This window comes from Rhipicephalus sanguineus, chromosome 9, assembly GCF_013339695.2.
Source record: "Rhipicephalus sanguineus isolate Rsan-2018 chromosome 9, BIME_Rsan_1.4, whole genome shotgun sequence".
Taxonomy (NCBI): domain Eukaryota; kingdom Metazoa; phylum Arthropoda; class Arachnida; order Ixodida; family Ixodidae; genus Rhipicephalus; species Rhipicephalus sanguineus.
Window position 1 is genome coordinate 54,072,902 of NC_051184.2, and position 288,358 is coordinate 54,361,259.

At 47.2% G+C, this 288,358-nt stretch overlaps 3 protein-coding genes and 1 long non-coding RNA gene across 6 annotated transcripts; 2 read left to right on the forward strand and 2 right to left on the reverse strand.

Annotated features, from left to right (window-relative positions):
• The first annotated feature begins 7,391 nt into the window (after positions 1–7,391).
• Positions 7,392–7,845, forward strand: LOC125759830 (uncharacterized). Its single transcript, XR_007417534.1, has 3 exons — positions 7,392–7,512; positions 7,548–7,638; positions 7,747–7,845. It is a non-coding gene; the product is annotated as an uncharacterized LOC125759830 (long non-coding RNA).
• On the reverse strand, positions 7,804–198,155 carry LOC119405177 (receptor-type tyrosine-protein phosphatase kappa). Of its 3 annotated transcripts, none has more exons than XM_049419228.1 (18): positions 198,139–198,155; positions 87,147–87,535; positions 86,482–86,757; positions 36,338–36,425; positions 33,124–33,200; positions 30,016–30,052; positions 28,763–28,860; positions 27,811–27,936; positions 21,055–21,206; positions 20,271–20,406; positions 19,488–19,637; positions 18,713–18,812; positions 17,969–18,045; positions 17,462–17,593; positions 17,062–17,194; positions 16,407–16,590; positions 10,514–10,649; positions 7,804–10,051 (listed from the first exon to the last, which is right to left on the reverse strand). In XM_049419228.1, the coding sequence occupies exons 2-18, from the start codon at positions 87,222–87,224 to the stop codon at positions 9,986–9,988; spliced, it is 2,046 nt and encodes a 681-aa protein (XP_049275185.1). In that variant the 5' UTR covers positions 87,225–87,535; positions 198,139–198,155; the 3' UTR covers positions 7,804–9,985. The 3 variants fall into 3 exon arrangements, with proteins under 3 accessions (XP_049275185.1, XP_037527918.1, XP_049275184.1); XM_037671990.2 differs by lacking the exon at positions 198,139–198,155 and adding an exon at positions 121,646–122,279 and having other exon boundaries at positions 16,407–16,594; positions 17,066–17,194; XM_049419227.1 differs by lacking the exon at positions 198,139–198,155 and adding an exon at positions 121,646–122,274.
• Positions 93,641–95,128, reverse strand: LOC119405535 (probable ATP-dependent RNA helicase DDX5). Its single transcript, XM_037672370.1, has one exon. It carries the CDS (start codon positions 95,126–95,128, stop codon positions 93,641–93,643), a length of 1,488 nt encoding a protein of 495 aa, XP_037528298.1.
• Positions 198,156–217,081: 18,926 nt separating the features above from the next.
• LOC119405536 (uncharacterized protein K02A2.6-like) lies at positions 217,082–218,371 on the forward strand. Its single transcript, XM_037672371.1, has one exon. It carries the CDS (start codon positions 217,082–217,084, stop codon positions 218,369–218,371), a length of 1,290 nt encoding a protein of 429 aa, XP_037528299.1.
• The last annotated feature ends 69,987 nt before the right edge of the window (positions 218,372–288,358 follow it).

The window sequence follows — 288,358 nt, forward strand, 5'->3', positions numbered from 1 at the left end:
CGGTACGCTAGTCCTGACAATTACCGTGAACCAATTTGCATTTCATGTATTCGCGATATTGAAATAAGGTTTCATGCTTTTTGTAAGGAAGCAATAGTAGAGCCTCTTACCCTAGAGATATAAGCATAGTTTCCACGAAGAACGCTGGGAATATAAAGAAATGACTTGTGTTCCTGAAGTGGTCGAAACAAAAGAGCACTGCGCTTGAAATACTTATCACTGGTTCCGTTTGCAGTCATGCCACACTACCGGCCGTAGCCTTACATGAAAGAAATTACCGCCATCTTCCCAAAGGGAACCCTGATGGGATGCGAAGCAGCAGCGTTGCGCACGGGTGGCGTCACGGGTTGAACGGCGCTAACGCGGGTGCTGCGGTGAGCGCTAGAAGATTCGTTTGATGCGATGGCTGGCGTAGGTCTTGTCAGAGTGGACACGGGCGCTGGACCGGAGCTGGCGCGCGTTTCGCCTTGACTACCGCGGCCTTGTGATCGGTGAAGTGCACGCTGAGAGGTTCCTGCAGACATTCGACGTCGAAGTTGGCGAAGATCAGATCGACGCACGTTCCCCTTATCGTGGTGGGTAGTTTCCATTCCGCCGACACGCACTTGAGCGAGTGCACGTCACGCATGTAATCGACGAGCCATTCTCCTCCTCCTCCGATGACGTCAACGTTGAAGTCTCCCGCGACTATAACACTCGATGTGCGCTCGAGCGTTGCGAGCGCTGGAGAGGGTGAAGCGACAGAGAGGTGACACGTACAGATATGCTTCAACGCGTACGTATTGCGCGTGAACCGACGAGTCAGCGGTGTAGCGAGCGGCGGTCGCGGTAGCGGAGCGAGCGGCGGTAGCGGCAGGTGTTGCGGGCGAACGGACGAGGCGGCAGCTGCGGGCGCTGCGGCGAGCGCACGGCAGGCGAGGGAGAGAGTGACGTCAGCGCGCACTGCGAGGGGAGCGTGACGTCAAAGCGCAGCTGCGGCGTGACCTACTTGGCACCGCTCCAACACCTGCGGCGAGGGGAGCGCGTTCGTACGGACGTTCGGAGGGACAGCGTTACACAGGCTAGTGAAAGAGCTGCTTCGCATCTAATATATCAAATTGTGCTGCGATAGCCAGTCGACCAGCCAGAAGCGAATGGTGCTCCTTTGGGGCGCTGGTACGCTCGGCTTTAGCAACGAAGCGGTTCGCAGAAAAACCTCGCCGAGCGATGGCGTCACTATGCGTTGCTTAGCAATGCGTTGGAGGAAGGAAAGGAGCAGAAGAACAGTGGAGAGAAAAAAATAAAAATAAGTTTCTATGCGAGGCAGGATTCGAACCCGGGTACCACGGTCCGAGGCGAGCGACGTAACCACTGGGCTATCCAGGCCCGCCAGCGGAAATAGTGTTTATGGGAACCATATGATTGTGTTGCTATGGGCGAGAAAACGGTAGAGATAAAGAAAGAGACGGAAAAAAGATACAGGGAAAGAAATAGACAGATAGAAAGAAACAGAAAGAAATTCAGCATAGCATAGCCATGCATAGTATAGTATAGTTTAGTACAGCTAGCGGGTGGGAAAGGGAAGTGAGGGCGAGGAGAAGGGGAGAGGGCAAAGTATAGAATATCCATGTATACTGCAGTATAGCAAGCAGGTGGGAAAGGACAATGAGGGTGATGAGGATGGGAAATAATAATACCTGGGGTTTTACGCCCCAAAACCACGATATGGTTACGAGAGATGCCGTAATGGAGGGCCTCGGAAATTTCGACCCATCTGGTGTCCTTTAACGTGCACCGACATCGCACAGCGCACGGGCGTCTAGCATTTCACCTCCATTGAAATGCGACCGGGATCGAACCCGCGACCTTCGGGCGCGAGGAGGGGAAGGCCACCAGCTTCGCTGTTTCCAAAGTCTTCGCACCCACTATAGTGCCTAGCTGCCACCCCCCTTTTTTTATTGCGGCCGAAAAAAAAACGGGAATTTCCGGCAGTGCCATACTGACGAACTAAAAGGGAAATGCGTCCTGTGCGCGCGTTTACATATCCTAACGAGCACAATGACGGAACTTCCGGTGGCCTTCACGCGCGGGAGAGTCACATGACCCGAGCAGAGAGTCACATGACCCGAGCAGAGAACCCGTACAAAAATGTATATAAAGTCTATAGACTGTCTAAATCTATTTTTGTAAGGGAAGTCACGTATGAATTCACTGGTGGGGCGGTACGTCGCTGCCGAGCCTGGTTCTGGCAGTAGGGATGCAGGAAAAGATAGTGAAAACCGCGAAGCGGCATGGCGTGGTTTACAGGCTCCATGATTAAAAACCTACAGGGTCCCTAATGCATTCACCTAAAACGACTGGAAGGCGAAAGCCTACTAATTTTTCTTCTCCGTCTTTTTTATTGATTTTTAATGCTCCCGCCCTGAAGCTCCCCATACCTCACGTGGTTTTGCAAAGCCCACCTTCGACCAGGTGACGATGTCGTGTGATGACGTCATCATGACGTCACCTATGATGCCACAAATTTTGGCAATCTGTGACGTCATGATAGTGTCAGAGGACTGCGTCATTGCATGATGATTTTTTGCATCACTCGTGTTGATGCTGCCGGTGCCGACGGTCACTTTTGGCGTTTGATGAGGCATCTAAGGCTTTCGTCTTAAAAACACATCCTGCGGAAAGCAGACATTGTTTGCGAACAGCTCAGCCGAACCTTGCAGTCATACGCGGCAAGGAGAGTTTAGAAGCGGAGCGCGAAGTTGCCATTTTCACAGGCACCGTCTTTCTCATACAGAGGCCTGTGCTCACTCTCTTCGGAGCGGTCGGCGCCTCCCGTTTGACGTCGAACAGCAGACAGCGTGCCATTGGCCAATAGCAGACATAATTCAAGAGCAGCGTTTGGATATTGGATGTGTTTCTTGCCACGGGGTGCCGCCACGGGACGGGGTCCGCGCTCCATAGTCGGGTAACATCACACAGTAGCCACACTAGCGTCCGCAGGAATCACAACTAGAAAGAGCGATTGCGTTTCATCACGCGCACTCAAGGTCATCACGCGCGCTGACGTAACTTCTTTCCTCATGCCAACCCTCACTGTGTAGCTTCCAGCGCGATCATCGGGACGAGAGAGCGAGCGCTTAAAGCATGCGACAAACCCTTGCAATTCTAATAAGACAGGGCCTGCAAACACGGACACAAGAAAGAAGTCACCACACCACAAACGCCGACTAACAACTGAATATTAGAATGAATACTTATCAAGTACCTCAGCTCTCTGTTATTCTAAACCCTTGCATCTCCGCTCTTTCTTGGTGGATCCGAGAAACTTTCCTGCAATCGATTCGTGAGACAATGAACTCCGATACTGAAGTCATTCGATCATTATTTCTGAGTGTGGTTCAGGAATCTTTTAAATAGTTACGTTTTCTCCCCGACGTTGAAAAAAAAGCCTCAAAAATGTTTTTCTATGCAAGTCGGTTTTTACCGAAGCACGCATGAAGAAGAAAAAAAAAAGTTCAGTCGCAGACGAGCAATAGTTGAAGGAAGTTTATTTCACATAATAACCAGTGGTAACAGCATTAAGAGGGTGCATCATCTTTTTTTGGCGAGGTCACTTGAGCGGTGATAGCTAAAGAAACAGCTAGCCGACTAACAGTGCAATAACCGCGTGAATCACTCAAGAAATGTGGCCTCGCGCGGCGTTCACAATAGTAAAGGAACTTTCCACGTTTCTTTTTTTTTTTTTTTACAATAGCAAAGGCTTGGAAGCACTCTTACACGCACGCATTCACAAAGCGTACTACAAGCCGGCCGTAATTTATTTTATATACATGCATGTGAGATTGCAACATCCCGTGTTACCACAGACATATTGGCGCATTAAAAATTTAAAAATCTGTATGCAGCAAAAACACTAACAAAAAAAACAACAACAAAAGGACATTGATCATGAAGCACAAGTTTTACAAGTTTACACAACTTCAGTGTTCACAATGAAAAACCAAACAACAGCGATATTATATTGACCGTAGAACGTAACTGTCACGTATTTCGCGTATCATTCCAGAGCCGCCATTTTGTATTAAGACAAGCAAAATAAACGTTCGAGAGTAAAGAGTCTTGAGGTGATGCGATACAGTTCGAACAGGGAATGTCCCTGCAGCTGATGTTTCCAAGAGTGCATACCTGTCAAAACGCTGGCCCCTGCAAGATTCCCTGTTCAACTATTTCGCAGACCACACACATGCTATTAGAAGGTGCTGTGCGAATAAAGATGTTTTCGATCGGTGAATAAAGCATCATTTGTAGTAAGCGAGAAGGATCTACATTTCAGTCTTTAGGAATCACGTTACCTCTAAAAATCTGTGATGGATCATGGATGATTAGAAGCAACAAATGAATCAAGTGTCCCCGAGATGCATCGACTTTACTGAAGTCGTTGAAAACTATGATAACGTAGATTGATTTGCTAGCCTTTGCGATAAAGTTTGCAACGCCGTCGTCGCTAATAATGCTCCAAAGCCTTGCTGTGACGTCAGGAACAAGTCAAATCGCGTTGAAGTTGGTGGTTCGTCGTTCGAATACCAGTGAACCTAAAAGGGTAATATGTCAAGATATTTTTGCCCAACCTTTTAAGTGCAAGGACACTGTTACACTGCAAAATTCTACTAGTTGCACTAAGTTTGAAGCCTTCGTTTTCGAATCTGAACATTCACGGCTGGCGGAAGCGTCCGCCTCGGTGGAAAGTTCTGACAAGCTCAATGCTATAAGCAATCTGTACAGTGAAAAGTCACAAGTGCTGTACAAAGTACGCTTGAACTTTCTTCCAGCCAGAAGCATAGATGCAGAACTGTGTATGTGTATATATATTTTTTCCCTTTCGCAAACTTTATTTTTACTTAACAACCAAGTAGAAAGGGGTAGCCGTCGCCAAGTAACGGTGACAACTCGCTTATTTTTATTTCATTGAAAAAAAAAGGTGCGAACGTCCATTGCGTTGATCGCCAACGTGAACGTTCATTCACATTGTGCGTTGTGAGAGGAATACGAGAGACCCATCTAACCGTTATGCGTCAGCTGTGTACATCGCGCTGCTCTAACAACTCCTGCCTATAGCTTAAGAGAAAGGAGACACAACATTTTTTTTTTTAATTTTATCTGGTCCCTATTTCGCTCCGGCATGTCCGTTTTATTCTTTTTTTGTCTACACACTAGGTTCAGCAATGCTTAGGGGAAGGGCGTAAAGAAGTGTTTAGGCGACCATTTACACCATCGTAATCGAAAGGGAGCTCAAGCCCGTGACGGAGGGACGGTGTCGTTGAGGTTTTCAAACTCGTATAGACACTTCGAGGCTAATGCGCCCGAAAATGAGGAGACGCTGTCTTCGAGAGTATTTAGTTTCTCGAGGAGGCTCCTTAAGTCCGAAAGAAGTCGCTCAAGGGGCAAAAACGCCCTAAACACACTAGCAGGATTCTCGGTGGCATAGGCGAAGTCTTGAAGGACCCTGGATGGCTTGCTATATCACTGCGGCGTAGATGTTAGTGAGGCGTTGCTACGAGGCAATGCATCTTGACTTAAGAGGCGATGTATCTTGCCGTCGCGCCTTACTTGCTGTACACCAAACATGATTGGTATCGTGTGCGCATGCAGTGACAGGACCGCCGTTTATGCGTAAGAAAGCAGAGCCACGCTATACAGATCGATCTGAGATGTCCCGGACAAAATTCTTGCTACGAACTGTACAAAGGCTATAAGGTAGTGGACAAGACGATGCTTAAAACGGCATCGCGTGGCCTGCTGGGATGCACAGAGTCATTGAGGCGCCCTCTGTATTGCGGCCAAAGCCTACACCTACGTTCACGCATACAGACGTGCTTATAAGCATCGTTTATTTTAACGAACGGTATAAAACGTCTGTCGATCACACCACTCGAGAGTTGCATGCATTTTGAAGAGCGTACACGCTTCAGACTTCTTTTGCTGGCGTGCTCGTGATTGGCCAGTATATTTCAGTCTCAGAGCTGGTCGAGCGGCCAATCAGCGTGTGTAGTATGCCTCTACGTCTCCGCCCAGGCGGATAGTAACAGCCAAGTAGTCTACATGTAAAGCTTGGTCGACGAAAATAGGGTTCAAGCTTCGTTGCATTGCATAACGTACTTCGCTAGAAGCGAAGGAGATTGTTAGTATACATGTCTAGGCTTTGGCACTTGCACTTAGCCAACGGCACAGAGTTGACTTCATTCCTGTGCAGCGGCAATACTTGCTGCTACGCGGAAACCGAAACTATGTACGTCGTTCACACATGCGGCGCACTACCAACTTATTTGCGTAGCTGCGACCCGAGAGTGACGACGCTCACGTGGTAGAAACAAGCCCCTAGCTGGACCAGTTTATGTACATTACGCCGTACATTTCCGAACTTGAAATAAATGTTTTGGGGTACATTTCGGTACTCTCTTTCTTGCACTCTGCTGACGGCAATACAAGCACGGTAAATGACAGCAATTACACCGACTCGGGCACAGGACACTTATACATGGCATTGAGTGCGATCTCTAAAAACGAAGGCTGGCGGTATACACCGACTTCTTTGAAGAAACCGGTGCACTAGACGGGCCAGACGCTTGGCAAACAGAATAAGAGAGCATCCACTGAGTTCCCATATGCCGTTTCTTCGACTGCATCGCATTCTGCCACCTTTTTAGTTTTCACGACTCACTTGCGAATACGCTTTTATTTAAAGAAAGAAGTCAATGAGTTGTAACTGCTAAAATGACCTTGTAATTTCCGATTGAGCAGCCGTGTTTATAATCTAATCAACCTTGAATTTACCTTGAATCAACCTTGAATTGCTTGAATTTAAGCGGGTATTTCTTTACACGTCTGTTTTATCTCGCTGAAGCAGAATTCGCGGTTGTAGTCATTAAGTTGCTTTCAAGCACTGGTGTCTTTTGTTTTCTTTTTTCACTATGACGCATCGTAATGTAACCGAAATTGCAAGCGTCATTCGACGGCCCATATATGTAGAAGCGCTTGTCTGTAGTGCCCCTCGTACAACTTCCATACATTTTCGCCGTTTTATATGAGGAAGGACGGCTTTTGCTCTTTATTTCATCACATCAAGGTACAAGAAACCAAGGCAAAACGAAAACGATCGGGCGGAACAGAAACATATAATTAAAACACAATAGAATCCCCAAAAACAAGCAAAAAAAAGGCGTCGCAGACAAAAGAATCACGTTTTAAAATAAACGGGAGCTAGAGTCACTAGCCGATCGCTCGCTGACGCCATTCCACAAGAACAGCGCCAATTAAATCAAGACTAACTTCTTCATAACGTGTTTCGCAACACACGATTGAAGGCACGGACCAAAGGTGCGACTGCAGGCTCTCAAGAATGAAGACCGGCATTGATGGAAAGGGTCGGGGTTTGGCTTAGTACCCAGAAACAAGCGAAGTGGTCGTGAGCTATTGAGGTAGGATTGAGGTGGGCATGGCGGTGGGCATTGGGGTGTGATTGATGTGGGCATTGCAGTGGCCATTGGGGTGAGGTAGGTGTGGGCATTGAGAAGGGATTGAGGTGGGAATTGCGGTGGGATTGATGTGGGCGTTGAGGAGGGGTATAGGTGCTGCTGAGATGCGTATTGTGGTGGCATTGAGGTGGGCATTGAGGCGGGCATTGAGGCGGACATTGAGGCGGACATTGAGGCAGACATTGAGGCGGACATTGAGGCAGACAATGAGGCAGACAATGAGGCAGACAATGAGGCAGACAATGAGGCAGACATTGAGGCGGGAACCTTCTTTTCAATTGGTACGTCTCGCGTGACGTGTAGGCCATTCAAATATACTGACGTAGTTAAAAAAGCATGCCTTGTGCACAACGCTTAAGCAAGACATTTCGCAAAGGAACGTGAAAATTGCATAGGTATCTTAGCTGGACCGGAGCGGTCGATTTATGCTACGCTAGAGTAGATCCTCTAGTGTCAGCTGTAGACACAAAAGCAAAGTCGTGCGGTTTCTGAGGAGGCTTACCGTTGCTGACTTGTATTTTCGAATATCATTACACTGATAAGCATCGGATGATAGCAGCAGACCTACAGTTCTTATATAGGTTTTGCCTTACTGTAAGGGACTACGCAACATTTGCGTTATGGCACACAATAATAAACAAATAAAAAGGACAACTTGTACCTCACTACTGCGGATGCAACCCATTTCATGTTCCACGGAAACATTCCAGTTTTCGTATAGAGTCCCGCATGATCGTACGTCACCACCCACAATGCAAGATATGAGAAACACGTCCTTCGTGCAGAAAATTTTTTGTGTGAAAGGAAATCCTGGGACGCATCGAATGACGGGAGTCTGCGCAAGTTACAGTAAAGACTCTGGTAGCGGTGTGCGCTTAAACAAGACACAAAAGTGAATACATAAATAGTTGGGTAATAATATGCACAACATGGTAAACTGACAGGTGCCTCACCATCAACTTATTACCTTCATATGTCGCTGTTCTAATAGATGAATAACTATTTAAAGTAGAAGTATCGTACTACAAAGTGCGATACCCAGCATAGTTAAATATCGCTTCGTATCTGTGGAGCGCTTAATGACACATTCGTATGACCGCAATTACTGCACGGCTTTACAGCACAGTGTTGGCGGTCGCGACTGAAACATAGTGTGCCGCATATTGCAAGCAGGCGGACACAAGAACAGACGGCGATAATGACCATTCGAAGTGGTTGGTTGATGCTTTAAAAGTTATAAGCTTTCGAGGCCATTATTCCGTGAAAGCCGCCGCTAAGAAAATTATGTAAACCAAAATAGGAGCGGGGCGATGCACTTTTACGACTGAACTACTCGATTTGATTGCGTCGTTGCTGCTTGTTGAGTCTGTGTTTCCGATTGTCACCGTATACATATATAGGCGGCCAAATGCGCAGCCCCAGTGGACGCCTACCGTAAGGCTGTTTCAAGTTCTGGGCCAATCGGCAAGGAAGACAAACAGAGCAGAAGACAGCGCAAAACTTAAAAAAAAAAGCGTTGCGAGCTGCTTTTTTTTGCTGTAAAACCAAGATGGCGGATGAGCAGACTGCCTGTTGGCTAAGCATGATCGTTTGCGCACAATGACCACGCCGCTACACTGCTTGTTTCTTAAGCCCAAAGAACTTAAGCTTGAACAGCATTTCAAAGCTCAAAGAAAGAGAGACCGCACCTGAAAGCGTGCGCAAGTCATGTTTCTTTTTTTTCTTCTCACATTTGCACACACGATGCCTTACATTACAGCGATAACAACCGTTTGTCATCGCATTCATCTTTTGGCGACGTAGTCGGCTGAATGACGTCACCACGGAAAACAGCTCCCGTTAATTTAACGCCCCAAACCGGTTTCTTCATCGCCGACAATTTACAAACCGGCTTCAACGCCGGTGCGCCATCTGGGACGAAATCAAACTCCGCCACGTTGGCTTATTCGAGCCAATCACGGAAGCTGCAAGCAGCAGCCCCGCGAGTCAATGAGGAGCTCCGAAATACGGAGGCTCCGACAGTTACAACAAGAGCGGCACCCCTAGCTGACCAACACGAGAACAAACACTAAGTACGAAAAAGAGAACTCTCCACGTAGGAAAATACATTTGAGGACGAAAACCAACGGGAAAGCAACGCTAACTAAATCAAGTTTTTTTTTTCCGCTAGAGTGCAGCGGTGATGGCGGACGTAGGATGCCAGGCCGGCACGTACTTCTTCCGAGGTTGTGAAGAACTGTCCCACGCTTGGGCTGTAGACGCCATCCTACGACGCCACCACTTGGAATGTTGGCCGTTGATAGGCGTGACATTTGATTGATCGGTGTGAACGTTGTTTACAGTTGATCGTGGCTTTTCACCGAAGCCCTCCACGAGTGAGTCGTTTCCTTGCTTGTGCCTTTTGCGGAAGAGGGCGCATATTTGAGTATATACGTTGCGTGGAGAAAGTCGCAATAGCCAAGCCGCCATCGTAATCACTCCTTGTTCAGGTAGTGCAGCACATAGTGCTGAATAAGGTCGTAGCAGTACTTGTACTCGGTCTGAAAAAAGAAAACAAGAAAGAAAAATACAGTGAGAACACATTTCAAAAACTACACTCCCTTAGCTACGCGGCGTGGGCCGTCAGATGTGGATCTCTATAGCATGATCTTTGTAGACATTGTCTGTCATGTCTGGCGCCGAATCGGGAGGACGATATTTCAGATCAGGTAGTATACTCCAAAAAAAAAAAAAAGAAAAAAATCTTGAACAGTCGAGCTGGGGAAATATTCCGGATTGTGGATTTCACAGTACCCAACAGACGTCATGTGGAAACTGAATTTAGAATATCGATCAGATGTTCTACTTTATCGTGCACCTAAACCAAAACGCGGCAGCCGTGGCAGGGAATCGAACTCGCGCACCTCCAGCTCACAGAAGCGCGACACCTCAGCAGCTCAGCTGTACCACAGCGAGTGGCAGAGACAAGCGACGCGTGGATACATGCAATATCGTATACTCGCCATGTTCTCGACGAGCTGTGGCCGGTGCCTCCGCACCGTCCTCACCGCCTGGAAGACGTCGACCTCACCGTGCTCCACCACCTGCTCGATGGCAACGTTGGCCGCGCAGTAGACGCCCGCGCGACTCTTGCCGTTCCTGTTAATATAAAAAGAAAGAGCGGAAAGCTTTCGCCATCATGGCCAATTCATGGCCAAATCAATCAATCAATCAATCAATCAATCAATCAATCAATCAATCAATCAATCAATCAATCAATCAATCAATCAATCAATCTGTTGCGCCTCAGAATGCGGCGCTCGGCAAAGAAGAAGAAGTTGGCATTCGGCCGCGCGTCGGGTGCAGCGCAATAATAAAAAAAAAACAGTTCGAAAACTGAACGCTGTCAGGGCTGGATCTTTCTCGCGTTAGCTCCGACAGTTAATGGTGACCCGATAAAGAACACGCAGCCCCGATCATCCCGCATGGATCCCGCCGGCTCTGCCACCAATCCTACCGCTCCTGACGCCCAAGAAGACGCCAGACCTAGCGGTGCTGCGGTCGCTGCGATCCAACATGTCAACCTGCCACCATTTTGGCCCAACAGCCCCAGCACATGGTTTGTGCAGGTCGAGGCGCACTTCCGTCTACGGCAAATCACCAGCCAACAGACCAGGTACTGGCATCTGGTGTCCTGCTTACCTCCGGACGTAGCCGACGACTTAGCTGATATTTTAGCGTCGCCGCACACGAGCCATCCCTACGACACGTTGAAGGCAGCTATCATTTCCCGCAAGTCTGAGTCCGAACACAGCAGACTCCAACAGCTCACCACGGCCACAGAGCTCGGTGACCGTCGCCCATCACAGCTCCTGCGACGCATGCGCCAGCTCCTTGGCGGCCCGTCTGCCCCTCAAGAGGAGAAGCTGTTGCGTGAGTTGTTCCTCCAGCGCTTACCGCAGAGCATGGTCCCGGTCCTCGTGGCTGCAGGAGATGTCCCAGTAGACACACTCGCTGAAATGGCTGACCGAGTGGCGGACTACTCGCGGGCACATAGCCTCAACGCCGTTACCGCACCGCCACCGGCCACCGCTGCAGACCCGGCGCTCGCGAGCATCGAGAACCGTTTGGACGCCCTTGTCAGGCGCCTCGATGGCTTTGTACCTGCGCATCGTCGACCGTCATCCAGGTTCCAGATACACAGTCGCTCGTCGACGCCCCCACGTTCTCCGGAACTTCGGTCAACCGATGCGCCGCGGGACGTCTCATCCTCAACCGTGTGCTGGTACCACCGCCGATTCGGTGCCTCTGCTCGCAAGTGCACTCGCCCGTGCTCCTGGTCGGGAAATGCGACGACCGGCCACTGACGGCGGCAAGTGGTACTGGTCAAAATTCATGCCGCCTTTTCTATGTTTCTGACAGGTCACTGGCGCTTGCTTCCTAGTCGACACAGGAGCCCAGGTTAGCGTCATACCGGCCTCGTGTGCAGATCGCCGTCGCAACGAACAGACCTGCCCACTCCAAGCGATCAACAATTCCGCCATTCGCACATACGGTCAACGCTCTCTTACACTTGACCTTGGACTACGCCGTACGTTCCGCTGGATTTTCATCCTCGCTGATGTCTCGCAAGGTGTTATTGGAGCTGACTTCCTCAGTTTTTTCAACCTTGCTGTGGACATGCATGCTCATCGCCTCATTGATCTCAACACCCGCCTCTCCATCAACGGTGTACTCTGTACTTCCTCGTCAACGGGACTGCGAGCTCTCACACCTGCTTCGCCGTATGCAAAAATACTCGCCGACTTTCCCAGCATCACGAAGCCGCACACCAGAGAGTCACCGGTGAAGCATTCCATCACTCACCACATTGTGACCACTGGACCTCCCGTTTTTACACGACCCCGTCGACTATCTGGAGAACGCCTCGCCATCGCCCGCCGTGAGTTTGAGCACATGCTTGAACTCGGCATTGTGCGGCCTTCCTCAAGCAACTGGGCGTCGCCACTCCACATGGTGCCGAAGAAAGATCCTGGCGACTGGAGACCATGTGGGGATTACCGCGCTCTCAATGCCCACACCTTACCAGACCGCTATCCACTTCCTCACATACAGGATTTCACATCAGATTTGGCTGGGTGCACAATCTTCTCTAAGATTGACTTAGTGAAGGCTTACCATCAGATTCCTGTAGAACCCGCCGACATTCCGAAGACGGCCATCACCACCCCATTCGGTCTGTTTGAATATGTGAGGATGCCTTTTGGATTGCGCAACTCGGCACAGACCTTTCAGCGCACTATCAACGAGGTCACGCGAGGTCTCGATTTCGTATTTGCCTACCTTGATGACCTCCTTGTAGCAAGCTCATCCGGCCCTGAGCATGAAGCCCACCTGCGCACCCTGTTCCACCGCCTGGATGATTACGGCCTCGTAATTAATCCCAATAAGTGCCTCTTCGGCGTCGCTACAATAGAGTTCCTAGGCCACCTTGTCACTCCACAGGGTATCCAACCACTCGCCAGCAAAGTGAAAGCTATTCAAGACTTTCCACCCCCGACTTCACTGAAGCGACTCCGAGAATTTCTGGGCCTACTAAACTTCCATCGCCGCTTTCTTCCAAAGTGTGCCACATTCCTAAAGCCCTTGACCGACCTATTGGCTAAACAGAAAGACCCGGCTGCGCCACTGGAGTGGACCGAGGACGCCGCATCTGCCTTCGGCACTGCCAAGAAGGCTCTGGCAGACGCCACCATGCTCATACATCCCGTCCCTGATGCCCCAATTCGTCACCGATGCATCAAGCGTGGCAGTTGGCGCCGTTCTCGAGCAGCACGTATCCGGTTGGCAGCTCCTTGGTTTTTTTCTCGCAAAAACTAAAGCCACCGGAAGCAAAATACAGTACATTTGCCCGAGAACTCCTCGCGGTATACCTCGCCATCAAACATTTTCGTCATTTATTGGAGGGCCGGGACTTTTACGTCGTTACAGACCACAAGCCCCTGACGTTTGCCTTCCATCGCAATCACAGCAATTACACTGCACGGGAGATCCGTCAACTATGCTTCATTTCCGAGTTAACTGTGGATCTCAGACACGTCCATGGGCCGGAAAATGCTGCTGCTGATGCACTATCCCGCATCGATGCCTTGTCGACCCAGCCACCACTAGACATGGAAGAGCTAGCAGCTGCCCAAAGCAACGATCCTGAGCTGCATCGTCTTCGTTCTTCATCCACGTCTCTATCGTTCACGGAGTGCCCGCTTCCATTTTCTACCTCATTAATAACGTGCGAAACGTCTACTGGTGTCCCTCGGTCCTTCGTGCCTTCAGCTTTTCGTCGTGCAATTTTTGATCAATTGCACAACATGAGCCATCCTGGTATTCGTGCGACCCAGAAGCTAGTCACATCTCGTTTCCTTTGGCCAAGCATCAATGCTGATGTCCGACGCTGGGCGCGAACCTGCCTTGAGTGCCAGCGGGTTAAAGTTCACCGTCACACTGTCACGGCAACATCCCCCTTTCGGCCTCCAGACGCAAGGTTTTCTCACGTCCATCTCGACATCGTCGGCCCTCTTCCGTCATCGCAAGGAGCCTGTTACCTGCTGACATGTGTGGATCGCTTCACCAGATGGCCGGAAGCGTTTCCCATTTCCGACATTACAGCACCAACAGTTGCTAAGGCTTTCACAAACGGCTGGGTGTCGCGCTTTCGTCACCACTGATCGCGGTCGTCAATTACAATCGGCCCTTTTCACCGCACTTGCCAATATCTTGGGCATTCGACACATCCACACAACTGCCTACCATCCTTCCGCCAATGGCATGGTCGAACGGCTTCATCGACAATTGAAAGCTGCCCTCACTGCTCACCAGCCAAGGGAACGTTGGCTCGACCACCTCCCCTTCGTACTTCTGGGTGTTATGTCCTGCAATCATAAAACATTTCGACCCTACAGTCACAGGACAGTGCCAGCACTGTGGGGAGGTGGCGGACACCTACCACATGGTGTGGGCCTGTCAAAACAACTCAGCCCTTACTCCTCACCCGAACCCTACCCGAGAGGACTGGGAGGCGGCCCTGCTCGGCTGCTCAGACCTTCAGGCCCAACAGGCCTTGGTACAGAGAGCCAGGGCGGCGGCTTCAACCAATGGGGTCCCGGAATAGAGACTCCACCTAGTCTGTAGGAACCTCTAAAGAGGTCCCACGCCTCTCCTTGTAAATAAATGCTTTTCACCACCACCTATCCGATCAGCATTGAAAGCGGATCTCGGCTGCTCATCAGCCGAACTAGTCTATGGCGTTTCCCTGCGTCTTCCAGGAGAATTCTTCGAGCCATCATCGCCACCTTCCACTCACGATGCCTCCACGTACATTCGAGAGCTGCGCACCACGTTTCGGGACCTTGCTCCTGTGATTCCTGCCGACCGACACCCCCAGTCTGTCTTCGTCAGCCAGGATATGCATGACTGCAGTCACGTCTTCGTTCGGCGTGACCAAATACGGCCACCACTCACACCAACCTATGATGGCCCATTCCGCGTACTCCATCGTACACCTAGACGTTCACGCTGGACATCAATGGCCGTGAAGACGTCGTGGCTGCCGATCGACTAAAACCTGCGTATATCGCCGCTCTCGCGTCCGCGGGGCTTCAATCTTCAGCCTGGATGCCCTCATCCAAGCATGTCCACTGGGCGACTCCTATGACTCTCGTTCTACGGGGGGGAGCCCTGTAGCGCCTCAGAATGCGGCGCTCGGCAAAGAAGAAGTTGGCATTCGGCCGCGCGTCGGGTGCAGCGCAATAATAAAAAAAAACCAGTTCGAAAACTGAACGCTGTCAGGGCTGGATGTTTCTCGCGTTAGCTCCGACAAATCAATCAATCAATCAATCAATCAATCAATCAATCAATCAATCAATCAATCAATCAATCAATCGAACATAATAAGGCTGACACGGGTGCTGGTTGATATAACTTCATCTTTTAAACTTTAAAATCAGTTAGGGCGCGCTTCAATCAATTCATCTATCGATCGAATCTAGTAAGGCCGAATCGGGGGCTGATTGGTATTAATTCATCTTTTAAAGGGTAAAATCAGTGTTTAGTATGCGCTCCACCTTGTCTGTGCCTTTTGTTTCTGAGGCTTCGTCAATAATAATAATAATAATATCTGAGGTTTTACGTCCCACAACCAGGATATGATTATGAGAGATGCCGTAGTGGAGGGCTCCGGAAATTTCGACCATCTGGTGCTCTTTAACATGCACTGACATCGCACAGCACACGGGCCTCTAGCATTACGCGTCCATCGAAATGCGACGGCCGCGGCCGGGCCTAGTCAATAACTGGAAGCGCTTTCAAAGAATCAATCAATCAATCAATCAATCAATCAATCAATCAATCAATCAATCAATCAATCAATCAATCAATCAATCAATCAATCAATCAATCAATAAATCAATCAATCAATCAATCAATTTCAGTCCATCAGGAAAACAAACAAATAAGCCTCCGAAAAACAGCTGTCCACAGACAGACTGACAAGTCCATTGACTTCAAAGCATTCCGGGTGGTACTATCGTACACGATAGTAATGCCCAGAAGGCTTCAAGCTGACAAAATTAGTTGGAAATACAGCGTAATTCGACAGCATATATGCTCTCGAATTACGTCGCATTCCCAACTTCATTTTTGCCAGTTCTCGTTGCCTTGCAGGGAGGCAACTCGCGCACTTTATTGCAGCCGTGGGTACAGTCTATAACCATTCTGCCTTTTCTCCATTTCCTCTCTCTCTCACAGTGGCCGTGGACACTACGTTGAACCAGAACAAAGGCGGGAATAGGAATTGTTGCACAGTCAGCGGCTACCCGTCCGGTACTATAAACTTTGTCGTGGTGTTGTAGTTGTACCCACGTGGATATGACGAGAACGGGGCCGTAGGTTGTCCTCTGGCGCCATCTCTCGACCATGTTCATGAGCTCGACCAGGGTGTTGGTGGAGGTGGGCACCTTGTGGCGCTCGGGCCAGCAGGTGATCTGGAAGATTTGCGTCGTCTTGGGCTCCGCCTTCACGCCCGCCATCAGCTCCGTCAGCGACACTACCTGCCGTGGTATCAACGAAAAGGTGTCACGTGTTGTTCTTGACACATCAATCAGCGTGTCAGTATTTGACGCATTGTTTTCCACACACAAGTTAGAGTTTCAGTATTATAAGGGGGGAAAATAAATAAACTCGTGGAGTCGGAGGTTCGAATCGCCCGCCGGATATCTCAGTGTGTTTCTTCTGAAGTTCTTTTCCGATCTACCCACGTACCCTTTTAATGCCGTCACTTCCGTGACGGAAATGACGTCCATGAATTTTTGGTAGACCCCGGCATAAAGTGCTTTCGTGTTACACCCTCAATCAACTCGTCGCCAAACCATTGTTACATATGTCTTTTCTGGAAGGTACATCTTTCATAACTCGCTTTTGTAAGATAAGCTTCCATGTAGCACGCTGTCGACGAAGAGTACATTTGGAAGCTCTGACACGATCTGTCATAGTTAGCGAAAGTATAACCAGCTGTCACTTGCCTTCTTGTTTATCCTGAAAATCCACGTCTTGATTTTCGGGTAGTGGTTGTACGAGACTACGTCCACCGTGAACACGGGACCATACTTCTTACGCTTCTCCTTCTCCGTTGGCCAGAACGAAGGGTAGGCCTGCAAAGAAGCAACGAATAAAAAACTGACGACGTATACTTTTGTGTTTCGAAATTGTGTCACGTTAAAAAGAAATAGCTTTTAAAAGTAATTGACGGTTCACATTTAAAGCACCCTTCTCTTGGAATCACTACTGTTTAGCTCCAACACCTAATTTCAGCAAATATATAATCAAATCTGTTTCCGCGGGAAGGTTCTGATGAGACCATGCCGTATAGACCAGTCGAGATTAAAAACGATTGGCGTCATGAAGCCTGCAAAACTCACGTTCGAAGGCGGAGGGTTGCAGAGGACGATGACAGAGTTGCAGTCGTGGTCGTACACCAGAGACCACAGGTCCTGCGCGGTCCGGACCATTGGCCACTCCGTCACTATGTACTCCTTGGAACGGCTGTATCCCTGCAGAAAATTTGGTACAGTGGGACGATCGCGGGACCATAAAAGAGCTAATTTGTAAAACTGAACTATAAGTGTGCCCGCAATTCCAAAAGAGCTAGTACATTTTCTGTTCCTGCTTTCTTTTTGTGAAGATGGGGGTGGGTGGGAGGGGGTTGTTACCACAACGAGTAATATTTTGACAGATGTGTTTTTTTTGTAGTTGTGAACAAATTTACACAACATCGTTTTTGTAGATAAGCTGCCCCCAGGTGGTTGAGTCCGCAGAGCGTTATCAGCTGTATAAGAGAACTGCATCGAAAAAAAAAGAAAAAAAAGAACGGCCCGAGACCGCACGTAGAGTAAAAAAAAATAACGAAAATAAAACAGCCAACTTACGTCAACGAAGACAGCGTTGATGTAGTCCGTGTTGTCGTTGCTTTGGAATGACGTCAGGTACGGCCTGAAGTTGTCAGCTACAAAAATAAAGAAATGGCGGGCATTTCAGAATTATTTCAGACATTTCGGGCGTAAATTCATCGTAATAACTGTCAACTTCAACCTCATCTTCAGCTTCGCAATCGTGAACTGTACAGCGAAAACATCTATGGCGAACTTACAGTCAACTCATGAATGCTACAACGTGAGAAACCTTGTGGTGGTACTTTTGCAAACATCATGATTTTCTCTAATTCGCGTTCTCTTGGCACTGATCACAATACATTGACAAACCGCCTGTGACATCTTTGCGTTGTGCATGCCCAGTGTAACTGCGCTTCGTAATCTATTTTATAATCCAATTACATTCCAATCCAATTAAAATCCAATCTAAATACATAATTACATTATAATACCATACTGCTTCAACTTCAAAATGAACTGGATCTTCAACACTGGTATATCATTACAGTTCATGCTTCGTGCTTTACTTTGCCCATTAAACTGACCAAAAAGAAGGCCTACTTGACGAGGAATACTTTCAAACTCCTGGTATACCAACAAGACTTTGCTTCAGGTCAGTTGGTTTACTAGGAAAAAAAGGGAAAAAAAGAAGATATCGAAGCAATTGCTAATAGTGCTAAATAGACAGCTGAATAGATTCAGAGAAGAATTAAAACAATATCTGAAAATATCGGGACTTACGCGGCACGGTGGCCACGTCTCGATTCTTGTCCCTGTTCTCGGGTCGATGACCGCCAGCACAGTCGCCGATTGACAGCTTGGACGACATCTTGCAGATTTTCTGGGCAAATCAGACGGAACGACATACGAGTGAACATGCGTAACACAACACAAAAAAGAAAAAAAAGAAGAGCGCTCGCCGGGTGCTGTCGAACTGTAAGTTCTAGTCGACCAAGCGACGATGTCGTGTGATTAGGCAATCAGATAAAATCACGATGACGTCATAACATGGCGTCAGTGATGACGCCACGTAACGTTTTGCCCGTAGTAAAATTTGATGTGGCTGTGAGGTCACATCTAGTGATGTTTTTTTTTTTCATTCATGGGACATCTAAGGCTTGAGACTACATGCTCGATCTCGCTTCAATCTCTTACGAAAATGGATTTAGACAGTCTGTAGATTGTCTAAAAATGGGTGTACACAGTCTATAGACTGTCTTAAACACATTTTTGTAAGGGATGTAAGGGAGAGACATTACTGCATCTTTGCTTCATCACTGCAGATAGCTTCACTTGTGAACAAGGCCCCCGTACGGGAACCGAAACGTCTTTGTTATTTTTTGAGTGTTCTCGGTCGGCGTTTTCTTTTTTATCTTTTGACCATAATTGTTCCTGTAGACGAGGCTTCATTGAATTCTTGATTTCACCACTGCATCTAAACTCAAAAGGGAATTCATGCGCATGCATGCGACCACCAGCCAATCACGCTCGCTCGCTGTAGTCACGTGACGCGCACCTCGTACTCCTTCTGGTACTCGTTGACCTTGGTGATTGGGTTCTTGGCCGACTTGAACTTGAGCTGCTCGGAGAGCTCGGACACCGGGAACCACGTCTTGCCGCACACGTACGCCTCTTCCAGGGTCTCGTACACGAACTTGTACGCCTCCTGCGAGGAGGAGCAGAATTGGAAATGAAAGAGGAATCGTGGCGGGACTGTAGAAGCTCTAACCATCGTTATCATCATCGGCCTGACTATACGCCCACTGCAGGGCAAGGGCCTCCTCCTACGTTTCTCCAATGAAACCGGACCTGCACTTGTAGCCACGTTATCCCCGTAGACTTCTTATCTCGACGGCCCACCTAACCTTCTGCCTCACCATGGCGCGCTTGTTGGAATCCAGTCTCTTGCTCTTAATGACCAGCGGTTACGTTGGCTTCTTGCTACATGCCCTGCCCATGCCTATTTCTTGAAGTTCGACTGAGATTTCACTACCACGCGTTTGTTTCCTCACATTTAGGACGAGATAAAGATACTGCTCAACACAAAGAAGAACGAAAGTGTGGAGATAAGATCCCTGTCTTTTTTTCATGTGCGAAATCTTACCTTAGGATATATTAGCCGTCTGCATAACTGACTTTCATAACTGTCATAATTGTTTTGAAGAGTAATTAACGTCTCGCGGAAACAACCTCACGATGAATGCTACAAGTTAGTGCGAGAGTCCGCGTTCCTTGTCGCATGGACAAGGAACAAAAGACGAAGCGGAACGTGGGACATGCGAAGCGTACGAGCGCTTACCACGGTGTCTACCATTCCCTTCCTCGCAGCTCGTAGTTTCTTGGTGTATCCGAACACGTCGTACTCGCCGTCTTCGTCCGCAAGCTCAAGGTTGGCGTCGATGCACATGTAGGTGCCCGTGCGGCCACAACCGTCACTGCGAAACAACAGATCAGACATTAAAAAATAATTAAATTCAGGGATTTTGCGTGCCAAAACGACGAGACAACAACGAGGCGCAACGTAGTTAGAGATTGGTACATGATTTTTTGACCGTCTGGGATTCTGTCCTGCTCTCGTATAATTTGCTGTGGAGAGAGGTTCCGCGGTAAAAAGGAAAGAAGAAAGGTTGCCTTAATATAAATAAACAAGTAAAGGAACCAAAGAGCGAACTGAAATAACTAAACAGAACAGCATGGCAACAGACAGTTCAATGGCAAGAGTTCACCTTACACTAGAACGTTCACAAGAGCACGTTAATAACCAAGCTCTCTCCACAAAACACGTAATAACACGCCACTTCATAAAAAAAACTGCATGCCTGAGCACCACAAACGCTTGTCTTGTTACGCGTCTACTAAGAAATCTTAAGATGTTTGCTTTTCCGCAGTAGATGTTTTGCAGGCCATGGCCCAAATAATTTTTGTTATGTAAAACCATTCGGCTTTCTTTAACGTGTAACTAAATGAAAGCATGCAGGTGTTTTTCCATTTCGACTGCATCGAAATGCAGTCAGTCGCCGTGACCGGGAATCGAATCCGCGCCCTCCCGTTTAGCAAGGCGACACGTGTGAGGCCATGCGTACCTGCAGTGGACGATCGTTGGTCCGATGGCTGACCATCGGTCGGTGAAGGTTCGAACCCTTCGCCGGAAGTCGAGCAGAGCGTTGGTGAAGGGCTGCGTGTGAGACGCCCAGCTGGTGAAGTGCAGCTGGAACACGTCACGCTCCTCCTCACCCTGCAAGGTAGAAGAAAATAAAGCTGGCTTTTATTTACATTGCAGATCACTACAATCCCCTTATTCGAGTACGCGTTCTCACGAAACAACCACTGGATCGATTTAAATGAAGTTTGTTGAAACTTGATGATTAGTGGAGTTTATTGGCGCAAGGGCCAGATGTGGCCAAAGAGCGCCAGAGCGATGATAATGAACTGTGCATTACGCAGTGTGGGTAAAACAGATGTGACGTGGCTGTAAATGGGCCTAAAAGCAGTCGCTGTAAGTGAGTAAGATATACATGCATTAAAATTATGGCAATAACAAATGATGTGTGCTATGAAGACATAAAATTCATTAAAATAATACGAATATCAAATAAAAACTTGGCGTGGAGCACTAGTGCCTCGGCAGAGCCCTTAAAACAAGGGCATGGAGGCATGGGCTCATTGAAAGCTACTATCACAGCGGCATCTTCTGGACAGAGGACGCGCTATGAACTTGTTGGGCTAAAAACATTCAATACTACATCTTTTAAAAATCCAAGGACTGATTTTGCGTCAAAAAGCGGCTCTTCGCCGAGAAACATAATAGGATGTAGAGGAAGATGATAGCGGTATGCTAAGGGAAAATATTTCTTTCTCTCTCTTTCAGCTTCCGGACATTCCAGGAGGACGTGGAGGACGGTTAGCCTCTCGCCACATCTACCACACGTAGGAGGTTCATCGCCAGTCAGCAGAAAGCTATGGGTACCATATGTGTGTCCTATTCTGAGGCGACAGAATAGGACATCAGTTCGCCGTGTTCTCGTAGCGGAGGGCCAGTAACCTAACTGCGGCTTAATCAAGTGAAGCTTATTATTTATTTCTGTGTCCCACAAGCGTTGCCAGTGGCTTCGCAGTTTCTTACGTAAGAAGGGTTTTAGATCTGTTGCAGGGACAGTAGCGGTAGGGTTAACAGCGCGCAATATAATTGACGTGGCCATTTGGTCAGCTAACACATTGCCTTCGATGCTTCTATGGCCAGGTACCCAGCAAAGAGTAACATGCTGGTTGGACATATACGCTGTACACAGAACGGAATACAGCTCAATTATTACCGGGTTTTTGAATCTAAAAAGTGATTTTAATGCATTTACGACGCTTAACGAGTCTGTGAATATAACTGATTTTTGTATGTTTGACTTCCGTATATGCTTCACAGCCGACAATAGTGCATAACCCTCAGCCGTAAAGATACTTGTTTCCGGGTGCAGTACACCGGATTCCGAGAAGGATGGTCCGACGGCTGCATAAGCCACCCCTGCATGCGACTTAGAAGCGTCGGTATAAAACTCTACGCATGAGTAGTTGGACTGGAGTTGTCGGAAATGCATTTTAATATGTGCTTCTGGTGCATGTTTAGTGATCTCGACAAATGAGGTGTCACAATGTATAAGCTGCCACTGCCACGGCGGTAAAAGTTTCGCTGTGGGCATAGGACAAAGTTCTAGCAGTGGAACATCCATTTCCTCACTTAAGTTTCTCACACGCAAAGAGAACGGCTTTCTCGCTGCGGGTCGATTATGGAAGACGGGTGGCAGCGGTCATATCGTTTATAGTTGAATAAGAAGGATGTTTGATGTTTGCGCGTACCTTTATAAAATATATGAAACTACTATAGGATCGCTGTAGGTGAAGTGACCACTGATTCGACTCTACATAGAGGCTCTGGATCGGACTTGTCCTGAAAGCACCGGTTGCAAGTCGGATGCCCAGATGGTGGACGGGGTCTAGGATTTTTAATGCACTTGGCGTTGCGGAATGATAAATTATAGAGGCATAGTCAAGGCGCGACCAGACAAGACTTTTATACAACTTCAAGAGGCACTTTCGATCACTACCCATGTTGTACGTGATAGAAGCTTTAGGACGTTCATCGCTTTCAGACATTTCATTTTTACATATTTAATATGGGGTATAAACGTGAGCTTAGAGTCTAAAGTGGTTCCCAGGAATTTATGCTCGCTGCTGACAGAGAGTTGGTCTCCCTTGATCGCAACACTTGGTAGTGGCATTACCCCTCGTTTGTTGGAGAAAAGTACGCAAGTACTCTTCTGGGTGTTTATTTTAAAGCCATTCTCATCCGCCCATTTAGAGAATTTATTCATTCCAAGCTGCACTTGTCGTTCGCAGATAGACATATTGCATGATTTGAAACTCATCTGCACATCATCAACATACACGGAATAAAACATCGCGCTTGGAATTACTGACTGCAGAGAGTTCATTTTTACAAGAAAGAGTGTGCAACTAAGCACGCCCCCTTGCGGAACACCAGTCTCTTGGGTGAATGATCTAGAGAGAGCATTTCCCACTTTTACGCGAAAGGTTCGGTTAGACAGATAACTTTCAATTGTGTTTAACATGTTTCCATGGATGCCCATGGCGGCAAGATCGCGTAGAATCCCGAATCGCCATGTGGTATCGTACGCTTTCTCTAAGTCTAGGAAAACCGAAAGTACAACCTGCTTATGAATAAATGCATCTCTGATGTATGTCTCTATGCGAACAAGGTGGTCTATTGTCGACCTCCCCTCTCTGAAACCACACTGAAGGGGGTCTAGTATACTGTTACTTTCTAGAAAGTGAATTAAGCGCCGGTTTACCATTTTCTCATATAGTTTGCATAGACAGCTTGTTAACGCTATTGGCCTGTAGCTGGCGGCTAAGGACGGGTCTTTGCCTTGTTTAAGTACCGGGATGACTATCGCTTCTTTCCATAACAATGGAATATACCCAGCTGCCCACATGGTATTGTAGAGGGTTAGGAGTGTTTTTAGTGCTTCGGGGTGAAGATACTTGATCATTTCGTACATTATGCGATCGCCACCTGGCGCCGAGTTGTTGCAGCACGCAAGAGATGCCTTAAGTTCAGCTAATGTAAATGGGCAGTTGTAAGCCTCACTGGATGGACGTTTACATTTAAGGGGCTGCCGCTCTTCGCGTTCTTTGAATCTTAAGAACGTTTCTGTATAGTGTGATGCACTTGAGACATATTCAAAGTGTTCACCTAGGCAGTCCGCCTGTTCCTCCAGGCTCTCACCTCGGCTATTTACCAAGGGTAGGGGGTGTGACTCCCGTCCCATTAACTTGTTTACCCTATTCCAAACCTTCGTTTCGTCGGTGTAAGAATTTATACCGGAGATGTACCTATTCCAACTTTCTTTCTTTGCAAGACGACGCGTTCTTCTGGCTTGTGACTTAACCTGTTTGAAATTGACGAGGTTTTCAGCCGTTGGGTAATTTCGGAGTAATCTCCAAGCTTTATTTTGACTATTGCGCGCTTTCCGACAATCGTCGTTCCACCATGGTATGCGACGCTTATTAGTCATTCCGTTAGTTTGCTTAATACATTTCACTGCAGCGTCAATAATAAAAGCTGTTAGGTATGCCACAGCATCGTCTATATTAAAATCACCAATGTCATCTCCGTCTAAAAATGTGCTTTCTCGGAACAGTTCCCAGTTGGCTGACTTGGTGTTCCAACGAGGAAAGTCAGGCGAGCATTTATCTTCTTTTGTTAACTTCAACATAATCGGGAAGTGGTCACTCCCAAAGGGGTTCTTGACAACGGACCACTCCAGATATGGAATTAGTGTACTCGAGACAACACTTAGGTCTATAGAAGAGTATGTGTTGTGTGTAGTGCTATAATACGTTGGTTCTTTTTTGTTAAGTAAACATGCGCCTGACGAAAACAGAAAGTGTTCTATTAGGCGTCCTCGCGCATCCAAACGGGAGTCGCCCCATAGGGGATTATGTGCGTTTAGATCACCAACGACTATATATGGCGGAGGAAGTTCATCAATGAAGCTTTGAAATTGTGTCTTCGAAAGTTGATAGCACGGAGGAATGTAAATAGAAGTAATTGTTAGTAGCTTACCGAACAGCACTGCTCGGACAGCAACTGCCTCAAGAGAAGTTCGGAGGTTTAATTGCTTACAGGCAACACCTTTATCAACTATTATAGCGACACCGCCCGACGAGGCAGCAGCGTCGTCACGGTCTTTACGGAAGATGGCATATTGTTTTAGAAAGTTTGTTTGTGTGGACTTGAGATGTGTTTCCTGAACACACAGCACCTTTGGGGTATGTTTATTAAGAAGTTCTCTAATATCATCAAGATTATGGAGAAGTCCTCTCACATTCCACTGTAGGATCTGTGTGTCCATTTTAGATGTGTTTTGTGCTGTGTGCTCAAGGATGGAAAATTAGCTCACGGACCCTTTCCAGGGGCCGTGACTCGAGATTTTTCTTTTTTGGATCGGTCGACGGAGTCGCGCCGATCCTTAGGCGCTGACTGCGCCCTCACGCTCGGTGTTGTGTCCATTGCATCTTGCGAGGCGCTGGACACGCGCTCTTGCGAGCGCTGCGTTTGTTTTGAGGGCCTCGCCTCAGAAGACGAGACCTTCGCGCCCCCCAACCCGGAGGTTGGTGGGTCCTTCTTGGATGGCGGAGCAGCACTGGCTGCAACCGCCGAGGGGGCGGGTGGCGTCACCGCCGGCTCACTACGCGTGTGCCGGACAGCCGCCGAAGGCCGTCGTGGCGCTGCCCCCTGACGCGCCACTTCGGCAAAGCTGGTTTCTGGTAGGTAGGACACCTGCCTTCGTGCCTCCTTAAATGAAATGTTTTGTTTTACTTTAATTGTGACAATTTCCTTTTCTTTTTTCCAGCATGGGCATGACCGTGAGTATGCGGCATGCTCCCCTTTACAGTTCGCACAAAGAGGAGAGTTTTCACAGGCATCAGATGTGTGTTCTTCAGCACTGCATTTGGCGCAAGTTAGGCGGCCTCGGCAGTTCTGTGAACTGTGGCCGAACCGCTGGCATTTGAAACATCGGAGAGGGTTTGGTATATATGGCCTCACTCGAAGCTTGATGTACCCAGCCTCGATGGAGTCGGGCAGTACACTTGAATTGAAAGTAAGTATCAGGTGCTTAGTCTGGACTTCTTTGCCATCACGCCTTATCCTAATTCGTTTCACGTTGATGACATTCTGTTCGCTGAAACCCTCCAGGAGTTCAGCCTCCGTCAGCCCTAACAAGTCATCATCTGAAACAACGCCACGGGTGGTATTCATGGTTCGGTGTGGGGTTACTATTAAGTTGGTATCTCCAAATTTCGCTAGATTAGGCAGTCTCTCATATTGTTTCTGGTCGCGGAGCTCCAAGAGGAGGTCACCACTTGCCATTCTCGATACTTTATATCCTGGGCCAAAGATTTCGGTCAAAGACTTCGAAACTAGAAAAGGTGAAAGTGTTCGCACTGGTTTGCCGGGTGTGTCAGCGTGGATAACGTGGAATCGGGGGAAAGATACTCTCTGGTGACCAAAAAACTGGAAGACTTCGTCGGTGCGCCCTCTTTTGTGAGGGCGATCAGGGAGTGGGGGGAAGGAACTAGCCATATGTAAATGTTTATATTTCGGCAGCAGCGCCAGCCACCCACCATGGAGTCCTACAAGGGGACGCTGCAGGGTCTGTAAGCACAGGCCCTGCAGGCGCCAGCTGTACGCCACCACTATAACCGAGTATGGTGTATCCAAGGTAGGATAACCACACAGGGTTAACCCTTGCCGCCAGGAAACACGGAAGTCAATGGAAGAGAGTAGAGGACAGGAAAGATTTAAAGTAAGAGAAAAGACGAAGATGTGAGGGGAGAGGCAGGAAAAGGCGACTGCCGATTTCCCCTGGGTGGGTCAGCCCAGGGGTGCCGTCTACGTGAAGCCGGGGCCAAAGGGGTGTGTTGCGTCCGCCGGGGGGCCTTAAAGGTCCAATCACCCGGCGTCGGCTCAACCCCCAGGATCCCCTTTTCCCCGGACACGGCAAAGCCACGCACGGCTAGGCGTGGGAGGGGGTCGAAACCCCCCCGTTAGCTCGGGTCCGTGGTGTCGCTACACACCAAACGCCTGCTTGTGCAGACGCCCCTGCGGGGGTTTGTTGAAACTTAGTGAAAAAAAAAAAAAAAAAAAAGTTCAGTGTTTGCACAGGTAGCATATTTCTGGGGTTATTACGAGCCAAAACCACGCGATATATTTATGAGGGACGCCGGAAATTTCGACCATCCGGTGTCCTTTAACGTGCACTGACATCGCGCAGTACATGGGACTTAACATTTCGCCTCCATCTAAATGCGACCAACGCGGCCTAGATCGAACTCAGGATTATCAGGGCGGCAGCCGAGCACCGTAACCACTGCAACACTGAGGCGGACGCTATAGTTAGCCAAATTTCGGTTTAGACGTAGAACGCACTAGAAAGAATAGCGTTGGAGGGAAATCTCCAACGTGCCCAATGTGGATGTCCAATGTGCATTAAGGTTCCAGCGCATAATTAAATCAGAATTTCATGGTATCGAAGCAGCGAGGCATACAATGTAGTGCGTTAGACGTAACGGGAATATAAGATATACAAACTGCATCTAAAAAAAAACAATGTTTGAACACTTATATAGACTTCCACTCGTTCGGTGGAGTGTTTAGAAATAAAAGAGGTTGTTGTCTGTGAAACAGTTTTGACATTGCTTAGAAAACTGCGTTAGAAGTCCACGAGTATCTAAAGAAGGGATCGCGCTTCAGTAAGTGTCACCTTTCGTAGCCTGAGCGTCCTGATGACAAAGTTTGCCATGGCGTCCTCCGAGAGCAGCGTCACCTCGATGACGCCGTACTTCTCGGGCTTGTCCAACTCCATGGGCCAGTACTGACAGCACATCACCTGTGACGTCAACACGGGACGACCGCTTGCACTATGCACTGAGTATTCGCAATGGGAGGCAACTCGTACGTAATTGAAGGTTAACTGGGCAGCGGTTACAGGGCAAATAACTCATTGGCTACACGAACGCGGAAAATGTAACGAGTGTTTGTGAATGTCTTGCACGCAGTTTTTGTGAAGAACTCTGTCGTCTAAACGTAATATTAAATGCATTTAGTGACCAATAGTGGTCGTGCAAGAACGCAAACAAGCATATAATGTTTTTAACTCCCCCCCCCCTTTCTTTCTTGAAGAGGGTGGGGAGGGGGGGAGGGGGCGTCAGGCACGGCCAAAGAGCACCACATGCATTTCTAGACCGCAAGCAAGAGTTCAAGGCTTGCATTTCGCTTGTCTAAAAATCAAAATCGCGTGGTTTTACTGACGCCGCCCCACACGCAGTAAATGGGCAGTAAGGCGTCAGACTTGCCACTTTGTCTTCAGGAATTAATTGCCAAGGAAGTTGGTGCTGTGCCCTATGTATTCACCCTACCTCGAAACCAGTAACCCACTGAATATGCGTAACCGTGCCGTTCGCACCACGTGATACCACCAGTCGTACCGTATACACACACCTTGCGTACTGAAGAAACTATCGTGGGGATATCGCACACGTCAAGCAATGGAGTACGAGAAGTAATCATTAAATTACAGGAATAGCAAAATATGTAACTTATTGCGCACGAGTAATCAAGTGCCTCTGACAGGCTTCGTACTAGCCTCGCAAATGCTAGTGCTTACCGTGAATCTTAAATTGCGCCCGTCATTCTTCAAGAATGAAGCTACTCACCCGAATGAAGTCGAACACCTTGGTGAGCATGACGACGACGTAGCACTTTTTCTCCCACACCATTCGCCAGAAGTCGCTAATGGTGTCCTCATTTGGACCTGCGAACACCATATAGTATGCATAAACTGCGCATGTCTTGTATGTTAAATGTTAATGTTTGCGCAGCTAAATTCTCGCTAGTTACATTCCACTGCTGAAATTCGTAAGCATTAATTTTTTTTTTCAGGTTTTCTCAGATGATAAATTCAATCTGGGAGTTAATCCCGGTCTTCAGTGGCCGCAGTGTAACACTGATTAATAAAAATATTACTACCACTGGAAAAAAAATACTACTACTACTACTACTACCCGAAACATGCCAGTTAATCAATTAAAAAACCCAAGCGTACTTACCGTTCTGGTAAAGAAACCCTTCTTACAGCAAATTCCCTGCTCCCAAACTAACAAAATTATGCGAACTTCCCCTAACCTTTCTTAACATCCATGCCATTACTTAATGGACCTATGGAATTCAGGCACTGCGTCCTACAAACGGCGAAGTATTCTCAGTTAAGTGCCATTTATCAAAGCATACTTTCTTTTCTTTCGTTTTCAAAGTATGAAGTCAACGCTAAATAGCATAACTATAGTAGGAAACTATATTTTTACCTTTCCTTCGTTAGTTATACTGACTGAATATTCTGAACGTTCGTAGAGGCGAACTTAGATGCTGCATAAGCCACCACCTGTTGAAGTTAGTAGCGTTAATTTTAATTTGCGTTACAAACACCTATTACACACACACACACGCACGCACACGCATGCACACACCCACGCCCGCAAACACACACACACACACACACCTTGACAACGTGGCGAAATTTTCGTTGCTCATTTTCAACAAATTCCCCACTCCCGAGAGGCAGGCACACTTAAGTAACACGTGAGGTGAATCTCTAACGACGTCCCTACGCTTTCCTCTGTAGTCCAGCTTTATCCCGTAAAGAAAGTGTGAGATTCAGGTCTAACGCATACTTCGGTACCTCTATAGCCTTTTTTGTTACGATTCCCTGGTTTGCCCAACCTAAGGACTTCGCAGGAACTAGCTCTTAGAACCTGCATAGCCACGCTCGACAAATTTTCGTTTCGGACTTTTTTTTTTTTATCAAAGCAAGCTCTTACAGTACATAATGGGCTTCACTAACGACCTAGGTCGTTCCGGGCGAACAAATAACAAGCGGCGCGCGCAGCCACGCAGAATTCCTTATTCTTACCTTGGGCCGCTATGTAGGCGTTCGGCTTCAGAATGCTCTGCAAACAAGAAGGAAACAAAAATAATGAGGAGGGTATAGTTGGGGAGACGCTTGGATGTGAAAGCAAATTTATATTCGGCGACGTTAACGGCTACCCAGGAACGAGACCTTTTTATTCGTGAAAGGTCGCCATCCCGCAGTTATACGGTGGAGTAAACAATGCGCTGTACCCGAACTCACATCAGACTGCACGGTTAGATTAGATGTGTTTCTTTTACGCTCTTCGTGGGAAATAATACGAGGCACAATAACTCCTCTCAAAGAGGTGCGTAGCGAAGCTGCGGCCCGGGTGAATGCGGAAAGTGCTATCAGAATGTCCGCGCTAATTATATCATTCCTGTAACTGAGCCCAGTTAACCAAATGGTACGCCTCTTGCTCGCATCGTTTTTCCTGCGATGCAAACACTTGCTTTTTTCCCGTCCGGGGACTCCGAGCGAAGGAGTCTTGTATCGAATTGAAGGGCTCGTGAATTCGAGCCTTACACAGCATGAAGCGAAAAATTTTACACCCTAAGGGGTGTAAAACTTTGGCCCTTGGGTAACATAACTTTTCGTGTACTTGTAGAGGTGCTAACGTGCACGACAGTGAGCTGGAAATACCTTACAGGGTTGAAACAGGCGTAGTTGAAAACTGTGATGCCTTTGACCACCGTTTGCGCATGGAAGTATCAGAGACGAAAAGTTGGTATAGCGTTAGCTGAGACGATTGAATCGTCACGTGTTTTCGTGTTGACTGTCCCATCTATAACCGCCACAGGCCTGTAGGCGCGGAAAGGGAGGGAGGGGTTTCGGCCGTTCATCCTCCTCCCCCACTCCTAAGTAATGTAAGGGGGGCGCCAAGTCAGACACATATGTTTACACAGTCGGACCTGACCTATCATTGTTTATATGTGCATGGTTATGGCCATTCAGGTTTATATTGACGATAATGGCGGCCGTGGACCCGTGACGTTGCATTATCAGAGCTGTTCACTTCGCAGTTTTACCGCTGAAAAGCCAGCGAGCAAGAACGAGCCATTGTGAGCAGCACGCCATGACTTCAGTTTTCTTTATTATTACTTTTACTATTACATCGCTTGTTTTTTTTTTCGGATTCGTCTAAATCGGGGTGGGAGGGGGGGGGGGTTGCTACTGTAAAGCTTTGCCCGCTCCCCTTCTTTCTTATGGAGAACTTTGTGTACGCCTATGATAACCAGTTAATTACTACATAAATTCGGTCGGCAAAGCAAAAAAAAAAAAGATATTGGTCATCATCAGCGATTTAAGCGCTAAAGGTAGGTATGATAGCCTTGGCGTGACCATACAAGTGCTGATATGGCCACTGTGTGCGCGCTAAACAATCGCACTCTTTGGGGAGCCTTTGTTGAACAACGATAATCGTCATCTGGATTGCGTGCCTTTTCTTTCTCGAAAAATCGGCGCTCGCGCCTTTCCTATCAAGAATGCTATGTCACGCTGACAGCGCGGATGTCGTTCGCGACGTGGAAGTATAACGGGCGCGCGGCGATAACGCAAGGAAAGGCACGCGAGATGGATTGTTATTAAGGCGAAATCCTTACATGCCTCATCAAACGCGAAATTTGACCGTCGGCGTCCCGTGGCGTGAGGGGCGAGTGGAGCAAAAAGAATCATCATCACGTGATGACGTCAAGATGATCTCACACATCGCCAAAACTTGTGACGTCATTATGGCGTTATCACGACGTCACCGTGACGCCGCGTGACGTAAGACAGATGATGGCGTCATCTCATGCCATCGTAGCTTTGCACTGCCTCCATGATTGGTGGGTCCGACCACGGAGGCATTGCACAACCATGCAGTTGAGGTGCCTCCGAACTTGGAGGCAGTGCAAAACCACGTTGGGTTCAGAAAGCTTTCGAAGGGTGACGCGGCAGCATCAAGACATCGGCTGAGAGGAAAAAGAAGATGGCTTTCGCCTTCGAGTCGTCTTAAGTGAATGCGCAAGGAACCCTCTCAGCTTTTATTAACTCACGTCTTTCAAGCTTAGGAGTACAACACCCTGGCATCTAAGCCGCCATGGTGGGTAATACGTAGGAGTGTAGCGTCAAAATCAGAACGTGTTTACCCCGCGGATTGCATCAAGACAAACAGTGGTGCGTTGTCGATACGTTTAAAAAAATTTACCAGATAAAAAGAAAGAAAAAAAAACGAAAAACAATGCAGGCAAGTACGGCGGCCACATAGCGTTCGGGGTCCAGCCGTCCACCACACAGATAAAGCGAATTCTCTTTCGGTTGAGCAACCGGCGCGGAACTCCAATTGGATTCCGCTGACGGCCACTGAATTTCAATGAACTTGCAAATCATTTTACGTCGCCTCTATTGAATTGTAAGCTCCTCCAAGGTGGCGTCGTCGTTATGTGATCCCAGAGCATTCTGTGCCCCACAAGAATACGCGTCGCTCTATAAGAAGAACTAGAAGCAAATACTACTGTTACAACTTACACACTGGGGTTTTTACGCGTCAAAGTGATAATATAAAATATCACTCACTCCATATTGAGGGATTTCGGAATAATTTAGACTCTCTGGGGCTCGTTGAAGGGTATCAAAACCTTAGTACGCGGGTGTTTTTGTATTTCACCCTCACCAATGTGTGGGACGCCGCTGCCGGGAATAGAACCCGCGTAAGCTAGCGAGGATTACTTCGTTTTAGTGTTGAAACGTGTATAATAAATCACCATAGTTCGAAAGAAGGAGCTTTTTTTAAATGTAAACCAGGATTTAAAATGTCAGCACTAGACACGTTGAACCGTGACCAGTCTTGAGTTAACGGCTGCCCTATTTTAAGGGTTATGTTTTAAGGGTTAAGGTTGAGGTTTTAAGGGTTGAGGTTTTAAGCGCTGGAATCAGCCGTGCTCGTAAAAACATACGCGTGAAACCACATTAAAAAACTGGAAAACTACATTTTAAACGTTCTAAATTCGCTTAGTGTTCGCATCAGTGTCCACGTTACGCAGCAGCGCTATGGCCTGTAGTATTGCATTACACAATATGGGCAGCGTTCCATAGAATAACGGTGAAGTTTTTCGAAAACTATATACTTACGTCTATGTGGGTGGCGTTGATGTAGTCGGAGTCAGGAATGTCGGGTAGCGTTTCTAAAACAACGCGGTTGTAGTCATCTGCAACGACAAGGACACATTTCTTTCATTTCGCGATCGAGAAGAAGCGATACTGATGATGATGACAGAAAATAAGAGCGATCAGCACTGTACGTCCGGCCTGCGCCCACGCATCGCAGCACCGCAAAAGCTGACACTCTGTTGGAAAAAAGCATGCAAACCGCATGTACCTTGCACGGTGTGCGTGGTCTACGAGATTCCACTTATGTCCACGAGATTCCGCGTGGTCTACGAGATTCCACTTATGCAAAGTCTCTATCGGCCAGACCGGACGCTGCGTTAACGACAGGGCCAGAGGAGCACGAGCTTTCGATCAAAAATAAGATCAATGCTCATTGACCTATGCACTGTGACTCCTGCGTGTGTGTGGCCGGATCTTACAAATATTTGTACACACTGAAGGAGCACGAACACTGTGGCACGTAAACTACTGGAGGCCTATACTTTATCAATGCGAATCGGAGATGTTCGCATGAGTGATACGTTTGTTACCCTGCGTAGAGCAGAAGCGCGATTTTTTGAAAGCGTGTACTCATAAACATGTGATTTTATAGCTCATTCTAATTGAGCAAGCGAAACTGCGCACCTGTCTGCAATGTATATAAAAAGGAGCCTTTCTTCAAATAAATACCTAGGCCTGCGTGCTTACTTTTCGATCGACGTGAAGAAACCAGCCCAACAACATGTTTTACTAAAGACTATGCTTGCACGTTCTCGACTTGCGTTAGTGTGCATCGTGCTCGAGGTCATTGCAATGTCAGTTTTTTGCCATTTGTACTTAGTTTTTTTGCAATTGCCATGACTGAAATTAGAACACTACAAAGGGAGATATGATGTTAGAGTTTTGTATGGTCAGGGTAATGAAAACCTAATTAAGCCAATGAAGGGGACAAATCGGTAGTGAAGGTAGTTACATCGACAAACTCCACACGCGCACTGCAAGTTTACAATCGCAGCTCCTTTCGGTCAAACTCTCTTCCTTTTCTGCATTTCTCTCTCTCTCTCTCGGCTATTAAAGCTGTTTAAATAAAGATATGCAACAGTGACACCACGGATAGCCGCCACAGCGACAAGTGTACAACCCACGAACACAACCACGTTGTGAATATCCACTTGTTATTACTGCATCCAACACACATACACAACACACACGCGCACGCGTACGAAGGTCATTCATGCTGAGCTGAGGTTTGGGCGTGATGTCCGTCATACTGTACTTCACAAAGCATATCGAGCGTTAACAACATCAGTAAAAAAAAGTGAATAAAACAACGTTCTACGAAGCACATTAGCATGGCCGTTTCAGTTGGCTTACGATAGTAGCATCTGTTCATTCATTCGCCCCCCACCCCACCTCTCCCCACCATAAACATCACACACAAACAGACTGAACTTACTGCACAAGAACGTGTTGTTGGGCGAGTTGGTGCTTGCTGAATGACATAATGCAGCGCTAAAAACACACACACCACAGAGTAAGTAAACACACACACCACAAGTCCCGTCGGTTTGTGTTCCTTACTTTGTGGTGTGTGTGTTTTTAGCGCTGCATTATGTCATTCAGACTGAACTTACTTAAGCGATAAGCTAACGCCCGCATTATTCGATTCCAACGGGCGGCATCAACGTTTTCGCGCACATTTTCAATTATATCAGCGCAGCCTTACGGCACTTGGAAAATATCGACGCTATTGGTTCGGACGCTTGGTCTTAGGACCGAGAGAGATGTAGGGTCAAAGCCGACTAAAGGTAGAGAGAGAGAGAGAGAGAGAGAGAAAGAGAAATACAGAGGAGGAGGAAATAGCCATAAATTTTGTCGATCGACGCTGTCGCGGACGTCTTCTTCTAACTGGAAACTCGCTTTCGTATTCGAGTCTGCTTCTAACGACTCCGCGAGAATGAGGACGTTGGCTTCGCTCGCTGTCTACCCACAATGCTTGTCGCCTGGGGTTCTACTCTCTATTTCCTATAAACGAAAAGCTCGCAAAAAAAAACGGAATATAAATAACAAACGGAAATCGCGGTTCTCGCCTCGCATTGATTCCGTCGCGACGAAAGTTATGAGAACAATACGTACGCGTCCTTGCTTTTTCCAATGCAGCTTTTTACTTCTCAAACTTATTTTTACGTTTAGTGTCGTTTTTATGTATTCAGGCTGCCTTGCCGTTTTTAAACGCCTGCGAACACAGGGTAATGCTTTTTTTTTTGCGGGTACCTGATTTTAGGATGCGACGCTCTAGTGTGGCTATAAACTATCCATCTTTTTCACATATCGGAAAAGGGAAGAAAACTACGAGGAAAAGCTATGAGACCCCTGTGGCAATAAAGTTTTCATATTTCGTACAAATAAGAAAGAACAGGAAACCAGAAGACATGGAAAGAGGCGAGGATGTGATTGAGATCAAAGTGGTTCGCGCCTGTTGGTGACGGAATGAAATTCGCGTCCAGTAAATTTAGTTGATGTCTTTATTATGCGCACAGAACTCGCCCGTAACTCGGGGACACAAACATATTTTACGCCGATTTTGCTGCGACGATGTCGAAAGAGCCCGAATGCAACTAAAAAGAATACGAGTAAACGCTGCAAGGCGCGAGAGACGAATTTAAGAAATTCGAGAGTACAAGTATAGACGTTTGAAGGGGGGGGGGGAGGGTCAGATTTGCGGCCGCCCCCCGTAATCATCTAAAGGGGGAGGGTGGCGCAAAATGTGCCTCATACCTTGACTCAGTTAGACCTGTCAGGTCAATCTTTAAAGAGCCGGGGTATGGACACTCAGGTTCTGGACGATTTCTGACGGTTTGAGGTTTTTGACGGTTTTTGGCGGCCGAGGACCCCATATGTTGCACTGCAAGCACTGTTTGCTTCCGACCTTTACCCCCCTCCCAACAGCCCCCCCCCCTCCCCCCTCCCCCAATTACCTATTTGGGGGTGGGGGGGGGAGAGGGGTGAAGCTTTGCTACCCGTAATGCAGAAACCTACGCGCGCCTATGAGTATATAAAGTAGCATGTCGGAAGGGTGATCTGCGGCATTCAACCTGCGGCACTGAATCTGAGGTGGAGCAGTTCGGTGCGTCGTAACCGAGGCGTAATTGACAATCACGGAAGATACAAATGTGACGACGGAGTAATTACTCACAGGGTAAGAGCTTCTTGTAGGTGTTCTTGCTGTCGTTGTCCGGCTTGCTGGCGTGTCGCATGCAGTGAGATTCACCTTTCGTCGCAAGCTGGCAGAGAGAGAGGAGAAAACGCGTTACGTTAGATTGCGACAACAACAACAACAATCGCAACAAGAACAACAAGTACTACTACTACTACTACTACAACAATAGCAACAACTACAACACCAACTAGAAAAACAACAAGAGAAAGCACTGCGGCCGAGTTAAGGAATCCTGACACAAAAATTTTCGCCCCGCGTTTTTTTGCTGCAATGTGTTGCTGGGGGCCTGTTAGTCATAACACGGCACATCGTTTGCTGCAGCGCGCGACAGGTAATTAATTATAAGCTCCTCATTATCGACACAGCATCAGTTTTGGTTTGACAGAGCTCCAAAAACGACAAGCCGCCGGGTGCAACTATCACCACCTAGCGAGTGAAACGCTCGGTCACGTGAGCACACAGAACAGTGACGCATTTCCGCGCGGTCTGTCGTCGTCGGGCTCATCGTCGTCTGATGGCGACGATTTTCTTGCGGCGGGGATGGAAGAAATTTTCGACGTGGCGAATCACTTCAGGTTTGACCCGCTGGCGAGGAGCGATTCGTCGGGAAGCGCGTCAAGACAGAAATGGCGGCTACGACGTCATCATAACCTGTACCGGCTGCAACGGTTACGTAGGGGAAGTAGGGGGGTCACCTCGGGTCACCTCCGAGGGTGTCAATGCACTAGGTGCGGCCTATAATGCTGGATCGCGCTCGCGAACTTCAAAATTCATATAAAATACCTTCCAAGCTTTATTCGCTGTCGATATTTTGCAGATGATACACGCACGTACATGGGAATCGATCCAGCAGGCTATCTCGGCCGCGAAATTTTGTGTCATTACCCCTTTAACGCACATTTTGAAAATATCTGAGAAGCGATACCTTCGCGATGCTCTCAGTTCCAGGCTTTAAAACTTGTTTAAAACCAATTAAAAGGCGTTTTGAACGAACGAAGAGAAATTAATCGCGAGACCTGTATTTTTCATTGTTTCTGTTCCTTTTTGCTAGACAACTGCATGGAGTCAGCCAATTATAATAATAATTGCTGGAGTTTAACGTCCCAAAAACCACATGTGAATATGAGAGACGCCGTAGTGGAAGGCTCCGGAAATTTAGACCAGCTGGGGTTCTTTAACGTGCGCCTAAATCTAAGCACACGGGCCTCAAGCATTCTTGCCTCCGTCGACAATGCGGCCGCCGCAGCCGGGATTCGATCCCGCGACCTGCGGGTCAGCGGTCAAGCACCATAGCCGCTAGACCACCGCGGCGGTTGTGAAGTCAGCCAATCACGCCAAAGAAAACACGGGTGCGAGGACCATGTGAGGAGAACAAACAGATGTCTTTGTGTCACGTATCTCGGGAGCGCTTGCAAAGCGGAATAGAATCGGGAGAGAAAGACAGGCGGGAGACCGTGGCGTCACTGCAAACAAGTCTTTATCACACAACACGGCAAACAAGAAGTTAACACGCTAGATAATTAATTAGGAGTAACATGTGCAAACACGCCAAGCGGTACAAAAGAATACGATAAACATTTCTACTAAGCTCGGCCTTAGTGGCCCGAAAGTCTGGCAACTATGGCGTCTTGGTCTAGCGATGCGAATGGAACGTTCTTACTTCGCGTGAGTCCGTCGCCTCGCTTCCGCGCCAAAGTCGACGCTGAGTCCCGTCGATGCTACTCCTCGACGTCTGGGAGTCGCCGTCGTCGAAGCTGCCGCCTCGCTAGTCGTCCTCGTCGCTGACCCGTCGGTCTTCGTTCGAGAACGTCGTCTCGTCCGGTTAGGCCTAACCCTCGGCCTATCCTCTTGGTGCCACTGGGTCAAACTGCTGACGTGGCTCTCCAGGTGATTGTCGGCGGGTTGCCGTCTCGTCGAGCTGTGGAAGTGCCGTAGGTGCCCTGCGAACTGCTGAATGAGGCTGCTGCAAGCTCGGGGAGCCTCACTTGGGTGACGCCAAGGTCGACGGCTACCCTCCCGAGCCTCTCGTGCCGCTGCCCCCAGAACGAGGCCCTACTTCTCTCGTCGCGGGTGCGACGCTGGCTTGCCACACCTTGCTCCTCGACGACCCCACCGAACAATGACTGCTTGATCCTCTGGGGTTCCGCACCTCAGTTCGGGTCGCGTGGCACGCGCCTTCCTCCGGCCAATGGCTTGCGTCGACGTGGCGGGGGTGCACACCATCGGGTATTTTTCCATTCCCCGCGCACCATCGACGCCTTGTGCTGTCCGGCGCGCGCCCCGTGCCCCTTTACTCATGACATTGGGCCCCCTTTTGAAGAGTTTTTTCGTAAAAAACTGTTTTCATCCTCCTCCTTGGGGTTACGGACCACTGCTCTTCTGATGGTGTCCCGTATCTTGTGATGCGTGCTTTTTCCTTGCTTGGCTTAGGCTCACCTTCCCTTCACCACATCGTCGCACGCTTTCACTCACAATTTGTCTGCACTTCACAACACCACTATCCTTAGTTCTACCCACCACATGTTCATTGTCCAAAACACTATAGTCCATACCAAGGTACCACACTTCACAATGACACAACCAATAGCTTCATTGGCGACTTTTCACAAATTGCTTAACATCTCGATATATCCCTGGCCAAAATGCCTCTCTCGTCACTTCTCTTCGCAGGTTCTTGGCATCTCTGAACCCACTCGCGTAGCAATATTCTAAGATTGCCTGCCTATAACATGTGGGCACCATCAATTGTGTGACGGGTGTTCCGCTTTTCCAGAACCTCCGGAAAATCAAATCATTGATCGCTTCGTAAAACACTCCGTCTCTAAACCCTTCTCTTGTACGTTTACGGCCAACCCTATCTCTCGCGTGCCTCAGGGTTCTGTCACCCCTTTGTTCTTTCGAGAACTCCTCTGAGGTTACCCCTACCTGCTCCAAAATTCTCGATCTACTCTCGCGTTGTCCTTCGCCACCCACATTTTTCGCTCTAGCTTTTGAGCTTTCAGGGCTTTTGTTTGCCTTCTCTTTTCTCCTGTACTGTTTTCTTGGCCTGACATAGCCACCTGGCTGCGCTGGGTCGTCCACCCTTCGTACCCCTGGCCTATTTCCTAAGATCACGTCATAAATTGGATCCTCCATACACTTTGCCGTAATTTCTCCTACGAAGTAAGGGGTCTCCAGCCGTATCTTGGCCTCTGGTAGTCTCACCTTGGACCCATCTGCAAAAACCACTGTTCCTACTCTCCCCGTGAAATCTCGTCCATTCACCAGGCTTCTCCTCACTAACACCGTATCTGCTCCTGAGTCCCTCAATACCGTTACCCGTTTGCCGTTTACTTTACCTTCCACCACTGGCATATTAACCCCTTCCGACCTATCTATCACAGCACCGACTACCTCTTCCTTCTCTTCTGATCTTACTGCACATGCAGTACGCTCTAACGGTCTATTCCCGCACTCGTTTGCTTTGTGCCCCCTTTTCTGGCACAATTGGCATATCACGTGGGATTCTTGTCGACTAGTGCTTGTGCGGCAGTTCATGGCTATGTGCCCTATTCTGTCGCACAAGAAACACCGCTGCTGTGCCCTTTGTTTACCCATTGGGGCCTCACTGTTGCTCCCTTCTTCCTTACTGTTGTCTTTGTCTTTTTCCAAATTCCTTAACCCTTGTGCCTCCATGAACTGATCAGCCTGCTTGGCCATCTCCTCCACCGTGTGCAAGTTCCTTTCTTTCAAAAATACCGCCAATTGACTGCTGCACCGGTTTAGGAACTGTTCGCCAACCATCCTGTCGCGCACCCCTTCGTACGTTTTTTCCGTCTCGGACAATTCTATCCAACGATCGAAGTAGTTGGATAGGCGACATGCAAACTGCTTGCCCGTTTCTGAATTCTCGGGCTTACATGTTCGGAACTTGTCCCGGAAACCCTCGGCGGTTAGCCGGAACCTCTCCAATAAAGTCTTTTTTACGATGTCGTAGTCCAGAGACTCGTGTGCTGGCATGCGGCCAAACACACTCAACGCCTCTCCCACTAGACACAGACTCAAGGCGTTTGCCCACTCACTTCTCTCCCAGCCCTGCCCTACTGCGATTCTCTCGAATCGATGCAAGTATGCATCGAGGTCGTCTCTTCGCTCATCGAAGGGCGCCATCAGCTTACGCGGGCAAATTTGTCTAGGCCTGGGAGTACTCGAGTTGTCCAACGCCGTCGCGGGGGTGCTCGCGCTACTAGGGTCGCTGCGCGGACAAGCGTTCATCTCTGCTAACTTCAACTTCAGTTCTAGGATCTCCTTCTCGCGTTCATGCTCTTTCTGCGCGCGCTGCTCCTCACGCTCGTACTCCCTTTCGCGCTCTTTCTGAGCGTTCTCGAAAAACCTCATCATCTCCTCCTTATCCATTTCGCAGTCTCTGGCCACGGCCGCCAATTTCTCCCAATCCATCCTTGCAACCCCCGACGATACGTGACTGGGCCCAAACGCTGGAAAAATCCTGGCAGGCTCGCCACTTATTATGTCACGTATCTCGGGAGCGCTTGCAAAGCGGAATAGAATCGGGAGAGAAAGACAGGCGGGAGACCGTGGCGTCACTGCAAACAAGTCTTTATCACACAACACGGCAAACAAGAAGTTAACACGCTAGATAATTAATTAGGAGTAACATGTGCAAACACGCCAAGCGGTACAAAAGAATACGATAAACATTTCTACTAAGCTCGGCCTTAGTGGCCCGAAAGTCTGGCAACTATGGCGTCTTGGTCTAGCGATGCGAATGGAACGTTCTTACTTCGCGTGAGTCCGTCGCCTCGCTTCCGCGCCAAAGTCGACGCTGAGTCCCGTCGATGCTACTCCTCGACGTCTGGGAGTCGCCGTCGTCGAAGCTGCCGCCTCGCTAGTCGTCCTCGTCGCTGACCCGTCGGTCTTCGTTCGAGAACGTCGTCTCGTCCGGTTAGGCCTAACCCTCGGCCTATCCTTTTGGTGCCACTGGGTCAAACTGCTGACGTGGCTCTCCAGGTGATTGTCGGCGGGTTGCCGTCTCGTCGAGCTGTGGAAGTGCCGTAGGTGCCCTGCGAACTGCTGAATGAGGCTGCTGCAAGCTCGGGGAGCCTCACTTGGGTGACGCCAAGGTCGACGGCTACCCTCCCGAGCCTCTCGTGCCGCTGCCCCCAGAACGAGGCCCTACTTCTCTCGTCGCGGGTGCGACGCTGGCTTGCCACACCTTGCTCCTCGACGACCCCACCGAACAATGACTGCTTGATCCTCTGGGGTTCCGCACCTCAGTTCGGGTCGCGTGGCACGCGCCTTCCTCCGGCCAATGGCTTGCGTCGACGTGGCGGGGGTGCACACCATCGGGTATTTTTCCATTCCCCGCGCACCATCGACGCCTTGTGCTGTCCGGCGCGCGCCCCGTGCCCCTTTACTCATGACACTTTGACACGGTCGACTCTATCGATTTTCATTCCAAACTTTTGATTATTTGATCAAGAATTTGACCTTTCAAGCTTTACTGTTTAGATCGTCCAAAATACCCACATTGACAAGACCTCTGTTATTTTATAGGGGTGTGCGAATATCAAATCAAACTCTTTAAATACGGATTGAATGCCAAAGAATCAAGATGGATGCTTTTTAGCACCAGCAATCTTTTACCTTAGCACTTAAGTATGTTAAGAACAACGCACTAGCAAGATATTAGCGCAAAAACTGGCACTGCACAACGCACAACATTATCCGCACCTCTCGCGAAGCGTACTGTTGCACTGAAAAGTAGGGCCCAGGTTCTCTTCTTTAATGATAGCAACAGCGAATTACAAGAGAGTGCGATAGCTAATTGCTGCCCGGAGCGCCTATAAATTATTCCCCTGCAAGGAGTTGGCTCATTGCGTAAGCCCACGGCTGAGCACCGCCTAATAATCTGGCACGATGAACACAACTGCGTAATCGACATCGCGAACATCAAGGAGTGTGCAATGGCGTGGGCGAGTCGTCGCGTAAGTGCATCGTAACAACGGAACGCGCGGTTAGGAGCCATGAATGATTTAGCAAAAGTGTAAATGTCAGAACACATAACCTACGAGTTGGGACCCCGTTGGGGCCCCGACAGTTGGGGCCCCGTACGAGAGGCACCACCGAGAGTAACCGAGAAGCCTTATTTCATAAAGGCCTTACATGCCTCATGAAACGCGAAAAGTGACCGTCCGCATCAACACAAGTAGTAGTAGTAGTAATAATAATAATAATAATAATAATAATAATAATAATAATAATAATAATAATAATAATAAAGAACATCTTGATTATGTCATCCAGTGAAAGCGTCACGATGTCACTATGGCGTCACAACGTGACGTCAGATCATAACTTCATCGCACAACAGTCGCCTGGTCAAACGTGGGCCGATCTCGGAGGTGGCGCTGCAAAACCAAATGAGGTACAGCGAGCTTGAGTGCCTCCGATTTTGGAGGCTGTACTGTTAGGTGGAGAAAGCTTTCAGAGGAGGGCGCATGGATCAATACAATGGACAGGGAAGAGGAAGGTGGCTTTCGCCTTGTATTTAGGCAAATGCCCGTGTGACTTTTTAAAGTTGGTTATTGCTCTAGCTATCATAATGTTGTCAAGACCTCAAAATTTTCATAAAAGATTGTTTTTTTTTAAATTGCGTCGATGTCGTAGAAAAGAAGAAAAGAAGAAGCGATGAAATATTTCAGTTACCTTGGGCCAGGCGTCACACTTGGAAAAAAAGTGATTACGGACATATAGATGAGGCGTTTCATGACTAAAAGAAGCGGAATGCCCGTTAGAAGGGGATGCGCTGGGTATTTCCGACTTAACTATATTTTTTATGACAGTAAGAGCAGTATGGTTAAGACCACGCCGCCATTCACGCATAATAACCATAGGTCGGCAAAAAAGTTGGAGCTCACTCAGACTCATTCAAGAAATATATTCTGCTCTGAGGGCTCACTCGGACTCAGACTCACAAAAATTTTCCTCTACCGGACTCAGTCGGACTCAGACTCACTAAACTTTTTATCAACCGCCCTCACTCGGACTCAAACTCACCAACCCATTACTCTACCGAACTCACTCAGACACAGACTCACGGATTCACCTGAGTGTGAGTGAGCCTGAGTGAGCCGACTCATGAGTCCGTGAGCGTAAAACTAACTTTTTTCTATCTTGGTGTCAATCCTCTTTAATGCCAATATCTCACATAATCGGTGCTCTACGATGCGCCTTTTGGTCTTATACCTTCAAATACTAGTTATCAGTAATCCAGTAAGGACATTTTTATGAAATACCCGACTTAGACGAGATATTTTTATGAAGAACTTTCCATGAAAGGGCTTCCTGGGGGAAATCATGGCACCCCTCCCAATTCACATCTCTGACCAATAATTACCGAGGTGGCGCATAAACGTGAGTGCGTTGAGACGTGTGAATAAACTTGAGTATAAACGCAAGCCGATATAAGGCTCACAGTAATGCTGAATATGAGCAGATAGGACAATAGGTCGGCAATGAAAGGTGGAGCTCACTCAGACTCACTCAAGAATTATATCTTGCGCTTAGGGCTCACTCGGACTCAGGCTCACCAATATTTTCCTCAACAGGACTCACTCGGACTCAGACTCACTAAAAATTTCTTTAACCGGACTCACCCGGACTCAAACTCACCAAAATATTACTCCGGCCGATCTGAGTCTGAGTGAGCCGACTCATGAGTGAGTTTGCCGACCTATGATAATAACACGTCACACCTCCCGTGAAGCTTAGTACAGCTCAGCAGCTCCTAAAGTACGATGGTCATATATACATTTTCCCGAGTTACAGTCAAAGCACAACGTCACAGCATCAAACGCGCGTGCCCTTGCGTGATCCCACGCCCATCCATAATAATAAAAAAAAAGCTCCTAAGACTCGTCGGCGTTTCCAGTATGCGGAGAGATGGATAGCTCTGAATTTGGAATGAGCGTCTTCTCCATAATGTATATACACACAGTCAGGAGCCGCATCAGCAATCCAAATGCGAAAAGAACGTGCCGCTATTGAAGAAGAAGAGAAGAAGAAGCAGAAGAAGAAGAAGAAGAAGAAGAAGAAGAGGAGGAACAGATTATACGAGCTAGAGCCAAGCAAGCGGGCGGGCGCCCTCGAATACGACGCCGCATGTACGGTGCCACCAATTCACAAGCAAGAAGACACGACACTGATTTCATTTCTCGATTCTTCGTGCACTCTTCCACAATCCTCTAGACTGTGATTTAAGGCGAAACTTCAATCCCGTGACTATCGTTTTAGGCTTAGCCTTTTCTTTTTTTGGTAGAAGACCGTGGGTGGCGAAGATATATTAGGTAGATTGTAGCACAGCGAACGCTACAGTGATGACGCACAACGAAAAGTTGAAAATTATGCGACATTGGTATTTGCATTTTAGCGGCACGAACAACGAGTGACACTGTTGTTTTCTCTTTCAAGCACATCCGGTCGATCACTTGCTTCCGGTTTTCTGAATATTGAGAAAAAAAAGTCTTCTAAAAATAGAACTGTTACAAAATCTATGGTTCTAGTTGAAGTTGAGAGTTATATCGCATACACGTGGCATCGGAACACACGTTTATTTGATATAAGGGCCAACTAAGAGTAAGGATAATTATTGAAAATTAATTGAATGAGCTCACTGAAAGAGCAGACGGTTTTCTTGTGGGCAGCTGTACTCGTTGCGGCACTTGGCGGAGCAGGTCTCAACCACGCACTTATTCCCATGGCCTCCGAGATTAGCCGACGGCGTGCCGCCGGCTAATCTCGGAGGCCATGTTATTCCTAAGTGGCCTCCGAGATGCAATTCGGCAGCGCGACGAAACACGAAGTTAACGCAAGGAATACACCAGGACACATGAACGCCCAGGTGCGAGTGCCTATAGGAGACACCTAAGTCATGGCGTGGCCTCCGCGATCGGCAACGGCACGCAGCTGGTGACGATCGCGGAAGTCACGGTCATGGATAAGTGTCGTCCCATGTGTCCTGTGATCTCCTGTCGCTTGGCGTCACGGAGGCAAAACCATGTGTATCATAGCCATGTCTAGCATAGCCACGTATAGTATAGTATAGGAAGAGGCGGGAAAGGGTAGTGTGGGTGAGCAGGAGGGAGATGAAGAGGGGTGAGGGTAAAGCACAACATTGTGATATATGACGTAAGGCAAAACCATGCACTATAGCATAGCCATGTATGGTATAATATGGCACGGGGGTGGGAAAGGGAAGTGAGGATGACGATGACTGATGTTAGGATGAGGAGGGAAGGGAAGAGGGGAGAGGGTAAAGCAGAACATAGCCATTTATAATCTAATTTAGCCATGTGTAGTATAGTATAGGAAAGGGTGGGAAAGGAAAGTGAGGGCGAGGAGTGATGTGAGAAGGACCGGGGGTATGTAGAACATAACATAGCAGTGTATAGTATAGTAGAGCAGGTGGCGGGAAAGGGAAGTCAGGGTGATGAGGAGGGGGAGGGTAACGCATAGCATAGCCGTGTACGGTACAGTATGGAAAAGGGGTGGGAAAGGGAAGCGATAGTAAGAAGGAGTGACAGCAGGAGAGGGAGAGGAGGAGGGGAGAGTGCGACACTGCATCGCGAACGAACGTTTCCTTTCCAGTCATGGACTCCGAGCATGCTGCACACTTGGAACGCCAGCTCGCGTTCGCCCGTGAACGCGAGCGTCGCCGAAGGGCAGGCGAATCACTGCTCCGCACTTCCGGCAGATTTCACGCTGAGTGCAACTGCATACATTTTTTCCAAAATAATTTGTTCTGCAGTGTCGTGGAATTATACAACTCGTGTCGGAGAGAGCCCGAAACTGCACAATATGTATACAACACGTTTTTTTTTTTTCACTTTTATTAACGTACCGGTGTTTACTCTGAGAACGCTATTCGATGTGTTATTTCGATCGGTGTGCATTGTGTGCCTACCGCCGACTCGAAACATGAGGAATGGCTAGCGCCTTATTTATGCGCCAGCATATTGTTATACATTATCAATAAAATAAACAGAAAAATCAAACAAGGAATTTAAAGGAACGGTAGTTTGGCTCTAATACAGGTAGCCAGCGAACGTGCGCTGGTTCCGGAAAAACACTTTCCGGAAGCCGAAGTAAAAAAAAAAAAGGAAAGCTAGGACGTACGGGGACGTGTGAGGCCAATCGATAATGCTAAGAAGGAGAATCGCCGCGCAGGTAATGACTGAGAGAATTAGATTCTCGCGTCTTCGATGAGCAATCTCGTTTTTTTTTTACGTTTTCCAAAACTTCTTTTTTTCTTTTTCTTTTTAGGTGTCCTTGGTAAGGTGAAGGAAGTTCGTGCTCCCACGTTTCTCGAAAAGGAAATATCGGAGATTTTCATTTTCGCTCAATTTTCTTCTTTATGTGGCGACGCAACTCGCTACCTGAATCCATTACGCATTGCATTACCGAATCATCACGACGGCCTCTAGCGCTTCCTTCGATTTTTTTTTTGATGTCTCCGTCGATGCGGGTATCGCTAATGGGCACACCGGCGAGGATCCTGTAGAAACGAAGGAGGAAAATATTCCCGAATGTTCGTCGCATATTCCGTAACGTGTAGACACCGTGTATGCCATCGGCATAAATTGAAACGAGGGCAGGAAAACATACTTCATGATGCCTGCTCCCGTTACTAAAACGTCTCCGTAGCCCATTCCAATTATCTCGAATTCCTGTTACATAAGTTTTCGAAGCCTATATGGATTCCATTTAGATGCATGGAAGCTCCCGTTCGAATCGTGCACCGAAAGTGTACGGGATTACAGGATTGCATAGGGACGTTTCAACATGGCTATGCGCGTAATTACATCAAAACTACTGTGTTTTATACCACATTGTAAACGGTATCTAACCGTAAAGTGAGTCGCAGTGCATACCAGGGGCGTAGGGAGAAAGGTCTTCGGGGAAGGGGAGGGTGAGGGGGGTGGGGGCTTGAACACCGCCACAATCCTGGCTAAGCCTGTGGTGAATACGTTATGGTGTCTGAATTAGGCCTGAAACAAATTCTGAGTGAAATTACAAATGAAAACGACGCGCTGTGGCTACAGGTGTGTTGTATGATGAACTTTATACACGTCCTGAAGATCAACCCTTAGGTTGACGCAGGCGGCTCCCACGGCGGGACGGTAAGGTTTAACCTCACCGCCGTATCGCGGGTCTTCTGGACGGCCTCTATACTTGAACTAAGAGAACTCCACAGCGAAGAGATCGTCGACACAAGTTTCTTTCCTTTTCGCAATTTTCGAAGGTCACAGGACACTGCCAAAGCATATGATCCAAAGTAATGATGCCATTACACTTCTCGCAATTGATTTTGTACCTCTCTTTCTGTACATATCTTGCTAATAAAGTTTGGACTCGGATAGGTTCTTGTCTGTAACAATATCAGAGTCACCGCTTGAGCTCCATTAAGCTTAGCGTGTGGCACTGGGAATTTTCTTCTGTTCATGTAATAATGCTTCGTGGCTTCATTATGTGTAAGTAATGGGACCCTGTTCTTAGTGCTATGAACAAATTTTTGAACGTCCCGAATGCGATTAAGTTATGTCATGTTTTGATGATGATTAGTGGGGTTTTGGGGCGCAAGGGCCATGGGTGGCCAAAGAGCGCCATGTCTTTAATGTGGTGTTAGCGATGACCAATGATTACAATGACAGGATGTATTATGGCTGTATAGAGGCCTAAAATGACGCGCTATATAGAAGCGTAAAAGGTGTTTAAAGAGTATAAAATTATGATAATGATAGGCGGTATGGTCTATGGGTGTGGAAGTGATAACAAATGAGCATGGTATCTACAAGTGAGAGATGGGAAAATAGCACGAATGCCCGCTCAAGGCCTTTGACGCCAAAGGCAGGGAGGCAGGTGCATTCTGTAATGTAGCTACTGCAGCAACGTCTTTTCAGAGGTCGTGCTACGGTTTGCCTTGGTATACCACATGAAAGCTACGGACGTCTTTCAAAAGCGCCAACAGTGACTTATATTTAAAAACTGCTTCCTCGCCATAAACATCGATGGGTGAAGTGGACATTGCTCTTGGTATGGTAACAGGAAGTGTTTTTTTTTTCTTATAAGGTCTAATGCACTGCATTGAATGAGGATGTGAAGTACAGTGATTTGTTGTTCACCACATTACTTGCACAAAGGTGGATCACCACCGGATAAAAAGGTATGAATGTGTAAAGTGTGTATGTCCTGTTCTTAAACTGGTAAGTGTTACTTCCGTGTAGCGTGACTTGGATACTGGCAGGCAATTCGCAAGATGTGGCTTGATCATGTGGTCATCTTTTGATGCTGGGCGCGTGCACGCTGGTTAACGTATAACTCGAGCCCGAAACATTTTGCGTCTATATACCTTGGCTCTTTGAACTGACGGCAAAGTTGTGAGGATCACGTCTCTTTTACTTGTTCCTCAAACAAAAACTCGCAGGGTCCCTCGTGCCGTCACCTAAGACGACTCGAAAGCGAAAACCATCTGGTGTGACTATTATTACCGAGAACTTAATATTATGTGAACGCCGCTTTTAAATTTTATTTATTTATTTATTTATTCACGCGAGTGCAGCGCTGATGAAGTGATGGCGCAGCTCGCATGATCGATCACAACTAGATCTTGAAACAGATATCTAAGGCTTTCGCTTTGAAATGCTTCATCTTTCTTTCATCTTTAAGCCTAACGCTGCATTTCTCTTAAGAATCCCGGCCTTTTAAAAACATCGTTCGATAACATTCGAAGCGTGTCGACATCGCGCACGCTAACAAACGACCAGCGAAGCGCAAACGAACGGCTGTCGCGTGAATTCCCTCGTCCTCGTTAAAGTCGCGTAACAATAGCGCATTCGTCAGAGTTTTCTAAAGCTTCTTCCACGTCGACTCCGCGAGGCCCGTTTAATTAACTAATCGCATTTCCGGCGTCCCATTCATACGAAACCGGACGCTCGCGCACCATTTTTCTTTTCTAAGCGCTCGAAATGGAAACGCGGGCTCCTGCGTGGCAACAAGAGCGTAAACACATCCAACTCGTACATTTCGGGCATGCGCGTGAAGATGGATGCATGGGATCGCTTGTATCCGCGGGACCCTTTCTAATCCAATCCGAGTGCGCGACGCGCTAACGGGATTGCCCCGTTCCAATGTATTCATCTAACTTCCCGTTCTATATATATATATATATATATATATATATATATATATATATATATATATATATATATATATATATATATATATATATCTGACAGTACATCTACAACGCGTTCCAGAGAAAACAGGGGGAAAACAAGGTAGGAAAGTCGGGGAGCTGTTTCGGTGGTCCGAAAGCCTCCCCCTATGCTTTTCCAGCTGTTTCAGTGGAGACGAAGTACAGTACTTCGTCTCATCGTGGGTACGGGGGAGACACACGAGGTCAGTGAAGCCACCACTGTGGATGACGCAAAGAAAGAAAAAATGCCCTCCTTTCCTACTTCTTTCCTTGTTAACCTAGATATTTCCATCCGGCGCAGCGGGAGAAAATTCGATCTCCCAAGAATCCCATACGAGAGGAAGACACCGCGGGGGGTGGACGCCTTGGGGATGCCGCGGTTGCAAGCCTAAACTGGCTCGTGGCATAGCGCACCACAAACAAGCGAGGACAAATGATGAACCATGATACAGGCACGAGCGCTAGTGTCCGCTTGTTAGTTTGATCTTTTGTCCTCGTCTCTTTCTGCGCTACGATACAAGCCCGTTTATAATGAATAAACAAGACCAAATTAGTACCCTTGTTGACTTTGGTAAGGAGAACGTGTTAGATGCCTCAGTCAAACGCGGAAATTGACCGCCCGCGCCGGCGTCAACGCGAGTGGTGCAAAAAATCATCATCACGTGATGACGTCGACGCGTGACCTCACAGATCGCTAAAGTTTATGACGTCACTATGACGTCAAATACCGTGACGTCACACGATGACATCATCACATGACATCGCCGCTCGTTCAAAGGTGGGCCGATCACGGAGGCAGTGCGAAACCAGGTGAGATCCAGAAAGCTTTTGGATTGGGCGAGGGAGGAGCAATATATTGACTGAGAAGAACTAGAAAGATGGCTATCGGCAGCGAGTCGTTCTAAGGCGAATGCGTAAGGGTACCCTGTGAGTTTGTGCTATTGCCTTGCTCTCTGGGTTGGCGTACGCTTCGCGGGATGAATCGAAACTTTAGGCTTAGCGCGTATCATGCGTAGCTATTGCCTAGTTTGCGTGTTGGTTGGGACAGAAGAGAGAAAGCACCACAGCCTGAACGCGAAGAAGAGGACGTCGCGACAGAAGCTGCATGATGGAGACGAGCAGTGTTGTCAATAAAGTGTACTGTTCCAGCCTGATTGCCTCGTTGTCCGTGTTGTCATACACAGTACTGCATACGAGGAATCGGAACTTTTAGACTTAGCGGTTGTCACGCGTATATATTCGCTAGTTTGCATGTTGGCTGGAGCAGAGGAGGGAAACACTATACGCCGCGACGGACTCGCAGAAGAGCAAGACTTAGCGACAGACGCCGGAATATGGCGACGAGGAGTGCTGTCAATAAAGTGTGCTGCTTCAACGCGGTGTATCCCTTACGATATATAGAACGGCCGGCAGGGTACCCGACGCTGCGAGCGCAAACAAACAAGCCAATAGGAGGAAGTTTGCGGGATCGAACGCGTACACATGTACGAGTATACACGAGGACCGGAGAAGTCCCAGAGGAGTCGGGCATGTCCAGTAGCGGTAAATCGAGTTATTAGACGGCGCGTGCCGAGAGACGAACAGAAAGGAGGAGTGCGCGGATTGCCTTTATTCGGCCGCGACTTCATATCTCTGCTGCAGTCTATCTCGCCAAACTGTAGCGCGAGATGTTCGTACGCTTTTCTTCCTGCTGCATTTTTTTTCTTCGCCCAACAGAACTGGATGAGCCGTGCCAAAGCCCAAATGTAATTACTTCCGAAATGCCGCCGACATGCATTCCAAGAAGAAATCGGCTGAAGTAACTCGGTATTACAGAGGAACACACGAGGGAACGACATGTCGAGACAAAGCAGTGAAAGCAGGCAATAAGACTACTCCATTATCTGTTAAGATGATACAATGTATTAATAGCACATCACTAATGGACACTGCGTAGCAAATAATAATAATAATAATAATAATAATAATAATAATAATAATAATAATAATAATAATAATAATAATAATAATAATAATAATAATAACAACAATACAACAACAAAATGAAATTAGACACGGAGATAGATAACGAATGTTACACACACACACACACACACACACACACACACACACACACACACACACACACACACACACACACACACACACACACACACAAAGAAAAAGAAATCGAGCCATCAGTGTGCTCAATCTCAACCACGTCGCGAAACACAGCGAAGGGATTGCGAGTAAGCTCTGTCACGGCCAATCAGCAGCGAGAACCGGCTCTTCGTGTTCTTGAGACTGCAGCAGTGCTCGCCTACTTTGTGCTCGGCTAATCCGTAAACACATAAGGCATTGCTTTCATTCGGGGCAATCAATACAACGCGTACAGTGGAGAGACTCCTGCACTGTGGTGTTCCTTTTTTTCTTTTTTTGGCGCTTCGCTGTCACCTTCCGCGTATATAAGCTCAGTGCAGCGAACATCCGCCGCCGTACTGCACGCAATGGCGATACGAAGCCGGTATATTTCTTGGCTAGTGAATAAAGGTGCAGCGCCTCGCGGTTCTATGTACCAGATGTCGAGTTATTTCCTGAGCCTAGAGATTTATTTTTTTTTTCTTTTCTGATAAGTGCGCTCCCGCGAGGCAAATCTCGAAGGCAAATGCATGCGCCAGCTGGCTTCTTGGAATGATGCCAGACTAGCTTCACAAGGTTCCGGGCTAACAAAAGTCACAGTGAAAAACGTAACAACACTCGTTTTGATATTTCGACGGAGGACCGGCCCGAACCTTCAGACAACAGTTTTATGGTTTCTGCTTTGACCTTCCAATCAAGATAGATAGATAGATAGATAGATAGATAGATAGATAGATAGATAGATAGATAGATAGATAGATAGATAGATAGATAGATAGATAGATAGATAGATAGATAGATAGATAGATAGATAGATAGATAGATAGATAGATAGATAGATAGATAGATAGATAGATAGATAGATAGATAGATAGATAGATAGATAGATAGATAGATAGATAGATAGATAGATAGATAGATAGATAGATAGATAGATAGACTTTTACTTAGAAGTTAGTGTTTGTCACACGATAAACAAGTTACCGATCTGCGAATAGTAACGCGCGAAATACACATGCCACACTGAACATGTTATTTCTGGTGCAATGCCTGAAACATGTAAAAACGACACAGAAAGGTGCTCCTTTCTTCATGCTTCAAGCATTAGGTAAGTGTTTCAAACACTTAGATACCAACTCGTCCAGGAACAAGTTCTTCTAGAATACAGGCCGCACATTTCTGATCACGACTGCGATTGAACGCACACACGCGAATCAACTTAACGCTAAGCAACATACCGCTTAATTCGGGTCGGGGTATACATTACAGCACACGGGCGAAAGTGGCGCAGTCACCCTTACCGCGTTTCTCGCGACGCCCCAGTCACGGTTCATGAAGCCTAATTAACGCCTCGAACTCCACTGGGGGAGCTCATTAAGGATCTATTTGGAGTAAATCGAAAGACCCCTGAGTTGCCGCTGACTCGCCACGGATTACGATCGCCCGACGTTGCGTCGCTGCCTTAATCGGCTTCGAGCGAAACCGCAGCCCCTGGTTGGCATCGCCGTGAAATAGATAGACCTCTTTCTTGTGGGGATGCGAACTTGACAGGGTATTTCGACAGAGTACGAGATGTCTGCTTCTGACACGACCGAGATTAGAAAACCGCAGTGGCCACGCAGTGGCGGCGGTTATAAACAAAACTACGCAAAAAAAGAGAGAGAAAGAAACGTAGACACAGAGGACGTCCCAAAGCACGGAGCAGAACGGTTTCAGAACACAGAATTCGCGGACAGCCTGTTTGAGAGAGCCCAAATATTATTAATCAGAACATTAGGACGGGACACAGGCGAAATCGAATTGTCCAAGATATGCGTGACTTCATGTTCGCTCGGCTTGCTTATGCTGCCCTTGCGGCTTTTTTTCTGCACGTGTTGTGGTAAGCGTGATACGCATGAGCAAGGGTATGGTATACCACTCAGATAGGTATATGCATTCACATTGTATTGTATTCCACATTACCCTGTACACATGTAGTAGTCCTCGTTCCATCTTGTACGGGCCCTGTACAGTCTCCTCGTGTTTCCTCACGTGCAGTCGTGAAAAATATGAAAGGGAACACAGATTTCGTGTTTAAGCAACAGTTGCTGGTCATTTGCGCATACAAATCAGTCGTACTGATTTGCAAGAGATACTACGTTAAGCCACTGTGGCCTCTTGAAGGTAATTTCAGTGTTCCTCATCATATTGTTCACGACTGTACTTGCGAGGTGCCCCCCCCCCCCCCCCATCTCCAGCATACTGAGTACGGGCGTCTATGTGGGCTAAAGTGTGACGCGTAATCGAGCGTCGTTATCGTCCCGCCCCCGGAGGCCACAGTCAGGTACGCGCACAATCGGCATCCCACACGCTGTCCCCTTGCATCGGGAAAAGGGCTTAATACCGTACGGCACTGCGCGAAACATAGCTGTTGTTTCATCCGCCGCGGATTGGCCCGGTATTGCACTGCCCTCCGGAATTGACTCCCACGGCTTTTCGCTACGGACGGGACCGAGTTTTCGGACTGCCCCTCCAAAATCACATTACGCATTGCGAGAAAAAGGATAAAAATTGCGACCATAATTTCTAACGAATGAAAAACAAACTATCGTGCGTGCGAAGCTTTTCGTGAACCAGAGTAATAATGTAGTAAGGGTTAGCGAAATAACTAGAAGTGATAATCAGGGCATAATATGATTCATATGCGAATTGAAATAATAACGGTGTGCAAGTGAATCAAGTGATAAAGTGGATTTAATATTAAAGCTATGAGAGTGAATGAATTTTAAAAAGTATTAAACTTGACCCAAATGTGAATTAACGCTGAATCAAATGTACTTTATGACTGTCTCGTGAGAGAGAGGTAAACGAATAATAATAATAATAATAATAATAATAATAATAATAATAATAATAATAATAATAATAATAATAATAATAATAATAATAATAATAATAATAATAATAATAATAATAATATCTGGGGTTTACGTCCCAAAAGAGAGGTAAAGGAAAGACAGGGAGGCTAACCACAGGAAATTGCCGGTTGGCTACACTGTATTTGCAAAGGAGAAAGGGGGTGCGAAAGAATGGAAGCGAGTCTGTAATGATACTACAAAGTCATGGCGACAGCACTGTCTAAAAGTAACACATAAACAAGGTTTCGCTGGGTCCGGTTTCCCGAGGAAACCGCAGCAACGCGCTCACAGCGACTCGCGTTTAAAAGGACTCTAAAGTCAAACAGTGAATAGGCTTGCATTGATAAATTGTACTCTGAGAACCTTAATCTCGTTAATTTCACCGTCATATGTTAATTAACAAAGGAGAAAATCAAGGTCAAAGTTTCACTTTTAAATTTCGCGCCAAAATCTCCGCACATGACGTTACGGATTTCAAGGTGTACTCTTCGTGTTTTGGCGACATTGACTCAACGAAATTTCCTGAAGCTTGGTTAAGTTTATGGTTTACCTCAGAGGACAGCGTACTTCATTTTAACCGATTAGGAACTATGTACGGCTGTTACACCAACGAGACACAGATACACATTCAGAAAACTTCGTTATATCGCAGATGATTGATCAGCGTTTAGAACAAGTGGAAAAGGTTTAGAGCACTGCGTGCTCTATGAAAATATCGAGGGAAAGCTTCTGTGAGGCACTGCGACACACTTTTTGAGTATAGAAAGAATGTTAACGACTTAGGGTACTACGCGTACCCTTCTACGGGAAAGCAGTAAGCCGTCACGGGTAACACAAGTTCGTTTCGGACATTCTGTGTTTAGAAAAAATCCGGGGACGATTAAGAGTACTCAGTACTCTACTATGGGACAACAGTAAATTGTCCCGTAAAGGTCAGAAAAAAAATTACTCCATTTCCCGCTAAAGGGGACCATGAGGCGATGCGAAGTCGGAGCACTTGCACGATCGCGTTCCGTTGGCGTTCGTTGGGCATGCTACCGACCTCGCGTCGTGGAACGCGAAGAGGAACGCTACGCGCGTCGTGTCTTCCCTCTAGCCTGGCCGTTAATTCTCACAGGGCGAGCGGGGAACGCGGTAGACAGGCGTTCGAGAGAGGGCAGCGTAGGAGAGGAGAGAGAGGGGGGGAGCATAGAGTTTCCTAAAATGACCTAGAGGGAACTCTGGCGCTGCGATCGTTCAGCCACCATGGGAATGATGGGTAGTACACGGATTTGCCTAGTCTTCGTGCTTGTGGGCTTCGAACGCACTTGTGGCTTTGTTTATTGCTATGTTTTGGTTTTCTTTCGGATAAAAGAATGGATCGTTGTGAACTTCGTGACCAGATTTGAATCGGTGAGCCTAAAGAAGTTAAAGTGGTGAAGTGAAACTGCTGATTTTTGCTGAACTTCGTTTTGCGGCAAAGCGGAAGCAGGCAACGCGGAGCCAAACGGAGCCAAAAAGAACGAAGTTTAGACAAATCCGTGTACTACCCATGATTCCCATGCTGGCTGAAGCGCGATGCATTGCAGCTCCCATAGACACTAGCGCCAGAGTTCCCTCTAGTAAGTATTGTAGGAAACTCTATGGGGGGGAGGGCACGCGCATGCGCTGGCGCTTATCGCGGCGTTGCGCAGGAGAGAAATTCGGCATGTCGAGCCCGCGTTTCAGAGGAGTGGAGAAGGGGAGTGGAGAGGGGGAGTGGAGAGGAGGTGTGTGGAAAGCGCTTGCGCATGCGCAGTAAGGGCGGTCACGCCGCACACCACCACCACCACCACCACCGCTTTGAACTCCGCTATAAGATGCTTCGCATCTAAATAAAGCTGCTTGATAATGCCGGCGTGGAGGGCTATCTTAAAGGAGCACTGACACAAAATTTCGAAGGCGAGATAATGAGTGAAACAGACGTATGTGGAGCCGTACACAACGTCTACGAAATATCAAGGGCCAATATAGCCTAGAATATATTTAAAATCAATTTTAAAGTGCATGCCGCGCGACTGAGCGAGATGCGAGCGCTTCGCGACGCCGACATCAACGCGGAGTATGTGTAAACAAACCTACGTCACGAGTTTGTGTTGGCTGGTTGTGCCCTTGCGCAATTGTGCCGTGCTACCTGCCATTTGTTCCTCCGTGCCTGCGGCTTTGCGTGTGCTAGTTGTGTTCTTTTCCGCTGTTCGCTCGTCGTGCCCGTTGGCAGGTGTTATGGCCCGCTCACGCTAGCGGCAAGCCTGCCGCAACGGCGCGGTGCCGCAGAACGTCGGCCGTCGCCGCACGCACGAGAGCTGTCGAACTTGCACGGCAAGCTTCGCCGGCGAGGCATTCGCGCCTCCGAAAAACATGGCAGCACTGCTAGCACTGCCAAAAGCGGTTGTCGTTCACTTTGAATCTATCAAGTGGCTGCCGTGCGCTCTGTAACGTGTAAGTTCCGAACTGATGTTTCCATTTGCTTTAGATTCATGTCCTTAAGCTTCGACAGCAATGTATTCGTCCTGATTCGGCGCCGTTATTGAGAGCCATAGTCAAATAATCGATGCTGTAAGCTTAGCGAGTCGAGATGGGCGCTTCCGAATGCTCGGAGGACATAGATTACGCGTTTGTTAGTTGTTTCTAATCCTCCATAGCTGGCGCCACTTGATATGGTTCGGGGCCACCGCACTCACGGACTCACGCTCGCGCGCCGCCTACGTCACAATGTTGCGTGTTCACGTGGCCAGCTGTGGCTACCCGTCCTCCGGAAGTAGCTGCCTAGCTGGGGGTGCTCTTTGAAACCGAAACTGCGACTGGGCGCTCTAAAAACGTCTCTAAATAAATAACCATCGCGCACTCGCGCAAACGAGGTTTGCAGCCGTGATAAGTGGATCATAAGCTATCATTACAACAAAAAAAAAGAAGGTGCAAAATTTTTGTGTCAGTGCTCCTTTAATGTGTTCAGAAAAATGATTGACAATTCAGTGTACTCTTTACATTAATATGGGAGAGCTCTAACCCGTCCCTACACTTTCCTAGACAAGAACGCGTGTTTGAAATGGACCACACCATTGAAAAAAGGCCAGCAAGTTGACGCACGCGAACTACATTCGAGGTAACACTACCATATACATCCACCTTCGTGTCGCTGGTTTTAGACTGAAAACCCCAATGTCTACACGAAACGTACGAGAGAGTCTGACACCAGTACGCAGCCAATGGAAATATTTCTGATATAAACGAGGAACTTCTATATTCCTATCAGATCACTGCAACTTCGATCAGATCAATCAAGCAATATCACTCGAGCTTACATCAGTAGTTTCTCTTACAGAGGCTAAGTGGAGGTGTGTCGCGCTTTTGTGGGTAGTGAGTAACGCGAAAGCATTATTTGGCTATGTTGGCGCTCCCGCCCGTGTGAGACTCTGCGAGAACGTAAGGTCTCGTGAAAAACCCACGTGACCTTTTCCGAACGATGACGTCATCACGAACCAATGGACACCATGAGTGTGTCGTCGTGTACCAATGCTCATGTACCAACCTGCCCAAATCACTCTAGTGACCGGCCCATGCTATCACTCTAGTGATAACATCACATCACGACGTCACAGATCGAAAAAAAAATTGTGACATCACGACGTATCTTCATGACGTCATCATACGACGTCGTCACTTGCTCAAAGGTGGGCGGATCACTGAGGCAGTGCAAAACCACGCTAGGTGCATATAACTGTCGGGGTGCTAGGGAAAGGATCAACTCGATCTGCAGACCAACGTTTATAGAACCAGTGGTTCTATAAACGTTGTGACAGACGGCTTTCGCCTCCCAACTTAAGAGAATGTATAAGAGACCGTGTAAATGTTTTATCGTTTTTTAACGAGAACAATATCATCTGTTCGTCCCTGCGCTATATCAAATCGCATTTCAAACACTTTAATTTTTTCTGGCTTTTCCTTCAACCAGGGGCGTAGGCAGAAATTTTTTTCGGTGGGGGCGGGCACCTCCTTGATCTTAAGTGGGGACTGGGCAGGCAGATGTGGTCGAGCGCCATTTAGTGCTCTGTATGCCATAGCGAAAAAGAATTTCCGGGGGCGGGGGCGCACGGGCCCGGTGTTGCACCCCCTGGCTACGCCACTGCCTCCAACACCCTGGTGACCTGGCACCCACATCAGCTGCTTCTCTGCAGCTGGAGAAATAGATTTATTAAGACTAAAGCCTTAAATGCCTCATCAACGCGAAATTTGACCATCGGCGTCGGCTTCCCGCGGCGTCGGGGACGAGTGATGCAAAAAATTATCATCACGTGATGACGTCACCATTAACGTCACGATGACGTCACTGATCGCCACAATTAGTGACGTCATTATGACGGCAACATAACGTCCCATGAATCAACAACATGACGCCGTAGCTTGATCGAAGGTGGTCCGATCACGGAGGCAATGCAAAACCAGGTTAGATGCCTTTGATCTTGGAGGCAGCGCAAACGGAGAAGAAAAAGTAGATGGCTTCCGTCTTCGAGTCCTCTTAAGCGAATGCATAAGGGACCCGTTAGTTTTTTTTGTTTTTTTTTTTTTTGCGTTCCAGCGGTGTCATTTTGCCACACAGTTTCCATAAGCCGTTCGCGAATCCGTAATGACGTATCGCGATTCCGACTGGCTCGCAGCTAACGCTGTCGCCGCTTCCTCCATTGCTAAGGTGACCCAGTTTCGAACTCGCTAAAGGGCTAGAATAGATCAGCGCAAAATCACCGTCGCCAATGGCAAACCAGAACTTTCAATAATCCGGCCGGACTACACAGCAACCTGTCCAGTGTGTCTCCTGTATGCGCCCCCGTTTCTTTAGCGCTCCTTTGTTCCGCATTAAATGCACGGCAACAGAGCCCGAGTCACTCCCGGCTCACTGAACCTATTTGTGGCCAGAAGGCCGACCACGTGGTATGGGCCTGCCAACAAAAAATTCTTTAGGAGACCCTAGTCCTTCACTTCGGTGCCTGGTAGTGGCACTCACACGTCGGCGTTCGTGTGGCCTGGTGTACTTATTTGTGTTTCATCGCACTGCCGAAGCAGTTCTCAGAGGCCACGTAGAAAGATCCGCGTGGTTGAGCTCTGTTCCGCCAGGTGGCGCCACGATCCCAGCCGCTCGCCTTCGTGCAGTTCACTCAATCAGTTACGTTTTATTAATTATTCTGACAGGTAATTGGTCCCTGGGCAATGTTATACTCAGATATCATATGTATCCAGTATAACTCTTATCATGAACCAGAACCATCTATTTCTATTTTTAAGAAGACTTTTTATGAATATTTGGAAAACAGGAACAAAGTGCTCTACCGGATATGTTTGGAAGAGAAACAAGAGCATTACTCTGTGCTCGTGCCACTAAAAACAGTAGCATAGACAAAATGAGACAGCCAGAGTGGGATGGCTGGGAGGCGGCCATGTTCGGTTCAAAATGATCACTCGTCGTGAGAGCGCGGACGTCTCGGCTTTAGCCAACGGAGTCTCGGTCTGAGCACCCGACTGGCCATACCCTTTACTTAAGGTCCCTTAATCAACAAATGTTTTCATCTCCGTAGTCATCATCAGGAACTTTACGTTCTCTCTTTTCCTCCTCGCTTTCTCTATTTGTTTCCTTTCGCCCGCGTAGGATAGCAAGCCGGGTACAACCTGGTTACCCTTCATGCCTTCCCTTTGCCTTTCTCTCTTTCTCTCCGTTTACGCACCAAAACCAGAAATTGATTATCAGCCACGTCATAATCGGGGGACTCCGGCTAAATACTGGCCACCTGTGATTACTTGACGTGCTCAGTGTTTTCTTGCATTCAGCCCTGATCGAAACGTGGCTGCCGCGGAGGGGTTCGAACCCGCACTCTCGAGCTTACCAATGGGGACAGATTACCTGCTAAGCTACAACGGCAGGTATTTCAACATTTATGACGACCCTTTGGTGTTAACTGCATAATTACCAGCGAAGTTGTTCTTCGTCGACACTTCGCCGTTGTCGTTACGCAGCTCGGCGAAAGGAATGCGTCGATGAGGAGGAGGCGACCAATAAGAGGCCGCGCTGGGGGCGAGGAGGAGAGGCACGCCGGAGATTCGGTAACCGACGCGAGGTGACAGGGGTCATGCCCGGTTTGAAGGCGCGCCTCGCAAGCGAGCGCGCGCCTCCAGACCGGCCGTGCTTGGATATAAGTGCGGCCGCGCCCATTCCGGAGACGCGCAAGACTTCTCGTGTGCCCGAGGAAGAAGCCGTTCGTCGCGAGCGGCAGCGGGAGCTCACGAGAGTGCTTCGCTGGTTCGACAAACTTCACTGCGTAGAACTGGCTTTCCTTCTAGGGACAAATCACCTTAAGGTCTCGGCTTGTCGGCGTGTCATTTCGTCGTCACGGTCCATCCTAAACGGGTATGCGCCACAAAAACTGGGTAAATCTCACTACTCGCCACGTACCGGTCCATACTATGCATAATATGAGTTAAAGGTTCGTCGTTACTGCCTAAAACATTATGATTGGCTTAGCAGCGGTGTCAGAGTTCCCGGCGAAATTTACCAACCGTGCTGAAGTTTCTTATCTAAAACCAGAGACACATATATGGATCTCTACGACAAAGTCGTCTATTTGAAACACCACTTTTTGAAACATATCTGCAAAGTGATGATGCTTTACTCTCCCCGCGGTCAACTAAAAATGAGGAATATTAGCAACAAGTAGCCCAACAAATAGCCGAAGACGTTAGTGGAGCTGAAACACCCTTCCCTACATGCCGTAGGGAACTGAGACCGGGCATGTAGGGAAGATAAATCACCTTAGCGTAAGCTGCATTCCGACGCAGTTTTCCCACGGCGTTAGTGGAGCTGAAACACCCTTCCCTACATGCCCGGTTTCAGGCTTGGTACCACTAGTGCCTCATCAAAGAAATCTCTCTCAAAACAATGTAGCGAGTTACTCGGTCAGCCTCTTGTTCATCTATTTCTCATTGGCCATTAGCAACGATTTTGCTGTGGGAAACACCGGCGCACACAGCATGCTTTGCCCCTCCCCAGGTTTCACGTCAGTGGAGCTGAAACACCCTTCCCTACACGCTTCGCACCCCCCTAGTTTCTTTAATTCCAGAGGTCGCCTGTCGTGCCTGGCTAGCCTCGCCAACACGACGCTCACAAACTAATCATACATTTTGCCGACACATTGCTCAGAAAACCAACGGTGAAGACATTCCCAATGGTCGACTCTTCCATTTCAGCAGATGCAGTGGCACAGGGTTCTTGGGCAACAGTGCCTAATCTGCTCAACCGACCTCCGAACGTCTCTCCGTGACAAAGAGTAGCGCTAATACTGTTCATGTAGGGGACCAAACCTTTCGTCAAACTTTTAAATCTGGGAAAGCTGAGCAACTTCCCTGCACCAAGCAACAAATGTGCAAGAGCTCGGCTAGTCATTTCACATCATACGTGACCTCTATGCAATTTAGGGGCGAAGCACCTTAGGGTCTCGGGTTGTCGGCGTGCATTGTGCATCGTCGTCTACTCGCCGTGTGGGGAGAGAGAGCGAACGGCGCGCGTTGACTATGGAAACGCTCTTTCCGCGATGTACGCTGTACTACCAGCTCGCAAGGAACGAGAACACGCCCTTGCCCGCGAGAGACAACAGCCGACGCAGGCAGCGTCTGCTAGCGAGTCTTTTTTTTTTGTTGAAAAAACCGACTGCTCGCACTGCACAACCGTTCACCGGCCACCCCGTATGTATAGGCACTGGATCTTGACCTGCAATGTAGTGCCGCTGGGAGATTTCTCTTATGCGTAGTTGAACAATAAAGATTCGCAGCGTGCACCCCAACTAAAAGCGGACTGCGGGTTTCTGTGTCTAATCTTTCTTCTGCCTCTCATTGCCCATTAGCAATGATTCTGCTGTGGGAAACACCGGCGCACACTGCAAGCTTCGCCCCTCGAGAGGTTTCACGCCAGCGGAGCTGAAACACCCTTCCCTACATGCTTCGCCCCTCCCCAATTTTCCTTCTCCACTGTGATAAAAACTCACAGGGTCCCTCATGCATTCGCCTAAGATGACTCAGGCGAAATCCATCTTCTTTTTCTTCTCTGTCGGTGTATTGATCTTCTCCCGCCCCCCTCCGAAAGCTTTCTGCACCTAACGTGGTTTTGAACTGCCTCCGTGGTCTTCGACCAAGCGACCATGTCATGTGATGACGTAACAAAATTTGGTGATATGCGACGTCATCACGTGTTGATTTTTTGCATCACTCGGGTTGACGTCGCCAACACCGACGGTCAAATCTCACCTTTGATGAGGCATCTAAGGCTTTCTCCTTAAAGGGACACAAAGTGAAACAATGAATCGGTTTAGAATGATAAATTGTACTCTGAGAGCTCTAATGCCGTTAATTTCACGATCATAGGTTTATTAATAAAGAAAATCGAGGTCAAAATTCCATTTTCAAATTTAGCGCCAAATACTCCACGCATGACGTCACGGATTTCGAAGTATTTTTCGTATTTTGGCGGCATTGGCTCAGCGAAATTTTCTGAAACTTGACAGGTTAGGCCCTATGGCCCTCTCAGCAGACAATCTACTTCGTTTTTACTGATTAGGATTTGAACTACGTGGGACCTAGTAGGCGCCGTCAAAATCTATGACGTCACGGTGACCCCACCCTAATTTTCTTTTCGCGCATTTTCTCGCTTACCAAGAGTTTTCTCGCGGCAAGCGTAGTGATTTTGGCATTGTGAAAGAGCAATTTACTAATATAAGAAAATATTGTTTTTTAGATGCGAAGCATCTTCTAGCGGAGTTCAAACCAGGTGGTGGTGGTGGTGGTGGCGGTGTGCGGCGTGACCACCCTTAATGCGCATGCGCATACCCTCTCAACACACTTCCTCTCCACTCCCCTCACCACCCCCTCTCCACTTCCCACTTTCTTTATCCCCTTCCCCCTCTCCACTTTTCCTCTGAAACGCGGGCTAGACATGCCGAAATTCTCCCCTGCGCAACACCGCGATAAACGCCAGCGCATGCGCGTCCCCTCCCCCTCTCTCTCCTCTCCTACGCTGCCCCCCTCTCGCAAGCCTGTCGACCGCATTCCCCGCTCGCCCTGTGAGAATTAACGGCCAGGCTAGAGGGAAGACAAAACGCGCGTAGCGTTCCTCTTTGCGTTCCACGACGCGAGGTCGGTAGCATGCCCAACGAACGCCAACAGAGCGCGATCGTGCAAGTGCTCCGGCTTCTCATCGCCTCATGGCCCCCTTTAGCGGGAAATGGTATAATTTTTTCTTTAGTGTCCGTTCAAAAGCCGTTGTCGCGTTTCGCATCGGCACGGCGTCGTTGTATAATCGATCATAGGATCAAATAAGGCGAGAGCCTTAGATGTCTCATCCAACGCGAAAAATGACCGTCGGCGGCGTGAGCACGAGTGACGCAAAAAATCGCAATCATGTGATGACGTCACCACAAGGTGTCACCACGTCGTCACAGGTCGCCAATATTTGACGTAATCATCATCTCACTGCATCGTTTCATTTCGTGACGTCCCACGATGACGTCGCGACATGACATGTTCACTTGGCCAAAGACGGGACGATCCCCGAGGCTTTGCAAAAAACAAGTGACGTGCAGAAAGCATTCAATGTCTCCGATCCCGGTGGCAGTGCAAAAACCACGTTGGATGCAGCAAGCTATCGGCGAGGAGCGGGGGGGGGGGGGATGTACACATAATTGATTGAGAAAAAGAAATATGGTTTCGCCGTCGAGTTGTCTTAGGCAAATGCATAAAGTACCATGTCACTTTTTCTTTGTAGCGGCGATCGTTTTATGTGAAAACCAACGCCTCCCCTAGAAAGATGCCTGCCGCGTGAGCCAGAAAACCTCCTGCCCTACCCTTTCCCTCCTTCCTCGTTTCTAAAGAGGGCAGTGGCTAGCGATCCTTGCGGTGGCGGCTTGCAACACATGTACGCGCATGCGCACACTACCACCCCCGACGCCACACCACCCCCAACTATAGTGTTCTAGAATAATAATCTAGAATACTTTACCCCAACCCCATTGTAAAAAAAGAGGGGAGAACGTGGCGCCATCTTTCGACAAGCTATCACAACTCAAGGCAGGACGGCTACAATGGGATAGCGAGCGACGCCGCAGGCATGTTTCTAGAGGAGGCGTTGGACAAACGGATAGAAAGATAGCTTCCTGGTTGAGTAGGCGTGAAAATGCTTACCCATATAAAATTAAAACTCCTCAAACTCTGCGCTCAATTATAGGCACCCGTCACTGGCCAGAGGGCGCGATGGAGCTCTTATCGAACGCCTGAGTGTTGAGGGCACCAGCCGCCAGGGATACCAAGAAAATGAAACGCTCGCTGGACACATCGACGCGCTCAAGTGTCTCCCTTCTGGGCGCCTCTTTCAACGAACGCTTCCTACGTGCGTTCGTAATCACCTCAGGGATGTTGCCACCGCCTTCAATGCAGCACAAACGCGTTTAGAACGCGCTCTTTTCAGGCTGTGCAAGGCAGCAGAAACGCTACAAACGCGTTTCAAAACTCACTGCATTGAGGCGATGGCAAGTCACGTTCAAGTCAAGGAGCGTTTCTGAACATAGAGGATGCGGAGGATAGACACTCGATTTTGCTGCGTCCACTCGCTAGGCTGTGTTTTCTGGCGCTACCATCGTATCTCGGAAACTGCATTGCAGGGTGCCTATGTGTCGCACTCAAACTCCTCGGTCGCACTACAGACTATCGTCTATCGTCATCGTCGTCTTCACTTGCTCGTGCTAGAGTGGTGCAGAAACTACGGAATATGACTGAACGTGAGAGAACGCAGCCGATCACGTCTACAGAGCCCTTCGCTTAACTAATGGAGTGACGTTGTTGACGACGCACACTTGCGGCAGTCAGGATGTGCAGTTAGCACTTCCACTTTCGCTCCGTCATTCCACAGACAACGCAACCTTTAACCAGCCCATCTGTGGCGGTAGCATGTATTGGCTAATCATAAAGGCCCCTTCGTTAAGCGTACTGTATCATTCTGTTGGCATGAGTTAGACACGGCGTCGCAATTGGGCTAGTTAAAGAGGTTCCATTCAAAGGTTGCTTTAACCATGATAAATTTGTTATTGTGCTTAGTCCTCTAAGTATGTTGCTGTTCTTGTTGTATAGACACTGTTTCCAAGTGTTCGTATTGTCCTACAGTGTGATAAACTTTTTGAAAACACATGTTATTCGTTGTCCCTTTAAGGGGCAGTTTAGCTTTTCCCAACGTAGAGTACGTACACAATTCAAGAATCAATACAAGCTCCACCCACAACCACCACTGTCCCACCCAGAGCGAATTCGCATAGACGTTCCATCCAATCAAAATCAGTCTTTTTCACGATGCCCCGGCGCCATGCGCCCTTTCCCTCGCGGGAAAGCCGCGAAACATCTCTTCATCTTGGAGGCTTTGCTTCTCGCAATACCATTTGTCTCGGCCCCTACCAATATGGCAGAGGACAGCACAGGAAAATGAAAGAGGCAGATTGCTAATTTCCCCGACGTCAAGCACCCTTCGCGTGCTTAAGATGCTTAATAATAATTGCTGGCGTTTAACGTCCCAAAACCACCATATGATTGTGAGGGACGCCGTAGTGGAGGGCTCCGGAGATTTCGACCACCTGGGAGTCTTTAACCTGCACCTGAGTGCATATACATGGGTCTCAAGTATTTTCACCTGCATCGAAAATGCAAGCCGCCGCGGCCGGGATTCGACCCGCGACCTTTGTGTCAACAGTGAGCACCATAGCCACTAAAGTACCATGGCGGGTGCTTTAGATGGTTGGCGTACCCATATAGACACATGTTAATATCGCTGGTTTATGAGTCGAGAGCTTTAATGTAAAGGAATATGTCTTCAAAGAGCGTCACTGCTTAGCCAAAGCTTCTATATTTTGGGTAGGAACGCCAAACCTATAGTTTTCGATACGCGTGGCACTTACATTAGCACAGGAAAAATACTTACGGTTCGAAACGAAACCAGCTTGCAAGGCTCAATTACAAAAGTGATTGACAAGCGCGCAGTGATACATGAGGGCGGAGCTTCTACTTATTCTCAGGTCGTGACCGACTGTATACACGCGGACAACTTTTCTTGGCAATGAAGGGGAGAGACCCTCCACCAGCCGGCGCCTTCCTACTGGCTGCTAGAGTTACTGTATATGCTACCTTTAGGTAGCAGAGTTGCGCATACGTCCGGCTAACAACCGCAGCTCTGTGGTGAAGTCGCACTGCGCTTTTGCAGGCGACATACCTACCGTGTCGCTGATTAACCTGTCTGGCGTGTCGAAGACCGGCGATAAACATTGGCTGTCGATGACTAGTGTTAATTCAGTTCGCTGCAGCGGCGGCGTCGAGAAATACAAAAATTGGCCCGAGCGTCAGCTTCTCCGCAATGCATGGTTGCTAGCGGCGTTGGAAGACAGATGCGCAACTCTGCTACCTAAAGGTAAAAGTAGCATACATATATATACTGGATGGATGGATGCTATGAGCGTCCCCTTTATAACGGGGCGGTGACAAGTGTGCCACCAGGCTCGAAAAAAAAAAAAAACCTTTACTCTTTTTTTTAGCGTTGGCCTAGTGTCTTTACTTCAATTAAAACTAGTTTACTCGCTCTCACGCTGCTGCGTGAGAGCGCCCCTAGCAGCGAAACCCCAGAAACTTTCGGATGATGGGATGGTGGCGCCCTTTCTCGGCCTAGTGGCGAAGCTAGGCGGCTGCTTTTCGCTTGGAACAGCGTGGTCACGGATGGACGACGTTTGCCTTTGGTCTATACGTGCATTGCACTTAAAATTGGAGGCGACCCTAATCCCTAACTTGGGTGCCTGGTAGTGGATCTCGCATGTCGGCGTTCGTGTTCTCTGGAGTAATCCTTAAGTTGTTTTCTAGCCGCCTACGACTTTGTGGTCTCCTGGTCGCTTGGTTAATCCAATGTACACCAAAATTGGTATGGCATAACATGATTGTATGACGAACATAAATGACAAGTCATAACCTGAAAATCATGACACGCATGTCATGTACAGCATGACTTACGTGTCACGCTCATGGTGCGCTGGCGGCCGTTTCGCTAGCTTGATCTACCCCAAAATTGGTATTGCGCGACGTGACTGTGTGACGAACATAAAAACACGAGTTAACATGAAAATCATGACACGCATGTCATGTACAGCATGACCTACGTGCCACGCTCATGGGGCGCTGGTGGTCGTTTCGCTAGCTTGATCTACCCCAAAATTGGTATTGCGCGACGTGACTGTGTGACGAACATAAAAACACGAGTTAACATGAAAATCATGACACGCATGTCATGTACAGCATGACCTACGTGCCACGCTCATGGGGCGCTGGTGGTCGTTTCGCTAGCTTGATCTACCCCAAAATTGGTATTGCGCGACGTGACTGTGTGACGAACATAAAAACACGAGTTAACATGAAAATCATGACACGCATGTCATGTACAGCATGACCTACGTGCCACGCTCATGGGGCGCTGGTGGTCGTTTCGCTAGCTTGATCTACCCCAAAATTGGTATTGCGCGACGTGACTGTGTGAAGAACATAAAAACACGAGTTAACATGAAAATCATGACACGCATGTCATGTACAGCATGACCTACGTGCCACGCTCATGGGGCGCTGGTGGTCGTTTCGCTAGCTTGATCTACCCCAAAATTGGTATTGCGCGACGTGACTGTGTGACGAACATAAAAACACGAGTTAACATGAAAATCATGACACGCATGTCATGTACAGCATGACCTACGTGCCACGCTCATGGGGCGCTGGTGGTCGTTTCGCTAGCTTGATCTACCCCAAAATTGGTATTGCGCGACGTGACTGTGTGAAGAACATAAAAACACGAGTTAACATGAAAATCATGACACGCATGTCATGTACAGCATGACCTACGTGCCACGCTCATGGTGCGCTGGCGGCCGTTTCGCTAGCTTGATCTACCCCAAAATTGGTATTGCGCGACGTGACTGTGTGACGAACATAAAAACACGAGTTAACATGAAAATCATGACACGCATGTCATGTACAGCATGACCTACGTGCCACGCTCATGGGGCGCTGGTGGTCGTTTCGCTAGCTTGATCTACCCCAAAATTGGTATTGCGCGACGTGACTGTGTGACGAACATAAAAACACGAGTTAACATGAAAATCATGACACGCATGTCATGTACAGCATGGCTTACGTGTCACGCTCATGGTGCGCTGGCGGCCGTTGCGCTAGCTTGATATACACCAAAATTGGTATCTTGCGACGTGACTGTGTGACGAACATAAATAAGACGAGTTAACATGAAAACCATGACACGCATTTTCCTTAGTGACATACAAGACGATGTATGCAGCTCTGCTTCGCATTACATCGATTCCCACAATGCGTGGGATCTGCCGGCTTTTTTCTTTTTTTTCGCGTTTCGTCGCACTGTCGCGAAGTGTATCTCAGAAGCCACGTAGAAAGAAGCTCGTGTTTGAGATCTGCTCCGCCCCGTGCCGCTACGATCCGACATGCTCACTTGCGAACAGTGTAATTTTCATTAGTTATCCTGACACTTATTGATCCTTATCATAAGTAAACCTATGCTCCGATATCGTATGTATGATGCATCCAATATAAGTGTTTACGTGAAGCAGAACTATCGATTTCGGACAATTTTTATTTTTTAAAGACATTTTCTGAGTATACGGCAGTAAGTGCAAACGGGAGTAAGTGCACTACCGAAAGAGCATGGGTGAGAATCATTAGAGTCATTCGTTGGCAGCAGTGGCATCACCAGGGGGTGGCACACCGGGCCCGTGCCCCCCCTCTTGAATTTTTTTTTTTGCCACGGGATACAGAGCACAACAAAAGAACACTCGACCACACGTCCCTGCCCGGACGCAATGTCGGATCAAGGGCATGAGTCTCCAGAAACAAATTTCTGCCTACGCCACTGGTTGCCAGTGCCACTAAAAAAAAAAAAAAAAAAAAAAACAGGCTCCCTCGCAGAAAGCCGCTTTCAGTGGCTTATACGAAAAGACTAGGCTATTAATGACTCCGCAAATGTTGCAGCGGCCGTAGAGGGGAAAGAGAGAGAGAGAGAGAGAGAGAGAGAGAGAGAAAGTTGTTTTGGCCTTGTGGCGCGACAGCGCTGAGAAGTAGACGAGGCGAAGTCCAATGCAAGTAAACAACGCATGTTCGCGACTTGTCGGATCGCAAAAAAAAAAACAACTAAACAAGCATATTCAGTGGAAAACGATCAGGCTTGACTCCCCGGACACGAAATTAAGCGTACTTACGGATCAGGATGTAGAAGAAAAACACGGGGCACTACGCGAACAACCATTAAACGTGACGGCAGAGAACGAATGCGGGAGACTGCACTTACACCTACCCACGCGCCTTCGCGAAATTCCCTGCAGCGCCAGTCGACCTAGTAGTGCACGACGAACCGACAGGTCGTGTTGGCTTTCGCTAAGCTTCTGTGACACAGAGTCCTCATTTGGAGACACGACTTCACTTTTGCCATTGCTGTGCACTTCTGCGCAACGAAGAGACTACGAACACTGGGTTAACCATAAATTAAGCGTTATTGTAGCCTAAAGTTATTTTACATCACTTATCGATGAAATATTTTGTTACACACGATCGCTTTGGTGAAAGCAGTACCGCGCGGTTTAACGAGACTCTGGACGTGCGGCTTTCGGCAGGAACTTCCCAACATTTTTGCAGCTTTTTTTAGGAATGCTCGCTGCCCGCAGATAACTTTTGAGCGGGTGGTTGAATCCTATGTGTAAATAAATATAGAGCGACTGAGTGTACAATGATTGCACAATTATTAACGGTGTGAATACAATCAATTGCTCTAAAAGGCTCCATTATCTGTGCAAACACTTCCACTTGTATTAAATTTCGTCTCCTGAGCATTGACATCAAGTTATGCAAATTTTACGCATTTATTGACAGTCGATCGTAATGCGTGTAGCAAAGGGCAAAAGAACGCTCACCAGTGGTATGGCCGACCGCACACATATACAGTCGGACTAATAGATAACAAAGTCGCACAGGGGCCATGAATTACTTCGTTATTTGCAATATTCGTTGCAACAGTGGAGATAAAAAATAGGCTCTATCAAGTCAGGAATCTGGCTCGGTTAAAAAATGTAAACAGAAAAATGCAGTATTCTACAGTTTTCGAACCCTCTATAAAAGAGGTAATCCTTGCCTGTAACATTGGGAAATTCTCAAACTAAACAGACCGGAACCTGAGAAGCTATAATAATAATTGTTGGGGTTTGACGTCCCGAAACGAAGACATTATTATGAGGAACGCCGTAATGGTGGACTCCGAAAATTTCGACCAGCTAGGGTTCTCTAACGTACGCCTAAATCTAAGTACACGGGCTCCAAGCATTTTCACCTCCATCGAAAATGGGGATTCGATGCCGTGACCTTCGGTGTCAGCAGCCGGGCACCATAACCAATAGACCACCATGGCGGGTACCAGAGAAGGTGAAACTACAACAAAACAAAGTTGACCAGAATTTCAGCAACATTTTTAACGACATGCCAAACCAAAATTTATTGTCACAACCAGATTTTTAAAGTGTGGTTCTAAGTTGATTTTTTAAAATATTTATATTGCTCTTTATGCTGCTTTTCGAGTTTTGAGCCTGGCGCGTACTGAGTGTTTCTTCGTTACAGCCGATACGGCAGCCACTATTGCGCTTTCGGCTTCGTTTTGGAAAGAATAAATGCCACTAAAATGAAGCGCGACGACCAAAAGTTCGTAATTAGTTCGCTATAACCGATAGTTCGCTATACCGGTGTTCGTTATAACGAGGTTCTACCGTATTGTTAACCATTGTCCTCAACTTGACTTGTAAAGACAATCAATGTATAAGGCAACTGGGCGTTTCAGCAGAGTCTCTTCAGAGTTCAGTTGAGCCGAACATTGATCACAGCTAGTCAAATCCACAATACAATGGAGGAAATATTAGATGCTTCACACGCAGAAAAAGAAGACACTGACTGCACTCAGGAGTTTGAACTTGAGAAGTGACGAACCTAAGGTCTATAGACGACGGCTGGTGGATCACACATTTAGAAGTCACTTCTGCAGCACCTTCAGTAATTTACGTCCCAAAACCACGATATGATTATGAGGGACGCCGTAGTGGAGGCTTCCGGAAATTTTGACCACCCGGGGTTCTTTAACGTGCACTGTTTTCGCACAGCACACGGGCCTCTGCCGTTTCGCCTCCACCGAAATGCGACCGCCGCGGCCGGGATCGTAACTGTGACGTTCGGGTCAGCAGCCGAGCACCTTAACCACTGATCCACCGTGGCGGACTCTCAAGCATCTTCGTGAAACAGGAATATATAATTACATTTAATATAATTGAGTCAGTACGCCCTGTGGAAACCAGAGAGTAAAACCAACAAAGGCACTGACAATAGGTCTATTTCAGTTAGACTCGACTAAAAGAAAGCACTGGCGTTATAGAGTTGCCGGTATACGATTATTTTCGGCCCACATAAGCTATCCGAAAAACCTTCGACAGATAACTCACCAAAACAACCTCTTAGACGACAGTTTTCAGAGCGCTGCACGCAAACATTTTATTATATCTTTCTTACGCCGATCGTAAGGCATTAGCTATGCGAGAGTCGCGTAATGAAGCGCCCGAGTTTCTGAGTTCAGAGACAAGTTAAGCTGCCCTCTGCCTCGCTGAGCTCGTGTTTCAGCACGGGTGACGAGACCTTAACTATGTGCCAACAAATTCCGTGCAGTGCAGGCAAGGCTATGAACGGCTGGATTACAAGCAATTCGTAACGAAAGCAAAGTGTCTGTTTAATATATATATATTGTATTGTATTGTATTGTATTGTATTGTATTGTATTGTATTGTATTGTATTGTATTGTATCGACTGTATTGATCCATCCGCATGTCCGTGCACTAAACAACGACGCAATGTTTACACCCGCTTAGGCTTGCGTAAACGCTCGTTCCCCGTGAAGAAACAATGTTATGGTCCTTTTAAGTACGTCGTTTAGCGCAGGAACACGAAGAAATAAAGTGAGCGCAAGACAGAGAGTGCCCTGTCTTGCCCTGCAAACCTTATTCTTCGTGTTGTTCGTCCAAGCAATGTGTTTGAAAGCATGTCACCGAATATGAACTCGCCTCTACGACGGTTTATGCCGCTCTATAGTAAACAAATGTATTGCGGAGAGGCCGTCAGAAGGCGTCGTTTAAGATTGTCGTTGTTGTCGTTGTTCTTGAGGAGGCAACAACGTTTTCGCTGCAATGCACGAAGTATAAGAGGCGAAGCATACGAGTGCAAAGTAGAAAATAGAAAGGTGCTGCGCGAAAAAGCTCGGCTCGTAGTCGCAAGCATCTCACTCAGACGAAGGAAGAGAAAACAAACAAAACAAAAAAGAAACGTCACGAACACAGCGTGTGCTTTGTTGTATTACACAACTGTACTGCGGCGAATACACCACAAACAACGCCCAAGAATTCGTGTTGATTACACGATGCCACAGCTTTCGCCGCAATGCACAGTGCCACTGAGGCGAAGCTTACCAGCGCGTAGTATGGCTGCGACATAGAGAACAGCTCGTCGCATAATCGGCGGAATCTCGCGCGAAGAAGGGATGATGAGGAGGAAAAGAGGAGGAGGGAGAGACGGAGAAGAGACGAGCATGAGGAGAAGAGGCTCTTGGCTCTGCGCCAGCCAGTGCGTTTCGCGGGAGCCACGCATCAGGGAAGAGCTCTGGGTCAAAAAAGAAAAAAAAGAGAAAGAAATAGTCCGGTGTGGTGGAAGCACCCTGGTGCGAGTTGCGCGTCCAGCTATAGTTGTTTGTTGGGAGGAAAGATATTGCGAGCGAGCGCGATGTTCGTGGGTTGTTACTGGATTGGAGGCGGCGCCTTTTCGTTCCAAGTCGCTGACGTAATGAAGACGTCACGCCATTCGCCTTCTCCCGTGAGGAGAGTCCGATTACGTCAGAAACAAACATGACGTCAGAAACAAATATGGTAAGAAAGCTGCGTGGTCGCGCTCGCTGTGGTTGTGTGTGCTCATGCGTGACGTCGTTAATGCCGCGGCAGCGCTGCTACCACTAACTTACAGAGCAGAAGCCGTCCAGAGGGTCGGATTTTGTTTTCGACAACTTTCATAGATGGTCTCAATATTACGTGACGTAACGTTCAGCACTGCACCTCATGGCAAGAACGGCTATTCTGCCCTTTTTTTTAAATTAAATGTGTTTAAGGAAAAATTGGTGCCCAGGTAATGGCTCCGGCTACTTCTCTTCTCTTACACAATAATTTGCGTCGTGAAGTAGTCGCTAACGATAACACAATATAAGATTTACGCACGAAAATGTCCATTCTCAACACCAATGTTCACAAGTCATAAATATTCACGCAGAAGAAACGACCACGCTTTACAAAAGAGTTCGTCAATGTGATCACACAAACGTCACTCGGCACTTTCCCGCACTACACAGCTGTCATGAAACTCGAGAAACGCATCAAAACACGCGGAACACGTGACCAGAAGTATGTGTCGATAATTACCAATAAAAAAAATAATTGTTTATGCGAATGAATATCTGCGCTTTTTTGTTTTTACCGAAAGAAGGCGGTCAAGAAAATAAGTGACATTTCCGAAAGTGAGCAGCCGACACTCTAAGAACTGTGACTCTCTTTTTATGCATGTGAGAGTCATATGCGTAGCACTACCTTGAGAGAGTCACGTTGACCCTTTTTAGGAGAGTCGTGGAACGCATGACTTTCCAAAAGAGAGTCAATGCACGCCTCTCCTAAAGAGAGTCAACTTGCTTCTCGAGAGGAAGTGATACACATGTGACTATTACATGTATGAAAAGAGTGTCAAATGACACCTTTATTTCTTAGAGTGGGGGATGCGGCTTCAGGACACTTTTGAAGCGTTTTGCCCACGTTATCACGACTATTTCCCACGACATGGTGTACCATTTGCTGATATAGAGAGAAAAACTAAACAAAATGGGAAATGTAGGGGGAGGCTAATCGGTCTAAGCACAAATGACTACGTTGCGGTGGAAAAAAAAAAGGGGGGGGGGGGCTCAGTGACTAAGTTTAATGGGCGTTAGGATAGGAACTATGCGGTGCGTAAATGAAGAAAAAAATTATAAGGATGACACCACGGTTTCACTTGCGATATTATAGCGCAAAACCTGTACAGTTGGTCTGACAACGTCGTTGGGGTTCGCTCAAAGGAAGGGTATACAAGAACCACCACTTACACGGTGCAGGAGTGGGCGCAGCTAGAGGCAACCATTACCGCCAGTACGTTGCATAGATAATTCGGCGAGCTCTCTTGCACTATTGGACACTGTCAAATTTCGTAATGGACTCTGTCAAATTTCATAAGCCGATAAGAGGTGTCGCAGCAGTCCTCTGGGCCAATCAGAATTGACCAATGGAGGAATTTAACAATGAGCAGAGCAGCATCTGAATGTTTGAAATGAGCAGCGTCGTGCACAGACATCCGTCTGTAAGCCAATAGCGGACACTTCTGGAATGTACCGTAATGGCCACCGCACGAACGTAAGTAAATCTTTCCAAAGCCGCAAGCATAGCGACAATAAAGTGTTAACAGTTACCGTCCTTAATTACGTGATCGCGTCATCAGTTACGTCACCATATTCTGGTATGTAACGTCAACAGTAACACAAACATTATTTAGCCCTATGGCATGACAAACGCAAGGCTCCTGAATAGCTCGGGCAGGTGATGAATGCGTCAGTATGCCGTCCGTGGTATTATCAAGGAAAGAGAGTCCATTAATAGTTAGTTAATTAATTAATTAATTGGCGTAGACAACACGTACCTGTTTACTTTTTCTTTTATTTCTGTCGGTTTTCCTTCCTTAAGCAGGTTCAGATGTGTGCTTTATATATGCTCAGGATGTGCAATAAAACCTCAGTTGAAAGTTAGTGCTTATCCTGTCTTGGCCTTGTCACGTGGTTGTTTTTTTTTACGCTATCTATTTGTGCATTACCACAACGGGGCTCCTCTTGAATGACAGCGCAAACATAAGCTGTCGCTCCCCCCCCCCCCCCCCCCATCTCCGATCTCGCGTCGATATAACCAGACGCTTATTTTACGCAACCCACTTACGCATGTGCTTAAACACCCTCACACGTACCTCTGTCACCCAATCCTTTTCCCCTGGTTCTGTCAGTACTCGCTGTCGAGACCCAAAGGCTAATCTGATGCCGCGGATGTCATTATCACGACACGCCTGTCTGCCTGCAGGCAATGAACTCTGTATAGCGAAACGACAACGGTGATAAATACCCGGCGGCGAAAAGCCTGGGGACGCCCCAAAGTCAGAAATTCATGAAACCGAATAAAGACCGGAGTTCCCAGTTAAGTCAGGTTAACGCTAGCTAACTAACACAGCACCGGAGAGCCTCACTGCTATCCGGTGAATAAAAACAAAAAACAAAACAAAAAAAAACTAACTAGAACGACGAACTCCGGATGTGCATTAAAAGGTTCTCGCGAAGAATATAATACCGCGAACCAGCGATAGCTGCATAAAAAGAAAACGAAACCGAAATGCCCCAGACAGGCTGAACAGTGCTAACTGCGAAATTATTCCTGGCTTCGCGAAAACCATTTCCGGTTTGCTCGTAAACAAAAGCAAAAGTTGCAGCCAGCAGGGGCGTAGCCAGGGGGGGGGGCTTATGGGGCTTCAGCCCCCCCCGAAATTTTTCGTGCTCTCATACACCACCAACCAGCGGCGTCACCCGGGTGGTGGGATTTATTGGGCTTGAGCCTGATTATCATTTATTTAATTATTTATCTTTTTCTGACCCTCAAAATAGCAGTTCTAAGCAAGTTTGATATCGTGCTCTACACAGATGGCTCAAAAGTGGATGATGACACAAAACATCAACTGCTAGCTTCTCCTTGGATTCCTTTGCCATGCTATATGTTTAAGTCTATGAACGATTTTAAGCAGAAACGAAGATTTACGTGGCTTGGCTGGACAGGTACCAATGGCTTAGCTACTCAGCGCTTCAAGAGGGTGCGTTTTGTCGAGTGTGTGTCCTTTTTAGCAGAAGTGAGATTGGCAAGGGCCAACATGCGCGCACTAAGCCCTCGTATCCAAGCAATTTCAAAAGTGGAAGAACGCCCTCGAAGTCTTCGGTGCACATGAAGCCACTAAATATCACACTGGCGCTCATCTGGTAGCCGATAGTTTTCTTCAAACCTTCTCAGGATGTGTGCCCAGTGTTGTTGATCAACTGGACCATGGCAGGCAAATTCAAATAACAGAGACCCGAAGGAAGTTACAGCCTATTGTTGAGACAGTTCTTTTTGCGGACGCCAAGGTGTGGCTCTCCGTGGACATACAGACAATGGTCCCATGGATTCAAGCACAGCCTCCACTACAAATACAGGCAACTTCAGAGCGCTGATTCGCATGCGCGCGGATTGTGGCGACGCAGATCTAAAAAAGCATTTGGAAAGTTTCCCAAATAAGGCGTCATATTTTATTCCAGATGTACAAAACCACATTATAGAAATCGCTGCTGCAATCATCAAGGAAAGCCTAGTTGCAAAAGTAAACGCTGCAGGCTGCTTCTCCGTACTTGCTGATGAAACGACGGATGTTGCTGGTATCGAGCAGCTTACTGTTTGTGCAAGGTACCTTAATAAGGATGCGTACGGAATCGAAGAAGTGTTCTTAGGCTTTGTGCCAATTCACGACCAAATGGCCGGGCCCTCGCCGACACCATCATAAGGCTCCTTATAGAAATGGGAATTAACATGCAGCATCTCCGTGGTCAAGGCTACGATGGTGCACGTTCGATGGCCGGCAAAACGAATGGTGTTCAAGCTGCTGTTCGTGAGAAATAGCCAGCCGCACTCTATGTACTCACTGAGCGTGTCACTCCCTTAACCTATAGTTGTGTGTGCGGCATGCTCCATCACAGACATGCCAAACTGTTTTGGGAGTCTGAAGGCGACGTCAGTTTTTTCCCGTAAATCTTCCGCTCACACGTTTTGCGAAAAATGATAAGTTTGAGCTGTCGTGAATCTACAAGGCAGCGCCTTTTGGGACTATGCGAAAAGCGCCTTGCCGAGAAGCACGATGCAGTGCTCTCATTTGTGAGCCTCTTTGAACCGTTGATCGCGGCACTAGAGGAGATTAAGTTTAACGGAAATGGCGAAAGTCCAGTGCAGGCAAACAGTCTAATGTTGGCACTCTTTTCACCAGCGTTCCTTGTAAGCCTGCATGTGACGGAGCACGTGTTAGCACTGACTTTGCCACTGTTAAAGGAGCTGCAGACGAGGAGTATCGACATGAGCGCTGCCATTGACGACATAGAATTCGTACAGCAGACAATTGAAAGTGACCGCAAGAACACGAATGCTTCTTTCTCAAAAATACTTGCACAAGTGCAGGCATCGGCAGAAAAACTGAATGTGGAGATCACCAGACGTCGAGCCGGTGCCCGGAAGCAAAACCTTGGGAGCAATGCATTCGAAAGCGCGGAAGAATATTTTCGCAGAACCCTGTTCATTCCGTTCATGGACCACGTACTAGCCCAGTTAAACCAACGGTTCGAAAAGCACGGGGCACTTCTAAAGGACTTTTCATTAAGTGTACCATCCGTAATACCACCAATGCAAGATGGTCGGGAGAAAGGAGCAGAAAATCTTCTGACCGTTTTTGCGCATGACGTCGAAACGAGGGCTGGTTTCGGAGAACCGCGACTATTGTGGACAAAGTGGGCGAACAAAGCAGCAAACCAGCGCCCCAGTACTGGAACCGATGCCCTCTCTCATTGCGACAGCAGGTTCTATGCGAATGTGTACAAGCTACTCCGGATTCTAGTCACCCTTCCAGTGACCACTGCCAGCGCAGAGAGAACGTTTTCAAGCATGAGGTTACTTAAGAACTACTTACGCTCCACGATATCTGAGGAACGCATGGTTGGCCAGTCACTTCTGTACGCTCACAGAAATGTCGACATCAGCGTGTCGGAAGCCATTAACCACTTCGCTAAGCTTCCTCGCTGGGTCAACTTTGTCCTTTGATACCGAGCAGGACAAAAATCAGCGCAAACGAAACGAAAAGACACTTCTGTTCCAGAGTTTATGTCAATGAGCCCGTAATTCTGACGCAGTATTATTGTCCACCACCTTTTAAAGCCGTGAGGATTTTGTACCTTTTAGCGGTTAACACTGTGACCTAATATAAACATAAGAATACGGGCATCAGGTGGACATTACCAGCCAATCGACAGCTTCACCTTGTTCACTGAGAGGTCGGCATACGCGGCGTTACCAAACAAATTCAACTATTGGGAAGCCGTACTAGCATCATTGTTTGTTACTTTCATTTGTCGTTTTTGTTCTTCATTGCTTTTTGAACTAGAAGCGGCAACCTTCCTTTTATATAGAGTGCACAATAGTGGTTCGCACTTTTAAAACAGTTTTGAAATAGTTTCTTTCGTTATTTCTGCGCTCTTCCTTTATAGTTCTGTCCAAATGGTGCGTCCGAGACAGCTGCTTGGCCCAAGGACATATCAGTTGGGCATTATGTATAGTGATCATTGCTTAGTTCCGTTTATTGATGGCATATTTAAATGTACATTTTGTGAAGTTTTGCTTATGCGTACTGCGCACTGTTTCCGGTGACTTATGTTTTGCCCGTATTCGAGGTGTACTTTCCCATTCTTGCTTTTCCCTGGCCGCATCATTTGTGCAAAAAGATGAACATTTTGCGTAAACAATGTGCATTAAAATATTTCATCTCGTCCTGGTTATTTCGTGGACTTCATTTTTTTGTTATCAGGCGCTTGTTCAGTTCAAAACTGATGCAGTTCCGAAGTTTACGTGATATTTGCCGTACCTGTTACACACACACACAAAAAAATATTGAAAAGATTGAAGACAGTTATTCCTGGAAAGATCTTGCGGGCATGCCAACATAATATTTTTACGAAAAAAACACATTTCTTACTCGTTCTTAACAGAGGGCAGCATTCAAGAAGTGATTTGCAGCATCTAATACAAATTGTCACTGGTAATACATATTAATGGTAATACCAGTGACAATGTATGTACATGGTAATACATGTACATACCCACGCCTTTTTTGGAAAATTATGAAACCGGACGACAAAACCACATTCTCTCTTTGTGACACTTCTGGATCCCCCGTCGCCGATTGCGACGTTCCATCCGTCAACTCTGCATTTTGTTCCTTCTTTACTAACGAACCTAACAACGAACCTCCTGATTTTCCGCATTTTGCTTTTCCGCCAATGCCAAAGATTGAATTCAATTCAGAGGGAATTGTAAAAGTTATTAACCAATTAAAGAACTCTTCGTCATACAGTATAGATGGGATAAACGCCAAAATTCTGAAAAATACTAAACATGTATGCAGTTCCATATTGTCAATCATTTTTCAGCAGTCACTCGACACAGGTTAAGTCCCATTAGACTGGAGAGTTGGGAAGGTCATTCCGGTCTTCAAGAAAGGTGACCGCTCATTTGCAGGTAACTACCGACTAATCTCGCTCACTAGAGTTTGTTCAAAGATCATGGAACACGTCATCTTTTCTCATGTTGCTACAAGTTTATCATCCGTAAACTTCTTTCACCCAAACCAACATGGCTTTCGTAAAGATCACTCATGCGAGACCCAACTAACATTATTCCTGCACGACATTCACCTTCATATGGACCGTAACATCCCAATTGACACACTGTTCTTAGATTTTGAAAAAGCCTTCGATAAGGTACCCCACTCCCGTCTCCTTCTAAAAACCTCGCGTCTAAACCTTCATCGCCATGTTTTTACCTGGATCAAAGCATTCCTAACAAACCGTAAACAATTCGTGCATGTTAATGATCACTCCTCCGACCTCTCTCATGTCTTGTCCGGTGTGCCCCAGGGTACCGTCCAAGGGCCTCTTTTATTCATAATATACATTAACGATATTCCACTTTCCGTTGAATCTAACATCCGTCTTTTTGCTGATGATTGTGTCCTCTACCGCCCTATAAATAACCCCACCGATGTCTCCTCTCTACAGCATGACCTCTCACGCATTCAGCAGTGGTGTACCACCTGGTTGATGTCCCTAATGCGAAAAAAACATTACTAATTTCTTTCCATCGTCGCCGAAACCACACGCCGGCTACTTACACAATCAGCAACGGTCATATAGCTGCTACTGACTCGATTAAATGACTGGGCGTCCATCTTTCGAGTGGCCTATCTTGGGGCGACCATATAAATCATATAATTCACTCCGCTAACCGCGCTCTCGGGTACATACGCCGTTACATTTCCATGGCACCACCTTCCGTTAAACTACTCGCTCATAAAACCATTGTGAGACCAAAACTTGAGTATGCATCTGCTGTCTTTGACCCCCACCAAACTAATCATATCGAAATAAGTCAAGACAGAACCGAGCAACCAGATTCATTGTTTCAGATTATTCCCGCTACTCGAGCGTCTCCGCCCTCAAATCCCAGTTAAATCTTTCTACCCTCGCTCTTCGTCGTCGTATTGCACGTCTCTGCCTTTTTCACAGATTCTTTATTCAACCCCCCGTGACAACCACCTCATCCAGCCGGTCCATCGAGGTCATCGCACAAGTCATCCAAATGCTGTGATTCCGCCACGTGCCCACACCACCTCATTTCAGCAGTCCTTTTTGCGCACCGCCCGAGACTGGCATGACCTTCCGAACGGAGCAGCAGTCATCCGCGATTTTGCGCGCTTGAAAAATGCCATCCAGGAAACAGACTCAACCACATCCTAACATACACCTTCATCGATACCGCCATTTTATGACGCCCACCCCTCATGTAGAGTCCCATACGGGACCTTTGCGGATATAATAAATAAATAAATAAATAAATAAATAAATAAATAAATAAATAAATAAATAAATAAATAAATAAATAAATAAATAAATAAATACATTAATTAATTAATGTTATTCATATACTTAGTCGTTCTAAAAATTCAATGAGGAAGTCGCGCTGCAACGTGAGCCCCCCCCGAACAAAATTCCTGGCTACGCCACTGGCAGCCAGTGAGCAGCAGTTTCAGTTCAGGGGATAGAAAGATCCTAAACGTAAAAACAGGGGATCTCGTGCTTCCACTCCTGCTTGATAAAAAGCTTTTTCTCTTTTTTTTCTGTTTTATATCTTAACGAAATCGCTATCCCATAGTTTCGCGCGACAGACAACACCCGTCGACTCACTTTGATCTCAACCTAGTTCGGGGCTCATGCATATTCCCCCTCCCCCATCTCTTCCCGCATACTCGGAACAGAAAAGGGCGGTTCCGGCCATCCTCTTGATAAAGTACATTTTGTTTTTGGAAGTCCCCCCAAAAAATGTTCGCTTCTTTACTAACGGCAACCGAATTTTCTCGATACTAACGAGCACTCTTCTTTTTTTTTTTGCCGCAAGAACGACTTGTCAGCTACCGATCCCTGAAAACTATCGGTGTAAGGACGAAATCGAAACTATACTTTAAATGAAGTTGTAGACGTAAGTTTGCCTTTATTTAAAGTTGGCAGCAATGTTTGATTGTTATCTCGTTTCAAACGTGGTATTCGTAGTCGAGTGACGAAGGCTTATTAGATTTGAAAGATATAAGCGCATGAAAATCTATCTATCTATCTATCTATCTATCTATCTATCTATCTATCTATCTATCTATCTATCTATCTATCTATCTATCTATCTATCTATCTATCTATCTATCTATCTATCTATCTATCTATCTATCTATCTATCTATCTATCTATCTATCTATCTATCTATCTATCTATCTATCTATCTATCTATCTATCTATCTATCTATCTATCTATCTATCTATCTATCTATCTATCTACTCTATCTATCTCTCTATCTATCTATCTACTATCTATCTATCTATCTATCTATCTATCTATCTATCTATCTATCTATCTATCTATCTATCTATCTATCTATCTATCTATCTATCTATCTATCTATCTATCTATCTATCTATCTATCTATCTTATTTTCATTCCCTTATTTCTTTAAAATACGATAATCGAGGCGACGTTACAATACATCAATCCGTGGCATTGCATCTTTCTGCCCTTTTCAAGACCGCATAGCCCCAGCCCTTTTTTTTACAAAAGCCGCTTATAGTCGAACAAATGCGGTAACTTGGTTCCTCACTCCGGGCAAGCTGCCATATATATCCGAGTCAATTGCACGCAAGCTGCGCTTTACGGGATACGTCGCTCGCGGCAGCATATTCTGACAGATTAACGAGGAGCGAAGGAGGCGTGGTATACCTTACAGTCGTGGACCCACTAATTTGACTGCCGACGAGAAGGATCCGGAAATCGTTTTTGACGGGAGAGCTTTTTAAGCTGGTTGCCCTCGCCGACGAGCTGTCAAGGTGATGAGCAGATGAAGAAAAATATTCAAACATGCCGGTAGCGAGGTTCGCCGAGGCTTTAGTCGAGGCAGAGCTGATCGCTGCGGGAGGGCGCTGCAGTATCGTTCTCAGACCGCTTATTATGACTTCACTTCGACTCTAGGTTACTGACAGCGATATTTTTAGGCTAATTTTCTTAAACGTATTTCGATAAATTATGTCGTATCGTGAACACAAAACAATATTAACAATACCTGTTCGGTTATTCGCGTTTTTGTTTATATAATCGCCATTTTCTGGCAACTACGACCCGTTTTCACTTGGTTATTAGATTAAAACGAAAAAAATTAAAACAGAGGAGATTCTCTAGTGTTCCCCCTATATCGCTCTCTCTTTCTCTCTCTCTCTCTCACACACACACCCGCGCGCGCGCGCGCGCACGCACGCACGCACGCACGCACAAAAAGCAGTCCCGTCGTAGTCCACGTTACAACGTAGCGCGAATATCTTTTCATGCGATCTGAATTTTCCCATAAACAACAGGGATGATCGTGTGTATTACATGATGCGAATTAGTTTAGGAGTGCAGAATATCGGAAATAAATAAATAAATAAATAAATAAATAAATAAATAAATAAATAAATAAATAAATAAATAAATAAATAAATAAAGAATGCAATAAAGAAAGAAAAAGGAAGAAAAGAAAAGACTGCACTAGGGGAAAGAGTGGCGGACCATTTCACCGTCGCAGTTACCGCAGCGCTGTTGAATGTGGAACAGCGTTCTCCTCCAATTCTTCAGGAACTGTGTTCAATTCCCAGTGCCGCCGGACACACACCGGGTTTTCTAATGGGTAGATAGCGCGACCCGGTGTTCGGGCGTATGCGGACACTCGCCTCTAAAGGTGGCGTTTCCGTTCCTCTCTGAGTATTCTATCTTTGACTCCCAATCCTCTCAAGTCACTGAGCCGTGCTTCCTTTATGAGGGATAAAAGAGGGACTTGGGAGCGCTTCCCCTTTCGGGAAAATCGCTTGGCGCCTGCGTGTCTGGTTTCCTTCTTTCTTCCTTTGTTTCTTTTCCCCTTTTCCTTGCTTTTTTTCTTTGATTCTTTTTGTCACAATGCGCAATACTGCCTCCGGTTTCCTGCCTCCATGCGGGGAATTCGACCTTAATTACCATGCTTAGCAGCGCGACAGTTCAGTTGCTACATGCAACAACGACTACCAAGCGTTCATATCCAGGCAACAATAAAATGCGGAAGCGCGAAATGACGATTGACCTTGAAAAAAAGAAAGACTGGGTCTCCGACAAATGCACTACCGAGGAAGAATCACTTATTGGAAAAGGGCGCACACAAACAGGCACGTGACAAATGCACCCGCGAGGGCCGCATTTCTGTACACCGCCGGGCTAACTGTAACTCATAAGAAGATTCTTATACATAAGTCTTTCCTAATTCCAAATTACTCTATACCTGGAGAGTCACCTATAGTTTGCACGATATTCGTAGGGGAAACATGTACTTGGAATACGGTTCGACTTTAGCACCCCATCTGAAAGGTCAAACAGTATTCCAAGCGGCCCCCGATTGACCTTTCGACAAGTCATTCCTTCTTTACCTTTTCGTTTTCGCCGAGCTCTGAAAACGAGCACACGCCAGCTGTCGCTCCCGTGCTACCGCGAAACCCGCAGGCACTTTCCAACTTCCAAAGCATTAGGTTATTATTATTATTATTATTATTATTATTATTATTATTATTATTATTATTATTATTATTATTATTATTATTATTATCCTGCATATTACGAAGACAATTCGTAGCCAGACCGAACCTGCCGCAGCTGTCGGCACCGACTGATGTCGTTGAGTTTCGTAACATAGCTGGGGCGTTAATGTCGTTTGCGCAACACCTCATCTCCCGACTTCCGTCATGGTTCCCGCAATTAGGGCGCCACTACTGCGCGAAAGAACAGGTCTTTCCTGTCTCCTGCGTTCCTCTCCTTTCTGCTCCGAGTTCTATCGCCTTGCACATAAGAATTGACGAATAAGCTTGTTTTTTTTAGACTTTTTTTGTCACAGACGTCTGGGCGTGTCTTTATACTGTACAGAAATTACATAATCTGTAATGTCACGTACAAACTACTCTACAAAAGTGTAAATATTGATACAACTCCGCCGCAGTACAGCAGGGCTCGACGCTTACCGTGGAAAATACTTAAACGCTCCTCGTTTAAAAGAAATTGCGCCATCTTGCTGCAGCAAAACTTCCTCGCACACTAGCTGGTTCATAGTGAACTACTGACGTGCTGCGGAATAATAAAAAAAGACCTTGTCTTCCTCTGTCCTCTCTCTCTCTCTGGCAGGACAGAGACGGGACATCCTGGCCCTGTGCTGCCCTCCCGTTCTTTTTTTCTGCTTGCGCAGAACTCCAGTTGTTAACTAATTTGTAATGCACTTTAAAACTGTGGTGTCTAAACTTACGCGCGGTGCATTAGACACATTCTTGTGGGAGTTGCGTGGTCCCGTGGTAGCGCAGCTCGACCAGCTGAGCGCGCTGCCGTCGCCAGCGACAGCTGCGCGTTGGACGAGTCGAAGAGGACAGGCAGTGCTCAGAAAGAGGGTATACATATGATTGCCCGCATCTGCCTTGACACACGTGGCCTAGCTTAATTTGTGGCGCGAATTATTTCATGATGCTGTAGCCTAAGTGGTGATAAAATGTAAAGAAAAAGCTGTTTCATTGTCCCTTTAACTGTCAATGCATGCGAATACTAGGACAGGCACCCATGCTTTCTACCCGAAGTCTGCCCCGACGTATATCGCGACGACGCCTCCCCGTCCTGCGGGCAGACCTCCACTGTCGCGCACATGCTCTGGGAGTGAGGGTCGAGACACTACAAGTTAAGCAAGGATTAGTGGGACTCGCTTCTATGTAGTCCCGCTCTAGACGAGCAAATCCTGGCTATCCGGCATGCCCGCGATGGGGCCGGTGGGCTAGACCTGCCGGTCCCGACGTGGGACAAGCCGGCTACGCGACTAGTTCGCGTCCTCGCCGGAACCTCAAATAAGGACACTCACTCACTCACTCACTCACTCACTCACTCACTCACTCACTCACTCACTCACTCACTCACTCACTCACTCACTCACTCACTCACTCACTCACTCACTCACTCACTCACTCACTCACTCACTCACTCACTCACTCACTCACTCACTCACTCACTCACTCACTCACTCACTCACTCACTCACTCACTCACTCACTCACTCACTCACTCACTCACTCACTCACTCACTCACTCACCATCAAGGATAGCTCGCACAGGCGTGAGGGTCGCACTCACCAGGAATTCGGTCTTGAGGAGCACGTCGTACTTTTTGAAGAGCGCGATGTGCTTGGGGAACCGGGCCAGCTCGATGGGCTGGGTGGGTATGAAAGAGGACGCCTCGTCCGGAAGAGGGAGAAGGCCGCTGTTGAGCAGCGACAGCTGAAGCATGTTCAGCGAGCTGATGACGCCAGAGTTGGCGCTGCGTAGCCGCTGCGCCCGTGGCTTGGTCCGCGGCGGAGGCGGCGCCGAGCCGTGTGAAGACTTGGACTTGCTCTTAGACTTGTTCTTGAGCTAGGAGAGAAGAACGATACGAGTTATGTTAAGTGAAAAGGGTGACTCTTCTCTTTCAACATCGTGTCACACTCTGCCTTTCTTACTGAAGTCACTAAATCGCGAATACACTGATCCTTCCTCTAAACCAAACATTCGTATGAAGGGATTTCTCTGCTTTGCTCCTTTGCAGAATAAACCACATATATTCGAATTAACTTAGACCATCTCGGGTGTACAAACGCGCATCCAAGTACATACATGTGTTTGCAGTTAACCCTAACGAAATGCGGCCGCCTTGGCCGGTAATTTAACCACGGTCATCCAGCGTAACAACTGGAACAGATTTTCACCGTTTAATTACTTCAAAGGTCAAACCACATGCAGGCGCGCTCAATGTGGGCCCGCACCTTGGGCGTCGACGCCTGCGTCGGCGCGTTGGAAGCGGCGGGCGCCGATGACGAGGACTTCTTGCTGCCTCTGCCCATCTTGGGGCGGGCGCCCGAAGGCGGGGCTTCCAGCGCCGCGTCGCTCGAGTGCTTCCTCACGCCGCTGTCGGCCAGCCTGCAGTGCGGCTGGGCCGCCCGCGCATGCGCACCCCCTCCACTCCTCCTTCACGCAGCAGGCTCTAACGGCAGCGCCACCGCGCGCTCACGCGCGGTACCACGAAGACAGCAACATGGCCGCCGCTTCTGCTGGTGCTGCTGACGATGCCTCCTCCGGTGATCAGAGACGATGATTCGTCCACCGTCTTGGAAGAGCGGAGAAGGGACCACCGTCGATCGAGAGTCAGCTGTTTCTGCAAATGGGGAAAATTTACACAGTGTAAACGTAATGAACTTCACAAGAGCGAGGCGTTACAACGTCATGTGTTCCTTGTCTCAACGAACGAGATCAATGTATGCAGACGGTACAGTTCCCGCGCCAGCACTTGGTCTTACAAACTGTTTTCTTTTTCATGAAATAAAAGATCGGTATCACTATAATCTGCTTACAACTTGAGGACTCGGCGGCTACGCCTTCACCAGTATGCGATCATCGGATCCGGTACCCTACAATAGCAAAGACTACGAGAAGCAAGTCGCACGAACAATGTACATAGCTGCTGTAATTAAATTACGTCATTTTCCTACGTGCGTCTCGAACTAATACCGTGAAAGCTCGTTATAACGAAGTACCATTGCGACCATAAATTAGTTCGCTGTACTCAATATTCGTTGTAACAATAGAGATGAATATGGGCTTAAGAAATCGGCAATTTGGCTCGCGCAAATATTCTAGACATAAAGACCATTATCCCAGGTTTGAAACTGACAATAAACGAGATAATGATTACTTTTCTCCTTGTAGTATTTCAATGTAAATAGACCGGGGCATCACAAATGTGAAATGAAAACAGGATGAAGTTCGTTTGAGAAAGCAGACCTGCTTTCACATTTACTTGAACAAGGATGTGATATTCGATACACAGAGATACACAGCTACACTAAAATAAATGTGATTGTGAATTGTCTTTCAATATTCATTTTACTTTTTATAATAGCTTTCGAGTATTTAACCTTGCGCGAATCAAACATTACTTCGTGGAGGCTTTCGTGTTTCGGTTTCGTTATAAAAATGACAAACGTAACTGAAAAGAAGAGTGACCAACCAAAGTCCGTACTTAATTCGCTAAAACCGATAATAGCTATACCAGTGTTTGTTAAAAGGAGATTCGACATAATACTTCCATACCTCTGGAGAGCTGCTAATCGTCGACGTGTTCGAGTGATTATATATTTTTAACGCGATAGCCTTAACCCCTTCGGCCCTGGTGGTGTCAGTTGACACCAAAACACAACATTTCCCCTAGCACCTCCGAAATGAAACCAAGACTGCTCAATCTTGAGGGAATATTTCTTCAATGATCCCCACTGTGACTGACACCAATATAGCAGGTTTGCGGAGCTGGGAGCCACAAACAAGGTGCTTGACCGAAGTCATGCGTGACGCCGAGGCGGGTACGCTGAAACGGGTAAGCGCCATTTTCGGGACGACGTACCGAAGCTGTTTCAATGAGTATCACACTGAAAAATAAGACGTTGGTTCACATTTTGCGCGCTCTAGTCAGTAGCAGGAATAAAGAAGCCATTTTTCTCATTTCACAACCACTGGGCCCTGATGACTTAATTTGATTCCATGTTTATTAATCCGCAAATACTTTCACCACTGGCTCAATTTTTCGTGTGCGCTCTTCTGAGGTCTTAACTATTAGGAAAACACGCACAAAAAAAAGTATCCGACCAAAGCAAAAACATCAAAGGTTGAAAGGGTTAAATGCCTCATCAGACACTGGCCTTTAAAAACATGACGCGCGGTGCAGATACTGACGTGACCTCACACACAATGATAAATAAAAACCAAGGTTCGAGCGGAAACCAAACCTAGGCACACTGCGAGGCAGTCAAGCATACTAACACAGAGCCACGCTAGCGATTCAATCTTCTTTGGAAAAAGACCCTGCACAGGCGTTACGTCGGTCGAGTAGTTACGTTGACAGATGTCATGCTGCGTGAGAGAGGATTATTATTATTATTATTATTATTATTATTATTATTATTATTATCATCATCATCATCATCATCATCATCATCATCATCCAGAGCATCAACACAGTGTGAAGCTACGTAGGTGTAGACATTGCCTTACAGGCGCGTAGTGGGTACTTCGCAAAACGCTGTCGAATTATCGCTTTCCGGACGACTTTCGACTTGGAGTCGTCTTACACGAATGCACAGGGTGCCCTGCGAGTTTGCTTTCAATTTTATTGCGGTATCTAGAACGACTGTTTTTACGTGCCTTTTATAACGACTGCACCCAATCATAAACGTATTTCAATTTTCGTGCCCCTTAATGTACTGAACATGCACAACACTTTCACGCAGACGCCAGGCAGCGACGGAATCCGGATTATGCTTGCCCCCCGCTTTTATATCACCGTTTCGTTTTATTACGACTCCGAAATCATGTAGCGTGAGCGTTCTCCCATTCCAGGATACCATCGGGGATGGCAGCACGCCAGTTGTAGTGTCCAGCAGCAGAACAGTGTCATCACGCCAGGGACCAATCAAAGCGTGATGACCGAGACGGCAAAAGAAAAAAAAAAGAAAGAAAAACTGAATGTGACACAATGAAAAGAAGTCGCGTAGGATGCACGACCACAGGCTCAAGGAGACATCGCTGAAAGAGCTGAAAAAGCAGGCTCCCTCATTGGTCATCCGTCAATCTTTAAAGAAGACGAGAAAAAGAAAATATGTCGCCACGCTCTCTATATGGTCCTTGGAGCACGTTCCTCAAGCATCCGGTAACAAGGATACCCCGCGGCGCAATAGCAACGCACGCCCTTATGTGGGGCTCCCGCAAAACAATTCATCACAAACTGGGGCGCTCTAGCACACACGCATGTCGTGTACGCTAACAAATCACGTCGCTCCCATCTAGGACACGCGGCCTCATTCGCATTTGTCAGCGTCTATAGGTCGAAGAATACCAGTGAATCCTTTTTCGCTGACGCAGATGAAGTGAAGGCACCCCATACGCTAGGCAGCGATTTGGAGCGCATTCGGGCCTCACATGAAGCAACAACGCACGACATGCTAGCTAATTAAAGCAACGTACATAGATGCCGGAGGCCGTGGCAACGTTTCAAGGCATACGCCTGAGATGCCTCATCAAACACAAAAAGTGACCGTCGGCGCCAACGCGAGCGACGCGAAAAAATCGTCGTCATGTGATGGCGTCACAGACCACCTCAATTTGTGACGTGATCGCGACGTCGTGGTGACGTCACATTATGACGGCGCCTCATAACGTCGCTCGGTCATAGATGGGCCCCTTGAGGTACAGAAACCTTGCAATTCCTCTCATCCAGGAGGCAGGGCAGAACCACTCTAGGTGCAGAAATGCAACTTGTCAAAATCGCTGATTGGGCGAGTTGGTGATTCATAATATTTGAAGTGCGAACGCGTAACTTAAACAGGGACTTAGGAAGACATGGTCAAGCGCGTCTACTATCAACTACAATTTAATTCGTAAAGCACATATATATATACAGACAGAAAAATGTTCCGTAAGAACATACGATAAGAGAACAGTACCGTACGCTAAGGGTTTATACTTTTTATCCTTAGCGTTGTTCTCTTATCCTATGTTCTTGCGGAAAATTTATCTGTCGGTATATACATGTCACTGCATTCCGAATAAAATTGCAGTTGGTAGTAAGCGCTTGTCCTTGTCTTCCTAAGCCCCTGTTTAAGTTCGGCGTTCGCATTTTAAATCGGTTCAGAAAAATTTCGACAGGATCAATACATTCGACTGAGAAGAAAAAGAACATGGCTTTCGCCTTCAAGTCGCCTTAAGTGAATATACAAGAGACGTTATAAATTTTGTATATACATGGATGAAAAACGCATACAATCCCGTATGATTTCGCCTAAAACGACTGGAGAGCTAAATCAATCTTTTTCCCAGCCAATTGTATTGATTCTGCCGAAAGCTTTCTGCACCTAACGTGTTTTTTTGCACTGCTTCCGTGACATGAAGCATGGCAAGAATGATGTCATGACACCGCAGTGACGTCACAATTTGTGGCGGTTCACGACGCCACGATGACGTCACAGGCTGACGGCACTAATGCCATGTTAAATTGAGGTCATGGTGCTTTCGGTACGCCGTCGGCCCACGCACGCGTACTTAAGTATCACGTCACTTTTCAACGGCTATTACTTTCTTTTTCCATTGTTCGTGCTGACGCCGCCGTATCGCGATGTCTCAGGTCTCGCGAAATCTCGAAATTTCTTGACTCGACGAGACATATACGGCTTTCGCCTTAATAGGTACTGCAGCTCAACGCATGACGTCAAAGGCTTACGCAATCAGGGCATGCCTCTCCATCCCCCCTGTTAGGTTTCGCCGCTCATAAGTCGATCGTTCAGACGGGACGGCGCGGCACTGTACGTCGTACAAAGCTTCTTTCTCGGCTCTCTCCCTGCCTGGTCTTTGGCTGTGCAATTATCAATAGAAAGCAAACGGCTTCCTTTGAGCAGCTTGTCTACCACGATGGCCAGCATGGGTTGCGGTCAAGCGACCGTTCTTAGAGGTCGGCAGCCCGAATGTGTGGGAAAATGAGGAGGACATCCCCTGCTCTATGCCGTCGCTCGAGGCGACGGTATGCGTGACCCCAACAACGACCGACATGTGCTTTCGCAACAATGCACGGTCAGAATGCGTGGGAGGCAGGGACACGCATACGCCTTTTCTTTCCCGGAACCGTTTAACGACTGGTTCCGCGAGTTCAACTCGCTGAGTATGGGAAAATGGCGTGAATGCACCAGGGCTAAGATACAGGTGTTTCGACCGTGAGAATCCCTGAGAGCGTGGGATAAGGAGAGGGAGAGCCATGATGGGAAAGAGTGCCAAAACGCCTGTCTGCACTGTAAAGACACTGCTGTCGAGATTAGGGACAGCCCGGTAGGGAGTGGCTTAATCTGAGGATAAACGGATTGGATAAGGGAATGTCGAGGCGGACCACCAGTGGCCACCTCCCCTTTTCTTTGTTTACCGCAAGGTACTTAAGACTGGACGGAATTCGTTTCCCTTCAGTCTAGGCTGTAATCACTCAACTGATCGATCAGTAAGACTCCGTACGATGCAACTTTCGTCTGGGCCGTAACCACTTGGTGGTCAACAGTGAGACTCGGTTCTTCGAATGTAGTAACAGTGTTCTAGGCTCTAACTTAAGAAAAGTTAAGTAGAAGAGTAAGACGCTGTTGATGTATATGTTATCATCAGTGTGCTTCGGCAAGATGTACATATGACTGTAAATATTTCGCTACAATATACCTTCAAGTTTTTACTGCCTCCAACCTGCCTCCTGCTTCATCGACGTCGATCATCTCCTTGAGGGGACTTCAAACCACATCAAGGAGAAAACGAACAAGAAAAAACATAACTCCCCCACCCCCCCTCCCTAATCGGTGAGGGGGAAGGAGGCGCCTATATAGCTTTATACTGATATAAAAGACCTCCGAGAAATTTAACTGAGTGCACAACTGCGGCAAATTAACGGTTAGGAAAGCGTTCGGGTGACGTTCCTGCGGAACTGCAGATTCACAAGCTGGAATACATGCGTGAGTCGAAAGAGACTGCGCAGTTTGTGAAAGTAAGCCTTTCTCTTTTCTTTTTGACTTCGTGAAGAGCGTGCAAATAATTATGTTCGGGAGGGCCCGGGGGCAGCCGAGGTACGTTATTGCTAGCATAGGAGTTGAAGATATCTGCATTAGAGCTGCGCCAGGCATGCCCGATTCAATAGCGACTCTACTGGTGGCATAGAGATGTGCTCTAGACTGTTTGACGATAATGCACAGCTTTCCAATAAGCCCACCGGTTCTTTAACTGGGATCGCTTGGATTGAAACTACTTTCAGGTAGGCCAATCCTCTCGTTCAGCACGGTAAGGAACTGAAACATTTGGGTGCGTCTCGAAAGTGACCATAAATACTGACGATTGTGCGCTACCTAGCTTCTCGATGAAGACCAGAATTTAACGTCTGTCACACCGCAACAAATTACAATAAAACGACACAGTCGTCATTGCAAAGATCGCATATATCAGAAGACATGACGCATGTAAACGTGGCAATATTCTTAGAGAATTTTCGCGGGATAGCCGTGCTGTATCTGGCGGTATCTAATTTGGGGCGTTTAGCGAATTTTAGCGGAGTAGCGTGAGCTCCCCTCTTCAACCACTGATGCTGAACAACCTGGCGTAGCGTACAGCGGCACAGTTTCCTCGCAAGCCGGGGGACGGTGAGAACGAAATCACCGCCGAAAAGTCAGCCGAGCCGCCGATGTTTCAACCGCCGTCACTACTTGGCCCTGCGACCGGGCCTCACGCTGGCACAGGTCTCCTTTGCGAGTTTACAGAGCTCGCGTGGCACCACCTGCCCGGCCTGTCGTAGCGTTGCGACCAGCTCCTCAGCGTGTCGGCAGTCGTCAGGCGTGAAGAATGTGTACAGTTGGCCACCTTCGTCGGCGACGCTGGCCAGCTGGTTGACGAACATTGCATAGCCGTACGGCTTAACGGGAAAGTCCAAGTTGATCAGGAAACGCACGCCATCCAGGGCCAGGTCCCGTCCGCACCCGTGGGTGGAGAGCAGTACGCAAAAGCCTCCGGCGCGAAAGGTGCTCAGCGTCCATCGACGCTGCTCCAACGCCATGCCGCGGTGGACGACGACGGTACGCCAGTTCCTCTCGCGCAGCCTCGAGGCGACCTTGCGCACCGCTTCCTGCGTCTTCGTGAACACTACAACCCTCTCGACCTCGTCCCTGAGCAGGTCCTCGAGGAGCTCCGCGAGCGCGTGCTCTTTCTCGGCCTTCTTGACGACGCACACGCTCTGCTTGACGCCCATCGCGCGAGGCTGCGCGGAGCCGAAGTTCACCTGGACGTAATCGTCGAGCAGGGACTCGATGAGGCGCCGCGTGCCCTTGGGCCAGGAGCCGACCCACATCACCGTCTGGCGGTCCGGCCTGATCTGCTGGGCGATCTTCGCCACCTCGCGCTCCAGGCCCATAGCCAGCATGCGGTCCGCCCCGTCGACGACAAGGAACGTGCATGAAAAAAGTTTCAACCGCTGTTCTGTCACGAACTCCAGGAGGCGACCCGGCGTCCCGATGCAGACGTCACAGCCTAGAGCGAGCTCGGCGTACTGGGTGCCCTTGGCCACGCCGGAGTGAACGCAGACGCTGCGCAGCCCCAAGGACTGCCCGAGGTCGCGGAACAGGTGATGGATCTGCTGCACAAGCTCCCGCGACGGAGCGAGGACGACGACTAGAGGGCCGTCGCCGGTATTCGGGGGTCTCTGGAAGCTTAGAGAATGCGCGATGGCTGGGACGACGTAGGCGTGCGTCTTGGACGACCCCGCCTGGACGACCCCAAGGAAGTCGCGACCGCTTAAAACGATGGGCCAACACTGGGCCTCGATGCAGGTGGGCGTACCGCCGTTGCGCTCTTTCCGGACGGCGTCGACGAGATCGTCGGGAAACGAGCGGGCCTCTTCGAAGTCCAGGATCGGATTGGCGACCGGCCCGCGTCCTTTGACGATCACGACGCCGTTGGCGCGTCGATAGTCGTCCACTGCCGCGGCAGACCGACTCGCCGTGGTTGGGTGCTCGCGGTAGATGTTCTTCTCGAAGGGCCGCGGCTGAATTTGGTCCCAGTCTGGCTTGGGCAGCTCGGCTCCTAGCTGGCTTTTGCAGCGCTCGGGCCTTCTGCGCAAAGGGCGCAAGTAGATGAGATGATGGTTATCGCCCGTGGCGCGTCTGTAGTATAATATCGGCGGCTCGAAGAAATTCATCTCGGCGATGTGCGACCGTCTGTCGTATTCCCTTGGATGAGAGGTCAACGGCCTCTAGTTGTCGCTCGGCCCCTGCGCAGCGGTGCATTCCCACTGCGACTGACTGACGAAGAAGACGGCGGTTAGACCGGCTGTGACGAGATAAAAAGAGAGGTGCAAGAAAAAAAAACTAGGTTTTTCAGCGAATAATCAGTCTAAACTTTGTGAGTTTATTTAATGTCGTGTTACAGAGGGAACGAAAATTTCCTAAGATTGTCTCTTCATGTTGTTGTTCACTCACAGGAGTTCTTATTTTCCGTTGCCTGCGCTCCAGCGTGGACGTTTAAAGTGACGGGTGCTACCTCTCTAAATTGCTCACTGAATGTAATGAAACGGGAGATATAGATTTGTACAGACGTCCTGCAAGCGCTTTTGCAGTGAAAGGTGGAAGCTCATGGACAGAATGGAAAAAGCTGTATTTGCCCACGAGCACTCAAGACAGATCGAGTGTTTCCAGCAGGTGCGCCTACAGTTCGCAAGGAACTCTCGGTTATTCTATTAAATTGTCTGACGGAGGCTGAATTAAGTGACACTTGGTAAACATAGTACTTCAATGAAGGCGCTGAGCCGTGCTCCCAATTAGGGTTGCAGAAGTTGCGCCTTTTCCTTTCCTCAACCTCTCTCCTCCTCCTACTTAAAAGAGACGCTCGGGCGGAGCAAGTGCCGGCCAGGTACAGCTGCCGGGCTAAAACCTTCTTTAGCAATAGCACCATCATCATCGCTATCAACACCACAATCTATTTAATGTCCCGCCTAGAACACTGGTGGTAATAGAAGGTCCCCAAGTTCCTGTTTGTAATTATAATTATAGGACTTTAACGTCCTAAAACCACGATATAATTTATGAAGGACGCCTTAGAGGAGGGCTTCGGAAATTTCGGACCGTCTGGTGTTCTTTAACGTGCACTGACATCGCTCAGTACAGTACTCACGGATTCAAACGCGACATCAAATTTTCAGTATAACGACTGGCTTGCGCAATTGCTCGAGATAACCACGTCTAGTCGCGACGAATCTGGTCTCGAAAGATCACGATGGCTCTGATCTACGCGTTCGAGTCGAAATTACGCCGATACGACCCGAACTGAAGATGGTGGAAACGAAACTATGTGCGCTCCTTAGCCCTAAATCGCCCCGTTTCAATCCATGAGCTCTGCACAACGTTTTACGGAAAACCACAAAAGTTTGCGGACAACGCGAGCGCGTGCCAAATTAAAGTCCTGCAAAACTGCGTGTCCGCGCCACTTAGCGGTTCGTCATCTATCGTCGATCGCAGCGCTGGGCTGGAAACGGGTCTTCTTGTTATTCACTGGTTTATCATTTTTCTACATGCCGCGCGGCACATTTTCGTTCATTTTTTGTTCGCCTACATCGAGAAGTTCCTGTTTTAGGCGTCGTGACAAGATGGCGAACGACACGAGGTGAAACGATGAGCGCTGGCACTTGCTATCACGCGCCGCCCGCCGTGTTTCCCTGCAGTGAACAGTTCAGCAGCAGAAGTTATGCCAGCCGTCACACGCGGGAGAGTCGCGTGAACCGAACTGTACAACTGACGTCAAATATGACGTCATTTGTAGAGCGGCACGTCCTTGTCGATTCTGTAAATAGTGACGCTGGCAAAACAGCGGGAACCGCGAAGCGGCGTTCCTGTATACGTGTGCATGACGCGGGACTGGTGATACAACCATGCTATCAACTTGTCAGAGGGTCGGGCAGCACAACAGCCGGCTTTCTATGCCAGGCTAACCCCGACTGCTGCAACACCGGCACAACCGCCATCAACACCATGGCGTAGGTCATTGACGGATATGATGCGAGCCCCAATAGGCATGGGCAGGGCATGTAGCACGCAGGCAAGATAACAGGTGAGCCCTAAAGGGACACTAAAGTGAAACAATTAATCAGTTCATACTGATAAATTATGCTCTGAAATTACTATTGTCGTTAATTTCACCACCATAGGCGTAATAATAGAAAAGAAAATCAAGGTCATAGTTTCATTTTTAAATTTCGCGCCAAAATCTCTGCACGCTACCTCACGGATTTCAAAATATGTTATCCGTATTGCGACCACACTGGCTCAAGGATCATGATAAAGTTTCTTCCTCCTCCTCCTCGTTAGCCAGAACCTAGTCATGTACAGCGTCGCTGTAATAAGGTGAAACTAGTTGTCACGAATGTTTCCGTTTCGTGGAACCCGTTCGAAAAACGAGAACGGGAGTGCACTACCCGGGGCGACGCCTGACCGAGTCACTGCACGCACAGTCAGATAGGTGCAACGTCTTTTGAGCTACCGAAGCCGCAGAAAGAGAGAGAGAGAGAGACGCGGAAAGCTTGGTGGAGTTCAAATTGGCGACCCGTTAGGTCATCGCTGCAAAACGAGGCTCAACACGTCAACCGAGGGGAAAAAAAAAGGACGTCCCGGCACTTGTCTTAAAATATCGCTCCGGCGTCATCTTTTCCTACATTTGAGTTATTTCCAGCGGTGCGACCCTGTGGTCATTTATTTTTTTAGGTGTCACAGCACATCTCAGAATGCACACCTTCGCCTCCTTCTCCCACCACTCCCCTTCCACGTGCCTTGCGATTAGTGCACGGCGAGCTGCGATGCCTTGTCGAACGGCGTTTACTGGCGTACCACAAGCACTATACTGCATGATAAAGAGAGGGGCGCGATACTACAGCACACAAAGGGAAAGAATGACACGGGACGACGCGCTACTAGCGACTGGACTATTTTTATTCAGGAAAGACATATTTATACCACCATGCAATCATATCAAACCCAACGAGTCGACAAAAAAACAACTAAAACCTTGCGCTCAGCATGCCTACGTCAGGTGACGTTCTAGAACGGCTATTTCCCCCTCTTGCAAACTGATAGAGGTGCACAGATATGTGGACGATTACTTGCTGTTGATTAATTCAGTCAGCTTCGATAGGAGGGTTGACGAAGTGCTCACTGTGTTTGCTAGCAAGGGGCGGGGCTTGAAGTTCACGCGCGAAGTGCCGAAGAATGGGCAGCTGCGTTTTTTTGGATTTGCAGCTGTCATTCGAACAACAGCACGTGTGCTGGATGTTTTTCCCTAGGACTGCGAAGCCGCTTCTAGATTACAGCTCAGGGCACTCCCGCCTGGTGAAGAATGGCATTGCGCTGAATTGCCTAAGATCGGCGTTGGACAGGTCATGCCCACATCTTATGCAGACAAGTTTTTTCGAGCAGGTGGAAAGACTAGAAGACGCCAGGTTTCCTGATAATGCCATAGCAGGAGCTTGCAAAAAATAAGAAGATCCATTAAGCAACGGCCTGGGAACCTTACATCTAAGGATGCACCTCAGGAAAGAAAAGGAGTGGCAAAAATCCCGTATGCCCACTGGCTGTCGCACGGCATGAAGAGAGTGGGTCCGAGATATGGGTTTGATGTCGTGTTCTCCGCGGAAAATAAGGTGGGCCACATCTGCTCAACAGTTAGTAAGAAAATGGGCTAGTCACAGCATGCATTGTGAAAAAAAACGCCAGGCCTGCGCGGAAAGCGCAGCACAGTCACAGCGAAAGCTGGAAGAGCGGCTTTTCTAGAGCCCGTTATAAACTCTCCTGTGGCTACTAATACAGGTACATTAGCAACGTACCCACTACGCCACAAAGCGTAATTTTTGGGAAGTTGGGAAGCACCCAGCACGACATTATTCGTTGTTCTGCGGAGAAGCGAGGTACCATATGTAAGCGATTATGTGCAGTTTGTTGATGCGGCGGTTGATGATGATGAATAATTATGATTGCGCCCTTTGTAATGGGTTGCAAGCTTTAAACGACCCACTAGTTACGTAATGCATATTGTGTGACGCCCGGTCGTTATTTAACTGTCCCACCACGCTTTATAACACACTTTAACCGGAGAAACGTAGAGCGAGAGAGAGAGAGAAGTGACTTTATTGAGACCCTGAGCAAATGGATCATGGGAGCCTTATGGGCTTCCTTGGCAACCAACAGAAGTGCACTTGCGAGGAACCCACTACGCTATAAATCATTGTAATTTTTGAGAAGTAGGGCAGTAGGCATTGTGCCATTTTTCGTCATTTTACAGACAGCCGTGGTACCTGCTAAACGCATGTAAGGCATTATGCGCACTTTGTTGATGATGTGCGTGATGACGATGAAGAATTATGGCAGAGCTCTTTGTAATGGGTTGGAAGCATTAAACAACCTACTCGTTGCGCAATTCGCATTGTGTGACGCCTGGTTACAGAATTCGCGTTGTGCGACGCTTGGTGCTTATTCTACTCTTTTACCACGCTATATTTCATATGCTAATGTGGTTCCTTCCCGACATGAAGCCTGTATAGGACCTTTTTGCAAAGCAGTTTCAAGCACCGGCCGACGCTGGCCGGGATGAAGCTAATTCTCGCCCGCCACCGGGCTACCGCTTTTTACTGCCGACTTTGCCGACAGGGCTCCCACGCAGAGGGCCCAGGTTCGAACCTCGTTCCATCCTGGATTTTTTTCTTATTTAGTTTTTTTTCTTATTTCGAGCGATACTGGTTACGGACACCGGCGGCGGCGGCGGCGGCGGACAACTACGGCACCAAAAACGGCCGGTGAAATGATCTCATAACAGCTTTCGCTGTAAAAAAGAGGATGTGCCATCAAGCATGTAAGGCAGTTTGTCCCTTGCGCAAGTGGCGTTGTGTACAGAAGACCATTGTCGTGCGGCAAGGCATATATCGGGCAAACCGGTAGATGGCTTATTGTGCGTCTGCGAGAGCACAACAGCTCTTTATTAGGAAGGCCGTTCACCCACTGGCAATGCACTGCAAGGGGTGTGATCAAGGCAGCTGCAAGCCTGCTTTTGATCAGACAACAGTAATCTACAAGCACAGGGGCCCCTTGACGAGGGAGATTGTAGAGGTATTCGTTAGCCAGAGGGAGCGGCTGGATTGCATCAACCACCCCTCTATCAGTTTGCAGGAGGGGAGATAGCCCATCTAGCACGTCACTTGACGTAGGCATGCTGAGCGCAAGGTTTTAGTTTTTCGTCGACTCGTTGGGGTTGATATAATTGCATGGTGTTATAAACATGTCTTTCCTGAATAAAAATATTTCAATTGCTAGTAGCGCGTCGCCCCGGGCCCTTCTTTCTCTTCGTGTGCCGTAGTATCGCGGCCCTCTCTTTATCATGAACCAACGCCAACTCGCCCAACTTTTTACTTTACTATACTGCATCTACTCTCGTGTACAAACAACTGCTCGGAACTGACTGCAGTTGGCTCGTGTTGGCTGCAGTCAGGGCGAATGCTGGCTAAATGGTGCCTAACCTCTTCGGACTCCGTGTCCCCCTTCGCGGACTACGGGACTTTCAACATGGTCAAGGTTAGCAGACGCGAAAGTCTAAAGTAAGGAGCAAGAGCGACATATCGACCTTATCCGGGGACACAACGCAAAATATTTTAGTCCGGGTAACAGTGAAGGTTACACGGACTAGTTTATTTTTCTGTTAGACACAACTTAATGAGACCGACAGACAACGAAGCCAAGGAAAGCATAAAGAACTTCTCGTAGTTTTTGAGCTGTCTAAGGTAGTAATTGGGACAGAAATGGAAAAGAATTAAAGTGGACGATAAACAAGCTGCTTTGGGTAGGGGCCGAACCTACAACCTTTGGATAACGCGTATAATGCTTTACAATTACAGCAACGGCCGCGGTCGTTCCTCAGTTCACACAATTGGCTATATCTGTGCGTATAGCCCTGGGAGTTTTAGCCAGCGTCACGCGTATCCACGGTGACGAGTGTGGAACACTCGGTTTCGACCGCAAGCGTCATGTAGCGCGTGATCTTTCTACTAGCTGGCGACTGGGCAATAAATCCTCGCGTACTACCTGAAGACATCGCGTCTGCGAGGGACGGGCCGCTCGCTATGAAATATTGAAAGATGGGGAACGGAGGAAGGACTCTACCGACGTCAAGCTGTTTTTTCTTTCGCTATAAGCTCTTTCCATCCATGTCATCCTTACTAAAAACCGTTAGAATACAAAAATGACACGCGGACTTTTACGCGTTCGCCTAAGACGACGCGAAAGCGAAGTGTATCTTCTTCTTTCGATCCTACTTTTTCTCAGTCGATTGTATTGATTCATTTCCTTGCCGCGAAATCGTTTTGCACTTAACGTGGTTTTGCACGTCCTCAGGATCAGAGGCATCGCAGCTTTCTGCACATCACGTGGGATTGCAGCACTTCCTCCGAGATCGGTTCACGTTTGACCAAGCGACTGTGATACGATGACGGCATCGTGTGACGTCACGGTGACGTCTTAATGACGCCAGAAATTTCTGCAACGTGTGACGCCATGATGACGTCACATGATGGCGTCATCGCATGCTGATTCTTTTGCGTAACTTCGTGCTGGCGTCGACGCCGCTGACCAGGGGCGTAGCCAGGGGGGGGGGGGAGTTGGGGGTTCAACCCCCCCCGAAATTTTTCAATTTTGCATGTACATATATACACGCAAACATACAACGGGGGGGGGGGGTTAAACCCCCCCCCGAAAAAAATTTCTGGCTACGCTTCTGCCGTGACGGTCAGTCTTCGTGTTTGATGAAGCGCCTAAAGCTTTCGGCTTTTAATAATGTCCTCCATGTTTTCTTTGGCTTTATAGTCTGTTGGCTTCGTTAGGTGGTGTCACTACGGCAATTTCGATATGGTAAACGCAGTAGTGATCTTACCAAGGGGACGCGACCATGGCTCTAAGTGTATGTGAGTGAGTGAGTGAGTGAGTGAGTGAGTGAGTGAGTGAGTGAGTGAGTGAGCAAACGTAATTACAAGATCCGGCTGGTTTGTGCTCCGGGCTACACCACACAGGCAGAGGCCAGGAGACCTTGCCTCCCTTATCCTGCATGACCTGCTGGATAGGCCATTTCTTCTCTTCGGCCTCCGAGCTGAGCAGCGCTGTCCGCCACTGCTCCCGGACGCCCTCAGGAGAAATTGTCAATATGTTAGGACATTCACAGAGTAAATGTTTGCATGAATCACTTTTCCGTTTTGCATAGTTTGCATTCGTTGTCCGGGCTTAAGTGTGGGTAGCTCTTGTGGAAGTGCACTGAGTTCGGGTAGGAGTTTGTCGGTATTCTACCGCTTAATTGTTTTCTGCCTGGACTCGGGTGGGGTGCGGATAAGACCACGCCTTGCCTCTCTGTATAGTGTTGTGTGTATTCTGCGGAGATCACGTTAAAAGACCGGGCATGCAAACAAGGACGCAACAGAGAAATCAAAACACCCCAAATGCCGACTAACAACTGAAAAGGTGCACAGTAGCACACACACAAAAAAAAGGCAGGCGTAAGAACTTTTCTGCGCATGCCCAGGCAAGAGGCGATACCTGTCAATACGTCACGCCCACCCTTTTAACATGAATACATACCAACTAACTCAGCTTTCTGCTATTATGCAGAGACGTTTTCTTTTTCTAGGAAAGAAGAGCGTGAGATCCGGCCATGTGTGATAAACTCCTTGGTCCAGCGAACCATCTACGGTGCGCTCGCAAGGCAATAATAACAAACAAATCTTAGAAGTTGCAATACCACCATCCACAGCAGAGAGGGAGGGGTTGGCAGGGCTTGCAGGTGCAGTGACGCAGGACACTATATATATACGCCAACGAACGGTCATCAACCTAGGGGCTCGACCGGCCGGTGCTCCGGATCCGTGAATCAGAAAAGCGTTCAGAATTGCTTACGCGCCTGGCCAGCTTCTCACGCAAGACTCGACATTCCTCGAAGACATAGCAACACTAACAAAACAATGAGAGACAACGCACCTTACGCCTCCGGTAGATCAGCACTGGGTTTTATACGGCCCGTTCGCTTATATGTTATACATATATTCATTCGAGAAGATAAGCGGTGTGCGGTGACGTGTACCTCTCCGAAGATAGCCCTAGCTGACGCGTGCAAGAATTTCGCTTTCCCGTCGTTCCGCGCAAGAGGCGCGCGGCAGTGTATTTACGGTTATTCGGTGTACAGAAATTGCGAATCGGGAAAAAAAAAACATTACAGCAGTCGCCTTAACCTTAAATTTCGAGTAAGTTGCCCCTCAAACCAGGGTTTGAGAGGGAGCCTTTTTTTAAGTTGAATGCTGGAACATACAACAGAAGGCAAATTTTGCAACTTGCCGAACACACCCTACCACATGGTCTGGGAATTAGTGATGAAGAACTATCGATAGTACTATCGATACTATCGATAGCTGAGTCACTATCGAACTATCGATGGTGAAAAATACTATCGATAGCGCTATCGATAGTAAAAAATTCCATGGTACTATTGATAGTATAAAATCAACAGCGTGGACTCACTGCAGAATAAACTTGGTTTTCCGCGCGTGTGGTGCATAGTGGAGCCGGAGGAGCAGGCTGAAGGGCAAGAAAGTTGACATCATTGCGTTCTTCACCAGAGTGCTTTGCTGACACATTATCATAAAGTCATACTGTTCAGCTGTAGCGGAAAAGGAAGCCTTTACATGTGGTAGGACAGCGCGGCTTCAAATTGATATTGCATTTTATGATTTCAAAATAAAAAAATACGAAGAAGTTAATTGTAAGGTGTAACTGGTTGCTTTTGGATATGAATTTATTGATGGACATATTCCGCAATTTTGACTGCGGAAATAATTAATTTATCTGCCAACAATTGCTCATAAATTAAGCGAAGCTGGTAGTAGGCTATCGCAAATATTTTGGCAATATGGCCGGCCAATAACCGCATCATTATTCACACCACTATCGATAGTATTGTCACGTGGTTGTAACGGTGAAGAATGCTGCAGCAAGGTTGGGAAATACGGAGCTCTTTATTTGGGCGAACTTGGGTCCAGAAAATCAAAACTCAAAATACAAGGGATACATGCTGCGCACTGATAGCGGCGGGAACAGCCGTCAGCCGTTGAGTAATCTGATCATCGGTGGAACGCGTCGTCCTTTATACATCAGTCATCAAACCTTCCAGCGTTATCGCTGGTGCTCGCGTAAAACAATTGTGAAGCTTCTCACACATTACGGCGCGGTCAGTGTCAAACGTTGCTAACAGTCTTTGTGGGTGAAACCCGAATACGTCAAAACAAAGCAATAAACACGCGTGGCAGTAATATAGTAATATCGCTATAGTAATATTAACGATGATACTACCGACTGCACTATCGATAGTTTGTCGATAGTAGCACTACCGATAGTTCGTTTACACTATCGATAGTTTAAAAAAAACTATCGATACTATCGATAGTCAATTTACCGATAGTTCTGCATCACTACTGGGAATGCGACAAGAATCCGCAGACAACGCCTATACAATCACTAAGACAGGAAGCCGAGGAAGCACAGCTGACAAGCCCAAGTTTCTAGGACCATGCTGCAGATGGTGACGAGGGTCGCGTGATCGAATCCCAGTCGCGGCGGCCGTATTTCGATGGAGGCGAAATGCTAGAGGCCCGTGTTCTTAGATTTAGGTGCACGTTAAAAAACCCCAGTTGGTCGAAATTTCCGGAGCGCTCCACTACGGCGTTCCTCAAACTCGTATCGTGGTTTTCGGACGTAAAACCTCAACAATTGTTAATTGAACAGGGCTCGGATATCAGCACAAGCCCCCTACCCTGAATGCGGCAACCGCTCACGTCCGGGGCGTAAACATACTGGTCGATGAAATAAAGTTTCATCCTCTCTCTCTCTCTGTTATATATATATATATATATATATATATCTGTGTGTGTGTGTGTGTGTGTGTGTGTGTGTGTGTGTGTGTGTGTGTGTGTGTGTGTGTGTGTGTGTGTGTGTGTGTGTGTGTGTGCGTGCGCGCAAGTTATGGTTGCTTGTTGCGCTGCATTCTTACAATTACGAGAACAGGACACAGACACGATGACAACAGATGCTATTCTTAAAGCCCGATGTAGTCAACGAAATGGACTTCGAAAGAGCACTGCATTGGGCTACAGTTTTTGGCTTGTTCACGGTTCTCATTTCTAAGTACGTCGTTCACGGAATGAAACGCGTGAACTTAGCACTGAACAATGCACGTATACTTTTGGTTCCACCGCGTTCAGTTCGTTCGTGTCACATCGGCCTAATATAGGCTGGCACACTCGCACCGGAGCCTACACAAAATTTGGTGGCCGTGTTCGTGGCGACAAGGCGCCGTTATCTGGAGCAAATGCGTGTATACCAGCTGTTCCGGTTAAGTGTTTTGATGTCACGTTTCGTTCTGCCAGCACTGCACACAGCGCAACGAGAAACCACGAACAACCACCGGCATAGCCCCCTTCATTTCGAAGCTCTCTATATATTTCTAACTTTTCTATCGTGTTTGAACATTACTTTCAGGTCAATGTATAGACTATTTTAAGAATGCGTTTCGGAGGCCGCCATATTGGACTGTGGACTTGCCGTTTTATATCTCTAACAACTAAACGAACAGTGCTACGGTAGACCCATACGCACGAAAACGGTTGCGTTGGTCCATTAGATGTTTAATGACCTTATTAGTTCACGTCACGATATAGAAACATAAGAAAACATTCGCTTAACAGCCTATGGTGGCCGTGGCCATGTGTGTTATGTAAAATCGTCTATAGTGCATTCTTCGATTCCGCGTAAAGTTTCGTTGTCTCGTTTATTGTTGTTGTTGTCAAATTCGGTAGTTGTTTTGCACATGCTAGATGCCGATAGCTGGTGCTGGTGTGCTATCTCTTCTAAAGATAAGTATTTGGGAGCTAAGCTCTTCTTTGTTACTTCACTGCGTCTGTATCTTGTGCGCGCAGTAACTTCACCATGAGTAGTAACCGACTAGGCCAACTTTCCGTTATACTTTTAATCACACGCAGTATACTGCGACAATGTCTTTCCTTTCTCCTGAACTGTGTTCGGTATTTCATTTTCTTTAAGGAAAAAAAAGGTAATAAACGGAACGTCGTGTGCACTTATAATCCGGGTCTGGCGAAGTGGCTGCGTAAACGAGTGCGGATCTTTCCACTATATAAGGCCCTCGATACGCGAAAACCCTGCTCGGCACGCAGGCACGGCTGATTGTTTTTCGTTGTACCAAAGCGTGTAATAGCTTTTATACGAGACAACGAAAGGAAAATCTCGGGAAAAACGCTAAACCAGCCGTGTTGATCGAGGGTGTATACAGACGGCGAAAAAATAATGGCATTCCTCTCGTCGAGCGGTGGCGCGTACACGAGATGCGATTAGGTTAGCGGCGTATAAACCTCATATCGATAATAGGAACGCAGATCGATATCGGCGCAATACGAAGCGCGGCAGATTGAATGCTAGATTTGCTAAAAACGTCGGCATTTCGGCGTCAATTGAACGCCAGGATCGCGTTGCGCCTCCGAACGTTTGACATCAGCGTATACTGTAAAGCGTCCATTTCTGGTAAACGGCGAGGAGATGAAGTACACAAGTTATACATGGGCGTTTGGTTGTTGGCAAATTGCGATGAGCGGTTTTATCCTGCTGTGTTTTCTTTTCAGAGTGAACAGTGAAGCAGTGAAACTTGTGTTCGCGTGCCTGCTGTTGTGCTGGCATGAACAAAATTTTACACGGTCCCTTTCATCTTAGCACGACTCAAAGGCGAAAGCCAGCTTTTTTTTCCTTCTTAGTCAATAGCACTGACAATATCGCCCCCCCCCTCCCTCCACCCCAAAGCTTTCTGCACCTTACGCGGTTTTGCACTGCCTCCGAGATCACAAGCATTGCCAGCTTTCCGCACCTCACGAGGTTTTGCAGAGCCTTCGGGATCGGCCCACACTTGACCAAACGATGGCGTCGTGTGATGACACCACGTTACGCGACGTTATAATGACGTCGCAAATTTTGACGATCTGTGACGTCATGACGACGTCATACAGTCATGTCGTCACACGATGACAAGCACTTTGAGAGACCGCGTAGTAGACAGCTCCGAACTTATTTACTGAGTCAAGTGTGCTGAGTGAGCGAGCGAGCGTTCATTTGTGTGCGTGTGTTTGACCGACTGATTGATCAATTGTTCCGTTCTTGAAGGTTTTCGTCACAAAGCAATCTTTTCTTTGTTGAAACCAACCGATTTGGCAGGCAATTTATACAGTTAACTTAAAATCTTGGAAAGAAGGGGATGTAGCCTACACGTTACTCATGTGCGACCCGCAAACTGCGGTCGTGCGACAAATGACGAACGAGTGGTGACAGGTAATAAGAGCAATAAAAAGTCAGTTTCGCCGCAAGGGCGAAGCAATGAATGCGATAGCAAGAAAAGCGGCCCGTGATGGACGCGCTGCTACGCTGCAAAAACATCTGCCTCCCCCCCCCCCCCCCCGGCAACAACTACCGCACGAGCAGACAGCGGAAGCGCAAGGTTCTCCCTGCGCAAATATTAGAAGAAGCGAGCGAGCTGGCCGACGACATTTAAATGCGCCCGTTGCTCTCCTCGCGCCATTTCGCTGGTAATGAAGAAACGCTTATAAGCGCCTGCCGTCTCTGAGCCCTGGCAGCGGTAAAGGGTGTGCACATAACGCTCGTCGTTAGCTACCTGAAGGATCTGCGCTTTGTGGCGTAGTAGTTAGCGCCACGCGCTGCGGAGAGAGAGGTTGCTGGTTCGATATAATTCGAGACATTCCGATATAGTTCGAGACCGTCCATATAATTGCTATCACAATACAATCGGAGTCGAACCTTCAACCATGCGCACAGCGTCACAAACACCGCCCACACCGCGCCATCGCAGTAGCCCCGTATTAGAAGCTGATACCCAAAGGCGTGCGCAGTCTACTCCATTAAGGAAAGGCAAGTTTCTCCGTAGAACTCCCACCCCACCCCCCAGCCTACCATTGGTAGAGTCTGAAGGTAAACAAGTTTCCAATGGATGCAAAAATCAAAAAGGAAATGGCCCAGCTTGCACTAGTGCAAGCAAGTGCGGAGCGAGTGCTCGGACTACCGAAAAAAAAGCTGCCCTCCCAAGCCCGTGTCCCTTCCCCGCTGATGTGGTTAGCAGGAACATGTAACGCGACTAGTTTTACGTGACTCTGGCGGGCACATGTCAGGTGACTAGTGTTACGTGATTGTGCCGAGAACAGGCCACGTGATTAGTGGTACGTGATTTTGCGTCACGTGGCTAGTGTTACGTGGTTTTGGCGGGGAACATGCCACGTGACTAGTGTTACTTGATTTTACGTCACGTTCCCTCCTTTTTCGTTTGTTTCTCTCTCCCTCTCTCTATTTCTTGCTTCCTCTTTCTTTCTATCTCTTTATCATCCTCTCTCTTTCTTTTTTCTGTTTCCCTCCTTCCTTCCTTTCTATGTCTCTTTCTCTTTCCAATTCTCTTTCTTTTTATCCCTTTATTTGCTACATATCGGCGCACATGTTAGGGAAGATGAAGAAGACGACGAAGAGAGCGCGCCAGCATGATGATGATGATACTGTTTAGCAACACCAGACAAACCACGGCGAGCTACAAACGCTTCGCTGTTAAAAATGATGTGATGACGTGCTTCTGACAACGGCCTGATTCTGGTCATCGGTATTTCGAGGTTAAAGGCGGGAAGTAAAACAGTTCTTGCAATGCACGGTCGCCATTATTGTCAAAAAACCTGCATCGTCTTGACCCTGCGTTTTGAAACATTGACGGGACAACTCTGACTGAGTCAAGGTATGAGGCAGACTTGGTGCCCCCTCATATTATTGGAGGGAAAGAGGGGGGCAGACCCCCCCCCCCCCCCCTTTCCGTTGTCTTCGCCGAGCGCACGCCTATATGCTCATACCGAGGACACTGCGAGAAAAGGCAAACTATGCGCGAAGTGTCGAGCAAACACGACGCACAGCAGGGTCGCTCACTTAAACGCAGAATTTATTCCACTTAGAAGAGCACGGCGACGTTTGCGCTCCTAGCTTCCACGCGACTGCCGTATATGCGGGAAGCACCCGTCTCGCCTTACAATACGGCTGCATGCGCCGGCGCGGAGTCTCCCGTATCCCTTCGGAGTCCGCCGGCTGAAAAGTAATAAGGAGAGGAGAGCAAATAAGCTTCCCGAAGCACTCCCGCTGAATGTGCCATTAGTATACACGTCCTCCGCGGGAGTTGTGCTCATATTGGACGGCTTAAGTATGCGGCTGGACTTAGGGGTCACTCGACTCGAGAGACTAATACCGTTTACAAATGTATGTGCAAGGGGCCGCGCCCCCCATCTTGGCTGTGCCTAATTTGCGGAGGAAATCACGAAAAAAAAAATTATTCCAGCAGAAAAAAATCACAAAAAAAGTTATGCCAGCTTCGCATTAATGGCGCGTAGCCTGAAGGAAGCGGGCAGCCTTGCTCTTTTTCTCTTTATTTTTCATCTTTCTTTATCTTTTTTCCGTTTTTTGTATCTTTTCTTGTATCTGTTTCGTTTAACGCTCGCCCCTGTTGCACTCGGGGGTGGGGCGTGTCCACTTCCTGTGGCGCATACCCACCTATGGAGTTTTTTTTCGCAAGCGTGACCGCACAAACTACTGCGAGCTACAACCGACGCAACCGACGCAAGTTACAATGTATCGACGTATCACTGTAGTAAAAATACCACTTACACTTTGAGCAGCAATGGCACTGCGACCTGGGCGAGTTTGTAATGTTTTGGCTTAAAGTGACAAAGCGCAAAAAACGAGGACCAAGCGGAACACGCACCACGAGTGCGTGTGGTGCGCGGAGGTGTTCCTTTATTCCTATGGTTCTTTTGGGCGCTGTGTTAGTTCAGGATGAACCACTTTGAACACCGTGACATAACGCGTTCTTTCTCATCAAGAGATTTGTCTTTGGCCTAAAGCTTCTAATAAATTGGTGCAATTAGAGCCCCACTTTGTGACGATACGCCGCAGGAGTATGTGCCGCAGGAGTATGTGCCGCGCGAGAACATGAAAAAAGAAAAAAGAAAAACGAAAAGAAAAAGGAAATACTCATTCCAGTCGATAGATGCCGGGCGACAGATAGGAGCTATGATATAGCAGGGATCTGTTAACGCCATGAATGTCACCCAAGAGAACTATCCGGGAATGAGCGCACAAAGCGAACGCAAAGCGTGATCATAGGGATAATGGACAGATTTAGTTGAGCGTCCGCAACAACGTACGGACGTTGCCAGCCATTTCTTATGGCAGGCTGCGTCCGTAGGTTGTTGCGGACGCCCAACTAAATCTGTCTAATAAGGGTGTGTAGCCGATTGCGTGGCGTTAAATGAATGAACGAATGAATGAATGAATGGGGCATCATTCGCTTTTGTAGTTATGAAAAGTCCCGTAGGATTAAGAATGATTTTCTACTCGCCGACGAAAATATAGGACCAACTAAGTGGCATAGTTTAAAACGTCAGAATTACACCTTGTCGAAGATGCGAAAAAAAAAAAAGAAGAAAGAGTGCGGCCCTTACGCGAGCCCATACGGTATTACCCGAGAGATGAATAATCGAGGTCCAGGTATTCCTCTCCTTCTCTCACCACGTCACATACACCACCCTAACGTATAACCAAAACCATAAGCGTGCGCAGGGTTCCCCTTCAGGGGGGGCGAAGGTTCGTCGCAGCGCCCCCCTCCCTATTATGTCAATGTATGCGGCTGCCTTTGCGCCCCTCTTCTCGCCCCCCCCCCTACAATGTATAGGTCTGACTTTGCGCCCCCCCCCTTCTCGACCCCTTGCCCCCCCCCCCCTGCGCACGCCTATGACCAAAACCGTACCGGGATACTTCACGGAATTGATTCTATGTTTCTTCGCGCTTTGAAAGAAAGAAGGATGCAGGAGAGGGGGTATGGGGGTGGGAAACGTTGTGTTTGAGCGAGGACGGCATTTTAGGCCAAGTTAGCGTGCGCTGTATGTGAGCAGGTAAACACACTGTGCTAAAGTTAGGAGACTGCCAGAGAGAGAGAGAAGATGAAATGCAGAGATGTTAACCGGGTTAAGAGACTCGTCGGATACTGACAGACTGCTTACTATCAGACTGTTTATTCAAACTGAAGCGATACACTTAAAAGGTTGTTTGCACAGCGAAATAGGTTTCCGAGTTCGCTATCTCCAACAGACTGGCGGTGCTGTAAGGAACGGATCAAAAAAAGTCTGCAGCGAAGATTTCGATCACGAGTATTTATTTATTTATTTATTTATTTATTTATTTATTTATTTATTTATTTATTTATTTATTTATTTATTTATTTATTCATTTATTTATTTATTTATTTATTTATTTTATTTATTTATTCGTTGATCTACACTTATCTTTGCAGGAAAAGAGTGGCGTATTTGAAGTATTGCTCGCGGCGCAAATCTAACGTTATAGTAAAGAAATGAGTACTGCAAATATCTGCCAAGAGAGTGTGCAGCGAATACTGGAGCATAAAATGCCGGAACTTGGACCTTTAAATGCGTAAGCATTCAAGGTTAAGCAAACATTCTATCCAGCCGGCTCTACAGGTAACTATACCATACAGTCGGCGCAAGGAATAGCCATGCCACACATTGAAAGAAGGGATAGCAGCACAGCAGCTGCAGCAACTAGTCTAGCGCATATATTCCGCACGTCGGATAGTATTTCTCTGTTAACCTCCCTGGCTTTCTTGCATTCCTTCTCTCTCTCCTTCTCTATTTACCTTTGCCGATGAAGCATACGTTCTATTTTTTATCGAAGCTGACAACCACCGGGTGTTCCAAGACTAATTTATCACAACCTTTCGCACGCGGTTGGATTCGACGCTGATTAAGAGTTTCACACGGCGAGCGTCAGATCCCTCCGTATCACGCCGTGGAGCGTGACGTAAACACGCACCTCGTCAAGCTACCCAGCTCAAGCGTGGTCGAGCGTAGCATGCTCTTTTGTCAAATCCCAGCGAGACTCCACAAGCGCAATGAAGTGAACACGGTTGCGAGTGCAGTGACCTCAATCGCTTATCCGAGTTCGAGGACGTAAACAGAACACTTGGATTTAGTGCTCGCCAATCTTGATATATGTAATCGCGAAAGCGACAAAGCATTGAGGATTCGATCGAGGATTGGTGAAGAGTTTGGCGCGAATCAATCCAAAACTTTCATGAAAGAAAGATCTGCAGAATATGTGTATCACTGACACGTCTGCAACGCTGCGCAGTAAAAGGGTATGACTGCTCAAACTTTTGCATGCCTTGCGACGTGAGTACACAACTAATTTTTCATCCACATTATTGTCTTTCAATTTAAGTGAGAATCATTACACTACAGTTAAGAAACGACAAATAATGTCCCTTATGCTTTCAATGGGTTAATGGTCAGTCGGCTTTATTAGTTTTGTCTAATACAGAAAAACGAGCCCCTCGGACTGTTCTCATACTTTCGTATTTGCGACGTGAGTGACATTTCTGACCGTTTACGCGCGGCGATGGTCGGCACATCCTTCCATCTTGGTACGTCTATGACCCGCCGTGGCAGCCTAGCGGTTGAGGCATCGCACTGCTAAGCCCAGAGGAAGTGGGTTGGATTCCCTAATACGGTCACCGGATTTCGAAGGGGATTTAATGCAAGAACGCGCGTGTACTCTTAAAGGGACCCTCCCCAGGTCTGGTCACACTGAGATGACAAGCGCAATGCATACTTTGCGTGCGCACGATGGCGTCTGCCAAGATTTAGCTACGCGGAGAGCCCAAATTTGCTACGTGGCCTGGTGAGGGGCCCTTTAAAGTAGAATAGCACGTAGAAACTATCGTGTCAATATATAACCACGAGGAAATAAATGCCTGTCATTCCATAAATTTTCAAACAAAACTTTATCACGAAAACCATTACGGTACTTTAGGTGAGCAGTGAGAGGCCCACGGATGAATGATACCGGCACTGGTTTCCTCGAAAGCTGCAAGCTTTTTTTGTTATATATATTTTGTCTTTACTCGTTTTGTCAAGTTTAGTTTCTCTACTCCACTTTCACGACAAAAAAATGAACGTTGTATATAAACTCGAAATAGGTGAAAATCACTTTTGAAGAGCAAAAGGTGGCTATGAAAAAGTTAGAAGAGCCTGTGGCGACCACTACGCACAGACCTACGCAGCCTCCGTCTCGTCACTGATTAGCCCGGCGTGACACAGCTACCTGCTGCAATACGCTTCCGATAAAAGACAGCGCCACGCAGTTTCACCGGAGGCTTACGTCACCACCGCTGGCTATATAACCCAAGCTACCAAGCTTGGTTTCATGTTTGTTTCTCTAACCTTCCGAAGCGCAGCATCGGCATGCTTGCCCTGCTGCTGCTATCACGTTAACATCGTTTTGTTTTATGTTGGGATCCGTCCTTCACCGACCCCGCATCCCACATCTGGTGACCCGGAAAACGAACAAACCGCACCGCCATGACCCAGACCTTGGAATGACCTTCCAGAAGATTCCACGGGACCTTCACGCCGAGTCAACCGACATCTGACACGCCTATCACGATGGCGCTGCGACCGGATGAAACCACGGCGCACTGCATCTTGCTGCCGCCGGAGTTTCCCGAATTCTGGCCGCAATGTCCAGCCATCTGGCTTATCAAGATGGAGGCTGGTTTCTCCCTGCGTAACATCGTCTTGCAGCAGGACAGGTACGCCATCACGGTAGCTATGCTTCCTCCTGCTCTGCGACGCGTTGTGCCTCCTCCTGGGCCGCAGGCATACGACCAACTTCGAGGGTTCGTGCTAGCCCCACCGCAACCGGCAGCGCCACGTCACATACTCCCTGCCGCGCTACACGTAACCACAGAGCCATTGCAAGACATCGCTTTCGACGCGGCGCACAGGACGACACAGTGCACGTCACGTGCCACGACTGAGTATCGCCTGCCGCCAACTGTTTTGCCTGCCACTCCTGCCATCGCCGACGAACAGCCTTTGGTAGAGTGGTCAACGCCTGTGGACACCTCGGTGAGCATGACTGCATCAGCGCCTACTGATCCTGGGTGCGACACCCAAACCAGCGCTGCCTGTCACGTTTTCGCTGGCACCACGAATGTCACCCTAAACGAGCCACCTCAGACTGTCCCGACCACGCTGGTTGGTTTCGAACATCAGACTGCCCCGACCGCAGATCCTTCTCAGGCTGTCGAGCGGCAGCGCAAACAAGATGACGCCCGCACCGACCGCGACCACCCGGTCCCAGTCTCCCCGGACGGACCACCACAAGGTCACACCTGGCACCCCAACCCTGGTCATCCCGCAGAATCTGGGGCCAAGGCCCAACATCATTCTGGCGCCGCCGCGCATGATGCCGCCCCCCTCGTTTGCCATAGTCCCAGGACAGCCCCTGACACTACAACAGCTACAGGCCATGCTGCACGTGCAGACCATGCTGGCCCAGCCCACGCTGGGTGCGTTCCAGACAGACCAGCGCCAGTCCCTGGTGTAGGTACCGACGTTCACCCAGCCGCAGATATTGGCGCAGGACCACCACCATCCCGTCATGACCACCACGACGGTGTTGCATCCGGCGCCGCCGCAACATCTCCCCGTGTATGTCTCGGCGCCCATGACGTCGGCGACGGTACACCACCAGCCACAGGCGCCTACTACAACGGCGCCACCAGCCGCGGAGAAGCCCTTGAAAGCGCCCACGTACACAAGCGCGCCCGGTGCAACCGCTTTTTCGCGGATCCACTCGGCCCTCCTGAAGCGTCTCTCCGCAGCGCCGCCCGTCAGCGGAACGGCTCGGAAAATCCACTAGGTTTCTACACCCGTCCTCTACGCCACTCTCAGCCCCGACCCCCAGGAAAAAATTGAGCACCGGTTCGCCACTCCGTGTTACCGACCAGGACAGGACCGACTCAAGCCCGCGTACATCGCGGCGAACGAACCTGGCAGCGCCACCCTTTCAACTGGCGTCCGTCCATAGCCACCGACGTCGCAGCCCGCTCCTTTCACGACACGCTCTGGACGTCTGGTACGCCTCCCAGATTTCTACAGGCTCTGCACTCCGCGGGGGGGGGGGGGGGTGATGTGGCGACCACTGCGCACAGACCTACGCAGCCTCCGTCTCGTCACTGATTAGCCCGGCGTGACACAGCTACCTGCTGCAACACGCTTCCGATAAAAGACAGCGCCACGCAGTTTCACCGGAGGCTTACGTCACCACCGCTGGCTATATAACCCAAGCTACCAAGCTTGGTTTCATGTTTGTTTCTCTAACCTTCCGAAGCGCAGCATCGGCATGCTTGCCCTGCTGCTGCTATCACGTTAACAAACATCGTTTTGTTTTATGTTGGGATCCGTCCTTCCCCCACCCCGTATCCCACAAGCCCTTTGTCTAGAGTCGCCTGGAAAATGTCACCTGGCTGCTTGTCCTTGCATTTCGCACGAGGCGTTCACCAAAGCCACATGCTCAAAGTAACTGTGATTCGCAAGCTCTCATGATGGAAGAAACAATTTTAAAAAGTAAATCTTTGCCCCATAGATGAGCTTTCATTTCTACATTTAAAATGCATTTTTTCTCAAGATGCCATTTTGGGCAACTTGTTGAGTTTGGACATCATGTATTTGGCACTATTGATGAGCAGATAGGAACAGAAATTTTCCCAGACATTCCTTAACACGTGAAAAGTGCAATAATGGCTCTCAAAACCTGATATCAATTATATAATTACTACGAACTTAATGTAAGCAATTAGTATTGGTTGACCATTTTAAGACTTCTCATATCATTTTTCTTGTTTATTAAAATGTCTTATATACACTTTCTAGTTAGTTATTTGCATTCTACAGTTAAAGTGGAGCAATATAAGCCAATAATGTCCCATACCATGAAAGTTTAGCGACACAAGAAGTGTGTCCAAAAAGAGCCATATTTTATACATTGCCATGGTACAAAACGAAAACTATGCAACTTTCTATAAAACTGATTACATATTTAGAATAACAACTACGTAAACAGCTAAAATTTCATTGCCCTACGTTACACATTAGGGAAACTTTTTTTTTCTCGAGTAGCATCTCCCCTTAAGGCGGGAACAAACAGCGATAAACGCGGGACGGTCACACTACGACAGACAGTGCGCTCTAGCAGTGCTCGTTCCTGTCTTAATGATCTAGTGGCCAGCCCAGTTAGGCGCACTCCTGTAGTGCTGAGTAATGTCGAGTAATATTTGCTACTTTAGTATTGTATCGAATTGCGTTTCACCTCTCTTCTTTTTGTACGGACGGGTCCGCTGCTAAAGGGAACACTTGCGTTTCGGGAATGTCCGGATTTCACTCTCCTGCAAAAGCCTAGTGGCTTAGATTTGGATAACACTACTGATGGCTGACAATTACGAACCCTTATGATAGATTATTAACGTGCACGAACAATATTTCCGCATCCGCTAGCCGGTTGGGGGCCAACGAAATGAAAGTTGCTAATGCGAGTGTTCCCTTTAACAGTGGACCGTACTGTACACACTGTATGTGTACACACCGATTGCAAACACATAGTAGCCGTCGTGCCTTGCGCACATACTAGAGCTGGCTAAATGTTGACTATCGTTGGCGACTGTCGGATAAAATTCAGCACCTAATGCTTCTCATGCGCGACTGTTTCTCATAGTAAGATTCACGGCAATTTATTTCGCGTACGGGATGCTCTGGAGCCTTGCTGCACTTTCGGGGCGGCAAAGTAGTCGCGTGTCTTTTGAGCCGGTGAACTGGCAGCTGGCTTACGTCAGCAGCATGTTGCGCGGCATTGACCCAGTGCCGTGCCCCTGGTCTCCCCACGCCACCGGCGTGTACGGTTTGGGAACGGAATGCAGGTCATCAAAGCACGCAGCAGAGGCCAAGGGTGTAAGACGCCGCGCGGCCTTACGCTCTAACACTGATGATCAGCCCCCCTGCCACTGAGCTATGGCGGATTAACTGCGGTTTAAGAGTGGTTGCGCAGAGAAGACCCTTATAATCACTTTTAAATCGCACGTAGCCCATGCGACCCACACAATAGTAATAATAATAATAAAATAAAATAAATATAAAATAATAATAATAATAATAATAATAATAATAATAATAATAATAATAGTACTAATGAATCAATCAATCATTTATTTAACGTGCCCAGGAACAACCGTAAGGTCTTTGTGCAGGCGCACGCAAAAAAACAATAAAAATAAACAATACAATACAGACAGTTTTCAGAAATAAAAAGAGCAAGAACACGTAGACAAAGAGAAATGAACACAAAAGGGGAGGAGTACAATAAGACAACACGAGAAATATTGACGGGGAATAAAAAATTAGATTGCATATATACAACTATGTGGAAAGACTGACAAGGGTAGACTTTGTACATTGTGCCACACTATGTCAAAACAGTGCAAAGCTCGGATAAAAACAATGATTGTGGGCTATGAAAAACGTCAAGATCAAGAAAATTAACATTATAGAGACTTTGTATTCTGTGAACGGTAGAGTGTGGGAAGAAGCAGGCGGGTACATGAAACGGTCTGTTCTCTCTAGTTAACTTAAGCGGAATTCGAAAATTTACACAATTGAGAAGTACAGGGCAGGATATGATACCGTGGACTAGCTTGTAAAGAAATAAGAAATCAGAGCGATTTCGTCGGCAGTGACGTGATGGCAGTGATAATAATTCAGCAGTATTTGAACGAGATCCAGTCATTTCTAGCAAAGCGATGGTTATATATGCTAAGGAATTTTTTCTGGACTCGTTCAATGGTGTTAGCGCTGGATTGAGCAATGCCATTCCATATCACGGACGCATACTCAAGTTGTGGCAGACATAATAATAATAATAATAATAATAATAATAATAATAATAATAATAATAATAATAATAATAATTTATTATACACATCCAGAAATAGTAAACAGAAACGGGCCTGTCTAAGCTCCACGAAGGCGTGTGACTAGGCCCGGTAGAGCAGGTTACAGTGGTATGGTTAGACGGTGACATATTTTTTTTGATAGCAAACTGACAACTCATAGATACAAATGCTTGTTCACACCCAATAATTTTGACCTAGAAGTAGTCTATAACAACCGCGATTTCACAAATCAAAGAATAACTTTTTCAACTGCTTTTTTAAAGTAACCGAACAGAACTCTTGAGGTAACTTATTTTAATAATAATAACATTCTCTGGCGTTTTACGTATCAAAACCACGATATCATTACGAGGCACGACGTTACAGAGGGCTCCGAAAATTTCGATCATCTGGCGTTCTTTTAACGTGTACAGACATCTCACGGTATACGGTCCTCTAGCATTTCGCCTCCATCGAAATGCAGCCGCTGCGGAAGGGATCGAACCCGCGACCTTCGGGTCAGCCTCAGAGCACCTCCGTACCACCGAGGCAGGCAAGAAAAATGCCACACTATCGCATACCAGACACGTTACGAAATACCCGCGCGTACCGCATAGAACAGTTTCATAGTTCGTACGTCAAACTTTCAAAAAATGTGCTTTTATAACTCATATTACGTGTGAAGAGCGACACCCCCACATTTTAATGTGAGCTGCTATACTCGCGGACAACTTTTCTTGGCAATGAAGCGAAGGCTACAGAGCCACAATGCACGTATCCTACCGCTAATGAATGTAGTCCCACAATGTATTTTCTGCGTGAGGTGTATAAAATACTCCTTCATTTTCTACATGTAGCTTTTTGAGACGGAACGCAGCGCACACAAGCGAGATATTTGCATTTCTGTTACTTTATACGTTGTCACTTTGCATTTTTGCGTGCGTGAAAAAGTCGCGCCTTTTACCCGTACCTTAGACGCTGAGCAGCGTTTGCGTCGAAATGCAACGCTAGCCATCACACTCTACGGCGTTACGAGACGCGCGCCTAACCGGACTACTCAGCGTAGCAGTACATGTGCAGACGCTCCGCCCCGTAGCTTTCCCTTCAGTGCCAAGAAAAGTTGTCCGCCTGTATAATAGATTCAAAGTATCCCACTTCAAGAATCGGACCGATTCCCTTATTCAACATTTTACGGTTGTCGCGAAGCCGCTGAAGTCAGGCTTGTCGCCAGAATTAGCGCACCGTGTAAGTAATTCAAAATATACAGACAAATAACTACCGAAAGAAATAAACATACAAATAATCATATAGTGTGTTTGCACACCTTGTGTTCAACCGTACACGACATATTCATTGCCCTTTTTGTTTCGTATGATATGCGAGTAGTAGTAACCGGTGCCGCCATAAAGGCACCAACCTCTCCTATAAAGCATTAAAATTAAAATAAGAAAAAAAGACGTACTGTGGCACTGTGTTCCCCAACGAATGCGGAATTTAGGAACAAGAACATTAGGAACAAGAAAAGAATAAGAAATTAAAAAAATAATCAGAAGCACTATGTACATATACAATATGTGGCGTATAAAGCACGAGCAGATTCTAAGGACATAGTCCAGTACATATAGCGGATAGAGTCCGTACATATAATTTCTTTTTGTGCACTTACATATATCGTGACTATGGGATATGTTCATTAATAATTCAACACTATTTTACAAAGCATTAATCACTCTAACACGGATGTAATCAGCCAGTTGTATTATCAACCAACCACCTATGTTTCTCGAACGCGAGCTCACCAATTAAAAATACGTGAATTTCCTTTTAAGGGCGAAGCTTTCCACTACTATTTCTTTGTTCGCACTATAAAAGATTGGAACACTGTGCCACCTGACACTGGTTATATTTTCAAATGACGATTTTTTTTCCACGCTTTATGAATCTACTTTTGCGTGCTTGGCTATATGCACTGTGCTCTCCCTTCTGTAATGCCTTATGGTAAAGCACGCACTTAATTGATAAATAAATAAATAAATAAATAAATAAATAAATAAATAAATAAATAAATAAATAAATAAATAAATAAATAAATAAATAAATAAATAAATAAATAAATAAATAAATAAATAAAAATAAATAAATAAAATGAGGTTTACGTGCACGCGCATGAAGTGTTGACTCCGTTATGTTTCGACTCGTTAGAAATGAAAGTTTGATACAGTTGTCTTATAACCGAACGTGAACGAAATATTGCCGCGCTGTAGCTTCATGAATGAGCACGGACAAGATATAACGAAATGCTTATTTGCTTCCTTTAGTTCGATAAAACATTAGCGGAAAGGCTTCCTCATGAAGCATTCCTCTAAGGCTTCGGATAAGCTGACGTCATGGTGAGGGTAAAGACAATTGTCTGCAGTTTTATCCGCTAATTTAATAGTGCCACAGGAAGCCTTGTATTACGTGTACGCTAATTAGGTTACTACTTGTTATTCAAAACAAGCAAGAACGACTGGATAAGTTACATTTAGCATAACGTATTGTCGTAAGTCGACAGTGAATAAGAGAGCACGAATTGAAGAGTCCAGCTGAGACTGGCTTCCGGCGGCCATCTTGTTTATGTGTCATCGCACAAATTTGTGAATAACACGCAAATACGTCACTAACCGTGATACCCGTGTTATCACCGCAACGTGACAATTCCAACTAAACGATCATTGTTTTCCTTCCGACACGTTTCCACATATGTTTAGCATTGTATTCGGGAAACCACCTTTATTAGATCAAGCGCTTCATTACGAAGGAAGAAAAAAAGAAAGGTAACGCGAACGTAAAGAACCGAAGCGTACAAAATAACATTGTAGATACTGTACGCAGCCCACTCGTTTGCTTGTACGCTTTTTTCCATTAGTCACCGACGAGATGGTTTCCACAAAAGTTGAACTAAAATTTAATTCGATAAAAAAAAATGATTTGACCAGACTGCGTGAACTAAGAACGTTGACAAAAGTGTAAACACAACGTGATGTTGACGAACCGCGGCACAAACGAGATTACAGTGCTGGGAATAGAATGCGTTGTTTACGGGCGTTCACCCGATGACGCAACGCTACAGTGTTCGCGTGCCGTTACTGACAGCTTAAAACGAGACGTAGCGGCACTCTTTAACTGCCTTGAGCGAGAATAGAATAGTCTGACTCTTATATATAGGGCTCGTAATCTGATAACGCCCGTAAGCGGAAAAAAATAACACGCACAGAATCTTGACGTTTTCATTCTCAAGATCACGTTATGATTTCGCGGCATGCCGTATTGTGGACTCGGGATTAAATGCGACCGGTTCCGGTCATTTAACGTGCACCTAAATCTCAGTACACGGGTGTTTTTTTTTTTTTGCATTTCGCCCACATCGATAATGCGGACACCGCGGCCGGGAGTCGAACCCGCGTCCTCGTGCGCAGCTGCGCGACACAGCAAACCGCTAAGCCTCCGTGGCGGCTACAGTACACTTTACCGTGTACTGTAGCTAAAGTACACTTACTGACATCAACGGGTTAAGAGTACGCCTCTTGTGCATCTACGGCACTACTTTCCCATCCCGAATAATGATAGTATAAAAATAGTTGCAGCGAATAGAGCTACTAGAACGGTAGACGACAGCACGTTCGCGTAAAACAAACATTCCACACAGGAAAAGGTCAGTTCTACAGAAGCGGCCACCCACCTTGACCGGAACGAAAGCGCAATACTTCGTCCACCGAATCTCGTTAGCAAACGCTCGGTCGCACACCAATGCCAGAGACGTTATCCAAAGGCAGCACCACTTTAGGTCACACAACACTGAGCAGGCCGACCGCTACTGCAACACCGCGGCGATGCTGCGCACTCCGTAACCTGGACGGGCGAAATCCAGTGACCGTGACACGGATTACGAAGACGCGCACAAGAGGAGTAGGAGGCTTCTTGGACGGATTTCAAGTCGACGCAAGACACCGTAGTGGCTTCCCTTGCACACGGCACACTGACTCACGAACTGTTCGGTGCAGTGGAGAGGAGGCAAAGGCGTCGCGAATGCAGACGACGCTTTTGTGTTGTCCAATGAGGAGACGACAACTTCGCGCTGATGCCCAAATCAAACGTAATGGCGATCAATCAACTTCGCTAGTGCAGGAGTCAAGTGTTTTGGGAATCAAGCAAGTTCCCTGCTGTTTGAATCAAGCATTTTGTGAATAAAAAAAACTTCTCTGTTACTGGAGTCAAGCGTTAGTTTTAGCTCGATGAGCCGTCAGCCGCAGGGGCCAGCACTTTTGTGAACCAAATTATTAAAAAAAAACGGAGTGTGATGTAATGTGCTCGTTAAAGTTACCCCGAGGAAACCAGAAGACAACGCGATGCGACGGGGGGCGTGTTCAGGCAAGTGCAAACGTCATTCCTTAAATAAGTGGACTGTCAGCTGAGGACGAACACGCTGATATCCGAAACGTCGCACTTGCTATCTCGGCAACAGCGAACTGCTCACGTTGCCAGGTTGCGGAACAAAGCACCGAGGTAACGTTCCTGGAAACAGCACTAATCACTTCCGCTACCTCTTGTTTGTTACACCCGCTGTACCACTGTCGCAACAACAGGCCTCTACGATGTCAACAAGAGAGCGTTCAAAATATGCCGTCGTAAGAGCTTTGGCAACACTTCGCAAACGCAGTTTCCGTTAGGTGTATGCTTGACTGTCCCATTCGACAGCGGCTTTAAGTGAAGATGAATGTTTCCTCCAGCTTGCGATATTCAAGGGAGTTTTCAATCACGGGGCAAACTTTTGCAACTTCGGGGCTGAGTTGAGTGAAGAACTCGTGACGGATGGCTTCACACCCATAAAAAAATAGAGAACACCCAACCGCGAAAACAAAGTTACATCACTTGTTGTTGAGGATAACAACTATACGCAGGATAACTGACGCTTTTGAGGGTAACTCACTTTCGATACGCAGGATCGCTCACGCACCAGCACCAGACGCAGCAAGTCGAATCGGAGGCGTCGCGTCGGGTTGATCAATCCGACGCGCTATGGTCGGCGACAGCGTAGAGTATGATAGGGCTCGCGATGACAACTGTCAACTCAGGGCTCGCTCGATCTGGCTTGTGGTTAGCGATACCTCACAGCAACAAGTCTTCGTGCGCAAGGATGGCTAGCAGGCCGCCGGCCGATTCCGTTGGTGGCCACCAGAACTTCGCAGCAAACAATCTCCGTTGCGAATGGAACCACGTAGTTTTCACGAACACTGCATGGACGACAGTACTGCGCCGCTTTGAACTCACGTCCGGCGAGGTGGTACTGGTGGCTCGGCTCTTGAAGCAATAAAAGCGTATCCCTGCTTCGAATATCGACACGGCGCATGCACGTCGGCTCGCGACCGAAGAGTGGGCGTACAAAAATGCGAGACGATGGATGAGTTACAACAACTTACTGGCTGGGCCCGGCCCGCTTGCACATGAAGGGAACCGCGCCGCGGCCGCTTAAACGAAAACTGCGGTGCGGTCCTGGTTGGCATCGACGACTGGCGGGAAGCCCTTCTTTACTGTTGTTTGCTTTGTTTCTTTTATTGTTTTGTTCTTGGTCGATGCAGCTCAAGTCAAGAACTCGGCTCAGAGGGGCCGATAACGGAGGAAGAGGGTGAAACAGCGAGGTTTTCGGATCCGAAGAGGTTCGGGTCTCTCCCCCAAACAACACGAGGCAAATGAAGACTCGACTGAGGCTGTAGCTCCGTTATCCTCGCGGAAAGGGTGGAAAAAGAAGTAAGGATAAGAGAAACAGCTCTTCTCTCCGAAAGGAATGCCTTAAAATGTATCTCTCTGTCTCCTTCACTCTCTCACAAGCGTGAAAGGGAGAGGGATAGGGTGAGACGTCCTACGGCCTTCAGTGAAAGATGGAGAGAAGGAGAGGAAAGGCTCTCTACGTAAATACAGGGCGAGGAGCAAGACCGTAAGATGCAAATCCCTCCCTCTCTATCTCTTTCCCTCTTTCACAAGTGAAAGAGAGAGAGAGAGACGGTGAAACGCTCACGGCTCTCGGTGAAAGAGAGAGAGAGGGAAAGCAAAGGGGACCCTTTTCTCTACGTAAATAGAGGGCGAGGAGGAAGAGGATGACAACGGTCTGCCGTGCGCGTGCCTTCGCAGCGCTCTTCTAAAAACAGGACGGAGCTAAAAATTTTCGCGCCCGCGATCTGGTGACGTCACGGCGAGGAATGCGGGCACGTGACCGGAGCACCCCCCGTCGGCGGGTCTAAATCGGGCCCGCGGTCGGGACCCGGGCGCGCCTCCCTCCCCGACTTGCGTGTGCCGCTTTTCCGAGAGGGGGCCACGGCCACCGTCCCGTGTCCGCCACCGCGGTACGAGGCTCGACGCCTTGCTCCTCAACGGCAACGGTATATCAGGCGATGCGAGGGCCGTTTAATTTGTCTACCGGAGAGTCGGAGAGCGTGGCGGCCTTGAGACGATGCTACTACGGGATCAAGTTGTTTTGTCTATGTCTGGGTTCCTTCAGCTGCTGCATTGTGTACATGACCGCCTGAAATACTTGTCCTGAATTGTAGTGCGCACGTTGAGGTGGTGGTGGTAGTAATAGTAGTAGTAGTAGCGGTAGTAGAAGCAGCAACAGCCGCTGCAGCAAGACGAATAATAGTAGTGGTTGTAGTAAGCGTGGTAATAGTAGTAGCAGTGGTGGTAATTGCAGTAGTCGCAGCAGCGGCACCAGCAGCAGTAGTAGTAGTAGTGGTAGTAGTAGTAGTAGTAGTAGTAGTAGTAGTAGTAGTAGTAGTAGTAGTAGTAGTAATGCTCGACGGCAACGGTACATCAGGCGACGCGAGGGCTTTTAATTTTCCTAGCAGGGATTCGGAGCGCCTGGCGGCCTTGAGACGATGCCACTACGGGTTCAAATTGTTTTGTCTACGTCTGCGTTCCTATAGCCGCTGCATTGTGTACTCGTCGTTAAACGTGACCGCCGGAAATGCTTCTCCTGAGTTGTAGTGTAGATGTTGAAGTGGTGGTGCCGATGGTGGTGATGATGGTAGTTGTAGTAGTAGTAGTAATCATAGTGGTTCTAGTAAGCGTGGTAGTAGTCGCAGTAGCAGTGGTTGTAAGCAGTAGTATAGTGGCAATTGCAGTAGCGGCAGTAGTAGTAATACTAGTAGTAGCATTGCTAGCAATGGCAGTACCTTCAAGTGTTACAGTAGTAGTAGTAAGAGGAGGAGGAGTAATTGCAGTGGTTATAGTAACCGTGGTAGTAGTAGCAGTAGTAGTGGTTGTAAACAGTAGTAGTGGCACCAGCAGCAGCAGTAGTAGAAATTGTAGTAGTAGGCGCACCGGTAGTAATCCTGAGAGCAGTAGTAGTAGCAGCAGTAGCAGTGGTAGTAGTAGTAGCAGCTGTTGTAGCAGTAGCAGCAGTTGTAGTAGCAACGGTAGAAAATCCTAAAGTGTAGTAGTAGTAGTAGTAGTAGTAGTAGTAGTAGTAGTAGTAGTAGTAGTAGTAGTAGTAGTAGTAGTAGCAGTAGTAGTAGTAGTAGTAGTAGTAGTAGTAGTAGTAGTAGTAGTAGTAGTAGTAGTTGTTGTTGTTGTTGTTGTTTTAGTAGTAGCAGTAGTAGTGCATAACGAAGTTGGCAGTAGTAGCAACAGTGCTAATAACAAAGGTGTGTAGCGAAGAATAACGCTGCTGCGTCGTCCTCACCTGCGCATGCGTCGGGATCACCGATCGTGTCCGGAATCAGTGCCCTGCTCTCACAATCGGCCCTATTGCTGCTACGAATTTCAGGAAATAAACATCTTCACACGCGATTACAACAGCATTACTATCAGCAGACGTAGTAATTAGTGGTAGTAGCAGCAGGAGCTCGAGCAATAAGTAGCCGTATGTTACAGTTAAAATAGGATTAGTAGGAGTAAAAGCAAGACGAATGGGAATAGCAAGAACGGGAGTAGTTAAAGATCGTCGCAGTGCATTACGAGGAATCAGTGGAACTTATGGTAGCATCATTACGAACAGCAGCAGCAGTAGCAGCGTTGTATTACATATGAATGCGTCCGAAACAGATATACAAAAAAAAGAAGGCTGGAGCTGAAGGCAAACCAGTATATTCCAGTGCGAAGAGAAGCCAAAATGAAATTCTTGGGTCTGAAGTGCGATAACCACCATATGATCATGAGGGACGCGTAATAGCGGACAACAGATTAATTTCGACGAACTGCAAGTTTTTCAAAGGGACAGTAAAGAGCAAAACGATTTTGCTTATATTATTAACGTACTCTATTTTTTTGTCTTTCTGACAATTGTTTAATGTAGTGCATAGCTCAACCGTTCGAGGCTGGCCAACTATCTTCCCTGCGTGGACTGCAGGCCAGTCTTATAGCAATGTACGCAGTCTTGCCAGACAGTAGAGGAGCATCAAATATCCTCGAACGTTTGTGGCGCCTACTTGGCTTGTTCGCAAGGCACGCAATCCTACAGGTAGAGCAGGCTTTACAGGAGCACTAGGATCTTTAGAGGGACGCTAAAGAGCGAAACGATTTTTCTCATATTAGTAAAGTGCTCTTTCACGATACCAAAAACACCACGCTTGCTGCGAGAAGACGCTTAGTAAACGTTAAAACGCGCAAAAACAAAATGTGGGTGGCGACGCCACCTTGAAGTTTCCGCACCATTCGTGGTGACGTCACATGTTCTGACGGCGCCTACAAGGGACTACGTAGTTCCTAATCGGTGAAAATGAAGTACGTTGTCCTCTGAGCGGGCCACAGACTTAACATACCAAGTTTGGGGTAATTTTGTTGAGCCAATGGCACCAAAATACGATAAATACTCTCTGAAATACGTGACGTCACGCAGGAAGATTTCGACGCGAAATTTAAAAATAAAACTTTGAACTTGATTTTCTCCTCTATTAATAAACCTATGATGGCGAAATTAACAACATTAGAGTTCTCAGAGAACAATTTATCGATCTACACCGATTCATTGTTTCCCTTTAGTGTCCCTTTAAAGTTTAAAACACCCGTGTACTCACATATATGTGCACGGGTGTTTATGTGGCACGAGTACCGAGAGACAGCCTTTTTTCCTCTTCCAAGCACTTCCTGTCGAACACTTCCTTCCGCTTTTCCGAATATGCAGAAGACGTGTTTCAAAGGACAAAACTGGTACGAAATCTACGAGTCTGGTTCAAATTAGGTGTTATACTGGGTACACATATCAGAGCATAAGGTTACTTAAGATAAGGGCCAATTAACTGTCGAGATAATTACTGAATATTATTTGAATGACTCCATTGAAACAACAGACGATTGGCTTGTGAGCACGTGGCGTCCGAGATCCGCATCTACGCGGCGTCTGAGATCCGCTTCGCCAGCGCGACGACGCTCGAAGTTAACCCAAGGTACACACCAGGCACACAGAACGGCGATGTGCGATTACCACTAGCAGACACCTAAGTCAAATATTAGGGTCGCCTCCAATCTTTTACTGCGATAGCAATTATATGTACACTCTCGGCTGGATTTTGCCGTCGCCATCGCCGTCGCCGTCATGTCGTGAGAAGAAAAAAATTTCCGAAACGCGCCATCGGGATTCAAACCTGCGACTCCTCGCTCCACAGCGCGCCGCTTTAAACAACCCGGCCACGCGCCACCAGGTGTTCAGCATAACAACGGCGAGCTATTTATATACAGCATTTAATGCTAACGGTAGGTAGAGCTCGGAGGTGCTTCAGCGTGTGCAGTATCACCCAAGAGATTGACCGAATGGCGCGCTTTAAAGCAAGGCTCCTACATTTTTCTTATTTGAAAGCTGCCCTTGAGACGCGCGCTAAGACGTGGCCCATTTCTGTACCCATGGACTCACGATATGGAACGTCAAGTAAACAAAGAATAGAACACCACCGTGCTGCAGGAGACACGGAGGGGTCACTCCACGAGCGGCAGTTTTCAAGAAACAAAAAAAAATCACACCATTTCCCGTTAAAGGGGACCATGAGGCGATGCGAAGCCGGAGCACTTGCACGATCGCGTTCCGTTGGCGTTCGCTGGGCATGCTACCGACCTCGCGTCGTGGAACGCGAAGAGGAACACTACGCGCGTTGTGTGTTCCCTCTAGCCTGGCTGTTAATTCTCACAGGGCGAACGGGGAACGCAATCTACAGGCACGCGAGAGGGGGGCAGCGTAGGAGAGGAGAGAGAGAGGGGGAGGGGACGCACATGCGCTGGCGCTCATCGCGGCGTTGCGCAGGAGAGAATTTCGGCATGTCGAGCCCGCATTTCCGAGGAGTCAACCGAAGCAAGCGCTGGACTGAACGCGCGCAGCGCTCTACGGCTTGAAGGAGAGGAGAGTAGAGGAGGAGAGTAGTGCATGCGCCGCGAGAGCAGAAGCGAGAACGCAGAAGCGCAAGCAGGTGCTGGGAGAGAAGTGGAGAGAGTAACGCGCAGCTGTTGGGGAGAGGGAAGGAGGAGAGCTGCGCATGCGTAGTGTGAGTGCGGACTACCATGCCGCGGGACATACCCCCGATCAAGAGATGCTTCGCATCTAAAAATCTAAGAGCGTTGGGTTGTAGCGCGCTGCTCAAACACGCAGAAGTAACAACCGTAACAGTTGTTAGTTCGCGCTCATCCTGTGTATACCTGAGTGTTCTTTTCGCGAGTCCTTTGCGTTCGAGCGGCACACTGCAAGTATCAAGCTGCTTGCCGTTCTTCATGTGGCATTCTAAATTGTTGCTATCGCATTCATTGCTTTACCGTTGCGGTGAAACTGTGACTTTTTTTTATATCAGCACGCGCGCTCCTTTTTGTGTTTCTATGTAACCGGCCACTGACTTTCGCAAGCCGCGCCAAAATGTCTCAGAACCTTTCAGATTGTTATAAAATCTTCTGATAGGCTTGGGCGCGCTAACTCGAACGGTTGAGTTTATTCTGGAACTAGCGCGGCCACCAACGATAATACACGAATGTCCGATGCCGCATGTATAAATGCCGACGTAATCGCAGATAATATTACTTGACGGACGACGACTGTTCCCGCCGCTATCAGTGCACAACGGGCATGGCTTGTACCGTGAGCTTTCATTTTCCGGGCACAAGTTCACCCGAGTAAAGAGTTTCGTATTTCCCAGTCTTCTTGCTACCTTCTTCAACGTCACGACCACGTTACGACATTAATTCCCCTTTCAGACGCATTGTCGCTAAATCCGTAAACGCATTGCTGGCTCCTTGCCCCTAAAAGCAGTTCGCTCATTAAGAGAGAGAGACAGTGCATAGAAAAGGCAGAAGCGTTACGTCAGCTACTTGCGAGATATATCGAGCGGTCGTGATCCAAGCGTGAAACCCCGGCCCACGCCTTCCGCCGAGCTCTGAACCGTATGCGTGACGTCTACACATGAGGCAACTACGACACCCTCCGTCCGCTGACGTCACACATCCTGTATCAAATCCACTCTTGCATATTTTGGCGCGACTGATACGACACCTACACGCACCACAGTTGATTGTCGTCCATGACAAGCGAGTTGTAACACCCGCAAGAAACTGCTCTGTGAGCTCCCGTCTAAAAAAAGGACAGTTGTATTCAAATGACCCTCCAGCTGTCAGCTGTCGTCTCTGCATGGCCACCGAAAAAAAATGATGAAAGGGAGAGGCTTAGTGGAGAGAGGAGTTTCAATGACGTTATACTGCAGACGGTGCAGATGTATTACGTTCCGGTTTCGTCGTCTTTTCTGCCATTTTGTCGTCTGCTCTGCGCGACTGCCGTCTGCTCGCTACACTCTCCGCGACAGCCGCGAGCCGGAAGTGCGTCCACGACGTCTATTTCCGGGCAAGGCCGCGGTTATTTGCGTGCATCCCACTCCCCTTAACCCTTCTTCGTCTACGGTATGTATATAGTAGCTGGCCTTGCCAATCTTTCTTGAGCCTTAGCCTCTCGCGCGCAGTCCGTCTCAATCGAGAACCTTCTACTAGAAGCCTAGCTATACACGTCTGGCTCCATCTCGTATAGATCATGCAGTATACAGTACATAGTGTCCTCGCATTCCTCTCGTCTCAGCAGACGTACGTAACAAATATAAATCGTCTCCTGCGGTACGTCGAAAATCACATCCGGGCTCCAACGGTGTACTATACACAAATAGGGGGACAAATGACACGAAGACATTCGCTTACAATGGAGAGCCCGGAACAGAATCCCAGAACAGGTTGCCAGAATTCGCGCGAATCTTTTCACGTTGCGTTTGCTTCTAACGCCACACACACACACAAGCGCACTTCTGGGATATATATATATATATATATATATATATATATATATATATATATATATATATATATATATATATATATATATATATATATATATGACGTTTCGACCAGGGACTGCCCTATCATCTTTGAAAAAGGGCGGTCCCCGACCGAAACATCAGAATAAATGTTATGTTCTTCACTGTGATTTTTAACGCTTTTAGCAGGTGTCCCTCTTAGCACTTGCCCTCCACAGACGCTATTTCACTGTATTCGGTCTTAATTTTGATATGACAAAGTGTGCTGTAATTGGATCCATGACAGAGCTAATTAGTGCGAAAACTAAAAATTATTAGCTCGACGTCGCAAATTTTCATTAAGGAAAAACGCCGTTTTTTCCAGACATCGGCCCATACAAACACGAAACAAAAACCGACGCGCGTGGTATATTAAAAAAATATGCTCAGAAAACATGAAGCATAAATGATATGACGTCGATAAAAAGCAGACATTGGGGAAAAAAGGCAGGCTTCGTTTGATCGATTAAATCTCCGCCTAAGAGCATATTAGCACGAATGATATCACTGGATTCCACGGTACCCTGCTCGCTGCTACAAATCACGCTTGAACCAGGATCATACGCTGTCAGATTGAGGCAGTCACTTTAATTAATTAATCGCTCTGAGCATCGCAGACACGAACAAAAAATATTTTAAGAATTGGAGGCGCCCGTGATCTTTAAGCGACATTCGAACGTCGGTGTGCGTGTTCTCTGATGTATTCTTTGTGTTGACTATCGTCGCAGGAGCCGACGATAGTCGAAATTAACACAAAGAATACCAAGAATAACAAGTGCTCACCGTCATATTTACACTGATGGCTCTGTTACACCTACGTCACCTGCAATTGGTGTCTGGATTCCATCTGCCAATGTCACCATTTCTACCACTCTTTGTCACCGTACTTCATCTACAGCCACTGAACTGGCGGCGCTACGGGCTGCTTTTAATTACATCGTAGACCAGACAGCTGAGTCTTGGGTCATCTTGACCGACTGAAGAGCGGCGCTGCAGTCTCTGAAGTCTCCACGCACGTAGAACCAACTCGTCATGGACATCAAATATTTATGCAACAAAGCCTGCGACCTCCATCACCGCATTGCTCTGCAGTGGATATCTGCCCACTGTGGAATACAAGGCAACGTCCAGGCTGATGACGCAGCCAAAGCTGGACATGATGCCTGCACTCTAAGAAAAAAAAGAGTATGCGTGACTCTTTTCGGAGAGTTCTGACTTGCCACGTATAGGACTCTCTTTATATAGTCATGGTGACTCTCTTGGTGGGTCAGGGTCGGCTCGCTCTAGGAGAGTCCCCTGACCCTCTAGAAAGAGTGCAAAGACTCTGATCGGGAGGATCACGTTACCACTTTTAGGGAGTCAGACGACTCTTGCCGGTAACACTCCTACGGGGGTCAAGTGACCCACACAGAAGCGTCAGGCGACTCCACGTGTATTTTAAGCTACTCACTTGACCCTTGCTCTACTTTTGCGCGACTACTGTTGAAAATAGTGGAGGATTCATTTTAAGCATGTCCAATAATACTTGTCGTTCTGCCCAGCGACTGCAAAAAGGTAATAGTTCAGTTTTAGCATTATTTTAATAAAACTCGTCAAAACAACACATATTTTCCAGCAAAGTTATATAGAAAGCGCGAAAAGATGGTATTTGATTTCCAATTAAGAAGTTTGGGTATTCCTCATTTACATGCTTCTATGAGTATAGCCAACTAAAATGTGTGACTGATGTGCATAGTGTCATATAGTGCAAAATAATCTGCAGAAATAGGCATCATGTTTCAATCTTTATTCCTTATGATTAAGAATAAATCAAAAAGTGGTGACGGCTGGAGGTCTCAGACTTGTGGCTTGCTAGGTTGTCGCTCCTGTTCAGCGTGAGCACCATGAACAACGGTATCTGAAAAGCAGAACGTGATATTATGATGAGAAAATGAAATTGCAGTAATGGTTTGCAAAACCTACAAAATAAGTGGTTCACATAGACACAATGAAGGAACGAAAACAAATTTTCACGTAAAAGGCAGCGGGAACCTCGTCTCGCAATAGGCACTGGCTATACACGAATTAAAACTTTTTTTTCTGAGAAATCGCTTCAAAATTTGGTTTCAGAATAAACACGGTTTTGCGCCGGCTTACCCCGACACCCAAACACATCCTCCGGCAGTCAGGGGCACGCCGTGAGCGGTTACTGACCGCATGTTTTACAAACGTAACCCATACTCAGATAAACACATGCGAGTACGAGGGCCCGAACGACACCCAGCGCGTGCGGACGCCGTCTACGTCGAGATCAGACATGTCATATGCTAGAATTAGCACACATAACTCCCAAAATCACGTACACTCACTTGATTCCGTTATAGCGTCATCGCAGATGTTGGCAAACCATGAAAACAGCAAACAGAAACGAAGGAAAAAAAGTGCACGGTGACGGCCGCAACAACGGGCGCCGTCGAAAGTCTAGCATTTTCGCCTTACCGGCGAGGCGTGTCCAACTTGAATGACTACCGCATACGTTCTGGAAGCCACCGTACTATATCTGCACCTCAAGCTACCGTCTTTAAGCCAACAAAAACCAATATATATTGCGTCTGAGCGTTATTTCTGTACACAGACTTTTTTTTTTTTTCACGTTCCCACGCGCGGAAGCACGCAGCACAGTCAAGGTCGATGGAAATGGTATTATGAAGTAGACTAAAGTGCATCTCAAAACGACATCCTGCACCTTCAGTAGTGCAGACACAACGTGCGATCAGCAAGAAATGACCCTTGATAATTGTTTGCATCGCTCACTTTATGGGAGCTTGTACAGCAACGCGCATAACGGTGGCAACTCGTTAACGACAGCTTTAGTTGGGCATCCGCACTAGCCCCGCGGACACGGGCTGCTGTTGGAAATGGCTGGCAGATAACTTCCGCAGAGCTGCTGCAGACGCCCAGCTAAAGCTGTATAATTAGTGCCTACGAAAGCAGTACACTCACCGCTAACTGGCGCCCGTTGTCCGTATCCGCAGCTCCATGAATATTCCGCCCTGCAAACGTCACTTCGTGCGCGGAGCCGGCGTCAACACCACCGAAAACGCGCATGAACATGAACTGATGAAACTTCCAAGACACGCAACCCGCGCAACCAACGCAACGCATTCCAATAGCATAGACGAGGAGACTGAGACCACGCTGAGACGACTGAGACACTGAGATGACTAAGAGAGAAGGCAGAAGCGGCGCGTCACCCCGGCGCCAAGCCCGTCTCCGTTGGCGAGCAACGCGCCACAACGGCGCCAAAGGGCAAGCGCGCGATATGTATGCCGTAAACGGCGGCTCTTTCATGACGGAAGCCAATCGAAACGCGCTTCAGGGGCGTCCAGTGACTCCTTCCGAACTGCTAACTCTTTTTCTCTGCCTGTACCTTCCAAAAGGGGTCACATGGACGCCCGAAGAGAGTCACGGTTCCATGACCCTCTTTTGACTCTTTTTTTTCTTAGAGTGTGGAGAGAAATCATCGAGATACCTTTCTCGAGAAAAGATGCCGCGACACTCGTATCGGCACACGCTTGGCGCCTCCAACGGTCCTTCTGGACAGATGCTAGTCGCCAGTATGGACCTCTTTTACAAGATCGATCCATCGTGTTACTTCGATATACCGCGAGACCTAAACAGACACGAGGAAACATGCTTGCACTGCATCTGAATAAACGTCACATACACCAACTCCTTCAGGAACAAGATTAAGCTGTCGGACTCACCAATGGTCCAATGTAACGTCCAAGAAGATCTGAATCATGTTCTTTGTGAATGCAAGCGATACGCATCAGAGAGACAGTCTCTGAAGGCGGCCTTGCATCTTCAGCGGAGCTCGTGCTTAGGATTGCGACGTGTTTGGGCCCATGGCAAAGCGGCGCCTGTGCGCTATGTGCCACGAAAGCAGTGTTGACTTTCTTGCGGGCCACGAGCCTGAACGATACTTTATAAGCAGTATAGTGTACGTGTGTGTGGCTGTGTGTGTTATGCGTTTATCAGTGTATATATCATAATCGTCACCCAGCACCTGGAGTAGCATGTCAGGCGAATAGCCAGGCAGACATCTCAAGATTTTCATTAAAATGTTTCTCTCTCTCTCTCTTTGACTAACGTCGAACTGCCGAAGCGGATCTCGGAAGCCACGTAGAAACAAGCGCGTGGTTGATATCTGCTCCGGCAGGTGCCGCAACTATCCGAGCTGCTCGCAAGAAAAGCGTCTGCTCTTCAACGAGTTAATTCGATTAACTCTCATTAACTATCCTGACAATTAATTGGCATTTATCTTAAGAGCTATATTAGATGCGTATGATATCGGAGCTTAAGTTTACTTAACTTGAACCAAAGCACCGATTTCGTACGAATGTTATTTTTTTAAACACGTTTCCTGAATATTCGAAAAACCGGAAGTAAGTGTTCGAGCGGAAGTTCTTCATCTTTTTCCTTAAGAACGTGCTTTATCGTTTATGCCGAAGAATAAAAAGCAAAAATTAAAGCCCAGATTGTTTTATCAATAAAAGTGGCAAATCTACAAAAATATTGCTTCAAGAAATAAAAACAGGCTTTATATGTTAATCTGCACGCAATAAGGGATCCATAAAAACGGGAACACGAGAAAAATGAAACTAATAAATCGAGATATCTACCATTCCGATAGGCTTAGTGAGCGTTAGAAATGTCCGGGTTAAGTACCCCGCCAGGTAACGGACTTCATGAGGCGGCCTACCTGGATAAATGACGTATAGTCGCGGAACGGCCGGGGCACCTGCGCTTGAAGTCATCAGCACGCACACACTTTTTTTTTCTTTTCTACTGACGCGTTTTGTTCGGTTTGCTTCCACTAGTGGGCTCACGCCATTACTCATGGGAAGCGTGGCAGCTCCACACCTGGCGTCCGCAGTTCCGTGCAGTGATGCCAAGTGTACGAAAAAGGCTACTCATTGGACCAGCTCAAAGCAAGAACAGTTCCAACGTTGTTGTGATAGGTGTCGGTGTAAGCGAGGGACAACGTGCGTGCATCTGAAGTTCCTGTATTGCCTTTGCTAAGCTCTTTAAATCTTTAAATCTTTATCTCTCCTACAATCTTAAAAACAAAAAGCCGTTTTAGTTAACAACTTGTAGTTACAGTATTCAACGCCTTGGTTTCACCGCAGTTGTTAATGATATGGTTTGAAATATCGTTGTCTGAACAGTGTAGTCATCGTTATAAGCGATGGGTACCAGCGGTCAATTACAAGCACAGCACATCGGATACAAGTTTGCCGCAGCACAGCGTACTCACTGCACCAGTCCTGAATTATCATATAGCGGGTTTGATCAGTCATGTATAATTTAGTATATTTGTATCCGGTGGTGGTAATTGCGCTCGTAATCGGCAGCTGACTTCATTAATTTTGCGGTGTCAGTTCGAGTCTGTAGAAAGAACCCGCGTGACCTCCTTTGGGCAAGCGATGACGTCTCGTAATGACGTCATCATGACGTCAAAGATCATCGAATATTGCGACGTCGTCATGGCGTCACACGATGAATCACTATATGACGCCAAACTATGACGTCATCAACCAATATCGTCCATTGGTCAAAGATGGGCCAATCCTGGAGGCAGTGCAAGTTCACGTTAGATGCAGAAAGGTTTCGGTGGGGGGTGGGGGGGGGGTTCAATACAATCGAGTCAGGAGAAAAAGAAGTTGGCTTTAGCCCTCGAGTCGTCTTAGGCAAATGTAAAAGGGACCGCGTGTGACTTTTTTTTTCTTCAGTCAGTGCTCTATCTTAGAATAACAGAGAGCTGAGCTAGTTGGTACGTATTCATTCTAAAAAGAGACAGGGCGTGCAAACACGGACACAAGAAAGAGATCAGGACACCACAAACGCGTTTGTGGTGTCCTGATCTCTTTCTTGTGTCCGTGTTTGCACGCCCTGTCTCTTTTTAGAAGTGCTCTACCGTCCAGTGAACTTAAGGCGGTAAACAATGTCCATCTTTCGTCGTCAGAAGAATGTCTGTGAATGAATTGTGTTCCGATGTCTCGTCACGGTTACAAGCTCAACCGTGTTGCTCACGCCGACAAAGAGACAGTAGACGCTTGTAAAGGCGACCCCCAACGACAAGCGATACATGGCAAGTCGTGTGGAAACACACGCTACACATCGTGGGACGTCGACACAACAGTGCAAACGTGCGCACATAACGCGTAATGCCGAGCCAACGCGTGACCTACGACCAGAATTATCATGTTCAGGCTGCGTTAGTTACACGTCCAGAGCAAACCGCATCAAAACGAGCGCCGACTAAAGCGAGAAAGAGTTACGGGGACAATGTTTGCGCATCAATTACGTCGTTGTTTTGCCAGCAGCCCTTTCCCCCGCGACAGCACGTGGCGCGGGCCGATGAAATATGCACCCCGCGGGAACGAAACGCGAGACCAGCATGAGCGAAGAAGAATGACACGGCGCCGGCATGCGCGCCATTAGCGTGCTCGGTGGATTCGCGACAAGGACGCGAACGCTGACGCATCAAGCGACGCGCGCGGACGATATGATCGCCATATCCGCCAGACTCCATCCGCTCCGGGTTTTAACGTCTTATCGCAATAACTGTGCCGGGCGCTAAAAACAGATACACACCACATGAAAGACAGACAGAACAAACATCTTTATTTGGGCATTGTCTAAGCATCGTCTTCGGAGTAGTATCCCCCTTCCAAGAAACCATAGGCTATCGCCGCGTGGACAGCCCTCACGAGGAACATAGGACACAGCGCTTCTCAGAAGTGCATGGTTTATTTTGCAGGAACTCTGTACAGCCTTGAATCAGACTTGTCTATACCGGCCAGTCAGCCACTTCAGCCGTCCTTTTTTTGCGAAATATATGCAGCGACCGATGTCGCAATGATATCAAACATAGCTATACCGCATGCAATGATTGTGCTGTAATCCAAGCATTAACGGAAGCTTGTCGCTAATACGAGATAGCAGCTGTGGACGGCGCCAGCGTCTACAGCCACACGCTCGACCAATTTAGACAAGTGAGATGCAGACTTTACTAAATATGCAGCCTCAATACGCGCCTGTTAAATACACATTTAAGCATCATGAACGACTCCATAACACGGGTTCAATAATTTTTTTCTCGGCTTCATATGGTACTTTACACGTATCGCTCAAGCACAGGCTGCCTCTCCTGCTCATATACTAGAAAGCTTCCATCAATTACCTGGCTTTCTCTCCCTCTCTATATCGTGTGCGAGCGCGCGCGCGCGCGCGCGCGTTTGTGTGTGTGTGTGTGTGTGTGTGTGTGTGTGTGTGTGTGTGTGTGTGTGTGTGTGTGTGTGTGTGCGTGCGTGTGTGTTATATTACAAACAGATATGAACTTGCTAAATACGTGAACTTGCTCTTCCCGTCGTACAGCCGCATTTATTTCTTTTTCTTCTTTTGCTTAAGCGCATGCGCTGAGACAAGAACCCTCCACCCTGTTGACGCGAAGACAACCTCTAGACAACCCGGTTACCTCCCCCACCTTTCCCCCTTCTTTCCTCCCTTTTACTATATTTTTCCCCTTAATACCCCATTCGACGCGCCAACCTATCACAACAGCCACTTGCAGTCCTTTTTTTCTCACTCGTCCTCCTCGGAGTGCGGCCGGGAATCGAACCTTCGACCTTGTGTTTAAATCAGCGCTACTCCACATCCGCCTTTTCATTCAAGCCCCCGTGGCGGGTGGAACTTGTAACTAAAGAATAAAAATAAAAGGACATGTGCCGCGAATAAAATATACCGCGGGTAACCAGTTAAGATACCGAGATTGGCTTGTTGGTTACTGGCTACCTTTGTCCCGTCGTTACAAGCACCGATTTAACTACGTTTCGTCCCTCGACTAGTTCAGTCTGCGTCAGGCTTTAACGCGCAAACGACTGACAGCAACACAAAATACCCCGCTGGGCGTTGACGGCCCAGTTGGCGAGAAAATAAACAAATATCTTTGCTACAAGTGGAGCTGCCAGTGACAGGACACCTCTTTTATATCCATATTAAAACAACACTTTCACTCTTGTTTTTTTTTGGCTATGTCTGAAGTGTTGAACTACATCATCCTTGCATGCACCTGTAGTAATCAAGCGTTGGTACACGGTTGCCCGTCTCATTTTAGTTGCGTGCTGCGCAATGCAAGCCGCATTCATAGGCTGGTAGCGCAAACAGGGAAAAGTAATACCGATGACACAACAAAATCTCGGTCTTTTATGTCTGTGTATTCGCAATCCTCTCGTAAACTATGGATACATAGCAACTGCACCAGCTCCCTACTATTCTGCAAATCAGAAGCTTCAGCATGGCATCGGCTAAACTTGTGTTTAAACTGCGTACCTGATTGTAAACATCAGGGGCGTAGCCAGAAATTTTTTTCGGGGGGGGGGGGGGGTTCAACCATACTTTATGTATGCTCGTGCGTGCGTTTGTATGTGTGCGTGCCTATATACGCAAGCAAAACTGAAAAATTTCGGGGGGGGGGGGGTTGAACCCCCCCCCCCCTTGGCTACGCCCCTGGTAAACATCCATTCTGTTTGATCAAACCGACATTCAATGTCTGACGGTTTTTGCTTTGCTTGAAGTCATCCTCAACTTGAAACTGATTAGAAGAAGAAAAAACAAAAAACAAAAGGAAGATATCTTGTATCAACAGAGCGATGTCTCCACGCCGTAGTTCTTATAGCTCATACAAATTGGAGATATGAATAGGAGGAATGAAAATTTGCTATAGGAACAATAAAGAAGTCTTGCTCGCTTTCAGTATCCTCAGTGCTTTGCAATGTCCCCGTCAATTTCGCATCCCCACACAATAAACACGGTAGCACCTTTCGGAACCTACGGGACGTCTACGAGAAGTTTACAGGCGGCCTACAGACAGTTTTATTCCATTTTCGTAGGACATACCTAGTAATAATAATAACATCTGGAATTTTACCTGCCAAAACGACGACATGGTTATGAGGCACGCCGTAATGGAGGGCTCCGGAACTTTCGACCCTCCGCTGTGGTTTAACGTGCACTGACATCGCACAGTGCACGGTCCGCCATCATTTCACATCCATCGAAATGCGACCGCCGCAGCCGGGATCGAACCCGCAACTTTCGGGTCAGCAGTCGAGCACAGCAACCACTGTTCCACCGAGGCGTGCGGGGCATACGTAGGACAGTAATGAGGCCCTACAGCATGAATTAAAATAACAAGTCAGCCCGCGGGCGCAGACAAAGTTACAGTATCTCATCTCAAAACTGACTGCCACGGTCTCTGAATATTGTATAACTCAGCTCGGCAATCCACCCCCCCCCCCTCATTTTGCCTCTCGGCAAATGGCGCGACAGGTGCGTTCATATGACTCTTCTGGGACACATCACTGCATTCTTTTTTTCTTTTTCGAGATGCGCACATCGCGAGCGGCATTATGCCAACAGCTTGCATCCTTCTCGGGCTGGTATCATAGCACGGGTCGGTGGCTAGATGAAATATGCACAGCCGAGACGGTGGTGGTAGACGCGGGCGAAGAAGAGGGGCAGCCGGAGAATATGGCGCGCGGAAAAAAAATCCCACGCTGCATCTTTTAACGCGCCCCACACACCACTGATAAGCCAGCGTGATGGGCGAGAAAGATAACAGACCAAAGAAAATGAACATCCTACGCACGAAGGCCTAGTCTCAGTATATAGGGCTACGCTAGGCAATGGAAAGTTACGGAAAGATAACACAACAAAGAAAATGATATACGCGTGAATGCGTTGTACAGTGTACAGCTGCGTGAGGCGGTACAAAGATTAGGGAGAGATAAGAGGCAATAAATAAAAGCAACCCTGAGCGTGAAGGTGTCGCATAGTACGTACTACACTGACGTCGCATGTTTGCAGGTTTTATCGCTAGGAAAAAAAACACAAAGAAACGGCCGTTCTTTACTTGCGGTGCGACGACGGCTTTACCGCACAACACCGCGCGCGAATCCCCCATTCATCGTCATTCTCAGGAGCTCGTCTAGCGATTTACCTCGGCGCGTGGGAGCATAAAAAGTAAAAAAAAAACAGTTGCTGTGTGTCTGTGTTGACGGCCGGGGTGTAGGATTCCGCGGTTTTTACTGCTGACGTGTGAAAGAGGGTTTTATTATAAGAAGAGCGCGAGCGGTGGTCTGCGAAGATTCTTCGCGGCTCGACAGACATTCCGAAGCACATGTCTTGCGTGGCGAGACGAATTCTTGCGCGCTTAGTCCTCGTTCTATTTGTGGACACGTTTATACAGGCGACTGTCGTCGCCGACAAAGACGTATAGTACTGAGAGATTTGCGCTCACGTAAACACAACTCATAGGTTGTTCATATTAAATGCTAGTCTTAGCCGACGTTTTCTTATTCCTTTGGTTTTTCTGAATAGCGAGGATGTATGGAGAACGCTACACAATCGCTTTTATACAATTCCAGCTTTTCGTGTGTGTATTTTAATGCGACAGCGTTAAAGAGCTCGTTCCGAAGAAATTCCGGTGTCGGTGTCGGCGTAATTGGCTGTGAGCGAAAAATCATCTTTTGCGTGACCGAAATATCGAGAAAGATGCAAGTAAAATAAACAAAAAATCTTAGCTTCGAGTGAGAATCGAACCCAGGACGACTGCGCGTGGCAAGCAGGTGTTCTACCACAGAGCCACTCCATTGCTTGGAACTGCACTGAAATTAACTTTAATGCTTCACAAACATACGCGTCCTGTGTCATAGCGCCACTTTTGCAGCGACGCCAGCCGCGGTACGTAGGGTTACAAAGCTTGTCTTTACGAAAGAAACAGAAAGGAAAATATATAAATCTCGCCTTCGATCGCTCTAAAGCACGTAAGAAGAGGTTGGAGGAGACTTGCCATCAGGGAAATTGCTGAGACCTCAGACTATACTCAGTCAGCGCTGGGTGGGCTAAACAAGGAAAAAAACTGCGCAGTGCTTGCAGAGACGAGCCAATCCACTTTAAGCAGTAAGGCGCAAAAGCACGTAGAAATAGGTTTCAGTATACCGAAAGTGGGGCGGCTGCTTGAAATTCTGCAAGTCACGTGCGAGTTTGGATGCGGAACGAGAGTTTGTCTGCCAATGCCGGGTGAAAAAAAAAGGACTAATAAATTATTAAAAAGGGTTCAGTTTCGAAAACACATGACACCGACCGTTAGAAGGATTATTCGTGCGCCATGGAATTTCCTGTGAAAGAATTACCATTTCACAAACCATTTTCTCACCGTCGCGTTTCTAAGTACGAATGCGATGTAGTTTCGATGTAGTTTGAAATGTTAAGAACATCCGTGTACTTAGATGTACGTGCAAAGAACCCCAAGTGCTCTAAATTATTACGGGTTCCCCCCCCCCCCGCAATAATCGTGACGTCCCTATGACGTCATGATGACGTCACGAATTTTGACATGTGATGCCATGATGACATCACAATATGAGTCACAATACTGCTCATCTATGATGTCATCACGACGTCACAGATTAGAAATATTCTGACGTCCTTATTGCGTCACCATGACGCCGTATGACATGTCGTGACACGATGACGTCGCTTGATCAAAGGTGGGCCGATCACGGAGGCAGTGAAAAAAAACCAGGCGAGCTGCAGAAACCTTGCAACGCCTCAGATCGTGGAGGCAGTGCAAAAAAGCACGTTAGGTGCAGAAAGCTTTCGGAGGGTGGCGGGGCAGAATCAATCCATCGACTGAGTAGAAAAAAAAAGGTGGCTTTCTCCTTCGAGTAATATAATTGTTAAGGTTTAACGTCCCAAAACCACGATATGATTATGGGAGTCGTCGTACTGGAGGGCTCCGGAAATTTTGACCATATCTCCACGGTGTTCTTTAACGTGCACCTAAATCTAAGCACACGGGCCTCTGGCATTTCCGCCTCCATCGAAAATACGGCCGCCGCGGCCGGGATTCAATTCCGCGACCTGCGGGCTCCTTCGAGTTAAGCGTATGCACAAGAGAGCCCGTGAATTTTCAAAATCAAAGACAACTAGTCCAACTCTCAGCACTGACACAAGATGAAGTTCTAGAACCAACCTTCACACCCTGAGTACAATAGAGCACGTACATCGAAGATGAGGCCTCCTCCGAAACAGGCGCTATTTGCGCATACAGTATGTAGCGCATTGATCGCGCACCGCTCTAAATAGCGGGGTTGTGGACGAAAACAACTGCGATTCGGAGAAGTGATCCCACGAGAACGGTAAGCGAGGGCGTGCGAGGCCCCGCAATTTAGCTGGGACGGCGGCGAAGCGGACGTCGAGATAGCGTGCGAAAGAGCGCGCATCTATGTGTGCAAACGCCCGAGCGCCTACAAATGAAACGAATTTGCTGAGAAAAAAAAAAACGACATGGAAACGAAAGCGCGTGGATTGCGCGCGGTCTGGAGGCTCGCGTTAACGAACCCGTCGAGACAGGAGCGTAACTTTCCGATCTTTTTGTCGCTCCTTTGTATTTTTTTTTTGTTAGCGATTTTTCGTTATTGCGAGAGTTCGCATGTAGCCGAACCGATTGAAACTTCCCGGAGTTACGTGTGTTTTCAGAAGTGTTTATCTTTTGATCATTTTCGTTACGTGCGAAGTTCTCCCATGTACACCAAGGGTCTGATCGTAGGCGAACTCGAAATTTTCAAGGCCCCATTAAGAAAGCAGTCGCCAAAAATTGGGAATAAGGAGCAAAGACTAAAAATCTGTCATTATAAGCGGCTTGTATTGCTTAATGAGAGCCTTAACGCTTGTGCATTATATACTAATGACAAAAAAAGGGAACCGGAAAAACACACATAGTATGTGTGGTGGAAACATGCATACGCACATATATATCAGGCACATAGATCAGTGTTCTCCCTACGGTGGGCTGCGGTGGAAATGCCGCCCTCTGCCACGCTTCACCGCCCACCGCTTTCGGTAGACCGCCCACTGCTCCGATTGATTCCTTTGAAACGCACGCCTGAGGAACCAACAAAGAGCAACTGTGCGCGCGCACCGAAAACGAGTCGTGCCTCCCGCCACCGGATTATGTAAAAAAGTAGACTAGACAGAACATCGCCAGGATTTGGGTACGCGTCCACGTAGCGCCATCTCTCGTCGGTGACAGCGGCGACCTGCCGTAACTGAATGGGAAATAGGCGAAAGAAATCATATCCGACGAAAAAGGCTAGTTATCAAAAACGACTCCCGGTTCTATAGAGAAGAGACTTATTTGGACATTCCTTTAAGATTACAGGGTCGCACTACAAACCGCACGGCATCCCAGTGTGTTTAATATTTTACAATGGGGCCCCATGTGTTTCTAATGGGCGGTGTTTAATTGTCCTGGGAGGCCATACGCTTTGTAGTGCGATACTACAATTTTACCAACATGTTTCAGTAAGTCTCTACTGTATAGAACCCAGAGTCGTTTTTGATAACGAGCTTTTTTTAAAGAGATATGCTTTTTTTCTCCTATTTCCCACTCAATTATCGCAGGACGCCGTTGCTGCCGCCGAGAGATGGCGCCACGTACAGATGTCCCCAAATCCTGGGAATGCGCAGTTGTCGTTTCAAAAATCGCCGACTCTAGTGCTGGCGCTAGAACGCAGGCGCCCTTGCTTCCGTTTTCTATGTGCGTCATACCAGTCATACGGTCGTACGTTTTCTACGTGCGCGTCGTACACACATCCAATGTGGATGTGTGTCGAAAACGGGAAGTTCGAAAACTTGAAATTCTTAAGCCTCATATATCCCTCCCTTCACCTCTCAAGATTAAGAATTTCCAAGGAGAACCCTGACACACACACACACACACACACACACACACACACACACACACACACACACACACACACACACACACACACGATTATTTCACACTGATGAAGAAAGAGAGGCACCAAGGAAGACGAAGTGATTTTGGCGTGTGGGGCGCTCTCTCCGCCAGCTTGTCTTGCGCTTGGGCGTAGTGTAGATATTATAAATACGCCTTCTTATGTGCCTTCATGTAACAATATATATACATATATACTCTCTTCCCGTACCAAGTACATACAGCATATACCATGGCCGGAGTCTTTGATACATTGCAGGACAATCGACCATAATGCCTTCTCTATTTCCTCTGTATAGCCGTTGATTAGTGTTCGCCTACGTAAAGCCGTTGTGACAGTTTGCATGAAGGCAACTCTGACGCGAATGCTCGATCCGCCTTCACTTCCGCTCATTCGCTTACAATATCTCGACCTCTCGTCGTGTTCCCGCGGTCGGCACAGCGGGAATGAAACGTCGCGACGTGAAAGAGCAAGCGAGAGACCCGAGAAGGAATTATCGCCTGTCTGAGCGTGGTTGGTGCTTCTGTCCCGTTCCACAGCACGAGTCATCGATCAGGGATGGCCGACCGAGAACAAAAGGGCAGACGCCGGAGCACTGGCGCCACGCTTTGTACGAAATAACCGAGCGTCTTGGCTTACGCTGTTTTCGTACAGACAGCTCTAAATACTAAGAGTAGCAGTTCTTAAATGGGGGTCCGCGAAGCTATGTTCCGGTGCGTTGCGTCGTCCGTGCTCACGGCACAGCACCGTGTAAGATCCTCTAAAAAAAGGTTTAACGACAGACTAATATCAATCATAATTGTGACAGAGCAATATAAAACACCTAGAAGCACAAACCTTTTATTCTAGTCGGCGATTTCAACGTAGGGATTATGAACCTGAGGACCTAGCTTTGTCGTCGACTATTTATGTCACTTTATGTCACTTAATTTACATTATATGGGGCAACGCTCGGGTAACATATGTGAGACACAAAAAATCACAGCATATCCACGGAGTGAATGATGATGAGTGGGCGAAGCTGCGGAGGTTCATCGGTACACCGTGAATCTTCCGTGAATTCTCCCCAGTATATGATCACCGACGTGAGATCGGGCGCGTTTATACTAAAGGTTCGATGAGTTATGACGACTTGCAGCTCACTTTAATTTTACATGTACGCTGTGAATTTTCATTGTTTAGAAAACCATTGCTTTAGAAAACATCTGGCGTCTTTCGTTAAGCAGTTGGCGTCTTTTCGTTTTGCTTTAGAAACATCTGGCGTTCTTTCGTTTTGCTTTTACAAAACATCTGGCGTCTTTCGTTGGTTTATTTCATCAATCAAAGGCGTTTTGAACAAAATTTTTATTGTTTAATCACGCACAGGAGAAATCTCACCAGGCACTACCTTGGAGGTAAAGAATGGCTGCTAATGGGAATGAGAGACAGAAGAAGTCGGCTTTTAGCTAACGCTGCGAATTTTTTATTGTTCAACAACGCACAGGAAAAATCTCCCACCGGCACCACCATGGAGGTCAAAGCGTAAGACTGGTTACGCACTACGACTACAACTACGAGGGACGAACGGGTGCCGCCTTAAGGAGCTTCGCCCCTAAAAAAAGTTTGAACAGTACACTAATATCAATCATAATGGTGACAGAACAATATAAAACTCCTGCAAGCACAAACCCTTTATACTAGTCGGCGACCATAACGTAAACATTATGGACCTTAGGAACGAGCTTTGCCCACTCGTCATCATTCACTTTGTGGAGATGCGTTCAATTTTTTTCGAGGGTTCGAAAACTGATGCTCAGGGGCGGCGTGAGGCCACTCTAAAACCCGTGACAGCGGCCCCCTTCCAATTTTTGGTATGCTTCACCGCATGACATATTCAAATTGCGGCGAAGCTGACTTATGTTTCTCCTTCGCCACGAAATGTGTGTAAAGCTTCTATAGCAGTTTTGTACGACTTATGCGTTACATGGTTTTTCCACGCTTACATACTTGAAAAACAACAGCAGCTAGAAACAGATTGAATGTGGTTGCAGACCGTACAACTAATGGGCAAGCTGTTCAGGGTTGCCAGGTTTGGCTACTTTGCGCCAAACTGACTACATTTTTGAGGCCGTTGGCGGCAGGAAAAAAAAAAAAAAGACGTCTTCGCTACTTGGCTAGGTTTTGGCTACCTTTCTTTCGCTCGATTTTTTGCCAGAATATCGATATATGACGAAGTCGCAGTCACTGACGTTTGAGTGTGTGGTGTCAAAACATGGCGGACATTGAGTGTTTCCAGCTTCCAACACTGAAGCCAACACAAACAAAGCCTTTGGACATGTGGCTGGGACTATTAAAAGTGTTGCCGATGGCCTGAGTTAACCCACCACCTGTGGCTGAGCGCGACGCAGACGCGCAATCTGACGGAAACAAGAGAATCCGCGACGCTCCGTGCTCTGCATCGAGAACTCCCTGCACTAAACAATAGAAAGCGTATGTCCGATGAACTGCCTGAGCCCATTCTTACGAATAAGTTTTGACTGTGACTAAAAGATATCAACTGCGCGCATTTAGTCATCGAACAGCAAATGATTTTGAAGGTAATCACTACAATTAAGGCTTGAATACCGACAATCGTGGTTTTGGGTGCAATAAAGCCGTATTAATTATCCTCGCCAAAAGGCTGTTACTTATGGTCCTTTTAAAAAAAAGTGACGAAAGATGTGTAAGTAGTGTCATTTCAGTAACAGCGCAAGACTTGAATCCGCATGATATGATTGCCAAAATCCACAATTTACGCTTAAATGCGGGCGGACGTAATTTTCGAGTGTTCATAGTATGCTTATTCACATTTTCGCGCGGAAGCCTGTTACAATTTAGCAGCCTAAATGATGACGTCGCTGTTGTTTTCGCACAAGCGTAGCTACAATTGGCCACTTTTCCAGTTGTTGCGTATATGTATGGCTACTTTTTGCCTAGTTTTCTCAATTTTTTTTTGCTACGTTTTGTCTTTTCGACCAGCCAACCCTGCAAGGCGAAGAAGAGGACGAAAAGAGTGCGTGTGGTTTCATGATGATGATAGTTTTTGGACTCAGCAGACACATTACGCCCGGCTTAAACAACTCCGCCGTCAAAAGTCACGCTGTTTGCTTTACACTGTGCAGAATCAACCAGCCCAAAGCTTGAATTTATCAATTGGAGGAAGGTCGATGAAATGGAAAGCTAGCCCTCGCGCTGCCGGTCACAAGCCTCCTGGTTAGCTCAATTGGTCCCGGGTTCGAACCCCAGAACGCAACAAACGTTTCCTCGAGTATCGGAAGTTTTACTTCCTGAGAAATCCTCACGGATTTCCTTGTGGCCAAAAGAGCATCTATTACGATCGCCCGTCTTTCTTAGCTTGCTTCCTAATGTAAGTGCACGCGCGCTTCTACATTTCACCACCATCGATATCCGGCCGCCTCGCCCTGGAATCGGATTTGCATCTTCAAATTTAGCAGCTCTACTATCCTCTGTTTCGGTCGGTCAACTGACAGCCGGAAGGACGTCTATTCTATTTTTTTCTTCTCTAGAAAAACAGGAGGATCACATAACTGGCTGTTTCCTATGAGCCCACTCGTTCCCGCTTTCGTCAATTCTCGATAAGGCTGCAAGCAAATGCAAAAAAACGCGTTCTTTGGCACATTAAAGATTAATAATCGAGGTAGACTTGACCATATGGGCAGTAAAAAAATTTCTTCCGCATTGCAACACAGACTAGGAAAACATTCGAAGAGCTCGATCCGGAAACAACTTGCAAAACCAGTTCGATTCAGTGCCGTCAACGCTTGAAAGTACTCGCAAAGGAAAGCGTTCGCTAAGCGACTGACTCGAAACCTTATAATAATAGGTTGGAGAGAGATGATACGCATGGCACTCGAGAAGGTGAAGCCAAGCGTTTCGTTCGTCTCGCGATCTTGTTAGCATATTCTCAATGCGCAGTTCACGGTAGGCTGCTCGTGCTAATGGCTGTCTTACTCGAGTTTTTATGGAGATGAAAAAAAAAAATGACACAATATTTTGCCTAACGACAATGAGAACGCACGCAAAAGGCGTATGCTCTCAGGAGAGACACATTTAGTTTAATGTTATCAGTCGATCGCATTGCCATCGTCACCCCCACACCCCTCAACGCTCCTGTAAATCTTTCTGCACCTAACTAGAGAGGGAGAGAGAAAGAAACTTTTTAATAGAAAAACAGAGGTTCTTCCTGGCGCATATATAACCAATGGCATGCTACTCTTTATAGAAATGGGATTAAGATTCGACAGTAGAGTGAAGAATATAATAATAAAAAAATCACGAAGTCCCATATGCATTCGTCTAAGACAACTCGAATGGGAAAGCCGACTTCTTCTCTTTGTTCTCAGTCGATGTGTTGATCCTCCCACGCCCCTCTCCGAAATCTTTGTGTGCACTTAACGTGATTTTGCACTGCCTCAACGATGTCATTGCAAGCTTTCACAGCCTCACCTGGCTTTTTAGTGCCTCCGTGATCAGCCCACCTTTGTCCGAGCGACGGCATCATGTGATGACCTCATCTTGTGATGTTACGTGACGTCATAATGGCCTTATAGCGACGTCACGATGCAGTCAATAATTTTCGCGATCTGTTTGGCGATCACTCGTGCTGACGCCGCCGACGCCGAGGGGAAATTTTCGCGTTTGATGAGGCATCGAAGGCTTTCGCCTTAAAAAATACAGAATGCAAACAATCATGAAATGCGCAAGCGAAGCTGATGCTAATATTTACATCTGCGACATCAGGTTAGTCTTGGCTTTCCTATACGAAATAGTCAATCGTTAAAGATTTCCGATTAGGCCGTAATTGAACAATAACTAATACTATTAGTCGGTGTTGCATTACCTGCGGGCTCGGGCCACTTTCTACCAAGTGGTCGCGTCATCTGATGACGTCATCAGGTGACCTTTTTAACAGCCGAACTGTTAAGCAAATCGTTCCTTACGAGTCGATCCAGAAATCATCATAAACGGGTATGTGCCACAGAAATTGGGCAAATCCCACTACTCACCACTGGTCCACTAGAAGTGAAGAAGGCAGCAGTTATCAAAAACAAATGGCTGCGAAGCGACGGCGGTGAACCGAATACCCCGAGTATGTACAACGAAAGAATACAAGGGAACTGGAAAGGCAACGGCGGCTGCGAGAACACCCCGAAGCGATGGAAGGCCTACGCCAACAATGACGTGCCCGTAGGTCTATGACAGGTGCGAACGCTTGGTTTCAGCACGAATTTCTGTCTCTGGAGTTTGGACATCCGTGTCGTGTCTGTGACTGTCTGTGGTTTAACTCGAACCTCTCTGCGCTGAGAATGAACGTAGAAACAACCTAACATCACCTAGCTAAAGCCTAGCAACGATCTTGAAGCAACATAGAACTTGCATCACCTAGCTATCAATCAATCAATCAATCAATCAATCAATCAATCAATCAATCAATCAATCAATCAATCAATCAATCAATCAATCAATCAATCAATCAATCAATCAATCGTTTTATTTTCCACTTCAGGAAGTAGAGGGCAGGGGAAGAAAAAGCTCTTGTGAGCTTGACTAGGCTTCCCAGCCGATTACAGTTCAGCATGCAGTGACGGTATACAAAAAAAAAAGCTGGCGTACATAAGTATAAACACGCAGAGAGCACACATTATTCATGCACATATTCACAAAAAAAAGAACGCAACAGGTGCACGCAATAAAAACATACATCAAAGATAAGTTAAAAGCTGACATTTTAGGCATCAGCTCACGAAAAAAGCATGAAGCGCAGGCCTGCAACAAGAAATATCAAAATCATTTTGCGATAAAAGATTTAACACAGAGGGCAAGGTTACTCTTAGCATCTGGGCCCCGTAATTTGTGCGTGGTGTTTTTGTTTCGTACTTTCTCATGAGCCCAAAGGGATACGAAGAAGAGTATTCAGCTAACTCTGCCAAATCTGCAAGCATTGGAATATTGTTCTTTATTTGATATTTATATCTAAGAACAAGGCTAAGTTATACGTATTAAAAACCGTTGGGATATCGGCAGCTCGGAAGAGCTGTGCAGAAGGGTGATCTCTGGCTAAGTTATAAATGATGCGTAAAGCTTTCTTTTGTAGGACGTAGAGCTTCCTTAAGGTTGTGTGCGTGCCAGTGCCCCATACAAGTTGGCAATAATTCACTTGAGACATAAACAACGATTTGAAAAGCAACAATTTGATATTAGTTGGAAGAACGCAGTCATTGCGATATAAGAGACCAACGAAACGCGAGACAGCTAAACACACGTGGTTGACATGCACATCCCACAGCAGCTTTTCCGTAAACCAAACACCAAGGGTTTTAAAGGCTGCTACGATTTCTATGTTTTTGGAGCTATAAGTCAAAGATTCACAAAATGATACAGCTTTACCCTTAGGGCGGAAAATGACCGCTTTCGTTTTGGCTGCATTAATTTCTAGCGCATTTAGTTTCGACCAGCCTTCCAGTGTGGTAAGCATTTTGTTAGCTTTTCTTATCAGTTCGTCAGGATTTGTACCGCTGAAAAATACACTGGTGTCCTCCGCATATATACCATAAAATGAGTCATCATGAATATTGACGATGTCGTTAATATATAAATTAAACAGAAAAGGCCCCAGTATACTTCCCTGCGGCACACCTGAGGTAATACCTAGCGTTTCTGATGAGTGCCCATTAACATATTGACGTCGATGCGCCAAATACGAGTTCACGAGTCCAGCGGCACGTCCTCGAATCCCATAGTTTGCAAGTTTGGCAAGAAGTATTTTATGATGTAAACTATCGAAGGCTTTCTTGAAGTCAATAAAAAGCGCAAGTACTAGGCGTCTTTCTTCAAAGTTTCGAAGAATGAATTCTTTCTGCGCCAGTAACGCAGTTTCAGTCTACCGAAGGCCTCAGAACAGCCTAGAAGCAACTAAATCAGTCTTCAGAATCGTCTAGTTTCGGTGTTTCAAATCTTGCGCGACTTAGTGCAAGCTTCCCCAATTCTTTTTTTCTAATGAAAAATTTTCGTGACTCGTCTTCGTCAGGTAACCTAGACGAGCTCACTTGCCGAAACGTTGACCCGAGAGAAATTCGCTGCTCATGGATTTTCTGGTAGATTTCCTTGTATATAGCTCTCTGCTACAAGCAGGTGGATGCCGAATTTTCCTTCCAGACAAAAAAAATTCTGATTGGCTTTGATTCCAAATCGCGTTTAACCTGCATGCGAGACAAACTCAACGTGCAGTCATCACTCGCTGCGTCTCCTCGTTCACCGTTAGTTTCGTGGCTGCAACCGCCGCTGTGGTCTAGTGGTTATGGTGCTCTACCGCTGACTCGAAGGTGGTGGGGTCGAATATCGGCCACGGCGGCCGCATTTCGTTGGAGGCGAAAATCCTTGAGGTCCGTTTGCTTAGATTTAGGTACACGTTAAAGAACCCCGGGTGGTCGAAATTTCCGGAGCCCTCTACTACGGCGTCCCTCATAATCATATGGTGGTCTTTGGGACGTAAAACCCCGACAATTATTATTGGTTCCGTCGCCACACACCTTGTATGCAATTGCGGCAGCTAGGGTATACGAAGGAAGGAAGAAACAGGGGGAAATACCGGGAGGTTAGCCAGTTCTTAGACCCGCTGGCTGGAAAAGGAAAAAAATACAGGGGAGTGGCGAAGCATGTAGGCAAAGGTGTTTCAGCTCCACTAACGTGAAAGCCGTGGAGGTGCGAAGCATGCAGCGTTTTGAAAGATATTATTTCTTTGATGAGGCACTAGTAGTGTGGAACCTGAAGCCGAGCATGTAGGGAAGGGCATTTCCGCTCTACTAACGTCGTTGGAAAACTGCGTCGGAATGCAGCTTACCCTAACATGGTTGTTCTTCATCTGCTTCCCTACATGTCCGGTTTCAGTTCCCTACGCCATGTAGGGGAGGCTGCTGCAGCACAACTAACGTCGTCGGCTATTTGTTGGGCTAACTTGCCATCTTCGTTTTTAGTGGACCGGTGGCGAGTAGTGGGATTTACCCAATATTTGTGGCGCATACCCGTTTTATGATGGACCGTGACTACATGACACGCCGTGACGACATCAGACGCCGACAAGCACAGCCCCTAAGGTGCTTCGCACCCAAAAAAAAAAAAGAAGTAGATTACGAGACTGTTTAAAGCCAAGAACTTTGCGATACGTTAGACACATTTGATAATCGCCCTGAGACGAAAGAAAGGGCTCTGGGGCACTGGCCAAGTGCGTCCTTGGAATAGAAGGCGTTGAAAGCGTTGTAGGGTTTATTAAGGACACCTGGGCTTAGGGTATAGATAGCTTGCACGTGACGTCATGGACGAAGCTTCTTAAGTTACTGGTACTCCAAGATGGGCGCTTTGATGATGTCAAGGCAGCGTAATCCCGTTTCTATTGACCTGCTTTAATGTGATAACGACGTGTCCGGAATGTTATTGGCTTCTGTGTGTGAAAAACGAAAGAACCTGCATGCGATGTACTGATAACGTTAGTGTAACATCACAAATATCGCGTCCCAGCATGTTGGTACGCCAACATGGCGGTTTCAGGGACGTCAGCGCAAGCAATCTATACGAAAGTTCCGTAAAGTGCAGGCAACGCGCATCGACGCGAATGTAGCCGCCTATAAGAGCAAACACCGGTATACACAGAAGACGGCTTAGGCGCGTTACACACACACACACACACACACACACACACACACACACACACACACACACACACACACACACACACACACACACACACACACACACACACACACACACACACACACACGGGCGCGCTCGCGCACACACACACACAAGCAGGCATCTCCCGAATGAGCAGTTCTCGCTCCCGCGCCATATCAAGCTTACTACGCTCGCACCAGCTTTCCCGCGTGTATGTGGTACACGCATATACGCGCGGCGTTTTCGTAGAAAGCGCGCGCAATTTCGCGAATCGCTCCCGCGCGAGTGTTTGAGAGTTACATGGGGAGAGGCACGGCACGCGCGAGCTTGTTATTTCGCTCGCGTGTATACTGTGAACAAGAGAGCCGTAATGATAACAACAAAAAAGAAAGGAATGCGGCTGTAGAAATGGCGCGCGCACGCAGCACGCGACCAAGTATAATATCGCGCTTAGGCGACCGCCATGTGCCGGGGCATATTGCGCGCCGTTTGCATATAATGCCCCTCTGGAGAGGCAGCCGCTGCGTGTTTGTTTTCTTTCTTTTTTTTTTCGGGGGAGGGTTCTCCCTTTCCTTCTTAAACGTGTGACTCAACGAGCAACGAAACATTCCGTAATGTTGAACAGGGAGAGAGAAAGAGTTTGTGAGTTAGCATTGCGGGAGCTCAGTACTGCGCATGCGGTAATACCATACCGCGGTATACGTGCACATGTAGAGGCGCAGTTGGGCGGCTGCGGCTGTGGTTTGCGAAACCTTGCGACGCTTTGCTTAAACCCAAGCGGAGTGGAACTTTCCGGTTGATGCAACGGCCAGACCGAACTCCAGTAATTCGCTGGCGCGGTCGTTAGGAGTACGGCACAGTCATCACGAAAGGAATCCGAGTTTCCTGCAAACACGGCAGTCGCGCGAGAAACAAACAAACAGAAAACGATATTTCGGCAGACAACGGAAAGCGCCCGCAAATGTCGCCAGCTTAGCTGCTCAGGTGTATATCGCTCAGCAGTACACCGCAGTGGCACTTCATTTGCAACGCGGCTCGAGCTTGGAGCTGCGGCACCTTCTCGGCCCGTGGCAAGACAGCAGTTGTGCGATGCGCAGCACAAAAGCGCTGTTGGCGTTTTTGAAGAACACTCAGCTCAGCCAAAGCCTGTGAAGGACTCTTCTTATGTATATATGTGTGTTTGTGACTGTATGTACTATTTGTGTGTATATGGTGTATATGTGATCATTGTATATACCATAATCACCCGACACCTGGAGTAGCAAGCCAGGCGACAAACCAGGCTAACCTCTCCGGGCATTTCATTAAAGAATCTTATCTCTCTCTCTCTCTCACCGCAGTGGCGAGCGACGGGAGTTGTCTCAGGGTTATAAGACCTCCCCCTCCCTTCCTCCCCCCACTTCCCAACCAGGCCGACACAACATCCCCTTGCCGTAACTGCCCTTGTCATCGAGAGTCGAACGCATACCTTCAAGGCTTCTATGTTACACGTTGGTTTACAGTGAAACCTCGGTGATACGATCACGGCTATTACAAATTTCGGGGTGATACGAATTTTTCTTTGGTCCCGGCCAAGGCCCATTGGCCTGCAATGCAATGGAGTACGGTTGTTGCGAACCGATTTTCACCCCGCGACGTCTGATACGAACGTACGCTACCGCGCAGGTACGAAGAGCCGCTGTCGCGGAAGGCGCGCCAAGCACGTGCGGGCGCGGGAACGCAAGCGCGGGCACGCCACAGTGGTCAGAATAAACCTTCAGTGACGCGTCGTAGCCTCCGTGATTGTAAGCGTGCATCTTGGAGGCCTTAATATGTCGCCGTGTGCTTTCGCGTTTAGATTACAGATGCAGTTGGCGTCATGCTCTTTAACGCGTCGACGGGTGCTGCTGTCGTGCTGTGTGTAACGTGCCTGCCACGTTGATGCAAGCAATGTCCTAGTGTATCAGACATCCTAAGGACCGAAAGAAGACGAGGATGATATTGCCGGATCTAGGCCTCAGAAACGTTGGGCCTCACTACGTCAACATGCACGACTGTTTAGGACGCACTCGCGCGGGCACGGCCGTAAATCTCTCGAAAAGATCCCCAACACCACCGCGACAAGAAAATGATAACATAAGACCGCGGTTCTGAAATTTTCTAGCCTTCATCTATCGCTTCAAAGCGCTCCTTAAGTTACTGTCGCCGCTGTACTTTAATGTCATGTGGAAAAGCATACGAAGTTTTGGAAGGGGCTACTAGCTGTCGCGGATCACAACACACCTGGTTCATCAATTACACACGCGCGCACGGGCCGTACAATTACGAGCGCAGGTATGATCATCGACGTCTAAAAATTTCACTGACAATCATTCAGAGCTTTTCGTGACTTTGCTGCGACCCTGAAAAACAATAAATGAAAATGTACGCCAGCTTTCTTTTGTTGCATGCTACTTTTCCATACTTTCTGGTCATATGAATTTCGGATGATACGAATATTTTTTATAATCCCGCGAGATTCGTATCACCGAGGTTTTACTGTATTCAGTTTGTCGTTAATTTTATACGTGCACTGCTTTGCAGAACGTCTCCTTGGCCCGGTCAAGCTCTTTCAAGAATTTGCCGTAAAGCGCCGAAGAAATAAACGTCATTATCACCCTAGATGTTATTACTGAAGTGAAAGCCTTAGAGCAGTGGTTCTCAGTCGTGCGGGTTTCGGGGACCTCTTGTGGACCGGTGGAAGTGGTAAAGGACCCCTTACAGCGAGAGAAAAGAGGGGGTCATAAATTAACACTACAAGCAGCGTCAAATACGTGCCTCTTATTCTCCATTGTAAAGAATGGTCAAACTAAAGGGCCACGCCAATTCGATCTCAACAGCTTGTGAATAAGTTGTGGGTTCCACAGCCACATTCAACCTGTTTCTATAGCTATGTTTACTCGTCAAATATGCAAGCCTAGAAAAAGTATGCTCGCGAGCACGTCGTAGAAAACTGCAACAAAAGCTTTACAACCATCTCATGAAGAACGCAAACATAAGCCACCTCCGCCGCGATGCAAACCTGTTATGCGGTAAAGCATAATAAAAATTAGAAGTTGCCATTGTCACAAGACATAGTGTGTCTCCAAAAAACGCGTTTGTTTGTTTGTTTTTATTTTTTTTTTGAGGATGGGTTTCGTGGACTCCCAGAAGTGGCTTCGCGGAACCCCTGGGCTAAGCGGACCCCCCAGTTGAGAATCACTGCCTTAGAGGCTTCATCAAACACGAAAACTGACCGCCGGCTTCAACACACAGCGATGAAAAGAATGATCATGATCCCGCGATGACGTCATCATATGAGGTCACGTGTCGCCAAAGTTTGTGGTGTCATCATTTCCTCATCGTGACGTCACATAACGCGACGTCACACGGTGACGTCACCACGTACGACATAATCGCTCGGTCAAACGTGGGTCGATCTCCGAGGGAGTGCTGCAAAACGACGCGAGGTGCAGAAAGCTGCGATCCCTCCGATCTCGGAGGCAGTGCAAAGGCACGTTAGGTGGAGAAAGCTTTCGAAGGGGGGCGGGGCAAGATCAATGCAATCGACTGAGAATAAGATGAAGAAGAAGAACAAAGCTTTCGCCTTGGAGTCGTCGTAGGCCAATGCATAAGAAACAGTGCGAGTCTTTTTGTTTGGCATTTTATTTGCTGTTGGATTCCTCTAGATGAAGAAAGAAAATAGCGTATCAGCCAAGGCGCCTTCCTTCCTGCCACCCTTCTCCGCATTTCATGATCTTGTGCAATGTTTTTTTGTTTTTGCTTCAATATGCTTAACGCGGGGGAAAAAAAAAAGAGAGAGATAATTTATCGTAATGACTTCTGCATCTCAGGAATTTTTTATTCTCTTATTTTTCTTGTATTCTCGCGATATAGTTATCTGCGAAGCGACGAACTAAAAACAAAAAGAAGTTATCACCGAGGAAATATCGAGCGCGCTGCACTGCGAACTCCATGTAACACAGTAAGCTTCTTCCGAGGCGTAAAGATTAGCGTTGTCGCTGTTCTCCACGCAGCGGAGATTTTTTTTCGCACGTGAACGGATTTCCCGAAACGGAAAGCCGTAGCTGCTGGCAAACAACCTTTTTTTTTTTTCTGAAGGAGGAACAAAAGCTTAGACACTTTGCCTACAATGTACGTTCGTAAAACACATTTCTGCGGTTCTTCTAATCGTCGCCCGGCTCGGCTCTAGTGAAGTTTCTCGCGAATTCCGAAAAAAAGAGAAACAAGTTGAACGAATTAGGAAGCGGAAAATTAAATTACTATAGCTTTCTTTCACCGCTAGATTGCGTTCTTATCTCTCATTTTTTTATCTCATCTTCACTTCGGCGACCCAGCTGCAGAGCAGGAAGCCCACGCATCAGCCCCAAAAATAAAAGGAACCAACCGTATCGGCAATAGTGAATTTCGCGCGCGGGGAATTCTTTCGCGTTCTGTTTCACCGCATAGCATGGCCGCTTGCGGCGAAGCCGATTGAAAAATTGACATCGTAGGAAAGTTTTGCGGGGGCCACACCATAAAGCGCTGTTCGAAAATCTGAAACAAAGAAGATCCGTGCCGTTATTCTAACACAGGCACGCTCGCTTAACGGAAGGGGGTGGCGAGAATCGCGATTGTTTCCAGCAGCACCGATAATGAAGAACAAAGCGCGACGGTGTTGTACCTTTCATTTTTTTAGCGCGTTAGGATTGCACTTAAGTGTCGGCTTCTTTACGTTTTGCGGCGACCGCGTAACTTGCTTCCTGTTCCGTTTATTTTGTTTGTCTTTTTTTTACCGTCCTTCCTCGTTAAAGTTCTTGCGCTACGCAGCGAGAGATCGTCGCATTGTATATACTTACGGACTTCTTTCTTCTGCAGTGAAAGGAAAACTATATGGTGGAGGTGAAGCGGCGCACAACACCAGACTGCGCGCCGGAAAGTAGTCCCAATCTCATTCATGTTTGTTCGAACACTGGAAATCGTAGCCATCTGATTCACTACAGCACTCAAATCGTGAGACGTAATATCCACCTTTATGTGTCATAAAATTGATTGTAGTTGTTCTGTTTTCTTTCACGCACAAGCAGATGAGCTCTTGCCATCATTGGTCGGCAGAAAATGTGGAGCTCACCCAGACTCGCTCAAGAAATACATTGTGCCCTTAGGTCTCTCCCGGGCTCGAACTCACAAACGTTTTTCTCAACCGGACTCAGACTCAGATTCACATTTTTTTTAAACCAGACTCACTCAAAGTCAGACTCAGCAAGATTTTACTCAGTAAGACTTACTCAGACTCAGACTCACGGCTCGATATGAGTGTGAATGAGTCGACTCAAGAGTGAGTTTGTCGACCTGTGCTTGCCAAGTATTAAGTTACGCCCTGCGCCAGTATCCTTTCACATAAGCGAGAACGGAGTGCCCTGTCCAATTCAGTGACATTAAGATAACACTATCCCCCAAGAGGAAAGTACATGACAGCTGCATCTTACCGGTACTTGCCTACGGAGCAGAAACCTGGAGACTTACAAAGAGGGTTTAACTTAAATTGAGGACGACGCAGCGAGCGATGGAAAGGAAAATGATAGGTGCAACCTTAAGAGACAGGAAGAGAGCAGAGTGGGTCAGGGAACAAACGGGGGTTAAGTATATCATAGTTGAAATTAAGAAGAAGAAATGGATATGGGCCGGACACGTAGCACGTCGGTAGGATAACCGGTGGTCATTAAGGGTAACTGACTGGATTCCAAGTGATGGCAAACGCGTGAGGAGGAGACAGAAAATTAAGTGGGTAGATGAGATTAAGAAGTTTGTAGGTATAACGTGGCAGCAGAAAGCACGGGACCGGGCTGATTGGCGCAACATGGGAGAGGCCTTTGCCCTGCAGTGGGCGTAGACAGGCTGATGATGATGATGATGATAACACATAACAAAGCTAGCCGACGTCAGCCACTACTTAGCCAAAAAAATCCAACGCTTGTTGGATGCGAGCATACGAGATAGGCCAGGCCACCACACCGTTTTTCCATATCCGATACAGCGCAATAGCAAAACTACCGGTCGCCGTCACATGCGGGAGAGTCACGTGACCTGAGCAGAAAACGTCACGTATGACGTCACACCACCCCCGTAAAAGTTTAATGAAACGTAAGGTTCTGCATGGCGTTGCATAAGTGTCGCTAAATGTCACTGTCACATCGCGTTGTCTTAGTGACAGTGCCTGGCCCCTGTAACTGGGAAGCCAGTGACATACGCCGTGCCGCTTCACGCTTCTCACTACTTCTTTTTCATTTTTTTAATCAAGTACCCTAAAGGCCCGAAGGCATTACATAGGGAGGACAGAACTATGAATAATACAGCATAACACAGTTTCAAAACAAACAGAACTCATGAAATACCTAAGATAATACAGCAATACTTTCGTGGCAGCAATTTCTACGACAGCGATGTGCCGATATAGCGATGGCCATAGCTTAAAAACAGCGCGAAGCAGGCACGGACAAGATGCACACAGGACTAGCATCTTGTCCGTGTGTATTTCGCGCTGTTTTTAAACTATAGATACGTACTAACTGGCTCGCATTCACTCGCTTTTAATTAGCGATGACGTCACAAATGACGTCACTACTCTGTCACGTAACTCCCCCGCATGTGGCAGAGACCGGAAGTAGTCTCAATATTGCGCTCGTTAGGGTACGGAAACGCGCGGTACCACCAGTCACCATTACGTCGCTGCCTTCGCCGGCTACAGTTCGCCGCTCGTTCAGAATTCGCAGGAGAACGTAAGGGTGGGTTGAGGGTGCTACGCTGGCATATTCTCGCGCACATGAAAGCACGTCAAGGTGTCTTAATCGTAACGTGTATTAGTGCGGCACAACACAACACAACACAACAAAAGAAACACAACAACGAAACACAACACAACAAACGAAAGAAACACAACACACACATTGAGACAGGTGGGCGCTAGAAAGGTCTACGTGTTTGTCGTGTTTTTTTCCCAGCGCGCGCTAATACGTATACGCGCTACCTTTTGAATGACCAACTCGCCCCAGCAGTAAACCGTCTGAACGTCAAGGTATCTGTATGTCTTTAGCAATTCATCGATTTTTTATTCACCTTCGCCGCAGTACACCACTGTTATGCGGCCTTACGTGCGCAGTGTACTGCGGGGAACCACATCAGGAACGAAGAGGAAGCACAAAAGTTCTTCATTCACACTTTCCGTAACGTCTCTTCTTCGCAATCCCCATGTAACGTGAGACAATAGAGGGAAAACCATACGCACTATGGGTGCGCTTGAACGAGATATTCGGTAGTTCTTTCATATTGTTTTACCAGCGGAGCTGTTTAAGGGCTGTGCCTGACGAAGGTGAGCGTCCGCGTCGCATGTCACGCTCCGGTTCCCAGATACACCCATAGCCTCGGTCGCAAACGAAGCAGTAGCCGAAGAAATGATGTCTGGGCAAGTTGGAATTGGTTATGCATATTTGACCTTGTTTTTGCGCCGCCCGTTTCAAATATGCAGAAGCAGTAGCCGCGCAGTGAAACGGGGAAGGGCGGTTCGAGCGTGAATAGGGCCTAAAGTCAGTGTAGCAGGGGTCGTTGTGGCAGGGGCTGCCATGCATCTTTTCCAGGGCATCTCTACCCTACAAATAACGCAAACACAGACCCCCACGAAAAATCACAAAACGTCACAGAAAATCACAAGGGAAACACAGGAAAACTCCAGTTCCACTGTTTCTGCAGATATCATACTGCGTGGACCTCGCGTAGGTTTTTTTTGTTTTTAACCCGAGTTTGACGCATTTGAAAGAAACATAAGATATCGAAAACGCGACGCCAGTGCCCATTTATTTTCGCTGTCGGAGTCAGCAAGCGCTGAGAAAAAAGGAATCAAACACATTAGGGGCTTACCGGCGATAAGCGAAAGAAAGAAAAAAGAAAGAATACGATGACTGCATCGTTGTAGCGAAGTCGGGTGGAAAGGAAGAAAATATATGCCTCGGAAACCACAACGCATCGAATGTTGACGCCGAGGAAGGGGCAATCTGGTTTCTGCGAGATTGATCACTGCCATTTTTTACTATCCTTTCTTTTCTGAGCGATCCCTGCATTGGGTTCAGATCGAAGTCGAAGTAGGCGACGTCGAAGGCGGAAGGGAGAACTTAAACCATTCGGGTGAGCGCCGGTTTGGATTGAAGCAATACATCGCGAACGCCGAAGTGTGTTTCGATGTCGTCTGACAGCAGTGCTCACGACTCGAAAGAGCGGCGTTCTTCATCTATCTATCTATCTATCTATCTATCTATCTATCTATCTATCTATCTATCTATCTATCTATCTATCTATCTATCTATCTATCTATCTATCTATCTATCTATCTATCTATCTATCTATCTATCTATCTATCTATCTATCTATCTATCTATCTATCTATCTATCTATCTATCTATCTATCTATCTATCTATCTATCTATCTATCTATCTATCTATCTATCTATCTATCTATCTATCTATCTATCTATCTATCTATCTATCTATCTATCTATCTATCTATCTATCTATCTATCTATCTATCTATCTATCTATCTATCTATCTATCTATCTATCTATCTATCTATCTACACCTCCTGACACACATACGTCCTGACAGTACAGAAGTGTGTAGCGTATGGCACCTTCGCTGCCTTCGCCCGAACCCCGAGCTTTCGAAGTGCGTAGAGCACCGAACCCTCGACCTCCAATGCATATAGGTAATAGAACCCCCGACATTCCAAGCAGGTGGGGTATCAAGGACGAAGGAGATTATATAACCTGAAAGAACGTGAGGTTGGGCATCGGAACGTCAGCTCGGGCGACTTTATATATCTGAACCCTCCCATGTATCATTGATGTTTTTAATGTTCTAATCTCTTACATATGCGCCTGCGTGCGCTGCTCTCTGGTTTCTGTATTTACTTGTACTGCTTCGTTAAATTAATCGTTTAATCGCGTCGTACCTTTGCGTCTTGTTCCTTTGGTGCGCTATAGGTGTTAAGACGGAGATCAGCCATGCTTACGCGCACTTAGACAACTCCTTTACGGCGAACCGAAAATCTGCCGAGACTTCGCGAGATTCCATGAGTTTTCACGAGGCTCTGCGAGGACTTCCCCAAGAATGCTTGCCATCAAAAATTGCTCGCGCTGGCACAAACGGCGCACGCGTACGGTGTTTGGAATCGTTCAGTGCGCGTCAAAATGTCGTCCCCACTGGGACTCGGAGATACAATCGATTATCACGTTTCCAAAGGCGTACACAAACGTTTAAACGATTATGTTCCGCACTTCTAACTTCGAATATTCTTGAGAATTGAATCCCTCCTCTAACGCGAAGGTAACGACATGTATGTACAGAGGTGAACACTCATTCTAAAAAGACAGGGCGTGCAAACAAGGACACAAGAAAGAAGTCAGGACACCACAAACGCCGACTAACAACTGAAGAGACGCACAACGGCTGAAAAGAAAGAAGGCACGAAAACTTATCTGCGCATTCCCATGCAACAGGCGAACCTATCAATCCGGCACGCGTGGCGGTCTACGTTGAAGATAACTGTTAAGGCATTTGATTTCATCTTTATGCAAGTTAATCGACGGTTGGCTCATGCATGCGTTACCACTATTCTCGATATGCCATGCTTCTATCATCAGGCGCGTTTCTTCATTTCTATGACGGTACAACACTGCGCATTCATCGAATTTTGGCGTGCACTTACAATCTCGACAATGTAAAGATAGATTAGAAGGTGAGCCTCCTGTTAGCGATCTCTTATGTTCCAACGATCTCTGGTTTATGCACCGGCCCGTTTGTCCTACGTAGAAGCGACCGCAGCTGAAAGGGATATACACCACACTCGTACGGCAATGGGATCTCGGCACATAAGAACGAGATCCCATTTCGAGCAATCGTTTCAGAGCAAGGCACCTGGCAAGTCGCTGTATCTAGTTATTTGCAGAACTGCTTAACCTCTTTGAGTTTTTCAGACCCTTTTCGTATGCGTAATTCTCAGGCACTAGTTCAGTTCCTCTCCGAGGAGAACCCCGGCTGTTGTAAGGCTTTTAGTATGGGTATTGAAGACCTGTATTATTCTTTGCCGCATGAGGAGTTGTTAAATTGTGTTAATGAATGTATTAACGAACAAGCGCACCAGACGGTTTTCACCGATAAATGTGGTGTTTCTACCGGGGCATTTCTAGAAATCCTTTCCATGTATTTAAAGTCGACGCTTGTAGGTTGGAAGGAAGGCGTGTATGTGCAGAAATCAGGGATATGTATTGGTTCTAAGGTTGCTCCGGTTCTTAGTGATTTATACCTTAGCAAGATTGACAATCTTTTGGAAGGCGCCTTAGGTAATTCGGTTATTAAGGTTTTTCGTTATGTGGACGATTACTTGATCTTTTGTAGTGGTGAGGACTTTGAAAAGGTGGTAACTTCCGTGAGCGAAAAATTTGAAATTAATGGAGGTGGGCTGAGCTTTACTAAAGAGGTGCCTCAGAATAATGGAATACAATTTCTAGACATTTCCTTAACGTTCCAGAAGAACCACGTGTGCTGGCAGTATTCTCCTAGATCTTCGAAACCGCTGTTAAATTTTTCATCGAAGCACTCGAAGGTTGTAAAAAACGGTATCGCCATGTCTTGCCTTAAATCAGCCCTCACCAAGTCGTGTGAGCACAAAATGAGTGATAGCTTTAACGCACAGGTTACGCGTCTTTTAGATGTAGGGTATCCTCGTGATGCAGTGGCCACGGTCGCTGAACGTTTAAAGAAGTCTATTGTGTTAAGTCCGAGCATGGTTGCAGAAAGCGATAAGAAGAAACGTGTCGTAGGTATACCGTACATTCATTGCGTGTCTCACAGGCTAAAGAAAGTAGGAAGTAGATACGGCGTTAATGTTGTTTTCACGGCTGCCAATAAGCTAGGTAAGATTTGCGCCGCTGTGCAGAGGAAGAATGAGCGAGTAAAAGACAAGAAGCGGACCGATATTTGTTTCGTAAAAAACACCAACAAATTCACTGATTGCCGTACCAGTGTGGTGTATAAGGTCCCTTTCAGCTGCGGTCGCTTCTACGTAGGACAAACGGGCCGGTGCATAAACCAGAGATTGTTGGAACATAAGAGATCGCTAACAGGAGGCTCACCTTCTAATCTATCTTTACATTGTCGAGATTGTAAGTGCACGCCAAAATTCGATGAATGCGCAGTGTTGTACCGTCATAGAAATGAAGAAACGCGCCTGATGATAGAAGCATGGCATATCGAGAATAGTGGTAACGCATGCGTGAGCCAACCGTCGATTAACTTGCATAAAGATGAAATCAAATGCCTTAACAGTTATCTTCAACGTAGACCGCCACGCGTGCCGGATTGATAGGTTCGCCTGTTGCATGGGCATGCGCGGATAAGTTTTCGTGCTTTCTTTCTTTTCAGCCGTTGTGCGTCTCTTCAGTTGTTAGTCGGCGTTTGTGGTGTCCTGACTTCTTTCTTGTGTCCTTGTTTGCACGCCCTGTCTTTTTAGAATGAATACTTACCAACTAGCTCAGCTCTCTGTTATTCTGAGGTGAACACATTTGTCTAGAACGCTCCAGAACGCTCCAGCACCGTGTACACCGATAACAAGTAGCTTGAGATAGTTCAGGCTTGCGCAGTCACGCTAAGCGGTCATGTTGATAATAATGAGCGCTCCTTCAAGCCAGACGTAATCGACAAACGTCGTCTGTGCAGTCCGGAGCTCGCCATTCCAGTGTTCTAGACAATTGTGTCATGGCCTCTGCACGTATTAGGTTTAAGTGCGATGTGCGCCATCGATAAATTACACAGTCCGTGCAAGAACACGACATTTGTAAGACCCACCATTCGTGTAAAAAGCACCATTTATTTCTCATTCCGTGGTACCAAGTGTCTGGAAGGAACGTCAACACAAGTGATCGGTGTTGTGTATTTTTGAAGACGTACCTGTCCACCCGTGCCTGCCCATCTATCAGAATCAGAATAAGTTTATTGTGACGATTAAAAAGATTACAAGATGACAATATGCGGAAGGAGGTCCCTATGCCTGTTCACTTTGTACGTCTATGCCTGTTCCGCCGGCATTAAAAAAATGGGATGAGATTGGCGATGTCCGACTTCAGACTCTAATAAGCAGCATGAAAACAACAACAACAAAAAAACGCTAAACGACGAAAAGCAAGAGAAGTAAACATCACGCGCTTCCGGTTTTACGATAACTTCCGGTTAGTGCTTCCAGACTCATTTCCGGTTTATACTTCCCCAATTTTATTCACTTACGTGAACGCCGCAAAGACGAAGTAAGTGTGCGCGGCTCGAACCACGTGATTTTTTACCACAAGCCGGATTTTCGCCGAGGGATCCTCCTAATGAGCCGCGGAAACCTGTTGCCGTAATAAATAAAGCCAATATTTCGCCTTCAGCTTCAAGCTTCCCTGAAAGAGCGAAATTCCCAACCATTGCCTTCATTTTCTTTCTTCGTTACGACTCCGGGGAATCCACGGAATTTCCCTTTGCCGCCGAACGTTCGGGGAGCAACGCTTACACATTCGGAACCAAACGAACCGAGTTAATCCAATGCGGGAGGCAAGAAGCGTGACAGAGACTGCCATCTGTTGCTTAACCTCACAACTCCGTCTTTTTGATATTTTACGTTCGAAGTTTGAATCCCGTCAAGCAAGTTAGTGAGCACTCGAGCACGAAAGTATTTTTTCGCTCTTTTTCCCCTCGTCTTTCCTTCCTTCTTTATTTCCTATTTTGTCCGCTAGGTGCTTCCGCTTCCACTTGAGAAAGTGAAGGAAAAGCGAGCGCACTCACGGCAAGAAGGCGCAGCACGCTCTGAAGATGCTCATTTAAAACTGGAATGGTTCAAATAGTTCGCAGTTCGCGTGCTCAATTTGATAATATTCTTCCCGCCCTCACTTTTATTGATTTCAGCGGTGCGAACAAAAAAAAATCGAACTAATTGGTTTACATCCATATAGGTCCTTGCACTGTGTTTTTATAACCCCCGGCTCTTAATACAACTCAGCGAAACAGAAGGAACGAAAAAAAGAAGGTGACGACACGAGCGCTGTTTCTGGCACGTTTTAAATGCGAAGCATTTCTTTGCGAACCTCAGGCAATTTGGCCGTTTCTATCTATCTATCTATCTATCTATCTATCTATCTATCTATCTATCTATCTATCTATCTATCTATCTATCTATCTATCTATCTATCTATCTATCTATCTATCTATCTATCTATCTATCTATCTATCTATCTATCTATCTATCTATCTATCTATCTATCTATCTATCTATCTATCTATCTATCTATCTATCTATCTATCTATCTATCTATCTATCTATCTATCTATCTATCTATCTATCTATCTATCTATCCATCCATCCATCCATCCATCCATCCATCCATCCATCCATCCATCCATCCATCCATCCATCCATCCATCCATCCATCCATCCATCCATCCATCCATCTATCTATCTATCTATCTATCTATCTATCTATCTATCTATCTATCTATCTATCTATCTATCTATCTATCTATCTATCTATCTATCTATCTATCTATCTATCTATCTAGCCGCCTACGTCTGGGCCCTCTTATGGTCGTCTCCATAACTTGTAATAACCAAAATCGGCATAGTAGGGGATCAGTGTATGACGAACACGATTCACTTGTCATGAGATGAATCACGCAAATTACCTGTCGCCTACGTCATGAAACCCTTTCTCTCAGTCATGTGTGGCACATACCCGCATATCAGAGTTCATGTTATGCGGGTATGTGCCACAAATTATACAGAGTCTCAACCAACACAGTAACCGCGAACACACACATTGAGACGCAAGGAAAGTGATAATAATAATAATTGTTGGGGTTTTATGTCCGAAGACGCAAGGAAAGTGATAATAATAATAATTGTTGGGGTTTTATGTCCGAAAACAACGATATGATATGAGAGACGCCGATGCGAAGGGCTCCGGAAATTTTCACCATCGGGTATTCTTTAACGTGTACCGAGATCGCACGGAACACGGGCATCTAGCATTCTGCCTCTATGGAAATGCGACCGCCGCAACCGGGATCGAAACCGCGACCATCGGGTCAGCAGTAGGGATGGTAAAATCGATGAAAGATTAATCGATCAATCGATTAAAGGTCCACAATTAATCGATTAATCATAATCGATTTGTGTCTTTCGATTAATCGAATTAATCGATTAAAACAATTCGATTAGTCGATTACAGCCTCCCCCACTCCAGGGGCGTAGCGAGAAATTTTTTTTCGGTGGGGGGTTCAACCATACTTTATGTATGTTTGTGCGTGCGTTTGTATGTGTGCGTGTATATATACACATGCAAAATTTAAAAATTATGGGGGGGGGTTTGAACTCCCCCCCCCCCTGGCTACGCCACTGCCCAACTCCCGCCTCCAACCTCGCCCCTTGTTGGCCGGAGCGCATGACTGCGAGGCGCGCTATCCTGAGACGCAGACCCTGAACGCTATCCTTAGACGCAGGAAGTTGCAAAGCCGTATACTACTACTTTTTCTGGTTCTATTTGGGATGCCGTCGATCGCGCACTTCTACGCAATTGCGTTGCACTGGAGTACGATCCGATGAACTAAATGCCTTCTCAGTTCAAGACATACTATAGTAACCCTGTAGTCGATCACCGCACCAATCCGAATTCACTTGAGACTTGGCACAGCATGCGAACTGGCCTAGATCATGTGTTTGACGTTGCAATGGAGTATTTGCCAATTACTGCAACGTCAGTAGCATCCGAGCGCCTTTTTTCGCATGCTGGATGTGTGGCGACCCAAAGGAGGTGTCGGTTGTCTCCCGAGCATCTCGGGCAACTGACATTTCTTCGCTCAGTAGAAAAAAACATGTGGTTCGGAGCAGCAACCCCATGAAACAAAACAAGAAAGGGGACTGTTGAGAAAGTAAGCAGCACGTGGATTCGCCAACTTTCCAAAGAGAAGTTTATTCTTTTCTGTAAATTTCATACGTGCCAGCGCATCGTCTTGTAGCTTATTTTGTTCGTGTTTGCTTTTTGCCGCGCTGTTTCATCGTGTTGCCGCATAAACGCATGTCTGCCTACATTTGATAAACGAGTAGTTTTCGTCACCTGTAGTGTCAATCGAAACTTTCTTTGTATTTTATTCAACTCTCAGATTTTACTCGATTCTTGTGTAAGTGCGGCATTGTAATATGCGCTGCTTATTTCCTCACGGGTTCTTAGAGCCGTTCTGTTTTACTCTTTAGCAAATAAAATATTGTTTACCAATGAAAGAGAGAGAGAAAATATATTACAAGGCAGAGAGGGTGGCCTGAGCTAGTACGCCCCTGACTGCTACTCTGCACCGGGGAAAGCGCAACGGGGGAAAAAAGAGGAGGAGGAAGGAAGAAACAAGGGGAAAGACAGGGATGTTAGCCAGTTCTTAGACCGGCTGGCTACCCTGTGCTGGGGGAAGGGGTAAGAGGGATAAAAGATAATAGAAGAGAGATGTTAGAAGAAAAAGGATGCCAAGAAAGGAAAAAGAAAAAGAGAGGAGAAAAAAGGAAACGAGAATATGTCACTACTTAGAGTCTGTCTCGTGATGAAGTACGATGATGGGGAGATGATTAGGTAATCCGTATATACATAATGAGACACGCTTGCTAGCTTAAAGAGGAGAAGGACACTAGTAACGATCTTTTATTATGCTGTATACCAACTAACCCAACTGTCCGTCTTATAGAGTATAATATACCATTTTCATAATTGTTGAGCTAACTTTCCTACGATGCAGTTAGCCCAATTAATCGCAGCTAGTCACTTCTTCAAACAGAGCGTTCAAGCGCGGTTTGCTTGCGCTGGGACGCGGAAAGTGTAGACTCGGCTCTCTTGACACGAACACGCATAATAGACAAACGCCAGCACGCGCAACTACGACCTCATCTCCACTTGAAGCACGAACGTTGCTGCCATTAGTTGAGAGAAAATGTAGCGCAGGAATGCGCACTCGCGAATTGTGAAATGGGTCTTATAAACCCTTTATGTAATCCGCAACATTACGCGTCGGTTTACCGAACGTCTAGCATCCAGTGCATTACTATTGAAGAAGTGACCTTGAAGCACTTAGTAATACTGCATGGTCGCGTATTTAGGGAGAAATACAGCTTTCAGCTAGAGGCCCCCGTCTTCTGCTGTGACAAGAAAGGAGAGTCGCGCAATTTATGTTGTAATCTCTGGTACACTAGATAGCGCTCACAGTTCAGGATGTACGCACGATTGAAAAGGTGTGAGTGGCGCCGTGTTACGGCAAAGATCATGTGAAACCTGCGGAGTATACTGGCGCAGCTGCTGTTTTTTCTAGCCGGGAGGCAGAAACTCATGTCACTCTATTTCCCGCAATATTAATGAGAACTAACAGACAATAATGCCAAGGGAAGTATACAGGATGTTATTTGTAATAAGTGGGATATCAATGTGAAGAAAGTAAAGTGGACGAAAGATAACTTGCCGCCGGCAGGGACCGAACTTGCGACCTTCGAATAAGGCGTCCGAAGCTCTACCACTGAGCTACGGCGACGGTCATCCCCCCGTCCACTTCATAGGGTACACATGTGCATTTAAACCTAGGAGTGTTAGTCAGCGCCGATCACAGCCATGGCGGCGAGTGTGGAACCCTCTCTTTCTGCCTTTTGGCGTCACGTAGCAAGTGACCTTTTTTTTACGAGCTGGCAGCTGACCAATAATCCCTCGCATACTACCTGAAGGCACCGAGTCTGCCAGAACGAGACCCTCGCTATGAATGAAGGAAAGAAGGTGACTTTCAGGGGCTCGTTTTTCTTTGTAATACACCCTTACAATCCCCTATACTTTCCTCCGCATAATTGTCTGTTAGTTCTAATTAATATTGTGTCTAACAAAGAAAAACGAGCCCCTAAAAGTAATCTTCTTTTCTTCATTCATAGCGAGGGTCTCGTTCTCGCAGACTTGATGCCTTCAGGTAGTATGCGAGGGATTATTGGTCAGCTGCCAGCTTGTAATAAGCTCACTTGCTACGTGACGCCAAAAGGCAGAAAAAGAGTGTTCCACACTCGCCGCCATGGCTGTGATCGGCGCTGACTAACACTCCTAGATTTAAAAATGCACACGTATACCCTATGAAGTAGAGGGGGGGGGGGGGTGACCGCTGCCGTAGCTCAGTGGTAGAGCATCGGACGCGTTATTCGAAGGTCGCAGGTTCGGTCCCTTCCGGCGACAAGTTATCTTTCCGTACACTTTACTTTCTTCAGATTTATATCCCAATTATTACAAATAACACCCCCTATACTTCTTCTTGGCAATATTGTCTGTTAGTTCTAATTATTATTGTGTCTAACGAAGAAAAACGAGCCCCTAAATGCCATCTTCTTTCCTTCTATTTGCCGCAGTTGCCTGTACTGATGGTCTGTTTGAGGCCAGTATATTTCTGTGTAATCTCTGCATAGGTGACCTCAAGAAAAAGATCGCGTCAGTCCGAAATTATAGTATTATGTAGGGCTTCCACAATATCTAACCCACAAACCGAGAAAAGATGCCTTGCTTACTAGAGCGAGCGCCTTATTTAATTTCTCTTCGTCTCTCTTTTACCTTTCTCGGGATTTCCTCACCCTCCGCCACACTGCACGTTTCAACTGCTACTTTCCAAGTAGTGTGGTCCCCGAACGCGCCTCCGGTTTCGATGAGCTCGAGTAGGCAGGCTTCGAGAAAATACGACCTGCTGCCGAATAGTCCAGGGATAATGGCCACAGATTCTTGAATCCGCGACATCAACCAACGACGACGGGCCCCTTGTGTCCAGTGTGCGAAAGTGTGAATTTTCGCACACTGGACACAAGGGGCCCGTCGTCGACACTTTCGAAAGTGGGAATTTTGGATCGTCAACGCGTCTAATAAAAAGATTTGGGCCCATATTAAACACGAACGATGCCTCTCAAACAAAGAGATATCGGTTTTAAAGCACCTATTGAAGATGTCGATTACTCGATTAATCGATTAAAAGATTCCACCGAAAGCAATTAATCGATTAAAGGCTAAATCGATTAACGATTAACGATTAATCGATTAAAAATTTTAGTCGACCATCCCTAGTCAGCAGCCGAGCACCTTAACCGCTACACTACCGCGGCGGACGCCAGGAAAGTGAGGAAACTGAAGACAGAGCACCCCTGGAAGACTCTCAACTGCCATCCACTCGTCCACGTGGTCCGCAACGCGGACCAAGTGGATTACGCAAAAACCGACGTCAGTGCTTCCTACAATATATCTGCTGAGAGAACCAGGCCTCTCATCGTTACCGGTGACTTCAACATTGATTTATCAAGACCCCAAAACGCTTGGTCCTTATACTGCGTGAAAGAGAGATTGGGTGTGGAGAGGACATCAGAAGACCTTGCTGCCACTTCCACGACAGGAGGCATCATAGATCATTTCATCGTAAGAGGCATCCAGGATTTCCTCCAGCTGCACTATACTTCGCACTTCCCTACACTAGCCTTCTCATAACCGCGATCACAAACGGATTCGATTAACAAGTCCGGCCCAGCTGTTGGTGCTAACTGATCACGGTGACGATGACCTTGTTCAAGAACTGTCAAGAACCCCTTCTACACATGCACACGGGTTCGTGAAACGTGCGTGCGTTCTCCGTCATAACGGACAAGTATACGCATTAAAACTGTGACTTTAACGTACGTTCAGTGCGTCTGCGCGTGCCACTCGGCTGTGTGAACCTGTGAAGAGCCTGTGAATCTAGGGAAATTTTTCTGAATAAAGCTTAGTTGGAAGAAACGCCTGTCCCATGCATCTGTGTTCCTTCTTTGTCCTGTTCGGATTCGCGCTATCCGGTATTGAAGTATATAAGCACTACATATCAGCTTACCGCGTCTGGTGTTGGTAACACCCATGTTGCTGTTGCAATCGTTATGCAACTGTAAACAACTGGTTATGTAATAGATATGCGACTCTTCAAACATATGAGTGCGTATACCACTTTCGCATTTCCCTAACGTCATTCCGTAACGTTTCGCTCGATGTGAAAAATTACGCCACAGCTACCATCCCGCGCATGCTTCGCGTAACATCGATTCCCGCGGTACGTGGTATCTGCCAAACTTTTTTTTGACATTGCCTAAAGTAAAGAACGAACATCGCTTCTGTAACCGCATATAAAAAAGTTTAAGCCAGTTCAACGCCTATGAAATCTGACTAAACAGCAAAGCTGGCAAGAAAGCGCCGCCACCTGAAGAAAGCAGATCGAGTTCATTCTCCATCTTCTTGCTTTGCTTCTTCTTCTTTCTTTCATGTTTCTTTTAGGGGCGAAGCTCCTTAATGCGGCACCCGTTCGTCCCTCGTCGTGCTCGTAGTAGTGAGTAACAAGTCTTACCCTTTGACCTCCAAGGTGGTGCCGGTGGGAGATTTCTCCTGTGCGTTGTTGAACAATAAAAAATTCGCAGCGTGCGCGTTAACTAAAAGCCGAATTCTTCTGTCTCTGTAGAAGTGTAAGTGTTAGCTAAAAGCCGACTTCTTCTGTCTCTCATTCCCATTAGCAGCCATTGTTTACCTCCAAGGTAGTGCCTGGTGAGATTTCTCCTGTGCGTGATTAAACAATAAAAATTTTGTTCAAAACGCCGTTTATTGATGAAATAAACCAACGAAAGACGCCAGATGTTTTGTAAAAACAAAACGAAAGAAGCCAGATGTTTCTAAAGCAAAACGAAAAAGACGCCAGCTGCTTAACGAAAGACGCAAGGTGTTTTCTAAAGCAATGGTTTTCTAAACAATGAAAATTCACAGCGTACATGTAAAATTAAAGTGAGCTGCAAGTCGTCATAACTCATCGAACCTTTAGTATAAACGCGCCCGATCTCACGTCGGTGATGATGTACTGGGCAGAATTCACGGAAGATTCACGGTTTACCGATGAACCTCCGCAGCTTCGCCCACTCATCATCATTCACTCCGTGGATATGCTGTGATTTTTTGTCTTTATCTCTAACTGTATTGCCCTCTCTCCTCGTTTTCCTCCTCCTAACCCTTACCTCACTCCTCCCCCCCTCCCTTCTCTTTCCCAGCCCTTGCTATAGTATGCTATACAGTACGTGGTTGTGCTATGGTATACACCCTCACTACCTCTTTTGCCTCATCCTCACTATCAATCCCCTTTCCCCTACCCTTGCTTAACTAAACCATACGAGGCTATGCTATGCTTTACTCTCTCCCCTCCTGCTTTCCTTCCTCCTCACCTTCACTTCCCTTTCCCACCCCTTGCTATACACTACTATGCATGGTTATGCTATGCCAGGAGCTGCATGGCACATACCCGCGTTCAGTGGCGCATCCCCGCCAAGTTGTCTGCATCTTGAACGAATACTAGCGCGACAAAAGCGAGGACAAAAATAGAAAAGACAGACTACGGCGCGCGATGGAAGTACACCAACTCGCCCAGTTGTCAGTTCTGATGGAGTTTTCTGCCTACGACACCGCTCTTACTTCGAGCTTAAACAGCTGCGCTGGTAAAATATTATAGATTCATGCAGGCCTTCTTGTGTGACATTAATTAGGCCACGGCGTCAGTTATGTGAACGTATTATCTTTGGGTCACAAAAGGAGCACAATCGTTAAAGCATACCTATATGAGGACGACGGGTGTTACCACAGTTGATAACGCCTGCAATTAAGGTTACTATGGCATTTATTGTTGGGAAATGACAGCATGACAATCATTCCGCGCGTTAAAAGACCGACGCTATTATTAATTCCGAAAAAATAATGACTAATATAGTATACCTGCTGCTTAAGAACCACGGAGCTCGGACATTTCAGGGTTGGACATTTCCAGCCTCGCTGACGTCATTCTCTCGTTTAAGGATTCTTAAGCAGCACATGCATATTCTAAGAGCAGCCGCGACCTGGTTAATCTCTTATGAGTTACTAAAGTCTTGGAATCTGAAAGTGAATACCTGAGTTCGCGTTTAAAGACTCGGCTAAGCTTCCGAAGCCACGACTCGCAGACTTGGTCAATACGACTGATCAATACGGATTAGACACCCTGCAAATTGCAACACCGAGCTTGGTAAAAAGTGCCTGTAGCGCCGATCGGGGAGTCGCGAATGACGTATTGTTACCAGGGGCGTCGTTGACTGTACACATTGTAAAGACTCAGTGTGCTTTCTGTAAGTTTTGACATCTCTAAAGAATTCACCAGTCTGATTGAACATTAGGACGTTCTCTTAACTCAGTGCGCAGAGAAGCATAACAGCTCACACGCTGAAATTCCAAACAACCAATCAACCGAGTAGAGACGCCTTCGTTTAAATGCACGAGTGACATTATCAATAATTCAAATCAACGTTAACAACGTTCCAAGATGCCTTGCTGTGGAGGTGTGCGAATAGTGATCTCTGAAACCGAATTGAATACGAATCGAATATCGAATGCTTTTCGACTCTTCTAGTAGGAAATGACCGCTTGTTTTTCTTTTCTTTTGTTTTTTGCAATCAGTATAAAAGTATCTTCACATCCCAGTATTACTAACTGTAGTACCGTATTTACTCGAATCTAGGCCGGCCTCGATTCTAAGCCGCCCCCGGAAATTCGCAAAGCCAGAAAAAAGAAATAACTTAATAATTGTACTCGAATCTAAGTCGACCCCTCCCCCTCCCCCCCCCCCCACTTTAGCACATCGTTTTTTCGAAAAAAAATATAAATCGGCTAGGATTCGAGTAAATACGGTACTAATAGCACTACAGAGGGGTCACCTAGGAATAAATATTGAAATTCTTCATAAGAACATAACTCTTTAAATGGTGCGAATGACTGCCGTGAATTTAGTAAGGTCTTGCTCCCGGAGTAAATCAGCCTTCTTCACAATGTAAGCTTTCAAGTTATATGTCGCTATAAATTACGCACGGATTATGAAAATTTATGTATTTTCTTGCAACAATATTTTCTTTGCGTGCATTTCGCATTTTAATGTATTCGCGAGCTATTAGAAACATACGCGTATTCACGGATAGTGACTATTCTGTTCGAAGATCATATCGAACACGGCATTCGATTCGAATTTTCCGATTATCCGTGCGACCTCATCTATGCTGTAGACCGATATTCACTGCAGGAGAGGTTCGCTGCAGAGGGGGTGAGGCCGAGCGTTCCTAACTATATTTTACCGCCTGGTGCTACTTAAAAACGTACCCACATTGAAATGCATGACAAGCGTGCTGTTCACTTTTTTATTTTTATTTCGCGCCCATCGAGATGCGAACCCGTGACCAGGAATCGAATCCGCGTGCTCCTTTCTTAGCCGGGGCACGCCGTAGCCGCTAAGCTCTTCACGCAGGTTATAGCGGCGCGAAAGTGAGCATTTCGCTTATAAATGTCTTATCGTGAACTTACAAGCAAAAGAGAGCGAAACGCGCCTAACGCTTTTGATGTCCAAGGCAGGTTTACAACGTATTGCGAACGCGAACACGATGTGGAAAACCACGCTGCTGCGGGCGCTGACGCCAAAGGAAAAAAATGCAAGAAAGAATGAAAGACAGAGTGTAGGAAAGAAGGAAAAAGTGACAGAGTAGAAGAAAAAAAGAGTGAGATAAAGAAAGAAAGAAAGAAAGAAAGAAAGAAAGAAAGAAAGAAAGAAAGAAAGAAAGAAAGAAAGAAAGAAAGAAAGAAAGAAAGAAAGTTGAGAAGCGAGGAGGCGTCAGGACGGCGGCGGACCTACAAGGAAGGCCCTGCGACCGTACATCACAAAAGCATCCGGGCGAGATGGAAGTAGCAGCGCACACTCTCTGCGACGTCGCCAAGGAATGACTGCGTTTCGTTTTATATGGAAGATGCACCGGCCGACGGTATGGCCGCGCCTTTGCTCTTTGCTTTCTTTGTCGCCATCAGCATCCAGCGTATCGTCCGGCGGCGTACAGAGCACCTAATGGCTCTTACGCGACGTACCGTGGAGGCGAGAGCAATTTGCTTGCTGTAAACGCAAACAAATCTCGGCCCTTGTCGACGCGCTATGTAGTTATGCGCGTAGCCAGAAGGATGCACAGCTTCCCGAGGATGCTTACATACGGTTCTTTTCGTTTCATGTATAGATATGCGGGAAGCCTACTGCGACACTTGCATATGTCTTGAGAAAAGTGCTCAACAAAATACCAAGCAAACGTAAGGCGACAGGGAGGATTACCGTATTCCATTTACAACCTTAATGAAAACGAACAGACGGTCGGTTTTCATTAAGATTGTGGCTAACAAAGAAAAACGAGCCCATTAATTCTCCTTCCTTATTAAAATAACAGAGAGCTGAGCTAGTTGCTCAGCTAGTATTCTCAGCTAGTATTCATGTTAAAAAGGCAGGGCGTGCAAACACGGACACAAAAGCGAAGTCAACGCACCACAAACGCCGACTAACAACCGAAGAGGCGCACGGCGACGGAAAAGAAGGCACGAAAACTTATCTACGCATGCCCAAGCAATATGCGCACCTATCAATCCGGCACGTGGTGGTCTACGTGAGAGATAAGTATTTAGACAGTTGTTTTCTTCTGTATGCAGGTTAATCGATGGTTGGCTCACGCACGCGCGACCACTATTATCTATATGCCAGGCCTAAACCAATAAACGCGTTTCTTCATTCCTGTTCCGGTACAAAATCGCGCATTCATCGAACTTTGGCGTGCACTTACACTCTCGACAATGTAAAGACAGATTAGATGGTGACCCTCCGCTTAGCGATCTCTCATGTTCCATTAATCTTGGTTAACACAGCGACCCGCTTGCCCTACGTAAAAGCGGCCGCAGCTAAACAGAATCTTATACACCACACACGTACGGCAATCAGTAAATTTGTTGGTATGTTTCACAAAACAAATATCAGTCCGCTTCTTTTCTACCACCCGTTCAATCTTTCTCTATACTGCGGCACATATCTTACCTAGCTTATTGGCAGCCGTAAAAACAACATTAACGCCGTATCTACCTCCTACTTTCTTTAGCCTATGAGATACGCAATGAATATAAGGAATACCGACGACACGCTTTTTCCTATTGCTTTCTGCAACCATGCTCGGACTTAACAAAATGAATTTCTTTAAGCGTTCAGCGACAGTGGCCACTGCCACGCGAGGATAACCTACACCTGAAAGACGCGTAACCTGTGCGTTAAAGCTCGCACTCATTTAATGTTCACATGACGCAGTGAGAGAGGAGTGAAGGCATGACATCGGTATACCGTTTTTTGCAATCTTAGAATGTTTCGACGAGAAGTTTAACAGCGGTTTAGAAGACCTAGGAGAATATTGCCAGCAAACGTGGATTATTGCCCAACAATTATTACTATTATTTTTTTCAGTGCTACGGCATACACATGAAAACGGTTGGTTTGGTGCGCTGGACGTTTAATCCCCTTATTAATTCAAGTCGCGATCTGCAAAAAAAAAATAAGAAAATCTTCGTTTAACAGCCCAACGTGGCGGTGCCCATGTGACTTCTGTAAAATCATCTATAGAACATTTCTCCGCATTTGTTTCTCCACCAGCAGTGGCCCTCTGGCAATACGACTTTGCGCTGACGAGACGGACGTCACTGGTTCGATTACCGGGCGCATTCAAATTACGGAGCTTGTCTAATTGCAAGGAACGGTCGTGAGCCGTGCTTCGCACGCACGTCAAAAAATAAATAAAAATAAAATAAACCACCCGGTGGTTATAATTAAACCGAAGACCACCACCCTCTCAGCTGAGCCGACCTTCCTAATCTACTATCCAAGTCTCCGGACGTCATGCACAACAATTAAACTTTTTAAGTTTCACCGTCTACTTAGAGAGAGACATCTGGCGCTGGCGTACGGGCGTGCATACCTCACATTTTATAGCGGCTCGCGGAAGCGGCGATTCAATTCCGTTGCACTGAGCGCTCGATAATTCCTTTCCAGTTCAATAAAAAAAATTTAAAAAAAAGACTTCATTTCGGTAGTTTTCCACTTCGTTTTTTTAAAATTTTGTTTAATACCACTCCGCACCTGTCACGAACGGCTCCCACCGGATATCAGTAGAACTTAATTACTCATCAAACTAGTTGTTCGATAGCGTTCTTGCAATTATTACTTGACGGCACCAAATTGCGTTTCGCCTTCATCGGAAGCCCCCACCCCCCGCAAGAAAAAAATGAAGAAAAAGAAAAACCGTCGTTCCATGCTAGTCACTTGGAAAGCCACGATTTGCATATGATTATAAAACTGCCGAGCCCATGTGTTAGACACTCGTATGCAGCGGCTAAATAGAAAGAGGTATTAAAATTGAGACCAGCGCTGGCATTTTTTTTTCGGAGGACGGGCACTTTATTTTCGGAGCTGAATCGCAAGGCGCTCATACACTTCGTTTCCTTAAAATCTTACGCTTCGCACGCACACAAATAGAATCAAGAAACAATAAAGTCACTTAGCGTGAAGGCAAACCTGAAGCACTAAGCGCTTCTCTGAACACGGTGCATTTATAACGCACTTTACCTGCCTGCTTTACCGGCTGCGATATTTTTGAAGTATTTTCAACTTTGCGTTTCGCTTGAGTAGAAAAACGTACATGGCATGAAAGTATATTGCATTAGTCACTGCAAGGCTTCGCTGGACAATATGTGATGATTGTAACGAAATTTAGCTGCACGCTACTTTCACTACTGCTTTGCATCTTTTTCTCTCTTTTTCAAATCGAGCTGCTGCTTTTAATTAGTGCGACGTTCGATTAGCTTCTTTGCATATTCAGGGCGGCTTAAAATGCAAATACAAAAAAAAAACAAGATATGCCAGAGCCAATACAGCTTGTCGTCTACCCAAATGAGAGAACGTCATTGGATTATAGTTACCAGAAAAGGCGGTAATTACCTTTTAGGTAACGAATTTTCAGGAATAATAGAATTACATAAGCGAGGTGGCGCACTATGCTGCACGTTACTAATGGCAAATCAGGGAAGCACGTCGATAAAATAAAGAAGGAGGGGGAGGGAGGCGTGGACGATCACCCCTCCCTCTCACCTCTCCTCCCCTCCTTTCACCAATGTAAACGAAGATATCTTGATTTTCAAGTAATACAGTATAATTGCACAGGATGGAATTAGAACCTGCTGATCAGCACTACTGATTACTAAGGATTTGACTGAAAAGCAATTAAAAAAAATTCACTACCTGAGCACTCCGTGCAGATAGTTAACAATCGAAGCGGAAGCGTGGGGGCCCCGGTGTTTATGACGAGCTGGGGTCTATCGAAGTGTCTTCTGATGTAGCTTTTTGATTTCTCCATCACCACATTTAGGAGATGCGTGCTCCAAACTTTGCGTTCTTGAAGAATACGTTGATGGCCTAGTTGGTACATGTCTTGATACTATATACTAAGTACGTGCGTACGTGCAGCGCAAACAAACGAAGACAGCGCCAGTCTGTGTCGTTAACATGTGTCTTCTCTTGTCCTCGTTTCTTTGCGTTGCACATAATTAGTATGCATCAAGACTTGCGTTTTTGTTTCTGCATTATAGTTTCTGCGCACTCACGGACTCCCGGACCGCTACATTTTTCCACCTCCTAGCCATATCTAAACAAAAAAGAAACATGTCAGCAGAAATAAAGCAGCAGCGTAGAAGCAAGAAACGCCAGAACGAGTCAAGAGGACCAAGTTTGCCAGCGTATAAAGTTCCGCATTTCGAAATACCGAAAATATAGTACATATGCCGTATACGGTAGCCACGTCCATTCAAAAACCCGTTCTCTGTACCCTCTGCCGCAAAGTTAAAGTGCTAAGGAGAAGCCAGAGTTACTGGGGAAAGTAAAACTTGAGACTTTCTCGAGTCAGATCGAAGTTCTCGCTTCTTTAACACATTTTGTGTCGTCTTTCCTTTTTAAATTTTGCTTAAGCTTTACACAAGACGGTTACCAGAGGCCTTCGATCACCCATTCCGCTGGAAACATTCCCATCGTCAAACGAAGCAGAAATAAAGCAAATAATCAAGCAGCTTCCGTTCTTCCAAGGAATTCCAGAAAGATTGCGGGAAAAAAAAGCCTCGTCTTAAGTGCGGAGCCGGAAGCCATATAAAGTCCCAATGGGAGGGCTTGCACTAGCGGTCGCGGTATTGCCACATCCGATCACGGCAAGCTGGCGCATATTGCGCCACAGTACCCTTCCCACTTATGGTGATCCCCTCTCCGCTTTCCGGCGCGCTTGCCTGAACATACCTCTACCCTTCCCCTTCGCTCCTTCCTCCATATGTATGATATATATAACCCTGTACCATCCGCAACACACCCCCCCCCTCCCACCCTCAAAACTACAACATACCGACACCAGGGGCGTAGCCAGAGACATCTTTTTTAGGGGGGGGGGGGGTGTTCGACTGAGCTTTATTATGTTCGTGCCTGTGTTCGTATGTGTGCGTGTATATATACACATGCAAAGCTGAAAAATTTCGTGGACTTTTGCAACCACCCCCTCCTCCCCTGGCTACGCCAATGACAGACACCATCCCTCTTTCATAAACCCCCTCACTCTCTCCATCTGCCTCCCCAGACCTACTCACCAACGCTTTAGCTAGGCACGCCTCTTCCCTCATTTATCAAACTCTCCTCTCCCCGTCCCCCTCACCCGCAATCCCCAACACACACATACATACACGCACACGCACACACACTCTGCCTTTACGCCCTCTCACCCTCGTGCACCTATCTCTCCCCTCTCCACACTTGGCTCCATCGGTCTCAATCCATCACGCCCCAAAGTGTACGTGCCTCCTCCTACAGTGCGCCGGCTCTTAAGCGTCCCGCGACGCCCTCCCGCTGGCGCCGAGATATGTCGGCGTCGATTCGAAGGAGGAAAGCGAAGTGGGCTTGCGGATCAAAAGAGGAACGGCGCGCATTCACGGTCTCGGATTTGTTCGACGGCTGCGACTTTCCCTATTCTTAGCATTATTCCTATAGGAACGTGGGGGTACAGGATCCGACGCATTGCTTCCGCATTGCCTACAAGTATCTTAGCGCGGATGCGGCAACCGCGGCACGTTCTTTCTCGCGTTACCAAACCACGAAAAAGACAAGAAAAGAAAATGAATTTTGGGGTTTTACGTGCGAAAATCACGATCTGATTACGAGGCACGCCGCAGTGGAGGGCCTTGGATTGGTTTTGTACTACCTGGGGCACCTAAACGTGAGCACTCGGGCGCTCTTACATTTCGTCACCATCGAAATGCGGACGCCGTTGCCAAGAATCGGATCAAGACTATGAAATCGAGAAAGTTCTTTCGTGGCGTATGCTCTGGTAGTGATCCCCGTTACGAAGCGAAAAGTGGCGATAAGAAAAACACTAAAGAGCCTTGGGACGCGACTCTCCGTAGCCCCGAACTAGAAGAAGAGACATGGGCAGGCCATCAGGGTCGGCGATGCGGCCGAGAGGCTATATATATATATATATATATATATATATTGCCACGTGCGTGCTATGAGAAAGACGAAGACGACAGCGAAAAGGCTCATACGCGTTTTACAGGAGCCATAATGAAGAAAGAAGAGGAACTCGCTTGCGCGTGGTATTAAAAAAGACCGACCTGCTGTTCTCTCGATCTTGGCGTTACGACCTCTCTCTTGACGTCGCGACAATATATAGGCCTTTCGGCCCGACGTGGGAGCGGCCCGCTTCGGGCTAGAAAACTAACGCGACCTGAAGATCCTCATTACATTTTTTCATACCATATATACGACCACAGAGTGACTTTCTTGTTTTTCTTCCAAGCATTTCCGGTCGAGCACTTACTTCCGGTTTTCCCAATATTCAGAAAAAAAAAATAAGAAAATAAAATAAAACTGGTGCCAAATCGGTGTTTCTGGTAAATTAGGCGTGATATTGGATGCACATGACATCGGAGCGCAAGTTCACTCAAGACTAGGGCCAATCAACTGTCAGGATAATTAATGAAAATTGATTGAGTTCATTCAAAGGGCAGATGGTTTGAGGAGAGCAGCTGCGATTGTCGCGGCTCCTGGCGGCGCAGATCTTAACCACGCGCTGCTTTCTAGGCGGCCTGTAAGATCCACTTCGGCAGCGCGTCTTGTGTGGCTTGCCGCATGTGCTTGGCTATTCGTGTATTATGATAATTGGTGCTTGCCGTCCGCGTGTTCCCTGCTTTATTCTTAGTGGACAGGTAACGAGCGGTGGAGCTTGCCCAATTTGTGTGGCGCATACGTCTTTTTTTGTTTACACGCAGGAAAATTACACGGAAACCAAACTTATATATATATATATATATATATATATATATATATATATAGATATATATATATATAATTTAAAAGAGTTCTGAAGGTCCGGTGCACATGTAGTTGAAGAAATGAAGGAGCACACTTACGAAAATTGCATATTTTTACTCATTTACGTTTCGGCCGTCCGAAACGTAAATGAGTAAAAATATGCAGTTTTCGTAAGTGTGCTCCTTCATTTCTTCAAATATATATATATATATATATATATATATATATATATATATATATATATATATATATATATATAAAGAGCCTGTGTGAAGACAGCGTCGAAGTTAAATACGGCACACAACAACACTGCGGCTAAGCGCGGAGGGCTTGAAAACTTGTCGGCAATCTCGCCGGACTAGCGGTAGAAAAACGTTGTCAAATCTATACCACCTACTTTCGCCGACGTTGTTGGTTCCTGATAAGTCCGTAGATTCAAAATGCTAAAATTTAACGATAACATGTGCAACTTTTTTTTTATGTTTCTCGTGGCCGTCATTTCGAAGACCCGTATTTCAGAATGTTCCCAGACACGTTCTATTACTTGTCGCTCCGGGCTGTCAGCTGTCAACGTGTGCAGAAGTGTTTAGCTGCCAGTCAGAATTTGAACACGCCCATTGTTTTATTGTTGGAGCTTCCCATTTTTCGATGTTACAGAAGGAGGTCTCAACTCTGTTCAAGAGCCAAAGCTACACTTTGGAACTCGAGCGAGTGGGACATATAAAATACAGTTTCCGTCATCACGTGCAGGTGAAAAAAAATAGCGTGGTTCCTATTGCTCTCGACACGATTTGAAGGCAAAAGCGTATATGGCCTTTTAAAACGTGGTGCTTTCCTTTTTTAGTCGCGCGAACGCCGCAGAGAAGGCGCCGCTTGGGCGCCCCGAGCCACGCTTGAGAGGTGACGTGGCACTTTTTCTATCGTTTCGGGACCAAGCCGGGTTTTCCATCTGACGAGGAATACAAGGCCCTAAGAAAAACGTGAGGGTGTCACAAAATGTATGCGCGGTTGGCGCAAACAACATTTCCTTATTACATGCGAGGTAATATAACGCCGCGCGATCGCAAGAGTAATCTCTCAAAAAGGAGAATAGATATAGTCTCATAGGGAACTCAGAAATGAGTGGACGGTACACAGATCTTAGAGTTGTGTTATCACCTTCATGTTGAAGTACCTCACGACGGAAGACAACAGTCAACGCAACATAGTCCACGCTAATCAGGTCACCCTTATTTTGACAACTGGATAAGAGTTGCGCATTTCCGGCACGCATTTTCATTCTGATATCTCTTTTTCTTAACCTTCTAAGTCCAGCTCTGAGTGACCAACAGCTGGGCCCGGGCAGCCGGCAACCGCGGCCTGTTGCACTGAAGAAGCCTGCCAGATGATACATTACAATGAACGTTTCCAATAAACTGTTACAATAAACGCAACTGTTACAATAAATGTTTCTTCTCTCTCTCTTTCTCTCTCAGCGTTGTCTTCTTTCCTCCTCTCCTTCCGCTCCCGTACTCGCTCATCTGTTGTCCTGGAGCTCACAATTTCACTCCTCGCAACTGAGACAGTAGAGCAGCGAACGCTGAACATGAAGGGGAGTCGTAAATCTTCCCTATATTGGAAGTCACCGGACGACGGAGCCTACACGTACGGCTTCCTTTTCAAATACGTCCACGTTTATATGGATCCCTGTAGATATATAGCGTACGTATACCCCACATCGGCGTGCATTTGCTCGGTGATACCGGGCTCCCATTTCAATGCCCTCCGCCCTCTTCCATAAGGGCCGCGTTTTATATTTATTTATCTTCTTGTGCTGCCTTCTTGCCGGACAGCTATTCGAGGAATGCTATGGTCCAGTATCGGACGGCACGAAACAAATCTCGTTTGTTTTCGAGACAAAACGGCATTACGTCCCCTCCCCCTATCGTTTACTGAAATGCCAGCGTCCGAGCTTCGAACGAAACGCGATGCCGGCCTTTGAGATGGTCATGCCTATATATTATACGGTGCACCCCGGTCATCCTGTCCAAGCAGATCTGCTTCTCAGTGCCATGCTTACGCGTATACCTAGCTAATATTTCGATAAAAGTAACATAATTCAATGTATGAATATAAATAATGTCGAAACTCGTTATAACGAAGTAGCAGCTGGACCATAAATTATTTTGTTATATCCGACATTCGTTGTAACAGTGCAGAAAAAAATCGGCTCCAACAAATCGAAAATCTGGCTCGCGCAAAAGACATAGATGCAAAAGCTTATGCACTGCGCAAAATGAAGTTTTACACACGCACGGGAGGTAATTTCAGGTAATTTCATACTTCTGTAATTTCGGTCGTCGGATTTCCTCCAAGTAGCATCTTAGTCTCCTGGCCATCTGAGCGGCATCCACACTGCTTATAGGACCAAAATTTTCCGCAACTTTGGAATCGCTCTATTAGGAAATATTTGAGATCCCATCCGCAATAGAAAAAAAATGCGCTTGTGAATCCGTTTTCGGCATTTATTTTGCTTTTTACGCTACCTTTCGAGTTTTCAGCCTCGCGAGAACCAAATATTTCTTCTTTCGACGGAGGCGAAATGCTAGAGGCCCGTGTATCGTGCGATATCAGTGCGCGTTAAAGAACACCAGATGGTCACAATTGCCGGAGCTTTTCACTACGCCGCGCCTCATAATCATATCGAGGTCTTGGCGCATAAAAGCCCAGATATCATTATTGTGTTATGACAAATATTTCTTCGTTGTAGCCGATATCTCGGCGGCTCTCGCGTTTTCGGTTTCCTTATAAAAAGAATAAATGTCACTGAAATGAAGCGAGACCAAATAAAGTTCGTATTTAGTTCGCTATAAGCGATAGTTCGTTATAGCAGTGATCGTTATAACGAGATTCAATTGTATATATATTTCTCTGACGCACCAGCGGTGCCTTGCTAAAACGTGTCGACCAGTGACATAAGTTTCGGGTCCGAGCACGCAAGGCGTGCCAGCCGTATGGTGGAAAAATGTGGAAGCGAAGCGCCACTGCAACAGCGTTCTCGGCGTCGGGCGAAGTCGCGACGTACGAACTATGCAAATGTGCGCCAGCCGGTGTACTCTGCACAACTCGGCCACACTTTGCACACCGCGGCGCCCACCGTTTGACAATTCCCAAGTTTGTGCGCAGACTTGGTACTGCGCCAGACTATGCCCATGACTCAAAGCGACATACGTGATGGTACAGACGGCTTGAGAAAGTTTTAAGGGGCAGCCAGATTTCGAAATGTCCATCCTGCGAGTAACGAATGGAATCTCGAGGCTAAGTTGGAACTTCGAAGCGTCGGAAAGAAAGAAAGAAAGAAAGAAAGAAAGAAAGAAAGAAAGAAAGAAAGAAAGAAAGAAAGAAAGAAAGAAAGAAAGAAAGAAAGAAAGAAAGAAAGAAAGAAAGAAAGAAAGAAAGAAAGAAAGAAAGAAAGAAAGAAAGAAAGAAAGAAAGAAAGAAAGGGTTCGCATGAAGCGTATAGCTTGTCTGAAGTGGTTGAATAAACGCTCTAAAACTGCCGCGTTATGCAGCGCGTAATATTGTGCAGTGGTGCTTACGTTAGTGAACCTCTCATGCACGTCCAAGCACAATTGCCACGCAAGGCCTATGGTAACGCCTATCCACGACACCGTTCCCGAGACGCGCCAAATCGTTGATGGCGTATTAATGTGGAACACTTGCTTCCAACGTAGAGTGTAAAGCTCCAGTCGTAATGTTTATGTCGAGTATTTTTTGCCTGACTCTTGGGGCCCACTCACATCTGCGACTATCGAAGCTGCACGCACGATAGAAGAGACAGAATTTTCCTAACGGCCTGACCATGCATCTCGAACAGATGGGATTCAATATGCCACAGCACAGCTGTTATACGTAAGATTTAGTACTGCTTACGTAGCGTCCATAACGTCGTTGCGTACGAGCTGCGTTTCTCTTAGTGCGCATGAGCAGAAGTTCTGCGACCGCGCTCTATGCGAAACGTGCCATTCCTACGTAGGCACCTCCGTTACGGAGGCTAAGCCTTAAGGTCTTCAAACTGCAATTCATAAATCAATCGTGTTGTTAGTAAATTACACTAATCGTGTTGTTACTAAATGTAAATAACGTACATTATCATTGTTCATGCACCCCACTTTGTAGCCCTATTATCTGCACCTCTTCTCCTAAACCTCGTTTCATAATAATCATGTACTAGACCTGGACCAATAATTATCTCTACACCACATCAGAATAAACGTCGCCTATGAGAGCTACTTCAAGAGCAAGATTAGACTGTCTGACTCGCCAACATGCATTTAATCTAACGCCCCAGAAGACCTGCAACGTGTTATGAGCGACTGCTGACAGACAGTCTCTCAAGGCGGCATTGCACCTTCAACTGGACTCGAGCTTAGAGCTACGACATATTCTGGGCCCATGGCAAAGCAGCACCTGTGCGTTACGCGCCACGATAGCGCTGTTGACGTTCTTGCGTGCCACGAGCCCTAAAGAGACTTTGTAAACAGTGTAATCTATGTGTGTGTGTCATGTGTTTATCAGTGTATATATAATAATCATCAAACAGCACCTGGAGTAGAATGTCAGGCGAATAGCCAGGTTAACCTCTCCAGCATTTCATTAAAGCATTTCTCTCCCTCTTCCTCGGCACCAAGCCGCACAGGTTAATGGTCCAATCAATTCTGTAACAATGCTTCTTGCATTGGTTGATCATAAAACCTGAAAATAAACATGAAGGGTCCCGAAGCTGCTCCCATTGTTGTAGTGGTCGTTCAGCCTGGGTTATGAAGTGCCCGACTGGGTCAACGTCCCTTTAGCGTGAGTCTCGCGTTATCGCCACCCACTCGACACTCTTTTGGGTTTGCCCGCACACACGTCCTTGAGATGAAGCACTCAATGGAGCGAGAGCATCAGAAGTGTTTTAGGTCACAGCGGAGTTACTTGTCGAAACCGCGAGGGAAAACGCTGGCGCTGAGATCGTTTAGAAGCGATGGTACCGATGGGCTACTGATATAAGGAGAGACGTCACAAAATTATTGTTCAAGAAAAAATTCGCACACAGATACGCACTAATGGTGTGAATACTGCAGAAGTGGTGGAGCTGGCGGCGTTGCTCTCCTTCTTTCCCTCCACCTCAACCTCACTACCCTTTCCCTCCTCTTGGTATGGTATAGCATACAAGACTGTGCTATACTCTTTCAGCTCCCCTGTGTTATGCTTTACATGCTTTACCCTCTCACCTTCCGCTTCCGTCCACGTCAGCGTCACTTCCCTTCCCCACCTCGTGCTATACTATACTATACTATACTATACCATACCATACCATACCATACCATACCATACCATACCATACCATACCATACCATACCATACCATACCATACAATACTATACTATACTATACTATACTATACTATACTATACTATACTATACTATACATGGCTATGCTTGCTGTCTCTCTTTTTTGTATCTCTTTGTGTGTACACTTCTTTGTATCTCTTTCCGACTCTGTCTATTTATTTCTCTCTCTTTCTATCTTTTTCTGTGTCGTTTTGTTTTCTTTCTCTCTCTTTATGTTTATTTCCCTCTCTCTCTCTCTCTCTGTACTCGTTCTCTCGCCTTCTCTCTTTCTTCTATTTCTTTCTCTCTATTTCTCTCTTGGTCTTTTTTTTTTTCTATCTCTTTCTTTCTCTGTCTCTGCACTCCTTCTCTCGCCCGTCAGAGTTATTGCATTCCCCTCCGGACATATCGGCGCACGCGTTCTAGGAGCGAAGCAGAAGATGAAGAAGAGGACGAAGATAGCGCGTGCCGGTTCATTGTGATGACGATAGTTTTCGGATTCAGCACACACACATTACGCCCGTCTTAAACAGCGCCGCTGTTAAGAAATTTTCAGCAACGTTCTCGCGGTGAGGCCGGTACGCGGGCATCTAGCACTTCACCTCTATCGAAATGCGACCGCAGCAACCGGGATACAACCCGCGCCTTTCAAGCGATTTGGCGAGCACTCCACGCGCTGAGCCACAGTGGCTGCCCGTTAGTCACGACTGAGATGAGAGGAACAGAAAACGAGAACATCAGAAACGTGTATAAAGTGATGACATAGGTTCGTATCCACCTGCAGTTAGTTGTTCTTCGCCCGCTTTCAATTCTTTGTTTCTTTGTGATTTCCTTATTTCTACGAGGTAAACTTGAGTAATACAGAACGTCAGAGGTAGGCGCAGGGGTCGGCACTCAGCTATACCATGTTCGAGCACGCTACTCAGCACAGGTGACGAAATGAAGGCTAACATAGAGAAGTGATGAATGATTATGAGGATGAAGACGACTACAACGATGAGGAATACGGGAAGTAGTGATCGTATGTACAATGACCGCGTTTACATGGGGGTTTTCTTAGTGTCCAAGTAGTTTTGTTGGTTTAAACGTTCCGTACAGGGCGCAGTTAGGCCTGGTAATCTGTGCCGGCGATAGCTCCTGCTGTTCCTCTCTTTTTGACAGCGTTGTTGTGTAATACTTGGACATTTCCACAGCCATAATGACGCTGTAGTGTCGTCACGGGCTCTTCTGCTCTTTCATTCGTTCACTCCCCATTTTCCTACGTCTTCCCGAGCACAAGGTAGGAAACCGGTAATCTCCTCTAGCTGACCTCCCAGTCTTTCCTCCACATTTCTCTCTCTCTCCATCTCTCTCGTTTCTTTTACAATCACGAGTTTTCTACCAAATGTGTGTCAGCTTAGCATCGCGTAACTTCCCCCATACTGTCCATTGATAAAGGGGCAGGGACTGGCGTTTGTCAAGTGCGAGCTGCATGATTAGATTTATAACTTCAATTGGCAGTCTTACGCTTAATAAAATAAAAAAGAGAATAATTGCATTATGCTTTCTTGTAAAGTCCCCACCCCCACCATCCCTCAGTGATAAAAAACAGGTCTCCGGCAGGGACGTCAAATTAAAATGTTCCTTTTTGTGCTTGTGTGAGCATCTGGAAAATATATATATAATAGTGCGTGCGTATGTAAGTGTGTTTTTGGTGGGGGGGGGGGAGGTATTACGCCATCCGACGCGCCATCGATTGCGATTTGCATAGCGCGAGAGTTGTTCTCGGAGCGGGGACCCACCCCTTGCATTCGCCTGTAAAAGTTTTGATTTGAAGCGAAGCGAACGAGGAACAAAAAAAAATTCGTATGGAAATGCGAGACGCAGGAACCAATTCCGCGACCGCCACTGCGCGATTGCATATTGCTACAGTGCGCTCAGCAGTGGGATTGAGAATCTGTTTCGTTTTTGTTTCGTTTCCTCTTCTTGTTCTTCTTCTCCTCCTCAAAAGTCGACATTCCTGAACAACAACGGGAATAGAAGCTTCCGTGAATAGGCTGGCGGACTTTTTCAATTTGGTACGGCAATAATTTAATATACTAGTTATAACAGCACGACATTCCCAATTCTGTCTCGCACGCACGCTGTAGAAAGCGCGCTGTCTGAATCCTACAATACTCTAACCAAAATCGTCAGAGTAAACTGTGACGTTCGGCACTGCGAGAGCTGAAAGGGAACTCGCAACTGCGTCACATCATACGAGCCACTTTCGGAATCACGAGCAACTTTCGGGTGGTTATGTTGCTGTAGCTATTTCTTGAGTTTGTCACATCGTCCGTGTCACAATGTGCTTGTAAACGTTTGTGTGTTATTACAAATCTTATTAGCGCATACAGAATTGTTATTTCTTAGAAACTGTGTTATGTTATTCTTTCTTTTTTCGTTCACCTGTACGTTTGTTATGCTTTTGCACAAACATTATGCATGCCCTTATGCTCAGTGCTGCCTCACTGTTGGAGCAATGTATGGGTGACAAGGCCTCAGTCATGAAGCCAATGTTTTACCTTTAGCCTTTCTATGCAAGGCTCACTCTGTGTCTGAAATAAACAATTTATAATTCGTAATCTACGACACAGAGCACTCGGCTATTCGACGCAACACGGTGATGTCATTGAACATGATGATGATGAAATGAACTTTATTTGGTCCTGGAGAACCCCGATCAGACAACCCCCGAAGGGGGGTCCGCCGCAGTTGCTGGCCGCGCCCACGCCGGTACTGGAAGACCGTGGCCCTCCGCCCGTTCGCAGGCCTCCTGGACTGCCGACAGCTGGACTGAGAGCTCGTTGCTTTTAAGAGCCTTCTCCCAGTCCTCTTCTGTGCTGAACTTTGCGCTAAGTAACGCCGGGCACTGCCAGAGCATATGAGCGAGTGTGCAATTATCCGCCCCACAGCTAGGACATCCTGGATTTATGCCTTCAGCAAAGTGGCTAAACGTGCTGCGAGACGGGAAGGAACCTGCCTGCAGCATCCGGAGAACCGACGACTGCGGCCTAGTAAGCTTGGAATGCGGGAGGGGGTATCGCCGCCTTGACAGTTGATAGTGCGAAATAACTTCGTTGAAGGTGCCAAGTGGATCCCTGAAGCTCTCCGTGAAGCCGCCTCCGGACCCGCCCGCACCGCCGCGGCACGTGATTTCTCGCGCACGGTTATGGGCAAGTTCGTTGACGTTGGGAACTGTCGGATGAACCCCTGAGCCCATGTGGGCCGGGAACCAGGTAATTGTGTGAAAGCCTCCTACAGCCCTCGAACTGAGAATAGCGGCAGCCTCTCTTGAGACAACACCCGAAGCGAAGGCCCGGAGAACATCGCGTTAACATTTCCTCCCTGGCGCTTCTTTAATCATAGAAAGCTGCCCCGCATGATCTAAACCTATGATTCATAGTGGCGTAATAGTTGCGCAAAAAAAGACGAAGACAAGAAATTGAACACCACAAGCGCTTACTCAATACTGAATCAATACTGAATTACTGAATCGGTGACAACTAGCTCGCCTTTCCGTTTTGCTTGTTATAAGCCTATGAATTCCATTTAGACAACAAATGGTCTAAATCGACAGCTATCAATATTCGGTACGCGAGCGTCTTTACATTTCCAACCAATCCAAAGCATACAGCATTCAAAAGCAAGCCAATATTTAACGCAGAGGATAGCGCTCACAAATTGGCCAATATTCACGATGCCAATGCTCACCAGACAGCATTCACAAATGCACGAATATTCCCTGGCAACCCACAGATGCTGTCATTCACAAATAGGCCAATATGAGATGCCAATCCACCGAGGATTGCATTCACAAATGGGCATATATTCACTGCCAGTTCACAGAGAATGGTATCCACAAATGGGCAAATGTTCACTGCACAAATGGGCAAATGTTCACTGCCAAACCACAGTGTATAGCATTCACAAATAGGCCAACATACATATACTGCCAATTCACAGTTGATGGCATTAACAAATGTGTCATTATACGATGCCCGTGTGCATTAGAAGGCATTAAAATTTGGGTCAACATTCACTGCCAATACATAGAGGATGGCATTCACAAATTAGCCAATATTCACTGCGAATCCACAGATGCTGGCATTCACAAATGGGCCAATATGACATGCCAATGCACAGACTGCATATACAAATGATCCATTATTCATTGCCAAAATTCCACAGAGGATGGCCTTCACAAATATCCGCTGCCAATGCAAATTGAATGGATATTGGACGGAATGCACAGTGGGATAGCATTCATAACCAGGCCTATATCCGAAGTGCCTCGTGTCGTACCAAAGACAGCGCCAGCGTCGCTTCTTTTTTATTGCTTTATGATCACAACAAAGAGACACAGCCGTTCCTATAACGGGCTAGCACGAGTTGTATATCACGAGCAGTAGCACAGGGTATCTTTTGCCCAATGCGCGCGAAAACACGTGTATTGTCGTGCGGCGTTGCGAAGCCACGCAGACGCACATGGATGTTTCATGCGATCCCAGAGACAGCTGATGCCACGCGCCCGTGTATGCATGTATGTAGCTGGCACCACGCCTGCCAGCTAAATTATTCGTTTTCTCTCGCATCTCAGAAGAATGACGAATACCGTCGGCCGTGAAAGTAACAAAAGTAACAAACCTAACACCGAGCGGGACATCTAGGTAAATTGGCAGCGCCCATTAGCAAAGTGCGCCGCACGAGAAAAGCACGCATTGACTGGCAGCAGACGGAACGCGAGTTTCCACGCAGAAGCACTGATAAGGTTGGTGACCACTGATGAAGCGTGGTACAATAGTCAAACCACGCGTTGCGAGGTGTATACTTCCATTACGCGCGTTTCTATAGCCTACAACTACATTGTACTGCATTTTAGAAGCAATAAAATTGATTGTGTACTTGATACTTTGCAATAACAATGTGATGCGATACGTAAATTACATGCTTTGTAAATATGTTATATTTATTATACGTGTTTTGATATGTGCTATAATAAGATATGTGTTTCAGCAGTGATGCTTCCTGTTTTTATGCTTCATTAATGCACTTTTCTGTTTAATTACACGCCTTGTCATTGTAATATGATATTTGTTATATGCATTTTGATATGTGCTGTGAAATGATATGCGTTTCAGTAGTGATGGTTCCTTTTCTCATGTTTCGCTAACGCACATTTTTGTTTAATATGATTTTAATCAATTCTTGTATTAGCCCATCAAGGGCTGACAGTATCAATAAATGAATGAATAAATGAATAAATAAAAAGCGCCGGTAGAGGAAGTTCCGGTCACCGTCACATGCAGGAGAGTCACGTGACCTGAGCAAACACGTGTGTGACGTCATTCGTATGCCGCTGCCGACTCTGGTTCTGCCAGTTACTAATAATTACTGTAGGGGTTTAACGCCCCAAAACCAGGATATGATTATGAGGGACACCGCACTGGAGGGCTCCGCAAATTTCGACCAGCTGGGGCAAAATTCGCAAAACTTTTCTTTCGTAAGTGCGTTTTCCCATTGGTCAGCCGGCCTCGCTAATGATATGTCCTGTATCGTGATTGGCTGGCATCTTAGAACAGTTTTTAGTGGAAGGCGTTTTCGTTAATACGGGCCCTGGTGTCCTTTAACTTGCACCTTGAACTATACACTAGCCTCAAGCTTTTCACCTCCATCGAAATGAGGCCGCCGCGGCCGGGATTCGATCCCGAGACCTTTTCTGGCAGTACTGCTGGTGGCACAATTTTGAGAACCGCGAAGTGGCACAGCCAAGGTTACCACGGCGAAGGTTACACGGGGTGAAGGTTACACGGGGCGAAGGGTACACGCGACGGCACGGCGATGGTTACACGGGTCTCTAGGATATTTGCCTCGATCGAAATACGGCCACCGCAGCCAGAAAATTGTATGTAGCAAACATGCGCCTAAAGCATCGCTAATTACCTGCCTATATCTAATAATGACAATTGAGGGAACTGTAGCTAAAGACCACCTTGACGGTGAATTATGCAGGCGCAGTTACAAGAAAGACGCGCTAGCTAGTGGAACGTAAATACGCATTTCTAAAGACTGAGGCAAGCATCTTCCTGTTATACTCATAGGCGTGCGCAGAGGGGGGTGGGGGGGGGTGGCTCTAAATGTTTTAAAGAGGGCGCCGAGTCTGCTCTATACGTTTACTCAATCGGACCTATCCCGCCATTCTTTAATGTGCAGGATTATGACCATACAGGTTTTTGACGATAATGACGGCCGAGTAACTCCGATGTTGCATTCCGGGAACTGTTCAAACCCCACCTTTAGCGCTCCGGAAAGTAGGGACAAGCCATTGTGAGGATCTGGTCATCGCTTAACTTTCATTTCTGCATGCATTGCGAAGTTCGTTTTCTTTCGGACTCGACTAATGGGGGGGATGGGGGGGGGGACACTACGGTGAAACCTGACATCGCAATCCCCACCCCTCCCTAATGGAACACCCTGAGATCGCCTATGGTAATAGCTTATATGGAGTTTATTGGACGACTGCCTCGTTTTTACGTCATTACGCGGAGAACGACCAAGCTATTATTTCAGCAAGCACACGCGCGCGTATGACACGGAAGTCATTTCTATCGGTTACGCAACTCCCAAGCTACGCCAGGTCTTCGCGGGTCCGTTGTGAGTGGCGTTCCGCACGCCCTGCAGAAGCTTTCGTTGTGTTTTTTTTTTCTTTTTCGAAACATCTGTCCAGAAAACGCATCGGTGTTACCTCGCCAGGCGCGACACCTGCTGCTGTCGTACATGTATTTGCCCCGTGCGACAAAACAGACGGTGTGCGTACCTAATTACGCAATCTGTTGAAAGCGCGGGAACAGATTTACGAAGACGTGTGCTTAAACACTGCCCCAATCAAGATTGTTTAGTTTTTTTTTACGAATTGCTTACGTCACATGCGTACGCGCTACGATACAAGTGAAGCCTGCTAACGTTGTATACACTTCCTGGACATCGACTTGTTCGTGGCGAAGCCCTCTAGGACGAAGGTCATAGCATCTCAAATAACGGCTGAACTGATCTATGTATGTATTATCTCTTAGTGATTTCCTGCCTAAAGTACCCGATATAACCAGGAAACCAGACGAAAAAGGTCTGTTATCCTGGCCATATCTAGCGCTTTAAAATGCAGGACATCTTAGGAGTGCATGCTGCTGAAGTTACTTCAAGTTTTGAGCACAGCACTCATTTATGTTGCGCATTCCTGAATAAGTAATAGCACTTCTTCACATGCAATACTACTTGAACTTCCACCCCCCCCCCCCCTCCTCCTGCCTTTGATGCGTCATCGTCACCATCGCCCCCTCCGGGAAAATGGGAAATCTAAACGCGCAAACGTTTTGGAAAGGCAAACCGAAAGCATATACCCTATCGGTAACGTTCGCTGCGCCACAATAAATCAGTGCACAAAGTAACCGAAACCGGTTCAGTAGCTCGAAGATATCCAGAAACAAAAGTGTGGGCAACACTCCCGATTATCGATAGCGAATTTCCTATAACGGTTGGCGGGGATGCGGCCACGTGCGGAAATAGTGCGCAGCACTCCCGGTGACATATTTCTAAAGAGGAAAAGCCGTGAGAGCGAGGATATCAATTATCATTGTTCTCACGCTCTATGGGCGTGTCTAGGAACGATCAGAGCGCGTGTCAACATGCGGCACTCACGGCCAATAGGCGGCGTTGCCCTGGAACATACATACGGTCGAAGTTTCTGACGGTAGCAGAAACTTGCCCAGTATGAGCGGCATTGACGTCACCTAGTGAGGTTCTGTATCGCTACTTTGTTCATTACAAACTGTCCCTACTTCCGCTTACTTCTTATGGCGCGTATTTCTCAAACATCAACGGTTTTTCAACGCATGTATTTCCTGTATGTATGCTCATGTATGTGCACTGTTTTCTTTTGCCTACGTGTTCTTGCAAGACACTTGCTAACGCTGTCAGATCCACTGTTCACCCATGCACCGCTGCTCACACTAGATTGTGACTGTGCAAGTGCTCTGTCTCTCTCTTTTTTCTTCTTTCTAGCCCCTTCTCCCGTACACTTGAATATGGCAGCAAACTGGATGTTTGCAGTATCTCACCTTCATAAGTTTCCTTCCTTTCATATCTATCTATCTATCTATCTATCTATCTATCTATCTATCTATCTATCTATCTATCTATCTATCTATCTATCTATCTATCTATCTATCTATCTATCTATCTATCTATCTATCTATCTATCTATCTATCTATCTATCTATCTATCTATCTATCTATCTATCTATCTATCTATCTATCTATCTATCTATCTATCTATCTATCTATCTATCTATCTATCTATCTATCTATCTGCGCAGCTGATTACAAGCGCGGCTTCAGGCTAGTAGTCCGTGACAGACAACGAGCTCAGTAAGTGCCGTTAGCGTCTCGCTTTCAGCCTTGCAAAGTTTACAGTATTAGTTGTGCAGCATCTCTTGCAAACCCTTCCCTGACAGCCTGCCCGTCGCTTTGCAGAAGATAACGTACACATAGGTCCAATGTCTCGGCACGCAACAACAAGCCTGGCAAAAGCTGTCCCTTGTATACAGCGTCTCTTCAGCGCGGAACATCGTAATTGGTCCGACGCTCCTCCCCGAATAGACGTCACATGATCGAGCACCGTCCCATCCGATGATACTGACGGATATAGGCAATACAGGAACAAACAAACGCTTCCACGCAACAAAGGGAAGTCAGGCCTGTCTCCAATAGGCTCCCCCGAAATGATTGATAGGTGGGCAAGCTGGTGCAGACGCGCAGCCATCTAGATGCTTGAGCAGAGGATGTCACCCGCCGCGGTGGTCTAATGGTTATGGCGCTAGCCGCTGGCCCGAAGGTCGCGAGATCGAATCCCAGCCGCGGCGGACGACGCCTTCTGATGGAGGCGAAATGTTAGAGGCCGGCGTGCTTTGACTTGGTCCACGTTAAAGAATACCAGGTGGTCAAAATTTCCTGAGCGCTCCACTATGGCATCTCTAAAGATCACATTGTGGTTTTGGGACGTAAAACCCCGACAATTTGTATGAGAGGCGGATCTACCGTGCATTTATCGCTTCACGTCTTTGTATTTTTATTGTTCTGTCCAACCGCTTTAAAAAAAATGTAGCGTGGCATTTGACTGCACCTCAAGAGACACTTCTACTGAACGCCGCGGAAGGTCAACAAGGACTCGACAGAAAGAAACGAGGACGCTTGTGCTTCGCCTTCAAGAGTAGAACACGAAAGTGTCATTGGACCCCGTTCGCATCGCCTTCTCAATCGCTTGCCGGGCTTCGCTCTTCGATGGGCACTTCACCGTGTCATTCGCCGTTTGCATTGCACTGGCCGTTTGACACTCTCCTGGAACGCATTCTTTCTACAAGTGCTGTTGCGAAGTGCCCACTACGCCATAATTCAGTACCCACCACGTGTACGTAGGGCAATTCGTGCAGGAGCACACTTTGTTGGTGCTGTCGCTCATGAAAGTGGTTAATTATGCCTGAGCGCTCTGTATTGTGGGTGGGCCTTTAAACTACTCCCTCGTTGCGGAATTCACTTGGTGCGACGTCAGGTGCAACTCTACCACTCCTGCAACGCAATATTAAAAGTGTTAACGGGACTCCTCGCTCGACATGACACCTGCATGGGGTTCTTTTCTCTTTTTTTTTTCGAAGCAGTTTAGAGCACTGGCGTGGCTACGTGGTAAAACACATGTCTACCCCGCAGAAGGCCTGGGTACGATACCCACTCAAACCCATCCAACTCGATTCTTTGCTCACGGAAAAGACCGAGTTTTCGCTGACAACCAAAGACGCCAACACCGACGCCTAAATTTCTGCGACAAGGGTTCCTTAACGCTGTCGCGTTAACATTGACGCCTTTTGTGAGCGCATCGGCGAGCTTAAAGAACCGACGTTAAATATACCTCTCTGGCGTTCACATGCACATGCTGTCATTAATAGGGTGTGGTGCTTAACAGTAACGAGGTGCTTCACGTCGCATTACGAGCGGGTGTCAGCTTTCGCAGAACGGAAACAAAGGAGCAACGTGCGACCACAAGACGCTCGCTGCCTCAAACCAAACACATGCTACAGATAACGCCGTTGTTTTACGTGATATGACACACATATGCGCGATTATTATGTTTCTAACAGCTTCTATCTGTTACTCTCTCAAATTTCTCACGCTAAATAATAAGTTTCACCTTATGAAACTTCCTACAATGTGTGTCAGCTGATTACTTGCATTGGTTTTGGAGATGACATTCTCTGCATTATGCATTGATGTTGCTTGTTACTTATGATTGCGTTGTTATCTGTGGCGATAAATTCTTGGTTCGCTACTGCCTAGCATGCGCAGCCTTTCAAGCCGTTAAGTCTTCGGTTGACCTGCAATCTATGCTGCACATAACTAACTGAAAACAGATACGAAGAAAGGCGTTCCGGCGCGGCAGATGTCGGTCACAGTCGGCGACCGCGTGATACAAAGAAAGCTGTCCGGTGTTTTAGGGTTAAAAGCGAGTACGCACGAAAGAAACGCAGGCGCCGCTCACCATAGCGGCTTCGAGGCCACGAGGTCAGCGTCGACGGCGAAGTCGTGGTCGTCGTCGCCGGTGGTTGCAGCGAAATCCGGAGGAGTCGGCCACGACCGTAGAAGAACAGGCAGAGCAAAGAGAACGTCACAACGGCGGCGGCGCCTGCATCGATACAGCAGCATTGCCGCGCCCGCCGCTTCTGCAGGGATCGTCTGCTTTCTCGCGGGAGCAGACGACGCGCCAGGGAAGAAGGGAATCGCGGCTCCACTCCTCCTCCCCGCTTCTCCCCATTTGTGTTTCCCTCCCCGCATCCACTCAACTCCCGCACTTTCCCACGTTAGAGAGCGTTCCCCCGCGCTCTGTATGTGCTTGAGAGAGAGAGAGCGTGAGCAGGAAAAAGGGAAAGAGACTCCCTGTTCTCTTCTCATTCGCCCTTTCCCTCCCCTTGTAAGGGAAGCGGCCGGAACTGTACCCTCCCTTCCTTTCTCAACCCTCCGACGCTTTCCCTCGCCAGTCCCGGAGAAGCGAGAAAGATGGACTCTCTGTACTCCTCCCGCTATATCCCTCTAGATCTCCCACCATCCCTATTTCTCTCCCCCGAGGAAGGGGTGCAGACGACCCTCCGCGTCGTCTGCTAGCCATCCCGTCGTTGTCCTGTTTTTCATCGCTGTCCCGTTCGTCTTCATTGGTTTCCTTGTTTCCGGGCTTCTCTCGGTGTTTTGCTTGTTTGTGAAATTTTTTGTCCCTTCTGAGATGTAATTGCAAATCTTATGCGACTTATCTTATGTCCGCCGCGGTGGTATAGCGGTTACGGTGCTCGGCTGCTGACCCGAAGGTCGCGGGTTCGATCCCGGCCGCGGCGGTCGCATTTCGATGGAGGCGAAATGGTAGAGGCCCGTGTACTTAGATTTAGGTGCACGTTAAAGAACACCAGATGGTCGAAATTTCCGGAGCCCTCCACTACGGCGTCTCTCATAATCATATCTTGGTTTTGGGACGTAAAACCCCAGATATTATTATTAATCTTATGCGACTACAACTGCCACCTCGTGTACGCGCACTACAAGAACAACCTAAAGGAAGAACTTGCGCTAAAGAAAGCCGGACCCTTGAGCGGCATAAAGAACTTCGCTTGCAAGAAGCAAAAAAAAATAAGAGCAAATCTCGGCCGTATTCGAGGTTAGGAAATCTAGTCAGAATCACACAGGCCTCCGGTATAAGTGCCTTTGTTGTAGAAAAACAACGTTAGGTACGAACGTGCCGACACAGACGAAGATATAGACAGCGCATTTCTATGATGCAAACCCATATACAACTTGGCTCAAAGTTCCGGCATCTTGGTGGCATAATCCTTGCTTAGCCATGATCAATCGGGTATGCAACCCCCAAGCGTAAATGTAGTGTACTTCGCGCAGCACGACGCAATATGTAAGTTAAATTATAGCGGCATGATATTTTTATTCGCGATCCATTCTGAAGTGAACGAATTTTAAATTGAAATTTCGGTGACTTTTCCAATTTTAGGACATTCTATAATTTGAGTCTCCATTATGTTAACTGTAGTCTCCCATATCTATACTGTGATTCTTCTTTAGCCCTTATATAATTATTTATTTATTTTGTATTTGCACGCATTTATATGTGGCAACCATGCTATGTTTACATATGTTAAACGATATTACTAGCACCTGTCGTTGAGTGGTACAAAAGTGTATAACTTAAAACTTTTTATGGCGAAGCTAACCAATGCTTTGGTAATACTGTATATTTTTTCGTATATTGTGCCCTTTGATTATGTATAGCGTGAGCGGGACCACTTCAGAAGTCCTCATTTTTGTCCTGACCCGCCGGCAATGGCTTGTACTAACGAAAAAAAAATGAATAAATGAACAACAATGAAGTACAGATTTATGAGCTTTTCAATAACAAGTCGCGGTTAGAGAAAAAAAATATGGCCACCTTCTGCGAAGTTTCGCGGCGATGACGCGATTCTGGCGCGAAGCCGCAGGCACGAAGACGTCATTCGTAGCGTCATCGAGTACCGTGTCTTTCAGTTCATTCCCCGCATTAAGGTCAACGTACCGGCGTTAGTAAAGTTTAAGGGCGGGTACGGGTACACGACAAACGCTCGCGCAGTGCACCGCTGAAGAGGCGCGCTGCCCGGCGTGCAATAAAAGTTGCATTTCGAGGCGCCGCGTTCCTGAATTATCGACTCCGAGAAGGCGCAGCCATCAGAAGCGGCGGCGTAAAAGCGTATCGATTAGTTCAATGCACTGTAACTCAGTTGCACTCACTGTATATGTATAAACAACTTTAACATCTTTAAAAGTGCGCGTTGCAAAACTTTAACTTAAAAGTTACCGCATAACTCAACACGATAATGTCTCAGAGTTAACCGGCAAGGCCATATATACATCGGCAGATTTGATGGCGTCCTTTCATGCCGACAGCATAGTGGCCTTCAAGTTCATCTAGAAGCCTCAACTGGCAGCGTAGCAAGATGATGATGATGATACTATTTAGTGGCTACTCCCTTGATAGGAAGCGGCGACAAGTAGCCGCCTGAACTGTTTCTGACGATCCTTTGTTGGTGCATCTATTGTAGCTTGTCATTCTGGCTATCTGTTTATAACTATTCGTTACACCATAGAAGTGTATTTCTGCATTGTACTGTCATCTACCACTGCAATCCCACGTGTTATATCAATCTCTATTTTTTTTTGTCACCAATACTCATTGCTCGCTTATGAGGGGCGAGCGGAACCTGTGGCGAGGGGGCCCGAAAATTGCTGTTCTACGGGTACTTTGTCTACGGACGCGATCAGCCAGAACACAGCCGTAAATATACTTTGCTGCAAAAACATTGCGGTTAAGAGTTGTACAACGGACGACAAAAAAAGGTCGTAAGGTACTCACGAAGTCGAGTGAGGAGATTGTGAAACTTGCAGGTCCCCGATCAAGTGGGCTGTCGATGCCCACAGACAGCAGGCGGTCGCCCGAATATGCCCACATCCTGCAGTGGATTTAGGAGAGGTGAATGATAAGTTAATGATTATGATGTTCACGATGATAGTCACTGCGATAACAATCATAGTGATGACGACAATTGTAACGATAGCCACAGGGACAATAGCCATGAAGACGACTGTGATTTAATTATATTACTTATTTATTACAACTGCAAGGCACGAACGCTCACACAGGAGTGGACGTGCAAACAGTACTGGCGAAAAGTATGGTAAAAGCAGCGGTACGCAAACGTTAAACCACGCTGTGTAGTGATGTGCGAAAAGTAAGTTTAAAAGTAAATCTTGAAAGCCGGTCGGAATACGAATCCAATGTCATCTAATTATACAACACTCGGAATCGAACATTTTCGTTTACAGTTTTCAAATGATAATACGAGCGATTTTATTAGAATGCTCGAACTCTGGCAAAAGATTACCCGCATGCTTCAGCAATTTTGTAGTGGTAGTGAATCAAAATATAAACTCAAGAACTTTCACGTCGAGTAAAATATCAGACTCAATATCTAACATGTTTTCACAGTTATCACATAATAATACGATCGTCAGTTACAGTACTGGATGTATGCAATAGTCTACTTGAATCCTTAATGCTAACCAACAATACAAAAACCAACCAAGCTCTTAAATTACCTGTCGCCAACCGAGTACCAGAAGTGTTATTTAAAGTTTCTTTTACTTAGTTTTTACATATACATTTAGTTCGTCCAATTTAGCCTGGTCCTACGATTGCGCAACGTCGTGTCTTTATGCAACACTGTATGGAGAACCATAGCACGAGGTTCTTAAAGGGTCCAATGACAGGAAGAATATCACAGGATAAGTCAAATGGGAATTCTCGCACGTACTGAACTTTAATTCCCAGTGGTCAACGCAGGGTAATTTGCACAGCGTGACATTTGGCTGCCGCCTCTTGAGCAAATGTCAGCCGTTAGGGTGACTCATAGCCAAAGGCACATGACGAATCCAATGAAAGAAAGTGTGTTACGCAATATAGGTCACAGGCAATCTCTGAAATTCCTGAACATACTAAAATGCGAGTTTTGAGCTTATAGCGAACACGCTGTTGTTTTCATGAAACAAAATTTCGCTACCGTCTCTTAAGCAAATCACAGTCATTCAGATTTTACGAAACCTTCAGCAAATGAATGCTTCACGAGCGAAGCGAAAAAAGATAAAATATCTTCTCTGCCCCTCTTTCTTAATATATAGGAAGCGTTACGCCACAGGAAGTACAGGGCAGACGCGACGAGAAAGTAAATAGGAGACAGCCGGGAAAATGGCAAATGTGTAACAGGATTTCGAGATGCGCTCTCCGGCGTGGGACGTTATTTGGTCGGCTGAGCAACCGGCAACAAAAACAGGCACGCGCCACAACCAATCTTTTCCGCACAAATAAAATGTTGTTTGCGCGAAGACGGAGTTAAAGACTAAAGCCGGCGGACACATTTGATTCGGGGAAAATAGGATTTGCACGACGCGCCGGAAATGTGGTTCCGGAACCAAATAACGGCTGTGTACGCCTACTGCTCCCTCTCGCTGGGAGCACTGGTGGCTGATGTTCATTTATCTAGTGGTCTAAAAGCTGTACGATATAGTATATTTCAATTTGTTTCACTTGCGATGCACAGCGAAGCCCAAATCCTTGCTCGGAATCATGCGGAGAGACGGAGAGTGAAGACACAGGGAAAAAAATTCAGGAGCCCCTGCCATATCGGGAAAATGGGGTCGGGCGAAGCTATAGTTCTGGGTGTGCCTGACGTACTGTTTTCCTATCTATCTATCTATCTATCTATCTATCTATCTATCTATCTATCTATCTATCTATCTATCTATCTATCTATCTATCTATCTATCTATCTATCTATCTATCTATCTATCTATCTATCTATCTATCTATCTATCTATCTATCTATCTATCTATCAAACAATCAATCAATCAATCAATCAATCAATCAATCAATCAATCAATCAATCTGTCTGTCTGTCTGTCTGTCTGTCTGTCTGTCTGTCTGTCTGTCTGTCTGTCTGTCTGTCTGTCTGTCTGTCTGTCTGTCTGTCTGTCTGTCTGTCTGTCTGTCTGTCTACCGCATTACGCAATGCTCCCTCCTAACTGTTCCTGCGTCCATGCCGGGATTTGAGTCTTCACCCACGTGATTAGCATCGCAACACTTCTGTTGGTACAGGCAACAACGACGGTCATGCGTGAAACAATGACGTGCACCAATGAGAGCCGAAAATGAAATCGGACAATGTATAAACAAGTGACCTCGACGAAATATCAGATGGCCACACCAGAAACGGCCGATCGCCGGCAAGCCCACGATCCAGAGAGCATCTGTTATCGGGAAACGGCGCATACAAACCCGCGTGTGACCGCCGCCCCTTTGAGTGGCCGCATCTGCGTACAGACGGGTCCATTGTTAAAGGGAACACTTACGTGCATGGCACGTCCGGGTTTCGCTCCCTTGCAAAAGCAGAGTGGCTTAGATTTGCATAAGACCACCGGCGGCGATCGACAATTCTGACTGCTTTTGACAGACTAGTGCCGTGCAAGGACAATGTTTCCACGTCCACTTGCAGTTAGGGGTCCAACAGCATGAAAGGTGATCATTCGGGTGTTCCCTTTAACAGTGCACCGTACTATACACCCGCATTCCTGTACACCCTCCGGCGCCGAGTTTTTCGCGAACTATGCCACCGCAGCCCCCCCCCCCCCCCCCCCCCCCCCCGAAATGTGCGACTCATAGAAGCTTCGCTTGAAAAAAGGAAAGATTATACGAGTTGGCTTGTATAACGACTTTCGTTCAGCCGACTATCTGCGCAGCGAAGCGATTTTATATTAAGCTGCCACACGCTATTACGGCATGCGCAAGAGGCGACAGAAAGCGGGCAATTTTTGTTTTCCTTGTTATTTTGTGTTTGGTATGGTACGCTGGAATAAAAATACTTCGAGAGCTAGACTAACTGTTTGGAACATTTTTCTTTGATCTGAAATGCCCTATGTCAAACGTGCACGTTTCTTTGAAAAACATTTTTTAACACTCGCTGTAAATCCGGCTCAGGACCCCAGAACAGAAGCCCCAGCATCCAAATTTGACACTGTCCTCTCATGGGCAAAAACTGCGTGAGTATGAGCAAACTGACAAAACATAATTGAAAATTACTTTTATGACTAGCGCAGCGAAAATTTCGGCATTGCGTGACAAAATTGGGAAAATGTTTCCATAGATTTTCAACATCAATTCAACATTGACGTTCAACAGTATAATTTACAGCCCTTTGAACGTTGACATTCTTCGTAGATTCAGCAGTGTTTCAATGAGCTTTCGAAGCTGATGTCCATCATTTCCTTCATCAGTGCTTCTGTGAATTGCAGTACCGCCACTCAATTTCCATACGATTAAACAACGCCGGAGTGACTTTCCAAAGCAAAACGCATTAACATGTTCAAATTAAATACAATGTACCAACTACTAATATTTGTCAAAAATATTTTCAATGAATTCAATTTATTTCCGGGGCAAATTCACACAATGCAATATAAATCATCTGTACGTAATAAAAAATGAAATTTACACTAGCCGAGTAAAGCTTAAGAAACAGAATCTGGTCGATCTAAGGGGCTTAACGTGGCTATCTTGGCTGATGCTAGGTCTTTTCTAGGCGTATACAGAGTCGAACCGCAGCCTGTCACAGACTTTGTAAGAATGTCCAAACTGTAGCGCCAAAACTAATGTGCAAGCATGGCTGTGTCACCCCCGGTGGACACGCGGGCCTTTCGTCGCTCGTACTCGGCTCGCGCCACTACGGGCAAACTCGGCGCGGCGGCTGCGCGGGCTGTCTCCATCGGTGGGCGTGGCTTAGCGGCGGCTGCTCCTCTGCGCACGCGCGGCTAGGCGAACGGCGTGGAGGGTTTTTCGCAGACGGCGGACGTTTTACTTCAAGCTTTAAGAGCTTCGCTCTTAAAAAAAGATATTGTAAAATCATCTTACGATACATGTTCCAGTCGACGCGTGTAGCATATTTAGTTGATCGAACACTTATTTCTACCAACATTTGTTCGAACGGCGTTTCGATAACACTCCGAACACGTTGTGGATAAACGCGTCAAGCGTCTTAACACGCGTGCTTCCCCTCGGAAAAATTTTCATTCGCTATATTTCAACTTCAATTCCGAATATTCATTCTTACATTTCGTCTACTGAGCTTTAAAAAAGCATTAAGAATGGCGAGCATACGATATGTTCTCTGTCAAAATGCAGGACGAAGACGCCTCAATGCGTTACACGCAATGTAGAGTACTAAAAATTACACCATCTCCCGCTAAAGGGGACCATGAGGCGATGCGGAGCAGCGTTTCGGCATGTCGAACCCGCGTTTCATCCGTAGCAGTTTCCCGCCGACGTTGCCGTTTGCGCTGGGCTTCCCTAGCCCGGAGCCCGGGGTCCGCTTGCCGACGTTTACGTTGCGCTTCGGCGCGTCGAGCATTCCGCTGCTCCACCCTCTGCTCCGCGATCTCGGCAGGCCTTGAGGTATTACTGCAACTGGCGCCGACGTTGACGTTGGAACTCATGACACCGGCGCAGCCGGCGCAGTGACTGAGCGTGTGTACGACCTAACGCGAACCTTTTATCTAAACGAGGAGGGGGAGTGGAGAGGGGGAGAGGGACATAGGAGAGGAGGTGTGTGGAGAGGGTTTGCGCATGCGCTGTAAGGGTGGTCATGCCGCACACCACCACCGGATTGAACTCCGCCATAAGACGCTTCGCATCTAAACGACCTTTTTCAGAAGTAATAGCGCTACGCAGAGTGTTTAACGTACAGTGAGTTGCAACGCGGTGGCCGCTGTTTAAGGGACCCCAAGTCTATTGGCCTCGAGGCCCACCACTGGAAACGCCGGCGCCACCGTCGGCTTGACGTGCTTGGCAGGATCACGTGGTCTCAGCGGCCGCGTCGGCTGCTTGTGGCGCACTGCCGCGTGCTTTGAAAACAAGTTTCAAGTCCCACATGTGCTGCGGTCTGTTCAAATTCGGAAGTTTTCTCTCATTTTCTACTCAAGTGAAACCATCGCAATAGAGTGGCTACCTCTGAAGGCGACGAACATGGGGCTCTATTCCGCTCGATGCCGCAGTGCCGCAGTGCAACGGAGGCCAGTGTCAGCCTGCACTGGTAACCGCGGGACAAGAAACAGCGTGAAGCATGGGTTGTAAAGCTAAGAACCGGCAAGTAGCCATCCGCTACGAGTCTTGTGTGCAGCAAGCACTTCCGCGACGAAGACTTTTGTTACTGCGTCGGGCCTGCGATGTTCGGTGAGTAGCAGACAGCGCGCGCTGAGACGATGGCTCGCGCGCGCTTCCCGCCGGCAAATGATGCTTATCTGCCACAGCATGGAAAAAGCGCTACCTTTTACCACGTGCGATACCATCTCAGAACCCTCCCGTGCGACCTCTTGATCGTCGGCCCCGTGCTCAGCGTCCACAAAATCGGCTGCATGTGCGCAAGTCACTGTTTAGATACGTTGAATTAAAAAACGCACAGGGTCCCTTATGCATTCGTTAAAGATGACTAGAAGGCGAAAGCCATCTTCTTCTTGTCAATCGATGTACTGATTCTCCCGCGCACCCCTCCAAAAGCGTTCTGCACCTAAGGCGGTTTTGCACGGCCTCCGTGACCGATCACGGAGGCCACGATCGGTCACGGCTGCTGGTTGCTGCAATACATTTTATTTTATTCCCCGCTATTTCAAGTTCATGTGGGTCCTAGTTCACAGCCGACGTTTGCAGAACAAGTCCGGCAAACGTTACTGTATTTTCATTCTTTTCCTAGGCGTCGCATGCTACTACATGCTCGGTTTCGTTGACTGGTTCTCCTTCCACCAGCAATATCGAAGTGGTGAAGCTTTGGTATATGAATTTTTTAATGACAGAGAGCGGCAAGTTCACTGGAATGCAAACGGAACGATAATTAAAGAGCATTAAAAAAAGGCGTCGCATTTGCTCACGTTTTGTGTGAGCACCAAACGAAACGAATGCGCTGAATAAAGAAACAGAAGCAGCGGTATTTGCCCGCTGAGAAGACCGATCAATACGCAGTGCGAGACAACTTGTCAAATGACATTGAAACGTGCCCGAATTTAGACCGAAAAAGAAAAAAAAAACACTGAATCGTCAGGACGGCAGATCACAAAGTTGCCATGCGCACCGAAGCCGCAGTTGTAAGGAAATTGTTCTTTAACTGCTCTGATAGCGTCCGCGCAACAGTAGTTGTTTGTGTACTCACAAATTCTCATATTTTGCGGCCTAAAGTTTACAGCGCGGTGCCAAAACGTGCTCGTAGCAAAAGCGAAACCATCAGTACGAACCTACATGCAGACGCTCATACATGCAGAGGCACCGTCAGTCATCGCGAACCCGTGCGATCGCTGGCTTGAGGCTTCTTTCTGTTATGCTCCGTTTGGTTGTACAGGCAGTCTACTCTAACGAGATATTTCACATAGTTTGCACTCAGCGAGTGACTACCTTTCACGCAAGAGGCCGGTTCAGTGGTCTCCAATGCGGTGACTGCAGAAAACCGAGCACCCGCTTCACGCTAAGAGACAGCGACTGTAGACTATATTGTGCTTTCAGTTCGTCGAAAATGATTATTTTGACAGTAAAGAACACAGTTCATTTCGAAAGTACTTACAGAAATGCCCTGTAGGGCTTCCGCGAGGTGTTTTTGTAGAGCGCCGACAGCAAAACCTATGGGGAGCGCGACGGCAGTATCCTGCCTAGCACGCAATCGAGGCGCGTCCGATAGAGGGCGACTCCGTAACTCCTCGAGGCCAAGTCTATACTGTAGCATTGACAAACGTGAAATCGGTTTCAGCACTACTCGTAATCGAAACAGTGTTTACGTCACTGACCGTTTTCTATGTTTGCGCCACCGCTCAGTTTTGGCGCTGCCTGTTGCCACTCATACTGGGAGCGACTGTACAATTGAAGCTTTGCTAAAATTATTGTAGCCCGGGCGCTCCTTTGCGACCGTCGATCAAAATAAAAAACTGCATATTTACCTCTAATGCTTCCTCTTTTGAAATTTTTGGTAGTCTCGCTAACATCCGGTATGCTATCGCAAAACGAAAGACGTTTTTCCAAAGGATATGAAGCAACCTTAAAGAGTTTTTGTTTTAGAAGTAAATTCTAAGTTCTCCAGAAACAATAACTATAGAAACGCTGGAAAAGCCAGCGGTCTAACCAGAACAGGCATAGAGGCTTTTCAGGATAAGGGAGCTTTGTGGTGCTTTACCTGAGTGGCGACATACAATTTTGAACCCATGGTCATCAGTGGCTACTGTCTGAATAGCGGCAGCGAAACTCATTTGTCCCAGTGCGAGACGAATGTTTAACTATATGCTCGTGTGTTACGACGAGAGGAAGTTTCGATTTCGAAGAGCACTCGGTGACCCCGTGACGTAGTCGGCCTACTCGTAAACAAATACTGTCAGGTGACGGCGAGAGCCAGCGACGTCACCGTCCAGCTTCTGCTGTTTCGTCTGCTGCGTTGAGCGTTGCGAGTGCTTGTTTCCTGAATCGTCAAGCAACGTTGCTTATCTAGTGCGGCGATGGACGAAAGAGCTGGGAGGAGTGTAAAAATCAGTTACAAAAGCTTGATTCACTTCGCAGATCTCGCCGGTGGCTGCGATTTTGTTCTTGTCGTTGTCGTCCAACTCAGGCGACGTCTTCCGTGAGGCTTGGAGAAGCCGCCGCGTTAGACGTGCTGAATCATTTTCGCTTCGACCCTTTGTAAAGCAGAATGTTGAGATGTGACGAAGGAAGCTGTCAAAGTGTCGCTCTGTAAAGTGTTCATGTGTATCATGCAAGTGACGTGATGTACGCTTTACTGACTCGCATTTAGATTGGGCAACGCTGCGTTCTCGAGGCATAACAATGCCACGTACGCACGTCGGAACTCCGAATCAGTTGTCTGTCCGCTACGCAATACGATCCTGGCAGTAGATAGATTTAGTTTGTCTTTAGACTTCTTAACGTTTGCAGATACCTGGCTACCGGAGCTGTTGACGGCTGCAGCAGTAGCAGTAGCCGCGTAGAGTTACTGTATATGCCACCTTTAGGTAGCAGAGTTGCGCATAGGTCTGCCATCTTGCCCGCCGAGGCGTCCACGGGATGCAGGAAAGCCACCCCTTTAGAATGTAGGAGCCAACGCGGCAGCGGCTCCGCGTGCTTTCTCGCTCGTTCATAACGCGTCGCTGGTGCCATGACTTTCGCCTCGAAGAAAACAAAATGGAAAACTCGAACAAATAATGAATTTAGATGAAACGGGTGCTATAGTTAACCTGTTCGATGGCAGTCACTATCGGAAGTACTATTTTTGTTTTAAATAGCAAACAGGAAAACTTCGACAGACACGATTCCGGACAGACTAAGTTCAGCAATTCGCTCGTTTCAGGTAGTTTTCCACGCAGAGCTGGTCGAGAAAACAGGTGCCATTATAGAATTAGTACTCTGTGTTTTACAAATAACGAAAACAAACGAGAATTTTATGCATATCTAGGTAGCTGTGGCATAAAGTAAACACCCGGTAAGGCTTCAAACCCAGCGCTGCTCCGCACAGGCACCACAAAAACTGACGTTCACTAAAAACGGACAACACAAGACACCAACGAAACGCATTCCGCACTGAGCCGGATCGCCTCGCTGGACTGCTTGGGACAGCGGCGGTGGTGCCGCGGCGGTCGCCAGCACCCGCGCGGCCGTGAAGCTGGCTTTCCCTCAAATGGACGTTTTCGCGCACGTGAGCGCGCTTGTCGCATGGGGGCGCGAGCGGCGAGTACTAAATACCAAGGGTAAGCGAGTACAAGTACCTCGGAGTATGGGTAAATGAGGGGGATAGATATATGGAGGTACAAGAGAAAGCATCGGTAGCAAAGGGAAAGAGGAATGCTGCAATTATGAAGCACAGAGCTTTATGGGGATACAATAGGTACGAGGTGCTTCGAGGGCTGTGGAAGGGTGTGATAGTCCCGGGGCTTACATTAGGGAACACAGTGGTGTGCATGAAGTCAGAGGTACAATCGAGAATGGATGTAAATCAAAGGACGGTGCGCCGCCTCGCGCTGGGCGCTCACGGGGAGACGACAAATGAGGCTGTAAAGGGTGATATGGGATGGACAGGCTTTGAAGTGAGGGAAGCTCAGAGCAAAATGAGATTCGAAGAGAGGCCGAGGAAAATGAAGAAGAGTAGATGGGCAGAGAAGGTTTTCAGGTATTTGTATAGAAAAAGCGTTGACACGCAGTGGAGAAAAAGAACTAGGAGGCTCACCAGTAAGTATACGGCTAGCAGTGCGGGCGATATGGCAACAAGGAGCATTAAGCGGAAGGTCAGATAGGCGGAGAGGACTTATTGGATGACAGCGATGGAAAAGAAGCCGGTTCTGAGTAACTACCGAAAGGGAAAAAACAAAATAAGGAGGGAAAGGTTTTATGCTAATTCAAGGAGAAGCGCTTTACTGTTTGAAGCATGGTAGGGCTGCCTTAGAACGCGTAGTTATAAAGCGAGATTCAGTAACGAAGAAGAACAATGTACATGCTGCGGGGGAACTAAGGAAACGATGGAAGATGTACTGACTGAATGTGGCGATATACATGTGGGCACGAGTCTACAGGAAGCCTTGGGTTTTAGGGACAACAATGGAAAGCTGAACACGTCCGCGATAAAAATAAGTAAGAGACGGTTAGAGTATTGGTGGCAGAAAAGTAGAGATAAAGTACAAAAATAAATAATGGGGAAAAATAAGGTCATTCTGTCGTAAGAGGCAGAGAGATGGACCGTGAATTTATATTTTTTTGGTATGATAACATAGATTTAATCAATGGAGATAAGGTATTAGGCCAACATGAAACAAGGAAGGTTTTTCTTTTTTTTTTCTTCGAGCCTGGTGGCAGACATGTCACCGCCCCGTTATAAAGGGGACGCTCATAGCATCCATCCATCCATCAAAGGCGCAACTCTAAAGGTAGGCCATTCTAGCCACCCTACTAAAGGTAGCATATACAGTACTTCTACAGCTGCGGAGCCGGTAGCGACATCTTGTGGCGTTTTGTCCAACTACAATATTGTTTCTTTTTACGTTTGTCTCCGTCGCGTTGCTGTTCTTGCTGCAAAAAAAAAAAAAGCAATGAGAATACTGTGAGTTGCTAATTATCTCACTGCTAATGTTTTACACAGAGTCAATAAGCGGGTAAGTCGCTGCAATGTTATTTTGTAGGTCTCTGGTTAGGCTATGCATCATCAGATGTCGCCACCAGCGTTGTCCGTCTCGTACACGCCTCCGGTAACCCGGCCAGAACTCGTGACGTACGTTGTTTACAAAACGGCCCAGCGCGATGACATCATCGCTTTTTGCTTCTTTTTCCAATTCGGCACTTTCACGACCTTCAAAACACAAATAAAATACTTTTCAGGCTGTATTTGTGGCTGGTATTGTACAGATGACACCTATATGCACCTATTAATGGAATGCAACAGTCAAATTCTGTCCGAATTTTCGTGTCACCACTCCTTTAACGAACGCTTCCATTGGTAGTCCGATTGCTGGAGCGACTAACATCCATGAATGTGATTCAACCTTTGTAGTTGCTGTAGTAGTTAACATACACCTAGTGTGCTGTGCAGGACGGCCGAGTTTAGCGAAACTCGGAATCTTTCCGACCTCTGGTGACGCGCCCTTTTGAACGAGCTAACTGTACGAAAAGGTCAAAACCAGTTCTGCGTGCGCCTGCGTTCCACTTGTTACGATGGAACGCGGCGTCACGCCAAGGGTGGTCGACAAGGTTGAGTCGGTTGGGTGGCGTCTTCAAACCAGAGGCATCTTCTTTCATTTGTTTGGTGTTCCGATGAGTGCGGAAGCGCACCCATGCAAGAAAAGCGTGAGCAATTTTTACTAACGACATTTTGTAGTGGTACGGGCTGTTTAAATTGATTTGGAAGCTTTTAATGCCTGTGCTAAGTATATGTAAGAATAGTCCGTACCTTGTCCCTCGAGATTCTCTCCGGCCAAGCGCCGTACAACAGCGCCCGGCCAGAGTTAATCGCCGAGGCCACGTGTGTAATCATGACGGTCGGCCTCTACATTCTAGCGCGTAGCTCGGCCGGCGCGCGCACTCTTTGTCCTCTTCTTCATCGTCTGCTCGGTCCCCGAGCACGTGCGCCCGCGTGATTAACTGCTTAGGTAGGCCATATACTTATGTAATTAAGTCAGAACATGCTAAGACCAAGCTAACTAGGATAAGCCATGCTAAGACCGAGCTAATTAAGCCACATCTTACTAAGACCGTGCTAATGAAGATGCGTGAAGCTAAGATGGAACAAAATAATAGCCTGCTAATTGAGACGCTCATTAGGAGTGCGATAAGTGAGACAAAACTAATCAGGCCATTACTCATTCAGATCATGCTAATTAGGATCGGACTGCATAGTATTATGCTAATGAGATCCATACAAATTAGGTCTTGTTAATTAGGCCTGAGTTGATTGATGACGCGTTAACTAGAACAATAACAATTTACACTTTTCAATATGATGTTCACTAAGACCTCGCAAATTAACACCTAGCAAACTAATAAACAAAACTGAGAGCGAGATGACGCGGTGTTCACTCCGAAGCAGACAGACTAGACTGAGTAGACGTGAAGCCACGTAAAAAGCTGGAAGGGGCTAGGTGATCAGTAGAGGCCAGATTTTTAGGCATGTTTAAATGCGTTTGCTGCAAAGTAGATTGCGCTTTACGTGCGCGCGCATGGCTGCTTACTGTTAAAGATAGCGTTTGTTTATGCGTGCACCGAGTCGCAGCTGATTGTACATAGATATGATTTCACGGTAGCTATAAAAACGATAGCCGCCTCTAATAAAGGGTTCTTGTTCTGGCAGCCTTCGTCTGGCGTACTTCTTGGATGCTATGCGCTCCGACCACGATGTAGTAATGGCGACGAGAAACCCACCCACGTAAGACCAAGGGCTTCGCTGCTTCTGCAATGGCGTACCAAGTACCACCATTTGACGATGGCAAGGACAAGTGGACGTCGTACGTCATTCGCATCGAGTCCTACTTCGAAGGGAACAACATCACGAAAGACGCACAGAAGAGAGCGCTTCTTGTCTCGGCTCTCGGATCACGGTCCATTGACGTCCTCAGTGGGCGGTGCGCTCCTCGTAAGGTGAACCAGCTCACCTACAAGGAAGCGGTGGAAATTTTGCAAAGCTTCTATGATCCCCAGCCGAACGAAATTGCAGAGAGCTTCAGATTTTTCACTCGTGTCCAAAATGAAGACGAATCTGCCCAGCAGTTTATCGTCGAGCTCCGTCGACTTGCCGACAAGTGCAACTTTGGCGACATGTTGGACCGAATGCTGCGGGACAAGATTGTATGCGAAATCCGAAGCACAGAGCTACAGAAAGCACTACCCTACTGAAAATTCCTATATATACAGGACCCATACATATGATGTTATTGGATACAGGTCGTATAGGGCATACAGGTTTATAGGTGATATAGGTTGTATAGGTGATATAGGTCGTATAGGTGATATAGGTCGTATAGGTGATACAGGTAGTATAGGTGATACAGGTAGGTGGATTATATGGGTGTTACAGGTGATATGGGTAATATGGGCCGAATCAGCGATTTGGGTCACAAATGACGTGCAGCAAAGGAACACATTGATAAGGACATGCCAGTTTATGAAGCGTATAATAAAAGCAAATATATACAGCAATTCAAGCTGTAATGATATCTCGCAGCAGTCTAATTATAAGAATGTAAGAATTCACTGTTGCACTTACATATATACTTAAAGAAAAACGATCAGGCAAGAATATTTGGTAACTGATTATTTATTTAAATCTTTAAGCATTTCCGCAATAAAACGGTTCATCTTTTTCAAACGTTCAGCTCCCGGCACTTCGTTGGGCTTCTCGGCCACATACTTGTTGAAGGCATCTGTGGAATAATGAGCAGGAATGTGAAGGAATTTTAAGCACTCATAAGTCCACATGTATGGTAAAAATGAATGTCATTACATTAAGCGAAATTAATGAAGCATGAAATACTCACTTGCATGAAATACTCCTTCTTAGCCCCTAGTTGACACAGTTAGCAAAAACAGGTGGTGTACACTATTGTGTACATAGCGTGTCATAGGGTTAGAAGAGGACGGTTTATTGATGTAAACCACAATAGTTACGTAGTTTCATACTGATACAACATCCAACGCACAATACTTTTTTTCAGTTTTCATGACTTTCGAGTAGTACGTACGAACGCAGTGAAAATGATAAACTTACCTTCAAAGATAATCAACAGAGGCGCGTGATTTGGATATCCAGCAAATACAGAAAATGTTGATGGCACATCATGGTGACGGTATCTGTCTCGGCAGCTTTGCAGAAGGGAAGCTGCGATGGAGTCTTGCATGTAGGCTGTGGTGTCCATTTTTCCGCAGGAAAGTTGCGATGCTAGGTCTGGTGAACAACCGTTCCGCCGAAACAAACTTCCATGTACGGCCACAATTGCAGCACATGAGTGAAGTATGTTCTTCACTCTCTCGCTGATAGCCTGTGCACATCGCGGTACTCGATGTCCACGAAATCAGAGCAAGAGAGATCGCAAGTTACGAACACGTCCGCACTCGTGACGCTGGTGAGCAATTCTGAAGAAGGAAGTGCGGCGCGGAGGGATACACAACAAGAACTAAAGTGACCGTCAGAAATTTACACTGGTGTAACTGCCAATAAATTCTGCGAAGCTTATTTGTGAACTATCAAGTTTTCATGGCGAAATATTAGCACCCTATAAAATACAAATTGATCTTTTCTCGCGTTATTTTCTTGATCGCAACAGTAGACGGGCCTCCTTGCACCTGTGCAGCGAAAGTTTGCGACATGCGTTCTCAGAATTCTTCTCTTCCCCCCTCATGGTCTCGCCACGTGCAAAGACTACCGCCCGCGACTTACCAGACAGGCGAGTTTCGGAACAATAGGGCGCGCCTTTTCCCCCCACGGTCGGGAGAGCAGCTTAAAAATGCACGACCGTTGAAAGACGCGTTCGTCGAATCCGCATTCTTTTCGCGTAAGCCGGCTACCACGACGTGTTTTATCCCCATTTTTATCGTACTTCTCATGAATAAATAGTAATAAAATAATAATAATAAAGACACTGCCTGTCAAAGCATTGAATACACATTCCGATAAACATTGAATCAAGGGTACTTTTGCTAATTTTGGAAGGCAGCATTTTAGCGAATCATTGAAGCAAATGCACGTGTCGCACTTGACCGCGACACGATCCGTCTACACAGTTCAGAAACACGTGCGCCGCACAGTCAGTGCCTGAAAGCATATGCTTGCATGCAGTTTTATGTAATGCAATGCTGCTCCACTTAGTGCTGTAACTGTATCCTCAAGTTTGGTTTATGCCTAATTCAGGACCCTTATTAACGAACGTGTCTTATAAAAAAATGGAAAAATATGCGTAAGAGAAAACTGCAGCCAATAGTGGTGCTGGCCATATGACGCGCACACACACACACACACACACACACACACACACACACACACGCGCGCGCGCGCACACACGCACGCACGCACGCACACACACAATAAGTTTTGTGAATTCTACCCCAGAAGCTAATGTAGGTGTCAACATCCCTCATTGAGAGCGCTCAATACTAGGTCAATTAAATGTGTAGTGACCGTGGGTCAATTAAAACTTTCTTAATGTATGTCAATTAAAAATAAAATGAGTGAGAGTCAACTGAATATTTCAAACCTAATGTCAATTCAATGTTTATTGAGGGCACTCATTAGAAGCTGCCGTTTAATTGACCAGCTATTGAGTCAAAAAGGCCTCGGTTCGGGGTCAATTGACACGCAAAGTGCATTTTTGTAAGGGGTGCGCGTGCAAAAAGATGTTGTACGAGGTGTAGATGAAAGCAGATGATAATGTGCTGCACTGCCACTTGTCAAGATAAAAAAAAAAAAAGCCAGCTGGTTCGAGAGCTAGAGTGAGATGAAAGGGAATTTGAAAGATAACATTGAGAATTAGGTGCTGTCCTGCCACTTATAGAGATAAAAAGGCGAACTATTGATCAGGATGAGATTGTGACAGGTTTGAATGAGAGCGGATGAAAGAAAACAACTCCTGTGTTGATCCTATATGCCGCCATATAGGTCCTGGCCGGCCCTATCTGTATCCTACAACCGCCATATGGGTCCTCTGGAGGTCCTATTTGAGTCCTATATACCGCCATATGGGTCCTCTGTAGGTCCTACTTGCGTCCTATATACCGCCATATGGGTCCTGTTTAGGTCCCATTTGGATCCTATATACCCCCATACGGTCCTATACAATTCCTATATTTAGTCCTGTAAGTCCTGTATAAAACCATACGGATCCTGTATGAAACCATATAGGTTTTTTCAGTAGGGTACTTTGTCGTTCAGGATTGACCTTGAAGGAAGCCGAGAGCATGGTGCTCGCATCAGAGGCGGCGGGTCAAGGCATCAGGCTTATGAAGAACGTCGACGTGAAGACTGAACCAGAACTACATAGGTTGGCTGACAGGCGGCCAATACGATGCACAAGCAAGCAAGAAAGCAAAGAGTGCGGAAGGTGTGGAAACAAAACCCACTCGGATCAAGCTTGCCCGTACAAAAATGCCAAGTGCTTCAAGTGCGGTAAAAACGGGCATATATCCGTAGCGTGCAGAGCAAGTGCCAGGAGACACAGCACTTTTGCGTTAACCGGAAGCCCCGAAGGAAACGAGGCGTGTACTGCTCAGCTGTTCACAATCAGCGAAAGTCAAGCGTCGGTGCCGGACAACGAAATCATCTGTCCTGTACGACGTAAGTTTCGCTGCGGAGGCGTTGACCTAATTATGGAAACTGACACCGGGTCGCCGGTATGCGTAATACCCTGGGACGCGTACAACAGGCACCGCGAACAGTGGCCCAAAATCAAGAAGACAGACTTGAAGTTGTCCTGCTACCTGGGACCGCTGCCTATCGCTGGTAAGCTCACGCTGCCAATTTCCTACGAGGGCAAGACACTGACTGCCTCCATGACCGTAGTTCGTCATTCAGGGCCTTGTTTATGTGGTCGCGACCTTATTCGAGCCCTGAACAACCTGGGTGCTCCTGTTCTAAGCCTGAGCAGTGCCAGCAGACGAGATGACAAAGAGCTGGAAGCAATTTTGTCTGAGTATGAAGACGTCTTTGAGCAAGAACTGGGCCTGTTCAAGGTTCCGCCTGTTCACCTCTACGTGAAAGGAGAAGCAGTTCCAAAATTTTTCAAGGCGAGACCTCTGTCGTATGCATTGCGAGACAAGGTTACGGAAGAGCTGGAAAGGCTAGTGAAGTCTGGCGTGCTTTCTCCTGTCGCTCACTCTGAATGGGCTACGCCAATTGTGCCGGTGCTGAAGAAAGACGGATCTGTCAGGATCTGCGGCGACTACAAGGTCACCGTAAATGCAGCATGCGTCACTGAACACTATCCGCTTCCAGTCATCGATGACATTTTTGCAGCATTGCACAAGGGAGACGTCTATAGCACCTTACACTTACGGGACGCCTACAACCAGATTCCATTGGATGACGAGTCAAAGAAGTTGACCACCATCAGTACCCACAAAGGCTTGTTTTGCTTCAACCGCTTACCTTTTGGGGTGTCGTCCGCACCGGCTATCTTTCAGCGCACTATGGAAAATTTGCTTGGTGGTCTAAGTGGCGTACAAGCATATTTAGACGACGTCCTGGTGGCAGAAGGGAAAGCAGACAGCGGAAGCAATCTCAAAGCTGTGCTCCAGCGCTTCCGTGAATGTGGCGTAAAAATACGGAAGGATAAATGTTCCTTCAGAAAGACGGAAGTATCGTATCTGGGACACAAAATCACAAGTGACGGACTTCATCCACTGGAGAAGAACATGGAAGCTGTGATGAGAGCACCAAGTCCAAGGAACGTGAGTGAACTACGTTCTTACATTGGTCTGCTCACTTATTACAGCAAGTTCCTCCCGTGCATGGCAACAACGCTTGCTCCATTATACGACCTTCTGAAGAAGGATTGCCGGTGGAAGTGGACTTCAAGTCAGCAACAGGCATTTGAACAATCTAAGGAAGACCTGCGACATGCCAAAATGCTCATGCACTTTGACCCAACCCAGCCGTAGCGGCTCGAGTGTGACGCCTCTCCGCATGGCATAGGAGCTGTTCTTTCCCATCGTGTTGACGGCGTCGACAAGCCGGTAGGATTCCGCTCGCGAACACTGACCCAGGCGGAACGGAATTATTCGCAGCTCGAGCGCGAGGCCTTGGCATTGGTTTTCGGCGTAACCAAGTTCCGTGATTACCTGCTGGGGCGGCCTTTCATTCTGGTGACCGATCATAAGCCGCTGGTTGGCTTGTTCCGCGAAGACCGCCCTACACCTGTCATGGCAGCTGCTCGCATCCAGCGCTGGTCTTTGCTTTTGGGAGCCTGCCAATACCGGATAGAATACAAGCCCGGAGGAGACAACCAAAACGCCGACGCCCTCAGCAGACTTCCTCTCACGACCCCTGACGATGTCGCCGAAGAAATACCTGATTACGTGCACTCATTGCGGCAACTTGACGACACACTTGTGACGTCACACGAGCTTCGCCGATTGACAGAAGCCGATAAGGTATTGCGAACAGTCAAGTCGTTTATACTAAAGGGTTGACCGCAAGGAAAACACGTGGAACCATGCTTGAAAGCGTACGTGGCAAGAAAACTTGAGTTGACGGTTGCGCATGACCTCATCTTCTGGGGCCATAGAATAGTCATTCCTGAGGCTGCGCGCGAGAGGACGCTTCAAATGCTGCACGAGACGCATCAGGGAGCATCGGCTATGAAAGCGGTCGCGCGAACAAATGTGTGGTGGCCGGGACTAGACCAAGAAATCGAACACTTGAGTAAGAATTGCCATATATGCGTGCAAGCAAGGCCGTTGCCTCCAGCGAAGACACCGATGAACTGGCCGCCAACTCAAGAAAACTGGTCCCGCGTTCACCTCGATTTTGCTGGTCCAGTGAACGGTACCATGATATTAGTGGCAGTGGACTCGCATTCCAAATGGATTGAGGCAGTGCCTATGCAACATGCCACAGCTGAATCTACCGTCACGTCCTTGCGTGAGATGTTCAGTCGCTTTGGCATTCCTAGGACGATTGTTACGGACAACGGAACGCAGTTTACATCGGAGACGTTCGCTAAGTTCTTGTCCGGAAACAACGTGAAACACCTTCGAACTGCACCATACCACCCACAGTCGAACGGGCTCGCAGAAAGGGCCGTACGTACAATCAAAGACGGCCTCAAGAAGCTTCCGCATGGTAGCCTGTCTACAAGACTGACCAGGCTTCTCTTCAACTATCGAAGAACACCGCAAGACGACAAGTCACCTTCGCAGAGGCTTCTGAACTACCAGATTCGATCTCGTTTAGACATGTGTCTTCCTCCGCCGTTGTCTTTTCCTTTATTTTCGCAGGAAGACACGCCATGCAGATTTGGTCCAGACGACGCAGTTTGGGCCCGGAACTTCGGAGATGGGGAGAGGTGGCTACCTGGCACAATCAAACAACTGAACGGCGCCCGTATGATGACCATCGAGACATCAGCCGGGCTACTTGAGCGCCACATGGACCAGGTTCGTCTGAGGGACAGCTCCGCGGCTGCAACAAGCGAAACAGTTGCCGGGTCATCACCTCAAACTCAAGTCAAGCCTAATGAAGCCTCATACACCGAAGAATCAGCTGCGCCTGCGCTACGGCGTTCGACGCGAGCTAAGAAACCAGTGCATCGGTATTCACCATAAGAAGGAAGGGCTGCTGCAAAGTAGATTGCGCTTTACGTGCGCGCGCATGGCTGCTTACTGTTAAAGATAGCGTTTGTTTATGCGTGCACCGAGTCGCAGCTGATTGTACATAGATATGATTTCACGGTAGCTATAAAAACGATAGCCGCATCTAATAAAGGGTTCTTGTTCTGGCAGCCTTCGTCTGCCGTACTTCTTGGATGCTATGCGCTCCGACCACGATGTAGCAGCGTTTGTCGTGCCAAATTTTAGGGGCGAAGCTCCTTATAGCGGCACCCGTTCGTCCCTCGTAGCGTAGTATGTAACCAGTCTTACGCTTTGACCTGCAAGGTGGTGCCGGTGGGAGATTTTTCCTGTGCGTTGTTGAACAATAAAAAATTCGCAGCGTTAGCTAAAAGCCGACTTCTTCTGTCTCTCATTCCCATTAGCAGCCATTCTTTACCTCCAAGGTAGTGCCTGGTGAGATTTCTCCTGTGCGTGATTAAACAATAAAAATTTTGTTCAAAACGCCGTTGATTGATGAAATAAACCAACAAAAGACGCCAGATGTTTTGTAAAAGCAAAACGAAAGAACGCCAGATGTTTCTAAAGCAAAACGAAAAGACGCCAGCTGCTTAACGAAAGACGCCAGATGTTTTCTAAGCAATGGTTTTCTAAACAATGAAAATTCACAGCGTACATGTAAAATTAAAGTGCGCTGCAAGTCGTCATAACTCATCGAACCTTTAGTATAAACGCGCCCGATCTCACGTCGGTGATGATGTACTGGGCAGAATTCACGGTTTACCGATGAACCTCCGCAGCTTCGCCCACTCATCATCATTCACTCCGTGGATATGCTGTGATTTTTTTTTTTAAGTACGAAGTATTTTTAGCGAACTTCCACCACTTTGAGCGTATATATACCTGTCTTGTGGCCAACAAATTTTGCTCTCATGGCAGTTCCGTTAACTGGATATATAGCAAAACTGGGGTCGCGCTTCGTTAACTGGGTAGATTGATGGTATTCAATGATCACAAAGACCAGGCGGTCTTTATACAGGACCAAAAAATATCGAGGGTAAGCGAGTACAAGTACCTCGGAGTATGGATAAATGAGGGGGATATATATATGGAGGTACAAGAGAAAACATCGGTAGCAAAGGGAAAGAGGAATGCTGCAATTATGAAGCACAGAGCTTTATGGGGATACAATAGGCACGAGGTGCTTCGAGGGCTGGGGGGGGGGGGGGGTGCGAGCGGCGAGTAATAAATACCGAGGGTAAGCGAGTACAAGTACCTCGGAGTATGGGTAAATGAGGGGGATAGATATATAAAGGTACCAGAGAAAGCATCGGTAGCAAAGGGTAAGAGGATTGCTGCAATTATGAAGCACAGAGCTTCATGGGGATACAATAGGTACGAGGTGCTTCGAGGGCTGTGGAAGGGTGTGATGGTCCCGGGACTTACATTTGGGAGCTCAGTGGTGTGCATGAAGTCAGAGGTACAATCAGGAATAGATGTAAATCAAAGGACGTTGGGCCGCCTCGCGTTGGGCGCTCACGGGAAGACGACAAATGAGGCTGTAAAGGGTGATATGGGATGGACAGGCTTTGAAGTGAGGGAAGCTCAGAGCAAAATGAGATTCGAAGAGATGCTGAGGAAAATGAAGAAGAGTAGATGGGCAGAGAAGGTTTTCGGGTAATTGTATAGAAAAAGCGTTGACACGCAGTGGAGAAAAAGAACTAGGAGGCCCACCAGTAAATATACGGCTAGCAGTGCGGGTGATATGGCAACAAGGAGCATTAAGCGGAAGGTCAGAGAGGCGGAGAGGACTTATTGGATGGCAGCGATGGAAAAGAAGCCGGCTCTGAGTAACTACCGAAAGGGAAAAAACGAAATAAGGAGGGAAAGGTTTTATGATAATTCAAGGGGAAGCGCTTTACTGTTTGAAGCAAGGTCGGGCTGCCTTAGAACGCGTAGTTATAAAGCGAGATTCAGTAACGAAGAAGAACAATGTACATGCTGCGGGGGAACTAAGGAAACGATGGAACATGTACTGATTGAATGTGGCGATATTCACCCAGGTATACGTGTGGGCACGAGTCTACATGAAGCCTTGGGTTTTAGGGACAACAATGGAAAGCTGAACACGTCCGCGATAGAAATAAGCAAGAGACGGTTAGAATATTGGTGGCAGAAAAGTAGAGATAAAGAACAAAAATAAATAAGGGGGGAAAAATAAGGTCATTCTGCCTTAAGGGGCAGAGACATGGACCGTGAATTTATATTTTTTTTTGTATAATAACATAATTTAATCAATGTAGATAAGGTATTAGGCCAACATGAAACAAGGAAGTTTTTTTTTGTTTTTTTTTCTTCGAGCCTGGTGGCAGACATGTCACCGGCCCGTTTTAAAGGGGACGCTCATAGCATCCATACATCCATCCATATACGAAAATTGGTTGGGCGTTCCATGAAGTGCATATATACCTAATTTTGTGCTATAGCGATATTCCCTGTCGGGAATCGAACCCGCACCCTCCTAGTTATCGGCACAACCGCACAGCCGCTAGACGACACGAAAACAAAATTTGGGCTAGCTTACAGACGAATGCTTCCATTAAAACATCATGACGCCAGGGTTGCGTCATTCGAGATGTGTTCCTCCCAAAACGGAAACTGAAATTGGTTACTGCGCATCGCCACGACAAAGTTCTTCGTGCCTGGCATTATTTTTTTAAAGCAATACACGTGCACCAATGACGTCACCGTCGTTTGTGTTTTGTGTAGAAGTCAGTGCCCTCCAGCTTGCAAGCTATTCCCACCTTCTCACAAATGACCAAAGTTTACTAACATCTTTAACACCCTTTAAGTGAAAAGTTGACGCTTTAAAATTCGTCTGCTCCCGAATGTCGTCACCTACTTTCGCTCTTTCTTCTATTTCCATACATTTTACGAACCCTCGGGTTTACTTCGACCGCGATGTCACGCCGGAACAACCGCAATGCCAAAATCTAAAAAAAAAGAAGCTAGCACTTCTATCGTGTTTTCCTTCGGACAGCTGAAGGAAAAGGGGCTCCTATCTCCCACGAAACGCGAATTGATCAGACAGAACGATACGAAAGAAAAAAAAAAACGAAGGCGGCGGTGGCCTGTGCCTCCACCAAATACTGCTTGGGTGCGGCTGAAGAGAGCTGGATTTGAGAACGAGCAGAAGTGTTCGGTGGCCCGTGCTAGCAGACGATTTCTCTCCTCGGCCGCCATATTTTACCCCACCCCCATCCACCTCTTGTTCCTATTGTGCGAGAAGAAGCGGCTGCACCGATTCTTGGACGCTTGCCCAGGCCTTTGCAGACGAGGCATCCATTGTCCGAGCTCGCGTCGAAAAGATGCTAAGAGCGAGGACATTTCCCCTTTTGTAAGGGGGAAAAGGGACTTTAAAGATTTCTTTGCGCGTTGGGGTGCTGTCTTGCAAGGAGCCAAGAAAAGGTCATCGCAGAGGTAGCGAGAGTAGCGATTAAAGAGAAACAAGGAACTGCTCAGCAACAACCACTCACAGGGTCACTTATGCGTTAGCTTAAGACGACTCGAAGGCGAAAGCTGTCTTCTTTTGCTTCTCAGTCGATGCATTGATCTTCCTCTGCGTTTTCCGAAAGCTTCCTGCACCTAACGGGGTTTTGCACTGCCTCTGGGATCGGCCCACCTTTGACCAAGCGACGATGTCGTGTGACGTCACGTGACGTGACGTCATGATGAAGCCACATTTTCGGCGGCTTGTGACGTCATGATGACGTCAAATGGTGAGGCCATAATGTGATGATTTTTCGCACCACTCGTGTTGACGGCGCCGACGGCCGATTTTCGCGTTCGATGATGCACCTAAGACTTTCGCCTTTACAACAACAACTACAACAACAACAACAACAACGACAACAACAACAACAACAAGAAATATGCTTAAGGACCCGACATATAAGCAGACTACGACCGCGTACAAATTGGTAACCTAATCTTGGGTGAGCTGTCCACGCAGTGTATGCTAGCTGAAATGGTAGCGTGAATGAATGAATGAATGAATGAATGAATGAATGAATGAATGAATGAATGAATGAATGAATGAATGAATGAATGAGACAAGTTCGTTCATCGAGAAGTGAAGGGGTAGGGAGGCGGGTGCGAGATGTCCAGCCGTGTTTCTCAATGACGTCTTGAGCCCGTGCCCGCCGCGGGCTGTCACGCTGTCACGCAACCAGGCCACGCAACACACTGTCACGCAACAAGGGGTCACGCTGATATTGTTCGAGGACGCGTGTTCGATTCCCAACCACCGCGGCTCCGTTTTGACGATAGCGAAATGCAAGAACACTCGTGTGCTTAGATTTGGGTGCACGCTAGGAACCCCAGCCGGTCAAAATTAACCCGGAATCCCTAATTGCAGGATTTGTCGTGATCGTATCGTCGGTTCGACACGTAAGACACCATAATTACATTACTACAATGAATGAATGAATGAATGAATGAATGAATGAATGAATGAATGAATGAACATAGGAGTGCCACTAGCAATTGTTTCCCATCTTGCCTTATCGGAAAATATGCACTGTTACAGGGAAAATGGTTGCGGGATTTTAAATCAGTAGACAGTAGCAATAAGCTTCAGGTCTATCGTGCGTTCATGAAAAATTAAGTTGCAAAAAAAAAAACTGCACGATTACCAAAGTCATCAATAGCAACGTCTGTTAGCGACAAACGCTGGACACTTAGAAGACCTCCGATAGAAGCTCGATACTAAAACTAAGATACAAAAAAATGGCACTCAAGCGGAAATTCTCAGTCGCTGTCGATTGCGCAATCTCACGAAATGGAGAGCGACTTAATATAAACGCAAAAGCAGGGCTAACTGGAAGGGCCACCCACGGCGTGGTCCGGCTTCTCAACCTCGCGTAATAAAGATAAGTAAAAGTAGTTGTAGTTAAGTTGTCAGTGATGAACGGTAATGGGATACAAAACCAGCTGCGCCGTGGAACGGACCCTATGCCCCAGAAAACGGCCGCAGATTTCGGCTGTCTACTTGCCAGAAAGAAACACAAGAAAGAATGACTATAATAGACAAACCAGAAACGAATGTTGTATATGAAAGAAGATGAGGATGGTCGCGTGGGGACATGAAATAAATAAGATGATGTTCAGGCATCGGATGCATCGTTTCTCTCTGTTCTAAATACAACATATTGGCGACGAGATTTCAACCCATGCAAGAGCAAGAGTCCTGGTGATTTCTGCTGCATCACCACAATGAGCATTTCGGGATTGCAACCGCCACCGCCTTTCCTGCCTTCGCCTGGTCATCCGGCTGTCCCATGGGAACAGTGGAAGCAGGCCTTTCAGACGTACATGGTGGCTTCTGGAGCTTCAGAGCTTCCAGCCGAACGCCGAAAAGCTATCCTGCTCACATGTCTTGGTATGGAGGGGCAGCGGATCTTCTCTACATTGAAGCCAGCGGACTTGCTGTCTGGCTCTGCTTCCGCCGCTAGTCCTTCGAGCACAGGTGTCGCCGGATCGACGAATGACGCGTATGACTCTGCAATCGCCCTGCTTTCGGACCATTTCAAGCGTTCAGTCAACGTCATCGTGGCTCGACAACGGTTCAGTCGCCGTGCTCAGCATGCAGGTGAGACAGCGGAAGAATACGTCGCTGCTTTACAAATCCTCATTGCCGACTGTAATTTTGGAAGCCTCGCTGATGAGATGCTACGTGATCAGCTTGTCTCGAAAACGACGAATAATCATTTACGTGAGCGGTTACTTTTTGAAGGCTCCTCACTGACGCTCTCACGAGCTATAACAATTGCTAATCAGTACGAAGAAGCCATGAGTCATGCTAAGGAATTTTGCGACGATGCTTCTGTTCGTCACGTTAAAACAGCGCAAAGCTCTTCTCGGTCTTCTGAACAACCAAAGGAACGCACAACTTGTAATAAGTGCAAAGCCAAATCATCTGAGCATCCCGTACAAGGTACCACGAACCTTCGAGCTTGCTATCGTTGTGGAGCGACTGATCATCTTGCAAACAGTCCTGCATGTAAGGCCCGCAAGCGCAGATGTCGTCGCTGCGAGAGGATTGGCCACTTAGATTTTATGTGTAGGTCGTCTGGATATTCAGCTAAAGTTCAACAAGTTGATGACGACGACGACGCTAGCTCCCAGAGTAGCGGAAAAGCAATTTGTGTTGTCAATGGACGCAAGCATGGCATTTACGCATCCGTCGCTGTGGAAGGTCGCCCTATCTCGTTTCTAGTTGATACGGGATCTTCTGTCACTACTCTGGCTGAAGAACTCTATCATCAGTTTTTTGCAAGCACTTACCCTTTGAAACCTACCTCAGTGCAGCTTTTCGACTACTCCAAGTCAAAGATAAGAGTTCGAGGATGCTTTGTCGCTTCAGCTGCGTTCCAAGACAGAACTGCTTGTATTCTTCTGTATGTTGTATCTGAAGGCACCACTGTACTGGGCTTAGACGCCATTGCGGCACTACAGATGAATATTGAAGGTAAATCGCTTCAGTGTCTTGCATTGGCCTCCAGCACTCCTACATTGCCAGCTGAGTTACGTTCAGAGTACGAACACCTCTTTGACAGACAGCTCGGACTTGCCAAAGGATTCAAACACAAGGTTAAGGTTCGTGATTCCGTTCCACCCGTTGCCAGCAAGCTACGACGGCTGCCGTTTACCCTTCGTGAACAAGTGTCGGCTGAACTGCAGAAACTTGAAGCCCAAGACATAATCGAGCGCGTTGACGCCTCCCAGTGGGTCTCTCCTATAGTGGTTGTTCGCAAGAAGGATGGTTCTATACGAATGTGTGTTGATCTGCGAGAGCCCAATAAAGCTATAATTCTTGATAGCTTTCCACTACCACAGACTGACGAGCTGCTGCACAGCTTAGCTGGCGCCAAGCGATTCTCGAAGCTGGACTTGGCGTCTGCCTACCATCAACTAGAGCTCGATCCTGAGAGTCGTGATCTGACTACCTTCATCACGCACGACGGGCTTTTTCGCTTTAAGAGAGTATGTTTCGGCTTGGCTTCAGCACCGTCAGCATTTCAAAAGATGATGCATCTCATACTGAAAGGGTGCAAAGGTGTACTTTTCTACATCGACGACATTATCGTATATGGTCGTTCTCGAGAAGATCATCTTTCAAATCTCCGCATCGTTTTGCAACGACTTTCTAAAGCGGGCCTGAAACTCAACCAGAAGTGCGTTTTCGACGTCACGGAACTAACGTTTCTGGGACATGTTGTGAACAGCAAAGGACTCTTTCCACTAGCGTCATCTATCCAAGCGATGAAAGAAGCTCCGGCGCCTTCAAACATCAATGAACTTCGTTCCCTGCTTGGCCTGGCGGGATTTTACTCCAAGTTCGTTCCCCATTTTTCGGATGTTGTGGAACCTTTACGGGCATTGCTTCGAGGCAACGAGCCATTTGCTTGGACGTCAGCTGCCGAAGAGAGTTTCGTCCGTTTGAAATCACTGCTGACAACTTGCAAGGTTCTACATTTCCTTGACCCGAACCTACCCGTCATCGTCACGACCGATGCCTCCGGGTACGGACTGGGCGCTGTGCTGCAACAAGATAACAAGGGGATTCTACAGACGGTTGCCTTTGCCTCCCGTACCTTGAGCCCACAAGAAAGGAAATACTCTGCAGGCGAACGTGAAGCCTTAGCATGTGTTTGGGCCTGTGAACATTGGCACGTGTACCTTTGGGGTCGCCCCTTTGTCTTGCGAACCGACCACAGTGCTCTTGTCACCTTGCTATCAACCAAAGGTGTTGGACATCGGCCATTGCGAATTTCACGTTGATCAGCGCGACTTCTTTGTTACAACTACACCGTAGAGTACCGTAAGGGAAGCGATAATGTGGTGGCTGATGCGCTCTCTCGACTGCCTTTGCAAGGAGAAACCAATCAGGTTGCCGAAGATGAGTTTGTTTGCCTTCTTTCTCCGATGCTAACCATTGCAGAATTACAAGCGGAGAGTGCATCTGACAGTACAATCGCAAAAGTCATGGACTTCGTTTTGTCATCTTGGCCTGATAAGGCATCTCTGGAAGCGGAGCTAATGCCATATTTTCATGTACGTGCAGAACTATCCATTGTACACGACTTGCTTTACCGTGGTGACAGGATCGTAATTCCAAGTACCCTTACTCGTCGTTTGATGGAAGTCGCACACGAATCACATCCGGGGATCAGTCGTACGAAAAGCCGTTTGCGAGAGTTGTACTGGTGGCCTCGAATGGATAACCATGTAGAACAACTGGTTAAAACATGTGTTGTTTGTCAGTCATGTGACAAATCAGCACGGCCAACCGCAGCACCTATGCAGCCAGTAGCTTTCCCTGACAACCCTTGGGAGAAGATTGCCATTGATATTATTGGCCCATTTGAGCAAGCTCCCATCACTTGCCGTTATGCAGTGACGCTTATTGATTATCACAGCAAATGGCCAGAAGTTTTTTTTGCAAGACAAGTTTCTACTGCGACGGTCAAGAACTTTCTGCTACAAGTGTTTTCTCGTGAAGGCTACCCGAGTGAAATGGTTTCCGACCACGGACCGCAGTTCAGCTCAGCTGAATTTGAAGAGTTCCTTCAGGAACGTGGCATACGCCATTGCTTTTCTTCTGTTTACCATCCGCAAGCAAACGGGCTTGTAGAAAGGTTTAACAGAGTCCTCAAATCTGTTGTCCAGATGGCAGTATACGAGCGGCGTGATATCCGTGTCGCCCTGACAGATTATTTGGGGGTCTACCGCTGCACACCTCATGCTACAACGGGAGTTGCACCCGCCGTTTTGCTGCACGGACGACTGCCACGAACACGCTTAAGCGTTGTTGGATTACCGGATTCTTCATTTCACGAAAATCCAGCACAGGCGATGAAATGGCTGCGTCAGCGTGTCAGACAAAACCAAGCTTCTTCCAAACTTTACACAGACTGCCGTCGCGGAGCCCGGACAAGACACTTTGCCGTCGGCGACTACGTCCGCGTGAGAAAGTCGTCAGTTCACGGGAAAATATCTTCGCGCTTTTCGGAACCGAAGAAGATTATTGAGCAACGAGGGCCAGCTTCATTTCTTTTGGATGACGGGCGAGTGTGGAACGCCTCCAAATTTCAAGCGATACACCCAAAAGCTGCGGAGAAGTGCACAGGCAATCGACCTGGTATTCTAGAGTGGACTCTACCACTACCTGACGAGTCTCTTCAAGGTGGTGCATTTCCTGCGAGTGAACAACATGCTGACTGTCCATCTACGTCACGGCAAGAAATAGCAGCACAAGCCAGCAGTGAATCAAGTACTCAGCCGTCTTCACTGCAGGACAAAATGACCGGCCAACCACCACGGAAGAGCGCATGAGTAAAAAAAACTCCCTTGAAGCTTAGGGACTATGCGTTACGCAAGCGATAGTTTTTTTTTATCAACCGGAAAAATGTTGTATATGAAAGAAGATGAGGATGGTCGCGTGGGGACATGAAATAAAGAAGATGATGTTCAGGCATCGGATGCATCGTTTCTCTCTGTTCTAAATACAACAGAAAACCCTAGCTTTTAACGTAGAGCGATGAAGCAACGCTCTATGGCCGTCGTGACAACAATACTATATCGCAAGAAACGCCTGCACGCAAGAACGTTAGCATATCCTGGTTATTCTTGGTAACACGACGTAGCGAGCAATACGACATCACGATTTACCGACAACATTTTCGCGCTTAGATACAGCATTCGTGTAGTTTCTGAGGCGTAAAAACGCGGCAGGATAGCCTACATCAGCGCCACCGTTATATCGAAATGATAAACCGGTGACTCAGATAAAGATAGATTGAGAGAGAAAAAAGAGAAAGCCACCATATGCGCACGAACAAAAAGCTCACCAGGGCTGATGTGTCCACATGACAACGGCCAACACGGAAATCGCTTGTTAGGCACATATGTACATTATGTTGTGCTTGTTAACGAACCGATATCATGGTTACTTTGTCCTTCAGAGCATGAAAACAAAGTCACACGATCTCTCATGCATTCGCCTAAGACGGCTCGAAAGCAAAAGCCGCCTTCTTATTTTTCTTGCCGATAGAGTGTATTCTTTTTCTTTTCAATAGACAACTTTAGTCCCGTGGAACCAAAGCGTCCATTCGTACTCCCAGGCACACCCACAGAAACTACAAAGGAACGCAAAGACTTGCATACGCAAGCCGATTTAGGGCCCCGCAACAAATGATCTCCAATATATCGTAAAGTTCGCAGTTGCTGCCCGAGCAACGCAGCCCTCCACCAGCGCCCCTTCATGCTCCTTCGCCCGACGGTACCGGCCGGCGCGTTTCATCTCTCCTTGAGCCGCACCCGTGTGCAGCCTTCGCAATTTTTCACATACAGACAGAAGGTACGAGGCGCGGGGCGATGTCATCGACTTGGACTTTATACGGAACATGACGGCGGCGGCAAAAATGCGCCTCCAGTGTCCCTATAATTTCTATCGCAATAAAATGAGCGTTAAAACAATGTTGCAGTACACACTTGTATGAACACAAATGTAGTGCAGAATTAAGGGCGAAGCAGTGAATGCGATAGCGACAAATTAGAATGTCACGCGAAGAACGGCACGCAGCCCGAAACGTGCAGCGCGCCCCTCAAACGCAATGGACTCACGAAAAGAACACACACAGGAGGACCGCGAACTAACAACAGTTCCCACTCCACACTTGCAGCGCGCTGGTCAAACACAAGCAGGGACGTTCGAAAAGAACGCACAGGACGAGCGCGAACTAACAAATGTCATAGTTGTTACTTCGTGTTTGAGCAGCGCGCTACAACCCAACGCTCTTAGATATTTCTTTTCTTGAAAACTGCGGCGCGTGGAATCACCATTCCGCGTCTCCTGTCGTGCGGTGGAGTTCGACGCATTGTTTACCCGGCGTTACAAATCGCGGGTGGGTACAGAAATGGGCCACTTTTTAGTGCGTATCTCAAGGGCAGCTTTCAAACTGAAGCAAAATCTAAGAGCGTCGCTTTAAGCGCGCCCTTCGGGCAATCTCGCCGGTGATACTGCACACGATGAAGCACCTCCAAGCTCTGTGTACCGCCATCTTTAAATGTTGCATATAAATCGCTCACCGTTAGCATTGTTAACAACTGGTGGCGCGTGGCCGAGTTGTTCAAAGCTGCGCACTGCGGAGCGAGGGGCCGCAGGTTCAAATCCCGGTGGCGCGCTTCGTAAATTGTTTTCAGTGATTTATTTTTGTTTCTGGCTTTTATTTATATATACATAACTATACACATCCGGGACATGAAGGCAACGGCGACGGCAAAAAGCCGCCGAGAGTGTCCATATAATTAATATCGCAATAAAAAAAAAGTCCACAGCTTGATCACAAACGGTGTTAAACGTGTCCAGGTCATCTATTTTACGGATCTCAAAAAAAAAAAAAAAAGCCGAGTCGAAAAAGCGCGGACTCGCCGTCGTACAGGCCCCCGATTAATATCGCTTGTTTCCTCCAAATATGTAGTTCTTATCTTGCTGTACCTTTTTATCTTCCTTTTTCACTTACTCGGCGAATTTATGGCGTTCTGGTTATCAGCTGTGGGCGAGTATACCACACGATAAGGAAAATGATTTTCCTAATTGCCAAAATTTCGATATGAGGCCGCTGATAAGGAACCTCGCGACGGGCGCCGACTCGTGAAAGTTTAATGGTCTCCTGAGAATGTCGATCTTCTACCGATGAGGGCTCTATCTGTTACAAAAGAAGTAAAGTAAATTTCAATGCCTGAAGTCTTGCATACCTGCTATACCTTTCATAAAAAGTCGGTTCAGAGCTTAAAAAAAAGTTCCTTTATTCATTCCAGTTCGCAGAGTTTCAGAAGCAGGCACTACGCGATGGAGCCGAGGATATAAAATACTCGAAAGTATTACGCGATATTCATAATATTCCAATAAACTTAACGACGCATATGTGGTACTTTATTATGAAATTGCAGTGGAGCTGCCTTCTTATGCGTTGGTACAATTCTTTCTCTCTCTAACACACACACACACACACACACACACACACACACACACACACACACACACACACACACACACACACACACACACACACACACACACACACACGCACGCACGCACGCACGCACGCACACACGACTACATTTCCTTTAACAATCTTTGAAATCCCCTTATTTTTGCTTTCGAAAATTCCTTGAACACGGGGTGTCGTTGGAGCTAACGATTTGACAAGCGGTCTTCTTCAACGCGCACCACTGTCCACTTTACCGCACGTATATGGATGCTTCGCACCCTCTTCCCCAACCAAAGAAGAAGAGGTGGAGAGTGCACACGTGATAACCGTGGTGAGAGAGGAGAAAGAACGAGAAGACAAGTGGCGTAGGGGGGATGGCGGGGGGGATACTGAGACGAGCTGGCCTGCCTCTCGACATCCCCTACACGCCTCTATTAACCTATTAAGTGCCGATTAAAGTGCGAAAAATTGTTCGAAAATTGACAAATCTTTTTATAACGTGGAATGCTTCAGTAACATGTTCAAAACAGAAAAGTACTTTCTAGAATATTTTATGAGAGACGAGACTTTCATTCATGATATTTCGCACCGTCATGTAATGCGCAGGTCCGTAGCCAGGAACTCTTTTCCGAGGGCGGGGGGGGGGGGGGGGGGCACTTGGTGGAGGTCTTGATAAACACCTATTCTTGTTATCTTGTTATGTGTACACTAAAACACCCCCTCCATCAGAAGTACGAGGGGAGGGGGAGGGTTGCCTGGGCCCCTAGCAACACCCCGTGTTCAAGGATTTTTCATCGATTCAAGCTTCCATCATCGCCTGAATATGTGCCTCTTTTGCTTATCGCTTTAGGCACTTTTTCAGTTAGGTAAGCTTCACAATCAGACCACGGAGAAATTTCTGCGCATTTCAACTCCCTTCGTTCTTCCTTACTTCGCCCATCCGCTCATAACCACGCTCATAACTGCGATCACTGACTCTCTCTCATTTGCCAGTTGCTCACTCTTGGAGACGCATTCATAGTCATGGAAGAGTGTTCCACACTCGCCGTCATGGATACTAGCGGCGCTCACTAACACTCCTAGGTTTAAAAGCACATGTGTACCCCATAAAGCGGACGGAAGGATGACCGCCGGCATAGCTCAGTGGTAGAGCAACGGGCGCGTTATTCGAAGGTCGCAGGTACGGTACCTGTCGGCGGCAAGTCATCTATTCGTCCACTGTAATTTCTTCACATTTACACCATAATTACTACAAATATCATCCCCTATATTTTCCTTGGCTTTCTTGTCTGTTTGTTCTAAATAATGTTGCATAACCTGCAATGCACTTCCAATGGGTGAGCATTGCTTCGCGGGGACGCCGACAAAAAGAAGCAAAATCCTGTCCGTTATGTAACGCTTTGTATTTAGAAAAGCATGTCATAACTGCACAGTTCATGACACTAGAACGTTAAAGCATTCTGGAAGTCCATAACTGGTGGCCGTGAGTTCGTCTTTAGAAACTACAACATTAAAAATTGTTGTTGCGTAGGCCTTGCTGTAGCGCTAAATCCTGCGCTAAGGTAGTCCTACGTAGGCCTTGGTGTAGTTCTAAATATTGGACTTAACGCAGCTCCACTACCGCGAAACTTGAGCGGTAGTGGAGCGATTACCATGGAAATCGCAGGCTTGCCGAGGCGGTGGCATCCTCTCATGCGCGCTGTGGGTATGAGCCGCATTTTTCAGAAGCGTTTTTCGCAATTTAAGGTAAATTATTGCGATTACTTCTTCGCTACTTCTGTTTATTCTTTTGTCTTAGACCTTGTTAGTTCATTTTTGACTGGTTTTCAGCATTGTTAGCTTTCTTTTGGGCCTCTTTCGACCACTGCGTGAGCACGCGAAATGAGACAGTGCATGAACGGAATGCCCAATCTTGCCTTAACGTTTCGTGAAATTACTCAATTCTATCAATTCGGCCACGCAATTTATCCTAAACCCTGTAAGGGCCCGAAAAAGGCGGAGGAACGCACACTCGTCCGCCTTTACACCAAAACACTGCTGTGCCCGGCAGTTTTAAAACATTTTGATCCTGCCTGTACAGAAAGATGCCCGCACTGTGCGGAGAAGTCTTCGGGCGTCTTCGACATGGTGTGGGCATGCCAGTCAACCCCAAATCTCGCCCCAAACTCAAACCCCACCCGGGAGGACTGGGAGGCCGCCCTGCTCGTCTGTTCCGACCTGGCGAGCCAGAAGGCCCTGGTCGACCGAGCTCGAGTCGCGGCGATCGCCAATGCGCTCCTGTAATGAGGAGCCCACCTAGTGGTTGTGAAGGGTGGCCACCTCCGGGCCACCTCGCACTTGCTCCCTTTACATACCTACAATAAAGCTTTTTCCTCCTCCTACCCCGGGCCCCTAAAGTACTGCGCACTTTAAACTATAACATCACGTTACAAGAGATTTCGTCATAAAGTTGGGCACATTAGAAGAAAGTTGATCAGCACAATGAACAGCACATCCAAGCAGGCTTTCGTATTCGCACTCTGTAATGAGAAATTGCAAAGCATCCACCGAAGTTTATTGGTTTTGTGAGCGCAGAAATGATTACGCATTTAAATTGGGAAGTGCGATTTGAGTAATTTGCATACGACTATGGGAGAGCAGTGTGCAGCTTGCCCACCGCAAGCGTCACCATGGCTACTATTTATTTATTTATTTATTTATTTATTTATTTATTTATTTATTTATTTATTTATTTCAGTACCTTCAAGGCCCGAAGGCGTTACAGAAGGGAGTGGGTAAGATTATACATAGTAATAAGAAAAATAAGAGTGAACAAAGAAAAATGCTGCTAAGAGTAAACATCGCATTCAACAGCAGCCTTAAAAGCAGTGACATCGGTCAATTGGGCAACAGAGGAGGGTAGGTGGTTCCATTCGTTCGGGGTAGTGGGAATAAAGGAATCGTGAAAGAACTTGGTATGTGAAAAAGGAATGTGTACTATGTGGGGATGGTCACATCTATATGACATGTAGTGTGGTTTGGAAAGAAGGTCTTGTTTTAGTTGTGGATTGTGGTAAATTTTATAAAAAAGAACAAGACGAGACACTTTCCTGCGGGAACGAAGAAGTGGAAGGCCCAAAACTGTTTTCATAGATGATACACTAGATGTGCGTGCATAGTCTGAGAGGATGAAACGTGCACTCCGATTTTGGACGGATTCTAAGGTTTCTACTAGAGTGTTAGTGCCGGGATCCCATACAGCTCTTGCATACTCGAGCTTAGGACGGACAAGGGTTTTATATAGTGTGAGTTTAAGGGCTGAAGGTACCCTTGAAAAGTGTCTTCGTAGGTAGCCAAGAGTGCGATTGGCATTGTTAGTTACGTAGGTTAGAGGTAAATTTTACTCCAAGATACTTGTAGCATGAAACACTTTCTAAAACACTATCGTTAATTAGGTATTCGGGAACATCAATAGAACTAGAGGTGCGAGAAACTCGCATTACCTTGCATTTATTAGCGTTAAGTCGCATGTTCCACCTAGTGCATCAGGAAGAAACTTCATTAAGATCGACTGCGAACGGAGTCAAAGGGCAGATACTTCGATAAAATGCTGATTTTTTCCGCCCCATCAGGAGCGCAAGCTGTCATTCTGTATTTCCTGCATCCTGCTTGGAAACTACGGTTAGATATCTAAAATAAGCGGCTATTTTACTGTTTTCTTGCATACAGCATCAAAATTTATTTCAAACTCGCCAACATATGAAAGGAAAGTAGGTTCACTGCCTAATTATCAGGGCTATGGTACTGTACTAGAACTGCGTTCGAGAATACTGTAGCCGGCTCACTCATTTCGCTGTTGATTAGTGGTTGACTAAATCAACGCCTGCTATTTTAGAGTAATTCCACATACATCATTACGGATTCGCGGGCACCGTGTCGTAACAATGCAGCAGGGCACATATCATGCTTAGCCTACAAAATACTGCGCAACTGCATAAGGGACGCGAACCCTCACCCGAAACGTATTATATGGGCAACGGGTCCTCAGTGATTGCGGGGAAATGACGCTGCAGATGCGGCTGCCCGGGCGCTTATTTCTGGATTTCCTCTGTCAATCCCAATGGAGACAGACGTGAAGGGTTACCCTCTCCTGCGATATAAGGAAATTTTGGAAAATTATAAGGAACGTCATCGCCGCAACCCTCCTCCCGCAAGGGAGTTAAAGAATGTAGACGAGCGCATCCTGTTAAGACTCCAGGCCAATACGATGCTACGTCCTGCAATAATAAAACATTTCGACCCAACGGTCACGGGACAGTGCCAGCACTGGGGGAGATGGTGGACACCTACCACTTGAGGTGGGCCTGTCAAAACAACACAGCCCTTTCCACTCATACAAAACCTACACGAGAGTACTGTGAGGCGGCCCTGCTCGGCTCTTCAGACCTTCAGGCTCAATAGGCCTTAGTTCAGAGTGTCAAGACGGCTTCAGCCAATGGGGTCCGGAATAGAGACTCCACTTAGTGTGTAGGGACCTCTAAAGAGATCCCACACCTTTCTTTCGTTAATAAATACTTTTCACCACAACCGCCATGGGCGCCCGTACCTGTCTTGATCGGCGTCGGCGTAACCGATAGAGCGAACGATGACGCAAGAGAGCGAACGAGGAGTATGTCGATATCATGAGCCACTGGCCTCTATAACCTGGCTTTCTTCCTCCGTCACGTGCGTTGGTCCTTCGGTCGGTGCTCGTGTAGGCCCTGCTGCAGCGCTAAATCCTGCGCTATTGTCGTTCTTATGTAGGTCTTTGTGTAGTTCTAAATCCTGGAGTTAATGCAGCTCCACTACCGTGAAACCTGAGAAAGTGCGTAGTGCAAGAAACCCAGCGATTACCATTGAAATCGCAGGCTTGCCGAGGCGGGGGCATCGTCTCATGCGCGGCGCGGGTATTAGCCGGGTTTTTCAGAAGCGTTGTTTGCGATTTTAGGTGAACTATGGCGCTTATTTCTTCGCTATTTCTGTTTATTATATTATTTTAGACTTCGTCAGTTTATTTTTCACTCGTTTCGAGCATTGTTAGCTTTCTTTTAGGCCTCTATTGACCACCGCGTGACCATGCGACATGAGACATTGCATAGACAACAAGCCGGGCCCCTAAAGTGCTGCACACTTTAAACTCCAACAGCACGTTAAAAGAGATTTCGTCATAAAGTTAGGCAGACTAGCAGAAAGTTGAACAGCACACCCAAACAGGATTTCGCCTTCACAACCTGTAATGAGAAAGTGCTAAGCAACCACTGAAGTTGATTGCTTTTGTCAGCGTAGAAACGATTACGCATTTAAACGGGGAAGTACTATTTGAGTCATTTACATTCTACTATGGGATAGCAGTGTGCAGCTTGCTCTCAGATTATGAAGAATGCTGCATTGCTGTAACCGAAAAGCCGACGCATTGCAAACGGAGCCGAAGGACAGGTACTTCGACAAAATGCTGGCTTGTTTCCACCACATGAGGAGCGCAAGATGTTACATTATATTTCCGGCATCCTGTATGTAAACTACAGTTAGATATATACGAAAACGGGCTATGCTATCGCTTTCTTGGATACATCATGAAACCTTATTTCAAGCTCGCCAATATATGAAAGGAAAGTTGGTTCACGGCCTCATTATCAGGGCTATGGTACTGCACTAGAGTTTCATTCGAGAACACTGTAGTTGGCGCAGTCATTCGCTGTTGCTGACAAAACGCGACGCAAAACGCGCATCAAGGCACCCTACTGTTGCTGATTCTTTGTGGCTCACTAAAGCAACGCCTCCTATGTTTAGAGCGCAGCTCTTAGGCGCCCGTTTCTTCGTTCGGTGGCGTCGGCGTAACCGATAGAGCGACTGTGCACCAATGGGAGCGAACACGGAGCCTGTCGATATCACAACCCACTGGCCACTAACTTCGCTTTCTTCCTCCGTCATGCGCACTGGCTTCCTCGATCGGAGCTCGCGCGCATGCAGGGCTGGAACGCGCACTGCGGCTGGCTTCGCTTCTCGTAACGGGGCTGGCGGCGTTTCGTTTGGTTCGCGACGCCTGCGATGCAGTGGTATGCGTAGCACGAGCGCTGGCAGTTTCTGTGGCAATATGTAACAAACGTTACCTCGCTACAACTGCGGATAACCAAAATTTAAAACACCGTTGGGGTTGCCCCAACATGAAACATGCATCTGTTCATTTAGAGCACAGCTCTTAGGCGCCCGTTCTTGCGTTGAGCGGCGTCGCCGTAACCGCCAGAGCGAACTAGGGCGAAAGAGAGCGAACGTAGAGTTCAGGGAAGGATGAAAGACGGTAACAGTGAGAAGAGTGCGAGGGGGATGGAACGACAAGGGCGAGACAACAGGTTCCGGGGCGGCCACCGGCGGCGCCACAGTAGTGAGTGTAGTCCTGCTCTGCGGTCGCTGATGACGTCATCACTAATGCATGTGGCGAGGGCGTCAACCGATGCCACATACGAAAATAAAGCGCTGCATGAACGGAGGCCTGTCTGCGGCGGCTGTTGTGGAACACGCCAACGCGCTGCCTTCCGCGGTCTCCCTGTTAGCGAAGCAACGCCCTTCACGCGCTACGTCACGCGCTACGCTCCGTCCGCGGCGGTTATGTGAATTGGGCTGCAAGAAATTGTCGGCGCCACTGACTCTACATACGTACATACGTAACTCTACATACGTACATGTCTCTCTCAAATTGTTTGCCTTAACTTATCGCAAAATCTAGAACCTAAACAGCTTCGCTCATAATTCGCATTGGGAAGTATCGTAATCGTAGGTGAATATCTTCAATGGAAGTGCAAACGCTCACTGCTCAACGGGAGCCGTTCGTCCATGGCCTCCAAGACTGCGCGCCGGCTGGTTGCCAGCGCGCAATCTCGGTGGCCATGGTAGGTCGACCTTAGTCGAAAGGGTTGTCGTGTTGCGACAGCACCTAAAGGGTAAAACTGCTTGCGTCACACGTGCGTCTCAGTGCGTTCCCGTGGAGATGCGGCAGACTCACTGTCCCTGTCTCATACCACGGGTCCCTCTGATTTGTTCTGTTGTACACCATCCTTTCTGGCTTGAAGCAATGCCGCTGCCACGTCACAGCGCTCGGAGGGCACATGTTAAAGCACGGCCGGATTGGAAAGGCGCGCTCGCTCGCGCGCCATTCCAGTCCGGCCGTGGTTAAAGCCAGTGCATGCAGAAGCGTCGCGCCGGTGCGTCCGCTTTGGTAGCGAGCATTGAGCCACGAACGTAGACGCGCCATCTCAAAACACCGCGTTTCGGAGAAAGCCGGCATGATAGCCAACATTGTGACCATGAGGGATGCAAGACGCCACCCTACGGATAGAAACACAACCGAAAGAAAAGATTCATCCTATTACATCAGCTCACTCACTGTGACTAAGTAAGCGATCACTCAGTCACAGACATATACTCCGTCGTTATTATTCCACGCACACAGTAATTCATCCTTTCGTTTTTTCGTTCACCCGCGCTCAAGATGTCTCTCGTGCATCTGTTATTATACGTAATCAAATCCTTCATGGCTAATGCTTTAAGGCTAAAGCCTTAAATACCTCGTGCGATGGATCACGTGGCCAAAAGGAAGCGCCGGCGCGATGTCCATAATTCGCACGTACACGCACACGCAACCCCGCCCACTACACGCACATACGCACAGATTAAAAGACAAGGGCATCCGTCGTGGCACCAGACGCGCGAGCTGCGTGTTCGTTTCTTGCTTACGGCGTTCTCGCGTGAATAGAAATAAAAAGAAATCACCGACGATTACGGCGCTGACTAATGCGAATTCTGAGCGCAGCCGTTTAGGTGTTTTGTTTTGCGATAAGTTGTGGCGCGACTGCTTCGCTTACCGGGAGAGACCGCGGAAGGCAGCGTGTGGGCGCGTTCCACAACATCCGGCCCAGGCAAACCTGCTTTCATGCAGCGCTTTATTTCCATATATGATATCGATGGACGCCCTCGTCGCCATAGAGTTTCCTCTGCCGGTTACGACGACGCCGACGCCGCTCAAAGCAGGAACGGACGCCTATATATAAGAGCTGCACTCTAAAACTTGGTATTGTAGGCGAACTTGTGCCCGGAAAACTGTATGCAAAATCTAAGAGTCTGCTAGGGTGTTCCACATCCAAAGTGTCCCTTTCGACCAACGCACGTCTTCTTCTTCTCCCAAGCCTAGCATGTCAAACGCCCACTTTCTCGTGCCTGTGCGCGAGAGGCATGTGTTGCACGGTCACAAGAAGCGCGAGCAGGCACGAGGCATTGCAGACGATAACAAAGCGGCTCGCTCGCTCTCGTGGCAGAAAACTCCTTGGGGTATTATCTCTTTCGCTCTCGTTCGTCCTCGTTCGCTCCGCCGGTTACGACGGCGCCGACGCCGCTTCATGCAGGAACCGGCGCCGAAGAGCGGCGCTCCATAACGGCGCTCGCGTCGCTCGTTACAAAAGCGTGAAACAGAGGCGATGAAAAAGAAGATCTAGCAGATGATCCCCTGGCGCAGCAGAGTTCTTGGAAACCTGCCGCTATGCAGCGCCGGCCGCTTCGTAAGTATAAAAATTGAGGGGATGCTTAGCACCTGCTAAGAGTATGAATGCTAAACCCTACTTGGACCTCTTGTTGATCTGTTGTTGAGCTCTTTGATGATGTGCTGCTGTTGATTTATGTTCGACTTAGTGCTAATCTACTGTCGAATTTGTGGAAATTTTAAAAAAACTTTCTCTTACCCTTGCAACGAGCTTCCCTCTGACGATAATAATAAGTCTTCTGACATCTATGAATTGCTATTGTGACGTTTGTAGAATTTTGAAGTATCATTATTTTACCTTCTGTCAGAGTGTTGTGTCTCTGATGTTGCACTACGATCATGCACCTTAAACTGGTTATGCAAGCTCTCAAACCACTTTACGTTTTCTAAGTTCCAAAGAACTCCGACCACTCCAACTGTGCGGTGTACTTGCATCTGTCAAAGCACCTTGTCTTATTAACTTACAATCAACTCACACTGCCCAACTGCACTGCTTATTTGCACTTTTATTGGCACTCTATGATCATCAACTCTGCCAATACGCGCTTGAATCAATAAAGCACATATTTTTCACATTCACTTCCGACATCTCTATGTCCACTTGGTTCACAGCACATCTGCGTACACCATCCCCAGGAACTCTAAGCGTGTTCTCAGTATGGACACTCACTATGATTAACTTACGCTCTGTGAAGTAGCACAAAGCATAGTGTATCGCTTTTACGCACTCCGGGCTGTGAAATGCCAAAATCGATACACATGCATCTATCAGCAGTTGAGGTTGATCATAAAGTTCAGCAATTGAGCAGATAGTTCAACAACAGATCAATAGAAGGTCCAAGTAGTCTTTGCCCTTCACATTCTAAGACAGTTCGTTTCAATTTTATTTACTTACGCGTACGCGACAGAGACGAAGTGAACGACGTCGACAGACCGTGTTTATTCGAATCTAAGCCGTTGTTTATTTTTTTTTCGAAAAAACGATGGCGAAAGTGGGGGTCGGCTTAGATTCTAGTATAGATTCGAATACACTGATTAAGTCTTTTTTTTTTTTTCTGGCCTTGCGAATTTCGGGGATCGGCTTAGAATTGGGGCCGGCCTAGATGCGAGTAAATACGGTATACCACGTTCACACAGATCGTTTCGTTTTTTTTTTACTTACGCGAAAGCGACAGAGACGAAGTGAACGACGTCCACGTGTGCAACGTTTACTTTTTTTTACCATTTGTTTTAATCCTCACACGGCCTTTAAACATAGACATTTAAGGATTCCGGCTTAAAAAGTCCGGCGTTCGTTTGCATTGGCTTACTGAGGTCTAGCGGAGCCAAAGCCATAAATTATCGAGTGAAAGTATGACTGTGCATATATATTATGATAATCAAGGCAAAGTAAGCGAATAGCCTGCTAATCACTGAAATTTAATATATATATAAATTAGCGATAAGTGAGACTAATTAATAAAAGCTAAAAGCTACATTAGTGAGAGTTCATGAGTGACAGCTATCAAGCGAAGGTTGGACGTCGAAATAAGGCGCGGGATTAAATAGCCGCAGCGCATTGGTGTCACCACCGAGTCGTCTTACGCGAATGCATAGATTACCCCGGGAATTTTCAGGTGCATAGCACTTTAAGGGCCCCGCATGTCGCATGGTCACAGCGAAGTGATGCACTGGTTACTCAACTAAAAAACTAAAAATAACGTTGAGATAGCAACAAGAGAAATCCACTATGTGCGCACGAACTAAAAACCTCACCAGGAATGATGTGTCCACATGAGAATAGCCAACACGGAAATGACTAGCCCGGCGCAAATATTCACTACGTTGTGTTTACTTGTTAAGGGACCGACCTTAGTCACCTTGTCTTTAGGTGCGTGAAAAATGGTCGCACGGTCTGTTACGCACTTGCCTAAGACTCGTATTCTTTCTCTTTTCAATTTATAGTGCCGGGGCCCCAAAGCGGCTTGCGTACGCACGCTCTTGCGTTCCTTTGTACTCCCAGCCGCTTCCGCAGAGGCTACAAAGGAACGCGAGTGCTTGCGTACGCAAGCCGCTTTGGGGTCCCGACACGAAAACTCTATAATAGGTTGTAAAGTTCGCATAACAGATCGATCACAAACGCTGTTAACCGTGCCCAGGTCATCTATTTTACGGATTCCATATTAAAAAAAAACTGAGTCGAAAAACGCGGGCTCGCCGTCAGATAGGCCCCCGATTAATATGGCTTAATTGTTTCCTGCAAATATGTAGTTCTTATCTTGCTGTACCCTTTTTATTTTCCTTTTCACTTACTCGGCGAAGTTATGAAGTTCTGGTTATAAGCTGCGGGCGAGTATACCACGCGATAAGGGCAATGTTTTTCGTAATTGCCAAAATTTCGATATAGGGCCGGAGATAAGGAACCTCGCGACGGGCGCCGGCTCGTGAAAGTTTAATGGTCTCCTGCGAATGACGATCTTGTTCTTCCGATGAGGGCGCTAGCAGCTAAATAAAAATAAAGAATATTTTATTGCCTCAAGTCCTGTATACTTGCTATTACTTTAAAAAAGGTTGGTTCGGAAGTAAAAAAAAAATAGCTCTTGCATTCATTCCAGTTCGCGGAGTTTGAAAAGCAAGCACTACGAGATAAAGCCAAGAAAAAAATACACGACAGTATTAGGCGATATTTATTATCGTGCAATAAACTTAACAACGCATATATGGTACCTTATTATGAAACGGCAATGGAGCGACCTTCTTATGCATTCAGACTATTCCATTTGTCTCGCTCTCTCTCTCTCTCCCTCTCTCTCTCTCTCTATCTCACACACACACACAGATAAGCTGGCATGCCTGTCAGTATGCCCCCGCCCCTGTCTCTCCTCCCACACCCTCTTTTGTTGAATTGTTTTTCATCGCTGGAAGGTGCCATCTTCGTCTGGTCTTGTGCCTCCGTTGCCTGTCCCTTTGGGCACTTTTTCATTATTTGGAAAGTTTCAATCATTAAGAAATTTATTCCGCACTTCTGCTCGCTTCCTTCTTCCTTACTTCGCTCATTCATTCATAACTCGCTCTCACTCATTTCGCATTTGCTCACTGTTAGCGGATCAATAAACGTTGCTCACTCTTGGCGACGCATTCATAGTCATTCTTTTGACGTCCCCAGTCATTCGGTTTAGGCATATTAAAAGAAATCGCGAGCGTTTGCCATTGTTCACTTTGTGTTTCTGTCGGTTCGGACACTTCGTCTCAAGTTACCGCAGTGAGAATACAAGACGTACTAGCTAAGTAGTCAGTCAATCTGTGGTACGAACTGCTCTGAGCATGGGTAAGATCCCTTGCCTTTACCTCGTGACTTCCTATCTATCTATCTATCTATCTATCTATCTATCTATCTATCTATCTATCTATCTATCTATCTATCTATCTATCTATCTATCTATCTATCTATCTATCTATCTATCTATCTATCTATCTATCTATCTATCTATCTATCTATCTATCTATCTGTCTGTCTGTCTGTCTGTCTGTCTGTCTGTCTGTCTGTCTGTCTGTCTGTCTGTCTGTCTATCTATCTATCTATCTATCTATCTGTCTGTCTGTCTGTCTGTCTGTCTGTCTGTCTGTCTGTCTGTCTGTCTGTCTGTCTGTCTGTCTGTCTGTCTGTCTGTCTGTCTGTCTGTCTGTCTGTCTGTCTGTCTGTCTGTCTGTCTATCTGTCTGTCTATCTATCTATCTATCTATCTATCTATCTATCTATCTATCTATCTATCTATCTATCTATCTATCTATCTATCTATCTATCTATCTATCTATCTATCTATCTATCTATCTGCAGTGCACTGCACTACGCCACCCTTGTATCCGCATCCTACTGCTCTATGTGGTACAAAACATTTACGTTTTCAGCAGAAAGCAGCGTCATTAACTCACCAGGTCGCACAATTACGCATGAGCTGCGTGCCCGTCCTATTTTGTGTTAACAGCCCTACACGTCACGGCAGTGGCGACGAGCTAACGAGGCCTACGAGGGAATAAGTGAGAAAATAAACGAGAAAGAGAGAAACAGGTCGGCTGAGCAATTAACGCCACATTGAGGTCTTTTTCCTTTCTCTCTCACCACACAAATACAAAGGCCATTGACCGCGGCGAGGGAAAACGTCGCCACGGGACTAAGTAGAGTTTTTTAGGGGCGAAGCTCCTTAAGGCGGCACCCGTTCGTCCCTCGTAATCGTCGTCGTAGTAGTAGTAGGTAGTCGTAGTAGTCGTAGTCCGTAACAAGTCTTACGCTTTGACCTCCACGGTGGTGCCGGTGGGAGATTTTTCCTGTGCGTTGTTGAACAATAAAAAATTCGCAGCGTGCGCGTTAACTAAAAGCCGAATTCTTCTGTCTCTCATTCCCCATTAGCAGCCATTGGCATGTTCCAGTAGGAAACGTTAGTAGAAGTAGAAGTGTAAGTGTTAGCTAAAAGCCGACTTCTTCTGTCTCTCATTCCCATTAGCAGCCATTGTTTACCTCCAAGGTAGTGCCTGGTGAGATTTATCCTGTGCGTGATTAAACAATAAAAGTTTTGTTCAAAACGCCGTTGATTGATGAAATAAACCAACGAAAGACGCCAGATGTTTTGTAAAAGCAGAACGAAAGAACGCCAGATGTTTCTAAAGCAAAACGAAAAGACGCCAGCTGCTTAACGAAAGACGCCAGATTTTTCTAAAGCAATGGTTTTCTAAACAATGAAAATTCACAGCGTACATGTAAAATTAAAGTGAGCTGCAAGTCGTCATAACTCTCATCGAACCTTTAGTATAAACGCGCCCGATCTCACGTCGGTGATGATGTACTGGGCAGAATTCACGGAAGATTCACGGTTTACCGATGAACCTCCGCAGCTTCGCCCACTCATCATCATTCACTCCGTGGATATGCTGTGATTTTCGCCAGTCTCACAGTGATGCGTCGTCACTCTCTGCCGATGAAGAGCGAGAACACATCTTCTTCGCATTGTGTTGGGAAAACGCGCTTGCAGGTCCGTTTGCGTGCCCCGCGCCAATGAACTGCCCCGCTTTTTCTGCCCTTATCGCAAACAGTGCGCGCGATCAAATGCGTGGTTCTATGACGGTTGCCGCCACATGGCCAAAGCGACAGAGGTTAGTAGAGGATGGTTTGAGTATTCTTGTGGAGAACTATAGGGAGGAACGACAAAAAACGAAGGAGCATCATAACAAAGTTTACCGTAAAACGCGGAGAGTTAGGGTGTGAATTGAGAACACTTTTGTTTTCCATTAATAAAGAAAACAATCCAGCTGAAGAATTCTGCGCGAAAGTAATTGGCACTCAGGCTACATGTGCACCTATACAATGCGCCACTCCTGCGTCCCGGGACTCCCGCATGGACCTCATGTACTCAATGGAGGAGCTTGAAGCGGCACTGGCAAGCTGCAGGCGCTCATCATCTCCGGGGCCTGACGGTGTGACATATTCAGCGCTCGGAAACCTTGGAGAGAAGGCGCGACGCATGCTGCTAAGTATGTACAACGAGTCCTGGAGGAAGGGTTTGGTGCCGCCAGAATGGAAGTGCAGCCGCTTGGTTCCGCTTCTTAAACCTGGCAAATCGCCGCTAGATCTGTCATCATACCGACCCATTGCTCTAGCCAGCTGCATTGGGAAGGTTATGGAAAGGATGGTGCTGACACGCTTGGAGTGGTATCTGGAATGGTACAGCGTTTACCCAGACTCCATGGCAGGCTTCCGACGTGGGCGCTCCTCTATTGACAACGTGATTGACTTAGTCACGTTTGTCCAACATCAGAAACGCCTGAAACGCCTCACAGCAGCATTGTTCCTCGATATAAAAGGAGCCTACGACAATATAACGCATGGCGCAATAATAGACGCGTTGACTGAAGTCGGAATTGGTGGCCGAACATTCGAGTGGATACGCAGCTATTTGACTGGTAGAAGTTTTTTCATGGTCACTGAGGAAGGCGCCACATCTTACCATCAGACAGGACGTGGAGTGCCACAAGGTGGTGTGTTAAGCCCGACACTATTCAACCTTGTGCTCGTTGGCCTCACGAAATGTTTGCCCAATACAGTCCATGTGTCTATATATGCAGACGACATCTGCATCTGGGCATCTGCAGTGACACGCCTACAAATACGAGCCCGGATACAAAAGGCAGCTACGCTGACCTCGTTGTACTTGAAAAATCAAAATCTAGAACTGTCACCCGAGAAGTGCTGCTTTGTCGCATTTACACGCAAGACAATGCGGCAGTACACAATAACGATCAATGGGCACGCAGTTGCCCACGACCGGAAGCACCGTTTTTTAGGCGTAATCATCGACCGCGATTTATCATGGACGCCACACGTTTTGTACATGAAGAGACGGCTGACTACCATAGCGCATCTTCTCAAGTTTCTGGGTGGAAAGTCGTGGGGCACATCAGTAAGGTCTATGCTACAGCTCTACAATGCCTTATTTCTCGGTTTTGCGAGGTACAGTCTTCCTGTGATTGGAAATACCTGCAAAACAAATTTGAATGCACTCCAGGGCCTGCAAGCTCAAGCTTTAAGGACATGCCTCGGTCTTCCGAAATGTGCGTCTACAGCGGCAACAATCGTCATTGCAGGAGACCATCCTGTGTCAACGTACATAACCACTGATACCCTCAGGGCTCATATTCGACACCTTGCCCGGGTACCTTCGCACCATCTGGCATCTTTACCTGCACAAAGACCGCATACAACATTCAGCCGCATTATTGCTGACCATAGTACTTTTTTGCCATCGAACTATACGCCTGCAGCAAGACCATCCTCACCTATATGGTGCCTACATCGACCCGAAGTGCGCCTTACCATACCTGGAATTACGACGAAAAGAAGAATGTCATCGGTTGCCCTTAAACAGGCTGCACTACTGTATTTACATGAGGTGTGCATCACTCACACCCATATTTACACTGATGGTTCAGTTATGACTGCAAGCTCAACCGCCGCCGTAATTCCTGCAAGAGCTACCACAATACAGCTCAAAATGCATCACGCAACCTCAACTACAGCTGCTGAACTAGTAGCGCTCCGTGCTGCTCTTCAATTTGTCATGGAGCAGTCACCTACTTCGTGGTCTATCTTCTGCGATAGCAAAGCAGCCCTCCAAAGTCTACCCTCTGCTTTGCGTCATGGCTCACATGAGCAGCTCGTCGGGGAAATTAGGCAAATCCACCATGCAGCAATAGAAAAAGGGCACCAAGTAATATTCCAGTGGCTGCCTAGTCACTGTGGAATTACGGGAAATGACCAAGCGGACGCAGCTGCCCGATCCGCTCACGACGGTGTCAGCAGTATCACCATTCCCCTCTCAAGATCGGACGCCGCAAAAGAGCTTCGTGTGCTAGCTCGTCGTATAACGTTGAACTTGTGGAAATCATCGACATTTACAAGTGCACGGCTGCATACCTTGGACCCTGATCTTCAATTACGCATCCCGTCCAGCTTATCACGACGTGACTCCACCTTGCTGGTCCGTCTATGGCTGGGAGTGGCCTTCTCAAATGCATATTCCTTTATAATTGGAATGGCGGAGAGCCCGTCATGTGAAGTCTGCGGGTGCAGCGAAACAGTCGCGCACCTTCTTTGTGAGTGCACTCGCTTCAATTCCGAAAGAGCGGCCCTCTCAGCCGCACTAGGCCAGCTGGACAACCGCCCTCTCACGGAGAAGAAAATCCTAGGGCCCTGGCCTACCCGGTCTTCAGCACGAGCCGCTCTGAAGGCGTTGTTGCGGTTTCTCCAAGCAACCAGACTAAATGTCAAACTGTGACTGATGGAAGAAAATGACTGATGGAAGAAAAATGACTGATGTTGCTGTGTAGTACTTGGACTGCTGTTATGACTTCGTTTTGTTTGTTTGTTTTTTATTGTTGTTGTAGTATTTTGTCGCGTGCTGTCGTCACAAACTCTTCTTCTTCTTCTCTTTCATTCTTTTACATCCCCTTTCCCCTTCCCACGTGCAGGGTAGCAAACCGGAGACTGCTTCTGGTTAACCTCCCTGTCTTTCCTTTCTCCCTCTTCTCTCTCCCAGGGCCCCTATGCATTCGCCTAAGACGACACAAGGGTGAAAGCGATCTTCTTTTCTTCTCAGTCAAGTACTGATCCTCCCCCGCCCCCTTGAGGAAGCTGTCTGCACCATACGTGGATTTGCATTGCCTCCGGAATCGGAGGCATAGCAAGCTTCCTGCACGTCGTCTGGTTTAGCACTGCCTCCGTGATCGGCCCACCTTTTGACCAAGCGACGATGTCATGCCATGACGTCACCTTGTGACATCACGTTAAGTGATGTCTTATGTTGAGTAATAGTTTGAACGAAATGTAAGCTAACGCTGCCATTTGAAAGAAGACCTTTCTCATATATATGGGGGCCATTTCTGAAGGGTGCTCGGCTCCAGGATTCCAACAACACAAACCTATCGATACTTACCTAAAAAATGACTAAAATCTGGACGCCGATTCTGAAATATATAGAATTTTGCTTCACGGTTCTGTGTCAAGAAGCGGTGACCGCAGGGGATGCCTCACAAAAATATGGTTGAGCCTATTCATGCCTGCGTAGCTCACGCACATACTTATAATGAAAATTAAAAAACAAAAAAAAAGAGTGGGACGACAACAGTAAGGCGCAGGCCGTGTGTTTGAGACCCCTTGTTTATAGCCTCCGCGTGAGTAGTAAAGCCTGAGCGCAGATAAAGCATGAAGCGGAAACAAAGCCCGGCAGCGAGACCCTAAAGCACGGTTCATAAAGCAAGCAAATCGGGGATGCTTTGTTTTACGACCCGTTCGAGCTCTTAACGGTATTACAGGGTATGTGTAGTATATACAGGGTGAAACAAATTAAAATCTAGGGATATAATCGGCTCTGCCCAAAGTCTTTCGCACCGCGTAGTGCTTGCAGCTGCACTCATACGGTATGCCCGATTTCATTGGTTTAATATTTTGTGTCTTTAGTCTTTTTTTGCTTTCTCGTTTCGTGAGTAGTGGAAGGAGGACTTTTTTTTTGTTATTGCATTATCCCTTTCTCAAGCTGCATAACAGACGCTTTTCCTTCTCACTATCGACATTGCCTTGACGGTGTATAAGCTACTTCTACCACAACCACCACTACTAGACAAGTACGGACTGCTGGGCGAGTTGGTAACTCATCTTAATGCTGTGGTGCGCAAAGGAACGAAACACGAAGGAAGGCAAACGAAACGCGGCGCAAACTATCAACTGAAAATTTATTGAAATACCAAACATATATATATATATATATATATATGCGGTTAGATGACCCCGTGTTAAAGGCACGTGTGCACACAGCGATTGTCTCACTGACGCGCTTCCAGAAAATTTATCTCCGCAGCAAGTAGTGTGACGGAGGGCTTCGCGACACATGCATCACCAGCTTTGTTGATCAGATCAGCTTCCTCAATTTCACGCGCTACCCTATCTTTGAACCTCGATTCCACCGTCGTCTCAGCGAACTGTGGTGCGCAGCCGCATTCTCTGCAATGCAAGGAAAGTTTAGAGCATGGCTGTCCCTTTAGTGAAGCTTTATGATCCATCAGCCTGTTATTAATACAACGCCCGGTCTGTCCAACATAACGCTTCCCGCACGAAAGCGGAATGTCATACACCACACCCGTGGCGCATTCAACCTCTTTAGCCCTGTGCTTTACCTTGCAAACACCCTTGTCTTGCTCCCCGCCCTCCACCTTCCTGTCTACAGCCGCGAAAATGCTGCCTAAACGGTAGCACTACTACACACGTAGTATACTACACGGTACCATACTACACACGCGGATGCACTCCGAGATCTGCATATCGCCAGCCTTAAATGGTATATATAAATTGCTCACCGTTATTACTCCGCACAACCGGTATCTGTAGTAAACCGGAGACAATAGATCGCGTATTTTGCACTGTTTGGAAGGGGTCTAGTTCTGGGATGTTTTACAGAGAACGCTCAAAGACTTTCCTCTGCATCCACTTGGAATCAGGTTCTTGCAGATATAAAACGCTGATGGGATGCCTTTGGCCTAATTATGCTTCTTGGCCTCCAATGCTTATGGCGGGCGAGAATCGCCGGATTTCGCTGCGACCCTGACAAGAGACCTGCACGTGTGCTTTTTTGGGAGAGCATTGTTCAATACATAGATGTGCTCCAACAAGACTTTGTTCCTGACTGGCTGGCCAGGGTTGAACCTCTGGCATACTCTAAAGAATTTATAAAAAAAGCCAGCCCCCCCCCCCCTTCTTTTTTCATCTAGACACATTCTTGTAGTACTGTGTATTACTGTAAATAGTGTCTATTATTTATGTACGTGTGACGTTAATAAACCGGCATTAAACAAAAAAAATTGGCACGTGGCCGAGTTGTTTAAGGTCGCGCGCTGAGGAGCGAGGGGTCGCAGGTTCGAATTGCGGTGGCGCACTTCGAAAATATTTTTCTTCTAATTTATTTTTTGTTGTTGGTTTTATGTATACACACATACATATTCATATCCGTGGCATAACGGCAACGGCGACTGGGACGGCAAAAATCAGTCGAGAGTGTCCATATAATTGCTATCGCAGTAAAAACATCTTCGAGCTTTGTGTTCTCTGCAAGAGTCAGCCAGTCAGCGAGCTGCAATTTCCAGTGACGCGGCTTGGTAACAAAAGTTTGGTGTCCTGGAAGGAGTTGGATAATGGCTGGTTGGTGGTCACTAGCATATGATGTCTCGATGACTTCCCATTCAAGATCGCTAAAAAGACATGGTGAGCAGAGGGCTAGATCTAAACAACTAAAAGTGCGTAAAGTTGGTGAAAGGTAAGTAAAAGCTACGGAGTTATAAAAAGCACATATCGTTTAACAAAAAAAATCTTCAACGCTCCGCCCTCTGTGATCACTTTTGTCGCTACACCAAAGAGTGGAATGAGCATTAAAATCCCCTACTAAAATAAATGGCTTTGGTAAGTGTTCTATTAGATTTTTCTAGGTGTGTAGAGGTACAATGGGTGTGGGGTGGAATATACCGTAGGCAAATGGTAATGGTTTTTACTGTATAATGGTGACGGCTACGGCCTCGAAAGATGTATTTAGTTGTACATCTCAAGTAAGAGTGCCCCCCTGCACGTTTATGGCTACTCCTCCAGACAGACGACTACAGCGTTCGCGGTCCTTTCGGTCAACTGCAAAGCCTTTAAGGACTTAATCATGTTTTGCACCTAAGTTAGTTGCTTCGAGACAGAATGCCACTGGTGAAAACTTGTTGATAATGTCGTTTATGTCACCTAATTTATGTAGTAGCCCTCCACAATTGCAATAAGCAATAAAACACAGATGTAAAGCTTTCAGTTACTTAAAAATTAATAGGTGGCATATGTTTAACATTTTGACTGCATACAGTAGCGATAACCCTCTAGGATACCGCTTCTTGCTGAACATAGTAATGGGGATTATGGCCAGCCTAATGCGCTCCTCAGAGCACTTGTCCTTCGGTGTCGATGACACAGAGGTTTTCGGTTCGACCTCCATTGCCTTCTCAAAGGCGCTGGAGGATCCAGAATTTGGCGCTGAGACACGGGTCTCAATCCTTGGTGTTCGATTGATTTTAGGTCCCAGCGAAATCTGAGTCTGCGGGCTCTTTGAGGTGGATGGAGCAACAGCCGCTGCTCCCATCAAGGCGGCGGTGGGAGTCGCAACCGGACCACTATGTGTGGACCCGGAGTACGCCTGACGCCTCTGTGACGCTGCCCCGCCTGCGCCACATGGCATAGCTTCTTCTATTTAGGTTACGTTTGGTTACGTTTTGTTGTTGGTTACCTTGGTTACGTTTTTTTCTTCAAAACCCTCTTGGAGTTCCTCATCACTCAATCCGAGAAAATCTTCCTCGGATATCACTCTTGTGCTTGTATTAAGCGACCTGTGGGCTGAGGCTGTTACTTTGATGTCTCAGACGCTGGTTAGTTGTAACAACTTTTGTACTCGGTCTTTGTGTTTTAGCTCTAGAAGGAGATCCCCGCTAGGCATTTTAGAGGCTTTGTAGGTAGGACCGACTTATTTTTTCAGGCACCTGGCCACTCGGAATGGGGACATTTTTCTCACTATATCATTGTAACCAAATATACGTACCCAAGACTGGATAGGATGCACAAGGTTAACCCTCGCTGCCAAGAAACAAAGAAGTAAATTGAAGAGTGGAGTAGACAGGCAAGATCCAAGTAAGAGAGAAAGACGAACATGTGAGGAGAGACAGGAAAAGGCGAATGCCGATTGTTCCTCGGTCGTTCAGCCCAGGGGTGTCGTCTATGTGAAGCCGGGGCCAAGTGGGTGCAATGCTTTGGCCGGGGGCCTTAAATGTGCATACACCCGGCGTCGGATCAAGCCCCAGGATCCCCCTTTTCCCGGACAACGCTAAGCCACGCACCGCGAGGCGCGGGAGGGGGCCGAACCCCCCCCCCCCCCCCCATCTGGCTCGGGTCCGTGGTGACGCGAATCAGGAAACGCCTGCTTGCGCAGACCAGGCCTGAAGCCAGAAATATTTTATGTGCGAATGCACTTTATAAGCGACCCTGAATCCGCCGTCATCCGCGCTCCTCCTCCTCTCCCCTAGCAACGGCGCGAGGAGCGGAGAGGAGCGTCTGTAGCAACGGCGCAGCGACGTCACGCCCCACGTGACTGCGCGCGCTCCGCCGTCCGCTCCGTGGCTGCGCGCGCCCCGCGCATTGCCTGTGGTGATGAAGGCCGGCGGCGAGACGACGAACGAAAGTGTGCGAAGCGAGCCGAGCACCCCGAAGCCGATCTGGCGCGGGGACGCGCGATGCGTGAGCGAGGGCGGGCCCTCGAATTCGATCGGCCGGACGCGCGCTTCAAGCGAGACTTCCTGGACCGCAGCTTCGGATATAGCTGCGCGGTGTGCGATCGACTGTGGTTCGACAACAACCTGAGCCCCATCTCGGGCGTGCGCAACGCCGCAAACAGGTTGAACGCGTTGCGGGTTCTTTGGAACGAGTTCGGAAGACAGATCATCATCATCAGTAAAAGTGCTTTGCACTTAAAAACGGCCAGACCTCCGTGGGTCGGCTGGCGCGTGCTCTCTCGCTGCCGTCTCCTTCGCTCGGCTCTGCAGTTTAGTCGCGCGCGCCCCCTCATAGCATCACCCCGTGTTTCGCACTTCCTCATACTCCCCTTCGGGGAAATGCGGGTTTTTTTCGGGGGGGGGGGGGGGCACTTGCTGAAAACCTTGAGTATTTGAGAAAAATACCTCTTTTTATTATTTATTTTTGGTAAAAACACGTACTTCGCCAAAATTTCCGGGGGAATCCCTAAGCCCCACCCCCCCACCCCCACCGGCTGCGGGCCTGGCGCAGACGCCCTTGCGGTGTGTGTGTGTGTGTGTGTGTGTGTGTGTGTGTGTGTGTGTGTGTGTGTGTGTGTGTGTGTGTGTGTGTGTGTGTGTGTGTGTGTGTGTGTGTGTGTGTGTGTGTGTGTGTGTGTGTGTGTGTGTGTGTGTGTGTGTGTGTGTGTTTATGCGTATGCGATTGAGCGATCGATTGCTTAGTGAAAATTAGTGAACAAACTGACGTAGTAGTAGAATGACTATAAGGACACCGGGTGAATGGTAATGAATGAGTCATCACGAGTGAGGTACGTTTGGTGGGCCACTATGAATGAGCAATCGCAAACGAGTGAGCCGACGACAGCATTCTTCAGCGCAGGTTTAATGCAGCACCACCACCTTGACGACTAAGCAGTGACTAAACTTTTCCTTCATATATTGACGAGTTTGAAATAAGGCTTGATGGTTTTTTTACGAAAGGAGAAGAAGAACCCTTTTCGTAGAGATCTAACCGTAGTTTCTATAAACAATGCACAAAATATAACCGTAATACCCTGTCCTCCTGATGTGGCGGAAACAAATCAGTACTGTCATGGAATATGTACCGCCTGGCTCCGTCTGCGGTCGTCAGGTGCGGTCGTAGCGCGACGTAGAGTAATTTACTGTTTACGAGTTAATTTACGAGGCTTGGGCTCTCCCATAGTACAGTGCACAGTAATACAAATTGTGTAACATTAGTTCTACGCGTACGCCCCGTCGCAGCATTTCAGAACTCATTATAATAGGAAGGAAAACTGCGTACTGCTCTCTTTAAGAAGGATACAAAGTAGTGAAGTCGTACTTCCTCTTTTACATGCGTAACCATTTCTACGCCGAGAAATCAAAAAAATTGGGTTTGCTTAGTACTTCCTAAGAGAGTGAAGGCGAAAACCGACTTCGTCCTCCTGTTCATCTGCTGGTGAACTTTCTGCTGATGTGCTTCACTTTATGAGGAATTCTCTGCCGATGTGCTGTTGAAGTTTTGTGTTCAACTTAGTGCTCACTTTCTGTCGATTTCTTTGGCGGTTTGATTGCGGAGGCCACGAGCGCTGCTTAACTCGCCGAATGGGCTTTAGTTAATTGAACGCGTTCATTGAAAGAGCAGTCCGTCATCTTGTGGGCGCGTGCCATCACGATGGCGCATGCCCGCAACAGAACAGTCTTTCTTCTTTCACTCTCTAATCTACCCTAGCCAAACAAAAGTTCACCAAAACGGACTCTCTAGGGCGATTAAACAGACTTAAATGGAACGTTAAGTAGCCTAAAGTTTGCTTTTTTACTGCTACAACTTGCAATAGAAAAGCTAGAGTGCAGCTTACCGCGTCCGTTCTTTCGCCCTCTCAGTGACGTCAACAATGAGATCATCGCCTCGTCAGCGTCAAGACACACCTTTATCCTCAGTTCCAGTTGTAAACCACTTTTGCATAGAATACCACTGCAAGAGCCTGCAAAGGAGCGAAAGATATATGCAAACGTGTTTGTAATTTGAAATAGTAGTTATAATAATTATCAAACTTTTGTAAATACGTATCACAAGTGGTATCAAACAGATCGGGCTTTATTGCAATTTTGCCCGCGTTATCTGCCCAGTGGGGCAGTTCCGAGAATTATTGTATCTCTTTTTATCGCGGAGTTTGAGTTGCAAAGTCAGGTTCCCTTTTAAAGTCATAACAGTAAAATATTTCTACATCATATTCCTCGTATCAGACTTATAGCAATTAGTGTGTTCCGAAGGACAGAACGCTTAGGTAGGCCGCAGGCGTTCACGATAACGAAGCTATAGGCGTGCACAAACACTGAAGCAAGATAATAGGTCAAGGCAACGCAAAAAGCGTGTTGATTTCTGCCTTTGTGCTTTGACGCCACCTTCTTTTATAATGAGTCAGTGCTAATGTTTTTATTTGTTTGACGGCTACAACTTTATGCATTTTCGGATAAGTACGGTGGAGCCGGTATTGCATTCCCAGCGAAATCATTTCACCATCGCCATGCTTAGACTGAAACTCACGAATTAAAATATGAATGCAATAGAATTCTTAATTTTCTTTGCATAATGATAACGTTGCATGCCACAACATCTACACAGGCAGGACTACGCGCAGTAAACTGAATTCGCTAAATCGGAGAGTCCGAGTAAACCGACTCGACCTTACAGGGCTGTACAGCATATAGTTCTCCGATGCGGATGTCACGAACTGCTGACGTACGAAATCATCAAACCGTCAAAACCACGTCCAATAAACAAATATCACGAGGCTTACTTTCACAATAGTTGCTTACAACCTAAGAAGAGATCACACCGCCCTCTGCCATCGGTGTCCCAACATTAGAGAATTTGCATACGTGCTCTGTATATTCAGTCGCATTGGCTCATGTCCGTGACGTGAAACACGTTTGAGGTATTTCAGGTAGGTACGTGATATGTGCATGCAGACGCATGTGTGTGTTGCTGGTTTTCGATCGAAAACTTGAGCTTCCTGACAGATTTCGGCAACAGCCAAAGGTAATAACTTTAGTACGGGCGACGAAAATTTATTTCTTAGTATGCGTAACCACCTAGGACAACTCTCTTCCACAGATGAATGGCAGGCGCTGCGCTGTTGTGTGCGGAGCTTCTATTTATTATTAGGTCCTAGCCCACTGTAGTCACCCGGTATTCGCGGGATCTGTGGGGATGATTCAGTTGGAATGTTTCTGTGCTCACACACACCATCATGAAGCGCAAAGCGCCCCAATTTAAGACCGGGGCTACTGTGCAGCTTCCAACCATGGCACGTAGTCTCTCACTCGCAGGGTCGAATAACCCGAACATGAGGCACATACAAGACTGCATCGACTGATCCCTCCACTGCAGCTGCCGACTTTGGTCCGGATTTTGTAGGCGTCAAGCTTCGGTTCTCTCCTCCTTTCTGGTTGGAAGTTGTCCACTCGTCGAAATGTTGACTTCTCCTTTTTTAAGGCGAAAGCATTAAGTGGCGATGTTGAAGCCCTGTCCACCAGGTTCGTCTTTTTCTGTAGTTGTACTATAATATATCTATTTCTACATAGTGCATTTATTTATAGAATTCTTCGTTTCTTGGTTCCATGTGCACTGTTTTTTTATCCTGTTATGTGCATTGCATTACACACGTCCTATTGTTCACACTGCTGCTAGACCTTGTGTTATTTATATCTAAACGATTGATTGTTATATCTAACGAATAATTGATTGACACTGCGAAATCTTAAGGCCTCGCAAGGTCTCACCAAAAACACACGTAACCCCTTCCGAGCGGTTACGTCAGAACTTGTGGCATCATGACGTCACAGGTTGCCAAAATGTGTGACGTCATTATTACGTCGTGATTACGCGATCACACGACATCACTGCTTGGTCAGGGGTGGGCGAATCACGGAGGCAGTGCAAAACCACCTGAAGTGCAGAAAGCTCGAAATGCCTGCAATCCCGGAGGCCGTACGAAAGCACGATTTCGGAGAGGTCTACGTTAAGGGGCGAGGAACGGATGCGTGTACAATCGACTGAGCAGAAGCAGGCTCTCGCCTTCGAGTCATCTTAGGCGAATGCATGAGGGACCGTGTGAATTTTTACCAGCACAGCTGTCCTAAGTCGAGCCTTCGCCATCTGCACGTATGTGCGGTGTCACGCAGGTCAGGTGGTCAGGGAATAAATAAAGAAATAAAACGAAATGATGATGCCGCTCGAAAATGAAGACGATGATGCTCGAAATGAGACTAAAGCCTATGCTCACATACACCTTTTCTATCGGACAGTTTTGATGTCGTGGAACTGGCTGAATGACTTTTGTTTTCTTTCTTTTCTTCTTTGTTCCTTTCTTACCATACAACACTGAAGCCCCATTTGAGACGCCCACTTCTCAATCTGAATAGCGCCCTCATAGCGGTTCTCTCCTTTGCCTACTTGGCGGACATGCCTTCCTTCCTGCTCCGTCACTTTTGAAATTGGGAGTATGTGATCAAAGCGCACACAAACACGCTACTAAGGAAGACAGTCGCTGCCTTGACAAATGCATATCCACTCCTCGAAACGTTGGATGAAGAGACTCCTGGCCGTGTTGAAGGATTTTTCATAGCTTTAAGCCTCCGTCTTGTGTCTGGTAGAGCTGCGTTTGCGTGCGCTATAATTGGTGCACGGAAATATTGCCAAAACGGCCAAACTAACACGTATATTAAAGCACGGAATTTTTTTTTATTCAGAATAACACCGCTTGCTTCAATAAAGCCGCTTCCCACGCTCCTTGCTAATACGATACTATATCGCTTTAGATAGCGTGGGAGCTGGTGGTGGCCAGCGAAAGAAGACAACGAAGAGGCGCTCGGGCGTGTATATTCATTGCTATTATTTATTTATTTATTCTTTTTATTGGCATCAGCATTCAATACTCAAAATATTAAAAAAAAAATTTTTGTAAGACAACTTCTTGGCCAATCCCCATGAGTGGGTATGAGCCATGCAGTAGAGGACACTACTACTACTACTGCTTGTCGCGCTCGCGCTCGGCTGAACAACGGGCAGTCAGGTTCCGATGCTTGGTAATTAAAGGTGGTTTCTCTTGTGGCTCCGCCTGGCTCCTTGCTCAGCTCCCGCAATAAAAAAACAGCTAAACTTTACTGTATGACACGCGATTGCACGCGTAGTTCAACCGCTGCAAGACTGGCGTAATATTAATAATTGGTGGGTTTGCATACTAAACCACGATTTGATTATGTTGCATGCCGCAGTGGAAGGCCCCGCAAATTTTGACCAGCTAGAGTTCCTTAACGTACACGTATACATAAGTGCGCGGGTCTCTAGCATTTTCGTCTCCAGGGTGATTCCACGAGAGATCGAACATGCCTGTCCGGTCGCAATTTTTGTTTTGCCTGGGTTTTTTATATGTTATGTGGGCACATTCAAAGTGCACGGAACTGAAAATTTTATTTTCAAGAAACGCTCCCAGCGCGCCAAAAAAATATTTGAAGGTGGCGGCGCGGGCCTCCTGTTTTTGCTCACTGCAATGTTTTCGAATTTCACGGCCGAATTTAGCGCGAACTATAAATGATGTGTCGAAAATTTTTTTGCTGGTTTTAATACGCATTACTGTGAATTACATCCATGCTTTTTTTATGCCGTCCTCAAAAAGGAGAAAATGTGAAAGAATGGCAAACACGGCCGAAATCACTAAATGCTCATAGGTTCCGATATGAACTTAAGCATTTTCTGCTTGATTATTCTGATTCCGGTTCTTCACTGCTTTAGGTGTTCTCATTCAGTAGTTTTTTTCTATCTTCTCATCTTTCCTCATTCTTGTATCCCTTTTCTGTGATTTCCCTTATGTGTTATTTGTTTTTATATTTTGTTTATTGGTTTGAGCTTTACTATGTTTTATACTGCATTTCTGTTTATTCCTTTTGAAATGTCTCCCACTGTCCTTACTCTCATTGACTATGGCACATTACTTGTTCAATGCTTTTTGTGAAAGCTGTTTATCAGTTATTTTCTTACTTGATTCGCATTAGTCATTATTAATATTATTATTAAGTCCATGAACTGCCAATTTACTTGTGTTATTCATTATGTTATCATGTGCAGGAGGTCCCAATTCAGTTTGTAACTCTGGGACCTCCTTCTGTATACACTAATCATGTATTCTCTCCTTTGTTTGACGTGAAAAATAAAATGATTCTGATTCTGATTCTGATTCTGAAATCAAAAAAGGGTCCTAAGTTTGAGGCGCCTTGGCTACTTCAAACAGAAACTTTAAAACAATGTCAACTATAGAAAAGAGACTTTACAACATTTATACGGAAGATCATTTTCCTACGGGCAGCCCAAAAAAAGAAAAAAAAATAGTTGAATAAGCGAGTTTTTTCAAAAAAGTACATTTTCAAAAAATAAAATAAAAACTCCGGTCTCAATTTTGACAATTTTTTATCGAAGAGCGCTTATGTCAGTGAACACACGGTTTTAATATCATATGTCCTCATTTGCTTTGTTTACGAGATATAACTGGCCAAAATGACCCTTGCTGTGTGTGCTCACTTCAGTGCGACTGATGGTTGTTATTAGCTCGCATTGTGCGTTAATCGCAGTTTTAATTATTCTGCTGCAGCAAAACCTTGCTCTGGTGGCTTTTCGTCAAGAAAAATGTGTTCTCAGATTTTATTTGTGTCTGGCATATGCAAAAGTGGGCTGCTGCCGCCCTCTAAATGGCTAACGTGTAAACAGTTTGCAGCCTACAACCTCGCCTACAATCATCAGAGTATAGATGGGCGCGCCTGTTCAAGATATCAATCGCTTCTTCTTCCTGAAGGAATGCCTGATCTACCTCATCGCGGTTAGATGTTGACAGGTTTTCCTTGAGGAGCGTAAAGCAATGCCAGCAGACTTCGCAGGTGTCGCGAAGATCCTCAGCCTATGAGAGTAGCTTATGGAGGTAGGCAACAACAAAAAGAGCAAAGAAAAAAAATATGCGCAACGAAAACGTTTTCCTCAGCAATCTTCTTTTTGTGAACGCGTTGATAATCTGCACAGAACAATCGGACGTAGTCATGGGCCGCGCGCATCGCGTGTATTGAGCAGCTAGACCTAGAGCAAGTCGAAACGTTTATACTGAACGGCGCCGCACAAATTACCTGACATCTGCGCAGCTGTCATGAATGCCTTTCCAGAACTGCTCACGGTTTAACATTTTATGACTAAGGGTGTCTAACCGCTTTGGGATGTAATAATTAATTTGTAGGCCACACTCATTGTCAAAACTAAGGGGAATGTCCGTCGCATGGCGCCACCAATGACCTCTGCTGTCCTCGACGCGGGAAAGCAGTTTAGTAAAATTGCAACAAAAGATCATAAATTGGACAGCTTCGGCCACTCATGGCTTAATCATGCCGCGCCGCACGTTTCCTGGCTGTTGAAACGCTGAGGTAAAGGTCGAGATGATACAGGAAGACGTTATCTGCGACACCGAAAACATGTGATAACGGGAAGTGAAATAAACGGCTCGGAAATCAGTGAGATAACGTTTTACAAACGTTGTTTAGGCACAGTGTGCGTCGAATGGGGAAGATGGTTAGAGCGTACAATGCAGGTAATGGAAGGGAAGCAAGCAGGCAGTGACAAAACAACTGCATAACAGCGCGCCTGCTGATTGTGGCATTTAGTCACAGATTAAGTTGGCCTTCGCTGCATACAGATGCTTTATTCTGTGTCCAAGGAGAGTTTTTACAAAGTGACCTAAACCGTGTGTTCGCGGTGTCTCGCGTGCTTTTGATTAGCGAATACTGGCGGGGTAAGTTGAGGTTGTAAGCTGCAAACTGCGTACGCGTCAAGCCTTTAGAGTGCGGCAGCAGGCCACCCCCGCACACGCTAGACACAATTAAAGTTTGAGAATACATTTTTCTTGACGACAAGACACCAGAGCAAAGTTTTACTTCAGGAAAATAATTAAAACTACATTTACGTGCAATGCAAGCTGATGACAACTATCAATCGCACTGAAGTGAGCACACACAGCAAGGGTAATTTTGGCCCGCTAAATCTCGTGAACAAAGCAAATGGGGACATACATATTAACATGGTGTTTTCACTGACATAGGCGCTCTTCGACAAAAAAATGTCAAAATTGAGGCCTGAGTTTTATCTTTATTTTTTGAAAATGTACTTTTTTGAAAAAAACTCGCTTCTTTAACTATTCTCTTCTTATTTTGCGCTGCCCGTAGGAAAACGATCTTCCGCATAAATGTTGCAAAGGCTTCTTGAAATACTTGACACTGTTTTAAGGTTTCTGTGTGAAATAGGAAAGGCGCCAAGGCGCATCAAACATAGCAAACTTTGTTGATTTGGACCGGGTTTCCCATTTTTTTCACATTTTTTTTTATTTTTGAGGAAGGCATAAAAAAGCATGGATGTAATTCACAGTAATGCGTATTAAAACCAACAAAAAATTTTCGACACATCATTTATAGTTCGCGTTAAATTCGGCCGTGAAATACGAAAACATTGCAGTGAACAAAAACAGGAGGTCCGCGCCGCCACCTTCAAATATTTTTTTGGCACGCTGAGAGCGTTTCTCGGAAATAAAATTTTAGGTTCCGTGCACTTTGAATGTGGCCACATAACATATAAAAAACCCAGGCAAAAGAAAAATATCGACTGGACAGGCATGTTCGATCTCTCGTGGAATCACCCTTTAGAGGGCGGCAGCAGCCCACTTTTGCACACGCTAGAACCAAATAAAATCTGAGAACCCATTTTTGTTAACGAAAAGCCACCAGAGCAAGGTTTTGCTGCAGCAGAATAATTAAAACTGCGATTTACGCACAATGCAAGCTAATAACAACCATCAGTAGCACTGAAGTGAGCACACACAGCAAGGGTCATTTTGGCCAGTTATATCTCGTAAACAAAGCAAATGAGGACATATGATATTAAAACCGTGTGTTCACTGACATAAGCGCTCTTCGATAAAAATGGTCGACAAAATTGAGACCGGAGTTTTTTTTTATTTTATTTTTTGAAAATGTGCTTTTTTGAAAAAACTCGCTTCTTTAACTATTTTTTTCTTTTTTTGCGCTGTCCGTAGGAAAATGATCTTCCGTATAAATATTGTAAAGTCTCTTTTCTATAGTTGACATTGTTTTCAAGTTTCTGTTTGAAGTAGCAAAGGCGCCAAGGCGCCTCAAACTGAGGACCCTTTTTTTGATTTCGGCCGTGTTTGCCATTTTTTCACATTTTCTCCTTTTTGAGGACGGCATAAAAAAGCATCGATGTAATTCACAGTAATGCGTATTAAAACCAGCAAAAAAAATTTTCGACACATCATTTATAGTTCGCGCTAAATTCGGCCGTGAAATCCGAAAACATTGCAGTGAGCAAAAACAGGAGGCCCGCGCCGCCACCTTCAATTATTTTTTTGGCGCGCTGGGAGAGTTTCTTGGAAATAAAATTTTCATTTCCGCGCACTTTGAATGTGCCCACATAACATATAAAAAACCCAGGCAAAACAAAAATTGCGACCGGACAGGCATGTTCGATCTCTCGTGGAGTCACCCTCCATCGAAAACATTACCGCCGCGGCCAGGATCGAACACGCGACCTTCGGGTCAGAGGCCGAGTACCGTAATTACTGCACCACAGCGGTGGCTGATTGGCGTAATATAATCTGCTAATGACTTAAGCTATCCGTTACTTCGGTGCTGTATCCATTATTATAAGGACCCTGAGGTGGTTTTCGATTAAGGCTATAGATAAGCAAACGGATAGTATCATAAGCTGAGCGCTTTCAAACGAAACGTGCACTTACGAAGTAGGCGTGTTGGATTCGCTCTTAAATCGAAAACCGCCTACGAACTGGTTTTTTGGTGCAGTAACACATGCGCAGATGCTCTGCTCGGGTAGATTTGGCTGTGCTACAGCAGGAAATTGTCGCCAGGTATGCACCTTGTAAACGAAGAGTCCCTTGTCTAGGATAGTGTTAATTTCCGTGACCACTCAAAAACGCGCTGCCGAGCGTGTGACGTTACCTTTTGTACTTCCGTGCAAGGGCCAGAACGGCGGTGATCCTTCTATTCATTGAAATGGTCTGCAGATTTCTAGTTTAGAAAAGCGCGAATACGATGTAGATTAATTTTCTACTGCTGGAGGGCTATAGCTATCACTCCACTAACGCTGCGACCGAGCCTGAACTGCCAACGGAGCCGAAGAAGCCATATCCGAACACAATGCTAATTTGTTTCGACCTCGTGAGGAACACAAGGTATTCCATCATATTTCCAGCGTTCTCCGAGGAAATTACGATTCAGTCTTTCAGACAAGAGACTGCCCTGCTGCTTCCTTACAGAAAGAGTCAAACCTTATTTCAAACTCGCACACATATGGAATGGAGGCCGGTTCACTGTGTCATTATCAGAGGCTATGGCACTCCGCATACAGCTAAGTTTCCTTAGAAAAACGCAGTAGTTGGCTCACTCATTCGCGGTTGCTTATTCATAGCGGCTCAGTAAACGATGCTTACTCGTGACAAGAAATGTCCGCTATGCGGGAACACCGAACATTTTATTAGATGCGAAGTATCTTAAGGTCGAGCTCAATCCGGCGGTGGTGGTGGTGGTGGTGTGCGGCGTGACCACCCTTACTGCGCATGCGCATACCCTCCACATGCGCATACCCTCGCCGCGCATACCCCCTTTAGCGGGAGATTGTGTATTACGTTACATGGTATTGCCAACGCTCAAAGGTGATGCCAATAAAGAACACACGAACACCGCATCAGTGAGAGGCTGCGCTGCTCCAGGCCTCACGAACAGCTCAAGCTGATCGACAGTGCTCACACGATGGCAAAGGCCACAAGGGCCCCTGCGGGGGCGTAGGCAGAATTTTAACGCGAAAGTGTTTTATGCCAGGGTCCACCAAGACTTCAGTGACGTATTTCCGTCACGGAAATGACGTCGCTGTGACGTATTTCCGTCACGGAAATGACGTCGAAAAATTTACACGATCAGATGGCAAAGAAAAGAAGTTCCGTACAACGGGCATCGAACCCACGATCGCTCAGTCCGCAGCAGCAGATGCCGGGCACGCTAACCACTGCGCCACGGTCACAGACTCAAGAAGCTTTACAAGCGCGCCTTTTATATCTACCACTCTCCCGGTCGGCGGGGTGATGTTGCCCTCTGGGAGCGGTAAAATAAAGTAATTCGTCATTACTGTGGCCTCCGCCATTAGCACCTGCAATGCGTTACACGTCCCTCCCATTTGGCGCGTTTTCAATAGAAGTTCAATTTTGTCAATGCCTTAACACACCGCGAGGTGGCGACCTTACCCCCCAAGCGTCGTAAAAGCGTCGGCCTCACTCAATGCATCACGCTAATCCAAACCAAGAATAGCTCTGCGACGCGCGCCTGCCTCACCTGGCTGTAACACCGCGTTCCCCACTAACGCTCACCCCAAGAAAAATCGCGGCAGAGCTACCGGAGCGGCACGAAGCGCTTTGCGTTTCTCTGTAGTCCGGTCGTGGGTGTCCAATCAAATTTTAACATGCCGCGGGACAGCGACCAATATGCGACGCTCTTCTGGCTATCACACCTCGTTCTGTGATTACGCTTTCACCGTTAACTACCGCAGCTACCACAAAGGTTTGTTTAATCATTTAACATGGACTTTAGTCGTCGGGATGGAGATGTACCACCAATCATCAAAGTGGGTGCATCCAAGTTAAACGGTGCTATAGCTGCCAGACATCAATATACATTGTGCAAACTCTCTCACATCAATGTATAGTAAACATTCAGTTACTTCTGTAAGGGCACTCTTTCGTGTTATTCCGATTCCTATGATGGAGGGATCAACTGTCTTTTTTTATAGGGAGGGGGGGGCACGAGGGGGAGGGAGGAGGGCACCTCCTTGATCTGAATTAGGGACCGGGGAGCCAGATGTGGTCGAGTGTCATTTTGGGCTTTGTATGCTTTGGCAAAAAAATTTCGGGGTAGGGGGGGGGGGGGACACGGGCCCAGTGTGCCACCCCCTGGCTACGCCACTGGGCCCTGGGCTGCGGGCTGCACCGTCGCCGGCAGAGTTCCTTAGCAAGAATAAAATTTCTCATTCATTCATTTTTGATGAATCATACGTAATCACTCACTCAAGGCCATTGACTCTGTCATTTGTACTTTTACGTGAATCAATTTACCCACGGTGACCAACTACCTAGTCGCTCACTCAACAATAGGCATACACTCCTTTGTTAATCGTCTCTTAATACTATAATTCATCCTTCCTTTCTTACATGCACATGCAATTAACCAGTTTGTCATGATTTGACATAAAAAGTTTTAAAATCATTTATTACGTGTTGTTTATTTTTTTTTGTTTAACCTTTGTGCGTCAGTGGGGCACATAGCACATCCCACTTTTACTATTGGAGAAAAAGTTTTCTCCCACGTCGCCTGTCGCAGTTAGTGCAAACTATTTAGCTGCTTTCTTTCCAAAGTCATTTTAAGCTCAAGAAAAATTGCTTTACCGTGATTTTGCAAGGTGGCGGTTTTGCCACAGTGCCATTGAAATGTGTTACATTTTTCATGCGAGCTTCCAAATTTTCCCTCTGGTTCAAATAAGGAAAAACTTCCACTCAAAATGCCAGGTAATTTCTTCTTTTCTGGTTTTCTGGGGAGTCCATTTTCGCGCCCAGTGGTCACGTTGTACCGTAAACTTGCGCAGTATCTCGGCCGTTAAAGGCAACGAAAATCCACCCTGTGCGAAATTACCATTTTATTCGCAAAACCTGCCTGTGGATAAAGGTTCATGGGAATAGCTTTCTCGACATCATGTGCCTCTTGAAAAGTAGGCAGATATAGAGGGACAAGATCAGTACTCGTACATTTCCATAGCGAAGAAAGGGTGGCAAAATCGATAACAAATTGTTGGTCTATGCGGTAGGGGGCTCCCTACAGAGCGGTCGCATATTTTTCGGGATGAGAACTGCAGCAGAATACTGGCTACAACTTGATTTTAGAACGAAATGTAACTGATTACCGACAATCAACTACAAGAAAATGTAATTGATTTACCGAGAACGTTACAGTTTCAAAAAAAAGCAATAGATTATATTACAAAATTGCAAGAAAATGTAATTGATTACAAGTAATCGATTACTTGTAACGCGTTACATACAACTCTGGTATAGAGAATAGGACGTGGTAGATTACCAATGGAGCCAAAGATTAACACTTTCAATGTAACTCTAATTTGTTTGGACCACGTCAGGAGTACCATATATAAAACTATTCTTCCAGCATTCGTCATCGAAGCTGCACTATGGTCTTTACGGTAAGAGGCTGCTGCGCTAGTTCCTCATAAAAACCATGAAGGCTTATTTTAAATCTTTGCGAACATGAAATGGACCTTGGTTCAACGTCTACTGATCAGGGATGGAATACGACCCCGTGAAAGAACACCATGTACAGCAAAATCTCGGGAAATAGCCCGCCTAACATTGAGAGAAAATGGAGTGGATATATGAGGTGGGCTTACTTTCCGTGTGCTTTAAAACAAAAGAAATAAGATAATAAGTTGAAAAATGCGTAGCACTGTCTTCATTCCCAGTCATGACCATGGAACGAACAGTCGATCTTGCTGTCAAAGAAATCTCACAGGGTCCCTTCTGCGGTGGTGGAACAGGGTATATGGACGTGGAAGGAGTCCTGGGAGCAGGCAAAAGTGTCTTTTGTAGCAGGCTTGGAGCATCCAGAAAGACACTTAGAAAGAAGCTTGAAGCAGCCAAAAAGGCATTTTCGAGCAAGTTTGGAGCAGTCAGAAAGAACCGTTCAGAGCATATGTAGCACCGTTTCACAGCACTTGTGAAGCAGCATCTGTCTAATCCTGCATCTAGCCAACACTAAGCTAAATTGCGCAATAGCCTTATTTTGCTAGATACACACGTTCGTGTTGTCCTTTTTGTTTTGTTTTATATATTATGTCTCCCAATGAGCGCATTCGCGCTAGGTATTACGATTAGTTGTGGCACAGCGGTCGGCACCGGAAAACAAGAGGAAAGTGTGAAAAGGATGACCTCCTGGATGCCGAGGCCCGGCATCCAGGAGGTCATCCTGGAGTAAACTAAGAGGGTAGAGGAGGCCTACTTCAAGTAGTTCTTTTGCCAGCCCTCTGTCCCATGGCCCCCTTCGCTTTAAACAGGGTCAAATTATGTTGTTCATTCATTCATTCAAAGGGGTGGGAGAGGAAAGTAGATCGACTGAGAACAAGAATTCATGCAGTTACACTGAGCATGAAGATGCAGGAAGTGCAGAACAGTCATCCGCCTGCCGTGAGGTGACGCTGTCGTTCACGCGCAACCGCGCGCTGCCGTTCCAAAAGTGCTGCCTGCTAGGCGTCCATGGCGCGAAGGAAATGTTCACTTGTGTTCACTTCCCTCCACATCACCCTCAATACACTCGTCCTCACCCTCAGTTCCCTTTTCCTACATTTTGTTCCTGCGGTCCGCTAGCTTAGGTGACACGGAGCCCCTTGTTTTATATAGTAGAAAAAGAGCGGAGGAGGTGAAGGAGGTGGCAGTGATGACGTAGAAGGGAGGACAAGAGGCGGAAGGCGTCTCATTCGGCGTCACCATGCTATGCTAGCCACCATAACCACGGCACACGAGCTCTGCAGTGTTCTTCTACGCAGTCCTTGTAGTACCCGCTGTGCCCTAGCCCTAATAATTAGGCAGCGAAAGAACTTCTCTTTGATGTATTCATGAGCTTCAAATAAGGTTCTGAGGCTCTTGTAAGGAAGCAATAGGACATCCTTTTAATGTAGAGATCGAAGCGCAGTCTCCATGAAGAAAGCTTGATTTAAAGTAAAACACCTTGTGCGCTTTATGCGGTCGAAAACAGAACAGCAATTGGTTGCAATCCCTGTTTTTCGGCTCCATTGATGGTCGGACAGCCGACTTCTGCCATGATGACCTTTCCCTTTGTAGACTTGCCCCTCTCCGGTAGTAGATCTAGAGAGGCAGGAATATTGGCCCTAAAAAAGCGCATTTTAGGCGCCTTCAATAGGCATATACGTTTTACGTCTCCAACGTCATAAATGTAGGCACAATAAATTTTTACATAAATTCAACAAATTTCAAAACCAAGACGTGCGCGACCTGCATCTACGAGAGGAAAGCGTAAAAAAAGTCACAGTTTCACCGCAAGGGCGAAGCAGTGAATGCGATAGCAACAAATGGTAGTGTTATACTAAGTGAGGCTGGCAGGTAACTGTTTTGCATCCGATCTCGCGTAACTACAAAACGCTCGTGTAAAAGAATACGGCCGTTCCAGAGAGGGATGCTCTCTGAAGTCACTTCGCGTTGAGAGCGGAGCACGTAGAAGTGTATACGAGCCGCCCGCTGTAACGGCTGTCGAGATAGCGCGCGCACCAGCGATTGCGACCGCGCCCTTAAATCAAAGTTCAATGCTGCTGCCCGCGTGGTAATGCCCCCCGTCTCCGAGCGACGGAAGGTGGATGCGTCTTTTCATGCCAGTTAAAGAAGGGCGTGGAGTTTCCTGTGGAGTTTCTTGTCGAGTAAACACAGCCTGTATCTCTTTTTTTTTTTTTTCGGCATGCCTGAGAAGAGTTGCACAGGCGCGGATAGCCAGACCGCTAAACAATAGAAGGGAGGGTTGCCTCGTATTGGCTGGTTCTAATCGCGTGGGGTCAATTTCTCCCACGTCGGCGAGCACCTTAAGAGTAAAAAAAAATTACGCAAAACTCCCCGTAAGGGACATATGACGGGCATGCGAAGCAGCTAGGGCCGAAGGGGGGTTCCCGTAAAGTGTTCCGTTTGGTGCACCTCGGTGATGGGTGGTTCGTGGTTAGGGTGCAGTTGTTTGTTGTTGTTGTTGTTTTTGTTGTTGTTGTTGTTGTTGGAGGCGTTGCCCCCCAGCTCCGGGTCCGCTTGTCTGTGTCCACGTTGCGCTGCTGTCGCACGAGCGCGGAACTCCGGGTCCGCTGCCCTGCGCTCACGTTGCGCTGCAGCCGCGCGAGCCTTTGTCTCTTCAGAAGCGGCGTGGCGGCGTTTTCGCCGAGCTTCAGGTTCCCTTGCACGAAGTTCAGGGTCGGTTTGGCGCCGCTGCCGTTTAGCGGCAGCGGCTTGAGCGCGCCGAGCAGCAGCTGCGGATGAGTCGGACTGCTGTTTAGCGGTCATACGGACGCGCTCCCATTGAGTGTGTTTCCATTGAGGACCACAATACACCTGCGTTTGTTTATCTCACCGGGGGTGGCTTCAACACTGAACGCTCACAAGAAAAGGACCATTTTGGACTACTTTTTTTTCCCCACACCTTGTCGTGTTTTGCCGCACTGCTATGGGCGAGGTCAATCAAGGCTCTTGCGTTGAAGCACTCCCCATGATACATTCAATGCTTTAGACGAGTTCAAATAAATAATACTGCAACACCCCGGGTAGAAAAAAAGACTGATACCATATGCCGCACCGAGCAACGTTGCTCATCGGCCAAAGCAAAAGGAACGGAAGCCACCCTGCAAGCGAATGAGGGGGGATCAGTGCTCACAACAAACGTTCCAAAGGAAATTTTTGTTATGAATTACTGCAATAAAACCCATTTTTAAATACGTGCTCTTCTATTCTCTTGCCTATCTACAAAAACACTTAAGTCAGCTTTTCTGAAGGCTCTAACACGTCCGTTTTAGGGCCTGCAGGTGTATAGATACCCCAAATTTATTTGAAATTGCATTGCGTAACATTGCAACATACATTTGTATCTGCGGGACATAGAGACGGCGGGGGTAGCATAAGGGGGATGGCTTCAAATAAATGCATTTCTTTAAAAACAGATAAAACTTACATTGGGCGAGAAACTTGTTGCTCGGCTATATATCCTAGATCTTGAAATGTGCTCGGGTTGCTTATATTACACACATGCAGTGCAACTCTTTCTCCTACATAAACATATTAGAATACTTTAAAAACACAATAAGCTTATTCAAAAATACCCTGTATACATAGAAATACGGTCGAACACTGAAAAACCCAATGAAACCGTTAATAGCGCGTACTTTGCATTGCGCACTACAAGAGCGCCCAGCGAAGTTTCCGAAACGTTCGAGTAAGCTCACAACATGCCTATATTTTTCGAACTAAAAAACAAGCACTATTAGCTCACCGTAATATCGCCTCTACATCAAGATAAGCTGAATTTCAAAACGTGCAAAGAAAGAAAAAAAAACATGGCTGATCTCTCCGTCATAGGAATCGGTATAACACGAAAGTGAAACGTGTCTTCACAGAAGTTGTGCTTATCGTGTAGTGATATATGAGAGTTTCTACAATGTCTATTGGTGTTTGGCAGCTATAGCACCGTTTGACGTCGATGCACCCATGTTGACGCCTAGTGGCATGTCTCCATCGCGACGACTAACGCCCATGATCATGATAAACCGTTGTGGTAGCTGAAGTTGTGAACATATATTTGGAATCAGCGAATCGTGAATCGCGTGTAAAGATGACGTCAACAAGCTCATAATCAACACTCGTACTCGATATGCACTTCAGCCACTTCTTCAAAACGTCGTCCATTAAGGAGAGAAGCGCACGGTGTGCGCTTACTAGTAATGGGTTAGCGACGCCAGTGTTCATGCATACACTACCACACTGCGCTTCAGCAACACGGGAGGCAGAGGTTCGTAGCTTGAGCCGCAAACGCGTGCGTCCCTCTGGCCTCTGTCTCGCTCCACCAAGGCACGACATTCGCCCGTCGAAATCGCGTCCTTTTTGCAACGCGTATTGCAGCAGTTTTGTGAGTCGGCGCTCTCGCAATCGAAGCAGTCGGCGGCGGAGAAATCCCGTTGGTGCATCTGGAACTTGCACTACTCCGATGAGACGGCGCACGCTGACACGAAGCGAAAGGCAAAGAACGTAACTGCGTCTAGGTTGCCTCGGCGACGCCAGCGCGGCCACTATGCCTCGCTGGTATCGAAACGTTTTAACCATGACCTGCGATATCGCGCGCAGTCTCGAAGTAAGCGCTATTAAATGTCGATCGTGACGCATTACTTATTTTTACCTCTCACAGACGGCGGAACCGCCCCGCTCAGCCCCGCCTACCTACACCGCCAACAGAAAGAGGAAGAGGATATGTGAAAGATATAAGGCGCGCTCGTGGAGTGTCCTTCATCTGCCAAGTTGGCTTAGTCGGTTGAGCGTCGGGCGCTTGCCGTCGCAGCCACAAAGTCGTGGGTTCGATTCCCAGCGGCGGATCTTTTCCTTAGTTTGTTTTCTTTCTCATCCGTTGGCGTCCATTTCATCAACGTCATAACCGTGACGGAACTACTTGGTGGACCCCGGCATAAAACACTTTCGTGTTAAAATAAGTGCACTGCCTGGCCACTGCTGCTCAGAAGATGCTTCGGAATTGCACGCGTTTTATTTCAGCGTTTAACGTGCTCCGGGCTCGTTCAAGATATTGTCCCTGTAGTTTGATATTTGCTGAGCCTCTTAGGCCCCAGAAGTTAATGATTAGGCGGTTCAAGCGCGCACCAGTTTGGTTTCAGACGTCTGAAAGATGCACGAAAGCAAGCGGCGCGTTATTTCCTAGCGCTGCTCCGTGGAACTCTCGAGAAGGCGCGCGCGTGTAGTTGTCGCTTTCAAAAATAGAGGAGCCTTGGGTTGAACTAGAGGACTATGTTGAACCCGATAGAGTCCTGAATAGTCATTGTTGCCCGGTAGGATGGCCAACGGTCTCAAACTGCACTTGAAAGCGAAATTTGAAGTTTAATAGTGTTCATATAAGCGGCGATATTGAAAATATGCATTTATAGGCAGTATAAAAACACTAGAAAAGTCATCTTAGCCTATAATTCATGGTCATATATCAAACTGGCGCGATAGGAACGCCAAGAAACAAAATAGGCATTTGCCGAAAATCCGGTCACTATAGATAACACAGTGCTTGAAGCCGTTTATCGGTTTTAAGCGAAGCTCTTGTGAGTTAAAGATTTCGGGGGCGGCAGCGGCTTGGTTCGAGCACTATGCGCGAGGCCACACAAATAGGCCCTCGTCGAACGTGCGCCGGTCGCATTCGTGTTTGTATGCACCGCTTTCCAATGACTGATGCTCTCTCGGCCATCAGCACTTTCTGATACGGCAATTTTCGTGGGTGTCTGTGTTTACGTTATCTGTAGAGTAGAGATGCACGGGAAATGAAGTGTGGCAGCCCCTGCCACATGAGTCCCTGCTACACTGACTTGAGGCCCCATTGACGCTCGAGCCGCCCGTTCCCCGTTTCAGTGTTCGGCTAGCGCTTTGTCCGCGATCGAGGCAGTCACGCCATCGGTGGGCGTATCTGGCAACCGGAGCATGACATGCGACGCGGACACTCATCTGTCGTCATGCTCCGCCTTAGAACACCTCCGCTCTTGAACTGAGCAGGGCTCACGCCCGCTTAGTCCTTGCAGCTCCGTAAGTACAAGCGCCGTCTACAGATTCGGAGTCGCCAGATGTCTCAGCGGTGCGGGTGCGGAAAAGAAAGGAAGCGGGAAAGCGAGGCCATCGGAAGAGCTAATTACAGTAAAAGCTCGGTGATACGATCACGGCTCGTACGAATTTCGGGGTGATACGAATTTTTCTGTGGTCCCGGCCAATGCCCATTAGCCTGCAATGTATTGGAGTACGGTTGCTGCGAACCGATTTGCACCCTGCGGCGTTTGACACGAACGTACGCCAGCGCACAGGTACGAACAGGTGCTGACCGCGCACCCGCGCTGTCGCGGAAGACGCGGCAGTCACGCGCGGGCGCTGACATGCGCGCTGCACGACTATCAACGGTGCGTCGTTGCCTCCGAGATAGTGCGCGCGAATCTTGGAGGCCTTTAGGCGCCTTCACGTTCAGATTACAGACGACGTTGACGTCGCGCTTTTTTTTTTTTTTTTTTTTTTTCGACGCGTTGACGCGTGCTCCTGTGCTCGAGGCAGCAGGGTCTTTGTACTGTTTTAACACGTGCCTGCCACGTCGATGCAAGCCATGTCCCCGCAATTAGACGTTCTATAAAACAAGACTGAAACTTGGGCTGCGGGTCCGTCATGAAGTCCCATTAAATGTGGACGAAGACCCCAAGGGACGAAGCGGACGGTCTTGGCGAAGGAGCTTGGCCTCTATCTATCGTGTGCAAAGCGCTTCTTGAATCGCTTTCGCCGCAGTACTCTGGTGTCATGCAGAAAAGCATAGTAAGATTAGGAAGGGGCTACTAGCGGTCACGGGGCGCAACACATCGGTTCATTAATTACACACGCGCGCATGCACTGTATATTTACGAGTACAAGTATGATCGTTGACGTCTAAAAACTTTACTGGCAATCATTCAGAGCTGTTAATGTCGTGGCTGCGGCCCTGAGAAACACTGAATCAAAACGTATGCCAACTATCTTTTGTCGCGTACTAATTTTCCATGTTTTCTGGTGATATGAATTTCGGATGATGCGAATATTTTTGGTAACCCCGCGAGATTCGTATCACTGAGGTTTTACTGTACAAAAAAAAGAAAGACCTACGGCGGTCACCAACGGCTAGATGTAAACTTTGTATTATACGCACCGCCCCTTTCCCTTCTTTTTTCGTTATAACGTGCAGAAGCCGCATCCAATGGTAGGCCGGAAAGGAACAGGCCTCCAGAAATGGGATTAAATGAGCCGAAGAAGGCGATTATCGCGAACAATATATGACGCCGTGGTGCGATCTCTCTCTCTCTCTCTCTCTCTCTCTCTCTCTCTCTCTCTCTGATGATATCTGGCGTTTTATGGCGCAAGGGCCATTTGATGGCCAAAGAGCGCCAGGTCATGGGACAAGAGATGTGAACAATGACTGTGGTAAGTTGCTGTATATGGGCCTTAAAATTCCGCGCGTTGAAGGCGGGTAAAACATATAAGCAAAAGGTCGTGATAATAAAACTATAAAGACATGGTATGAGCACGAATGCCTCGTCAACGCCCTTGTGTCCAAGGGCCGCGAGACAGGTGCTTTCGGTGATGTAATACCGCAGCAGCGACCTCTGTTCAGAGGTCGTGCTGCGAATTGCCTGGGTATATCACGTGAACACTATGCAGATCTTTTAAAAAAGTCACAATTTTGCCGCAAAGCCGAAGCATTGAATGTGACAGCAACAATTACGAAGTCGCAAGAAGAAGACCAAGCAGCTCGATACTTGCAGCACACCCATCAACCGCAAACGCCTCACGAAAAGAACACGCACAGGATGACCACCAACTAACAACGGTAGCAACTCGACACTTGCAGCGCGCAGCGCTGCTCCAACACAACGAAGGACGCTGGAAAAGAACGCACAGGTATCCACAGGGCGAGCGCGAACTAACAACTGTCCTAGTTACATATTCGTGTTTGAGCGGTGCGCCACAACTCAACGATATTAGATTTTTTTTGTTTTGTTTTCTTGAAAACTGCGGTGCGTGGAGTGGCCCCTCCGTGTCTCCTGTCGCACGGTGGCGTTCGACGCATTGTTTACCTGGCGTTCCAGATCACGTGTGGATACAGAAATGGGCCTCTTTTTAGTGCGCGTCTGACGGGCAGTTTTCAAACAGAAGCAAAATCTATCATTGCTTTAAAGCGCACTCTGCGGGCAATCTCGCTGGTGATACTACACACGCGGAAGCACTCCGAGATCTGCATATCACCAGCCTTAAATGGTGTATATAAATTGCTCGCCGTTATTATTCCGCACAACCGGTATCTGTAGAAAACCGGAGACAATAGATGACGTATTATGCACTGTTGGGAAGGGGTCTACTTCTCGGATGTTTTACAGAGAACGCTGAAGAAACTTTTCTCTGCATCCACTTGGAATCAGGTTCTTGCAGATATAAAACGCTGATGGGATGCCTTTTGACCTAATCATGCTTCTTGGCCTCCAATGTTTATGGCGGGCGAGAATCGCCGGATTTCGCTGCGACCCTGACAGGAGAGGTGCACGTGTGCTTTTTCGGGAGAGCATTGTTCAATACATAGATGTGCTCCAACAAGACTTTGTTCCTGACTGGCTGGCCAGCGTGGAACCTCTGGCATACTCTAAAGAATTTATAAAAAAGCCAGCCTCCCCTCCCCCTTTTTTTCATCTTGGCATATTCTGTGTATTACTGTAAATAGTGTCTAATATTTATGTACGTGTGACGTTAATAAACCGGTATAAAGAAAAAAAAGTGGAACGTGGCCGAGTTGTTTAAAGTCGCGCGCTGAGTAGCGAGGCGTCGCAGATTCGAATTGAGGTGGCGCACTTCCAAAATCTTTTTCTTCTAATTTATTTTTCGTTGTTGGTTTTATGGATACACACATACATATTCATATCCGTGACATAACGGCAACACGACTGGGACGGCAAAAATCAGTCGAGAGTGTCTATATCATTGCTATCGCAGTAAAAACATTTTCGAGCTTTGTGTTCTCTGCAAGAGTCAGCCAGTCAGCGAGCTGCAATTTCCAGCGACGCGGCTTGGTAACTAATGTTTGGTGTCCTGTTAGGAGTTGGATAATGGCTGGTTGGTGGTCACTGGCATATGATGTCTCGATGACTTCCCATTCAAGGTAGCTAAAAAGACATGGTGAGCAGAGGGCTAGATCTAAACAACTAAAAGTGCGTAAAGTTGGTGAAAGGTAAGTAAAAGCTACGGAGTTATAAAAAGCACATATCGTTTAACAAAAAAAATCTTCAACGCTCCGCCCTCTGTGATCACTTTTGTCGCTACACCAAAGAGTGGAATGAGCATTAAAATCCCCTACTAAAATAAATGGCTTTGGTAAGTGTTCTATTAGATTTTTCTAGGTGTGTAGAGGTACAATGGGTGCGGGGTGGAACATACCGTAGGCAAATGGTTATGGTTTTTACTGTATAATGGTGACGGCTACGGCCTCGAAAGATGTATTTAGTTGTACATCTCAGGTAAGAGTGCCCCCCTGCACGTTTATGGCTACTCCTCCAGACAGACGACTACAGCGCTCGCGGTCCTTTCGGTCAACTGCAAAGCCTTTAAGGACTTAATCATGTTTTGCACCTAAGTTCGTTGCTTCGAGACAGAATGCCACTGGTGAAAACTTGTTGATAATGTCGTTTATGTCACCTAATTTATGTAGTAGCCCTCCACAATTGTAATAAGCAATAAAAGCCTAGATAGCGTAACACAGAGCGAATGTACAGATGTAAAGCTTTCAGTTACTTAAAAATTAATAGGTGGCATATGTTTATCATTTTGACTGTATACAGTAGCGATAACCCTCTAGGATACCGCTTCTTGCTGAACATAGTAATGGGGATTATGTCCAGCCTAATGCGCTCCTCAGAGCACTTGTCCTTCGGTGTCGATGACACAGAGGTTTTCGGTTCGACCTCCATTGCCTTGTCAAAGGCGCTGGAGGATCCAGAATTTGGCGCTGGGACACGGGTCTCAATCCTTGGTGTTCGATTGATTTTAGGTCCCAGCGAAATCTGAGTCTGCGGGCTCTTTGAGGTGGATGGAGCAACAGCCGCTGCTCCCATCAAGGCGGCGGTGGGAGTCGCAACCGGACCACTATGTGTGGACCCGGAGTACGCCTGACGCCTCTGTGACGCTGCCCCGCCTGCGCCACATGGCATAGCTTCTTCTATTTAGGTTACGTTTGGTTACGTTTTGTTGTTGGTTACCTTGGTTACGTTTTGTTCTTGAAAACCCTCTTGGAGTTCCTCATCACTCAATCCGAGAAAATCTTCCTCGGATATCACTCTTGTGCTTGTATTAAGCGACCTGTGGGCTGAGGCTGTTACTTTGATGTCTCAGACGCTGGTTAGTTGTAACAACTTTTGTACTCGGTCTTTGTGTTTTAGCTCTAGAAGGAGATCCCCGCTAGGCATTTTAGAGGCTTTGTAGGTAGGACCGACTTATTTTTTCAGGCACCTGGCCACTCGGAATGGGGACATTTTTCTCACTATATCATTGTAACCAAATATACGTACCCAAGACTGGATAGGATGCACAAGGTTAACCCTCGCTGCCAAGAAACAAAGAAGTAAATTGAAGAGTGGAGTAGACAGGCAAGATCCAAGTAAGAGAGAAAGACGAACATGTGAGGAGAGACAGGAAAAGGCGAATGTCGATTGTTCCTCGGTCGTTCAGCCCAGGGGTGTCGTCTACGTGAAGCCGGGGCCAAGTGGGTGCAATGCTTTGGCCGGGGGCCTTAAATGTGCATACACCCGGCGTCGGATCAAGCCCCAGGATCCCCCTTTTCCCGGACAACGCTAAGCCACGCACCGCGAGGCGCGGGAGGGGGCCGAACCCCCCCCCCCCCCCCCCCTACTGGATCGGGTCCGTGGTGACGCGAATCAGGAAACGCCTGCTTGCGCAGACCAGGCCCGCAGCCAGGAATATTTTAAGTGCGAATGCACTTTATAAGCGACCCTGAATCCGCCGTCATCCGCGCTCCTCCTCCTCTCCCCTAGCAACGGCGCGAGGAGCGGCGAGGAGCGTCTGTAGCAACGGCGCAGCGACGTCACGCCCCACGTGACTGCGCGCGCTCCGCCCTCCGCTCCGTGGCTGCGCGCGCCCCGCGCATTGCCTGTGGTGATGAAGGCCGGCGGCGAGACGCCGAAGGAAAGCGTGCGAAGCGAGCCGAGCACCCCGAAGCCGATCTGGCGCGGGGACGCGTAATGCGTGAGCGAGCGCCGGCCTTCGAATTCGATCGGCCGGACGCGCGCTTCAAGCGAGACTTCCTGGACCGCAGCTTCGGATATAGCTGCGCGGTGTGCGATCGACTGTGGTTCGACAACAACCTGAGCCCCATCTCGGGCGTGCGCAACGCCGCCAACAAGTTGAACGCGTTGCGGGTTCTTTGGAACGAGTTCGGAAGACAGATCATCATCATCAGTAAATGTGCTTTGCACTTAAAAACGGCCATACCTCCGTGGGTCGGCTGGCGCGTGCTCTCTCGCTGCCGTCTCCTTCGCTCGGCTCTGCAGTTTAGTGGCGCGCGCCCCCTCATAGCATCACCCCGTGCTTCGCACTTCCTCATACTCCCCTTCGGGGAAATGCGGGTTTTTTTCGGGGGGGGGGGGGCGCGGCACTTGCTGAAAACCTTGACTATTTGAGAAAAACACCTCTTTTTATTATTTATTTTTGGTAAAAACACGTACTTCGCCAAAATTTCCGGGGGAATCCCTAAGCCCCACCCCCCCACCCCCGCCGGCTGCGGGCCTGGCGCAGACGCCCTTGCGGTGTGTGTGTGTGTGTGTGTGTGTGTGTGTGTGTGTGTGTGTGTGTGTGTGTGTGTGTGTGTGTGTGTGTGTGTGTGTGTGTGTGTGTGTGTGTGTGTGTGTGTGTGTGTGTGTGTGTGTGTGTGTGTGTGTGTGTGTGTGTGTGTGTGTGTGTTTATGCGTATGCGATTGAGCGATCGATTGCTTAGTGAAAATTAGTGAACGGACTGACGTAGTAGTTAAAATGACTATAAGGACACCGAGTGAATGGTAATGAATGCGTCATCACGAGTGAGGTACGTTTGGTGGGCCACTATGAATGAGCAATCGCAAACGAGTGAGCCGACGACAGCATTCTTCAGCGCAGGTTTAATGCAGCACCACCACCTTGACGACTAAGCAGTGACTAAACTTTTCCTTCATATATTGACGAGTTTGAAATAAGGCTTGATGGTTTTTTTACGAAAGGAGAAGAAGAACCCTTTTCGTAGAGATCTAACCATAGTTTCTATAAACAATGCACAAAATATAACCGTAATACCCTGTCCTCCTGATGTGGCGGAAACAAATCAGTACTGTCATGGAATATGAACCGCCTGGCTCCGTCTGCGGTCCTCAGGTGCGGTCGTAGCGCGACGTAGAGTAATTTACTGTTTACGAGTTAATTTACGAGGCTTGGGCTCTCCCATAGTACAGTGCACAGTAATACAAATTGTGTAACATTAGTTCTACGCGTACGCCCCGTCGCAGCATTTCAGAACTCATTATAATAGGAAGGAAAACTGCATACTGCTCTCAAGAAGGATACAAAGTAGTGAAGTCGTACTTCCTCTTTTACATGCGTAACCATTTCTACGCCGAGAAATAAAAAAAAAATGGGTTTGCTTAGTACTTCCTAAGAGAGTGAAGGCGAAAACCGACTTCGTCCTCCCGTTCATCTGCTGGTGAACTTTCTGCTGATGTGCTTCACTTTATGAGGAATTCTCTGCCGATGTGCTGTTGAAGTTTTGTGTTCAACTTAGTGCTCACTTTCTGTCGATTTCTTTGGCGGTTTGATTGCGGAGGCCACGAGCGCTGCTTAACTCGCCGAATGGGCTTTAGTTAATTGAACGAGTTCATTGAAAGAGCAGTCCGTCATCTTGTGGGCGCGTGCCATCACGATGGCACATGCCCGCAACAGAACAGTCTTTCTTCTTTCACTCTCTAATCTACCCTAGCCAAACAAAAGTTCACCAAAACGGACTCTCTAGGGCGATTAAACAGACTTAAATGGAACGTTAAGTAGCCTAAAGTTTGCTTTTTTACTGCTACAACTTGCAATAGAAAAGCTAGAGTGCAGCTTACCGCGTCCGTTCTTTCGCCCTCTCAGTGACGTCAACAATGAGATCATCGCCTCGTCAGCGTCAAGACACACCTTTATCCTCAGTTCCAGTTGTAAACCACTTTTGCATAGAATACCACTGCAAGAGCCTGCAAAGGAGCGAAAGATATATGCAAACGTGTTTGTAATTTGAAATAGTAGTTATAATAATTATCAAACTTTTGTAAATACGTATCACAAGTGGTATCAAACAGATCGGGCTTTATTGCAATTTTGCCCGCGTTATCTGCCCAGTGGTGCAGTTCCGAGAATTATTGTATCTCTTTTTATCGCGGAGTTTGAGTTGCAAAGTCAGGTTCCCTTTTAAAGTCATAACAGTAAAATATTTCTACATCATATTCCTCGTATCAGACTTATAGCAATTAGTGTGTTCCGAAGGACAGAACGCTTAGGTAGGCCGCAGGCGTTCACGATAACGAAGCTATAGGCGTGCACAAACACTGAAGCAAGATAATAGGTCAAGGCAACGCAAAAACCGTGTTGATTTCTGCCTTTGTGCTTTGACGCCACCTTCTTTTATAATGAGTCAGTGCTAATGTTTTTATTTGTTTGACGGCTACAACTTTATGCATTTTCGGATAAGTACGGTGGAGCCGGTATTGCATTCCCAGCGAAATCATTTCACCATCGCCATGCTTAGACTGAAACTCACGAATTCAAATATGAATGCAATAGAATTCTTAATTTTCTTTGCATAATGATAGCGTTGCATGCCACAACATCCACACAGGCAGGACTACGCGCAGTAAACTGAATTCGCTAAATCGGAGAGTCCGAGTAAACCGACTCGACCTTACAGGGCTGTACAGCATATAGTTCTCCGATGCGGATGTCACGAACTGCTGACGTACGAAATCATCAAACCGTCAAAACCACGTCCAATAAACAAATATCACGAGGCTTACTTTCACAATAGTTGCTTACAACCTAAGAAGAGATCACACCGCCCTCTGCCATCGGTGTCCCAACATTAGAGAATTTGCATACGTGCTCTGTATATTCAGTCGCATTGGCTCATGTCCGTGACGTGAAACACGTTTGAGGTATTTCAGGTAGGTACGTGATATGTGCATGCAGACGCATGTGCGTGTTGCTGGTTTTCGATCGAAAACTTGAGCTTCCTGACAGATTTCGGCAACAGCCAAAGGTAATAACTTTAGTACGGGCGACGAAAATTTATTTCTTAGTATGCGTAACCACCTGAGACAACTCTCTTCCACAGATGAATGGCAGGCGCTGCGCTGTTGTGTGCGGAGCTTCTATTTATTATTAGGTTCTAGCCCACTATAGTCACCCGGTATTCGCGGGATCTGTGGGGATGATTCAGTTGGAATGTTTCTGTGCTCACACACACAATCATGAAGCGCAAAGCGCCCCAATTTAAGACCGGGGCTACTGTGCAGCTTCCAACCATGGCACGTAGTCGCTCACTCGCAGGGTCGAATAACCCGAACACGAGGCACATACAAGACTGCATCGACTGATCCCTCCACTGCAGCTGCCGACTTTCGTCCGGATTTTGTAGGCGTCAAGCTTCGGTTCTCTCCTCCTTTCTGGTTGGAAGTTGTCCACTCGTCGAAATGTTGACTTCTCCTTTTTTAAGGCGAAAGCATTAAGTGGCGATGTTGAAGCCCTGTCCACCAGGTTCGTCTTTTTCTGTAGTTGTACTATAATATATCTATTTCTACATAGTGCATTTATTTATAGAATTCTTCGTTTCTTGGTTCCATGTCCACTGTTTTTTTTATCCTGTTATGTGCATTGCATTACACACGTCCTATTGTTCACACTGCTGCTAGACCTTGTGTTATTTATATCTAAACGATTGATTGTTATATCTAACGAATAATTGATTGACACTGCGAAATCTTAAGGCCTCGCAAGGTCTCACCAAAAACACACGTAACCCCTTCCGAGCGATTACGTCAGAACTTGTGGCATCATGACGTCACAGGTCGCCAAAATGTGGGACGCCATTATCACGTCGTGACTACGCGATCACACGACATCACTGCTTGGTCAGGGGTGGGCTGATCACGGAGGCAGTGCAAAACCACGTGAGGTGCAGAAAGCTCGCAATGCCTGCAATTCCGGAGGCAGTACGAAAACACGATTTCGGAGAGGGCTACTGTAAGGGGGGAGGAGGGGACCCGTGTACAATCGACTGAGCAGAAGCAGGATCTCGCCTTCGAGTCGTCTTAGGCGAATGCATGAAGGACCGTGTGAATTTTTACCAGCGCAACTGTTCTAAGTCGAGCCTCCTCCGTCTGCATGTCTGTGCGGTGTCACGCAGGTCAGGTGGTCACTCAATAAATAAATAAATAAAACGAAATGATGATGCCGCTCGAAAATCATGATGATGATGGTCGAAATGAGACTAAGCTGTCTTAGCCAATCCTCGCATACACTCGCGCGCTTACACCTTCGCTATGGGACAGTTTTGATGTCGTGGAACTGGCTCAGTGTCTTTTGTTTCTTTCTTTTCTTCTTAGTTGCTTCCTTACCATACAACACTGAACCCCCATTTCCAGACGGCCACTTCTAAATCTCAATAGCGCCCTCATAGCGGTTCTCTCCTTTGCCTACTTGGCGCACATGCTTTCCTTTCTGCTCCTTCACTTTTGAAATTGAGTGTAAGTGATCAAAGCGCACACAAACACGCTACTTGGGAAGGCAGTCGCTCACTTGACGAAGACAAGTCCACTTCTCGATACATTGGATGGAGAGACTCCTGGCCATGTTGAAGGATTTTTCATAGCTTTAGGCCTCCATCTTGTGTCTGATAGAGCTGCGTTTGTGTGCGCTATAATTGGTGCACGGAAATATTGCCAAAACGGCCAAACTAACACGTATATTAAAGCACGGAAAATTTTTTTTCATTCAGAATAACACCGCTTGCTTCAATAAAGCCGCTTCCCACGCTCCTTCCTAATACAATACCATATCGCTTTAGATAGCGTGGGAGCTGGTGGCGACCAGCGAAAGAAGACAACGAAGAGGCGCTCGGGCTTGTCGCACTCGGCCGAACAATGGGCAGTCAGGTTCGGTGCTTGGTAATTAAAGGTGGTTTCTCTTGTGGCTCCGCCTGGCTCCTTGCTCAGCTCCCGCAATAAAAAAGAGCTAAACTTTACTGTATGACACGCGATTGCACGCGGAGTTCAACCGCTGCAAGACTGGCGTAATATTAATAATTGGTGGGTTTGCATACTAAACCACGATTTGATTATCTTGCATGCCGCAGTGGAGGGCCCCGCAAATTTTGACCAGCTAGAGTTCCTTAACGTACACGTATACATAAGTGCGCGGGTCTCTAGCATTTTCGCCTCCATCGAAAACGCGACTGCCGCGGCAAGGATCGAACACGCGACCTTCGGGTCAGAGGCCGAGTACCGTAATTACTGCACCACAGCGGTGGCTGATTGGCGTAATATAATCTGCTAATGACTTAAGCTATCCGTTACTTCGGTGCTGTATCCATTATTATAAGGACCCTGAGGTGGTTTTCGATTAAAGCTATAGATAAGCAATTTCCCGCAAAACACTATTTAACGGAGAGTATCATAAGCCGAGCGCTTTCAAACGAAACGTGCACTTACGAAGTAGGCGTGTTGGATTCGCTCCTAAATCCAAAACCGCCTACGAACTGGTTTCTTGGCGCAGTAACACATGCGCAGATGCTCTGCTCGGGTAGATTTGGCTGTGCTACAGCAGGAAATTGTCGCCAGGTATGCACCTTGTAAACGAAGAGTCCCTTGTCTGGGCTGTTCTTAATTTCCGTGACCACTCAAAAACGCGCTGCCGAGCGTGTGACGTTACCTTCTGTACTTCCGTGCAAGGGCCCAGAACGGCAATGATCCTTCGACTTATAGTTTAGAAAAGCGCGAAAACGATGTAGATTAATTTTCTACTGCTGAAGGGCTATAGCTATCACTGCACTAACGCTGCGACCGAGCCTGAACTGCCAACGGAGCCGTAGAAGCCATATCCGAACACAATGCTAATTTGTATCGACCTCGTGAGGAACACAAGGTATTCCATCATATTTCCAGCGTTCTCCGAGGAAATTACGATTCAGTCTTTCAGACAAGAGACTGTCCTGCTGCTTCCTTACAGAAAGAGTCAACCCTTATTTCAAACTCGCACACATACGGAATGGAGGCTGGTTCACTGTGTCATTATCAGAGGCTATGGTACTCCGCATACAACTAAGTTTCCTTAGAAAAAACCAGTAGTTGGCTCACTCATTCGCGGTTGCTTATTCATAGCGGCTCAGTAAACGATGCTTACTCATGACAACAAATGCCCGCTGTGCGGGAACACTGAACATTTTTAGATGCGAAGTATCTTAAGGCGGAGCTCAATCCGGTGGTGGTGGTGGTGGTGTGCGGCGTGACCGCCCTCGCTGCGCATGCGCATACCCTCTCCACACACCCCCTCTCCACTCCCCCTCTCCACATACCCTCTCCCCTCCCTCTCTCCCCTCCCCCTCTCCTCTTCCCCTCTCCCCTCCCCCTTTCCACTGTTCCTCTGAAACGCGGGCTAGACATGCCGAAATTCTCTCCTGCGCAACGCCGCGATGAGCTCGAGCGCATGCGCGTCCCCTCCCCTTCTCTCTCCTCTCCTACGCTGCCCCCCTCTCGCCCGCCTGTCGACCACGCTCCCCGCTCGCCCTGTGAGAATTAACGGCCAGGCTATATGGAAGATACGACGCGCGTAGCGTCCCTCTTCGCGTTCCACGACGCGAGGTCGGTAGCATGCCCAATGAACGCCAACGGAACGCGATCGTGCAAGTGCTCCGGCTTCGCATCGCCTCATGGTCCCCTTTAGCGGGAGATGGTGTAATTTTATTACGTTACATGGTATTGCCAACGCTCAAAGATGGTGCCAATAAACAACACACGAACACCGCATCAGTGGGAGGCTGTGCTGCTCCAGGCCTCACGAACAGCTCAAGCTGATCGACAGTGCTCGCAAGATGGCAAAGGCCACAAGGGCCCCTGCGGGGGCGTAGGCAGAATTTTAACACGAAAGTGTTTTATGCCAGGGTCCACCAAGACTACAGTGACGTATTTCCGTCACGGAAATGACGTCGAAAAAATTTACACGATCAGATGGCAAAGAAAAAAAAATTCACCGCCATATCCACGAAGTGAATGATGTTAGAGGAGCTTGCTCGGAGGTGATCGGGTAACCCGCGAATGCTCGTACACAATCCTCTACCATCATATATAGACGTGACAACGTTGTTATATATGCATTACATACACAATGTTTATTAATGTACGGTTGGATGCAGTATATACATTTTGATGAAGTATATATACATTTGGATGAACTATAAACATTATATGTACACAAGACATGTTCTTTTACAGAGTACAAGGGCGTCCCTCGATGAGCTTGGGGACTCGGTCCCCTTTAAAGATGATGGCTTTATGATCAGTGAAGTATGTTGCCATGGGATCATCGATGATGGGCGCAATGGAATGTTTCAGAAGGCAACATCGATACAGGTGCCCCTGATGGTGGTGGGACGTTTGCAGTCGTACGATACGCATCGGAGAGCGTAACGTGACATCATGTGTTGGACTAGCCAATCGCTTTGCATGATGTCAACGTTCAAATCTCCGACGAGTACGAAGGGACCGCGTTTGAACTCGGTGCTGTATCGATGCATTGCCTTCTCGATGTACTTGGTAATGTCTCCTTGTGACAAGTTCGGTGCCAAGTACATGGCCATGACTTCTATCCCGGATGAGAGCTTCACAGCGGCGTGCTACCGTTATGTCTCTGGCTGGTTACTGGCAACGCGAGATCTTCAGCCGCATCACGCAGCTTCGCGTAGATCCCGACACCGCCCGCAGGACGCTCCGCTTCTTTGGTGCAGACGACTGGAACGAATGCATTAATGTGCATGTTTCCAGCATTCCACGTCTCCGTGAAGCAGAGAACGTCGGCTGCGGTCAGGACGGGATCATGTTCGATGCTGCGGAGATGTATCCTAGAGCAGTCACCTAACTAGCGCTTGCGCTACTTGCGCCGAACGTGGTGTGCGCCGCCTTGAGAGAGAGAGAATAAAACGTTTATTTCATGTTCTTGAGAAGATCGGTGAGTGGGATCCTTAGTCCGGGATCCAATTGGCGCGGGCCGCTGTCCTCGCACGTTTGAGCGGTGGCTGGCGGTGGCGCGCCATCTAGTGAGCATTCCTGAAATCACCGGAGAGAGCGCAGCTGCGTCGAGCGCGGTGTGTGCCGCCTTGAGCGGTGGCGCAATCTAGTGAGCATTCTTGAAATCACCGGAGAGAGCGCAGCTGCGCTCCTGGCGGGACCAATGAGAAGTAGTGGGCCGACGGTCACGCCGGTGTGGACAAGGCGCGAGCATAAGAAGCTTGGCGAGCAAGCTCCTAAAAGTTCCGTCAACGGCTATCGAACCCACGATCGCTCGGTCCGCAGCAGCAGATGCCGGGCACGCTAACCACTGCGCCACGGTCACAGACTCCAGAAGATTTACAAACGCGCCTTTTATATCTACCACCCTCCCGGTCGGCGGGGTGGTGTTGCCTTCTGTGAGCGGAAAAATAAAGTAATTCGTCATTACTGTGGCCTCAGCCGTTAGCACCTGCAACGCGTTACACGTCCCTCATATTCGGCGCGTTTTCAATAGAAGTTCAATTTTGTCAATGCCTTAAGACACCGCGAGGTGGTGACCTTACCCCAAGCGTCGTAAAAGCGTCGGCCTCACTCAATGCATCACGCTAATCCAAACCAAGAATAGCTCTGCGACGCGCGCCTGCCTCACCTGGCTGTAACACCGCGTTCCCCGTTAACGCTCACCCCAAGAAAAATCGCGGCCGAGCTACCGGAGCGGCACGAAGCGCTTTACGTTTCCCTGTAGTCCGGTCGTGGGTGTTCAATCAAATTTTAACATGCCGCGGGATGGCGACCAATATGCGACGCTCTTCTGGCTATCACACCTCGTTCTCTGATTACGCTTTCACCGTTAACTACTATAGCTACCTCAAAGGTTTCTTTAATCATTTAACATGGACGTTAGTCGTCGGGATGGAGATGTACCACCAATCATCAAAGTGGGTGCATCCAAGTTAAACGGTGCTATAGCTGCCAGACATCAATATACATTGTGCAAACTCTCTCACATCAATGTATAGTAAACATTCAGTTACTTCTGTAAGGGCACTCTTTACTTTCGTGTTATTCCGATTCCAATGATGGAGGGATCAACTATCTTTTTTTATAGGGAGGGGGGGGGCACGAGGGGGAGGGAGGAGGGCACCTCCTTGATCTGAATTGGGGACCGGGGAGCCAGATGCGGTCGAGTGTCGTTTTGGGCTTTGTATGCTTTGGCAAAAAAATTTCGGGGAAAGGGGGGGGGGACACGGGCCCGGTGTGCCACCCCCAGGCTACGCCACTGGGCCCTGGGCTGCGGGCTGCACCGTCGCCGGGAGAGTTCCTTAGCAAGAATAAGATTTCTCATTCATTCATTTTTGATGAATCATACATAATCACTCACTCAAGGCCATTCACTCTGTCATTTATAATTTTAAGTGAATCAATTTACCCACGGTGACCAACTAGTCGCTCACTCAACAATAGGCATACACTCCTCTGTTAATTGTCTCTTAATACTATAATTCATCCTTCCTTTCTTACATGCACATACAATTAACCAGTTTGTCATGATTTGACATTAAAAGTTATAAAATCATTTATTACGTGTTGTTTATTTTTTGTTTTGTTTAACCTTTGTGCGTCAGTGGGGCACATAGCACATCCCACTTTTCCTATTGGAGAAAAAGTTTTCTCCCACGTCGCCTGTCGCAATTAGTGCAAACCATTTAGCTGCTTTCTTTCTAAAGTCATTGTAAGCTCAAGAGAAATTGCTTTACCGTGATTTTGAAAGGTGGCGGTTTTGCCACAATGCCATTGAAATGTGTTACATTTTTTATGCGAGCTTCTAAATTTTCCCTCTGGTTGAAATAAGGAAAAACTTCCACTCAAAATGGCAGGTCATTTCTTCTTTTCTGGTTTTCTAGGGAGGCCATTCTCGCGCCCAGTGGTCACGTTGTATCATAAACTTGCGCAGTATCTCAGCCGATAAAGGCAACGAAAATCCATCCTGTGCGAAATTACCATTTTATTCGCAAAACCTGCCCGTGGATAAAGGTTCATGGGCATAGCTTTCCCGACATCATGTGCCTCTTGAAAAGTAGG

Bases quoted from the DNA above. Each gene is read 5' to 3' on its own strand.
- LOC119405536 (XM_037672371.1), top strand. From the start codon at position 217,082: ATGGAAACTGACACCGGGTCGCCGGTATGCGTAATACCCTGGGACGCG.
- LOC119405535 (XM_037672370.1), bottom strand. From the start codon at position 95,128: ATGAATTTCTTCGAGCCGCCGATATTATACTACAGACGCGCCACGGGC.
- LOC119405177 (XM_049419228.1), bottom strand. From the start codon at position 87,224: ATGGGCAGAGGCAGCAAGAAGTCCTCGTCATCGGCGCCCGCCGCTTCC. The intron at 33,201-36,337 runs GTGAGTAATTAC...TTGTCGTTGCAG, and splicing joins CTACAAGAAGCTCTTACCCT to ATGACTACAACCGCGTTGTT. The intron at 20,407-21,054 runs GTACGCATGGCC...GTTGTTTCGCAG, and splicing joins CCAACGATCGTCCACTGCAG to TGACGGTTGTGGCCGCACGG.